General features: G+C 40.8%; 2 protein-coding genes, 1 non-coding gene and 2 pseudogenes across 6 annotated transcripts; all 5 read left to right on the plus strand.

The window, feature by feature from the left end:
* The first annotated feature begins 15,692 nt into the window (after positions 1 to 15,692).
* Positions 15,693 to 16,582, plus strand: LOC128577682 (ferritin light chain-like). Its single transcript, XM_053579962.1, has one exon. It carries the CDS (start codon positions 15,907 to 15,909, stop codon positions 16,432 to 16,434), a length of 528 nt encoding a protein of 175 aa, XP_053435937.1. The 5' UTR covers positions 15,693 to 15,906; the 3' UTR covers positions 16,435 to 16,582.
* A 409-nt stretch (positions 16,583 to 16,991) lies between these two features.
* On the plus strand, positions 16,992 to 17,536 carry LOC128577681 (peptidyl-tRNA hydrolase 2, mitochondrial-like; annotated as a pseudogene).
* An 80,216-nt stretch (positions 17,537 to 97,752) lies between these two features.
* Positions 97,753 to 241,398, plus strand: USP9X (ubiquitin specific peptidase 9 X-linked). 3 transcript variants are annotated; one of them, XM_053579952.1, is made up of 45 exons: positions 97,753 to 98,438; positions 125,027 to 125,280; positions 129,966 to 130,111; positions 133,134 to 133,213; positions 136,390 to 136,502; positions 138,032 to 138,250; positions 142,336 to 142,451; positions 142,643 to 142,894; positions 142,971 to 143,109; positions 144,785 to 144,937; positions 152,902 to 153,006; positions 158,490 to 158,696; positions 160,427 to 160,563; positions 162,294 to 162,442; positions 179,221 to 179,308; positions 181,761 to 182,103; positions 183,846 to 183,941; positions 184,303 to 184,514; positions 186,577 to 186,817; positions 187,133 to 187,282; positions 188,360 to 188,480; positions 195,441 to 195,571; positions 195,745 to 196,023; positions 198,109 to 198,234; positions 198,982 to 199,107; positions 200,823 to 200,989; positions 205,725 to 205,833; positions 206,074 to 206,220; positions 207,072 to 207,218; positions 208,305 to 208,527; positions 210,938 to 211,158; positions 213,919 to 214,109; positions 219,019 to 219,192; positions 222,568 to 222,709; positions 224,200 to 224,953; positions 226,189 to 226,312; positions 227,057 to 227,282; positions 227,751 to 227,880; positions 232,572 to 232,757; positions 233,235 to 233,455; positions 233,542 to 233,630; positions 235,853 to 236,009; positions 236,153 to 236,365; positions 237,567 to 237,662; positions 239,997 to 241,398. In XM_053579952.1, exons 2-45 carry the CDS (start codon positions 125,185 to 125,187, stop codon positions 240,132 to 240,134), a joined length of 7,680 nt encoding a protein of 2,559 aa, XP_053435927.1. In that variant the 5' UTR covers positions 97,753 to 98,438; positions 125,027 to 125,184; the 3' UTR covers positions 240,135 to 241,398. The 3 variants fall into 3 exon arrangements, with proteins under 3 accessions (XP_053435927.1, XP_053435930.1, XP_053435929.1); XM_053579955.1 differs by having other exon boundaries at positions 232,638 to 232,757; XM_053579954.1 differs by having other exon boundaries at positions 162,309 to 162,442.
* On the plus strand, positions 167,506 to 170,382 carry LOC128577686 (protein mono-ADP-ribosyltransferase PARP8-like; annotated as a pseudogene). Its single transcript, XR_008377610.1, has 2 exons — positions 167,506 to 170,098; positions 170,258 to 170,382. The product of XR_008377610.1 is annotated as a protein mono-ADP-ribosyltransferase PARP8-like (transcript).
* Positions 196,137 to 196,264, plus strand: LOC128578848 (small nucleolar RNA SNORA27). The gene has a single exon (XR_008377952.1). It is a non-coding gene; the product is annotated as a small nucleolar RNA SNORA27 (small nucleolar RNA).
* Positions 241,399 to 284,483: the final 43,085 nt, after the last annotated feature.

A 284,483-nucleotide genomic window follows, 5' to 3' on the forward strand; every position in this document is an offset into this window, starting at 1 on the left:
CCACATTTATGCCAGCGTTTTTTTGATTCTAGTCATCATGGTGGACATGAAATATTTCATTGTGGTTTTGATTTGCCTTTCCCTAATGACAATAATGTTGAATATCTCTTCTTGCACATTAGACACTTGTATGTCATCTTTGGTGAAATTCCTATTCAAATGCTTTGCTCTTTTTCAATTGAGTTGTTTGTCTTTTTTTTTTTTTGAGACACAGTCTCACTTTGTTGCCCTTGGTAGAGTGCTGTGACATCACAGCTCACAGCAACCTCCAGCTCCTAGGCTTAGGTGATTCTCTTGCCTCAGCCTCCCAAGTAGCTGGGACTACAGGCGCCCGCCACAATGCCTGGCTATTTTTTGTTGCAGTTTGACCGGGGCCGGGTTTGCACCTGCCACCCTGGGTATATGGGGCCGGCGCCCTACTCACTGAACCACAGGTGCTGCCCAGAGTTGTTTGTCTTTTTAATATTCAGTTGTAAAAGTTCTTCCAAATTGAAATTTAATATGAATCTATACAATTTTTCTAGAGTAAAATGTGGCATTATGTTTCAATTGTCCTAGAATTTGTATGTGTGTGTCCTTCTAAGTGGACATCATGGTAGACACTGTGATGCACTGCCCAGACTCACCTTCAGTGAAAGACTTCTCCTCTAATTTGAAGAATGTGATCAGCAGAGCCTTCAGCTGTCAGCCCCTCAAAGTCTACCTCAGCTGCAAAGAGCTACCAGGGTAGCCCACACCCAGTAACTGATTAATGCAAGGATATAAAGGTTTGGCCATTTCCACTCAGTTTTGGACAACTCTGAAGGGTTATTCTAACTCCGGAGCTCCCTATAGTCAGCTGAGTGTGTCATCAGGCCTGCATTGTTGACTTTCCCTCTGTCCAGTTATGCTTCATTCACCTACATTCCATAAGTGTTGATCCCAAGAGCATTTTCTAATAAACATCTTGTACATTAAACTCCATCTCAGAGTCAGCTTCTGAAGAACCCAGCCTACAACATTCAGCTTCATCTTAACTCCCCCAACAGTATCATCTTCTAAGAAATTCCATGTAAGCATAAGGGCAGCATTTACCCTGTGCAAGTGTTGAAGAGAATGCATAAAGACAGGGATCCTGCTCTCACGGAGATACAGTTTTTCTCTATATTAAAATAGCTAGAAGGGGCTCGGCACCTGTGGCTCAAGCGGCTAAGGCACCAGCCACATACACCTGAGCTGGCGGGTTCAAATCCAGCCTGGGCCGCCAAACAACAATGATGGCTACAACCAAAAAATAGCTGGGCGTTGTGGCGGGTGCCTGTAGTCCCAGCTACTTGGGAGGCGGAGGCAGGAGACTCACTTGAGCCCAGGAGTTGGAGGTTGCTGTGAGCTGTGATGCTACAGCACTCTACCCAGGGCGGCAGCTTGAGGCTCTGTCTCAAAAAAAAAATAGCTAGAAGGGACTCGGCATCCTTAGCTCAATGGTTAGGCCACATACACTGAGGCTGGCAGATTCAAACCCAGCCCAGGCTTGCCAAATAACAATGACAACTACAACAAACAAATAGCTGGGCATTGTGGCTGGTGCCTGCAGTCCCAGCTACTTGGGAGGCTGAGGCAAGAGAATTGCTCAAGCCCAAGAGTCTGAGGTTGCTGTGAGCTGTGCCCCACGGCACTCTACTGAGGGCGACATAGTGAGAGTCTGTCTCAAAAAAATAAATAAATAAATAAATAAACTATAAAAAAATAGCTAGAAGGGATAAAATTGTCTTCTAAGATATAAAATTCAACATAGGCACTAAATTATAACCTATGCCAAGATAATACAAATTGTATTTATTGATCGAAGTTTAATTGCTTTATCATCTTTATTTTAAAAGGGTATGCTGGTTTGGTGCCTATAGCACAGTGCTTAGGGTACCACCTACATCCACCAAGGCTGGCACCAGCCCGGGCCAGCTAAACAACAATGACAACTGCGACAAAAAAATAGCTGGGCATTGTGACGGGTGCCTGTAGTCCCAGCTACTTGGGAGGCTGAGACAAGGGAATCACTTAAGGCCAAGAGTTTGCAGTTGCTGTGAGCTGTGATGCCACGGCACTCTGCCGAGAGTGACATAGTGAGGCTCTGTCTTAAAAAAAATAAAGGGGATGCTGAATGTCAGAAAATCTGTAATAAGTTTTATTTGGAAGATGTAAATAATGTGTACAGACTTGTATGTGATAGGATGGGAAATATTTAAATTCTAGGTTTTTCTTTAAAGGAAGAAATTGGATGTTTATAAGTAAAAATTAATATATTGTTATGTTTAGCCATGAAAAAAAAAAAAAAGAAATTGGCTCAGCACCCGTAGCTCAGGGGTTAGGGTGCTGGCGACATACACCAGGGCTGGTGGGTTGAAACCCGGCCTGGGCCTCCTAAACAATGACAACTACAGCAACAACAACAACAAAAATAATAGCCAGGCATTAGGCTGAGGCAAGAGAATCACTTAAACACAAGAGTTTGAGGTTTCTGTGAGCTGTGACGCCATAGCACTCTACTGAGGGCGACATAGTGAGACTTTGTCTCAAAAAAAAAAAAGAAATTCTGTGTAGTTCTAATTTGCACACCCACACCCACACACAACATCTCTTGTTCCTTGACTCAGAAATGAGCACTTAAGGGGCGGTGCCTGTGGCTCAGTGAGTAGGGTGCCAGCCCCACATACCGAGGGTGGCAGGTTCGAAGCCGGCCCCCGCCGAACTGCAACAAAAAGTAGCCGGGTGTTGTGGTGGGCGCCTGTAGTCACAGCTACTCGGGGAGGCTGAGGCAAGATAATCGCCTAAGCCCAAGAGCTGGAGGTTCTTGTGAGCTGTGATGTCATGGCACTCTACCTAGGGCGACAGATTAAGACTCTGTCTCTAAAAAAAGAAAGAAAGAAATAAGCACTTAACCCAAAATAGACCAATGAAAGCTTTTTCCTAGGGGTGTTGAACTTGGGAATCAGAGAGACTAAATCATTGCCCTTGCCTGGCACAAAGCTGGAAAATAGGAGGGTAGGAACAAGTAACACAGTATGTCTGGTTGCTCATTCCCTGCACATATCCAAGAGACTAGCCTAGAATCATGGTCAAGCCTTGTCCAACACCTGGGAATGTAACCCTCAGAAGGTTTTTTATGTTGATGATTTAATATTTTTACTGTGTACTCCTCGAGCAATGAACCATGTTGTACCAGCTTATGAGGACTGCTCTGTATAAGCATCGAGACTGATGATATGCACCTAATGAGAACCAACTGTCCAGCCAAGATCTGAAAAAGATGAAGGGAGCAGGGATGTCCTCCTTGGAGGGTTACGTGGCCAAGGAGGCAGCTGGCACACTCACCTCTCTGAAGTATGCATTCTACCAGCTGAACCACATCATTTGTTTTCTCCACACTCCACAGTGAACCCAGCAAGTCTCCTACAGTCCTTTGATCTTAGCGTACCAGATGAGAAGATAACAAGTGGCAACCTGGAGGCAGTAAAATGTCTGCCTTGGCAATATGTTTTCCTTCTAGAGCTAATCTACCACAAGCACTCAGAACACATCCAAGTACTCCAGAATCATCTCATGTGTCTGTATTATCCATAGGCAAATTTTGAACCTGGGATGCCCTTGAACTTGTTTGCAGTTACTTTAAAGTGTGCTCAATAAAGTCTAGTCTGTGTTAGTGTCAGCTTAAGATAAGTATTAGGAAGGCAAGGGTCTCCAAAAGCTTAGATAGGGCTGGGTATGGTGACTCATGCCTGTAATCCTAGCATTCTGGGAGGCTGAGGGGGGTGAATTGCTTAAGCTGAGGAGTTCAAGAGCAGCCTGAACAAGAGTGAAACCCTGTTTGTGTTAAAAATAGAAAAAATTGGCTAGATGAGGTGGAGGGTGCCTATGGTCCCAACTACTTGGGAGGCTCAGGCAGGAGGATCTTTTGAGCCCAGGAGTTTGAGGTTGCTGTGAGCTGGGCTAACTCCATGGCACTCTCCCCAGGGTGACAGAATGAGAGTCTGTCTCAAAAAAATAAAGAAGAAGAAAAGAAAAAACTCACTCATTGCCAGCAAATTAAGACCAAATCTTTGATATTTCTGCCTTTCCATAATCTTACCCCAATATATCATGTAAGTTCTCTTTACAAACATAATAAGTATACATTTATATTTAATGAAAAATGAATCTTTAAAAAAACAGTCCTTCAAAATTATTGGAAACAACCTAAATTCCCAAGAAGATGGGTCTGGTTATGTAAATTGTGCTATACCCATTAAAAAATATTATTTGGCTATTAAAAAGAATAAAATAAAACTCAAAGAATGGAATTGAAATATTTCTAACACAAATGATAAATGCCTGAGGTGATGGATACTCCAGTTACCCTTATTTGATTAATTCACGTTGTATGCCTATATCAAAACATCATATGTATCCTATAAATACATACAACCATGGTAATTAAGAATAAAATTTTTTTTTTAAAGTAGGCCAGGAGTGGTGGTTCACACCTATAATCCTAGCACTCTGGGAGGCTGAAGCAGGAGGATCACTTGAGGCCAGGAGTTCAAGACCAGCCTGAGCAAGAGTAAGACCTGATCTCTACAAAAAACAAATAGAAAAAATTAGTCAGACATAGTGAATCACTCCTATAGTCACAGCTACTTGGGAGCCTGAGGCAGGAGGATTGCTCAAGCTCAGAAATTTGAGGTTGCAGTAAACTATGATCAGCTACGATCATGCCACTGCACTCTAGCCCCAGAGACAGAGCAAGACCCTATCTCAAAAAAAAAAGCAGGGGAGGGATTAAAAACTTAAATATATGACCTTAAACTATGAAACTAGTAGAAGAAAACATAGGGGAAGCACTTTAGGACATTGGTCTTGGCAAAGATTTTATGGAAAAGACTTCAAAAGTAAAGACAACCAAAACAAAAATAGATGAATAGGATTACATCAAACTAAAAAGCTTCTGCACAGCAAAGGTAACAATCAACAGAGTGAAGAGACAACCTGTAGAATAGAAGAAAATATCTGCAAAGTTTTCCTCTGACAAGGGAGTAACATGTGGAATATACAAGGAACTCATCAGCAAAAACCCAATAATCTCATTAAAACGTGGCAAGGTATCTGAATAGGTCCTTCTGAAAAGAACACATACAAATGGCCAGCAGGTATACGAAAAAATGCTCAGCATCTCTAATCTTTAGGAAAATGCAAATCAAAATCACAATGAGATATAGTCTCATTCCAGTTAAATGGCTATTATCAAAAAGACATAAAAAAAGAAAGGACAAAAGATAAATGCTAGCAGAGATATAGAGAAAGAGGAAATTTTATACATTGTTCATGGAAATATAAATTAGTGCAGTCATTATGGAAAACAGTATGGAGGTTCTTCAAAAAACTAAAATTAGGCCAGGCTCAGTGGCTCATACCTGTAATCCTAGCATCTTGCAATCCCACTACAGGGTATACATCCAAAGGAAAGGAAATCACTGTGGAGAAGCAACATCTGCATTCCCATGCTCTTTGCAGCACTCTTCACAATAGCCCATACATGGAATCAACTTATGCGTCCATCAAGACACGGAGGGATAAAGAAAATGTGCTACGTATACACAATGGCCTGCAACTTAGCCATAAAAACGAATAAAATTCTATCATTCACAACAACACAGATGAGCTTGGAGAATATTACGTTAAGTGAAATAACACAGACACAAAAAGACAAATACCAAATATTCTCTCTCATATGTGAAAGCTAGAAGAGTCATCTCAAAGAATAGAGAGTAGGATAGTGGTCACTAGAAGTAAGGAAGGGGAGAGAGAAGGAACAATAACCAAAGGTTGGTTAATGGATACGGAAGTACAGCTAGGTAGGAGAAACAAGTCTGTTCTGTAGCACGATATGGTGACTATAATTAACAGCAGTTTATTGTATATTTTCTTTTAATTTTGAGACAGTATCTCACTCTGTTGCTCCGGGTACAGTGCCATGGCATCACAGGCTACACCGCTTGCATTTGTTAAGTAAAGTCCCTCTTAAAGTTGTGTCTCACCCCCCTTTCCAGCCTCCTTTGTTGGAGGTATGCCATACACCGTAACCCCACCCCCATTTTTTCTTCCCTCTCCCCACTCCCTCATTCCTCTGCTCCCCTACCTTGAATTGATTTTAGTATTTCTCCTTTTGTACCTTTTGGATTTTGAACAATGTGAATTCGTTACAATGTAATTTAAAATTTACATTGATAGTCACAAAAAGCAAGTAATTTGTTTTGTTTTGTTTTTGAGATAGAGTCTTAGTAGAGTGCTATGGTGTCATAGCTCACAGCAACCTCAAACTCTTGGGCTCAAGTGATCTTCTTGCCTCATCCTCCTGGCTAAGTGGGACTACAGGCACCCAGTAGGGCACCCACCACAACACTCAGCTAGTTTTGGAGACAAGTCTCCTTCTTGCTCCTGAGCTCAAGCAATCCACCCGCCTTGGCCTCCCAGAGTGCTAGGATTACAGGAGTTAGCCACCACACAGAGCCAAAGACAGATAATTTGAATGATGGCAAGAACTTTTACTTTTCAAAGTTCTTTCACATTTTCACATACACTTCTGTCTCCTCACCTGCAGTATGAGCTACTTTAAAATATGGGCCATCTCTTGTCCATTTAAATACATACATACATACATACATAAAGTTTCTCAAAATAAATAAATTAAAATAATAAAGTAAAATAAGGGCCATCACTATTTATCTGGTTTGTACTTTCAGCACCCAGCTCATGGTCTGCCATATGGTAGATGCTCAATAATCCTTATATTTAACTGATTTACATGACACAATAAAGTAGTCTTGGTCAGACTAGGCAGTAGTAAATAAACCCTGAAATGTCAGTGGCTTAACACCATGAAGGTTTATTTCTCACTTACTTCACATGGATCAGATAGATCTCTAATTAGTAACAGGAGATCTGGGTAACTTTCACTTTACAAATTATCCAAGTTGAAGTTTGCTTCCTGCCTCATGAATGAATATAAGAAAGAAGGTCTGGGGAACTCACACATGCTTGTTCCTACCCCAGGCTAGAAATAACACATCACTTCTTTTTTTTTTTTTTTTTGAGAGAGGGTCTTGCCCTATTGCCCAGGCTAGAATGCAGTAGTGTCAATCACAGCTCACTGCAACCTCAGACTCCTGGGTTCAAGTGATCCTCCTGCCCCAACCTCCTAAGCAGCTGAGACTACAGGTGCATACCACCATAACCATCTAATTTCTCTATTTTAGGTCAGAAAGGGTCTCACTCAGGCTGGTCTCAAACCCATGGCCTCAAATGATCCTCCCACTTTGGCTTCTCAGAGTGCTAGGATTATAGGCACGAGCCACTGCACCTGCCCAACACATCTCTTTCATTCACATTTTTATGGTAACTCATTTATGTGGTTGCAACTTAACAACAAAGGAGGCTGGAAAACATAGGGGGCACATGGATGTTTGTGAGTACAATCTATACCACTGAGGTGGATAAAGGGATTACCATTATCTCTGTTTTGTTGATGAAGGACTAGAAAAAACAAATAATTAACTGAATTATCCAAAGACTCCTAGTTTATTACTCTGGGTGGGCAAAGCTACCAACCAGTCCAGGGAACTTGAGGTGACTCTTCTTCCATTGGTTAAAACAAATCTGTTAGACAAGAGAAAAGTAGTTTCTACTATGGTTTGAATATTTGTTCTTTCTGAAACTCATGTTGAAATTTAATTGCCATTGTAACAGTATTAAGAGGTGAGACCTTTAAGAAGAATTTAGGTCATGAATTTAGGTCTGCCCCTCGTGAATGAACTAATGCCATTATCACAGAAATAGGTTCATGTTCTTGGAATTGGGCTTGTCTCTCCCTCAAATTCTCTTTGCCCTTCCTTGTGATGCCTTTGCCATGTTATGACTCAGCAAGAAGGCCCTCGATAGATGCTGGTACCTCGATATTGGACTTCCTGGCCTTCAGAACTGTGAGCCAATAAATTTCTGTAAATTACCTATCCTGTGGCATAGTTGCACAAAACAGTAAGATGGCTTCCCTGTCCACGTCACTGTGACATACAGGGTGTCAAAATAGTCAACTATTCTGAATTGCACATGAACTTTATGGATATCCTGTAACTTCAGGGGTTAAGAACTTTCATTTTTTTTTTTTTTTAAGAATCTCACTTTGTCACCCTTGGTAGAGTGCCGTGGTGTCACAGCTCATAGAAACCTCCAGCTCTTGGGCTTAGGCGATTCTCTTGCCTCAGCCTCCTGAGTAGCTGGGACTACAGGTGCCCGCCACAATGCCTGGCTATTTTTTTTTGTTGTTGCTGCAGTTTGGCTGGGGCTGGGTTCGAACCCACCACCCTTGGTATATGGGGCCAGCACCCTACTCACTGAGCCACAGGCACTGCCCTGAACTTTCATTTTTAAGAGCCTAGCTTTGTGAAAAAGTTTTACAGGCACAGGAGTACTAAGTTCCTTAAAAGAATCCAAGTCACTCAGTACTGAAAAATGATAAACAGCACTTCTCTGTATTGTCAGAAATCAGGGATTGGTTGGCTCGGAGCCTGTAGCATAGTGGTTACAGTGCCAACCACATACACCAAAGTTGGCTGTCAAACCCGGCCCAGGCCAGCTAACCAATAATGACAACTGCAACAAAAAATAGCCCGGAGTTGCGGTGGGCACTTGTAGTCCCAGCTACTTGGGAGGCTGAGGCAAGAGAATCAATGGAACCCAAGAGTTTGAGGTTGCTGTGAATTGACGCCACAGCACTCTACCGAGAGCAACACAGTAAGACTACGTCTCAAAAATAAATGAAGAAAGAAAGAAAGAAATCAGGGATTGGAGGATATAGGTTTATAAATGGTTAGTTCTTTTAGGGGCTAACTTTCAACTTATGTCCTGTTCTGGTAAGGAATTGTTGGGAAAACAAAGAAATAGAAATTACTTCTATTGACTTCCTCAAACATTATCAGAGCAGGTAGAAAACGAAACCTGACCTCTACCTAACACTATACATAAAAATTGTTTCAGAGTGAAGTATCAGAAATATAAATACTGGAGGGTTGAGAGGTAGGTATACTTTCAATCCCCATGCAAAGATGGTTAATCTTCTAAAGTACATAGAGATTCTCATCACATAAGTCGTTTGACCTGTAAGTGGATTCAAGGACTCAGAGGGCTGTTGATGAAGGACTAGAATTCCAGTGTAGTTAAGCTATACTCTATCGTAAAAAATGACTTTATCTGCTATCTTTAAAATGTTTTCCTAACAGAACATATAAATGATAAAAAGTGAAATCTAAGTCATACATCAATGAATTCTCTTTTAAACATTTATTTGCTTTCTCTACTCATAAAAGTAATAAATATTTAACTGTAAAAAAACTTAGATAATACAGAAGGTACAGGGAGAAAAAATAAATTACCCACAATTCCACCACTCGGAACCACCATTTCAAATATATTGGTTAATATGGTTTAATTATCTCTCCCTAAACACATATACACATATAGTACCTCTACAAAACTGGAATCTCACTATGTGTTCTGTTTTGAAGCCTACTTCTTTCATTCAACATTATTTGTGTCCTTGTCATCATTTCTAATGGCTGAATCAGGCTGGGCACAATTGCTCATACCTATAATCCCAGCACTTTGGGAGCCCAAGGCAAGAGAATCACTTAAGGCTAGAAGTGTGAGACCTCATCTTTAAAACCAATTTTTTTTTTTTTTTTGTAGAGACAGAGTCTCACTTTATCGCCCTTGGTAGAGTGCCATGGCATCACACAGCTCACAGCAACCTCCAACTCCTGGGCTTGAGCGATTCTCTTGCCTCAGCCTCCCAAGTAGCTGAGACTACAGGCGCCTGCCACAAGGCCCAGCTATTTTTTGGTTGCAGTTTGGCCGGGGCCGAGTCTGAACCCGCCACCCTCGGTATATGGGGCCGGCACCTTACCGACTGAGCCACAGGTGCCGCCCAAAACCAATTTATTTTTATTTATTTATTTTTTTAAGAGAGAGTGTCATTATGTCACCCTCCGTAGAGTGCTGTGGCATCACAGCTCACAGAAACCTCAAACTCTTGGGCTTAAGCAATTCTCTTGCCTCATCCTCCTAAGTAGCTGGGACTACAGGCGCCCACCACTACGCCTGGCTATTTCTTTTTTTTTTTTTTTTTTTTTTTTGTAGAGACAGAGTCTCACTTTATGGCCCTCGGTTAGAGTGCCATGGCCTCACACAGCTCACAGCAACCTCCAACTCCTGGGCTTAAGCGATTCTCTTGCCTCAGCCTCCCGAGTAGCTGGGACTACAGGCACCCGCCACAACGCCCGGCTATTTTTTGGTTGCAGTTTGGCCGGGGCCGGGTTTGAACCCGTCACCCTCGGTATATGGGGCCGGCGCCTTCCTGACTGAGCCACAGGCGCCGCCCACGCCTGGCTATTTCCTCCGTTGTATTTGTCATTGTTGTTTGGCAGGCCTGGGCTGGGTTCAAACCCTCCAGCCCTGGTGTATATGGCCAGCGCTCTAGCCACTGAGCTACAGACGCTGAGCCTGCCCTACTTCTTTTATCTGTCCAAAGTGTCACTAAGGCATGGCAGCCACATATAGCTGATTTCCACTGAGGTTTGGGGAAAATGAAAGACAATCACAACACAGGGCGGGAAGTAATCAAATTCACACCAGATATTACTGTTTCTGGAAAGTTGCTGCCATTCTCCACCACATGGTGACTTCTCATTAATGACATTCCTTCAAGGACCAGCCATGCTCCTGGGACCTTCTCCTCTCTACTTACCCATTTATGTTTTCTCTCTCTTTTTTGTACCTGAACTCTTCACTTCCTCACTCAAGTAGCCCTGAAAATTCCAAATGCCTCCTGCTTTATCATTTACTCCTTCCCACATCCCGGCCACCTGTTTCCTCCTTGAAATATTTTCTTCATTTGGCTTTAAGAACACTACATTCTGCTGGTTTTCTTCCTTCCTCACTGGCCACTCCTTTGCTGGCTCATTCTGTTCACCCTGACCTCTAAGCATTGGGTGTCCCAGAGGCTTTAAGCCTCTTTTCCATTTTTACTCACTTCCGGATGATCTCACTCAGTCCAATGGCTTTATGTTTTGTTTTAGAGACAGGGTCTCACCCTATTGCCTGGGCTGAAGTACAATGGCATCATCATAGCTCACTGCAGCTTAGAACTCCTGGGCTTGAGCCATCCTCCCAGTTCAGCCTCCCCAGTAGCTTAGACTACAGGTATGAAACACCACTCCCAGCTAGGGATCCTCCCACCTTGGCCCCTTAAAGTGCTGGATTACAGGCATGAACCACGGTGCTCAGCCAATTGAATGGCTTTAAATACCTTCTATACATTAATGACTCTCCGATTTGTATTTTCTTTCTCTCTTTATTTATTTATTGAGACCTAGTCTCACTCTGTCACCCTGAATAGAGTGCTGTGGCATCATCATAGCTCACAGCAACCTCAAACTCCTGGGTTCAAGTCATCCTCCTGCCTCAGCCTCTGGAGTAGCTGGGACTGCAGGCATGTGCCACCATGCTCAGCTAGTTATTTCTATTTTTAGTAGACACAGGGTCTCAACTTGGGCTCAGGCTGGTCTCAAACTCCTGAGCTCAGGCAATCCACCCGCCTTGGCCTCCCAGAGTGCTAGGATTACAGGCGTGAGCCACCACGCCTGGACCTATTAATTTAAGTTTTTTACATAGCTATGCCTCTAGCTACTGAAACTACTCATCCGTCCCAGCTGCATTGTATTTTCTGCCCTAATGTCCAGACTCATATGTCCAATTGCCTATTTAACATTTTTTTTTTTTTTGAGACAGAGCCTCAAGCTGTCACCCTGGGTAGAGTGCTATGGCATCACAGCTCACAGCAACCTCCAACTCCTGGGCTCAAGCGAGTCTCCTGTCTCTGCCTCCCACGTAGCTGGGACTACAGGCGCCCGCCACAACGCCCGGCTATTCTTTGGTTGCAGCTGTCATTTTAGTTTGGCGGGCCCGGGCTGGATTCGAACCCACCAGCTCAGGTGTATGTGGCTGGCACCTTAGCTGCTTGAGCCATAGGCGCCGAGCCCTATTCAACATTCTTAGTGGATGATTATTCTGTTTTTTATTCTTAATCTGTCCACAACTAAATTTTACATTACTGGCTCAGTGCCGGTAGCTCAAGCAACTAAAGCACCAGCCACATACACCAGAGCTGGCAGGTTCGAATCCAGCCTGGGCCTGCCAAACAACAATGACAACTACAACCAAAAAATGGCCGGGCATTGTGGTGGGCACCTGTAGTCCCAGCTACTTGGGTGGCTGAGGCAAGAGAATCACTTAAGCCCAGGAGTTGGAGGTTGCTGTGAGCTGTGATGCCACAGCACTCTACCCAGGGTGACAGCTTAAGGCTGTTTCAAATAATAATTAATTAATAAATAAATAAATTTTGCATTACCCTCAAATCTGCTCCTGCCTGATATTCTCCTTCTCAGTAAATAGCAGTTTCATTCTTCTTTGTGCTCAGGCCAAGAAACTTAGAATCATTCTTGAGTATTATCTTTCTGTCACACCTTGAACCCAAGAGTTCATTTGACCTGGTAGCAAATCCTGTCAGCTCTGCCTTCCAAATGTATCTTGGCTCTTACTACTTCTCATATTCCCCACCACTTCTCTGCCCTGGTTCCATCTTCCTGGCAGCCTCCCTGATGGACCACTGCAGTAGATTCTAATTGGTCTCGTTGCTTCCACTCTTGCCCAGATATAATATACTCTCCACAGATATCCCATCAATAATTAAGCCAGCAAAGGTCATGCTCTAGTTCAAAACTTCCCAATGGCTTCCCATCTGACTTGACTCAAATTGAAAGCCAACATGGTCTGTCCCCTGGCGCTCTCTCCAACCTCAGCTGCTACCACCGCCTTCTCCCCTTCTTTCTGTGCACCAGCCACATTGCTCTCCCTGCCATCCCTTGACTAAAGAAGTTCATTCTCATCTTGGGGCCTGTGCCTTTGTTGTCCCACCTCCTGAAATGTTCTACCAACACAATTTCTTGCCTCCATTCATTCATGTCTCTGACCAAATGGAGTCCCCTCAAAGAATCCTTCCTTGATCACCCTATCTAAGAATAGCACCCACATAACTGTCTAATCCTTGACACTGCTTTATTTCCCTTCACAGTATTTAATCTGACATTTGGTGATATTGTTTGTTTTTGTATTTCCTTTCTCTTCCATGAGGGCAGGAACTTGGTCTTTTTTGTTTATTGCTACATTCCTTTTATCTGGAAGAGGAATGGATATAGAAGGAATTCTGCAGATCCTTGCTAACTCTCTTAGTCTACCTTATGTAAGATCCAGATTTTCCCTGAATAGACTGTACCATCAAAGTCCCTTCAGGCAGGCCAGGAACAGTGGCTCAGGTCTGTAATCCTAGCAGTCTGGGAGGCAGAGATGGTTCAATCGTCGGATCTCAGGAATTCAAGGCCAGCCTGAGAAAGAACGAGATACCCCACTCCCTCTAAAAAATAGCTGGGTGTTGTGGTGGGGCCCTGTAGTCCGAGCTACTTGGGAGGCTGAGGCAAAAGGATCTCTTGAACCCAAGAGTTTGAGGTTGCTACGAGCTATGACACCATGGCACTCTACTGAGGGTGACCAAGTGAGACTCTGTCTCAAAAAAAAAAAAAAAAAAGTCCCTGCAGGCACTTTCCTCAGCACAAGACACATCCACCTCTGAGATAAAAATCTGGTCCCCACCGGAATGCTAAAGCCTGGCAGTCACAGATGTGCACCTTTTAGACTCAGGACATCCTTCATATAAACTCCCAATAGTAGAATTAGTAAGTTGTGAGCTGAACTCCCAGATTACCTTCAAAGAGATCAACACTAATTCCTCTCCCATCGGTGACACTCCTTCGTGATGTATGATGGTAATGATACAGGACAAGTGGCATCCCAGCCAGCTGGGTGGAGCTGGGATGGTGGGTGTGTGGCAGCCAGCAGAGGAACCAGCAGACTGGAGGGTAGGCAGGAGGGCCCCTGCAGAAGGCTCCAGTAGCCAGAGGTGCCAGACAACTGCTGGGGAGACACCGGCACCTTAGGTCTCCCTCCCCTTGCACTTGCGGCTGAACAGGGAACCCCCATTTCCTAGGCCTGGTCAATTTCATGTGGGTTTCCTAAATCTGGGAATGAAAGGGATTGTAGCCATTCATTCATGTCTCAGACACACCCAGACATGTCCCAAACACCCTGTCCCAGACACACTAAATGTAACTAACCAAGCCCAGCAGACCCGCTAAATGTAACTACTGAGGGCCCCATGCATATATCCCTAGACAAAGAGCCACAGACAGAGAGGGAGAGAGAGAGCTTTTCTCTCCCAACTTTGGTTTTCTTGACTTGGGTTTTCTCGCTCTGCCAGGAGCTCTGGAGTTTCTGTATTCTTTTCTATAAATGAATCCTGTCTTACCACTGATTTGTGGTCCACGGATTCTTCGAATCACAGAGACCAAGAACCTACTGAAAAGCGAAATTCTGGTATCAGTAATAATGGTGATAATGTTCCCCTTACTCTTCGTTAATTAGAAAATAAACAGATCTCTCTAGGGCAGTGTTTTTCAACCTTTTTTTTTTAACTCATGGCATGCTTGAACCTACAGTTGAACTTCCATGACACACTTAAATTTTAAATTATGTTGATCAAAAGAAAAAGGAGCCAGATGCGGTAATGGGCGCCTGTAGTCCCAGCTACTTGGGAGGCTGAGACAGGAGGATCGCTTGAGTCCAGGAGTTCTGGGCTGTAGTGTACTATGCCGATCGGATGTCTGCACTAAGTTCAGCATCAATATGGTGACCTCCCTGGAGCAGGGGGCCACCAGGTTGCCTATGGAGGGGTGAACTGGCCCAGGTCAGAATCAGAGCAGGTCAAAAATCCCGTGCTGATCAGTAGTGGGATCCTACCTGTGAATAGCCACTGCACTCCAGTCTGGGCAACATAGCAAGACCCCATCTCTAAAAAACAAAAATAAAATAAAAGAGTAGAGAAAAGAATATAAGTCAGGTGTTGTGCCGGGCACCTGTAGTCCCAGCTATTGGGGAGACTGAGGCAAGAGGATCACTTGAACCCAAGAGTTTGAGGTTGCTGTGAGCTATGATGCCACGGCACTGTACCAAGGGCAACAAAGTGAGACTCCTGTCTCAAAAAAAAAAAAAAAATCAAGAGAGTAACCATATTGCCAACTCTCTGAGGAATAAGCACAAAAGAATTAAAAGCAGGGATGCTAAAAAATACTGGTATACTTCATTGTCACATCAGCCTGATTCAATTAGCCAACAAGGGAAACAACTTAAGTGGCCATCACAAAAAATAGGTAAAAACAAAGTGATCCAGCCGTACACTGGAATATCACTCAGTCATTGAAAAGAATGAAGCTCTGACACAGGCTACAACATGACTGAACCTTGAAAACATCAGACTCAGAGAAGCCGGGCACAAAAGGGCAAATCCCGTATGATTCCACTTCTTTGAAATATCAAGAACAGGAAATTCACAGGACAGAAAGTCGGTGAGAGATTACTGGGGGTTGCAGGGAGAGAGAGAATAGAGAATTTCTGTTTAATGAGTACAGTGTCTTGGTTTGAGGTGATGAAAAGTTTGGAAAATAGAAAAGAATGATGGGCGGCGCGTGAGGTGGTCCCTTGGATCTGTGTCTTGCTTCAACAGTGTTTGGACGGAACAGACCCGGGGACTCCCTTTTTTCCAGCCTTCGGCAATTTTCCAGTCTCATTCTTTTCTTTTCCACTTGCAATCTCTGGGACCTTCTTCACTGCCATCTCCTGCCTCTGGAGCCAGCTAACACTGTTTTTTTGTGGTTAGTTCCTTATTACCGATTAACCATGAGCTCCCAGATTCGTCAGAATTATTCCACCGATGTGGAGGCTGCCGTCAACCGCCTGGTCAACTTGCATCTGCGGGCCTCCTACACCTACCTCTCTCTGGGCTACTATTTTGACCGCGACGATGTGGCTCTCAAAGGCGTGGGCCACTTCTTCTGCGAGTTGGCGGAGGAGAAGCGCGAGGGCTCTGAGCGTCTCTTGAAGATGCAAAACCAGCGTGGCGGCCGCGCTCTCTTCCTGGACGTGCAGAAGCCATCTCAAGATGAATGGGGTACAACTCTGGACGCAATGGAAGCCGCCTTAGCCCTGGAGAAGAGCCTGAACCAGGCTCTTTTGGATCTTCATGCCCTGGGTTCTGCCCGCACAGACCCTCATCTCTGTGACTTCCTGGAGAGTCACTTCCTAGATGAGGAAGTGAAACTCCTCAAGAAGATGGGCGACCACCTGACCAACCTCCACAGGCTGGCTGGCCCCCAGGCTGGGCTGGGCGAGTATCTCTTCGAAAGGCTCACTCTCAAGCACGACTAAGAGCCTGTGGAGACCAGTGACCTCTGAGGAGCCCTTTTCAAACCATCAGGGCTTCTGCCAGAGCCGCCTCCTCCAGCCACAAGGCAGCTTTTTAAACACCTTACAGGCTTTTCCCAAGCCTTGGACCAAATGGAAATAAAGCTTTGTGCACCTAAAAAAAAAAAAAAAAGAAAAAAGAAAAGAATGATGATTGCAGAACATTTGTGAATGGACTTTGTGCCATTTAATTGCACATGTACCAATTGCGAATATTGTGTGTAATTTTTTTGTTGTTATTGTTGTTGTTTTTGGCCAGGGCTGGGTTTGAACCCGCCACCTCTGGCATATGGGACTGGCGCCCTACCCCTTTGAGCCACAGGCAACGCCCTATTGTGTGTATTTTTATGGCAAGGTAAGAAATAATGTAATTCTAAATTCAATGCTAAAAAATTGAATTATACACCTTAAATGAGAAAAAAAAAAGAAAAAGAATATACTTACTGTGCTTTGAACTGCTTTCAAAAATAATTTAATTAGGAAGAATGAGAAGGCGCAAGTAGGAAGAAGAGTTGTTTTAGATGCCCTCCAAATCTTTGGTCAGGGACTATTTGGCTCATCCTGGTGTTTTCACCTTGGCTGCTGGAATTGCTTGTGGTATATGCCTGGGCTGGGGCCTCCGAGTATGTTTTGGGATGCTTTCCAAAGGCTTGATGAGCAAGACAGACACAGAGACAGGAACTGAAGCAAGCATCTTAGGAGAAAATGGGGAGTACAAAATGATTCTTGTGGTTCGAACCGACCTAAAGGTGGGAAAAGGAAAGGTGGCTGCCCAGTGTGCTCATGCTGCTGTTTCTGCCTACAAGCAAATTCAAATTCAAAGGAAAAACCCTGAAGTGCTCAAACAGTGGGAATATTGTGGCCAGCCCAAGTGGTGGTCAAAGCTCCTGATGAAGAAACCCTGGCTGAGTTAGTGACCCATGGGAAAATGCTTGGACTGACTGTAAGTTTAATCCAAGATGCTGGGCATACTCAGATTGCACCAGGCTCTCAAACTGTCCTAGGAATTGGGCCAGGACCAGCAGACTTAATTGACAAAGTCACTGGTCATCTAAAACTTTACTAGATGGACTTTTATGATGACAATTCCTCTTTGATGCCTGTCAAATTTTAACAATAAAAGCTGAATTTCTTTCCTCAATTTAAATATTCTTTTTTTAATTTTTTTTATTAATATTAAATCATAGCTGTGTACATTAATGCGATCATGGGGCACCATACACTGGTTTTATAAACAGTTTGACACATTTTCATCACACTGGTTAACATAGCCTTCCTGGCATTTTCTTAGTTATTGTATTAAGACAATTATATTCTACATTTACTAAGTTTCACATGTACCCTTGTAAGATGCACCTTAAATATTCTTGAGATGAAAATAAAACCCATTCCTGTGCTCTTCCATCAAAAAAAAAATAATTTAATTAATTATCTTTAAAATTTTTCACAGAATACTGGTTGAAAATCATTGCTGTAGAGTCAGGGAAACTTCTGAGTTATCATGCCCTGATGAGGGTCACCGGGTGGACTGACTTTGGTGAGAAAAAATGTTCTTCTGGCAGCTTCCATATCTGAAATTATGTCCTCACCAACACCTTAGATGTTTTTTCCATGATGCCAAGTCATGTTCATTCATAATTTCACTCCCTTCATAATTGCTTTTCAGTATGTGTTTTGTACATACGTTCTAAACATTTCCCAAGTTGAAGAATATTCCTTGAAATAAAGGAATTTACAACCATCCCGGCATTTATCACTTTACAAAGGTGTTTTCACTTCTGTTTTCTCATTCGACCCTTTTTTTTATTTTTATTATTTTGAGACAGTGTCTCACTTTGTCACCCTGGGTAGAATGCCCTGGTGTCACAGCTCACAGCAAACTCTTGGGCTCAAGTGATCCTCTTGCCTCAGCCTTTCTAGTAGTTGGTTCTCTCTCTTGCTCAGGCTGGTCTCCAACTCTTGAGTTCAGGGGATCCATCCCCCTCAGCCTCCCAGAGGATTACAGGCATGAGGCATTGCCAATTTGGCCCATTTTATAGGTGACAAAACCAGAAGCACAGAGGGGAGGGATTTGCCCAAGTTCACGCACTACTCATAAGTCAGAGCCAAGACTAAGAATCCTATGAGCTTCTCAGCACGTGCCACTCTTCTGTACACAGTATCCTGCCAGGCCCACCACTACCCAAAGTAGGTTTATTTGACCATCATAAGAAGGATGCTTGTAGCTCAGCAGCTAGGGTGCCAGCCACATACACCAGGGCTGGCGGGTTCGAACCCAGCCTGGGCCTGCCAAACAACAATGGCAACTAAGCAACAACAATAAATAAATAAATAAGAAGGATGACATACACAGACATTGTGAGTTCTGAGCTGAGTGACAGCAGAATGGAGGTATTATGTTGAAATGGCTTTTGCTTAGATTGTGATGTCATTTCTGTTATCACAGTGGTGGCTGCAGTGCTGAATTATGCTAGGGCAACTTGATTAGGCTGGGAACTCCATTTCCTAGAAGCCCCACCCTTGTATGATTCCAGTTAGAGCTGGCCAAAAGAGAAACTTGTGTTGGAACTGTAGGGAGGAAGGCCAACAACAGTCACTGCCTTTGGCAGGTTTCCCGTCAGATAGGGTGATGGACAGAAACAGAGGAGCCCTGGGGGCCCTGCAGCTCCAGCTTATCCTGCTCTCCTCTGCCTGGCACCCAGCTCACATTCCTACTGTTGGCTTTGTTCACCAACAGCTGCCTCAGGCCCACCACCAGGGGCCTAGCTGTCCCCACACACAGCCTGGAGCTACCCAGAGGCCACAACTTCCCATAAACCTCTCCAAGAACTCCCCCCTTTGCAGTGGCTGGATGTGCTTGGCTTCTGGAATTTTTCTGCAAGCTCTGATTTGTCCAACTTCACCAGCGCTGCGGCAGCAGCTTGTAACTCTCTGTTCCTCATGCTCCTCCTTCCAGACATTCACTTCCCCAGCTCTTGCCACATCTGTAAAAGATTTTATTCCTAGAATTCTCATAGTGGCTTGGCTTCCCTGGCTAAATTCTGATTGATACAGTACTTACAGATTTCGCTTTACTTTAAGTGAAAAATAGCACAAGAATTATTCCAGATTGCAAGGCAAAATGCCACGTGGTTTAGAATCTATATACCCCATATGCCTGATTTATAGACTGAATGTAAGGACACTATTAAATGAACAAGTAGAGGGTGAATAATATATGCCTTCCAAACAGACCAAATTGGGAAAAGAGATGAAAAGAATAACTGAAAAGATAGAAACTTCTTGATCTTGTTTTTATAAGATAAAAGGATGGAAGAGGGGAAGGATTTGGTAGTAAAACCCTTTTATTAGTCTTTGGATATTTTCTTTTTTCTTTCTTTTTTTTTTTTTTTTTGAGACAGAGTCTCACTTTATCACCCTCGGTAGAGTGCCATGGCATCACAACTCACAGAACCTCCAACTCTTGGGTTTAGGCGATTCTCTTGCCTCAGCCTCCTGAGTAGCTAGGACTACAGGCACCCGCCACAACGCCCGGCTATTTTTTTTTTTTTTGTTGCAGTTTGGCCAGGGCTGGATTTGAACCCACTACCCTCGGTATATGGGGCCGGCACCCTACTCACTGAGCCACAGGCACCGCCCATGCCCAGCTATTTTTTTAGAGATGGGGTCTCACCCTGGCTCATACTGGTCTTGAACTTGTTAGCTCAGGCAATCTACCCGCCTTGGCCTCCCAGAGTTCTAGGATTATAGGCATGAGCCACCATGCCCGACCTGTCTTTGGAAATTTTCAGTTAAGTTTTACCATAATTCTTTAGGACACAGCCAAAGAAAATAATCAGACCAGTCTACTCAGAGTCTAAGTAACTATCCTGTATGACTTGGAAGAGAAGGTCATGTACCTAGGAAATCTAGTTCTTTTTTTTTTTTTTTTTGAAACAGAGCCTCAAGCTGTGGCCCTGGGTAGAGTGCTGTGGTATTTCAGCTCACAGCAACCTCCAACTCCTGAGTTTAAGCAATTCTCTTGCCTCAGCCACCCAAGTAGCTGGGACTACAGGCACCTGCCACAACGCCCGGCTACTTTTTGGTTGTAGTTGTCAGTGTTGTTTGGCAGGCCTGGGCTGGATTCAAACCTGCCAGCTCTAGTGTACGTGGCTGGCGCCTTAGCCGCTTGAGCTAAAGGTGCCAAGCCAGAAATCTTGTTCTTTAAATATAAAATATGCAATTACAGGCTCGGCATCTGTAGCCACATACACTGAGACTGGTGGGTTCAAATCCAGCCTGGGCCAGCTAAAAAAAACAATGACAACTGCAACCAAAAAATAGCCGGGCATTGTGGCAGGTGCCTGTAAACCCAGCTACTTGGGAGGCTGAGGCAAGAGAATTGCTTAAGCCCAAGAGTTTGAGGTTGCTATGAGCTGTGATGCCACAGCACTCTACCAAGGGCAACATGGTGAGACTCTGTCTCAAAAAATGTATATATATGCAATTACATGTGAACAGGAGCAAAGACAAGACAACATTCAAGGATTCTTAACCTTTTTTTTTTTTGGAGACAGAATCTCATCCTGTTGCCCAGCCTAAAGTGCCTCATCATCATTATAACTCACAGCAACCTCAAATTCCTGGGTTCAAGCGATCCTACTGCCTCAGCCTCCCAAGGAGCTAGAACTACAGGTGTGTGCTACCATGCTTGGATAATTTTTCTATTTTTAGTAGAGATGGGGATCTCTACCAGTAAGCTCTTGGTCAAGGTGGTCTCAAATGCCTGAGCTCAAGTGATCCTCCTGTCTTGGCTTCCCAGAGTGCTAGGATTATAGGCATGAACCACCAGGACTGATGGGATACTTAGACATTTAAAAACCCTACAGAGCCAGGCACCGTGACTCATGCCTGAAATCCTAGCATTCTGGGAGGCCGAGGTGGGTGGATTGCTTGAGCTCAGGAGTTCACGATCAGCCTGAGCCAGAACAAGACCCCATCGCTACTAAAAATAGAAAAACTAGCCCGGCATTGTGGCGGGTGCCTGTAGTCCCAGCTACTCGGGAGGCTGAGGTAGGAGGATTGCTTGAGCCCAGGAGTTTGAGGTTGCTGTGAGCTGTGACACTCTACCCAGCGCGTATCTTTAAAATGTGCCCCCATCAGGTGTCTGGTCACTTATTAAAAAAAAAAAAAAAGTGGCTATTTCCTTTCACTATTCTGAATTAATAAGCCTGGCTTCATAGGACGGTAAAATTTTATTTCCACCAAGCAAATATAGATCACTTTGTCCTTGGCTACTGTTTAAATATGTTCTTTCTCTCATTTGTAGTAGAGCATACTTGGATTCCGCGGCACTAATGCTGACAGTGACCAAAGAGGGTGAAATGCTCCCAAGCCAGAACAGTCCTCAGCGGTAGATTCCTCCTCTGCCATTGGTCACAGGAGCGCCCAGGAGAGCCACTTTGTAAGCCGGACAACCTCCGAGTCCTCCTCATAGAGACAAAGAAGAGAGGGAACCTCTCCACTCTTGGGACCACCACGGGACTCGAACTCTTGGGTCTGCATGTGGGTTCACCTCCAACTTGCTGAGTTTACCTGGGAGTCCTTGTTCTCTATGGCTGCCCTAACAAACTTCCACAAACTTGGTAGCTTGAAACAAGAGAAATTTATTCTCTCATACTTCTGGAGCCTAGACGTCCAAAATCATGGTTCCCATAGGGCTATACTCCTAGCTTCTAGGTTGCTAGCAATCCTTGGCACTCCTTGGCTGTGTCTGCATCATTTTAGTCTCTGCCTCTGTCATCACAGCTCTGTTCTCTTCTGTGTCAAATCTCTTTCTGTCTTTCTCCTATAAAGACACTTATCTCTAGGTGTGGTAGCTCATGCCTATAATCTCAGCACTTTGGGAGGCCAAGGCAGCAGGATCACTTGACAAGAAGAGTTTAAGATCAGCCTGGGCAATATAGTGAGACCCTTCTCTCTACAAAAAAAACTTTTTTGAAAATTACTTGGGGTTCACTCCTGTAATCCTAGCACTCTGGGAGGCCAAGTTGGGTAGATTGCTTGAGCACAGGAGTTTGAGACCAGCCTGATCAAGAGCAAGACCCCCATCTTGTACTGGGGAGGCTGAGGCAAGAGGATCAATTGACCCTAATAGTTTGAGGTTGCTGTGAGCTATGATTCCTCAGCACTCTACCAAAGTGAGACTTTGTCTTAAATAAATAAATAAATATTAGCTGGGCATGGTGGCATGTGCCTATAGTCCCAGCTACTCAGGAGGCTAAGCAGGGAGGACCGCTTAAGCCTTGGGAGATGGAGGTTGCAGTGAGCTATGATCGCACCACTACACTCTAGTCTGGATGACAGAGCAAGACCCTGCTCACAAAAAAAAAAAAAGACACTTGTCACTGGAATTTCAGGCTTGCTTATTAATCCAGGGTGATCTCCTCATCTTGAGATCCTTAGTTTAATTACATTTGCAAAGACCCCTTTGCCAAAAAAGGTCAGATTCATAGGTTTCAGGGCTAACACATTGACACATCCTTTGGGGACTGCCATTCAACCCACTACACAGCTTCCTCTTGCTGCTGGCTAGAGTGCAGTGGAATTACCATGGCTCACTCCAACTTCAACCTCAAACTCTTGGGCTCAACCAATCGCCCTGCCTCAACCTCCCAAGTTGCTGGGACTACAGGCACCCCCCCACAACATGCCCAGCTCATTTTTTCTTTTTCTTTCTTCTTTCTTTCTTTCTTTTTTTTTCTTTTCTTTTCTTTTTTTTTTTTTTTTGAGACAAAGTCTCACTCTGTACCCTGGGTAGAGTGCTATGGTGTCACAGCTCACAGCAACCTCAAACTCTTGGGCTCAAGTGTTTCTCTTGCCTCAGCCTCCCACGTAGCTAGGACTACAGGCTCCCACCACAACGCCTGGCTATTTTTTGAGACAGGGTCTCACTTTGCTCAGGCTGGTCTCCAACTCCTGAGTTCAAGCTATCCTCCCACCTTGGCCTCCCAGAATGCTAGGATTACAGGCGTGAGCCACATGCCTGGCCTGCTGCTATACCAATCTTTATAGAATTTTCAAACCTGTTTTCACACTGTTGTGTTCAGTAACATTGTCTATTGCCTTCAGAAATGATCCTTTACATCACAAAGGGTTGCATTTTGCTCAAGAATCCTAAGGCTGGGCACAGTGGCTCATGCCTGTAATCCTAGCATGGTGGGAGACTGAGGTGGGTAGATTGCTTGAGCTCAAAGTTTGAGACCAGCCTGAGAAAGAGTGAGACCCCCATCTCTACTAAAAATAGAAAAACTAGTTGGACATAGTAGCATGTGCCTGTAGTCCCAGCTACTCACAAGGCTGAGGCAAGAGGATTGCTCAAGCCTAAAAGTCTGAGGTTGCTGTGAGCTATGATGCCATGGTACTCTACCCAGGGTGACAGAGTGAGACTCTGTCTCAAAAAGAAAAGAAAAAAGGAATCCTATTAATAAGTGGTTCATGCCAAGTTTCTTCTCTCTGCTCTCCAGTCTCCACATCTTCTCTTCTGTCCTCTTCCCCCTTCACAACTTTGCCGGCTCTAGTCCTCCAACCCCTACATCCTTTCTTCCTATGCAGAGCAATTTACCCTAGCCCAGTTATGTATCTATCACCCTCCTCAAACAAAGGATCCTCCAGCTTCCAGAGCACACTCTTTTTGGTGATGAAAGGAAGTCTTTGACATGCTTTGGATCTTTTAGGATTTTAAAAGCAATTTTGTTTTATTAAGATGAAACTCACATAACATAAAACGAGCCATCTTAAAGTACAAAATTCAGTGGCATTTAGAACATTCACAATGTTGTACAGCCATGACCTCTATCTAGTTCCAAAATACAGAATCTCCCAAAAGTCGCCACTAAAGTTGCCATACATAAGGAAAACAGGAGATCGTAGCTAAATCCGTCATTATTTACAAACATTCATCACAAAATTTGATAAAGCATTTACAAAATATTCTCTACTTGTTGGCCACCTCTTTGTAAAATTTTGTAATGCATATCTTGTAAATGTAGATACATTTAGCTACAATTGTCCATTTTCCCTATATATGATGACTTCAGGGGCAATTTTGGGACACCCTGTATTTTCATCAACCCAAAAGAAAACCTACACCCATGAGGCAGTGACTACCCATTCTCCCCTACCCTGTTTTCCTAGGCAACCACTTATTTATTTTCTGTCTCTATAGATTTGCCTATTTTAGGCATTTCATACAAATGGAATCACGCAATACAGGACTTGGTGCCTGACTTCTTTTACTCAGAATAATATTTTCAAGGTTCATCCATGCTGCAGCATGTGTTGTATTTTATTCTTTTTATGCCCCTATAATATTCCATGGTATGGATATAGAATATTTTCCTTACCCATTCATCTGTTGATAGTTAGATTTATTTTTGAGCATTCCTTATTGTAGAGTTTCGTTCATTCATTCCCCACATATTTACTGAGGGATGACCATGTGCAGGGCATGGTTCAAGGAGCTGAGGGTATGGAGCTGGATACAACAGAACAAAAGTCCCTGCCCTCTGGTGCAGGGGTCAAGTTATAAATAAGATAAATAACTAAAATATACAATATGCTAAATAGAAGTGCTAAGCAGAAAAAATAAAGCAGGGAAGAAGGATCAGATAGTGACTGGAAGCAGCCACAAGAGGAGCTTTCTAAGGGTCATTGGGCATTTTCTGTTTCTTAATCTACTAGCTACATAGGCATACTCAGTTTGTGAAAATCCAGTGAGCTGGGCGGGGCCTGTGGCTCAGTGACCAAGGCGCCAGCCCCATATACCAACGGTGGTAGGTTCGAACCCAGCCCCTGCCAAACTGCAACAAAAAAAGTAGCCGGGCGTTGTGGCGGGCGCCTATAGTCCCAGCTACTCGGGAGGCTGAGGTAAGAGAATCGCCTAAACCCAGGAGTTGGAGGTTGCTGTGAGCTGTGATGTCATATCACTCTACCAAGCATGATAAAGTGAGACTCTGTCTCTAAAAAAAAAATGAAAAAAAAAAAAAATCCAGTGAGCTATACACTTTCCTGTATCTGTGTTACACTTCAATAAAATATTTTTCGCCTGTAATCCTAGCACTCTGGGAGGCTAAGGTGGGTGGATTGCCTGAGCTCACAGGTTCGAGACCAACTTGAGCCAGAGTGAGACAGTCTCTAAAAATAGCCAGCGTTGTGGCAGGAACCAGTAGTCCCAGCTACTTGGGAGGCTGAGGCAAGAGAATTGCTTAAGCCCAAGAGTTTGAGGTTGCTGTGATGTCACTACACTCTACTGGGGGTGACAAAGTGAGACTCTCTCTCAAAAAAAAAAAAGTATTTTTAAGCCAATATATTCCTCTCCTTTAAAAAGTGGCTTATTGCGGGCAGCGCCTGTGGCTCAGTGAGCAGGGCGCCGGCCCCATATGCCGAGGGTGGCGGGTTCAAACCCAGCCCCGGCCAAACTGCAACAGAAAAATAGCCGGGCGTTGTGGCAGGTGCCTGTAGTCCCAGCTACTTGGGAGGCTGAGGCAGGAGAATCACCTAAGCCCAGGAGTTGGAGGTTGCTGTGAGCTGTGTGACGCCACGGCACTCTACCGAGGGCAATAAAGTGAAACTCTGTCTCTACAAAAAAAAAAAAAAAAGTGGCTTATTGCTAGTGCTGGAGTGCTAGTGCTGACTCTAACAAAAACGAGTTTCACATCCTGTGGGGTCCAGCTGAATTCCTGACCCTGTTTCTGAGTGGTTTGAGGATGTCATCAGAGTGCAGTGCTGGTTTCAGCCCCTTTGCTTATGTCCTTCGGATTTCTGGATCAATCCAGCTCGCCCTGCCCAACCATGACTGTCAGTAGTCAGGGTTTACAATGACCATGGAGGGGGTTTCAGCCTGTTAACTTATTTCTTTTAAAGCACATTCTGCCATTATCTTGAGCCCAGTTTGGTTCTTTTTTTAATGCTGACCTTAACATAAACAAACATTTTATTTTTAGGGAGAGAATGGCTATGGAATCACAGGCCTGCAGGAGGACAGCAGCCACCAGAATGTAATAAAAAGCAATTATGTTTCAGGAGGAAGGGGCCACCCTTGGGTATCAATTAAAGAAAATGGTTGAGAGTTTCTCTCTCCTGATGTTCTGTATAGTTCCACTAAATCAAGAAGCAGTCTCTAGTATGTGGTCAGTAACTGTTCAATTGAACTGATATGGGGGAAGAGATGGATGAATAATAGAAATTGATCTTCAGCAGGGCCCACACTTCCTGCACATGTATAGCACTTTAGAGTTTATTCAGCCAAATTCTATGGCCACAGACACAAGATAAATTGATTTACCCACACTGTGATGAAGGACTCTTTGCTCATCATGTGAATTCATATTACAACTAAGATGAATTGGGATGTCAAAGTAACAATGTCATACACTGATGACCGGATGACAGGGTGGGAACATGTCCTCAAGAATGATATTTGAAAGAGGAAGAGAAGAGGAAGACACTGAGTCTTAGAAAAGTCAGACCAGAGGGGACAGATATTAATACAAATAGGAAGGAAGTTGGTCAAGGCCATCAAGAAGAGGTGGGTGGGACTTAGTTAAGAGCCTGTAGAAACACTGATCTTACTTGGAGATGTCTGAGTGTGAAATTCAGAGGAGATGCTAGCTCTGGGGACAGAGGTACCAAAGGGGGTGAGATGCCACTACCCATCAGCTCTAAGAGTTAATCAGGCAGCCTGAAGGAAAAAGAGGTTAGAAATGAAAGTCTGACATATTAAGTTTGTGTCAAATTATATTTGGGGGCAAGGCAATGCTCCTACAATTCACAGACCAAGAAGATATAGCTTATAGATCAAACTTCCTCACCTTATGATAAGAAAGATGTATTGGTGATCAAAACAGAGAAAGTGGAATTCTGAATGAGACTGTAGGGCCACAGTCTAAAGATGACAGTCCTCTAATTCCTCAGATGGTAGAAAAGACAAGAGGCCACCACAAGGGCCCTTTCCCTAAAATACAGATGCCTAAAAATATTCTTTTCTCAGATTCTCGGTGATAGCTGGGCATCATTCTGATATATTGTGTTTTGAAATTATAATCTCAGTACATGAATAGGAAGAAAGGTCTAAAGTAAATATCACAGTTCAGCAGATGATTTTCCCATATGATTCTTTTTTTTTTTAGACAGAGTCTCGAGTTGTCGCCCTGAGTAGAGTGCTGTAGCGTCACAGCTCACAGCAACCTCAAACTCAGGCTCAAGCGATCTTCTTGCCTCAGTTTTTCTATTTTTAGTAGAGACAGGGTCTCGCTTTTGCTCAGGCTGGTCTTGAACTCCTGAGCTTAAGCAATCCACCCACCTCAGCCTACCAGAGTGCTAGGATTATAGGTGTGAGCAACCGCATCCAGCCTCTATATGATTCTTGTAGTCATTTTTTGCCTGTTAGGGCTCAGTCAACTCATATAGTAATAAAAATCCCTTGTACTCAAAGAGTGCTTTATGGTGAACAAAGCAGCACTCTAGAAAGTATTTGATTCAATCATTTCCTAAATCCCTTGTAAGGAGAAATTTTCTAAAGGCTTTGAGAAAGAAGGAGGTCACTAAGAAGAGAGGTCACTCTGGTATTGACCTGGAGGCTGTTATCACTCCCAGGTCCGAAGTCCATGAAATAGAGTGGCAGCTGGAAACTAGAAGGGGAAAATCCCAGACAGAAGGCTGTCTAGAAAAAAGTGATGACTTCTGTCAAGGGACACAGCCACACTCGGTGGCACGGCAGAGAGGAAGCCAAGGAAACAAACAGGTCTCTGGCTTCACTCTAGCTTCTTCCTATAATTTCTTGCTGGAGCTTCCTTTTAGCCTAACCCAAGCAGAAGCCAGAGGGACAGAGAGCAGGGTGAAGAATGGAGAGTGGGTCTGAAGGGGCAACTGGAGCTATCTAACACAGGAAAGGGGACATTGAAGAAACTGGCCAGTTTCCAGTTAGGAGGAATCCACTGCAAGAGAAAACAGGGAAGCTGAACTGCAAACAAAGGAAGAAGCAGGAGCCAGAGGCTGGTGGGCCTGGAGAAGCAGAGGAGAGGCAGGAAAATTCCCCAGCAGCAGCCTGTGACGTCACCAAAGGGAAGAGGACTGAGGTTGGGAGGCCAGCGAGGGGGCGGACTCTGGGCAAGCTGCTCACAGGCCACCACGCAAACACCCTGCGGTTTCTTCCCTCCTCCAAGCTGGTGACATGAATATTTTCTCAAAGGTAGAACTGAACTAATTAGAAATACAACTATACCTCAAAGACATTCTGCAGGTTTTTCAGCAGAGCCAGGGGAAATAAGTGAGTCAGCCTGACTAGAGAGAGCTGCTCGACCTTGGGGGATGGTTCTTATTTCCAGGTGGAAATAAGAGGATTCAGTGTAACAAATGGCTTTCCACAGGGGTCAGTCCTCCCCTTACACTCACATTAAAAAATTTTTTTTTCTTTTCCTGAGGCGGGACAACAAAGGCCACTTTGTTTTCTTCCCCCTCCCCCCCGCTTTGTTTTCAATGGTGGGAAAAACCTGTCTGCTGAAGCTCAGGGGTGAAGCCAGAGGTGAGGAAGAGGGAACTGGTGGTGGAGCCAGGTTCCTGGCCTTGGCTCTGTTAGATGGTGGGTCAGAGAACAGATGAAGGAAGCACTGTCTTCTTCTGACAAGCCAGGGGCGTAGGGAAACTCACATTAAAATTTTATCTCGAACTCTTGAGTGATGGAATAGAAAACTCTGCTCACCAGTTTTGCATGATTTTCTCACAACTCAAGGGGGAATGAGTGCCAAGCTCACGTTTATTTCTGTAGTCCTGAAATGTATTTTATATGTATCTTCTTGTTTAAGAAGATACTTATCAACCTACAAGTAAAGGGTATTGATTTCCTTTTACATAGAGGAATTCAAGGTTCAGAGAATTGAGGTTATTTCCCAAGGTTGCACTTAGTTGCTAGGGAAACTGAGTTTCCAAGTTCGGGCACTTAGCATCTATTCAAAGTGACTCTAATATACTCTGTATTTCTGATGTTCGGGAAATGAAATTCAGTACAAAGTAGCTCACTTGGAGAAGAAACAAAGGGCACACCACAGTGAGATAAGGTGGGGGGGCACAGGCTAGGCAGATCCAGCAGGAAAACTTAAGAGATCTTAACGAAGAACAGACTGACCTCAAGTCATGAAATGTAGCAAGGTAACTTTGAAATGGTCTCCCACACAGTGACTCTTTGTTTTGGGGGTTGCTTTGTCTTTGTTTTTTGTTTGTTTGTTTTTAACAGAGTCTCACTTTGTCGCCCTCAGTAGAGTGCTGTGATGTCACAGCTCACAGCAACCTCAAACTCTTGGGCTTAAGTGATTCTCTTGTCTCAGCCTCCCAAGTAGCTGGGACTACAGTCACCTGCCACAACACCTGGCTATTTTTTGGTTGTAGTTGTCATTGTTATTTGCCAGGCCCGGGCTGGATTCAAACGTGCCAGCTCCAACGTATGTGGCTGGTGCCCTAGCTGCTGAGCTACAGGCGCCGAGCCGGTTTTTTTTTTTTTATTCTTTGTTTTTATTGCATAGTTTGTGCTTGGCCCTAATTATAACTGTTTATTATCGAAGTTTCCAAACAAACACAAAAGTAAAAAGTCAGACAAACTCCCATGTGCCCCTCACCCAGCTTCAATAGCCATTAACATTCATCAGTGTTGGTGGTTCCTGTAGCTCAGTGGGTAGGGCGCCAGCCACATGCACCAGGGCTGTTAGGTTTGAACCCAACCCTGGTCTGCTTAAAAAAAAAAAGAAAAAGAAAAATAGCCAGGCCTTGTGGTGGGTGCCGTAGTCCTAACTACTTGGGAGGCTGAGGCAAGAGAATCGCTTAAGCCCAAGAGTTTGAGATTGCTGTGAGCTGTGACGTCACAGCACTCTACCAAGGGCAACAGAGTGAGATTCTGTCTCAAAAAAAAAAAAAAAAAAAAAAAACTTCAGTGTTTCTGTTACTTTTGAGAACCTGATTAAAAACCCTATGAACACTGCCCCCAACCTCTGCTAAGACAATTCTCAGACCCACCATCAGGTACACCTTTTCAGGAAGTTTGTGGACTCCTTGAGGTGTATCTATGGACCTCCTGGGACACATGGATCCCAGGTTGCGGGGGCTGGGGGAGAACCCCACTCCCATGCAATCCATGAGCAAGTTCTGTTGACTTTCCAAACAGATGGCCAATATGTTCACTTCTCTCATTCTCCGGTGCCACCATCATCTCCTGCATGGGCTCCTATAAGAACTTCCTAACCGATCTCTGTCCTCCATTCCTGCCCCCTACCACAATCCACTCTCCACACAGCAGCCAGAAAACAAGGATCAGACCCAGTTATTTACCTGCTTAAAACCCTTCAAAGAGTTCCCATTGCTCTTCAAATGAAATCTAAAGAAGCCACAGGTCCTGCATACTTTTATACCTTTCTTCTTCTTTTTTTTTTTTAATTTTATACCCTTCTGTTCTCATCTCGCATTCCTCTCATCTGCACTCACTACTCCTTACCCTTCCAACAATTATAGCAAACCAAGCAATTCCCTGCCTCAAGTCCTTTGCACTTACTTTCCCCCAATCCTGTAAGTCAAGTTCTTCCCCCATTTCCATGCCTCGCTGGCTCCCTTGAATCTCAGCTTAAATGTCACTTCTTTCCTTACAACTCTAGTTAGAGACGCTCTCCTCTCCCACATGTACGCACACACCCTGATTCCTTATCACAGTATCTAGTTTATTTTCTTCAGAGCACCTATCCTAGCTGGAATTATTTTTCTGTATTCATCTGACTGCTGGCTATTTCCTGAATAGGATGCCAGCGTAGAACCACAGGCCCTGATTGCTTAGCCTTCAGACCATCCTGCACTTTGAGCAGTGCCTGTCATACAGTGGGCACTCAATAACCATTTTTTATTATCACCAGTCATGATGGCTCACATCTGTAATCCTGATACTCTGGGAAGCCGAGGCATGAGGATTGCTTGAGCTCAGGAGTTTGAGACCAGCCTGAGCAAGAGACCCCTGTCTCCACAAAATTAAAATATAAAAAAAAAAATTAGCCGGGCATGGTGGTGGTTGCCTGTAGTCCCAGCTGCTAGGGAGACTGAGGCAGGAGAATTCCCTGAACCCAGGAATCTGAGGTTGCTGTGAGCTATGATGATGCCACTACCCTCTCTCCACCCAGGACTCTGTCTCAACAACAACAACAACAACAACAAAACAACCCCCAAAGCAATATTTTTGCATATCGTTAAACTTGTCTCTGGTCAATATTAGGCCTAAGTAGAACCTTACTGTCCAGTCCAGTCTGGCTTCCTGGATAAAAGAAAGTGGTGAAGAACGTGAAGATGGGCTCAGCGCATGTAGCACAAGATTATGGCGCCGGCCACATGCACCGAGGGTGGCGGGTTCAAACCCAGCCTGGGCCAGCTAAACAATGACAACTGCAACAAAAAAATAGCTGGGCGTTGTGGCGGTGCCTGTAGTCCCAGCTACTTGGGGGGCTGAGGCAAGAGAATCGCTTAAGCCCAAGAGTTTGAGTTTGCTGTGAGCTGTGACACCATAGCACTCTACCAAGGGCGACATAGTGACACTCTATCTCAAAAAAAAAAAAAAAAAAGAACCTGAAGATGTGGGGGGGGGTAAAGGTGGTAGAATTCATCAGAAAAGAAATGAAGAATAGATTCATGGACTTCAAACAGAGATACAACCACCATATCATCCATTCATGTAACAAACATCTGTTGTCTACTATGAGCCCAAACTAGTGTTGAGCCTTGGGAAATATGTAAGTGTGGAGAAGATGATATTGATACTCAGGGAGAGAATGAACATGTAAACAGACACTATAATACAGTGTGGTAAGTTTTTTTTTATTATTATTTATTTATTTATTTTTGCAGTTTTTGGCGGGGGCTGGTTTGAACCCACCACCTCCAGCATATGGGGCTGGTGCCCTACTCCTTTGAGCCACAGGCGCCGCCCCAGTGTGGTAAGTTTAAACTAAAGATTTTTATGAAATGACATGGGGATATAAAAGAGAGCGTAACGGTTCTGCCTGGGGAAGGGACAAAAGGCTTCACTGAGGTGTAATATTTGAGCTTTGACTTGAAAAATGAGTAAGACTTCACCAAATGGAAAAGCAGATCAAAGCATTCCAAACAATGGAGAGAGAAATCCATATGTTTCTCCTTCTTTTTTTTTTTTTTTGTTTGAAGAACTAGGGTGATTTGTCCTGTTGAATGACCGGTTATTCTGGATTTTGCTTATTGCACCCTAGAGTATCTTTAACAGAGTCCTCTTGCCTCTTTATTTTATATAAACTGGTAGGTGAATTAAGAAGCTTTATCAGAGTCAGGTTTGATTTTTTTTTTTTTTTTTTTTTTACGGAGAATGCTTCACAGGGGTGGCGCCCATAGCTCAGTCGTTAGGGTGCCAGCCACATACACCAAGGCTGGTGGATTCGAACCTGGCCCTGGGCCGGCTAAAAAATAATGACAACCAACAACAAAAAATAGCCCAGCGGTGTGGGCAGGCACCTGCAGTCCCAGCTACTTGGGAGGCTGAGGCGAGAGAATTGCTTAAGCTCAAGAGTTTGAGGTTGCTGTGAGCTGTGATGTCACAGCACTCTACCAAGGGCAACAGCTTGAGACTCTGTCTCAAAAACAAAAACAAAAACAAAGGAAATAAACAAAAAACCCCAGCATACTTCACAGATAGTGTGTTAAACCTTTATCAGGAAGTATATTTCCTTTTTTCTCACATTGATTATTAATGCCTAGATCTACTATTTCATTAACTATTTGGAAGATAATGACATTCTAATTCAAAGGTTCTCAAATGTTTTGAACTTAGAATTCTTCTATGCTTTTACTAATTACTGAGGACCCCAAAGACCTTTTGTTTATATTGGTTGTATCTATTCATATTTACCATACTTAATATTAAACCTGAGAAGTGGGTTTTTGTTATTATTGTGTTTAAGACAACACACTCTCTCACCCTAGGTAGAGTGCTGGAGTGTCATAGCTCACAGCAACTTCAAACTCTTGGGCTCAAAAGATCCTCTTGCCTCAGCCTCCCGAGTAAGACTATAGGCAAACGCCACAACTTCTGGCTAGTTTTTCTATTTTTAGTAGAGATAGGGTCTCACTCTTGCTTAGGCTGGTCTTGAACTCCTTAGCTCATGGAATCCACCCACCTTGGCCTCCCAGAGTGCTAGGATTATAGGCATGAGCCATCGCATCTGGGTTGAGAAATGTTTTTAATATATTAGTTCCTTTAAAAGTAACAATAGGGCAGCGCCTGTGGCTCAAGGATTAGGGCTCTGGTCCCATATACCAGAGGTGGAGGTTCAAACCCAGCCCCGGCCAAAAACTGCAAAAAATAAAATAAAATAAATAAAAGTAACAATAATAAGGCCAGGCGCAGTGGCTCACACATGTAATCCTAGCACTCTGCGAGGCCAAGGCAGGTATATTGCCTGAGATCACGGGTTCGAGACCAGCCTGAGCAAGAGTGAGACCTTGTCTCTAAAAATAGCTGGGCATTGTGGTGGGTGCCTGTAGTCCCAGCTACTCAGGAGGCTGAGGTAAAAGAATCACTTGAGCCCAAGAGTTTGAGGTTGCTGTGAGCTATGACGCCACAGCACTCTACCAAGGGCGACAAAAAAAAATAAAAATAAAAAATAAAGTAACAGTAATAAGCATAACTTATTTTATGAAAGATAACCATATTCCCTCCCAAAAATGAGAAAAGTGGCACTGTACATTTGTGTAAATCTCTTTAATATTTACCTTAGTAGAATATAGCTGGATTCTCATGCCTTCTATATTTAATCTGTTGTTGATATGTTGAAGTCTACCCAGCCTCACATAGATAAGTAGTTAGGAAACAGAGAAGCAGCCTCTGCCCATTTCCCATGGCAATGGAGCCCCGTTCACTGTCTATGGCGAACATATTTTGCTTTGTAAACTTTCTTACTCCATAACCTATCTTTTTCTTCCTCAAGAAACTTTGTTTTACTCTTGCCTCAAAAAAGAAAAAGAAAACAGAAGAGCATTTTAATAGCTTCTATCGATAATTATGGATATTATCTTCTATTTACAAAGAAGTGGGAGTTTCTTAAAGGTTAATTGTGATGTGGGATCTGAAACCATGTCAATGTACTCTTTTTACTCTTTCATTAAAATCTATTTTGTACTTTGAATGGGTCTTTCATGCATCCATGATTTTGTAACATCATACCTTAGTTGGTTCAAAAATATTGATTCACCACGTTATGCAGCTATTATAAATGTTGACACATTTCATTATACAATATCTAAAAAAGTGACATTTGTTAATATCACCACCAATGTCTTCAGAAAGTCTTTAAATATTGATAAGATACTAAACTCGCAGTGGTGGATACAAGTTTTCCAAAATTCTAATATTCATTTGAAAGCTTAAATTTTATCATTGGCAACAAACACTGTCAAGTTGTTTTCCTTGTATGTGACAAGGCTCACTTCTTAATTTTCAAGATTATGTCTGCCACGTAATGTTGTCTGAATATACATAGTTTTCCTTTCAGTGGTTATTTCAAGTAAAAATGCTGTTCCAAGAAAAAAGTGGCTAGTTCAGCTCTCAATTCAATTGCACAATTTCATTTCCTCCAGATAGCCATCATTCCTCAGAGTGCAGCTGAAATGCTTCATGCATATTTCCCATTTCATCATACAGAATATTAAAAAGAGGGCGGCACCTGTCGCTCAGTGAGTGGGGCCCTGGCCCCATATGCTGAGGTGGCAGGTTCAAACCTGGCCCTGGCCAAACTGCAACAAAAAAAAGCTGGGCATTGTGGCGGGCACCTGTAGTCCCAGCTACTTGGAGGCTGAGGCAAGAGAATTGCCTAAGCCCAAGAGCTGGAGGTTGCTGTGAGCTGTGATGATACAGCACTGTACTGAGAGCAAGACTGAACTCTTTCCTTACGTTAGAGAGCCGTTTGCATTTATTTCCCGTATCTTGAGCCCATCTTCTAGAATTGTTAGTCTTTTTCTTCTCCATTTTTAAAAGTTTTTCACATATTGGGGATAATAACTCTTTGCGATACAAGTTGCAACTATTATCCCCCTCTTGTCATTTATCTTTTATTCTAAAGGGGTTTTGGTTTTGCATGCAATCGAGTTATTTTAGTGTAACCAAATTTATCTGTTTTTCCTTATTGCTTTTGCACTTTGAGTCATAATTGTAAAAGTTTTATCCTCTCCCAGGTTAAAGGGCAGTTTTGCTACCAACATTTGGTCCTCAGACGGGCATCTCCTGCATTCTGTTAGGAATGAAGAATTTCAGGTCTCACTCAGACCTATTGAAGCAGAGTGCATTTGATGAGTTTCCCCCAGATAATTAGTTTGCATTTAAAAATACATATATATTTTTAAGAGACAGAGTCTCACTTTGTCGCCCTCAAAAGAGTGCCATAGCGTCACAGCTCACAGCAACTTCCAGCTCTTGGACTTAGGCGATTCTCTTGCCTCAGCTACCCGAGTAGCTGGGACTATAGGCACCCGCCACAATGCCCAGCTATTTTTTTTGTTGTTGTAGTTTGGCCAGGGCCGGGTTTGAACCTGCCACCCTTGGTATATGGGGCCGGTGCCCTACTCACTGAGCCACAGGTGCTGCCCTGCACTTGAAAATTTGACGATACTGTTCTAGAGAATCTCACCCGTGTTTTCTTCTAGAACTCATGATGTGGATGAATGGTTCTTAATTGGAAGTCATGGGTGAGTTCTTATCCACAGCTGTTGAAGAAAAATAAGGACAAAATGAGGCCAACCCCAGCAGAGTATAAATGAAGGCTGTCTAGATAACTAATATTAAATACAGACATGAGAATCTTCTACTAAAAAGGTCTTTATGGGTGGCACCTGTGGCTTAGTGAGTAGGGTGCTGGTCCCATATCCCAAGGGTGGCGGGTTTGAACCCGGCCCCGGCCAAACTGCAACAACAATAAAAAAAAAGTCTTTACAAATATATCTTTTACAATGCTAGGATTATATGATTGACATATCGATCCATCAATTTTATGAAACATCTGTGGACAAATTAACAGTGAAAAATGGGCTTTGGTTATCTTCCAAATGAATAGCATTATCTCCTGCTGTTAAGCTTTTCAATATTCTCATGACCAGGGACTCGGCAGAGGAAAAAATAAACCACTTTAAGTCTTGCTGCACAGGGCGGCGCCTGTGGCTCAGCGGGTATGGGCGCCGGTCCCATATGCCGGAGGTGGCGGGTTCAAACCCAGCCCCGGCCAAATTAAAAAAAAAAAAAAAAAGTCTTGCTGCACAGCACAAGCAAATTCTATTCCTCTCCCACAAGCTGTAATGATGGTCATGTGACCTGTGCTAAATAAATGGGTGGTAAAAGATTCCACAGAAAGATTCTTGTCATGCCTTTGCATCTAGTACCATGTAGCCGTTTGTCAGTAATTTTCATTTCTGCCAAAGTAATCTCCTTTGTCAATAGGTTATGTAGAACTTACTTAATAAGAATGAGCATACTGGAGAATTGGATCTTGACTCAGCTGTTTGTATAGCTTTTTGCATTTTTCATTGTGTTGGAGTGCAAAGAGGTTTTGCAAGAATGATGAAAGCAGGAATTAGCCATGATAATATGGTGCTGTCACTCATTTCTAATACATAGGCCTGATTCAAGAGCCACTAGGAGTTATGAACACTATTAAAGAGAAAGATAACTGCTTTGAAGTATAGAGCTGAACTGGGCCAGTGGACATGAGGAATATGCTAATATAAATTTGACAACTGATTTCTTGCCCTAGTTTACTTTTGTTTTTTTAGTATTTTCTTTTTTTTCTTTTAGGAGACAGTGTTCTCACTATGTAGGCCAGGCTGACCTTGAACTTCCAGGTTCAGGCATTCCTAAGTAGCTAAGATTAGAGGAACAAGCCACCACACCCAGCTTTTTTCTAGTATTTCTTAAGCAAAGTTCTTAAGATTCAGTATGTTATTTTAAACCTAGATTTAATTTTGTTTTATTTATTTTTTTGAGACAGATTCTCACTTTGTTGCCCCAGTAGAGTGCTATAGCATCATAGCTCACAGCAACCTCAAACTCTTGGGTTCAAGCAATCCTCTTGCCTCAGTCTCCCAAGTAGCTAGTACTACAGGTGCCCACCAAAATGCCTGGCTAGTTTTTATATTTTTAGTAGAGACGGGATATCACTCTTGCTCTGGCTGATCTTGAACTCCTGAGCCCAGGCAATCCACACCACTCTAGGTCTCTCAGAGTGCTACGATTACAGGCTTAAGCCACCACGCCTGGCCTAAACCTAGATTTTAGATTCCTAGAAAGGTAGGTTTAAAATCGACAGGGTATCCTAAGGGAAAATGGGAAATTGTAACTAAATGTACCTTTATTTACAAAATACTCATTATGAAATTTTACAAAATATTTCTCTATGTGTTGATGTACAAATATTAAAAACATTAAAATATACAAAATATAATATAAAATATAACATGAGTTTGTTAATTTGCCTATGTATGGTGATCTTTGGGACAACCTGTATATGAGAGAAAACACTTCATAAACTATGAAGCAGCATATTTATTTTGGTTATTGTCATAGGGTTATGGTGCACATTTCAGCTTTATAAAATGAAGAAACTGTAATATTCCAAATTATAAAGATTATTTAATAATAGTAAGTAACAGCTTTCCACAACTTCACAAAAGGCATGAGCCACTCAGGTTCAGTTTTACCTGGCAACCTAGACTTGCAGGGACCATTCCCACAACATGTTTTTCTGTAGTCATAGTGTCAGCCTTTTTACATAGATAAGATACATAGTGAAAATGTTCAGTTGCTAGGTGTTCTTAAAAATTGCCAGCAGAGTATAAGCAGGTGTAACTCCAGTGGTTATATTTTGCAAAGTTTATCAAAATTGCAAATACATACATCTTTTGATCCAACAATTCCACTTCTACAGATTTACCCTACAGAAGTATTTACGCACATGTGAAATAACCGTGTACAAGGCTATTTTGAACACCAAAAATTGAAAACAACCTAAATGACTCTCAGCAGAAGTCTAATTATATAAATTATGGCACATTCATAGAATACCAAGCAACTGAGAAGAAAAAATGAGGAAGCCCTCTGTGTAGTAAGATGGAAAAATATCCAAGATATACTGTTAATAGGAAGAAGCAAGGAGAAAAACAATATAGTACGCTGTCCTTTAGGTAAAAGGGGGACATGATATGTATATGCAAAACAAAAAGAAATATATATACATAAAGAGCATATATACACACACACACAGAGAGAAAAATAATATCACTAAGGAAAATTGGATGTCTGGGGCAACAGGGATGAAAAGATTTTTTTCACTAGGGACTCTTTTACACTTTGAGCTTACAACTATGTCAATGCATTAATTATGCAAAATTTAAAATGTTTAAAATGCCAATATATGCATTTTTTACTTATCTATTTCCTTCTAAAGCACTGACCAGGCAGCCATATTACTATCATTTTGCTCCTTGCTGGCCTGAAATTTTCTCCTTCAGAGGCACTTTTCTGGGTTATGTGACCTTGTCTGTAGCCCATCTCTTCCCACAGCTCCAGCCACCTTGACCCACATCCAGACTCAGCTTGACCTCAGCCCTAGGATGAAGAAGCCCCCCTTGAATAAGAAGGCTATAGAAGACCCCTAGCGCCATGCCTGGAATTCAACATCAAATTGGCCCAGCTGCTGTTCAACTCTAAGGACCAGTAATGTCCACATTGTTCCTGACATGTGGTCATTCTGCCTTGTTCCAGGTATCCAAGTCTCAGTGTGAGTAATTTGCCCCGTAGGTCTGGGTCCTGCCAGGCTTTTGTCCATACTTGTTCCAGAGATCGCAGTCCTTGCATCTGTTAGCAGATGTTCCTTATAGAGACTTCCCACCTAGCTGTCTGCCCATCTCACGCTCTGAATGTTGTCTTCCCCTAGGAGTCTTGGTAGCCAAGTTCTGCTTTCTTGTTGAAAAATACCACTTCTCCACTCTCATGTTTGGTCCCTCATGCTGACCATTTTATTTGTTGTTCCCAGCCACTCTTTAGGACTATTGCTATTATTACTTCCATATTGTGTCATACTTGCTGGAATGAATTTTGTCTTTGTGCCTAGAACTAGGGTACAAAGTTCAAAGTGCAGCCCAGCCCTTTCCAGTTTGTCCGATCCCATTGCCCAACACCAGACATGCTGGACATTGGGAGAAAGCCTGCTGCTGAAAATGCTCATTCCTTATTGGTGGGTCTTCTGTGATTCTCATAAAATTTACTTTTGTTTGAAGTTTTCTTTGAATATCTATAATCCATTGCTAACTAGAGACAATACTAGGGAGTAGATCAGCTATAATCACCCTCACAGAGATGAACAGAAGCCATGAAAGGCATCACAGTAACTGAGAACAATTGTTCTCAAACTTTAACGTCCAGCAGGAGGGAGGGCCTGTGGATGCAGAGCGTTGGTCACCATTCTCAGAGCTTCTAATTCAATAGGGATGGGGTGGGGCCAAGAATTTACACTTTTAAAAAGTTTCCAGGTGGGACTGATGCTACTAAGCCACCTGTAGAGGCTAAGATGAGAAAAATGAGTTAGAGGGATATGTGACTTGCCCAAAGTCACATAGCTAAAAAGTGGTAGAATCAGAATTTTAAACCCAGGCATTTTGACTCCAAAACCATCACTATATCACTGTATTCTTTTAGGGGAAAAAAATTGCAATATAAACAAAATTAAACTATAAAATCCAAAGAAAATGTGAGCATTTTAGAGTGATCGTTGTGATTTAAGACTATTAAATTTGTTTATTTCTTTGCAATTTCTATTTTTTAGCTGCTTGAGATTCCCTACTAAGTGCTAATCTTCAAATATGTTTTTTTTTGTTTTTTGAGACAGAGCCTCAAGCTATTGCCCTGGGTAGAGTGCCGTGGTGTTTGGCAGGCCCAGGCTGGATTCGAACCCACCAGCTCTGGTGTATGTGTCTGGTGCCTTAGCCGCTTGAGCTATAGGCACCACCCAAATATGTTTTCTTGATAGTTTTAATTAGTTCCAATACAGAGGAAAACAATATTTCTTGAGCATCCAATATGGTAATCACGGATAGCAACTGTTAAAAATATAAAAAAATGCACTTCAGGAAAGTTGCTATTTCCTTCACCAAAATCACAAATATTTAAAAATTTTTCTGGTTGAATTTTTAATAATTTAATACAAAGCTATAATTTCACTGGCAATGATTCTGTTAAACTTAAAAGGTTCCTTGGTACATTTTCAGCATTTTTTATAGTGGTGTCTTTATGCATGTAAAAAATTTGGAGTAAGAAATGCAAATAAGCTTGGTGCCTGTGGCTCAAGTGGCTAAGGCAACAGCCACATACACCTGAGCTGGTGGGTTTGAATCCAGCCCCAGCCCGCCAAACAACAATGATGGCTACAACCAAAAAATAGCCAGGCGTTGTGGCAGGCGCCTGTAATCTCAGCTACTTGAGAGGCAGAGGCAGGAGAATTGCTTGAGCCCAGGAGTTGTAGGTTGCTGTGAGCTGTGATGCCACAGCACTGTACCCAGGGTGAAAGCTTGAGGCTCTGTCTCAAAAAAAAAAAGAAATGCAAATAAGTCAGCAATTATTCTTACCTTAAAATTATGTGTCTAGCCAGGTAATTACTCTATTAATTACATGATTTAAAGTAGTAAACTATAATCCTTCCTCTAAAAAATGAGTCAAAATTATGTCTGGCTGGGAAGACAGGTGAGGAGAGGGGGGGAAAGTAAAGGGGAGCCCAGCAAACATTTTTAAAGTATCACTAAATTTTTTTTTTTTTGAGACAGTCTCACTATGTTGCACTCAGTAGAGTGCTATACCATCATAGCTCACAGCAACCTCAAACTCTTGGGCTGAAGGAATTCTCTTGCTTCAGCCTCCCAAATAGCTGGGACTACAGGCACTTGTCACAATGCTTGGCTATTTCTTTTCTTTCTTTTTTTTTTTTTTGGTTGTAGTTGGCATTATTGTTTAGCTGGCCCGGGCTGGGTTTGAACCCGCCAGCCTTGGTGTATGTGGCCAGCTCCATAACCACGCTATGGGCGCCAAGCCAAGTATCACTAAATTTTGCTAACATATTAACTAAAGGAATCATCTATGCAGGTAGTATAAAAAAATTATCATGGGGTGGCGCCTGTGGCTCAGTGAATAGGGAGTGGGCCCCATATACCGAGGGTGGTGGGTTCAAACCCAGCCCCGGCCAGACTGCAACAAAAAAATAGCCGGGCATTGTGGTGGGCTCCTGTATTCCCAGCTACTCTGGAGGCTGAGGCAAGAGAATCAGCTAAGCCCAAGAACTGGAGGTTGCTGTGAGCTGTGATGCTACAGCACTCTACAGAGGGTGACAAAAATGAGACTCTGTCTCTACAAAGAAAAAAAGAAAAGAAAAAAATTATCATGTATGTTTAAAGATAATCTTTAATCTATTAGCATATAATATGCTTTATAATATTTAGTTCCAACTAACTTCCTCGTACTTTCATTCCCTCTGCCACAGTCTTTATCTTTCTTACCAACAAAGTCTTCAGAATCCTTCAGATTGAAAAGGCAGTGAGTTTTGAAAGCTTTGGGAAATGCTGTTAACACACCAGTGAGCTGTAGGTAGGTTTTCTGTGCATGTGAAAACTCTGTTCCATTCTAACAACCCAGGCAGTAGTAATGCATGTAACAAGTGTGCTGTTTGGTGAAATGGAGATTCTGAATTATTGAAGATAATTTCACCAAAAAAAAAAAAAAGGTAATTTCACCAATAAAGTGACCTAATGTGATACTTACTGTTAGTGCAGGAGACTAGGAGACAGGGCTGAGACCAGAAATATATATATATATTGGACGCAGGTGTTAAAATAAACAACCCCTTAAGCAGAAGCTAACTAGAGGGGCTGATAACTGCAGACAAGAATCAGCCTTGACGCACATGTCAACTACCTCTGCCACCCCACATGAACTTTGGCTAATTACAATTACATTGTGGTTTTAACATTTCTCTGCCCTTGAAATCACTAAAGTATGAAAATGGGAGGGAACCCAAATCATGGAATTACTACACAAATTTTTTTTTTTTTTTTCGTAGAGACAGAGTTTCACTTTATTGCCCTGGGTAGAGTGCCGTGGCGTCACACAGCTCACAGCAACCTCCAACTCCTGGGCTTACGAAATTCTCTTGCCTCAGCCTCCCGAGCAGCTGGGACTACAGGCGCCCGCCACAACGCCCGGCTATTTTTTTGTTGCAGTTTGGCCAGGGCTGGGTTTGAACCCGCCACCCTCGGCATATGGGGCTGGCGCCCTACTCACTGAGCCACAGGCACCGCCCTACTACACAAATTTTTAGTAAAAGCCAACCCCTTAGTCTTGAATATTCCTTCCCTCAATTAGTAAGAGTACAAAAGATCTAAAACCACTTCTTCCTAGTGCATCTGCTCTCTTTCAAACTTGCCTGCTCTCTTCCCTAAGACTGTACATTTGCTTTTAATAAAAAGCTGTCCCGGGCGGTACCTGTGGCTTAAAGGAGTAGGGCGCCGGCCCCATATGCTGGAGGTGGTGGGCTCAAACCCAGCCCCGGCCAAAAACTGCAAAAAAAAAAAAGCTGTCCCTTACTTTACTTACGTAGTGCATCCTAAAATTATTTCCCCACTGAACACCAAGAACTTGGTGAAAACCTCCACTCAGAGGTTGGTAACAATGCCAATTATACGTTTGTGTTCATATTTTCATTGCCCTATATAACTTGGTGTAGTAATGGTTAAAATGTTAGGCCTAAATGAAGCTGCAAAACAAACACAACAATCGCATGGAGACAGAGAGTAGAATGATGATTACCAGAGGCTGGGAAGGATAGCAGGGAACGGGAGACAAAGTGGGGCTGGTTAATGGCTGCACAAATAAGAATACAGTTAGATAGATAGAATGAACAATATTTGATAGCACAACAAAGTAACTCTAATCAACAATGAGTTAGGGTATACTTTAAAATAACTAAAAGAGTGGAATTGGAATGTTCCTAAGACAAAAAAATGATAAATGCCTCAGGTGATGGATACCCCAAATACCTTGATTTGAGTAATTCACATTGTATACCTATATCAAAACCCTATAAAGGTATACAACTATTATGTACTCATAATAATTAAAATTTTTAAAAAGAAGTAAAGGAGAAAGTATGCCCTAATAAATGTTGAATTTTCTCAAAAAAAACCCCCAACAATTTATCACTAGATTGGCCATTAAATAATTTAAAACATTTACAGAATTTCACCCTCACTGTTTTTCGGGTCAACATACTGCAAAATATAATTTGTAGACCAACACCATTATACAGTAGGCAGAATTCTAGGAGTTCTAGAAATCTGCATTGAGTCCCACATACATAGAATGAAACTCTACATGGCTGGGCGAAAAACAACTCCTGTGGAAAGAACTACCAGGAAGTTGTAGTCAAACAATTCCTAGAGTTTACATAGGACCAGAGATCTTCAAAGTCCTACCAGTTTGAGTGCAGAAACTTGTTGACTAGATGAGGCACATAGTAGAGATCCCAGAAATGTCACACCTTAAGAGCGTGGCTAGGGTGGCACCTGTGGCTCAGTGGATAGGGTGCTGGCCCCATATACCGAGGGTGGTGGGTTCAAATCCAGCCCCGGCCAAACTGCAACAAAAAAAATAGCCGGGCGTTGTGGTGGGCACCTTTAGTCCCAGCTACTTGGGAGGCTGAAGCAAGAGAATCGCCTAAGCCCAGGAGTTGGAGGTTGCTGTGAGCTGTGTGATGCCACAGCACTTTACCGAGGGCAATAAAGTGAGACTCTGTCTCTACAAAAAAAAAAAAGAGTGTGGCTAACCTAGCCCTAAAAGAAAGGCTACCCTAGACCTACTCTAAAAATTCTTAAAAGCAAGTATTATAGAGATCAAGCGGATGTGTAAGTAACATAAACCATCAAAACAAAGTCCAACAGTATTTAAAATAGTATGACAAAGTTTAGGACTCAATAATGTAAAACTCATATGCCCGAAATACAATCAGAGATTACCTAGCATGTAAGGAAACAGAGAATATGACTCATAACTAGGAGAAAAATTAGTCAATAGAAATAGATACAGGAATTACAGAATGATGAGGTTAAGAATCATAATATAATAAAGTAAAAGTCGGAAGTATAGTATAAATATGAACAGCACGAAAATAGAAAGGGAAGATTTTTTTAAAAAGAATCAAATGGAAATTGTAGATGTGAAAAACACAACACTTGAATTTATAATTTCATCAGATGGGATTAACAGCAGATCAGACACTACAGAAGAAAAGACCAAAGGTTTTGAAGACAAAGCAACAGAAACAATAAAAAAATGAAACTATAGGCTCGGCACCCGTAGCACAGTGGTTATGGTGCCAGCCACATACACTGAGGGTGGCGGATTCAAACCCGGTCTGGGCCAGCTAAACAATGACAACTGTGACAAAAAATACCCGAGCGTTGTGGTGGGCACCTGTAGTCCCAGCTACTTGGGAAGCTGAGGCAAAAGAATCGCTTAAGCCCAAGAGTTTGAGGTTGCTGTGAGCTGTCATGCCACAGCACTCTATTGAGGGCAACATAGTGAGACTCAAAAAAAAAAATGAAGCTGTAGGGTTTACAGCAAAACTTGTCCTTTCTTCTTTGGTTGGTTTGCTGAAAGATCAACTCACAATTATGGTAGATTAATAAGAGAAAAGTTTATTTCCAAAAACCATGCACAACAGGGAAACCACAAGAATGATTATTCAAAGTCCCAGTTATGGTCAGAGACCTTTATAGATGCCTTTTGGAAGGGAGGAGGGAGAGTGTGGAAAGTATAGGTGCAGTAAGTGGTTGCTAGGGAAGATGTGCAGATGGAGAGAAACTGATTTGTAAATTAACCTGAGAGGTATTGTGGTTCAAATGACCTTGGAGCCAAGTCTATTAGCATGTGATAAAGAGGCCAGCAGCCCCTTCAGATTTTAGGTAGATAGAAGAAAGGATTCCTTCAATGTTTCCTGATTATGAATGGCTTTTAATTCAAAATAATCTTTATACCAAAAGAATCATATATTTTGGGGTGAAATTTCCTTAGCTTCTTCAAAGGACAAAGAGAAAAATGACTAAGAAGTAATATACAGAGACTCATGATGTTGCCCAGGCTGGTGTCAAACTCCTGGCTTCAAGCAATCCTACAGTCTCAGCGAATTTCATTTAAAAAAAATCTAAAAACCAGCCAGGTGCGGTGGCTCATGCATGTAATCCTAGCACTCTGAAAGGCAGAGGCAGGAGGATCGCCTGAGCTCAGGAGTTTGAGACCAGCTTGAGGAAGAGAGAAACCCCCATCTCTATCAAAAATAGAAAAAATTAGCTAGGCAGGGTGGCATATGCCTGTAGTTCCAGCTACTCAGGAGGCTGAGGCAGGAGGATCACTTGAGCACAGGTAGATAATGATGAGCTGGAAACTGTAGTGGAAGCAAATCCATCTCAACTTACATGTGAACTAGCAGCAAGGTTTGATGTTACTATTCCAACAATATTGGACTATTTGAAATAAATTGGCAAGGAGATAAAGGAGCTGGATAGTTCTAGAGGGCTGCCACTGTGACTCATCATGATGCAGCCTGAATAGAACTGGCAAAGACTGCCTTTTATTTTATTTTATTTATTTATTTATTTTTGAGTTTTTGGTCGGGGGCCGGGTTTGAACCCGCCACCTCCAGTATATGGGGCCGGCACCATACTCCTTGAGCCACAGGTGCCGCCCCTTATTTTATGTTATTTTATTTATTTTTGAGACAGAGTCTCACTCTGTCATCCTGGGTAGAGTGTCTAGCAGGGGTCCTCAAACTTTTTATACAGGGGCCCAGTTCACTGTCCCTCAGACCGTTGGAGGGCCAGACTATAGTTTAAAAAAAGAACTATGAACAAATTCCTAATCACACTGCACATATCTTATTTTGAAGTAAAAAAACAAAACGGGAATAAATACACTCACTCTGCCTCATGTGGCCCGCGAGCTGCAGTTTGAGGACCCCTGGTCTAGAGTCATAGATCACAGCAACCTCAAACTCTTGGGCTCAAGAGACCCTCTTGTCTTGCCTCAGCCTCCCAAGTGGCTGAGACTGCAGGCGCCCACCACATTGCCCGGCTATTTTTTTTTTTTTTTAAGTAGAGCCATGTCTCGATCTTGCTCAAGCTAGTCTTCAACTCCTGAGCTCAAGCGATCCTCACACCTTGGCCTCCCAAGAGTGCTAGAATTACAGGCTTGAGCCACCATGCCTCACCTATAACTGCCTTTTATTTTTATGAAAAAGGATACGTTTATTTCAGAAACATTGGCTGGGTGCGATGGCTCATGCCAATAATCCTACCACTCTGGGAGACTGAGATGGGTAGATTACCTGAGCTTGGGATTGGAGACCAGCCTGAGTAAAAGTGAAACCCTGTCTCTACTAAAAATAGAAAAAAGTAGCCCAGCATTCTGCCAGGCACCTCTAGTCCCAGCTACTCAGGAGGCTGAGGCAAGAGAATGGCTTGAGGCTCGGTGCCCGTAGCACCGTAGTTACTGCACCAGCCACATACACTGAGGCTGGTAGGTTCAAATACAGCCTGGGCCAGCTAAACAATAATGGCAACAATAACAAAAAAATAGCTGGGCGTTGTGGCAGGCCCCTGTAGTCCCAGCTATTTGGGAGGCTGAGGTAAGAGAATCGCTTAAGCCCAAGAGTCTGAGGTTGCTGTGAGCTTTGATGCCACAGTACTTTACCGAGGGTGACATAGTGAGACTCTGCCTCAAAAAAAAAAAAAAGAGAATGGCTTGAGTCCAAGAATTCGAGGTTGCTGTGAGCTAAGATGACACTACCGCACTCTACCAAAGACAACAGAGAGAGACTTTGTCTCAAAAAACAAAAAAAAAACAAAAAAAAAATATCCAAAAAGAAGGAAACACTGGAGTAGGCTGAGTGCCTTGGCTCACACTTGTACTCCTAGCACTCTGGGAGGCCAAGGCAGAAGGATCCCTTGAGGTCAGGAGTTCAAGACCAACCTAAGCAAGAGCAAAACCTGGTCTCCACTAAAAATAGAAAAACTAGGCAGGCATTGTGGCTGGGACCTGTAGTCCCAGCTACTTGGGTGACTGAAACAGGAGGATTGCTTGGGCCCAGGAGTTTAAGGTTGCTATGAGCTAGACTGGGCAATAGAGTGAGACTCTGTCTCAAACAAAAAATGTTGATACAACATTCATTCATGATTAAAAGTTCTTAGAAAGTTCCGAACAGAGACAGGCTGCTGTCATAATGAAGTGAAGGGATCCCCCTTAATTTGCCCTAGTGTACCCCCATAAGAAAGTAAGGAAAGTTAAAAATTAGAAACGGGAAACTGAGGTAATGAGCAAAGGGAAGCCTGCTGCCTCCTTGGAGCTATTGTAACTGGCTGACCCAGTGTCTAGTTTAAAATTGTTCTGTTTTCCCTCTTGTGTAAACTGCTATGTAACCACAAGTGCCATAAACCGCTTCTGCTTCTGTACAAACCAATCACGAAAAGTTGGTTACTTTCTCTCTTGCTGAACTGCCCGTAGCCCCTGATGTTATAGATAATTTACCCTATATAAATCCTTCCCTCTTCACAACCAGGACTGTTCCCTCTGTATCCACATAGAGGGGCAGTCGGTTGGCCAAACTAATAAAGACTCCTAAATTGGCATCAATTAATTTTTTTTTTTTTTAGAGACAGAGTCTCACTTTCTCGCCCTCGGTAGAGTGCTGTGGTGTCACAACTCACAGCAACCTCCAGCTCCTGGGCTTAGGCGATTCTCTTGCCTCAGCCTCCCAAGTAGCTGGGACTACAGGTACCCACCACAACGCCCAGCTATTTTTTGTTGCAATTTGGCCAGGGCTGGGTTTGAACTTGCCACCCTCGGTATGTGGGGCTGGCGCCCTACTCATTGAGCCACAGGCAACGTCCCCCTCACAAAAAAGATTTTAATAAACAAAATTAGTTGCATTTTTATATGCCATCAGAAAAAATCTAGGAAATGAAATTTTAAGAGAAATCATTTACAATAGTATCAAAACTACTACATAAAATAAATCTATCATAATTATGCGAAAAAACTCCCCAGTGACTTATTCTTTTTCTGAATATAGATTTTTTAATATCTGAAGTGCCAGTATTGAGAATATTAAGATGCGGACCTGATTATTAAAATGGCATCGGGAATAATGAATGGCATATAATGAACAGTCACCTTTCTTCTTTTTAAAAAAGTATAAAAATTTCAAACAGCTCTAATGAAAAGTCTTCAGAGGTATTCTTCTGGGAGACTTAGGATTGGAAGAGCCAGCAACATGGGACCAGCAGTCCTAGGAGGTGGTCTACTACAAGATGTGGAGGCTCAGAATCTACTTGAAAGGATACAGAATTCCTGCCCCTAATAAAATAAAAGGCAAGTTGAACTATTCTGGAACTCTGTGTTCATTTTCTCCTGAATTGTTCAAAGACTAAAGATGCCGGTTAAAATAGGTTTTCTGGTGGGGAAAGTTTGCCAAGGTTGTCTGATTTTGAACCCAAATACTGCTTAAGCATTTAGGGCACAGATCCAAATGTATTGAGCTTGCTTCTCTCGCTTGCCAAAGCTGCGTCAAGCCCTTTTCAAAGCCATCTTAATTCTGTTTTACCAACAGTGTCGGTCACACACAAATTGGAGTTTTGGGTTTTTGTAATCGGAACACAAACATACCATCTTGCACTAGCAGGGATACTTTACAGTGTTAAGTGAGCTGAGTACAAGCCCTGAGTACAAGGAGCCTCATCTGGAGTGATGGCAGAGCCTTCTTTGAGTACCAGCATAAACAGTACCAAATATAAACCACCATTATAAACCAGTCTACCAAGGCAAAGCTATGTGGAAGGGCCTGGAAGGTTCCTCTCTCTATCCCAGTCCTTAATGCATCCCACAGCAGCAGGCTGGAGTATGCTCCCTTGGGCAAAAGTGTCTAGGTAAGCTCTGGAGTCACACTAGCATAGAGGTGGAGATGTCTCCACTCCCTCCCTCACCCCCCTCAGCCTCTCATTTGTCACCAGAATAACTTTTTTTCCTCCTTTCTGTGGGCTGCTTGACTATTTTTTAGAATTCAATTTGGATTTAGCTTTAGTGTTCTTTGGATCTATCTCCTTAATGTTTGCTCTAAGTATTACATTATATAAACATTACTTGTCAGTCTACTGGTGTCAACATTTTACCAGTTTGAATGAAGTGTTGAAACCTTACTTCTTTTTATAATTCTTAACTCTCCCTCGTTTATAATTGTCTTAAATATTTCCTCTACATACATTAAAAACTGTATAAGGCAGTGTTATAATTCTGTTTCAACTGTCAAACATAGTTTAGAAAACTAAAAAAAAGAACAAAATTCTATTATATTTATATAAATAAATATATTTATATTTATTATATTTATATAATATATTTATAATTATATTATATTTATAATTTATATTTATTATATTATAATATAATAAATATATTATATTTATTATTTTTTGCTCTATTAATTCTTTCTTCCTGCCTGATGGACCAAGATTTCTTCTTTTATCGTTTTCTTTCTGTTTAGAGAACTTCCTTTAGCCATTCATTAAAGTAGGTCTGCTGGCAACAAATTCTCTTAGAATATCTTGATTTCCTCTTCATTCCTAAAGGATATTTTTGCTATATAATTCTATGTTGAAAGATTTTTCCAAAACTTGTAAAATGTGCCATTTCCTTTTGGCTGTCAAGGTTTCTGATGAGAAGAAATTTACTTACTATCATTCAAATTGTTTTGCTCTTAGCGGTAACATGTCATTTCTCTCTGGTTATTTTCAAGATATTTTCTTTGTCTTAATTTTCAGAAGTTTGACTAGGATGAGTTTTGGCATGAATTTCTTTAAAACTACCCTGTTTGGGATTTTCTCAACTTCTTAACCTTTAGGTTTATGCCTTTTGCCAAATTTCAGAACTTTTTTTTTTTTTTTTTTGAGACAGAGTCTCACTTTGTCACCCTCGGTAGAGCTCTGTGACGTTACAGCTCACAGCAACCTCCAGCTCTTGGGCTTAGGCGATTCTCTTGCCTCAGCCTCCCGAGTAGCTGGGACTACAGGCACTTACCACAACACCTGGCTATTTTTTTGTTTCAATTTGGCCAAGGCCAGGTTTGAACCCACCACCCTCGGTATATGGGGGGCTGGCACCCTACTCACTGAGCCACAGGAGCCGCCCAAATTTCAGAACTTTTTAGCTACCTCTTTTTTCCTCTTCTTCTGGAACTCCTGTGATCTGAGTATTAGATTTTTTGTTATAGTCTCACATGTCCCTGAAGCTCTATTCACTTTTGCCCCAATCTATTTTTTCTTGTTCAGATTGGATAAATTCTATTGTATCCTCCAATTCTGATTCTCTTTTCTGTCCTCTATATACTCCAGTTGAGTCTATACATCAAGTTTTTTATTTCAGTTATTTGCTAATTTTAGTTGAAAAGTTTCCACTTGGTTCTTCCTTGTATCTTTTCTTTACTGAGAATTTCTGGGAGTTTTTTTGTTTGTTTGTTTGTTTTTGCATTTGTTTCAAAATGTTTGTAATTGCTTTTCTTTTTTTTTTTTTTTTGAGGTAGAATCTCACTATCTTGTACCGGTAGAGTTTCTGGTGTCATAGCTCACAGCAACCTCAGACTCCTGGGTTCAAGCTACTGTCTTGTCTCAGCTTCCCAAGTAGCTGGGACTACAGATGCCCACCACAACACCCGACTATTTTTAGAGACGGGGGTCTCGATCTGCCTCAGGCGATCAGCCTGCCTGGGCCTCCCAGAGTGTTGGGATTACAGGCGTGAGCCACTGTGCCCCGCCTCATGTTTGTAATTTTTTTTTTGTATTATTATTATTTTTTTTATTGTTGGGGATTCATTGAGGGTACAATAAGCCAGGTTACACTGATTGCAATTGTTAGGTAAAGTCCCTCTTGCAATCATGTCTTGCCCCCATAAAGTGTGACACACACCAAGGCCCCACCTCCCCGTCCCTCTTTCTGCTTCTCCCCCCATAACCTTAATTGTCATTAATTGTCCTCATATCAAAATTGAGTACATAGGATTCATGCTTCTCCATTCTTGTGATGCTTTACTAAGAATAATGTCTTCCACGTCCATCCAGGTTAATACGAAGGATGTAAAGTCTCCATTTTTTTTAATGGCTGAATAGTATTGCATGGTATACATATACCACAGCTTGTTAATCTATTCCTGGGTTGGTGGGCATTTAGGCTGTTTCCACATTTTGGCGATTGTAAATTGAGCTGCAATCAACAGTCTAGTACAAGTGTCCTTATGATAAAAGGATTTTTTTCCTTCTGGGTAGATGCCCAGTAATGGGATTGCAGGATCAAATGGGAGGTCTAGCTTGAGTGCTTTGAGGTTTCTCCATACTTCCTTCCAGAAAGGTTGTACTAGTTTGCAGTCCCACCAGCAGTGTAAAAGTGTTCCCTAATTGTTAACCAAAGCATTTTTATGATGGCTGCTTTAAAGTTTTTTTTTTGTTGTTGTTGTTGTTGTTGTTTTTGTTGAGACAGAGTTCTACCCTATGCCCTGAGCAGAGTGCTGTGGCATCATAGCTCACTGCAACCTCAGACTCAGGCTGTGGGCATCCTGCTGCCTCAGCCTCCGAAGCCACTGGGATTATAGGCTTTTGCCGCAGCACCGGGCTGGGTCTTTCCATTATTTTTTCATGAGTCAGGGTCTCACTCTCTCTCAGACCAAGCCTCAAATTCCTGAGTTCAAGCAATCCTCCCACCTCAGCCTCCCATAGTGCTGGGATTACAGGTGTGAGCCACTGTGCCTGGCTAAAATCCTTGTCAAGTAATTCTGAGCCAGGCACGGAGCCTCACGCCTGTAATCCCAACACTTGGGAGACCGAGGCAGGTGGATTACCTCAGCTCACGGGTTTGAGACCAGCCCGAGCAAGAGCAATACCTCCTCTCTAAAAATAGCCGGGCGTTGTGGTAGGTACCTGTAGTCCCAGCTGCTTGGGAGGCTGAGGCAAGAGAATCGCTTCAGCCCAAGAGTTTGAGGTTGTGATGAGCTATGATGCCACAGCACTTTACCAACAGCGACATAGTGAGACTCTGTTTCAAAAAAAATAATAATAATAAATAAAATAAAATCCTTGTCAAGTAATTCTAAGGATTCTGTTACCTTGGTTAATTGTCTTTTCTCATTCAAGTTGAAGTCTTCCTGGTTCTTGATATAATGAGTGATTTTTTTTTTGGAGACAAATCCTCAAGCTGTCATCCTGGGTAGAGTGCTCTCGCAGTCTAGTCACAGCTTTCCACAGCCTCCAACTCTTGGGCTCAGCCTCCCAAGTAGCTGGGACTACAGGTGCCTACCACAATGCCCAGCTATTTTTTGGTTGTAGTTGTCATTGTTGTTTGGCAGGCCTGGGCTGGGTTCAAACTCACCAGCTCCGGTGTATGTGGCTGGTACCTTAGCTGCTTGAGCTATAGGCTCTGAGCGGATTTTTTTTTTTTTGAGACAATGTCACTTTCTTGTCCCAGTAGAGTGCTGTACCATCATAGCTTGCAGCAACCTCAAATATTATTTAAATTTTGCATTTTAGCAGACCTTCCCTGACACTGCTCAGGCACAGTAAGTGGGGACACTGCCTTACTACCGCCAGGTGAAGGTGAAAGTCCACGTTCTTGGCTCAGCTTTTGTTGACATGTGGGGGGTGCTCCTTGTTATTGCTGGGCAGGTGTGGGAGTCGGGGCTTCCCACCAGGCTTCCACTGATACCACCCTGGCAGGGAGGGTTGAAGGTGCTTCTTCATTGCCTCTCTTAAAGCCATTGTGGGAAGATGACCTCATTAACACTAAGTGGTGGTGAAAGTTCAAACTCTCCATTCGGTCTCCTCTGACACCACCCCACATATGAGGGGGAGGAGTACCTTGTTATTGCCTATTAGGGGTGAAAGTCCAGGCTCTCCATATGGTTTCCATTAACACAAGGAGTGAGGGGGCTGCTTACTACTCAACAGAGATATTAGTCCTGCTTCCCACTCAGCCTTCTCTGATACCACCTGGGTGGGGGTGAGGGGTGGATTGAGGCATCTCCTTATCATTCGGCACCGGTAAAAGTCTAGGCTCCCCATTTGGCCTTTTCTGACAGGGTGGGGCCACAGTTTTTTTCTGTGATGTTTGGCTGGAGTGCAGCTGTTATTGCCTAGAAGTATTTGGTTTGCTAGAATGTCCTTATCCTGGTCCTTTGGGTAGAAAGAGCAGACTTTTCTTGGAGGTTTTTTGTTTTGTTTTGTTTTTAGTTTTTTGTCTGTACCTACTGATGTTTCTGAGTTGCTGGCTCCTCCCGCACCCAGTCTGAAAGTTATGCGACAAAAAAAACCCCTGTAATTTGCAGCTATTTTGATGCCATGGCTCCTAGTGAATTTGCCTTTTTCTCTCCACCGTTCAGAGTCTTCTTCTGCTTATTTTATACATAAAATCTATGGGTTTTTGCATTACTTAGCAGAAGGAATAAGGAAAAGTACATTCACTCCATCTTCCCAGAAGCAAAAGTCCCAAAGGCTGCTTTTTGATATTTTTGTCACAGTTAAGAAAGTATTACTCCATTGCTCTGTATTTGGGTTTGTTGTGCCTTTTCTAGTATAAGGGAAGCACGTTTGAATGGAGAACAATCTTAGAAAATGAATTATTGAGTTTATAAAAGAACAAACTTGAAAAGGTTAGCCCTTGGGCAAAATTTGTCTCTCTCCCTACTTTCAAGATCATGTAAGAAAATAGATACACCATTTTGGGGAAGAGATGATAAACTCAAGTCTGAGGGATTTTTTGCATGTTTTTATTGAGGTATAATTTATATATAACAATTGCAGGCTCAGTGCCCATAGCTCAGTGGTTAGGGTGCTGGCCACATACTCAGGGGCTGGTGGGTTCAAATCTGGCCTGGGCCTGCTAAACAACAATGACAACTATAACAAAAAAATAGCCAGCTGTTGTGGCAGGCACCTGTAGTCCCAGCTACTTGGGAGGCTGAAGGAGGAAAATCGCTGAAGCCCAAGAGTTTGAGGTTGCTGTGAGCTGTGATGCCACAGCGCTCTACCAAGGGCGGTATAGTGGGACTCTGTCTCAAAAAACAAAAAAGTTGCAGGCAGTGCCTGTGGCTCAAAGGAGTAGGGTGCCAGCCCCATATGCCAGAGGTAGCGGGTTCAAACCCAGCCCCAGCCAGAAACTGAAAAAAAATAAAAAGTTGCATATATTAAAAATGTATAATTTGGGCGGCACCTGTGGCTCAAGGAGTAGGGTGCCGGTCTCATATGCCAGAGGTGGCGGGTTCAAACCCAGCCCTGGCAAAAAAAAAAAAAAAAAATGTATAATTTGACATACTATGTATATCCATGAAATCATCACTGCAAGCAAAATAGTGAACATTCTTATTACCCTCAAAATTGTCCTGCTGCTTCTTATAATTCCTCCCTCCAACCCCTCCCCAGCCTAGGCACCACTGATCTGCTTTCTGTCACTATAAATGGTTTTGAGCTTTCTAGAATTTTTTTTTATTTTGGTTTAATATAAGGGCACATATGATTAGGTTGCATTGTTTGCATTTGTCAGATAAAGTCTAAGTTGTGGTTGAGCCCAACCAAGGAAGTGTGCCATATACCCCTACATCGTGCTTGTTATATTTTTTAAAATTTTATATAAATGTACTCAGTCTGGGGTGGAGACAAGATGGCTGACTGAAGCCAACTTGCCACAGAGACTCCCGTCCAGAAGGAGAGTTAAAGCACAGAAATTTAGCAAGTAACCTGGCGGATTAGAGCTGCGCCAAGAGAGAAGGTTGAAGAACACACATCAACCCTGCTGAGGCGAGCTGTGACCCCCAAGGATACAAACAAAAGGTACAAAATTCATCACCAAGCAGACTAGAGTCCCCTCCCCAATGAGAACGGCTCGGAGTACCCCATAAACAAACGAGCAGAGTTCAAAAGTCCTCCCATTATACTCCATGTGAGAGACCTTCTAAAAACTGGACCTACTTCCCCTACTAGAGTGCCATGGCGCTCTCCTGCCAGGCATAAAACTGTGTAAAATTGTATATGCTCTCTACCTGCAATTCTGAACTCCCAGCACTCCCCTCCACTCTCACTCTGAGGTCTGGAGGCCTGTCCCCCAGGAGTCTAGATTCTTGGATGATTTCTTGAGGGGTGTGGACAGGGCCTGGACTGCAACTGGTCAGGGCTGATTTTGCAGCATGGGAGTGAGGAGAGGACGGTTGGCTGAGAGGGAACCATGCCAGAGCGGTGGTGCCCCGAGGTGCAGAGCAGCAGCTGTTTTTGGCAACAATAGGGCTCACTCCCTGTCTCTCTGGGCAACCAGAGGAGGCCGGGCATCTTCTCAGGTGGCAACCACCAGCAGAACAGATCTGGGAAGGAAACGCAGGCCCCATGAATAAAGGGTTTGCCTGAGGTGGTAACAGGCTGGGTGGAGTGTGGGGACTAGAAAACGCACACACAGTACTGGCTGACTCCCAGGGCAGGGCTGACCCAGAGGACTGCTTTACTGAGCCTAAGACACACCCGGCCCCCAGGGGATCATCAGCCTAGACAAAGGAGGGCAGGAGGCTAGAACTGACAGCTAACTGTGCTGCAAATACAAACCTGCAGCAGCAAAGACAGGGCCTGAGGCGCAGATTCTGTGAACTCAAAACAGCTTCTCTTCTGCAGGGGAATTTAGCCGGGACAGAAACAAACTCCCCAAAGTTGTTCTGTTCGGTTAGTAACATCAATCAGGGGCGGGGCTGGAACTAAGTGAACACCCTCCCAACCTCCATCAAGCACCCGAGGTTGTCAGGCCTCACCCCCCCTTGCCAGATAGAGGCAGAAAGCAGCGGCCTGGCTGAGGAGACATAGATTTCCTTGTGATTCAGGCAGGTTCAAACCCCTGGAGTATCTGCTCATTGGAGGCAACTGGGTCACAGTCCTACAGGGTTATCAGTGACTGGGGGTGATAGAGGTATAAGGTGGGGAAGGAGGCATCAACCCTCCCAGACTAATCTATTTGCTGAGTGGGACCTCCTGACCTCACAGAGCACCAGAGCAAGTCATATTTGAGTTGTCAGCAGACCTCTGCGATCTACCTTGTTTCCCTGAAAATAAGACAGTGTCTTATTTTAAGGTGTGCTCCCAAAGATGCGCTAGGTCTTATTTTCAGGGGACGTCTTATCTTTCCTGTAAGTAGATCTTATTTTCAGAGGATGTCTTATTTTCGGGGAAACAGGGTAGTTGCCAGAGACCTTTCAAACTCTTCCACCTGAGACAGGTGCTGACTGAGACAATTGATTTGGACCTTTTGAACTGAGCCAATTGCCCAAGGACTATCCAAGTGGTGCCCTGGGTGTGTGGTTGTAGGAAGGTTTGATTTTCCTTTTCCAATTGTTGCCTGTGGGGGGCGGGGTGACTTAATTACTGGTATTTCTCCACAGCTGAAACCTCAACCCAGAGTAACTGTTTCACTAAGGTCGGACAGAGATCAACTGAAAACAAGACAGAGCCACTTAGCCCCACCACACCAAACAGGTCCCCAGTTTCTTAGGCTGTAGCACTGTACAGGTCCTCAGCAAAGCTCCAGGGAAAAAGTCAAATGGTGTAAAATAATCATGGGGAATCAGTGGAAAAACTCTAGTAACATGAATAACCAGAATAGATCAACCCCCCCCAAGGAAAGATATGGCAGATGTAACTGAAGATCCCGTTCATAAACAGATAGCCGAGATGTCAGAAATTGAATTCAGAATTTGGATTGCAAACAAGATTAATAGAATGGAGGAAAATTTGGAATTAGAAATTCGAGGAGCAATTCAAAAGTTGGAATTAGAAATTCAAGGAGAAATTCAAAAGTTGTCTCAAGAATTCAACGAATTTAAAGACAAAACCACCAAACATTTTGACACATTGAAGCAAGAAATTGCAGTCCTCAAAGATCTGAAAAATACAGTAGAATCTGTCAGTAACAGAGGGGAGCAAGCAGAAGAAAGGATTTCAGACATAGACGACAAAGCTTTTGAATGCTCCCAAACTCTCAAAGAGGAAGAGAAATGGAGAGCAAAAATGGGTTATTCTCTCAGAGAGCTCTGGGATAATTCGAAGAAGGCTAATATCCACCTCATTGGAATCTCTGAAAGTGATGAAGTGGCTTTCCAAGTCACAGAGGCCCTTTTCCATGAAATTATGAAAGAGAATGTTCCAGACATGCCAAGAGATTCTGAAATTCAGATAGCAGACAGTTTCAGAACCCCAGCATGACTCAACCCGAATAAGACATCCCCCAGGCACATCATAATTAACTTCACTAAAGTTAATATGAAGGAGAAAATTCTGAAAGCAGCCAGACGTAAGAAAACCATTACCTACAAAGGGAAGAATATTAGAATGACTGCAGCTCTCTCTGCTGAAACTTTTCAAGCCAGAAGAGGTTGGTCATTGACTTTTAATCTCCTAAAACAAAATAACTTTCAACCCCAGATACTGTATCCAGCGAAACTGAGTTTCATTTATGATAGAGAAATTAAATACTTTAATGACATGTTAAAGAAATTTGCCATAACCAAACCAGTTCTTTGTGATATTCTCAGACCTAACCTCCATAATGACCAACCCAATCCTCTACCACAAAAGTAAACTCGCTCAGAAACTTTTGATCAAACTTCAACTTCCACAGTGGTGAAACGATTAAAAATGTCCACTGGACTTTCGAAAAACTTGATACTCCAAATGTTACCAGACTTATCAATATTCTCCATTAGTGTGAATGGCTTAAATTTTCCTCTAAAGAGGCACAGGTTGGCTGACTGGGTACAAAAACTCAGGCAAGATACTCACTGCATACAAGAATCACATCTTACCTTAAAAGATAAATATAGACTCAGGGTGAAAGGATGGTCATCCATATTTCAGGCAAATGGTAATCAGAAAAAAGTAGGCATTGCAATTCTATTTGCAGATACAATAAGTTTTAAACCAATAAAAGTAAGGAAGGATAAGAATGATCACTTCATATTTGTTAAGGGTAATACTCAATATGATGAGATTTCAATTATTAATATCTATGCCCCCAACCAGAATGCACCTCAATTTATAAGAGAAACTCTAACAGACATGAGCAACTTGATTTCCTCCAGCTCCATAGTAGTTGGAGATTTCAACACTCCTTTGGCAGTGTTGGATGGATCCTCCAATAAGAAGCTGAGCAAAGAAATTTTAGATTTAAACCTAACCATCCAACATTTGGATTTAGCAGACATCTACAGAACATTTCATCCCAACAAAACCGAATACACATAATTCTCATCAGCCCACAGAACATACTCCAAAATCGATCACATCTTAGGTCACAAGTCTAATCTTAGTAAATTTAAAGGAATAGAACTTATTCCTTGCATCTTCTCGGACCACCATGGAATAAAAGTTGAACTCAGTAACAACAGGAATCTGCATACTCATACAAAAACATGGAAGTTAAATAACCTTATGCTGAATGATAGCTAGGTCAGAGATGAGATTAAGAAGGAAATTGCCAAATTTTTGGAACAAAACAACAATGAAGACATGAATTATCAGAACCTCTGGGATACCACAAAGGCAGTCCTAAGAGGGAAATTTATAGAACTGCAAGCCTTCCTCAAGAGAACGGAAAGAGAGGAAGTTAACAACTTAATGGGACATCTCAAGCAACTGGAAAAGGAAGAACATTCCAACCCCAAACCCAGTAGAAGAAAAGAAATAACCAAAATTAAAGCAGAATTAAATGAAATTGAAAACAAAAGAATTATACAACAGATCAATAAATCAAAAAGCTGGTGTTTTGAAAAGGTCAATAAAATAGATAAACCTTTGGCTAACCTAACCAGGAAAAAAAGAGTAAAATCTACAATTTCTTTTTTTTTTTTTTTGTAGAGACAGAGTCTCACTTTATGGCCCTCAGTAGAGTGCCATGGCCTCACACAGCTCACAGCAACCTCCAACTCCTGGGCTTAAGCGATTCTCTTGCCTCAGTCTCCCGAGTAGCTGGGACTACAGGCACCCGCCACAACGCCTGGCTATTTTTTGGTTGCAGTTTGGCTGGGGCCGGGTTTGAACCTGCCACCCTTGGTACATGGGGCTGGCGCCCCACCAACTGAGCCACAGGCGCCGCCCTAAAATCTCTAATTTCATCAATCAGAAATGACAAAGACAAAATAACAACAGACTCCTCAGAAATACAAAAAATCCTTAATGAATATTATAAGAAACTGTATTCTCAGAAATATGAAAATCTGAAGGAAATTGACCAATACTTGGAAGCATGTCACCTTCCAAGACTTAGCCAGAATCAAGTGGAAATGTTGAACAGGCCTATATCAAATTCTGAAATAGCATCAACCATACAAAATCTCCCTAAAAAGAAAAGCTCGTGACCAGATGGCTTCACGTTAGAATTCTACTAAACCTTTAAAGAGGAGCTAGCACCTATATTACTCAACCTGTACCAAAGTATAGAAAAATAAGGAAGACTACCCAACACATTCTATGAAGCAAACATCACCCTGATCCCCAAACCAGGAAAAGACCCAGCAAGAAAAGAAAATTATAGACCAATAATCGCTAATGAATATAGACAAAAATATTCAACAAGATCCTAACAAACAGAATCCAGCAACACATCAAACAAATTATACAGATCATGACCAAGTCGGTTTTATCCCAGGGTCTGAAGGCTGGTTCAATATGTGTAAATCTATAAATATAATTCAGCACATAAACAAATTAAAAAACAAAGACCATAGGATTCTCTCAATTGATGCAGAAAAAGCTTTTGATAATATCCAGCATCCCTTCATGATCAGAACACTTAAGAAAATTGGTATAGAAGGGACATTTCTTAAACTGATAGAGGCCATCTACAGCAAACCCACAGCCAATATCATATTGAATGGAGTTAAATTGAAATCATTTCCACTCAGATCAGGAACCAGACAAGGTTGCTCATTGTCTCCATTGCTCTTTAACATTGTAATGGAAGTTTTAGCCATTGCAATTAGGGAAGAAAAGGCGATCAAGGGTATCCATATAGGGTCAGAAGGGATCAAACTTTTGCTCTTCGCAGATGATATGATTGTATATCTGGAAAACACCAGGGATTCTACTACAAAACTCTTAGAAGTGATCAAGGAACACAGCAGCGTCTCACGTTACAAAATCAACATTCATAAATCTGTAGCCTTCATATATACCAACAATAACCAAGCTGAAAAAACAGTTAAGGACTCTATTCCATTCACAGTAGTGCCAAAGAAGATGAAATATTTGGGAGTTTATTTAACAAAGGACGTGAAAGATCTCTATAAAGAGAACTATGAAACTCTAAGAAAAGAAATAGCTGAAAATGTTAACAAATGGAAAAACATACCGTGCTCATGGCTGGGAAGAATCAACATTGTTAAAATGTCCATATTACCCAAAGCAATATATAATTTTAATGCAATCCCTATTAAAGCTCCACTGTCATACTTTAAAGATCTTGAAAAAATAATACTTCGTTTTATATGGAATCAGAAAAAAACTCAAATAGCCAAGACATTACTCAGAAATAAAAACAAAGCAGAAAGAATCATGCTACCGGACCTCAGACTATACTGTAAATAGATATGATCAAAGCAGCATGGTACTGGCACAAAAACAGAGAGGTAGATGTATGGAACAGAATAGAGAACCAAGAGATGAACCCAGCTACTTACCATTATTTGATCTTTGACAAGCCAATTAAAAACATTCAGTGGGGGAAAAGATTCCCTGTTTAACAAATGGTACTGGGTGAACTGGCTGGCAACCTGTAGAAGACTGAAACTGGACCCACACCTTACACCATTAACTAAGATAGACTCTCACTGGATGAAATATTTAAACTTAAGACATGAAACAATAAAAATATTAGAAGAGAGTGCAGGGGAAAACTCTTGAAGAAATCGGTCTGGGCGAATATTTTATGAGGAGGACCCCCCGGGCAATTGAAGCAGCTTCAAAAATACACTACTGGAACCTGATCAAACTAAAAAGCTTCTGCATAGCCAAGAACACCGTAAGTAAAGCAAGCAGACAGCCTTCAGATGGGAGAAGATATTTGCAGGTTATGTCTCCGACAAAGGTTTAATAACCAGAATCCACAGAGAACTCAAACTTATAAGCAAGAAAAGAATAAGTGATCCCATCGCAGGCTGGGCAAGGGACTTGAAGAGAAACTTCTCTGGCGAAGACAGGCACACGGCCTACAGACATATGAAAAAATGCTCATCATCCTTAATCATCAGAGAAATGCAAATAAAAACTACTTTGAAATATCATCTAACTCCAGTAAGATTAGCCCATATCACAAAATCCCAAGACCAGAGATGGTGTGGATGTGGAGAAAAGGGAACACTTCTATATTGCTGGTGGGAGTGCAAATTAATACATTCCTTTTGGAAAGATGTTTGGAGAACACTTAGAGATCTAAAAATAGATCTGCCATTCAATCCTATAATTCCTCTACTTGGTATATACCCAGAAGACCAAAAATCACATTATAACAAAGATATTCCATTCATGGATCGATGGGCACTTGGGCTTTTTCCATGACTTAGCAATTATGAATTGGTTTGCAATAAACATTCTGGTACAAATATCTTTGTGGGCCTGAGTTGTTTTGCTAGTAAAGGCATGAAATATACTAATTAACAATGTTTACTTTTAACTGTGGGCCCAGGAATTTCAGAATATTTTGACTCAGTTTGTGGGAATTGTTTATTGACAACAATGAGACTGATGATTACCAGGTAGTCTTGGCAGTACATAATCTTCCCTCAACCCCCAGGATCTGGTGTTGAGTCTCCTTACATTTCAGGAAAACAAGTAGGCATTACCAATACTTAAATATATATTCACAATTAGTATTTGCAGTACCAGCACAGATTTACACAAAAGTACTTCATTCCATAAATATTTTATGACTTATAAATCACAATCTGTATATCTAATAAATACCAAAAATATTTTTAAAATATAACACGGAAAGGCTAAAAAAAATCATTTTGCTAATCTAATGAGGAATGATGACACATAAACTTAGAAACATATGCCATAGCTATCCTAACAGAAAACATGGCAGTGCTGTTTTGAAAACATTCAGTGTGTGGTTCATGAATAATAGATGTCTAACTCCAATTTATATTTTCTTACTGAAGAAGAGTTAACAGATACTACTACAGCCAAAATGAAAACATAATGCTACATATCCAACAAAATAGCTTGAATATGTTACTATCTCTAAATACATTACACCAAAAATTTGAATATTATGACATGTATAATCATTGATACACTTTATAATGTTTGCACACATTATAGTATTGTTATGTATGTATTAAAGATTTACTAGTTAAAAAATATTCTGTATGTCCACATGTACTTCAGGTTAAATAGAAGAATAAAATAGGCCAGGTAAGGTGGCTCACACATGTAATCCTAGCACTCTGGGAGGCCGAGGTGGGTGGATTGCCTGAGCTCAGGAGTTCAAGACCAGCTTGAGCAAGAGCAAGAAAGACCCTGTCTCTACTCTTTTACTAAAAAATAGAAAAACTAGCTGAGCATTGTTGTGCACGCCTACAGTCCCAGCTACTGGGGAGGCTGAATCAAGAGGATTGCTTGAGCCTAGGAGTTTGAGGTTGCTGTGAGCTATGACGGCATAGCACTCTGGCCTGGGGAAACAGAGTGCGACTCTGTCTTAAAAAAAAAAAAGACAAAGAAAAAGATAATAGTAAAAAGTGGTATTATACATATATATGTAATATGTATAGTCTTTTTTTTTTTTCTGGTAGAGACAGAGTCTCACTTTACCACCCTCAGTAGAGTGCCATGACGTCACAGGACTCACAGCAACCTCTAGCCCTTGGGCTTACGCGATTCTCTTGCCTCAGCCTTCCAAGTAGCTGGGACTACAGCACCCACCACCACGCCCGGCTATTTTTTGGTTGCAGTTTGGCCGGGGCTGGGTTTGAACCCGTCACCCTCGGTGTATGGGGCGGGCGCCCTACTCACTAAGCCACAGGCGCCGCCCAATATGTATAGTCTTCAAAGCAGTAAGTTTCACTGAAATACATAGTCATAAAGTAAATTAGGTCTAAAGCATGATGTGAAAATATATGGCCACTATAAGAATATCCCTAGGTAGATCCATCAAAATAGTAAAGATTAAGGCCAGGCACAGTGGCTCACGCCTGTAATCGTAGCACTTGGGAGGCCGAGGCAGGTGGATTGCCTGAGCTCACAGGTTCGAGACAAGCCTGAGTCAGAGCGAGACCCCCCCATCTCTAAAAATAGCTGGGTGTTGTGGCAGGCGCCTGTAGTCCCAGCTACTTGGGAGGCTGAGGCAAGAGAATAGCTTGAACCCAAGAGTTTGAGGTTTTTGTGAGCTATAACGCCACAACACTCTACCCAGGGCGACAAAAAAACAAACAAAAAAAAGAGTAGTAAAGATTAAAAGGAGGCTCGGCGCCTGTGGCTCAAGCAGCTAAGGCGCCAGCCACATACACCTGAGTTGGTGGGTTCGAATCCAGCCCAGGGCCCGCCAAACAACAATGATGGCCTCAACCAAAAAATAGCCGGGCTTTGTAGCGGGCGCCTGTAGTCGCAGCTACTTGGGAGGCAGAGGCAGGAGGCTCGCTTAAGCCCAGGAGTTGGAGGTTGCTGTGAGCTGTGATGCCACAGCACTCTACCCAGGGTGACAGCTTGAGGCTCTGTCTCAAAAAAAAGATTGAAAGGAATTAGATTAGATCGGAATACATAGAAAATGAACACTATATAGTAGATGGAAATGTAATGCAGTGTAACTATTTTGTGAATCAATTTCAGCAATACATAAACAGAGCATAAAAATTATTCATACCTTTGACTTAATAAATCTGTATCTGTGAGTTTAGGAGTCTAAGATAATAATCCTACACTCAGAAAAACCTTTATACACAAAGATATTTGTTGCAGCATTATTTATAATGATTAAAACTATAAGAAACTTAGATGTCCCAAAACTGGAGAATGAATACACGATGATGCCATTAAAGCATTATTTATATTACTGTATATCCATATAATGGAGTTTAATGAAGTTGTAAAATGGAATAAGAAAGATCTCTGTATGTTGTTTAGGTGACCTGCTAAATATGGTGTTAACTAAAAAATACAAGGTGCAGAAAAGTTGTATAGCAAGTTAACTTTTGGGACTACAAATATGTATACAGATTTTCTGATATTTTTCAAAACAAAAGAATGGAAAAATAAAGCAAGAACTAACAAAAGTGGTTTCCCAAAGGTAGAGGTAGGCAATGTGAAAGGCACAAAGACAGAAGCTAGACCTTTCTGAATGTATTTTGTTTTATGTTTTTGCTTTGTGTAAAATGGTCCCAAGAATCCCCATTATACCCTGGTGATGTCCCCTCTGACATTGTACCAGAGTTGGTCTGTGTGACCAACAGAATTTTGCAAAAGTGATGATGTGCAACTTCTAAGATCAGGCTCTAAAAGACAATGTGGTTTCCATTTTACTTTCTTTCTGTCTGTCTACCTATCCATCTCAAATCACTTGCTCTGTGGGAAGCCAGTTGCTCCATGGAGAAGTCCCACATGATGAGGATCCAAGCCCAACAATAGCCATGTGAGTGAGCCTTGGTGGAAGCAAATCCTCCCATACCAGTCAGGACCTGAGAAAACCACAGCCCCTTGAGCCAGGACTACCCAGCTAAACTGCTCCAGATTCTGACCCTGAGAAAGTGTCAGATAATAAATGTTGATTACTGGGTGGCGCTTGTGGCTCAGTGAGTAGGGCGCGCTGGCCCCATATACTGAGGGTGGTGGGTTCGAACCCAGCCCCAGCCAAACTGCAACAACAACAAAAAATAGCTGGGCATTGTGGAGGGCGCCTGTAGTCCAGCTACTCTGGAGGCTCAGACAAGAGAATAGCTTAAGTCCAAGAGTTGGAGGTTGCTGTGAGCTGTGACACCATAGCACTCTACTGAGGGCAACAAAATTAGACTAAAAAAATAATAATAAATAGATAAAAATATTGATTAAGCTACTATATTTATCAAGTTGGTGGCAAAACTGCACAGATAATTATTTCAAGTAACTTCCAAATACAGCATTTTTTTTTCTTTTTTTGAGACAGTTTCACTTTGTTGCCCTCAGTAGAAACTATTCTTTTAGTGGAATAAAGCAAAAAGGTTTAATACGTTAATATCATAAAGAACCAAGATTTTACACAACATGAGAGAAGAGATACATGAACACAAAATATAAAAGAAAAGAAAACAAAATGAAAATAAGTAAAAACCCTTTAATCTTTTAAGACATGTTAAATGATAGCAACAGGCTACCAGTATTCATACTTTATTTTTCTTTTTCTAAAAAATATGTCTTTCTTAGCTCTGTCCACAGAAAAGACCTGAAAGAAATGGAACATAAGAGCAATAAAAGCCAGCATCCAGGTCATGGTGATTAAATATAATTTAGAACAAACAAACATGCAGATGGGAAATGGTTAATTCCAATTCTGAGGCTGAAAATGGAAAGGATGAACCTGGAATGTCCTATCTTACTAGAAACCAAGGAAGAAATTAAGGACTACAGCGATCATATTAAAGGACTCAGGAACCAAGTTTTTAAGGGGTCTTATTGGTCTAAAATAGGACAACTTGAGCATCAAAAAGCATAATAACTGCAAAGTGCTGTATATACTTATACATCAAATATTTTAAAATCTCATGAGTTCATAATGCTACCATAATAAAACTTCACTGGTCACTTTTTGGAGCCTGCTAGGATATCAACTTACCAATTGTACACTTGACAAGTAAAGGAGAAGAATTAAGCATTTATTTTGCCTTTCCTGTGCAAACTATATTTTAGAGCATTCAGAATTGATGAAAAAATTATTATTATTATTATTTTTGAGACAGAGTCTCACTTTGTTGCCCTCAGTAGACTGTTGTGCGGTTACAGCTCAAAGCAACTTCTTGGGTTCAAGCAATTCTCTTGCCTCAAACTCATGAGTAGCTGGGACTACAGGCACCCGCCACAACACCCCGGCTATTTTTAGAGATGAGGTCTCACACTGGCTCAGGCTGGTCTCAAACTCATGAGTTCAGGAGATCTACCCACCCCGCCCTCTCAGAGTGCTAGGATTATAGGTATGAGCTACGGCAACTGCCCTGGAAAATTCTTCATCATAAAAGAGAATTTAAGCTAAGAAAGAATGACAGAATTATAAAATCATCATTTCATGAAGGATAGTCTGAGTTATGGAAATGCTTTATATCTTAATCTAAGTGGTGGCTACATGGTTCTGTAATATGTAAATATTCAGCAAGCTTTTCACTTATTATTTATACATTTTATCGTAAGTAGTTAAATTAAACCTCAATTTAATAATTAAATCTCAATTTTAAAAAATCACCATTGTGCTTTCCAATGAGGTGCAATTGTGCCTTCCAGTGAGGAAGTACACAGCACGCTGTGAAATATCTTTGCCAAGAAATTGAACCTGAATCTAATCAAGCCTCTAAATGTAAGTACCAGCTTTCAAGAAATAAAGGGAACAGAATAACGTGTTAAATGATATCATCAGGCTACAACCAGATGAATTTAAAATGTAGGACATTCTACAGGACAAATGACATGGTTTATTCCATGAGTAAATGACATAAAAGAAAAAAGAAAGGGGGAAGATGGCATCTTAAAGGATGTTTTGTGCTGCTATAACAAAATACCTAAGACTAGGAAATTTATAATGAACAAAAATATATTTCTCATAGTTCTGGAAGCTGGCAAGTCCACGATCAAGGCACCAGCATCTGGTGAGGGCCTTTGTGCCATATCATTCCATGGTGAAAGATGGAAGAGCAAAGAAAGAAAAGGGGCCTAACTCCTCCTTTTATGAGGAATTCGCTCCTGAGAGAGTGGCATTAATCCATTTATTTATTTATTTTTATTTTTTTTGGGACAGAGTCTCAAGCTGTCGCCCTGAGTAGAGTGCAGTAGCTTCATAGCTCACAGCAACCTCCAACTCTTAGACTCAAGTGATCTTATTGCTTCAGTTTTTGTGTTTTTAGTAGAGACAGAGTCTCACTTTTGCTCAGGCTGGTCTCAAACTCGGGAGCTCAAGCAATCCACCTGCCTTGGCCTCACAGAGTGCTAGGATTACAAGCGTGAGCCACGGCAAGGGGTCTGGCATTAAACCATTTACAAAGACAGAACCTCCATGGTCTGATCTTCCCTTTTTAGGTCCCACTTCCCCACACTGTCACATTAGGGATTATTCCTTCACAACCTTTTTGGAGGACATATTCAAACCATATAGCAGAAGGGTTATAGTTTAAAAGAGATTTAAGAAACATATTAACCAAAACAATATGTGGGCACTGTTTGTTTCAAACAAACCAATTATAAAAGCCATTTTTGAGACAATCAGGAAAATTGGAACACAGACTGGGAATTCAATGATATTAAAAAATTAGTCTTAATTTTATTGGGTGTGATAATGGTATTGTGTTCTTCAAGTCTGTTTTTTTTAAGTACTTAAGTAATTGTAACTGAAATTATGTGATTTGATGTAAAGTACTCCAGAGGAAATATATGGAAGCAAGAAAGGTGTAGTGATAATAATTGTTGAAGTTGAGTGATGGATAAACTTGGACTCACTAAGCTGTTTTCTTTATTTTTTGTGTATGTTATTAAGTTGTTAACTGCTGCATAATATTCCCCAGTGTTAAGTTATTAACACACTCTTCTACTCTGTAGATTCTGAAGATGGCATTCAAGCCGAGTTTCTTTTTTGCAGGAGGCTGTTAGACGTTGTGCGCATGTGGGGGGAGGGAGGGAGACTGCATGTGTGGGGGAGGTGGAAGGAACATAAGCTCCCCTGTGTTCTTCCTCATTCCTTCCTGCTAGCCTTCTGCTCTGGTCAGTCCCTCCTCCACCACCTACTTGGGGGATATTTCTTCACCCTGCGCCAGAACTGTCTTGCCTGGGTCTACAGCTGAGCCCTGCTGGCAGTTCTCCCACACTCACTGAGCAGCCTCACAGCACCTGTCTGAAAAACGCCAGCATGAGGTGAGCAGCTCCCCTCCTCAGGGGCCTGGGGCCCAGTCCTAAGGAGCCCCTCTTTTCCAAGCTTCTCAACTGTAATAATTCCATCCTCTTTCCTTCATTCTGCCGGCTCTTCCTTCCTTGATACCTTCGAATCCTTCTTTTATTCTTTGACTGACTGACTTTACAACTTTATGCCTAGCTTTTTTTTTTTTTTTTGAGATGGCATCTCTGTCCCCCTGGGTAGAGTGCCTGCGTGGCATTGGCATAGCTCACTGCACCCTCGGTCTGTAGGGCTCAGGGTATCTTCCTACTTCAGCCTCCCTAGTAGCTGGGACTACAGGCGCGCCACAAGGCCAGTCTGTTTTAGGGACTGAGTCTCACTTTTGCTCAGGCTGATCTCGTGAGTTCAAGTGAGCCACCTGCTTCAGCCTCCCAGAGTGCTGGGATTACAGGTTTGAGCCACTGTTCTGGGCCTAGTTAACATTTTTCGTATTAAATTCTGTCTGTTAAAGGAACTAATGTGGGCCGGGGTGGTGGCTCACACCTTTAATCCCAGCACTCTGGGAGGCCAAGGCAGGTGGATCGCCTGAGCTTTGGAATTCAAGACCAGTTTGAGTAGGAGTGCAACTCCAGGGCAGCGCCCATAGCACAGTGGTTACAGCACCCACCATATGCACCGGGGGTGGAGGGTTTGAACCTGGCCTGGGCCAGCCAAACATCAGTGACAACCACAACAAAAAAAATAGCTGAGCGTTGTGGTGGGCGCCTGTAGTTCTAGCTACTTGGGAGGCTGAGGCAAGAGAATCACTTAAGCCCAAAAAGGAGTTTGAGGTTGCTGTGAGCTGTGACACTACAGCACTCTATGGAGGGCAACATAGTGAGACTCTGTCTCAAAAAAAAAAAAAAAAAAAGAGTGAGACTCCATCTCTACTAAAACTAGAAAAATTAGCCGGGTGTTGTGACAGGAGCCTGTCTGTAGTTCCAGCTACTCTGAGTCAGGAGGATTACTGGAGCCCAGGAGTTTGAGGTTGCTGTAAGCTATGATTGCACAGCACTCTAAACTGGGCAACAGAGTGAGCCGTGGTCTCCAAAAACAACAAAAATCCTGATGTGGCTTCTGTTTCTTGACTAGACCCTTATAATTACACCGACTCCCCATCAGTCGCTGGTGAAGGCTGCTTCCAGGGGGCATTAATTCTCCAGCATGTCCCGTCTGTGGCATGGGTGGCAAAGCTGACTCCAGCAGTCAAGCAGGCTCCTGTAGCCAGAGAAAGCCCTCAGGCAAACTAATGCAAGAGCTAGCAGTTGGAAGCTGGGCCAGTGTGTGCTAAATTGGTAAGAAAGAAGGGAACAAGGGTGGCAGACATGACAGTGTTTGTTACATAGGCAAATGGCCTTTAAGCAGCACCTGTGGCTCAGTGAGTAGGGCGCCGGCCCCATATGCCAAGGGTGGCGGGTTCAAACCCAGCCCCGGCCAAACTGCAACAAAAAAATAGCCAGGCGTTGTGGCGGGCGCCTGTAGTCCCAGCTGCTCTGGAGGCTGAGGCAAGAGAATCGCGTAAGCCCAAGAGTTAGAGGTTGCTGTGAGCCGTGTGACGCCACGGCACTCTACCCGAGGGCGGTACAGTGAGACTCTGTCTCTACAAAAAAAAAAAAAAAAAAGAAAGAAAATTAATTTCTAATTACACAAGCATTCATTATCCTTGAAAGACATTTTGTTATTAAGCATAAAGCTAAAGTCTTCTCAATCACCATCCCCGATATTATCTCTCGTTTCATTCCTCCCCAGGCAGAGGTAACCACCATCAGTTATCATTTACAAGTGCTTTCCTGCTCATTGAAATATATATGGCATTGTTTTGTAGGCGTTTGGACTTTATAACATACCTATCTTCTTGCAATTTGCTTTATTCGTGAAAATTTGTCTTAGAAGTTATGATGCATAGATCCATCTCATTCTTTTTAACTGCTGCACAATATCCCCCTCTATGTGTATGCCATGGTTTATTTCATTCTTGCCCTGTGTTCACTATTGCAAAAATTCTGTGATTAATATCTGCATCCCTGTGTCTTTGTACGTGTTTAAGGGTGTGTCACCATAGTAGATACAGGCTAGTAGAAATGCTGGGTCACTGTATTTTAAAAACCGCATTAGGCATTAAAAACGTGTCCTCTAGGTGGGCATGGTGGTATATGCCTATAGTCCCAGGTACTTTGGAGGCTGAGGTGAGAGGATCTCTTGAGGCCAAGAATTTGAGGTTGAAGTGCACTGTGATCATGCCTGTGAAAAGCCATTGTATTCTGGCCTGGGTGACATAATGAGACAGACTTGGGCGGGGAGGGGAAGGAGGGAGGAGGAGCAGAGTCCTCTAAAATTTAGTTCCGATTTCCAAGCATACTAGGAGAGGGCCGGTACCCTTCTTGCTACAGGACTTGGTGTAGCTGCTGAAGCCTCCATTTCCCATCTGACGCTGCTCTGGGTTCTTTTAGCAGAAGATAGCACAGGGAAAGAGCTGTTTATCACAACCACCCACACCCCACATGCCTTCCACAGCATCCCATTGCCCAAGAGGCCACCAGGGCAGAACTACAGAATTCTGCAGGAGAAACCAGTACTTTAACAGAGCTGTTGGAGTGGCCATAGTGTCTGTGGTATGCAGCTGAGAGTAGAGCCTCACAGAGACTGTGGAGTGAACTTGTTTCTGAGTACATGTGACAATCCCTAGGAACTCCTGGAAATAGTTAGGTGCACTTTGTGGTGTGACAGGGCAATTAGGTTACAACTAGCTTTTGTTTTATGTCACCAGCAGTGGACATGGATGCCTTTGGGAGTGGTGGCTGCAGGAGGAAGGCTAGACAGTTTCTTTCAGTTACCCCTAAAAATATCCGGGGCTGGGATCCACGGTGTTCTTTGCAATATGACTATCTGAAAAAATTTATTTTTCTGGCAGAGGAAACATCAAAGGCAAAGGTGGAGGTGTGTTTACGTTTTTTAATTTTCTTTTTTTTTGTTTTTGAGACAGTCTCACTGTGTTGTTCTTGGTAGAGTGCCATGGCATCATAGCTCACAGCAACCTCAAACTTTTGGGCTTAAGTGATTCTCTTGCCTCAGCCTCCCAAGTAGCTGGGACTACAGGCGCCTGCCACAACGCCTGGCTATTTGTTGTTGTTGTTGTCATTCTTATTTAGCAGGCCCAGGCCGGATTCGAACCCACTAGCCCCAGTGCAAGTGGCCGGCACCCTAACCACTGAGCTATGAGTGCCGAGCCTGGAGGTGTGTTTGTTGTGTTAAAGGAATGGTAAGGAGGCTGGCTGGAACAGAGGGAGTCGTGGGGGGAGAATAGAGAATGAAGTCAGAGAGATAATGATGGGGTTGGAGACTGCCTCAGCTTTCCCAGATCACTGTTTCTTTTTAATTGTTGGGGATTCATTGAGGGTACACAGAACCAAGTTAAATTGATTGCTTTTGTTAGATAAGGACCCTCTTATAATTATGTCCCAAGCCCAAAGGGTGTACCACACCCCTTGTCCCCCCCCCACCCGCTCCCTCCTTCCCTTTCTCAGCTCTCCCCATCCCCATCCCCATCCCCAATGTGTACTAGGACATTAATTGTCCTCATATCAGAATTGAGTACATAGGATTCTTGTTTCTCCATTCTTTGATGCTTTACTAAGAATAATGTGTTCCACATCCATCCAGGTTAATGCAAAAGATGTAAAGTCTCCATCTTTTTTAGTATCTGAATAGTATTCCATGGTATACATATACCACAACTTGTTAATCCATTCCTGGGTTAGGGGCATTTAGACTGTTTCCACGTTTTGACGATTATAAATTGAGCTGCAATAAACCGTCTAGTGCAAGTTTCCTTGTGGTAAAAGGATTTTTTATCTTCTGGGTAGATGCCTAGCATGGGATTGCAGGATCAAATGGGAGGTCTAGCTTGAGTTCTTTGAAGGTTCTCCATATTGCTGTCCAAAAAGGTTGTACTAGTTTGCAGTCTCACCAGCAGTGTAAAAGTGTTCCCTTCTCTCCACATCCATGCCAGCATCTTCAGTTTTGAGATTTTGTGATGTGGGCCATTCTCACTGGGGTTAGATGATATCTCAGGGTGGTTTTGATTTGTATTTCTCTAATTTATTAGGGACGCTAAGAGTTTTTTCATGTTTGTTAGCCATTTGTCTGTCTTCTTTTTTTTTTTTTTGTAGAGACAGAGTCTTACTTTACCGCCCTTGGTAGAGTGCCATGACGTCACAGGACTCACAGCAACCTCCAACTCCTGGGCTTACTCGATTCTCCGGCCTTAGCCTCCCGAGGATCTGGGAGGCCACAATGCCCACAATGCCTGGCTATTTTTTTGTTGCAGTTTGGCCGGGGCTGGGTTTGAACCTGCCACCCTCCGTATATGGGGCCGGTGCCCTACTCACTGAGCCACAGGCACCGCCCTGTCTTCTTTATAGAATGTTCTATTCATCTCTCTTGCCCAGTGATATGAGGGATTGTTGGCTCTTTTTATGTTTATTAATTTCTTTATAGATCCTAGTTATCAAGCTTTTGTCTGATTCAAAATATGCAAATATCCTTTCCCAATGTATAAGTTGTCTATTTGCTTTGGTTGTTGTTGCCTTAGCTGTACAGAAGCTTTTCAGTTTCATTAAGTCCCATTTGTTTATTTTTGTTGTTGGGATTGCCACGGAAGTCTTCCTCATAAAGTCCTTTCTCAGGCTGATAGCTTACAGTGTTTTCCCCACACTTTCTTTGAGGATTTTAATTGATCTGTGCCTTAGATTTAGGTCTTTTATCCATCTTGAATCAATTTTTGTGAGTGGAGAAAAGTGCAGGTCCAGTTCTAGTCTTTTACATGTGGATATCCAGTTCTCCCAGCACCATTTATTGAATAGGGATTCTTTCCCCTAGTGTATGTTTAGTTTATCGAAGATTAGGTGGCCGTAAGATGTTTGTTTAGTCTCCTAGTTTTCTATTCCGTCCCAAATGTCTATATCTCTATTTTTGTGCCACCAGATCACTTCTTGATAAAAGGTTTGTTTTAAACTCTTTTTCAGACCAGGCTCTTAGTTTCTTTGTGAATGTAATTCTTTCAAAACCATGGAAGATCTATTTGCTTCTAGATAGTCCATGTGCTGTAACCATATCCAGAGTTCTTTCCTAGATGTAGTTGTCCAATCTTCTTTAAGTAGTATTTGCTCCCATCCTTCTCTCACTTTCAAATTAATGGTGGCTTCCTTGATGTCATCACAAATAGGATGACACCACTCTTCATCTGATTTTTGCTTCAGGGAGCAGTCCCTCTGTTTAACTGAGGGGTCATAATGGGCCATTGTGTCAAGTGGTCAAGCAGTTCCTAAGCAGCATCATGGTGGCTGACACTGTTGCAGCTCTGAGTCTGGCTTGCTAGACTGCTATGGATTTGGGGTAACAGATAATGAGGCCAAATGGATTTACATGGTACATTACTTACAGAGACAACATAAGCAAGATCAGCATGGTGTCAGCTTCCCATGTCCCTAGTCCCACAGGATGACACAGAACCTGAAGAGCCGAATGACAAACTACCCAATTGGTAGGTTGCTCTGCTGTGGAGAAGCTAGTTATAAACTACAGCCTAGCAGTTTTGTAGAGTGCCACGAAAGTCTGTAGTTGTACCCGTGGTGGGAAGGGTTGCCTCCTTAGAACCAGTGAAATGGATGAGAAACAGCCTTGTGGCAGTCTCCCATGAGATAGGGACAAGAAACTGCCTTGCAGCAGCTCTCTGTTCTTATCTCTTCTTGTTCCAGGAGGAATCACAGGGCATTCTGCCAAGACTCAGGTCAGACTGCAGTCAACCCTCGCTCATGTGGCCCTCGTGAAGACATGCAAGGTCACCAGCATGTCACAATGGAGCCATTCCCTTACACTTAGTTACACAAAGCCTTTTTCAATCTTTTCTCTTACTATTTGAGATACAAAAGCAGTCACCTTTTCTAACTCTGCTTCTCAAAATTTCCACCCTCTCATTTCTTATTTCCTTTCATTTCTGCTCTTGAACCAGCCAATTCTTGCCTGACTTTTTCTCTTTCTTGTAATACCTTGCCAAACAAAGCAAGTAACTATCTTTTTTTTTTTTTTTAATAGAGACAGAGTCTCACTTTACCGCCCTCAGTAGCAAGTAACTATCAATACACACCTAGCATGGCTTTCCATACTCTTTCCCTAAAATTACAGGCTCAGGAGTCATTTGGTCTGACTTCCAGTTTATCACAAGTCAAGAATTAAAATATAAAATATAATATTTGATTATATTATAATCAAAATTATAATATAATCAAATATTATATCAAATATAATATTTGATTATATTATAATCAAAATATAAATCAAGAATTTTGCTGGGTGGCGCCTGTGGCTCAAAGGAGTAGGGTGCTGGCCCCATATGCTGAAAGTGGCGGGTTCAAACCCAGCCTCGGCCAAAAACTGCAAAAAAAAAAAAAAAAGAATTTTGCTGCTTTTTAACATGGCAGTCCATCTTTTTATCGCCAATATCAGTTTCCTCACTGCACACTGGCTCAAACACTGCAGAAATTTTATTACTCATTTTACAGTTACTGGGTGGGTGAACAGGTCAATGGGGGCAGCCCTCCTCCATACAGTCATTCAGAAACCCAGGCTGACAGGGGCTCTGCTGTCTTCAACACATGACTACGACTACGAAGGTTATCTTTTTTTTTCTTTTTTTTGAGACTGACTTTGTTGCCCTCGGTAGAGTGCCATGGCCTCATTGCTCACAGCAACCTCAAACTCTTGGGCTCAAGTGATCCTCTTGCCTCAGCCTCCTGGGTAGCTAGGACTATAGGCACTAACCACAACACGCAGCTATTTTTTTTTAGAGTCAGGGTCTCGCTTTTGCTCAAACTGGTCTGGAACTCGTGAGCTCATGTGTGCCTGGCCACCAAGGTCATCTTTGAGGGTAGGATGCAGTGTCACACCATTATAATAATCTGGAAGGGGAGAAAAGTGCATAGGAATAAGCTTGGGAATTTTATTAAGAACAAGCTGAGGGGTGGCGCCTGTGGCTCAGTGAGTAGGGCACTGGCCCTGTATACTGAGGTTGGTGGGTTCGAACTCGGCCCCAGCCAAACTGCAACAACAACAAAAATAGCTAGGCATTGTGGCGGGTAGTTCCAGCTACTCGGGAGGATGAGGCAAGAGAATCGCCTAAGTCCAAAAGCTGGAGGTTGCTGTGAGCTGTGATGTCACAGCATTCTACCGAGGGCAAAAAGTGAGACTCTATCTCAAAAAAAAAAAAAATAAATAAATAGCAAGCTGAGCTGGCTGATCCTAGCATTCTGGGAGGCTGAGGCAGTGGAGTGCTTGAGCTCAGGAGTTTGAAACCAGCCTGAGCAAGAGTGAGACTTCGTGTCTACTAAAAATAGAAAAACTAGGCGGGTATTGTGGTGGATGCCTATAGTCGTAGCTCCTAGGGAGGCTGAGGCAACAGGATTGCTAGAGCCCCAAAATTTATGGTTGCTGTGAGCTATGCCACCATGATACTCTAGCCTGGGGCAACAGAGTGAGACTGTCTCAAAAAATAAATAAATAAATAAATAAAAAGAGCAAGTTGAAAGTGGCACAAGAAGTTTGTTCTCATATTCCATTGCTTATAATTTTATCATATAGCTATACCTAACTGCAGGGGAAGCCGGGGAATGGTGCCCAGAAAGTAGAGGAAAATGTGGACCAGGTGAGCTTCTAGCAATCTCTGTCACAGGTGCTGGGAAATAGTTTATTGGCAGTGGGGGTGGTAAGATATAGCCAAATTCTGGATTTATATTGAAGATAGAGACATTAGGATTTGTTGACTCCAAGGTTTTTGGCTTCAATAATTGGAACAGTAAAGTTGCCATATACCATGATGGTTAATACTATAGGGAACTCAGTTTTGAGCTTGTGAGTTTTGAGATGCTTGTTAGTATCCACATGGAGACCTCAAATAAGCAGTTGGGTATGCAAGTCTATGGTTCAAAGGAGTGGTCAGGACTGAAAATACAAATTAGGGGGCCCTCAGCACATAGATGGTATTTAAAGCTATTGGACACTAAATGCAAAACTGCATGTACAATAATACTGAATATCATTCAGCCTACAAAGTACATTTCTTACCTTTGATATTGGAATGCATCTTACAACTCTGTTAAAAAGTCTTCAATGGTTATGATTGGCACTGTTTTCTTTCTTTGTTAGTGGTATTTATTTATTTTGAGACAGTGTCTTACTCTGTCACCTTGGGTAGAGTACCATGGCATCATCATAGCTCACACAAACTTCAAACTCTTGGGCTCAAGTGATCCTCTTGCCTTAGCCTCCTAAGTAGCTGGAACTACAGGCACCTGCCATGACACCTGGCTATTTTCTTTTTTTCCCTATTTTTAGTAGAGGTGGATCTGGGGGTGTCCCACTGTTACTCAAGCTGGTCTCAACCTCCTGAGCTCAAGCAGTCCACCCACTTCAACCTCTCAGAGTGTTAGGATTATAGGTGTGAGCCATGGTACCTGGCCATGTTAGGGGTATTTAAAATAATAATACGTTTTACAATTGATTGCATCTCAGATTCAATAAAACATAGTAATAATAGGAAAAATTATGATGGTAATATTGAGCACTTAATACTGTGCATAAAAAACTATGCTAAGCCCCTTCCATGATTATTTGTAGATGTAGTTGTACGTATTATGGAAAGGCTAAAAACACAGACACTGGGACCTAACTCTTTGAATCTGTCTGAATTTTAGCTCTGGACTTAATAATCACCTGAGTGAGACCAAATGTTTACTCTTTCTGTGCCATAGTTTCCTTATCTAAAATGGGATGATAATAGTGCCTAACTTACAGGTTTATTGTGAGGATTAAAGGAATTAACACATATAGAGTACTTAGCACGTGGCTCGGTGCCCGAAGCTCAGTAGTCAGGGAACCGGCCACATACACTGGGGCTGGCGGGTTCAAACCAGGCCTGGGCCTGCTAAACAACAATGACAACTACAACAAAAAAATAGCTGGGCATTGTCTTGGGCGCCTGTAGTCCCAGCTACTTGGGAGGGTGAGGCAAGAGAATCACTTAAGCCCAAGAGTTTGAGGTTGCTGTGAGCTGTGATGCCATGGCACTCTACCGAGGGTGACATAGTGAGACACTGTCTAAAAAAAAGTGCTTAGCACATGAGAAATGCTACAGTGATTTAACATCATTGGTATTATAATATGTGAAAAACGTATGTATGCATGCAAAAATTTGTTGCCTATTCTCTTTAATGCATTTACCCATATTACTGTATATTATTTTATATCACATAAAACAGAAGAACAAACTAAAACAGGGTTTTGAAAAAAAGAGATTTGCTTCTAAATAAGAAAAAAATGTGTACAGTGATGTTCATTAAGCAGTTTTTTATGAAATTAATTTAGTTACTCCAGCTTTCTTTTGATTAGTGTTAGCATGGTATATCTTTCTACATTCTTTTACTTTTAATCTATCAGTGTCTTTAAATTAAAATTTTTTTTCTTTCTTTTTTTTTTTTTTTGAGACAGAGTCTCAAGCTGTTGCCCCGGGTAGAGTGGTGTCATAGCTCACAGCAACCTCCAACTCAGGCTCAAGAGATTCTCTTGCCTCAGTTTTTCTATTTTTAGTAGAGACAGGGTCTCACTCTTGCTCAGGCTGATCTCAAACTCATGAGCTCAGGTAAACTGCCTGCCTCGGCCTCCCAGATTGCTAACAAGTGTGTGCCATTGAGCTGGCCTAAAATGGGTTTCTTATAGGCAAAAGCTAGTTGGGCCTTTTTTAAAAAAAATACAGTTACTGTTATTTATTTATTTATTTATTTATTTATTTATAGAGACAGTCTCACTTTATCACCCTCGGTAGAGTGCCGTGGCATCACACAGCGACCTCCAACTCCTGGGTTTAGGCGATTCTCTTGCCTCAGCCTCCCGAGCTGGAACTACAGGCGCCCACCACAACACCTGGCTATTTTTTTGTGCAGTTTGGCCAGGGCCAGGTTTGAACCCGCCACCCTCAATATATGGGGCCGGCACCCTACCCACTGAGCCACAGGCGCCACCCCAATTTCTGTCTTTTAATTAGATCATTGATGTTTAAGGTGACTATTGATATAGGTGGATTAATGTCTACCATGTTTGTTACTGTTTTCAATTCATTGTCCTCTTCTTTTTTTTAATCTTCCACTCTTTTCTGCCTTTTCTGGTGTTAACTGAACATTTTATATGATTCCATTTTCTCTCTTCTCTTACCTTATCAATTATACAGAGTGTCCCCAATGTCACCCCTAAAGTCACCATACATAGGGAAAATGGGAGGTTGTGGCTAAATGTACTTTTTTTTTTTTTTTTTTTGCAGTTTCTGGTCGGGGCTGGGTTTGAACCCGCCACCTCCGGCATATGGGGCCGGCACCCTACTCCTTTGAGCCACAGGCGCTGCCCTCTAAAATGTACTTTTATTTACAAAATATTCATTATGAAATTTTACAAAGAGGTGGCCAACCTGTAGAAAATATTTTATAAATATTTTGTAAAATTTTATAATGAATATTTTGAATAAAGATACATTTAGCCACAGTTTCTCGTTTTCCCAATGTACGACCACTTTATGGGCGAGTTTTGGGACACCTTGTATTTCCTCCTTTAGAAGTTGCACTAGAGGGGCCAGCTAGATGGCTCATACCTGTAATCACAGTACTCTGGGAGGCTGAGGCGGGTGGATCACTTCAGCTTACAAGTTTGAGAGCAGCCTGGGCAAGAGCAAGACCTAGTCTCTAAAAAATAGGCATTGTGGCAGGTGCCTATAGTATATACTTGGGAGGCTGAGGCAAGAGGATCACTTGAGCCCAAGAGTTTGAGGTTGCTTCTCTGAAGAGAAAGCCAATACATTTCTTATCCTAGTTCCTCTTTATATAAGCTGTTTTTTTCCATATGGCTTCTTTAAAGATTTTCTCTGTTTTTTTATTTTCTACAGTAAATATGAGATGTAGATTTTGGGGATATTTATTGTGTTTAGCAGTCTCTAAGTTTCCTAGATCTGTAGTTTGATGTCTGTCATTAATATTGGAAAATTCTCAGCTATTATTTGTTCAAATATTTATTCTATTCCTTTCTCTCTCTCTTTTCTCTTTCCAAAATTCCTATTATGAGTATGTTATAACTTTTGTAGTTGTTCCACAGTTTTCGGGTATCATGTTCAGTCCTTTTTATTGTTTTTTCTCTTTGCATTAAAGTTTTTAAAGTTTCTCTTGGCATATCTTCAAGCTCACTGAGTTTTTCCTTGGCTACGTCAAGTCTATTGATGAGCCCATAAAAGGCAGTCTTCATTTCTGTTACAGTCTTTTTGATTTCTAGCATTTCCTTTTGACTTTTCTTACAGTTTCCAGCTCTTTGATTACATTGCACATCTGTTCTTGCATGCTTTCCACTAGAACTCTGAGAATGTTAATCATAGTTGTTTTAAGTTCCTAGCCTGATAACTCCAACATATATGAGTCTGGTTCTGATGCTTTCTCTGTCTTTTCAAACTGTGTTTTGTGTCTTTTAGTGTGCTTTTTCATTTTTCTGTTGAAAAGTATAAGTGATGAACTGGATAAAAAGAACTGTGGCAAATAGGTCTTTAGTGAGGGGGTAGGGATGTGGTAGAGAGTGACCCTGTGTGGCTAGCTGGACTGTGAACTTCACAAGTAATTCTCATCCCTACCCTCCCTCCTCTGTAGATGAGACTGGAAAGTTATAGGGGGCAGGAATTGGATATTTACCTTCTTTCATGTGGAAAGCTAACAACACCCAAGGTTAAAAAAAAAAAAAGGTTCTGGTAAAATAGCTTCCATTGAGAGTATGTTTTTGTTGTGAAGAACAGAACATTCTGGGCATATTTCTACTTTTTTTTTTTTTTTTTAAGACAGAGTCACTTTGTTACCCTAGGTAGAGTGCTGTGACGTCACAGCTCACAGCAACCTCAAACTCCTGGGTTGAAGTGATTCTCTTGCCTCAGCCTCCCAGATAGCTGGGACTACAGGTGCCTGCCACAACATCTGGCTATTTTTTAGAGAAGAGGTCTCGCTCTTCCTCAGTCTGGTCTCTGAACTGGTGAGCTCAGGCAATCCACCTGCCTCGGTCTCCCAGAGTGCTAGGATTACAGGTGTGAGTCACCGCACCTGGCTCTGGGGATAGTTCTAAATGCTTACATTTCCCCTCCCTCTGCAGAGAAGAAGGAGATTTTTCTCTCATTTACATCCTGAGTACCTAGTATGACTCCCTGAAGTAAAATTCACAGAATTATGGGACTCCTACCACCCCAAAGAGTGTGCCCCTGGAGTTCTTAACTTTCAAGCTTGTTCACACTAGTCTTCAGCAATTTATCGATTACGATTTACATTTTCCTACCCTGGTTCTGACTCCAGTACAAGGTTTTTGCTTTGGTAAACTGTAATTTTCTATATGCACCTGTGTCTCCAATTTGGGGCGCAGCAGTTACCCCTATGACCTCAATTTTCTGACATATCCAAAAGGAGTTGGATTTTTCAGTTTGTTTGGCTTTTTTCTCATTGTGAAGTTGAGGGAGTACTCTAAGGACTTCTAAGCTCCTTATGTATTGGACCAGAAACTGTAAGTCAGCATTTTCTTACAATAGCAAAAGATTGGCTCAGTGCCTATAGCTCAGCGGCTAGCTAGGGTGTCAGCCACATACACTGGAGCTGACGGCTTTGAACCCAGCCCGGGCCTGTCAAACAACAATGACAACTACAACAAAAAGATGGCCAGGCGTTGTGGCAGGCGCCTATAGTCCCAGCTACTTGGGAGGCTGAGGCAAGAGAATCTTTAAGCCCAAGAGTTTGAGGTTGCTGTGAGCTGTGAAGCCACCGTACTCTACTGAGGGTGACATAGTGAGATTCTGTCTCAAAAAAAAAAAAAAATAGCAAAAGATTAAAAACATGCCAAATGTGTATCATTAAAGAACTGGCTATGCACATCTGCCCAATGGAGTACTATGTGATCAAAAAAGTCAGCTCTAGGGCAGTGCCGGTGGTTCAGTGAGTAGGGCGCTGGCCCCACATACCTAGGGCGGAGGGTTCGTACCTGGCTCTGGCCAAACTGCAACAAAAAAAATAGCCAGGCTTTGTGGCCAGCACCTGTAGTCCCAGCTACTAGGGAGGCTGAGGCAAGAGATTCGCCTAAGCCCAAGAGCTGGAGGTTGCTGTGAGCTGTGACGTCACAGCACTCAACCGAGGGTGACAAAGCGACACTCTATCTCTAAAAAAAAAAAAAGTCAGCTCTCTCTAAATATCCTGAGATGGAATGATCTGCAAGATATTTTATTTATTTTTTTATTGAGTCATAATTGTGTACATTGATGCATTTATGAGGGTCAGTATACTGATTTGATTTACAATGTGAAATGCTTACATTAAACTGATTAACACATCCGTCACCATTATATTCTTTTCTAAATAGTTTTGAAATGTACAATTGCATCATGCACATTAAGGGAGGTCCCCCCAAATACCCTCCCTCCTCCTGCCTCCCTTCTCCCCTCCCGTCTCTCTCCTTTTCCTTTTTCCTTTCTATTTTTATATTTTACCATTCATATGAATGTGTAGGTGCTTATATATTGATTTCATAGTAGTATTGAGTACATTGGATACTTTTTTCCTTTTTTTTTTTTAAATTTTGCTTTCAACTTGCTTTCACTCATTCTAGTTTGAAGTTTTTCTTTTTTTTTAATTTTTTTTTTTTTTCTTTTCTTCCTTTAGGGATTCTCTTGCCCTTAGCCTCCCAAGTAGCTGGGACTACAGGTGCCCACCACAGTGCCCAGCATTCTTTTTTTGGTACAGATGGGGAGTCTCACTCTGGCTCACTCTGGCTCAGGATGGTCTTGAACCTCTGAGCTCAGGTTATTCACCCGCCTCATGCTAGGACTATAGGCGTGAGCCACCACGCCAGGCCTTTTTTTCCATTTTTGAGATACTTTGCTAAGAAGAATATGTTCCAGCTCCATCCAGGTAAACATAAAAGATGTGAAGTCACCATCTTTTTATGGCTGCATACTATTCCATGGTATACATATACCACAATTTGTTAATCCATTCATGGGTCTGTGGGCACTTGGGTTGTTTCCATGTCTTAGCAATTATGAATTGGGCTGCAATAAACCTTCTGGTGCAGATGTCTTTGTTGTAAAATGATTTTTGATCATCTGGGTATATACCTAGTAGAGGAATTGCAGGATCAAACTGTAGGTCTACTTTTAGTTCCTTGAGTATTTGCCAAACTTCTTTCTAAAAAGGTCATATTAACTTGCATTTCCACCAGGAGTTTACACATCTCTGCACCCACATCAACATCTGTAGTTTTGGGATTTTGTGATGTTGGCTAATCTTACTGGAGTTAGATGATATCTCAAAGTGGTTTTGATTTGCATTTCTCTGATGGTTAAAGATGATGAGCATTTTTTTCATATGTTTTATAGGCCATGCACCTGTCTTCTTCAGAGAAGTTTCTGTTCAAGTCTCTCGCCCATATAGAAATGGGGTTATTTGTGCTTTTCTTATTGATTAGTTTGAGTTCTAATCAATTGTGGATTCTAGTTAACATACCTTTGTTGGAAGCATAACCTGCAAAAATCTTCTCCTATTCTGAAGGTTGTCTGTTAGTTTTACTTACTGTGCTCTTGGCTTTGCAAAAGCTTTTTAGTTTGATCAGATCCCAGTAATGTATTTTGGGTGTTGCTTCAATTGCCTAGGGGTTCTCCTCATAAAGTATTCTCCTAGGCCAATTTCTTCAAGTGTTTTCCCTGCACTCTCTTCTAGTATTTTTATAGTTTCATTTCTTAATTTTAAATCTTTTATCCATAGCCGGACATTGTGGCAGGCACCTATAGTCCCAGCTACTTGGGAGGCTGAGGCAAGAGAATTGCTTAAGTCCAAGAGTTTGAGGTTGCTGTGACCTGTGATGCCACAGCACTCTACCGAGGGCAACATAATAAGCCTCTGTCTCAAAAAAATAAATAAATAAATAAATCTTGTATCCAGTGAGAATCAAGTTTTGTTAATGATGAAAGGTGGGGGTCCAGTTTCAATCTTCAGTCTTCACCAGCCAGTTTGCCCCCACTGAATGTATTTGATAGGCTTTTCTTTTTTTTTTTTTGTAGAGACAGAGTCTCACTTTATCGCCCTCAGTGGAGTGCTGTGGTGTCACACTGCTCACAGCAACCTCCAACTCCTGGGCTTAGGCAATTCCCTTGCCTCACCCTCACAAGTAGCTGGGACTACAGGTGCCTGCCACAACGTCCGGCTATTTTTTTATTGCAGTTTGGCTGGGGCCGGGTTTGAACCTGCCAGCCTGGCTATATGGGGCCACCCTTTTGATAGGCTTTTCAAAGATCAAATGACGATAAGTAGCTGGGTTCATCTCTTGGTTCTCTAGTCTGTTCCTTAAATCTGCCTCTCTGTTTTTGTGCCAGTACCCTGCTATTTTGATCACTATAGATTTATAGTATAGCCTGAAGTCTGGTAAGTGATACCTCCTGATTTGTTTTTATTTCTGAGTAATGTATTGGCTATTTGAGGGTTTTTTCTGATTCCATATAAAATGAAGCACTATTTTTTCAAGCTCTTTAAAGTATGACAATGGTGCTTTAATAGGGATTGCATTAAATCTGTAGATTGCTTTGGTTAGTATGGACATTTTAACAATGTTGATCCTTCCCAGCCATGAGCATAGTATGTTTTTCCATTTGTTAACATCTTCAGCTATTTCTTTTCTCAGAGTTTCATCATTCTCTTTATAGAGATATTTCACATTCTTTGTTAGGTAAATTCCCAGATATTCCATCTTCTTTGGCATTACTGTAAAAGGAATAGAGTCCTTGACTGTATTTTCAGCTTGACTATTGTTGTCATATAAAGAAGTATTTTGTTTGTTTGTTTGTTTTTTTGCAGTTTCTGGCTGGGGCTGGGTTTGAACCTGCCACCTCCGGCATATGGGGCAGGCGCCGTCCCAAAGTATTGATTTTGTATGCTGAGACGCTGCTGTATTCCTTGACCACTTCTAAGAGTTTTGTAGTTGAATCCTTGGGATTTTCCAAGTATAGGATCATATCATCTGCGAAGAGTGAGAGTTTGATCTCCTCTGACCCTATTTGGATACCCTTGATCGCCGCCTCTTTTCTGATTACGATGGCTAAGACTTCCATTACTATGTTGAATAGCAGTAGAGACAGTGGGCATCCTTGCCTAGTTTCAGATCTGAGTGGAAATGTTTTTGATTTTACTCCATTCTATATGATAATTGGCTCTGGGTTTGCTGTAGATGGTCTCTATCCGTTTAAGAAATGTTCTTTCTTTGTGGCAAGTGCTGGTAGTCCCAGCTACCTGGGAGGCTGAGGCAAGAGAATCACCTAAGCCCAAGAACTGGAGGTTGCTGTGAGCTGTGATGCCACGGCATTCTGCCGAGGGTGACAAAGTGAAACTCTGTCTCTAAAAAAAGAAATGTCCCTTCTATGCCTATTTTCTTAAGTGTTCTGATCATGAAAGGATGCTGAATATTATCAAAAGCTTTTTTCTGCATCAATTGAGAGAATCATATGGTCTTTGTTTTTTATTTTATTAATGTGATGTATCATATTTATAGATTTGCGAATGTTGAACCAAGTTATTTTAAGTGAAAAAAAATTCAAGGTGCAGAAAATAAAGAGCATGCTAATTTTGCTGAATGTTCTATGAAACAAATGTTTATTTGAAAAAGGTTATATATGCATACCTATAATTTTTCAGAATAAATTTAAAAAATACAGGTTTAAAAGGTTAGTGGAAAATACACCAAAATTATAGTAATCACATTTTGGTGTTGTGGGGGACATTGTTATTTTTCTCAATTTTCCAAACTTTTTTTCTTTTTTTTGGTAGAGACAGAGTCTCACTTTATCGCCCTCAGTAGAGTGCCGTGGCATCACACAGCTCATAGCAACCTCCAACTCCTGAGCTTAGGCGATTCTCTTGCCTCAGCCTCCAGTAGCTGGGACCACAGGCGCCCACCACAACGCCCAGCTATCCAGCTATTTTTTTGTTGCAGTTTGGCCGGGGCTGGGTTTGAAGCCGCCACCCTTGGTATGTGGGGCCGGTGCCCTACCCACTGAGCCACAGATGCCGCCCCAATTTTCCAAACTTTCTTAATTTAGTCACATCATATCTATAATTATTTCTTCAAAAGAATTGTTCATACAAATAAAGCTGGAAGGAAAAATACAAAAATGACAGTGGTCATTGGTTTTTGTATGGAATTCAGGAAAATGTTTTCCGTTTTCGAGGTATTTTATAGTGTTGCCATCTTACATTTATAATAATTTCTTTTTGTGTGTGACACAGATGCAGGTTTTGTGTGGTTTAAACCTCAGTTGTCCAAATTAGGCAAAATCACTACAAAGCCCTTTTATAGAATGGTGCTTGGACCAGGCCTGCTTCTCTTGATTACACCGCCTGTTCTACTACCACTTTCTAGCAGTTTAAAAGCTATCAAATGTTACTGTTTCAATATCAGTCCATTTTGTGGAAGGGCTTGACCAAGCAGAAAAAGCTAGCTAATCTGGAAATAGTATTATTTTTCTCCAGTCCTTAAGCAAACTGTTAATGAACAGTGCAGCCACAAACAGCAGCACCTTCTGCTAACAGCCAAAAGCAGAGCCCTGGTGTCCTGTATTGTACCTAGGTCAACTCCCAAATCAAGAAGAAGTCCTGAAATGAACCCAAAAATATAAAGGAAGAAAACTGGTGCTAGATAAATCATCTAGCTGATAAATCATCACCTAAATTTTTCTTTTCTTTCTTTTTTATTTTTTGAGACAAAGTCTCACTTTGTCACCTTGGGTAAAGTGCTATGGCGTCATAGCTCATAGCAACCTCAAACTCTTGGGTTGAAGGGATTCTCTTGCCTCAGCCTCCTGAGTAGCTGGGACTATAGGTGCCAGCCACAATGCCTGGCTATTTTATTATTATTTTTTTTAGAGACAGGGTCTTGCTTTTGCTCAGGCTGGTCTCAAACCTGTGAGCTCAGGCAATCCACCCCCTCTGCCTCCTAGAGTGCTAGAATTACAGGCGTGAGCCATCGTGCCTATCCCTAGAGAAGCTATTTTAATTAATGATTTTGGAGTTTAGTATTTTAATAGATTTTCAAAAATGGCTGAAACAACTGTATAATAGAGACTAGATTGTAAATAATTCTCACAATTTTGTTATACTGTACTGTTGGTTTGAATATGTTGTCTTTTTGTTTTTCTTTCTGTCAACGATAGGGGAAGCATAAAATTCAAGATATTTTATTTATGTAGTTTTTGAGACAGTCTCACTTTGTCGCCTTTGATAGAGTGCTGTACCATCATAACTCACAGCAACCTCAAACTCTTGGGCTCAAGTGAGCCTCTTGCTTCAGTCTCCCAAATAGCTGGAACTACAGGCTCCCACCACAATGCCTGTTTATTTTTTTTAGAGCAGGGGTCTTGCTCTTGCTCAGGTTGGTGTTGAACTCCTGAGCTCAAACAATCCTCCTTCATCAGCCTTCCAGAGTTCTAGTATTACAGGCATGAGCCATCGCACCTGGCACAAATTGCAAATTTTAAAAACCTGACAGCACAAAATTCAGAAAAATAATGCCTGATCAATTTTTTTCTTATTAATAATTTAGAAATATTTTTCAGCTTCCCAACTTAGTAACATCAAGTATGTTTTTAAGATTATCAAATTTAGGCCTGGCAGCGTGGCTCTCATCTGTAATCCTAGCACTCTGGGAGGCTCAGGCGGGTGGATCGCTTGAGCTCAGGAGTTCAAGACGTGCCTGTGTAAGACAGAAGACCCCTCCCCTCCCGTCTCTACTAAAAATATAAAAATTAGTGGGGCATTGTGGCGGGCGCCGGTAGTCCCAGCTACTTGGGAGGCTGCAGCAAGAGGACCGCTTGAGCCCAAGAGTTTGAGGTTGCTGTAAGCTAGGCTGACGCCTCGGCACTCTACCCAGGGGGTGACGCTCTACCCAGGAGGTGACACACTAACGAGGGGGTGACGCTCTACCCAGGGGTGACGCTCTACCCAGGGGTGACGCTCTACCCAGGATGCCACGCAGAGCGTAGCACGCTTCCCAGAGCGCAGCACGCTTCTCGGCGAGCTGCACGCTTCCCAGTGCACGCGTGGCACGTTTCCCAGGGCGGTAGAATTGGACTGTGTCTCAAAAAAAGAAAAGATTTTCAAATTTGAGACAACTATCAAGTTTCCTTCATGTAAAAAGATGTAAGTTTTAAAGACTTTTCTTTCAGTTACTAATGTTAAATATTCTTTAGCTTGTTAACCCTTGTAACTTCCTTGTCGGTGATGTTCTTAAAATGGCGACGGTATTGAGGTGACTGAGCCCTATGTGCCATGACTAAAACCAAGTAGCTGGTAGCCCTCGAGTAAGCAAGTATAGGACAGTTTTTGTTGTAGAATGCTTTTATGTTTCCAGAACACAGCGATGATTCAAGGCAGAAGCAATTCTGGGTGACCGTGCTGGACTCTTGAGTCAAGTTCTTGGCTGAGAGTAAGTTAGTTTCAGATAGGTTCCCACAGAACAGGATTGACAGACTTATTTTCAAGCATGTTAGGGGGCCGGGCGCTGTGGTTCACGCCTGTAATCCCAGCACTTGGGAGGCTGAGGCGGGTAGATTGCCTGAGCTCACAGGTTCGAGAGCTCACAGCCTGAGCCAGAGCAAGACCTCGTCTGTAAAAATAGCCGGGCGTTGTGGCGGGCGCCTGTAGTCCCAGCTACTTGGGAGGCTGAGGCAAGAGAATCCTTAAGCCCAGGAGTTGGAGGTTACTGTGAGCTATGACGCCAAGGGTGACAAAGTGAGATTCTGTCTCAAACAAACAAACAAACAAACAAAAAACAAACCCAACAACATGTTAGGCATGGGTGTCTAAAATTTGGTTGAATATCCATGATCATGTTATCAACTCTGATAATATACGTATATTGTCTCTCATTCTCCTTAAAGGCTAGATCTTCCTCTTGTTCTCATGGAGGAAGATGAAATGAGACTACCTACTTAAATTCTTAGTTGTCATATTTTTATATTTAAAATAGTAATGTTTTTAATTTTATATTAAAAATAGTAAGTCATTGTGGACTTTACTCATTCCAATCACAAAGCCTTCTCGAGGAGATGTATTATCAAAGCTCCCTCCTTTTCTTTATTTTTTCCACCATTAGCCCAGAAGGTATTTCCACAGGTATGAAGCATTTAACCCCTTGCCTATAGAACTTCTCTGAAATTTGTAGCCCTGAAAGTATTAAATAATACCATTTTATCCAGGAAATTTTGTCTCTTTAAGATAAGTGTCCTAGTAAACAATGCATATACTCACCAGAAGTTTCTGGGGCAAAGGGGGGAAGAGAGTGCAATAGGAAATTTTATGAGGAAATGTAATAAGGTTTTTCCCTAATGAGGCAGAAGCAGGAAGTGAAAAATTACAGTTTTGAAACTAAAGTACAGGTGTTAGAAAAGAGAAACACAAAGGAAGTAAGAAGAAAGCCCTGGACTGTACGAATTTTATTTTATTTTATTTTATTTGAGACAGAGTCTCACTTTGTTGCCCTCGGTAGAGTGCGGTAGAGTGCTGAGGTGTCAAAGCTCGCAGCAATCTCCAACTCTTGGGCTTAAGCGATTCTCTTGCCTCAGCCTCCCAAGTGGCTGGGACTGCAGGCGCCTGCCAGAACGCCCGGCTATTTTTTGTTGCAGTTGCCACTGCTGTTGTAGCTGGCAGGTGAGTTCGAACCCACCACCCTCAGCATATGGTGCCAGCACCCTACTCACAGGTGCCGCCAACGAATTTTAATTTAAGGAGTTACACTGTGCCATTGAACTTACTCTTCCCCTCAGCTTCTCCTGAACCAATTATTTTATTTTACTATTATTATTATTATTATTATTAAGACCGAGTCTCACTCTGTTGCACTACGCTAGAGTGCCATGGTGTCAGCAGAGCTCACAGCAGCCTCAAACTCCTAGGTTCAAATGTTCCTCATGCCTCAGCTTCCTGAGTAGCTGGGAGTATAGGTGTTCACCAGGAATCCTAGCTAATTTCTCTACTTTTTTTTTTTAGTAGAGATGGGGTCTTGCTCTTGCTCAGGCTGGTTTCAAACTCCTGAGCTCAAGTGAGCCTCCTCCCTTGGCCTCCCAGAGTGCTAGGATTATAGGCATGAGCTGCCATACCTGGCCTGAACCTAATTTTAACTCAGAACTGTTCATTTCTTATCCTAGTAACTGAGTGGAGGGTCTCAAAAGGGGGCAGTCCTGTAGACCACATCCACCCTGGAGCTGAGGTGTACCTTCTGGGTAGTGCTGCAGAGTGAGTTGATGGTGAGCTTGACTTGAGAGTTGAGGCTAAAACTGCTGGTTGAGAGTGTAATTTATAGACTAAACAAGATGAAATTGCCAGTATTTGGATTTTATTTTCTTCTTTTTTTTATTCTGGAAAATTTTTAGCATTTGCTTATTTACCAAATGCCATTTTAACCTTTTTTTTTTCTTGAGACAGAGTCTCAAGCTGTTGCCCTGGGTAGAGTGCCGTGGCGTCACAGCTCATAGCAACCTCAAACTCCTGGGCTTAAGTGATTCTCTTGCCTCAGACTCCCAAGTAGCTGGGACTACAGGTGCCCGCCACAACAACGGCTGTTTTTTGTTTGTTTTTGCAATTGTTGTTTTAGCTGGCCCAGGCCGGGTTCAAACCTGCCACCCTCAGTGTAGGTGGCCAGGGTCCTACCCAGTGAGCTATGGGTGCCCCTCCCTTTTTTTAAAATCATTTTACAAGCACTTTAATGTTTATAGAATAAATAAACGATTCCAACCAGACACATTTTTCTTCTAGTACCCTGTGGAAATTGGTGTCCTACGCTTATGAAATTTGAGAGCCAACAAGAACATCACAGTACATCTGGTGCGATCTCACTTCCCCCCCTTATTTTTTTAGACAGTCTCACTATGTTGCCCTCAGTAGAGTGCAGTGGCATCACAGCTCACAGCAACCTCAAAATCTTGGGCTTAAGCGATTCCCTTGCCTCAGCCTCCCAGGTAGCTGGGACTACAGGCACCCACCACAATACCCGGCTATTTTTTGTTGTTCTTGTTGTAGTTGTCGTTGTTTGGCAGGCCCAAACTGGGTTTGAACCTGCCAGCCCCAGTGTATGTGGCTACAGCCCTAGCTGTTGAGCTAAGGGTGCCAAGCCTTAACCTTTTTTTTTTTTTTGAGACAGAGTCTCACTTTGTCTCCCTCGGTAGAGTGCTGTGGTGTCACAGCTCATAGCTACGTCAAACTCTTGGGCTTAAGTGATTCTCTTGCCTCAGCCTCCCAAGTACCTGGGGCTACAGGCGCCTGCCACAACAATGGCTATTATTATTATTATTTTTTTGCAGTTGTCATTGTTTTAGCTGGCCTGGGCTGGGTTCAAACCCGCCACCCTCAGTGTATGCGGCCAGTGTCCTATCCAATGAGCTATGGGTGCCGCCTTTTATTTATTTATTTATTTATTTTTGAGACAGTTTCACTGTGTTGCCCTCAGTAGAGCGCAATGGCATCACAGCTCACAGATCACAGCAACCTCAAAATCTTGGGCTTAAGTGATTCTCTTGCCTCAGCCTCCCAAGTAGCTGGGACTATAGGCATCCACCACAATGCCCATCTATTTTTTGTTGTTCTTGTTGTAGTTGTCATTGTTGTTTGGCAGGCCCGGGCTGCATTTGAATCCCCCAGCTCCTGTGTATGTGTCTGAAGCCCTAGCCGTTGAGCTACGGGTGCAGAGCCTTAACCTTTTTTTTGAGACAGAGTCTCACTTTGTCTCCCTCGGTAGAGTGCTGTGGCATCACAGCTCACAGCAACCTCAGACTCCTGGGCTCAAGCAATTCTCTTGCTTTAGCCTCTGGAGTAGCTGGGACTACAGGCGTCCCCCATAACACCTGGCTATTTTTAGAGGCAGGGTCTTTGTCTGGCTTAGGCTGGTCTTCAACCTGTGAGCTCAGCCAATCCATCCACCTTGGCCTCCCAGAGTGCTGGGATTACAGGCATGAGCCACTGTGCTTGGCCGCCATTTTAACCACTTTTTAAAAATTAATTAATTATTATTGTTTTTGAGACAGAGACTCACTTTGTCGACCTCCGTAGAGTGCTGTGGCGTCACACCTCACAGCAACCACCAACTCCTGGGCTTAGGTGATTCTCTCCTCAGCCTCCTGAGTAGCTGGGACTATAGTCACCCACCACAACGCCCGGCTATTTTTTGTTGCAGTTTGGCCAGGGCTGGGTTCGAACCCACCACCCTCCGTATATGGGGCCAGCGCCCTACCCACTGAGCCACAGGTGCTGTCCTAATTAATTTATTTTGCTCCCTCCCAGCCCCCTCCCCTGTTTTGACCATTTTAAAGAGCACTATTCTGTGGCATTAAATACATTCGCAACGCTGTACAGCCATCACCACTTTCCATTAACAAAACTTTTACCCATTAAACAGTAATTCCTTATTACCCTCTCTCAGCCCCTGCTCCTGGTAGCCTCCATTCTTCTTTCTGTGTCTATGAGTTTGACTACTCTAGGTACCTCTTGTAAGTGAAATTATACAATATATGATTTTTTTGTGTGTCTGGCTTCCTTTCACTTACCATTCTGTCTTCAAGGTTCATCTGTGAATGAGAGTTTCACTCTTTTCTAAGGCTGAATATTTCACTGGGTGTTTATACTGCATTTTGTTTATCCATTCTTTTTTGAGACAGAGTCTCACTATGTCGCCCTTGGTAGAGCTGTATGGCGTCACAGCTCATAGCAACCTCAAACTCTTGGCCTTAAGCGATTCCCTTGCCTCAGCCTTCCAAGTAGCTGGGACTACAGGTGCCTGCCACAACCCAGCTATTTTTTTGTTGCAGTTGCCATTGTTGTTTGGCAGGCCCGGGCTGGGTTTGAACCGGCCATCCTCGGTGTATGTGGCAATCGCCCTAGCTGCTGAGCTATAGGTGCAGAGCCTATCCATTCATTTGTTGATGGACATTTGGATTATTCCCATATTTTGGCTACTGTGAATAATTCTACTGAGAATGGTGGTGCACAAGTGTTTGTTAAAGAATCCCTGTTTTCAGGTGGTGCCTGTGGCTCAGTGGGTAGGGCACTAGCCCTACATACCAAGGGTTGTGGGTTCGAACCCAGCCCTGGCCAAACAGCAACAACAACAAAAATAGCCAGGTGTTGTAGGGGGTGTCTATAGTACCAGCTACTCGGGAGGCTGAGGCAAGAGAATTGCATAAGCCCAGGAGTTGGAGGTTGCTGTGAGCTGTGATGCCATGGTACTCTACCAAGGGCAATAAAGTGAGACTCTGTCTGTAAAAAAAAAAAAAAGAATCCCAGTTTTCAGTGCTTTGGGGTATATACCTAGGAGTGGAATTGCTGGGTCACCTGATAATTTTATGTTTAGCTTTTTGAGGAACTGCCACTTTGTTCTCCACAGCAGCTGCACTATTTTACTTGCCCCTTAGCAATGTTGGAGGGCTCCAGTTTGTCCACATCCTGGCCAAGGCTTATTTTCCTTTTTTTTTCTTTTTTGAGACAGAGTCTCACTTTGTCACCCTCAGTAAAGTGCTGTGACGTCACAGCTCACAGCACACAGCAACCTCCAGCTCTTGGGCTTAGGCGATTCTCTTGCCTCAGCCTCCCAAGTAGCTGGGAGTACAGGCGCCCGCCACAACACCTGGCTGTTTTTTTGTTGCAGTTTGGCCGGGGCTGGATTTGAACTCGCCATCCTCGGTATACGGGGCCAGTGCCCTACTCACTGAGCCACAGGCACCGCCCATTTTTTTTTTGTTAGTAGCCTTTCTAATGGGTGTAAAGTGGTATCCCATTGTGGTTTGAATTTGTTTTTCTTTTTCTTTCTCTTTTTTTAGGGGGAGACAGAGTTAACCACTGAGCTGTGGGCACCGAGTCTGTGGTTTTTGATTTGCATTTCGTTAATAAGTTAGTGATGTTAAGCATGTTTTCATGTGCTAGTTGCCATTTGTATATCTTTTTTGGAGAAATGTCTATTGAAGTCTTTTGCCCATTTTTTTTTTTTTTTGAGACAGAATTTCTAGCTGTCACCCTGGGCAGGGTGCTGTGGAGTCATAGGTCACAGCAACCTCCAACTCAGGCTCAAGCTATCCTCTTGACTCAGTTTTTCTTTTTTCTTTCTTTTTTTTTTTTTTTTTTTTTTGCAGTTTTCAGCCAGGGCTGGGTTTGAACCCACCACCTCCAGTATATGGGGCTGGCATCCCAATTCTTGAGCCACAGGTGCCACCCTAGTTTTTCTTTTTTTTTTTTGTAGAGACAGAGTCTCACTTTATCACCCTGGGTAGAGTGCCCTGGTGTCACACAGCTAACAGCTAACCTCCAACTCCTGGGTTTAGGCGATTCTCTTGCCTCAGCCTCCCAGTAGCTGGGACTACAGGCACTCGCCACAACACCTGGCTATTTTTTTGTTGCAGTTTGGCTGGGGCTGGGTTTGAACCCCCCACACTTGGTATATGGGGCTGGCGCCCTACCCACTGAGCCACAGGTGCGGCCCTTGATTCAGTTTTTCTATTTTTAGTAGAGACGGGGTCTTGCTTTTGCTCAGGCTGGTGTGGAACTCATGAGCTCAGGCAATCCACCCACCTTGGCCTCCCAGAGTGCTAGGATTATAGGTGAGTGCTACCGCCCCAGCCTCTTTGCCCATTTTTTGAATTGGGTTTTTTGTTTTGCTGTTGTTCAGTTGTAGAAGTACGTTGTATATTTTGGATATTAATATTTTATCAGATAAATTATTTGCAAATCTTTTCTCCTATTCTGTAAGTTGTCTTTTCACTCTGTCGATAGTGTTTTTTGATGCCCAAGTATTTAATTTTGTTGAAGTCCAATTTTTTTTGTCACCTGTGCTATTATTGTCATAGCCAAGAAATTATTTCCAAATACAATGTGGTGAAGCTTTCCCTGTATGTTTTAAGAATTTTATAGTTTATATCTTATGGTTAGTGATTGATTCATTTGGAGTCACTTTTTTTATGTGATGTGAGGTAAATGTCCAAATTCATTGTTTTTCTGCACACATATGTACATATGCACCATTTGTTGAAAAGACCTGTCCTTTCCCTATTGAATGGTTTTGGTACCCTTGTTGAAAATCAGCAGACCACTTGTGTATGTTAAGGGTTATTTCTGGGCTCTCTATTCTATTCCATTGGTGTATGTTAAGGGTTATTTCTGGGCTCTCTATTTCATTGGTGTATGTTAAGGGTTATTTCTGGACTCTCTATTCTATTCCATTGGTGTACATACTTCTCCTTATGCAGTGTAGCTTTGTAGTAAGTTTTGAAATTAGTAGTATATAGGAGCCCTCCAATTTTGTCCTCCTTTTTAAAGATTGTTTTGGCTATTGGAGAAGTTCCTTGATCATCCACATGAATTTTAGCATCATCTTGTCAATTTCTGCAAAAAAAAAAAAAAAAGGCAGCCTGCTGGGATTTTGACAGGGATTGCAGAGTCAATTTGAGGAGTATTGCTGTCTTAATAGTATTAAGTCTTTTACTCCTTGAACGTGGGATATTTTATCATTTATTTGGGTCATTAAAGACAATACTTTGTAGTTTTCCGTGTGCAAGTCTCGTTGTTTGTTAAGTTTATTTGTATTTTATTGTTTTTAATGTTATTGTAAATGGAATTTTCTTAATTTGGTTTTCAGATTGTTTATTGCTAGTGTATAAAAATATAATTGATTTAAAAATATTGTCATATGACACTACGGCACTATACTCAGGGCAACAGAGTTGAGACTCTGTCTCAAAAGAAAAATAAAATGAGATGTTGTTCTTACATCCTGCAACCTTGCTAAGCTTACTTATTAGCTTTAATAAGTTTTTATAGTGGATCCCCCTGGATTTTTCTACTTATAAGATCATGTCATGTGCAATAGAGACAGTTTAATTGTGCCTTTCTTATCTTGATGGCTTTCATTTCTTTTTCTGGCCCTAGCTAGAACCACAAGTGCAGTGTTCAATAGAATTGGTGAGAGTGGACATCCTTGTTAATGGTGCAGGTACACTTTTTATAGGGTTAGAAGACTGTGATGGACACTTTCCAATCCTGTCAGATGATCTTGGGCAAACAGAACTTTTTCTGTTCCCTTATCTAACATCAAAGATAGCAATATAGGTCTGGCTACTTCAGGGGAGTTTGAGGATTAAATAAAACCACCATGCATTGAGCAAGCCTACAGTGTACATGGATGGTAGTGTCCCCCTACTAGCTTATGGGGTCCTAGGAGGGGGTGGCAAACAATTTCTGGACATAAATATAAAAATAACATGTGCTAAGAGTTAGTTGGGCAATGAATGATGTGTCTTGGACACCCTATTTTGTGGTGCAAACTTGGTAAGCAATCTAGTTACTACATACAGAAATGTTAAAAAATTAAAAAAATGAGTAACGCTCTGTGTCACCTTAGTTTGGATTCCATTTTAATAATCCTTTGTTATAAACTAATGTAATGATAACTGGATTCCATTTTAATAATCCTTTGTTATAAACTAATGTAATTATAGCATAACGAAATTAAACCCCATTCTATACAAAATATAATAGATCTTGTTTCATAGGATTTTACTATGATTTTGCATGCAATTTTAGTGTCCATTGATACTTTTAAGTCAGAGGGAAATCTGTGGTAAATTAGGAACTGCATTTACTTCCTCTTCATTTGTGTAGCCTTAGTAGACTGTAGAGAATTGTTCAGAGCACCCCATAAATTTTTCCTGTGCAGGTTGCACTTTGGAATATATAAACATGTAGAAAGTAGTCCACGACATAGTTGACATGGCCCTTCCAGGTTCCACCAGTGAATCGTGCACACGATTTGGCAGCTGAGGCCAATCTCGCTATGTTTCGTATGGCCTGGTCACTATGCTGTCTGGGGCACTATATAATTTTTTTTTGCTGGACTGTTTTCAGGGCTCCTTATGGTTACAGGCTGTAAGGACGCCTAAATGCCTTCATGTACTGATGCTGCAAGATCGTGTGAATTAGTTTCTCAGAGCACCTCCCTCATGGGGTGGGGAGAAGGCCCCCATTTCCAACTCCCCCTCCTCCCGCCGCAAGATATAGCCACGCCTTCCCCATATCGGCGCCGTGCAGGTGGCCTGGCCCCGGGGACTTAGCATAGCCGCCGTTGCCCCGTTGCCCAGCCAAGTCGCGCGTCACGTAACGCGGGTCAACTGCGCCACTGGGACCCCCAGGCTCCGCGGATATGCCCGCCCAGCGCCTGGTCCCTAGTTCTCTTTCCGCCCCCCCAATCCCGGAAAAGGGGGAGGCCGGTGACGTCATCATCCGGGCACTCGTCGGCGGGGCCACGATTCACAATGGAACAAAAACAAGCGGCCCAAGTCAAACTAGGAGCGACGCGCCTGCGGCTCACGGAATTAACCCTATCCTGACCACACACCCTGCTAGTCCCCACCACTCAGTCCTTTTTCCGGCGTGGCATGCCAGATCTTCTTGAGCCTCCCTTCCCCCACTTGGGTCGGTCCTCGTGCCATCTCTGCCCTCGCTCTGGGACTGAGGAGCAGGGAAGAGTTTCTGGCCGTGGCCTGACCCTGAAGGGGCCGGCCGGAAGAAACGGTACTGCGTGAACAATCTTTACCGCATTGTCTTCCCCTCCCCCACCCTCGCTCTCAGGGTTCCAGGCGTCTGGCGCCCGATCCCCCCCGGCGGCTCGCCGCTCTTCCTGCCTCCAGGGCCCGAGGTGGAGGGGGGAAGAGGGGCCAGCTGAGCGAGAGGGGGCTGGGCAGGAGCCGGGGGAGGGCCCAGAGGCGGGACCTGTAAGGGGCGGGGCCTGGCGGGGGTGGAGAAACTTGGGCCTTGGGCGGCAGTGGGGCTAGTGGGAGTCTGCTGCCGCCGCCGCCGCTGCCGCTGCTGCTACCGCCGGCTGAGCGGTTTTTTTTTTTCGTTTGCCGGATCCGCCATATTGACGAGGACGGGCATCCGCGGCTGCGGAAGCTAGTCGCCGGAGCCGCAACCTCTCCGCAGCCGGCCGGTCCAGGCCTCTGCCGCTCCGCGCCCCTCCCCACCTTGCACAGTTCTCGGGCCTCGCGGGAGTCCGCTGCTGCCGCCTCTCTCCCGGGAGGCGGCCGCTTTAGCGCCCGGTGCTGGGTTCGGCGCCGGGAGCGAGGAACGAGTTGCTGCGACCAGGCCCGGAACGGGGACTGAGGCGACGACTAGGGGAAGGTGAAGCTGCCGCTACAGGAGGAGGAACAGGAGAAGGTGACGCAGGAGAAACGCACCTCCTGGAGCCTGTCTGAGCTCGGCCAGAGCTCCAGTCCGAGGGGAGAAGGGGAAAGGGCCGCCGCGGGCCAAGGAGGCGGGCGCAGCGAAGAGGCAGTTACATCGTCCGTCTGTAGCACCCTCGTTTTCGGGCCCTTAGCCCCGAGCCCAGCCACTATAGCCTCTCGATAACACTTTGTCGCCCGTTACCCCCGGGCCTGGGATGCACCCGGGGTAGGCCTTGTCCCCAGACCGAGCCTTGCTGTCTTCTGTTCCCTCCCGCCTCCGCCGTGCTCTGGTTCTGAGGAAGACGCCTGTGTGGTGCGGTGAGTAGCCAGCTGCGCCGGAGCGACGCGCCTTTACAGGGCCAACAGCTGGATGTGGGTGAGGGGAGGCGGGCGAGGGGTGTGTGTGTGTGTGTGTGTGTGGTGACTCCCTCGGTGGCCGCCGGTCGGGCCGGGGGCCTCCCCGCGCCCCATCCTCCGCCGCGGGCCGGGAGGGCGCGCGAGGCTCTGTTCCGCGCGGAGCCGGCGTCCCGGGAGCTTGTCTGTGTGTTTTGGACTGTAAGGGAAAATGGCTGACGGCTCCGTCCCTCCTCCTCCTCCCCCTTTCCGTCCTGTCTGGGGCCGAGTGGGAGGAAGGAGTGTCCGGGCGCGGCGCGCGGCGTGCGGCGCCCCTAGCCGCTCTCAGGGGCCCGGTCGGTGCTGGGGGCTCAGCACCCCCGGCCCTTGAAGCCCCGCACTTGGCGGGCTCGCGGCCGCTTTCCTCCTCAGTCTGGTTCTGTTTGACACCAAACGCCATTACTGAGGTGGAGTGATTTGGAGCTTTAGAGCTAGGCCTCGGCTGCGCCCGGCTATCAGGCCTGACGACTTGTCCGCCTCCCCCCACCCTCCGCGATAACCCGCGGTTTCTCCTCGGCTGTGAGCTTGAGTCTGAGCCAGGTTATCGACCTCGCGCACCTCCTTCGCTCCCCTTAATTTGCCGATTGCCAAATCCGCGACAAGGTGTTTTGAATGCAGAAATCGCTTCCAAGCTAGCTTGGACCTACCACCTTTCTATTTTTAACTGTTTCTGCAAAAAATGTTAGCGTGTGCGAGTTTGTTAGTGGCAAAGTCTTCAGATTCTGGTGATGGGAGGCTTCAGGTTTGATAAATGGCTAATTTTTCATTCATTGTGAAAATACTAAGTTAAAGAGTTAGGGAGCGGGCGTGTATTTTTTAATTATTTGTAGGGGTTTCTGTAGCGAGTGGAACTTAACATGGAAATTTTTAAGATTTACAAGAGAACCTGCTGAAATGAAGCATGTTACTTTTTTGGAAGTTCCATAGTTATAACGTTAATTGAATTTTGCACGGTGCAGTTTACAGGTGTGTACAATTGCTTCAGGTTGTTTTTGAATTTAAATGGGCGAGTTCTAGGTGTAGGCTGAATATCCATGCTTTATTTGGGGAGGAAAGAAATATTTTTAGCATTCTTTACCTGGAAAGCCGTATGTCCCTTAACTCTATTAACGTTTGGGTACTTTCACTTTTGAGGAAGACTAATTTGGGGTGCGTTGGTTGGGAAACTTCCCAGCAGGTACTTAATCCTCCCGGAGTTCATTGTCTACCCTTGATTGACTCCTTAATCATGACTATCTTGGCTTTCTTAACCAGTACACTTGAACTTAAAAATAGAGACTACAAACTCTCCTTTAGATCTCACTGTTCTACTGATTCACTGGGCTGCCATTTTGGTTTCAGCGAATGCCTTCCAAATTCTTAAAGGTTTATGTATTAAATATACAAAAAAGATGTCAGCATTTTTCTCAAGTTTTAAACTCACATATTTTGTCCTACTTGTAACTTTAACCTTTTAAACTTTATTGTTTCAGTGTTTGGAAAGAGTGAAAGCCCAAAGTATTTATGTTTAGAATTGGTTTGATTTCTCTAATTTAAAAATAAGACTTTTGAACTATATAGACTTTTCTCTGTCCCTAATGGTTTTTGCATGAACATTTAACCATTGTGATTCTTAATGTCTGGAGCTGTTTCTTTTGTTTGCTGACCTTGGTAGTTTCTGAGAGAAAATTTCTGGAGTGAATAACAGCAGGAACAGTACAGGTAAGAAAGGTAGTTTAACTTAGAAAGTAACTTTGAAGGGTAGATCTTACCTTTCACCAAATTATTGAAATCTCTTGGTGTTCCAACTTCTTGTTTCATCTGTGGAATGCTCAAGTAGGATTTACTTTGGTTCTTTTTTCTTGCAGAATTTCGAAATACATTTTCTGGTATTTTAAGATCAGAGATTTCTTGAATATCTCCTCAGATAATTTTTCTTCGACATAGCATTAATAATCCTGCTTATCGTTTTGAAAGTGGATGTTTGAATTTGCCAGTCATCCAGTTCTTGATTAGTTGGACATACACAAGCGTGCTTTTAGCTTATTTTTTTATTTTTAATGTCTTTTTACTTTCAGAATTTATGAAACAAATCTTGTTTAAAACGATTAAAAGAAAGTTATCTGACATATAACGGAGTGCTCATTAAAGTATTAATCCTTTTGTAATACTTTTGGGCAATAAACTGTGGGGTAAGTCTTGTCTTGGGCTTGAGTGAGTTGGTTTTTAATTCTGAAAGAATGTAATCATTTTATGGTAGCCTGAATTATATTTCCTGTCTGTATGTTTTCTGAATCTTGAAGTTTTATTTCCCCAAAATAGAGAAACAGGATTTTAGTTTCTGTTTGGTTTTTTAGTAGCTGTATCTTTGAAAGTCATACTTATTGCTTAAGTTCTTGTATTATTTTAACATAGAATTAAACGTATTTGGGAAAGAATTAATGCATTGGACCCCAGCCCTGACTGCACATTAGAACATTAGAATCACTTGGGGGGGAGTATTTAAAAAAAAGAAAAGTACTGGTCTCTGGATCCCATCCTGAAAGATTAATTGGACTGATACATGGGGCCTGTATAAAAGGTATATTTTTAAAGCATTGTAGCTGATTCTTGTGTGCAAAGTTCAAAAACATTGGGTTATTTTAGCATGTTATTATAACTTAAAAGTGGGTAAATAAGAAAATGGATTTTTTCTCAACTGTTTTCAATTAGCATAGTTATCATTTGTTGAACGTTAATTATATGTCAGCACTGTTAAGCATTCTCTATTTACTACCTCATGTAGACAGTATTATTTCCATTGTACGGATGAGGGACTGAGGTCTGTCAGGCTCAATTTCAGCTACTGTGCTGTGTTAATGAAAGGACACTGATAGTATTTTTTAAAAACATTTAGAACTTTGGTTTGTTTCTTGAACCAGATTAGCTTTTAGGTTTAGTATAGTTTTTAGGTGTCATAATAGTCTGCAATTTGAGAACTGTCTTGTTTGTCGGAGGGAGCTATTGAAGCTTTGTAGCAAATAGATTATCCTCCCCTTCCATATGTCTCCCAGCATGTTAAGGTTGATAGGTTTATGACAGGACTAAAATAATGGTAAGCAACTTAACATTTCCTAAAAGATGTAAAAGCCAGGCATTTGTCTCCCAGTAATTTGTCATCCCTTAAGTGAACATTTTATTTATTTATTTATTTTTTTGTGGTTTTTGGCCAGGGCTAGGTTTGAACCTACCACCTCCGGCATATGGGACTGGCGCCCTACTCCTTGAGCCACAGGCGCCACCCAAGTGAACATTTTAGTATCATGAAATTCTATCTCAATTTGAGAACTCAGTGGTTTGCCTTAGGATCCCCTCCCTCCCAGTCTCCTTCTGTAGTCCAGGCTAGAGTGCAGTGGCTTCAGCCTAACTCACAGCATCCTTAAACTCTTGGGCTCAAGGGATCCTCCTGCCTCAGCCTCTCGTGTAGCCGGGAATACAGGTGCCTGCCACAGCTCTCAGCTAATTTTTCTTATTTTTAGTAGAGATTGGGGGGTCTCGATTTTGTTCAGACTGGTCTCAAACTCAGTGGATCCTCCCTCCTCAGCCTCCCAGAATGTTAGGATTACAGATGTGAGCCGCTGCTCCTGGCCTGACTTAGGTTAAAATAAATTTAGTTTTCAACACTAAGGGTTTTGCATTTTGCATGTTTGTAGCATTGCTTGATAATTGTTTTGTGGACGGTTTATTTGGTGTTTGTCTCTCTTTTTTTTTTTTTTTTTTTTTTTTTTGAGACAGAGCCTCAAGCTGTCACCCTGGGTAGAGTGCTTTGGCATCACAGCTCACAGCAACCTCCAACTCCTGGGCTCAAGCGATTCTCCTGCCTCCGCCTCTCAAGTAGCTGCGACTACTGGTGGCCTGCCACAACGCCCGGCTATTTTTTGGTTGCAGCCGTCATTGTTTGGCGGGCCCAGGTTGGATTTGAACCCACCAGCTCAGGTGTATGTGGCTGGCACTGTAGCCGCTTGAGCCACAGGTGCCCAGCCTGATGTTTGTCTCTTAATCCCCTTCGTCCGTTGGGCTAAATTCTATATGGGGTGGCAGGGAAGCCTGCACTAAGTATATTGTAGTAGAATCAATGAGCCTTTTTTTGGCCGGGGCTAGGTTTGAACCCGCCACTTCCGGCATATGGGACCGGCGCCCTACTCCTTGAGCCATAGGCGCCGCCTCAATGAGCCTTCTTAATGAGGCACAAGATTTCTCAAAGATCTTTTTGCTAAATTATATCATGGAAAATGGAATTTCATTGATCATTAAAGTTTATGTAATTATTATAAAGGAAAAAACTTCATGGAATTTCTGACATTTATGTATATTGGAGCTTGAGTTTATCATTCACTTATTACCGTGGGTTATAAAGTGATGACCATTAACTGGGTGTGCCTGAAGTTCATCTACTCAGGAGGCTGAGGAGGAAGGTTTGCTTAAGCCCAGGCGTTCAAAACCAGCCTATTTGGGCAACATAGACTCCTGATTCTTTAAAAAAATAAAATAAATTAGTGATGACCCTTGTAATAAACTAAGGAATAAGCTATGAAGAAGCATCTTTTTAGAGTGAGGCATTTTACCAAAATTAATTCTTTTTTTTTTTTTTTTTGTAGAGACAGAGTCTCACTGTACCGCCCTCAGGTAGAGTGCCATGATGTCACATGGCTCACAGCAACCTCTAACTCTTGGGCTTACCCGATTCTCTTGCCTCAGACTCCCAAGCAGCTGGGACTACAGGCACCCGCCACAACGCCTAGCTATTTTTTTGTTGCAGTTTGGCGGGGGCTGGGTTTGAACCCGCCACCCTCGGCATATGGGGCCGGCACCCTACTGACTGAGCCACAGGCGCCGCCCCAAAATTAATTCTTCAGATATACATGTGCTAAGTCCTGTGGGCTTGAACATTCATACACATGTACATATATTAGCAGTAAATGGGTTTCTACTTTTATTCTCAACAACTGCCTAACAGTTATTTTCCATCTCATCTGTGTATCAGAATCGTCTGTAGAGCTTATTATTCAGAATATGTTTGCCTGCATCTTACTTTCTAGAGATTGTAATTGAGTAGATTTGGGGCAGTAACTGGGTATTAAAAGAAAATCAGTAGGTGAATTTGATGCGTAACTAGGGATGTTTTGCAGTTCATTTTAGAGAAAGGGGAGATCTGAGACCCTTTGTATTTTGTGTTCTACTATTAGGCTGAAATATAGTTGCTTGAGTTTTGTCAGTCACACTGCTAAAAATTCCAGACTCAAACACAAACTTGTTTTGAAAAGTTCAAACACTAGATTAATAGGTAAAAAATGACTTCCATTTGGTGTCCGTGCTCAGTGGTTAGGGTGCCGGCCACACATACCTTGTTTCCCCAAAAATAAGACAGTGTCTTATTTTAAGGTGTGCTCCCAAATATGCGCTAGGTCTTATTTTCAGGGGACATCTTATCTTTCCTGTAAGTAGGCCTTATTTTCGGAGGATGTCTTATTTTCGGGGAAACAGGGTACTTGAGAGACTGAGGCAAGAGAATCACTTAAGTCCAAGAGTTTGAGGTTGCTGTGAGCTGTGACTCCACAGCACTCTACCAAGGGCAACATAGACTCTTGTCTCAAAAAAAAAAAAAAAGGCAGTACCCCAGCTCAATGGGAAGGGTGCCATCCACATACATTGAGGCTGGCAGGTTCGAGCCTGGCCTGGGCCAGCTAAAACAACAATGACAACTTCAACAACAACAAAAATAGCTGGGCGTTGTGGTGAGTGCTTGTAGTCCCAGCTACTTGGGAGGATGAGGCAAGAGAGTTGCTTGAGCCCAAGAGTTTGAGGTTGCTGTGAGTTGTGACGCCATGGCACTCTACCCAGGGCGACAGCTTGCGACTGTCTCAAAAAAAAAACCAAACAAAACAAACTGGGATCCCTCCCATGTTATATATACTATATGTATGCACGTATACATGCAATAACATGTATCTCTAATTTGTTCATTATGATCAAATATCTTCTCAGAGTTATGGTATGGTATTGTTTTCCCCCCTCCTTTTTTTGTTTTGTTTTTGTTTTTATGGAGACAAGATTTCTTTCTATTGTCCCTGGTATAGTGCAGTGACATTATCATAGCTCACTGCAGCCTGAAACCCCAAGGTCAAGAGATCCTTCTGCTTCAGCTTCTGGAGTAGCTGGGACTACAAGTGTGTATCACTATGCCTAGCTAATTTTCAAAATTTTTGTGGAGATTGGGTCTTGCAGTGTTGCCCAGACTGGTCTCAAACTCCTGATCTCAAGTGATCCTTCCTCCTCAGCCTCCCAAAGTGCTGGGAGTACTGTGCCACTGCACAAGCCACACTTCATATACTATATGTTTGTTCTCTTGAGAACAAACATTCTGTCATCTTGGGTAGAGTGCCATGGCATCATCATAGCTCACAGCAACCTCAGTCTTTTGGCTCGAGAGATCCTCTTGCCTCAGCTTCCCGGGTAGGTGGGACTACAGGTGCCCACCACAATGTCTGGCTAGTTGTTTTTTTCTATTTTTAGTAGAGCAAGGTCTCGCTCTTACTCAGGCTGTCTTGAACTCATGAGGTCAAGCAGTCCACCTGCTTCGGCCTCCCAGAGTGCTAGGACTACAGGTGTGAGCCACCACACGGAGCCTGTACACTATATGTAAACAATCCTGAACCTACCTTCCAGTATAGCCAGACGTTGTGGCAGGCGCCTGTAGTCCCAGCTACTTGGGAGGCTGAAGCAAGAGAATCGCTTAAGCCCAGGAGTTGGAGGTTGCTGTGAGCTGTGATGCCAATGGCTCTCTACCCAGCGCAACAGGTTGTGGCTCTGTCTCAAAAAAAGTAGAAGAGAAAACAGTAAAAGTTCATCACTTCAGGATTCTAATATCCTTGAAACAGTGGGAACTGATTAGGGATATGGATCTTAAACTTTACTGGGTTAGGTTGTGCTTATTGGTTATGTCCGTTGTTCAGTGGTAAATGAAATAGGAAATTAAGTGCAATAAATGTGTAATAGAGCTCATATTTGAAAGGCGAAGGTAATTAGGAATTTTAAAATATCTTCCTGTACTTTCCCCACTAGGGAGTGGGGAAAAGCCCCCTAAAAACACGTGACTCTTTTGCTTAAAGTATTTTATGAAATGTTCTACTTTAGTCACATTTTCAGGAATGCATTATGTATGAAAGGAGGATACTGGCTATATATAGCATTTGTCCAGACACATGAAAATAAGTATAGAAAAATGGCATTTAATCAGTGCGCGCACACGTGTGTGTGTCTTTTGTAAATATATGTTAGTGGGAGCTTGTTGAGGTGGAGCAAGAGGGATTGTGGGGCCAAATCTAAGGTTAGAGGAGGAAATTAATGTAGTGCCTACAGGTGTATTTTTGTCTGACGTCAGTGCATGTCCTCATCTGACCTATATAAATGTCAGCTGAGGATTACTTTAATTATCCTCAGTGCATCATGGGAAGGGGAATCATGTCAGGGAAAGAATCATGGGAAGATTCTTTGGCTTCCATTTAGCTACAGAGCCACAAGAGTCGCGTTCCTCAAGTGTTCATCCTTTTCTTCCTGCTCTCCCCAAATACTGCTCAAAACTCTTACCATCCCAGTTCTGCTAGAACAAGGTCATTTTGACATTTTCCAGTCTACTTCTGCAAGGTTATTTCTTACTCCCTCACCTAATCAAATTATCCTTAGTTGACATGAATGCTTAAGCCTTTCCTATTCCAGTGACTTTACTTCAGAGCACATCTCCACTTTTTATCTAGCCTACAGTGCCTAGCTCACATGTCATCCTAATGAAATATTTTCTGATTCTCTCCAGTTGGAAGTGGTCTTTACTTTTTCTGAACTTGGGTAGTATTTTTCCTGTTCTTCTGTTTGGGCCTGCCTTAATGATCTCTGCTACCTTTCGTTTCTCTAGAAACAGCCTTTGTGAAGATGGCTCTGGAAAGTTTCCTGAGGCTCTCTGGATGGTTTCTACACGTGGTCCTTTGTTGGTCGTTAAGAACTTCTCTAAACCTGATTGAGAAAGAGAGTATTGGATAGTAAAGAACTCTAATTTCAACCAAGAGGTTACAGTCATGACTACCAACCAGGAAAAGTTGATGAAAGCATAAAATGATTGGGCGATTGCTATCTTACCATGATGATTGGATTAAATTTACTCATTTCATACAGCTTGAGTATCTATCTGTTGTCTGGAATACTTGGAAGCAGAAGTATTTGAGATTTGGGATGTATTTTGACTTGTGAAATATTTGGAATACTTACTGGTTAAGTGTTCCTAATCTGAAATCTAAAATGCTTCATTGAGCATTTCTTCAGAGCATCATGTCAGCCCTTGAAAGTTTTTAGATATTGGGGTGTTTTGGGATGCTCAACCTCTACCATTTCAGGCACCAGGGGTATATAAAGATGATTAACCTCTACTTTCAAAGTGCTAAGGTCTTACAGGCAAGACAGACAATTACACTGTGCGGTAAAAGCTCTATCAAATAAAGATGTGAAAAAGGTAATGGTAGAAGAGATGAAATATGGCTGGGGTGAGGTGGCTCACGCCTATAATCCTGGCACTCTGGGAGGCCAAGGCACTTGATTTGCTTGAGCTCACAAGTTCAGACCAGCCGGAGCCAGAGGGAGACCTTGTCTCTAAAAATAATAGGGCATTGTGGTGGGCACCTGTAGTGCCGGCTACTTGGGAGGCTGGGGCAAGAGAATCTCTTGAGCTCAAGCGTTTGAGGTTGCTGTGAGCTGTGACACCATGGCACTCTGCCTAGGACGACATAGTGAGACTCTGTCTCACTCCCAAAAAAAAAAAAAAAAAGATGAAATCATTCAATTTGGGTTTGGTTGAGGTTTGCTACTGTTCAAAATTGTACTATTTTGATGGCCCTATTAGAGCAGGGAGTTCTGGGTTTCTTAACCTCAATATTGTTAACAGTTTGAGCCAGGTAATTTTTTTTTTCCTTTTGAAACAGAGTCTCACTCTGTTACTCTGAGTAGAGTGCTGTGACATCATCGCTCACCTTAATCTCTTGGGCTCAGGCGATCCTCTTTTCTCAGCCTCCCCTCTTGTCTGAGCCTCCTCTCTTGTCAGCCTCCTGAGCAGCTGATACTATAGGTGCCTGCCACATCTCCTAGCTAGTTTTTCTATTTTTAGTAGAGATGGGGCCTTGTTTTTGCTCAGCTGGTCTCAAACGCCCGAGCTCAGCAATCTGGGGATTGCTAGGATAACAGGTGGGAGCCACTGAGCTTGGCCCTTTTTTTAATTATTGAAATGGGGCTCTCACTGTATTTCCCTGGCTGGTCTTGTACTCTTGGGCTCAAGCAATCCTTCCCACCGCAGCCTTCCAGATAGCAGGGATTACAGGTAGGTACCACTTTTCACAGGCCCTTTGTTGTGGACTGCTGACCACAACATTCCTGACTTGTACCCCCACAAGATAACAGTAATACACCTCTTCTTGTGACAAACTTAAAAATGTCTTTCGACATTGCCAAATGTGTTCTGGGCAAAAAATTAAGAATTATTACTTGAAATGGAGCAACAGAATTATGAGAGTGCAATAATGCTTTTAGAGGAAAAACAAGTAGAATGGAAGGAACACTGGAGATACTGGGAGGGGAAGGGCTTATGGGAGATGTGATCTCAAACTACCTTTTTAGCCTCAGGGGGTGACCTTGAATGCCATATTAGGGCACTTAAGTTTTGTTTTTAGGATAATGAGATGGGCCTTCTGGTTTAAATGAAAGGAGACATTAGATTGGTTTGGGAAGATAATTCTGATGGTATGTTGGATGTGTTGGAGGAGAGTAGTGTAGTAGGGGAATTGAGACAGTATTTTAACAGTTGTGCTGAAAGATAAATAATTTAGGGAGTGGAATAAAGGAATGTTATCCAGGGGACCCCATTGTATTAGGAAGTGCTACTAATTTGACTTGCTTTTCTGTCACAGAATGGAATACAGAGCTAAAAGGCAAAACACCTTTCTTCCACCCCCAATTCCCTCTCCTCACTGAGAACTGCTGCCTGTTGAGATCAGTTGAAAGGTCATCAAAAGAAAGGAATCTGGGTTATAGAACAACTGTACTCTACTTAAATGGTGGGGTGGATTATCAAAGCACATATGTTTCTCCTTGCATCCCCCTCCCCCCAAGATTGTAGGGGCTAGAATCTGGCATACAGAGAGCAGTTAACTGTAGGCTCTCCTTGGTTTGTGTAGGTGTTATTTTACAACTTTGAAAATGGCTTGAGACACAAAAATAGGTGAATATTATTACTGCTTAAACAGTTATAATTTCATTGCTTCCTATTTTAGAGATGGTTTGATTTGTTTTAAAACTGTTCATATTTTGGCTAGGAGGCTGAGGTGGGTGGATCACTTGAGCTCAGGAGGTGGAGACCAGCTGAGCAAGAGCGATGCCTGTCTCTACTAAAAATAGAAAAATGAGCCAGGCATCATGGGGGGCACCTGTAGTCCCATCTATGGAGAGGCTGAGGTAAGGATAACTTGAGCCCGGGAGTTTGAGGTTGCTGTGAGCTATGATGCCATAGCACTCTGCCTTGGGCAAACAGTAAAACCCTGTCTCAAAAAATAAAACTGTTCATGTTGTAAGTGAGAATGGAAGTATAGTAGACTTGGAGGCAGAAAGGCTGTATTTTAGTTTGTTATTCCATTCTCTGTGTTAAATAACTTAGCTAACCTCTTGGCTCGGCTCCTCATGACTCTTGTTTGTAAAACTAAGGTGTTGGACAAGAGATGATGTAAGCTATCTTTTTTTAAGTTCTTGAATTTTATGTTTAGAGATGTGGGAAAAACAAGTCTAGAAAAAAAATTCAAGTAAAAGAAAATAGAAAAGGGTGAAAAGGGTTAATGGTTAAGGTGTTGTTGAATGAAAAGTAAATGGAAGAATAATACAACTTGAGCATCTTCCCCCCACCCCCTTGTTTCTGTGTGTGTGAATTTTTTGGGTTAATTGCACATGGCCAATAGCTTGTAGTGTGAATTTACCGACTGTAGACTTGGTAGCCAAGGGTAGAATATCTTTGTTGGAGAAGCAGCTTAAAGTTTGGTTAAATTTTTATCTGGTGTCTTCTTTATGCTTTAAGAAGTGGTGCAGACTGCTTGGGAAAATAATACTGTATTTAGGGGGAAATTATTTTTCTGAATTGAAGATGAACGTACACAGATAAATATAGTAGCAGTGATTTTTGTCTGGCACAGATGGTTTCACAGAAAATGTTGATACCTCGTTTCTCATTACTGTAAGAGAACTAGAAAAGCAGCTTGTTTTTGTTGTGTTTCTTAGGCCAGTCATTCTCAAACTTCTTGGTTTTGGGACTCTTATATTTTTTCTTTCTTTCTTTCTTTTTTTGAGACGGAGTTTCACTTTGTTACCTTGGGTAGAGAGCTGAACTGTCATAGCTCACAGCAACCTCAAACTCCTGGGCTCAAGCAATTCACTTGCCTCAACCTCTCCAGTAGCTGGGACTACAGGCGCCCACCACAATGCCAGGCTGTTTTTTAGAGACAGGGTCTCGCTCTTGCTCAGGCTGGTCTTCAACTCCTGAGCTCAGGCAATCCACCCACCCCAGCCTCTAAAGTGCTAGGATTACAGGCGTGAGCCACAGCACCCACCCCTTTTATACCCTTAAATTATTGAAGACCCCATAGAGCTTTTGTTTATGTGTGGGGTTACATCCATCAACATTCAATGTATTAGAAATTAAAATGAGAAGACATTCTTAGTAAAACATCACAAGAATGGAGAAGCAAGAATCTGGTGTACTCTATTCTAATATGAAGGAAGTAGAAAAGCTAATACAACATGGGAGTAGGGGAATGAGCAAGTGGGGAAAGGGGAAGAGGGTGAGGGATCAGGGGTCATGGTGTATGACATACCTCTTGGGGGTGGGACACAATTACATGAGAAACTTTAACAAATGCAATCAGCGTAACCTAATTCTTTGTACCCTCAATGAATACCAAACAATAAAAACAAAATAAATTAAAATGTGTTAGAAATTAAAGCTGAGATGTTTAAAGAATATGCATTTAAAAGTAACAAAACCTGGCTTGGCGCCTGTAGCACAGTGGTTATGGTGCCAGCCACATACACCGAGGGTGGTGTGTTTGAATCTGGCCTGGGCCAGCTAAACGACAATGACAACTGCAACCAAAAAAAAAAAAAAAAAAATAGCCGGGCGTTGTGGTGGGTGCCTGTAGTCCCAGCTACTTGGAAGGCTGAGGCAAGAGAATCGTTTAAGCCCAAGAGATTGAGGTTGCTGTGAGCTGTGACACCACAGTCCTCTACCAAGGGCAACATATAATGAGACTCTGTCTCAAAAAAGAAAAAAAAAAAACCACAATTAACAAAACCTGTTGCATGTCAGTGTAAATATTTTTGTAAAATAGTTGGATTTTCTCTCCTGCTTTCAGTCTCTTATGATATAGTGTGTAGACTCTGGAAGAACTCCAGTGTATACTCGAGAGAATGGCAGTGAAGGTGGCAAACAACATCTCATTATTATGAAAATAAGTTTGATCTCTTTGACTTTTTTTTTTCTCTCCCTTCGTTTTTTTTTTTAGATGAGGTCTCACTTTATCACCCAAGCTGATCTCTAACTCCTGGCCTCAAGCCATCCTCCAGAGTATCTGGACCAGCCTTGCCACTCACTGCTCATAGCTAATTATTTTATTTTATTTATTTATGTTTTATAGAGAAAGTGTCTCAAGATGTTGCCTAGGCTGGTTTCTTAACTCCTCCCATCTCAGCCTCTGGAATAGCTGGGATTATAGGTGCTAGCCATTGCTTCCAGCTTTTGACCTCTTGAAAGGGTCTCAGGGACTTCAGGAATTTCTGGACCACACTTTGAGAACCAGTGTTTTAGACTACCAAGAGAAGTTTTAACATCTTTTGAGCGGCCTATCTACTGTAAATTTTCCTTTAACTGAGATATATAACTTGTATACAATGAAATGCACAAATCTTTGGTGTATAGCTCAATAAATTTTCACAAATGTGTACATCTGTATAATCACCTAAGAAATAGAATATTTCTTGCACCTCACACAAATACTCTGACCACTGTCTTTCAATGAATTTAGTTATGTCTGATTTTGAATTTTATATAAATGGTATAATACACTATGTACTCTTGTGTGTAATATACTATGTACTCTTGTGCCTGGCTGCTTTTGCTCACTACATGATTTCACTAATTTCTTTATTACTGTGTAGTATTTCATTGTGTGAAATTTACCACAATTTATTTATTCATTCTACTGTTGGTGGGCATTCAGCTTGTTTACAGTGTTTTCACCAATACAGAGCGTTGCCATGAATATTATTGTAATGTATTTTTGTGGTCTTTTGTTACATACCCAGGAGTGAAATTGCTGGTTTATAGTGTTTTATGTGTGCTTATTAGCTGTAGTAGATAGTGTCAAACTAGATTTCCTGAGTTATGCCAGTTTAAACTGCCACTGGTATGATGTAGGTTGTGTCATTCTTTATTGACAGTATTGTCAGTCATTCTAATTTTAGCCATTCTGGTAGTGGTTTAAGAATATCTAATGATGGCTTAAATTTGTATTTGCTGTATCTTAAGATGTTTCGAATACTTTCATATACTTATTGGCCATTTTTCTATTTAACCCTTGCCTATAAAATTTGAAGCTTGGCAAAGTCTTTTGTAGCTCAGCACCTCTAGTTGAGTGAATTCTCTCAATTCTCTCAAACAAGAGACTTTAAACTGATTTAGTGACAAGGGAGTTAAACATTCAGGATAATTTTTTAAAATCATGAGTGTTACATATGAGGGTCCCCATACCCTTTAGGTTATGTTTGAGAAGGTCTTTGTTACTGACAGATTCAATAGTTCAAACGAAAATAGGTCTGTAGAAATTAACTCTGTATCTGTGCAGAACTCTTTCCTGCTTCCCAGTAAATGTCTAAACTATCATTCTTTTTTGTGTGAAATTCATACTTATGAAATGCATCTTAAAGAATGTACTTGCTATCTTACTTTTTGGGGGGAACCCTAGGTTTGTAGATTCCTTAAGGGCAGAAACTGAGTTTTGTTTACTATGTTTATCTCTTCAGGGCTTGGCACAGAGTGGGTACTAAATAATGTCACCAAGACAAATTATCTGTTATAGCCCCACCCCCACCCCCGCAGCCTCTAGCCAGATTTTATCTGTGTAAACATTTTAAGGAATGGGCAAAATTAGAGATACCCTTGAATATCCTTAGGAATATATGATTTGTTTTAAAATGATAGCATACGTTTTATCAGCGAACCTTTTGTGTAGGCCAGATTTTCTTTGTTAAAATTTAACACGCAGGGCCAGAGATAGGAGAAACTAGGTTATGTATGCCAATCAGTGGTAACTGAGATGATTGGTGCTGGTCTTTAGGTACAGCTATTTGTAACTACTGTTCCATTGACTGTATTAAGCTATTCCATACTGTTCTTTATGTCCTTTCTTGTCCCCATTCTGTTAGTTTGCCTACTACTTGTTCTTTAAGAAGCAGCTCAAATGTTACCTCTTCTGAAAAGCCTTTAACGGATACTCTCTACCCTCATCTAATTTACTTTACCCTTTTCCCAAGGAAAAATCAAACATAACTGATGTAGGTAAACTTCACATGCCCGTCAGACAGCTTCAACTCATGAGTAATCCTTTTTACCTATCCTTTTCATTTTGAAGCATATCCTAGATAGCATTTCTTCTTAAATACTTCAGTAGATCCCAATGTTTTTTCCTTGGTGCTCACATTGTGATCCTCTATTGTAAATTACAGGTTTTTAATTTATTTCTTAGATAATTCCTTTTTTTTTTTTTTTTTTTTTTGAGACAGAGTCTCAGTATGTTGCCCTTGGTAGAGTGCTGTCGCATCACAGCTCACAGCAACCTCAAACTCTTGGGCTCAAGCGATTCTCTTGCCTCAGCCTCCCAAGTATCTGGGACTACAGGTGCCTGCCACAACGCCCAGCTACTTTTGTTGCAGTTGTCATTGTTGGTTAGCTGGCCTGGGCAGGGTTTGAACCCACCAACTTTGGTGTATGTGGCTGGCGCCGTAACCACTGTGCTACGGGTGGCGAGCCAAGTTCTCTGTTCTTATGTCATGCCTTTCCTACTGGGTAAAACCTTGACACCACTGCTACAGAACTGGGTGTGGCCAGTGGCTTCTCTGAGTCCCACTCCTCTTTCTTGGGCAGGGTGCTGAGTAGGGACAGCAACCTCTTTTTTTCTTATTTTTTTCTCCTGTCCTGGAACCAGTCCCTCAGTAAGGAAGGGCAACAAGGTGAGGGCCATTAGGGCTGCACTGTTCTTGGCCTGCTACACCTTGGTTTTAGCTTCTGCCCCGCAAATGGGGCCTAGATGTAAGAAAAAAGCCTCATACTTCTGGGCTGCTAGTGTCAATAGGTCAGAGCCTCTTCATCTTGGGATTGAGGGTGATGAGCAACAATGGCTGCTTTCCTCTCCTGGGGAAATACTATCCTTTGGAAGCTGGGTGGCAGTGGGGGTGTGTGTTCTTGGCTGTACTTACCTGGATAGGAGCCTGTGTCCTAAGCTGCTTCATGCCACAGACTTCTCTTATTGATTTTCTTGAGTAAATGTTTCTTCATTTGCTACATGCCCTTAGGACAATTTCCAGAGGCTTTCAGTATTTTTGCTTTTTTAAAAAATAATTTTCACTGGTTATGGTTGTTTCACTGGAGAGAACATCTACAGAGCTCCTGATGGCATCATTCCAGAAGTCATTTTTAATTTAAAATCACTCACCTTGCGTACAGCCACTTAAAAATTCGTGTTTGTGGTTGGGCTGGTAGCTTACAACGATAATCCTAGCACTCTGGGAGGCAGAGGTAGGGAAGGATTGCTTGAGCTCAGGAGTTTTGAGATCAGCCTGAGCAAGAGTTAGATCCCATCTCTATTAAAAATAGAAAATATTAGCCCAGCATGATGGTGTGCACCTGTAGTTCAGTCTGCTTCGGGATGCTGAGGTTAGAGGAGGCTGAGGCAGGAGGATTGCTTGAGCCTAGGAGTTGGAGGTTGCAGTGAGACTCTGTCTCAAAAAAAAAAAAAAAAAAAAAAAAAGTGCTTGAGAATGCCCTGGAAAGGATGAAGTTTACTGAAGCTTTGATGTACATATAAAAGCTTCTCGTACTCTTAATTTTGTACATAGAGAAGGTTTGAATAAGAGTTTGGCCAATTATGGAACATTTCTAAATGGATAAATTTGTGGTACCATAAAGAATTTTGCATGCAAGATGCACTTCTCTTGTGATGCCATCTAGGAAGTAGCTATGGATGTACACAGTGATTTAGTGCCAAAAATTAGGGGTCTGTGGATATGTGCGTGTTAATAGTGTTGAAAATAAGCATTTAGCTCAAGTAACATTTGAATTTAAACTTGGACATCTTCATTTGCATTAGCCTGAATTATTGATAGGCTATAAAGCTGTCTAGAGCTGTCATCAAAAGGGGAGGGACCTGTGTTTAACATAGTTGCCTTGACTGGCTTTTCGTATAATTTATCATAATGATATATGATAAGAATAGTAAGTTCTGTGCTAATGATATTGGCGATGCAGGTAGTGCTAGGAAAATAAAACCTTTACCCTTGAGCAAAGGCTGCATTGTAAAAATTGCTTAGGGATGTTAGGTTTATAGCTGTGGACTCAATCATTGAAAATAACTTAGTGTATTTCAGACTCCTTAACATGAACTCTCCCCATTGAACAATAATGTTTTCCCCCAAAGATGGGATCTTGCTATGTTGCCAGGCTGCCATAGAACCCCTGGGCTCAAGCAGTCCTGCCTCAGCCTCCCAAGTAGCTAGGACTACAGGTTCACACCACTATACCTGGCTAATTTTTATAGCAGTTTTGATTGTACCATATTTCATAGGAATGTAGCTAATTGTGTCTTATCAAATTCCTTGGTGTGTATAGCTATTAATAATGATGTAGAATAATACTTGGGGGAACCACAAATTAACTGAAAAATCCAACTTTGTGTTTCTGTATTGAAAGTATTCTGATACAGTTTATCTTGAAGGTGGAGACAATGGTGAGATTAATGGTATTTTTTTCCTCATTTTCTGACATCATCAGTGTATATCATGATGGTTAAAACTGTCGACCACTGGAGCTTGTACTACCTGGGTTTGAATTCTGGATCTACAACTTTGACAGCATATTCTCTTTGTCCCAGTTTCTTGACTCATGAAATGGAGCTCTGAGGATTAAATAACTTGCTTAGAGGTGTGGTTGGTATGTGCCTATAGTCCCAGTTTCCTGGGATGCTGAGGCAGGAGGATCCCTTGACCCCAGGAGTTTGAGGTTGCAGTGTAGTGAGCTATGATTGTGCCACTGTATTCCTGCCTGAGCAACAGAGCAGTAGACCCTGCCTCAAACAAAAAACTTGCTTAGAATAGTGCCTGACAGAAAATAAACACTGAAGTGTTAGGTGCTGTTATCACTTTGTTTTTGGAGAAAGAGTCTTACTGTGTCACCCTCGGTAGAGTGCTGTGGTGTCACAGCTCACAGCAACCTTGAACTCTTGGGCATAAGTGATTGTCTTGTCTTAGCTTCCCAAGTAGCTGGGACTACAGGCACCCACGTCCAGCTATTTTTTGTTACAGTTGTCATTGTTGTTTAGCTGGCCCGGACTGGGTTCGAACTCGCCTGCCTTGGTGTATGTAGCTGGCGCCGTAACCACTTTGCTACGGGTGCTGAGCTTGTTATCACTTTTTAATAAGGAAAATTTTATTTAAAATTTGAGATGTCATACTGGCTGCAATAGTATTGAGATTGGGGAATGAGAAACAAAGTTGAAAAAATAAAAGCTGATTGTGAATGACCTTAGATGTGTAATAAGTGGAGATGAGAAGCTATTAAAGATTTCAGAGGCCGAAACTGTTGAAATTAATGTAGCATTAACATTCTGACCAAATTGGTATGGTAGTGTATAGACTAGCCAGGATTCTGTTAAAAATGGGTGTCTAGACTAGAGTGGTAGAAATGGGAGTAGAAAAGATAAGATTGAACACATCATAGAAAGAATTGATGGAGACGGAAAAGCTAATCAAGATCATCCCCCTAGTAATTTTTTTCTTACAACCCACCATTTCAGTTTTTAGCACTGCGGTAGACTGTTGTGTCCCCTCCACATTCTTATGTTGAAACCTAACCTCCCAGTGATGGTATTAAGAGGTGTGGGACTTTTGGGAGGCAGTTGGGTCATGAGAGTGGAGCCCTCATGAATACAATTAGTGTTCTCAGAAAGAGACTCTAGAGAGCTCCCTTGCTTCTTCATCCATGTGAGGATACAGCGAGAAGACAACTGTCTATGACCTAGGAAGTGGATCTTCACCAGGCACTTTATCTGCGAGCACCTTGATCTTATCTTCCAGAACTGTGAGAAATAAACATGATTGAACTACTCAGTCTATTTTTATTATGGTATTCTGAATGAACTAATACACCTATTGTGTGCCAGTGAATCCTTGGGATTAAATTATGAGCAGAGCTCCTATAGCTTCTGCTTTTGTGGAGCTTTTATGTTAGGGAGAAAAATCATCATATAGGTGCTGTGGAAGAAAAGTGCAGCTAGCTGCCTCTAAGAGCCTAGGATGGATCCTGAGTCAGGAGCGTTGAGAGCTAGTAAATCAGTATGGGCAAAACTAAGTAGACTACTTGTGCAGAGGTGGCATGAAACAACCTTTTGAAGCAACAAGATGGCAAATTCAGCTAGAGTTTGAATAAGTTTCGGGTGGGGTAGCTGCAAGATGAGGCTGGAGTTGGGTGTTTGAGGGCCTTGTTGGCCATTAGAGAAATATTTTCATCTTCATCTTGGTCTTTGAAGATTTTTGAGCAGTGCCGTAACATAAGGTATATTTTGAATTGTAGTAATGCTCATAGTGATGACTTCTAATGTCAAAAAGATAAAAACATAATTGGATATGGATGCAGGCCTGACAAGAACTATGCTTTTAAGAGAAAACTCCGTCCCTTGTCTTCCCTTTTTTCCTCCTAATTCTCCCCCCGTTTGAATTTTTATTTTATTTTGTTGAGACAGTCCTACTTAGTTGCCCTCGGTAGAGTACCGTGGCGTCACTCAAACTCTTGGGCTTAAATGATGCTCTTGCCTCAGCCTCCCAAGTAGCTGGGACTACAGGCGCCCTCCACAACACCTGGCTGTTTTTAGAGACAGGGCCTCACTCTTGTTCAAGGCTGATCTCGAACCCATGAGCTCAGGCAATCCACCCATCTCAGCCTCCCAGAGTTCTGGGATTACAGGTGTGAGCCACTGTGCCAGGCCTTTTTTTTTTTTTTTGAGATAGAGTCTTAAGCTGTTGCCCTGGGTAGAAGTACTGTGGTGTCATAGCTCACAGCAACCTCCAACTCTTGGGCTTAAGTGATTCTCCTGCCTCAGTCTCCCAAATATCTGGGACCACAGGTACCTGCCACAATGCCCGGACATTTCTTTGATGCAGTTGTCATTGTTGTTTAGCCGGCTGGAGCCAGGTCGGAACCTGACAGCCTCGGTGTATGTGGCCCGCCTCGTAACCACTGTAGGCGCCGAGCTTATCAAAGTGTTTTCTAAGAAACAACTCATTTTGAGGTTCAATAAAGGAAATAATTTGGTAGGGTGTTGGAGTTGCTGTTGCTTGTTTATGGTCTCTGTCCTACGTCTGTAATGTTTGTTCCACAACAGCAGAGAGATTTGATATACTTTTTACTTCTATAGTCTCCTATGCTTAGGACAATACGTAGTCCAGTATAGATACTCAGTACTTACTTCTTGAATGACTTAAGCTTTTGAGTTTTTATTTAAATATGTTTTATCATTTGGACAAAGAGAAATTTAGAAAAAGAAGGAAATCTTTCTTCTTTCCTTTTTTTTGGGGGGAGGGGGCAGAGTTACAGTTTGTTGCCCTCAGTAGAGTGCTATGGCATAACAGCTCACAGCAACCCCAAACTCTTGGGGTTAAGGGATTCTCTTGCTGGTGCCTGCCATAAATGCCCAGCTATTTTTTAGAGATAAGGTATGGCTTTGGCTCTGGCTCTTGGCTCAGTCTGGTCTCAAACTCATGAGCTCAGGCAGTCCACCCACCTTGGCCTCCCAGAGTGCTAGGATTACAGGTGTGAGCCACCGTGCCCAGCCAAAAGAAGGAAATCTTGAAGTATGCTGGGATTATATGTAGAATTGTAGAGGATTTCAGTGTGCTCTTTAAAAGGGAAGGGGGAGATTCTTGGGATATGGCGAAAGTTTGAGCAGAGATGGAATAATGACTGGGTTAAACATTGTGCAGAGGGGTTTCCAGAACTTAAATTTCTCCACCAGCTTTCCAAAAGTTCTGGAAAGCTTAAAGTAAACGTAAAGGCTTTGCAGCTTATGCAGTGGTAGATTTTTTAAGAGAATATGTAGACCAACTTTTAGCTAAGTAAAGGTGATGCTTTTCCCATTATGGAAGATGTTGGGATGCTAGGTTTGAATATGAAAAATGCTTTGTGTCATAGAGGCAATCTAATTGCCATTTTGGTTGTATTTTGTCTTGTAGGAAATTCAAAATACATTCTGTTTATAGAACATTCTTGTTTTTATGAAATAAAGCTTAAAACTTAATGTGGCAAAATTTAAAAAAAATTATTTATTTATTTATTTTGAGACAAGAGTCTCACTTATTAACCCTCAGTAGAGTGCCGTGGTGTCACAGCTCACAAGCAACCTCCAAATCCTTGGGCTTAGGCGATTCTCTTGCCTCAGCCTCCCGAGTAGCTGGGATTATAGGCGCCCGCCACAATTCCTGGCTATTTTTTTTTTGTTGTTGTTGCAATTTGGCCGGGGCTGGGTTTGAACCCACCACCCTCGCTATATGGGGGCTGGCACCCTACCCACTGAACCACAGGTGCTGCCCAGTAAAATGTTTTTTTTTTTAGAGACACAGTCTCACTTTATCACCCTCAGTAGAGTGCTTTGGCATCACAGCTCATAGCAACCTCCAGCTCCTGGGCTTAGGCGATTCTCTTGCCTCAGCCTCCGGAGTAGCTGGGACTGTAGGTGCCTGCCACAATGCCCAGCTATTTTTTTGTTGCAGTTTTGCTGGTGCCGGGTTTGAACCGCCACCCTCGGTATATGGGGCCAGCGCCCTACTCACTGAGCCACAGGCGCTGTCCAATGTGGTAAAATTTTTACACTGTGATTTGTTGAATTTGAACATTCATATAGGAAGTGATTGTTACTTTGTCAATTTTAAATGCTTTGAGTAATTACAGAGTTGCTCTGTTGGATTTAGGATACTGCTGCTTTGATTTCCTGTAGAAAGCTTGTTTTAGCCTTACTAGGTGATACAGAAAACAAACTGTTAGAGCCCCGCGACTGTTGCTTGGAATCAAATAAAGCAGTGTGATTCCCCAGCTGTTCCCCTCATTTGGGTAAATTAGTTGTAACTTACCTGTGTTAAGTTCTCCTCTCAAGCCTTTCCAAATTATATCTGAAAACAATGTTTGCAAATTTATTCTTGATATTTAAGAACCCTGAACGGTACATAATAAAAGGGAAAAAGAAAATTAGGTTTTTGAGAATTATATGTATTATTTGAGAGGTATTTGTAAGATACCTTTTATTAAAGTAGTTCTCATGGCATTCTTTGTGGGTAACACTATCAATTTTGAAGACCTGGGAGAGACTCACTGGCAATCTTAAAAGATAGTGAGCAGCCGGGGTGGGATTTTGAATAAGAGCTTTGTTTGAATCTAGAAATTATAGTAGAACCCCCCCATAGTTGATAACCTCCTTAGGTTGACCTGACTTTCTTTTCTTTTCTTTTTTTTTTTAATTTCTAGCTTTAGTACTACAGTTTTTATTTTATTTATTTATTTATTTATTGCAGTTTTTGGCCGGGGCTGGGTTTGAACCCGCCACCTCCAGCATATGGGGCCGGCGCCCTACTCCTTTGAGCCACAGGCACCGCCCAAGTTGACCTAATTTTCATAGACAGTGCCCTACACATACATATCAGTATAGTAGGCTTAGTTGTGTATATTGACCAGTTTGTTACAGTCCCCTTGGGTGGTCAAAGTATAGATGTTTCATTGTATTTTTAATTGCCCCATACCCATTTCTTGCTCTTTATCTCCCATCCTAGCATGCTGAGGGAAAGGCCTCAAATTCTTATGTGCTAGAAATGTCTATTAAAAATAGAAAAGAGCAGGGTATACTATGTGGAGACTTGATAATACCCACCCAGCAATATTGGAAATCTAGAAGTGACAACTGACAAAGGTAGAAGAAACAGAAACTAAGAGAAAGATGAGACTATATGAGATAGGTATGGCAAGCAGCTTGAGGTTTCGCTGATTGAATATCCTGTAAGAAGCAGAAGATAATTTAGTTCTGTGGTATGAGAGAAAGGTGTTTTTTTGAGGCAGAGTTTTTGCACTTCCACTTTATTCCATTTATCCTAAAGTTATTTTGTCTAGAATGTATCACTGAACTTTTTGATTTGTCTGTGGATGGAGGGTTATTGGAATATGTGCAGGTAAAAAGATATTGTGCATAAAAAATGAGAATATAATTTTAAGATATTTTAGCTCACATCTCCATATTTAGCTCACGGAGCAGTTGGTGCTATGTATATAAAATATTACTGTGAAAAAATGCATAATAAAACTTACCATTTTGAAGTGTGCAGTGACATTAGGCACATTTCATATTGTGTACTTCTTACCACCATCCATTTCCAGAAGTTTCATCTTCCCAAACTGAAACTCTGTACCCCTTAAAACGATAACTCCCCATGTCCTTGTCTCTGTGGGCCCTAGTAACCACCATTCTATTTTCTGTCTCTTATTATGAGGTGTGACTAGTGGAAGCATGCGGCATCATACTTTTGTGACTGGCTTATTTCACTTAGCATAATGTCCTCCTGGTTGAGCCATGTTGTAGCTATGTCAGAATTTCCTTTTTTAAAATACTCTTAAGTAATAATTGCATGTATGTACCAGAGTTTGTTCATCCTTTCATTCATTGATGGACACTTGGATTGCTCCCAGGAAAGACTTTTTTTTTTTGGAGACTCACTTTGTCACCCTGTGTAGAGGGCTGTGGTGTTACACCTCACAGCAACCTCAAACTTGGTTGGGTTCAAGTGACCTTCTTGCCTCAGCCTCTGGAGTAGCTGGGACTACAGGCGCCTACCACAGTGCCCCGCTGTTTTTTAGAGACAGGGTCTCTCACTCTTGTTCAGGCTGGTCTCGAACTCTAAAGCTCAAGCAATCCACCCCTCGGCCTCCTAGAGTGCTAGGATTATATAGGCGTGAACCACCGCGCTTGGCCTCCAGGAAAGACTTCTAAAAGAAATTTCGCCTTGGTCTAGTGGACAAGGTGATAGAATTAATTCTAGGCAAGTCTACTTTCTACCTGTACTTGGGTCAAGTCACTTAACTTTGTAGAGCTTCAGTTTTTAAATTTATAGCGAAATGCCACAAATTCTGTGTAAACTAAAGATTATCCCCCCAGAATACCACTTTAATTATGATGTGCCTCAGCAGCCCCCAGCTTGACTCACACTTGGGAATATAGTGTGTACATTGCTTCTCCCCTCACTCACTCTTAAGATGAGGTAGAGATTTTATAAAAGGACTTCTGGGTGATGCTAACAAATCCATCTTCCTCCCTTCCCCTTCTTTAGCTCTGTGTTCAAGACCCTCAAGTTTTGCCTGAATTCCAGACTTGTAGAGTCACCTCTTTTAGTGAGAGTTTTCACCTCAATTTCAGTGCTCAACACCATCTTCCTTACTCCTTCCCTTTGAAAAGAAGTAGGGAGGAAGCTTGGAGTTCAGGACTGTAACAGCCTAGGAAGCTCATGAGAAGAGAGGGGGTAAGTCAGTGGCAGCCAGCTGTGTCTAATGCTAGGAAGAATGCTAAGAAGCAGTCATTTGATTTGTCAGTTAAGTTAGTGGAGCACTTTTTGTGGACTAGATACTAGACCACTAGACACCTCCTGTCCTCCTATCAGTGCACATACAAAGCTTGTATGTAATTTTTTAGGGGGAATTAATCTTCACATCTATCTATAGACTTAAAGACCCTCTGGCTTAAAGCAGTTTTTTTGCAGTTTGGACACAGGTGGTGAAAGAGAATGAAGTGAAAGGGAAGGTGGAGATATTCTTAGAACTTTTGGGGGAAGGGAAGGGTGGAGATTGGTGATTGTCAAGCACAGTCTACAGAGGTGTCCAACCTGCACTCATATTTGCATGCTGATTTTGTGAGGATTTTTTGCACATTCGTCGTGTTGTATATCAGGGAAAGTATGCACGAACCCCCAGTCTCACCCCTCCCCTTTTTTTCCTAATCACCTTTTCCCAAGACTGTTGTCAAATGTGCGCCCAATGAAAAAAGGTTTGACACCCTTGGTTGTTTAGGGAAAGGCATCCAGGAAAAGATTGGGGTGTGTGTGTGTGATGATGATGAGAACATCATCCAGTGGAAAGGGTATATGATGGGGTCATGAGTCCAGATAGGGGTGGGATGAGCAAAAGGAAGAAATTGGAATAAATTTGAAGCAGAGAATGAAGTTGATGAATTGGTTAGTTGATATTTTGAGTGCTAAGGAAAAAAATTTGAATAATTTGTCAGACCCAGAGTAGCTAAGGGAAATAATGGATAAATTTCTTAAGGTTTTAAAAATTGTCTGCTTCAGGGCGGCGCCTTTGGCTCAAAGGAGTAGGGCGCCAGCCCCATATGCCGGAAGTGGTGGGTTCAAACCCAGCTCTGGCCAAAAACTGCAAAAAAAAAAAATTGTCTGCTTCATATAACAGTTTTTGTAATTTAAGGTGTATAAAATGGAAAACAAAGTGAGAGGCTGCTTAATCTTTTCATTGATTTTTTTTCACTTTATGTATGAAAAAGCTTTTATGTTCATTCTTAGCCTCACCAGTACTTGTTATCAGTGTTAAGCTTTTTTTTAATTTTGCCAATTTGTGAGTGAAGCAAAATCTTAGCTTTGTGTTTTGTAGTTTTGCAATTACTAATGAGATTGAGAGGCAGAATAATGTTAGCATTTAAGAGCTGCAGAGTCGCTGACTTAGAATCCCATTTCACCACTTAGTACCAATACAGGTAATTTGCTTTTGCTCTCTGCCTCCCTTATCTGTAAGGAGGGATGATAACAGTTCCTACTATATACATTTGTGAGGATTAAAGTGCTCCAAACAGTGCCTAACATGTGAAAAACATTACTTTAAAACTGGATATTATTTCATGTATTTATTGGTCACTTCTGTTTATTTATTTATTTGAGACTTTTCATGTCTTTTGCCTGTTTTTTTCTACTGAGTCTTCTTTTTCTTATTTAGTAATGTTTTGGACATAAATAGTGCAGATATTTTCTTACACTCGCCTTTCAAATTTTACATAGACAAATCTGTTAAACTTCTCTTGTGCCTCTGAATTTTGCTTTAAACATACTCTTCCAGTACTTTCTATTGTTTGCATTTCCTCACTGATCTACCTGTAATTTATTTATGTTATGTGGTTTAAGGTATACTTTTTTTGAAAATGATAGCTTAAAGAGCTTCAGAGAAGTCTTAAAGTTAGATTCTAATTATAATTAGTCTCTGCATAACTTGGGCAGGCCTCTGCTTGCTGTTACTTTTTTTTACTCTATAAAATGGGGATAATACGACCCACCTTCTGTACTGTGTAGACTGGGTATGTGAATCAAATGAGTTGTTGGCAGAGCACTTGGAATCTTCTCGTGACATTTTGCTAACCTAAGTATCTGGCAATAAATACGTAGGTGTTAATATTAACTGAAGTAAATGAGCCCCAGGTATGCCTTATATACTAGGGTGTAAAATATTGAGTATCTTAAACCAGGTTATGTGAACTTGACAGATTTGGTTGTATTGCAGTAGTAGTGTATAATTTGAACCCTCTCCCAAGAAAAACTCCCCTAAAGAAGTCTTTTGGGTTTTCAGTTTTTTGTTGGGGTATTTGGGGGGTGGGGGGTGGAGCGGGAAAAACAAATTTGTTCTCATGATTTTGGAGGCTGGAAGTCTAATGTCAGAGTGTTGGCAGGTTTGGTTTTTAAGTCTTGAGCTTGAGCATGTACATTTTAACATTGTGTTTTCGGAATTAGCAAATTGAAGACAGTTTTACCTTTCTATAGTTTAATCAAAACAGCAACTAAGTAAGTACCTTGATAAATTGTCTTTGGAGTCAGTTCCAGGAGAAAACTGAAGTATTAACATATATAGTAGTAACACTCTACTTGTATGTCTTCTTGGCATAATGACTCATGCACTATTGTTATCAGTTTAAGTTTTATGTAGTATTAACGACATTTCAGCTTTTTACCTTTCCCTCGTTTATATAGCCACCTTCTCCTAACTAGGTTCACTGTGATAACTAAATTTGAACAGTTTCTTAATTCATGTTTTTTTATATCTAAAACAAATGTACTTTTTTTCCTTCTACTTATAGGTTATGCAATGGTCTCTGCAAGATGGTTTATTCTTGAATTGGAGCTTTTTAAGACTGACAAATGCTGGTACTTCATCTTCTATAAGTGGACTATAATTTCTTTTCTCAAGACAACTACATAAGCAGACAAAATTGCAAAGATCTGCCCTGTGTCGAGTATGACAGCCACGACTCGTGGCTCTCCAGTCGGAGGGAATGACAACCAGGGCCAAGCTCCTGATGGACAGTCTCAGCCCCCCCTCCAACAGAATCAGGTAGGACCTTGAAGATACTAGTTAGTAGTTGCATTGATATGTCATTATAGGATACTAAATGATGGAGCATGTTCTGAATAATTTGTGAAACAACCAAAAAATTTATTTTAAGTTTTAAGAAAGTGAACATAGGTCTTGCACAGTAATGAGAAAGCTCAAGTGCTGTAGACAGTGATGCTTGTGTATGTAGCCTATCTTTTTCTGGTATCTTATACTGCCATCATTATTAAAATTAATTATTTAAACCCTATTTCAATTCTGAGGGAAAACATTAAATTATTTAGTGTTCTGTGGTTAAGAGCATGAACCCATCATAGATGATAACATCACTTTGTGTATCCCATAAACTTAATGCAATTATAAATTGTCAGTTTACAATGAAATTTTGAAAAGAGCATGAACTCAAGTTATATTGCTAGTATTAAATTTTCAGTTTTATACTATTATTGTAAATGCTAGCTTTATGACTCTGGATAAGTTATATAATCTCTAAGTCTCAGTTTCTTCATTTATACAGTGGAGATAATAATAGTGTAACTACTTCATTGAATTGTTAGGAGGATCATTAGAAGTAATGTTTGCAAAGGGCTAATGGAGAGTTTTATGATGGCCCCAACTGATAGGATAATCTTTTTTCTATTCTCTGGTTGAATTTATGCAAGGTTTCTGTTATGTCTTTAATCATTTGGAAGATTTCACTGGTAGAACCATCTGGCCGAGGGTTTTATTTGTAGAAAGGTTTTAATTATGTTACAGATCCATTTTTTTTTTTTTAAATAGGAGAATTTTCTGATTTTTTGTATTTTTCAAGGAATTTGTCCATTTCATCTAGATGGTCAAATTTATTGAGGTAAGGTTGTTTACAATGTCTTTTTAAAAGTCTTTTTATAGACTTCAGGTCTGTGGTTAATATCCGTCACTCATTTCTGATACTGCTAATTTGTGTTTTTTCTCCTTTTCTTTTTAGTGATTTACCAATTTTCATCAAACCTTTTAAAAAAGGTCCAACTTTTTTGGACTTTGATTTCTCCCTTCCTTCATTTGTATGCTTTTACTCTTTGTTCCTTTTACTTCCTTTGGATTTGGTTTGCTGTTCTTTTACTTATTTTTTGAAATGAAAGTTTAGATTGATTTCAGCCTTCTTTTCTAATACATGTAGTTTTATATTGGGAGGCAATAAACTGAATGATAAACATTAAAACTTGTGATATGCAGCTCAAACAGTGCTTAGAGGGAATTAGCCAGGGTGTGTTTATATAAGTCACAAACATGCTCTTTACAGTTGGTATATGTTTATGTAGAACCTATGTGGGTAAGTTTTCAGGCAAAAGTGTTATTTTAGAGTACTTTATATTTGTTACTTGAGCATAAGTTCTTAATTGTCCAGCTGCTATAGATTAGGTTCTGTCTGTCTATCTCATATACAAGTATGGTAGAAAAGAGCTGCTTTCCCTCCTTTTTCCTCTCCCTGTTTTAGAGACGTGAACGAGTCAGGGTTTGTTTGGTTTTTTTTTCCTACCCCAAATAAATGTGCCAGCTTTATTAGTTCCTTTTCTTCTCTAGTTCTCACTATTTTAAGAGATAAAATACTAAAGTGTGGTTATAGGTCTGAGACAGAGTTAGGTCTTTCCTGTGTCATAAATTGGTTAACCAATATTTAGGTTTCTTTAAGCATAAGGTAGTTAGAGGTTTCTCTGAGTGCCAAGGATTTCTAATTTTAAAGTAAGAGCTAGTGACTGGAGTTCCAGTTTCTTCCCCCCACCCCTTTTTTCCATTTTATACGTGCATTGTGTGTGGAAGTTTTGCAATGTTTGTGGCTTGCATGGCCTTAGATGAAAAGTAAACCTTTTCTTTAACTTTATTTTAAGGTGTACTTGAATTTTAGAACCCTTGGGTTTGTGATATTCATCTTGATATATATCTATTGGTAATTTAAAACAACAAAGAAAGAAATGAAATTTTCCTTATTAGGATTTTAGTTATTTCATAAGATCTGACACTGCTGGACCAACAGGAAGCAACCAAAGTTAATCACTCTTCAACTGAGGGCTTGCTTTTTGGATATTATTTTTATACATTGACATAAAGGGAATTTCTAAAATCAGATTTTTCACTTAATTTTTTATAGAGAGTTTTAGGTTCTAGTGTATGTAGTAAGACTCAGTGCTACATGAAACCTTAATGAAGGCACTGGGATGGAACACTCTTGGATGTGGTTGCTGGGAGGGTACTAATTTTCTGCAATGGAATTTAGTAATATTTGTATCAGTGGCCTTAAAATAAATTGTTTATGTTGTTTATGGATTATATTTCTAAGATCCTAGCCTCAAGAAAAGTTGTTCAACTCAAAGATTTATATATGAAAAGAATCATTACAGGGGCCATAGTTGTTAGCAGTAAAAATGATAAGATGCTAAATGTCCCTTATTTAATTTTATTTGGTTCGTGTAACACTATCTGGCCATTGATTTTTTTTTTTTTTTTTTAAGGTTCTAATTTAAAAAAATTGAATACTCAAATATTGAATGGAAAATGATACATGCTGGGATAATCCTAGTTTATTGAAAATGTATATACATAGGGTGGCGCCTGTGGCTCAAAGGGGTAGGGCCCCAGCCCCATATGCCGGAGGTGGTGGGTTCAAACCCAGCCCCGGCCAAAAAAAAAAAAAACTCAAAAAAAGAAAATGTATACATATATGGTCAGTTTTTATTTGGCTCATAAAGATTAAATGTCAGTGGTGGTCCTTATCTGTTGGTATGATATTACAGTTATTTAAAATTTTATTTTTGCCTTTATCTTTATGAGCATGGGTAAAATAATACATACTGTGGGAAGGGAAGTTTCAAAAATAAGGCAGGCTTTCAAATCAGATATTTCTGTTGGATTCGTAACACTTGAATTCTGTGCTATAGATTCCTTTGCCTTGAGACTAACTTGATGGGCACTTGCCCAGTATTCTCCATCTTAGGTAAAAGTTCACCATTTAATTGCCAACTGGCCATAAAAGTTCATGTATAAACTTTAAAGTAGAACATATTAATGGTAGTATACCCATGGAAGTATACCCATATACCATGCTTTTGCTTAGGCAACTGTTTATTATACAGCTGTTAAATAGGTGCTTGAATGATAGAAAGAGAGGCTCTTCTCTAAAGGGCCACCAACCTGCAGAGAATAAAAAATTCAGGAGCACATGAGTAAAGATCAGTTTAAAGTTTAGGCCAATTTTTATTCTGAAAAAATATCATCTTACTAAATTTAAGAATAAAGGTCATAAAAGTTCTTTGGCTTAGCTTAGTTGTGAAAATAGTATGTATTGCGAAAGTAGAGGGGCAGAGATAAAGATGTGCTAAAAATAAGGATTGAAAGAAATGAAAATTAGTCATTAGTTGAAAGTGACATGACTTATTTAGAACACGTAATTATGAACTATTATTGTTTGGACAGTAGTTTCAAAGTAGGGAAATTATGGAATAATTCTTATATTTTCCGCTTCAAATTAAAAAATAAAAGTAGAAGTTATAAATTAAACTTTTGAATCTTAAAAGTGTGATGTTTTCAGCCAGGATGACTCATGCCTATAATCTTAGCACTCTGGGAGGCCAGTGCCAGGTCACTTGAGCTCAGGAGTTTGAGACCAGCCTGAGCAAGAGCAAGAAAATATTAACTGGACATTGCAGCAGGTGCCTATGGTTCCAGCTACCCTGGAAGCTCAGGCAGGAGGATTGTTTGAACCTAGGAGTTTGAGGTTGCTGTGAGCCAGGCTGATGCCACAACATTCTAGCCTGGGCAATAGAATGAGAGACTCTGTCTCAAAATAAATAAATAAAAATAATTTAAAAGGAAAAAGAAAATTAAAATGTGATGTTTCATATTTGTATGGTAGTTGCTATCATGACAGGGCTTATAATAGGGAACGTAAGCAGAGAGGCATTGTGTTCATTATGGTTAAGAACACAAACATCAGAATAGACTTGGGTTCATATTCTTACTATAGTGTACAATCTGTATGACCTTGAACCATTTATTGTCTGGTTTGTTTTCCCATTTTTTAAGTGTCAGTAGAATAACTTCATTAGGCATTGAGGATTAGATGAAAGTATTTTAAAGTACAACAGCACAGCGATTGTCTGAAACAACATAAATTTTTAGTAATTTTATCTTTTATTATTATTTTTTTTGTGTGTGTGTGGTTTTTTTTTTTTTTTGGCTAGGGCTAGGTTTGAACCTGCCACCTCCGGCATATGGGACCGGCGCCCTACTCCTTGAGCCACAGGCGCCGCCCAGTAATTTTATCTTTTATAAAAACCTAGGATATAGTATCCCTTGGTATCCCTGGGGGATTGGTTCCAGGAGCTTCTCTGCAATGGCAAAATTAGCATCTGCTTAAGTACCTGATATAAAATGATGTAATATTTGCATATAACCTACACAAATCCTGTATACTTTAAGTCATCTCTATATTACTTATATCTAATACAGTATAAATACTATGTACATAGTTGTTATGCTGTGTCATTCATTTAGGGAATAATTGTAAGCAAAAAAGTCTGCATGTTTGGAGAGCTAACTGTATTTACAAAATTTAAAGTTTAAATCTTTTATCTTTGGTGTTTGAATTACTAAATTATTGTGCATATGTTATAGATACTTAAATCTGGAATATTTCATTTTTAATTAAGACTTCATCGCCTGATTCTTCCAATGAAAATTCCCCGGCAACTCCTCCAGATGAACAAGGTCAAGGTGATGCTCCACCACAGCTCGAAGATGAGGAACCTGCATTTCCACATACTGACCTGGCAAAATTGGATGACATGATCAACAGGTGAGTTGACTTCATTTGTTTTTTTTAAAAATGTGTGTAACACACAAGAAAACCAAGTTTCTCAGCATTGTTTCTGGTAGTGGATAAGAAAAAAATAGTGTCGACAGGAATGTCACAGTAACCCCACTGTCAATCCTTAATACTCTTCCTATCTTAGTTAACTGCAAAATACTTTGTAACCCATAATTCTTAATGAAAAGGGGTGACAGTGTTAATTTTTCAGATTAATGTTAAGCTGTACATGGCAGTTTCCCTTGATGAGAGTTTATGAAGCTTTTTTGTCATTGATACATTGGTTGCTGGATGACTTTAATAATTTTGGGATGCTTTGAGGTAAACCAAGTCACAAGGATGTTAAGTTCCTTGTGAACTCTTGACTAGCTGAGCCATTTAACCATCTCAGTTATTTGTTTTTCTTGACCTTTGTCTCAAGGAGCAATTCAGAGTGTAATTTTTCATAGTTGTAGTGCAAATAATCCTTCTCTCTTACCCCTGCACACTTCACTTATTTAGAGGAAGATTCCAAGAGACCGAAGCTTTAAGTTTTTGTGCAGAGGAAGAAAAAAATTTCAAGAGGCTAAAGGAAGAGCTTGTCAAGGAATCCCCATTCATATAGCTGTGATCTTTACCAGGCTATGGGCTCAACAAGTGAATGTTAGGGGAAATGTGACACATTTCCCCCTCACTCCCAAAAAGGAAAGTAACAAAAACACACACTCTTATAAGCACTTTTCTTACTGAGTTTATCTTGTTGTATTTCACTTTCTAAAAATAAGACAGTACTGTTCAGTGCATAATGTCAGGAGAAAAGAAATTCTTTGCATTAAAAAAATCTGAATACATAAGTAATGTGTATACATTGTTAAACATAGAAATATTTAGGCAAATTTCTCTATAATTTTCCCCTTATGTGTATACATTCCAACCAAAAATTACTGTTAACAATCATGAGTACAGATGAACTTTGTGTTTACTATCAGAATGTATTAATTTTTCTATGAGATACTTACTGTTTTGTAACTTGCTTTCTTCATTTATCTTGAATATTTTCTCATTAATATTGTTTTTAATGGCGTATCTATTTTTTGAGGCAGGGTCTCACTCTGTCACCCCTGCATAGAGTGCTGTGGTATCAGCTTAGCTCACAGCAGCCTCAAGCTCTTGGGCTTAAGCCATCCTCTTACCTCAGCTTCCTGAGTAGCTGGGACTACGAGCACTTGCCACAACACCTGACTAATGCTGTATTTAAAAGAAAATAAAACTGCATGGTGGTCTCAGCTAGGACAGGAGGATTGTTTGAGCCCAACCTAGACAATATAGCAAGATTCATCTCTTACAAAATATATACATATTAAATGTGATTCTGGCCAATAGCAATTGTATACAATGAATTATAGTCAAACAAAAATTGTGTAGGTTTGTTTGTAATGGTCCCTAACTGTTCACTATAGCAGAAATAGCACAACAAAATATTATATTAGCTTTTTTATTTATCTTTTTTTTGGAGACAGAGTCTCATTTTGTCACTCTCGGTAGAGTGCTGCTGTGGCGTCAGAGCTCACAGCAACCTCCAGCTCTTTGGCTTAGACGATTCTCTTGCCTCAGCCTCCCGAGTAGCTGGGACTACAGGCCCCCACCACAATGCCCGGCAATTTTTTTGTTTCAGTTTGGCTGGGGTCAGGTTTGAACCTGCCACCCTCTGTATATGGGGCCAGTGCCCTACTCACTGAGCCACAGGTGCCGCCCAGCTTTTTTATTTTTTATCTGGTGGTTGGCGAACGTTGGTAAAGTACTTCTTAGGCTGACTAGAGGACTAAAGTTGCATATTATTAGCAAGTCCTCAGGAAGAAAAATACAAATGATTTTTAAAAATGTAAATAAAAAGAGTGACAAAGGTGGCATACATCTGACCAGATAACCTATTTTTTTATCAAAGCATGGTTCGGGTATTTAGGGATTTTGCCAGCTCCTAGTATTAAGGATTAAGAGGTGATTGGAAGAAGGCTCACTGTTCTGGGGAGCAGTGGGTGAGTTGGGTGATAGGAAGAAGGGCTGGGAAAAAGATGGGATGCCTAGGTGGTTGAGCTGCCACTGGAACTGAAGAATGTAGATGGTGCCTGTGGAGACTTGAAGACCCCACAGCTCACTTACCCTTCAATAAAAGTGGACAAATGATAATGAACTGAGGCCAAATCAGTTCCTTGGCTTCCTAAGTTTTTACTTCTTTGTAAGGAAGTTCAAGACAACTAAGAGATTCATCATAGCCAGGTGCAGTGGCTCATGCCTATAATCCTAGCACTCTGGGAGGCCGAGGCAAGTGGATTGCTTGAGCTCAGGAGTTCAAGACAAGCCTGAACAAGAGTAAGACCCTATCTCTAAAAAATAGCTGGGTGTTGTGGCGGGCGCCTATAGTCCCAATTACTTGGGAGGCTGAGGGAAGAGAATTGCTTAAGCCCAAGAGTTTGAGGTTGCTGTGAGCTATGATGTCAGTGGCATTCTACCAAGGGCAGCAAAGTGAGACTGTCTTCAAAAAAAAAAAAAAAAAAAACATTGTCTTCTGATCTGAATCCTGAAAGAGTACTTTCCATGAACTTTAACAGTAAGTATTCATGATACCTGATTAATATTTGATTATTACAGTGGTTTTATATTCTTAGTTATTAAAATAATTTTGTTTTCTCCCCTCTCATTGCTATATCTTTTTTTTTTTGTAGTTTCAGCCGGGGCCAGGCTTGAACCTGCCACCCCCGGTATATGGGGCCGGCGCCCTACTCTTTGAGCCACAGGTGCCACCCATTGCTATATCTTTTGACAGTATTTTTAAAAAATTGTTTGTAGAGACAGCAGATGGTGCTTAGATACACAAAGCAGATATTCTGCCAACCCTGTTTTAGTATTTTAATGTTCTAATATTAATATTTAGTATTTTCATAGTGAGGTAAGTAACTATAATTATTAGTAACTCATTTATAGTCTTTTCAGTATACAACCAATAAGCATCTTCTTTTGTGAAAATTCATAGGCCTCGATGGGTGGTTCCAGTTTTGCCGAAAGGGGAATTAGAAGTACTGTTAGAAGCTGCTATTGATCTTAGTAAAAAAGGTAAGTTTAGAAGTTAATGTTTTCCTTTGTGTATGCTGCTAGATGTACTTTTACTTTTATCGTCACTATATCTTTGAAGTGGATGAAGTGGCTTTGTTTTCCTCCATTATAAACACTTGCTATAACTTACAATCAAGGTCTTGTATCCTTAGGACAGCCTTCAAGGGCATTTTGTGAACGCTCTGAAGTTAGATGTAAAGTTTATTAATATTTGTATTCCTAAGAAGCAGATTCATTGTTTAGTCACATTTGCAAAGGAGGTGTCACTCAAAGGTTAAAAAACATTTTTAACCTAGGGTTTGATCTGTTATAGAAAATACACATGAAGTATTACTCACAAGTAAGTACTTCATAGGCAATGGGTAGACTTTCAGGTATATCTGCCCTCTCTGTCCTTTCTGCCTTTGGTATTTACCTTGAGCCATATATTCTGTGTAAGTCTGCAAATCATTTGTAGTTGCCCTTTGCTTTATTGAAATGCCAGTGAATCAGGACATGTGGATCTTTGTGCCTGGTAGTAGCTTCATCTACCATCCCTTTAGATGAAAGTTACCATTTAATTAATACTGTTTTTTTTTAAGATAAACCATCTAGCTTATGTGAGTCTTTTGTTGTTTTTTAAGCCAGTAAAAATCTGGTGCTTTTACTCAGTTATCCAGAAGTAAAAGCTTAATGTTGGAATTAATCATTATTTCTGCCAGTAATTTTGTTCTACTTTAGGTACAGTTGAATTTCTTTGAGGACTACTATTATAATAACTTTTTTTTTTTTTTTTTAAGAGACAGAGTCTTGCTTTGTCGCCCTCGGTAGAGTGATGTGGTATCACAGCTCACAGCAGCAACCTCCAGCTCTTTGCCTTAGGTAATTCTCTTGCCTCAGCCTCCCGAGTAGCTGGGACTACAGGTGCCTGCCACAACGCCCGGCTATTTTTTGTTGTTGTTGTTGTTGTTGTTGCAGTTTGGCCGGGGCTGGGTTCAAACCCACCACCTTCGGCATATGGAGCTGTCACCCTACTCACTGAGCCACAGGCGCTGCCCAGTAACTCATTTTTTAAGGCATTAGAGATTAAAGTAAAAAGCAGTAAAATAGCAGTAACATTTTCATTTTCTAAAATAGGCTAACCATGGATGTGTTGAACTAACAATAGGCAATATCACAATTGAAAGTGATTATCATCAGAATTAACATGTTCAGTACCTTGCTTAAGTCTGTCTATGGCAAGAGAAAGTTTCATTTATCTTAGAATACTTACCTCTCTTGTTTAAAGGACATGTCTTTTTATGCCTTATTACTCTTGTAAAAATATCTAATTAAGAAAACACATTAGCAGATTATAGTTATTTTCTACCACTCCATTTTCTTTTGTCTATTTATACATTTATTCACCAATTTAGCAAATTTGTGAAAATTTGGATACTAGGAATGTTGTAAGTCCTGACTACAGGTAAAAACAGATAATGGTATTTCATTTAATAGCATTGACATTCAGTGGACATTTATACCTCCTTCTCCTGTATTTCTTTTTGGAAACCATAGTTATTTTACAACCACATTTTTTTTTTTTTTTTTGGGCAGTTTTTGGCCGGGGCTGGGTTTGAACTCGCCACTTCCGCTATATGGGGCCAGCGCCCTACACCTCTGAGTCACAGGCGCCGCCATTATTTTAGACAAGGTTCAAATTTTTTAAAGTTTAAATATCTGTTGTATAATCAGAATCCAATAATACCTTTTTTTTTCTTGAGACAAGAGTCTCAAGCTGTTGCCGTGGTGTCACAGCTCACAGCAACCCCAAACTCTTGGGCTTAAGCGATTGTCTTGCCTCAGCCTCCTAAGTAGCTGGGACTACAGGTGTCTGCCACAACACCTGGCTATTTTTAAGTTGTAGTTGTCATTGTTGTTTGGCAGGCCCAGGCTGGATTCGAACCTGCCAGCTCCAGTGTATGTGGCTGGTGCCCTAGCTGCTTGAGCTATAGGCACCTAGTCAAGAATCCAATAATACATTCTACACAAATAGAAGAGTTTGTTTGTTTGTTTTTTTTTTAAGAGGTACAGATTTTCAGATGGTGCCTGTATCTCAGTGGGTAGGGCGGCAGCCACATTCCCTGGGGCTGGTGGGTTCCAACCTGGCTCGGGCCAGCTAAAACAACAATGACAACTGCAACCAAAAAATAGCCGGGCGTTGTCATGGGTGCCTGTAGTCCCAGCTACTTGAGAGGCTGAGGCAAGAGAATTGCTTAAGCCCAAGAGTTTGAGGTTGCTGTGAGCTGTGATGCCACTGCATTTGACCCAGGGCGACAGCTTGAAACTCTGTCTCAAGAGTTACAGATTTTCTTTGTGTTGAGAGACATGGCCTTTTTGAAATATGAAATTAAGCAAAAATGTAGAGCATGCTGAGCCATTGAAAAAGACTAATAAGGGACTTGGTGCCTGTAGCTCAAGCGGCAAAGGTGCCACCTACATACAGCGGAGCTGGCGGGTTCGAATCCAGCCCCGGCTGCCAAACAATGACAGATGTAACCAAAAAATAGCAGGGCGTTGTGGCAGGCGCCCGTAGTCCCAGTTACTTGGGAGGCTGAGGCAAGAGTATTGCTTAAGCCCAAGAGTTGGAGGTTGTTGTGAGCTGTGATGCCACGGCACTCTACCCAGGGTGAAGGAAAAAGAAAAAGACTAATAAGACAAGACAGAATTGATCTTAGTTTGATCAGACACTTAGAGAACAGTACAAGGGTATTGTTGCTAAATGGACAGTTTGTAAACAGAAGGAGTTTTAAATAGTTGTGAAATATTTTTAAATTTTAAGACTTATTTTCAGAGTAAAATATTATAAAGTATTCAGATTTATTTACCAGTATCACTTGGTACTGATAACCATTTTGTGTTTAAGATCCAGTATCAGAATCTGTAACATTTTCAATTAGTCTTAATATTACTGGGTTTAATGTACTTTTTATACAGTTAAGTATTTTTAAAATTTATTGAAGGTTATTTTCTTTCTGAATTAGGTTGCCTTTTGACTTGTTATGACAGTTCTATGAGTCTTTTTCCAAAGCTGTTCTGGATTTGGTTAGCTGTCAGTGAACAGTTTACAATTACTTACTAACTTTTATTATATATTGCACATTGTCAAACAACCAGAGAAATATTTGTTTACGTTAATTTTTCTCCCTTTTTCTTAGGCCTTGATGTTAAAAGTGAAGCATGTCAGCGATTTTTTCGAGATGGCCTAACGATATCATTCACTAAAATCCTTACAGATGAAGCAGTGAGTGGCTGGAAGTTTGAAATTCATGTGAGCCTTACATTTGACTTTAAAAGTCAGATTTAAATAGTGATGCTTTGGGTAGGGAGGGGTGTGTGTGTGTGTGAGTGCGTGAGAGAGAGATATATTTGGCCCATCATGGCCCATTAATTAAAGGGGCTAAAAGTGAAAAACTTAATGGTGTCAGTTGAAGACAGCATGGTCATTTAGAATAAGCATGAGATTTGGAGTCTGAAAACTTTGATCTGTTTCCTGGGTTCTCAAGTGTCTTGTGACCTCGGCTGGTACATTTCATTGAAAATAATGGTGCTGGCTTGGCGCCTGTAGCTCAAGCGACTAAGGCACCAGCCACATATACCAGAGCTGGCGGGTTCGAATCCGGCCTGGGCTTGCCAAACAACAATGACAATGAAAACCAAAAAATAGCCGGGCATTGTGGCGGGTGCCTGTAGTCCCAGCTACTTGGGAGCCTCCTACTGAGGCAGGAGAATCGCTTAAGCCCAGGAGTTGGAGGTTGCTGTGAGCTGTGATGCTACGGCACTCTACCGAGGGCGACATAATAAAACTCTGTCTCCAAAAAAGAAAAAGAAAATAATGGTGCTATCTATTATAAGATGTACCACTATTGTATGAAACACCGTGGAAGGAAAAAAACACCTAAGGTGGAGAATCTCATATCTGGGACACCAAAGGGTCAGTGTGTAGAGCAGGGGTCCTCAAACTGTGGCCCGTGGGCCACATGAGGCGGTGTGATTGTATTTGTTCCCATTTTGTTTTTTTACTTCAAAATAGGATATGTGCAGTGTGCATAGGAATTTGTTCATAGTTTTTTTTTTTAAACTCTAGTCCGGCCCTCCAAGGGTCTGAGGGACCTTGAACTGGCCCCCTGTTTAAAAAGTTTGGGAGCGCCTGGTGTAGAGGTAAATGAGAATTTTAAAGTGGTCTCAGGTCGATAGTATCCCCAAGTGATTACCAGAGAGAGACAAACACAAATCCTCTCTATGCTTTCAGTTTAGGAAAATAGTAATGTACCATTCATTGATTATAAGATAGAATCATTCCAGAGATCTTGAAAAAGTGAAAAACTATCTTAGACTGATAACATGCTATAATTATTCCAAGTCTCTGTTCCTTGTTTATTAAGCAACTATTTCTGTGGTCTGTGAACTATTCCCCAAATATGACCATAACATAAAAATCCCAACATTTTTTTTTATTTGATGAGTAATTTAAAAATGCGAACTTTAGGAAGTGGTGTCAGGCTTTTGCATTGAAGTTTGAGAAAAGTAATTTGCCATCTTATCTGTGGACACAGCAGGCATAGGTAAATTATGACACCCACTTCATTTTGTAAGCCATAACATAAATTATGATGTAAATAAATGCTAATTTGTTTTCTGATAATCAGTTTGATACCCTGTTGGTGAAATTCAATATAATTCAAATGATTAGTATAGAAAAATGGAAAGATCATTATCAGAATAGCGCTAATTAAGATCAGAAGATGTTTGAAATTGCAACATTTTTATTTTAAATCATCTTTAACTCTTATATAACAGAGATGTATTATTAACAATACTCATCGCCTGGTGGAGCTATGTGTGGCCAAGTTGTCCGAAGACTGGTTTCCACTTCTAGAACTTCTAGCCATGGCCTTAAATCCTCATTGTAAATTCCATATCTACAATGGTACACGTCCATGTGAATCAGTATCCTCAAGTGTTCAATTGCCTGAAGATGACCTCTTTGCTCGTTCTCCAGATCCTCGATCACCAAAAGTGTGTTGGTTTGTTATTTTCAAAATTAAATATTACAGTTGTTTTGCTCTGCCACAGAAACTTCAATGATGTGAACTTCTTGCTAACATGGGAGGAGAGAGTAATTTCATATTACTGTTAAAGGGATTTTGTGTTATATTGTGTTTTTGGATTCTTTATTTTGTACCAAAGCTATGTTTTGTCTTTACTGTTAAGTTTTTCTGTGTTTATTTATTTATGTGAGATAGTCTTAACTCTGTCGCCCTCAGTAGATTGCCATGGCATCCTAGCTCTCATAGCAACCTCAAACTCTTGGGGGTCAAGTGATCCTCTTGCCTTAGCCTCTGGAGTACCTGGGACTACAGGTGCCTGCAATAATAACCAGCTATTTTTAGAGATGGGGTCTTGCTCTTTCTCAGGCTGGTCTTGAACTCCTGAGCTCAAGCAATGCACCTGCCTCAACGTTGCAGAGTGCTAGGATTACAGGTGTGAGGCGCTGTGCCCAGCCTTAGTTTTTCTGTGTTTAAATATTTAAAGTCTGACAATGAATTTTGCTTTCAGACTTGAAATGAAAATACACAGAATTGGGAGCCTTTACCATAGCCTTGGCATTCTAATTCAGTGCTTATGGCTATCTTGGTGTTTTGTTTTGTTCATGTATTTTCTGCCCAACCTCTTTGGAAATAGCTGTAATTTGGCGTAGTATGAAACAGGCCATATTTTTCCATTGCCCATGGACTCAAGTGTTGATCTGTAAGGCTATGCTCATTGTTGACATAAGATTGTGACTCCAAAATCAAGTATATACAAAAAATGCCTAGTAATACATCATAAAAGTATTACCCAAGTAAAAAGTATTAAAAAAATTACCGAAGCCATAAATGAAAGCAAAATAGTATATCTTTCGAATATTACTTTAAAATACATATTCTATACATAAATTTTAAGTTTTCTACATCAGTATACCTGGACCATACATTTTTAAAAAGGTAGCCTTAAACTATGCTTCTTTCAATAAATACTAAATTACCAGTAATTGTATAGCTTTTAAATTTCAGAATTTAGGAAGACGTTTTTAATATTATGGGTCTTAAAACATTTTCCTTTTTCTAACAAGAAAAATTTGAAGTTATATATACAGTGCTTGATGTATTCTGTTAGCTGAAATGATGAAAATGTATTGAATTTAGAGCTGGGATTTTCTGTTCATATTTTTGCCACTAGATGGCTTATTTTTTTTTTTTTTTTTTTGAGTAGATCAGATTAATATCTAATGGATATCTTTAAAATTAAAGTTTTTATCTATACCCATGTTGCTTTTTAAATTTTTACTTTATTTTTTGCTCTGTATGTCATTAATAATCTACAATTTCAGAGACTCATAAGGAACAACTTGATTTAACATGGCCAAATACAAAATTTTCAGATGACTTCTGGTTGAAGATATTTTTATATCTTTAAAGCTTAGTTCTTCCTGCTCTTAAACCTATAAAATATGGCAACTGTAAGGGTGCTTAGTCTTTCAAAGCCTTTAAGAATAGTTTTTAAAACCAGCCCAAATTTTGGTTATGAATCAAAGAGAAGCAGACTCTATGGAGTTAATAATTTCTTAATGAAGTCAGAGAACAGTCTGTGTTTTATCATATTGCTAAGCAAGTCTTCTATAAGCTTTTTAAAAAAATTAAAAGACAATATATTTGGCATAATTGTCAACCTTGTCCCTAGTTGGATGCTGACACCATGATATAATGAAGAAATGTAGTATATAGGTAATACCACATTTAAAGACTGGCAAATTCTTTAAGACATTTATATTCTGTGTAGTTTCTTATTTAACTAAATAAAGCAAAATGACATGGGTTAAAAAAAAAAGACTGGCAAATTCTAAGCTGTGTGATCATTTTTAATTTTTCTCTTAGGGCTGCTGGTCTTTCAAACCTGCTAGTATTAACAACTTTGAGCCAGAAAAGGAAGGTTTTTGTTTGTAGCTGCTAAAGCTAGTCTATTTACTGTACCTCAGTTCAAAGCACTCTTGAATATTCCTAATTGTTTAAACATGTTGCAGCAGAAGAAATATGGAAAGATTAGCTTTAGACTCATTTTTTACTGTGCACACACGTGCTATTTTATATATTACACGTAACTATTAAGTATATCAGTCCAATAATCTTACTCCAGTTACTGAAGGAATAAAAATTATTAAATAATGACCATCTGTTTCTAAAATTGCTAAATGCCAAAAGGGATCTGGTGAGTTAACTACTCAAGAGTTTTGATGGCTTTTTGTATTAGCCTTTTAAAACCAAATAAAAAGGTAGAAAAATACTATAATGACCTTATTGAAATATGATAGTAGACTTATTAGAGAATTTAGTTAATTTTCATAAAACCGTATCAGAACTATTATTAGCTACCTTATTTTCTCTTTAAACATTAAAAATAGAAGCATTTATTTATTTAGCATTCCCCCCCCCCATTTTCTGAACATTTAAAAAAATCATTATAGGAATTTTTTCTGCTTAAGACTTAGAGAACTTGCCTCTTTTCTCCCTTAGTTTCACCCCAGTGGCTCCTAAAATGTGGCCATTTAAGAAGGCTACGATATAAAAGGTTGTCTTAATTTCTAGATATATTTGATTTTTTAAATCTATATAACCTTTTAATTAAGATTTCATATTATTTATTTATTTTTGAGACAGAGTCTCACTCAGTTGTCCTGGGGTTGAATGCTGTGGTGTCATAGCTCACAGAAACTTCAAACTCTTGGGTTTCAGTGCGATTCTCTTGCCTCAGCGTCCCCAGTAGCTGGGACCATAGGCACCTGCCACAGTTCCTAGCTAGGTGTTCTTTGTTTTTTTTTTTTTGTTGTTGTTGTTGTTGTTTGTTTGTTTTTAAGAAACGGTTTCTTGCTCAGGCTGGTCTCGAACTCTTGAGCTCAGGCTGTCTACTCGCTTTGGCCTCCAAGAGTGCTAGGATTATAGTTGTGAGCCACCATGCCTGACCCTATTAATTTAAGTATTTATACATAGACATGCTTCTAGCTACCAGAACTACTTGCTGTCCTAGCTGCATTGTACTTTGAGTTACTAGTTTTTTTTAAAAGAGGTTAAAAGGTGATACACAGTGTTGCATGGTGCTTCTTGTAAGATGAGAACTGGGTACATTCATATCATTAATGAAAGGATCAACCAGCATATTCTAGTGATGTACAACAGATAATAATACCAGGGCTTAGTAATCAGTGGTTCTCAACCTTCCTGATGCTGTGAACTTTAATACAGTCCAAAGGGGTTTGAGAACCACTGGCTTAGTTTTTTTGTTTTGAGACAAGATGTCTCTCTGTCTCCCGTGTAGAGTGCTGTGGCATGATCATAGCTTACTTCAATCTTAAACTCCTGGGCTCAACTGATCCTCCTACCTCAGCCTCCCATAGCTGGGTCTATAGGCACATGCCTTGGTGCCGGGCTAACTTTTCTATTTGTAATAAAGATGGGGGAGGGGTTCCTCACTCTCGGGCTGGTCTTGAACTCCTGAACTCAAGCAATCCTCCTGCCTCTGCCTTCAGGAGTGCTGGGAGCCTTCAGCACCCAGCCCAGGGGTTAGTTTTTAATTGACAATTCATTTTCAGTCTCTAAGATTATTTATAGGGAAATTTTAATTATTTACAACTGTAACAAGAAAGGGATTTAGAATTCGTTATGTTAGGTTACTAGATAGCTTTTTCTTAATTTACTTTTTGAAATATGTGTGGTCTTTTCACCTTCTTATAGTTATTTTAATACAAAACATTTTAGATAATTAGAAGGTACTTATTCTCATGGTGGGTTTGTTATAGTCGAAGCACAGCTTCTAATTCTGTTCACCAGATATACTGGTATGAGAAACAGCTGTACCCCACTGGTCTAATCTGGACATGGTACTTAATGCTACTTTTGCCTCATTTATGGGATTACTGTGAAGGAAATGTAATATTTTGTGCGCTTTTCAAGGAAGATTTGCATAGTTTGCTCTATTGAATTTACTACTTCAGTATATTTCAATCAACATAGTACTTTTTTCTTCCCTAGAAGTATTGAAGCTAACTTTTTTCATTAATTATATTACAGGGTTGGCTTGTGGATCTTCTCAACAAATTTGGCAGTTTAAATGGGTTCCAGATTTTGCATGATCGTTTTATTAATGGATCAGCATTAAATGTTCAAATAATTGCAGCTCTTATTAAGTAAGTTACATTTTAAAATCAGTGTTGAGTACATTATAGAAATTGCTATTTGTTTGATAAAAATTGAGTTTTTCAAGCATGATTCCCTCTTGAACTTGTTACTTGGGTTTTTAAAAGGTAATATAGTCTGAGTTTAGTCCCAATTGATTTTAGGAAATTATTACAAGAGTTTTGTCCTTTTCTTATTTCAGACCATTTGGACAATGTTATGAGTTTCTCACTCTTCATACAGTGAAAAAGTACTTTCTTCCAATAATAGAAATGGTTCCGCAGTTTTTAGAAAACTTAACTGATGAAGAACTGAAAAAAGAAGCAAAGAATGAAGCCAAAAATGATGCTCTTTCAATGATTATTAAATCTTTGAAGAATTTAGCTTCAAGGGTACCAGGACAAGAAGAAACTGTAAAAAACTTAGAAATATTTAGGTTAAAAATGATACTTAGGTAAGATACTTATCTCTTGAAGTAATTATTTATGTGGAATTTTAGAATCATACTTACAACCGAATTTCTCCCATAGATTATTGCAAATTTCTTCTTTCAATGGAAAGATGAATGCACTGAATGAAGTTAATAAGGTGATATCTAGTGTGTCATACTATACCCATCGACATGGTAATCCTGAGGAAGAAGAGTGGCTTACAGCTGAACGAATGGCAGTAAGTCTTTTTATTCTTTTTTTATGAATTAAAATCTATTTAAAGACAAAAACTAGCTAAAATTATTAATATTAATATTTTAAAGTAAACTCTGAAATTGGGAAGTATTCTTTGACTTACAACTCTATTAGTCCTGAGATCTTTTTATAACATAGTTTGTGTTTTGGTAGTGATGTGGAGAGCTTGGCACATCTTTGATAAACTTAATTGTTGATTGTGATGTTCCAAAGTAATTATTAGCTTGTTGGATGGGGAATTGGCAATCTACTGGGGAATGGATCAAATAGTGTCTCGTACCTAATGAATGAAGTGGTGTGTATGTTTGACCATTTCCAATTAAAAGTTTTAAAATGGGAAATAAAATTACCATGATAAGATGATGCAAATTAATGATCATGCAAATTATCATGATTTTGAGAATTTTAATTTTAAAACACATACGAACATTAAAATTTTAGGAAATATTTTTTATCATATTTTCTATCGTTTTTAAATGAATAATTAAGCTTGCCATTTAAGTTATAGAACCAATTTTTGAGTATATGCCATGTGATAGTACTGGGGAGATACTTGTAGAAGAACTGTCTTGCCTTCAAGGAGCCTTCAGTTTAATAGGAGATATAGTGATAAAGTGTGATAAAAGGTGTGGGGAAAATGCTTAGACATTGGCTGAAGTTAGGGGGTTAGGTGGTAGACATCTGGTTTTGTGCATGTGATGTGCCTGTTTTCCTTGTGGAAAGTCAAGCATAGAGCTACGGAAAGGGTTGTCTGAGGACTAGTGCTGGTTCTCGAACTGTTACCATGTACAGAAAATGGCATTAGTTGTTTAGAAACTTAGGTCATAATTTGACATTGCTACATTTTTACGGTATTTTACAAAAAATAGCTGCAAGAAATGAGAAATTAAAAAGTGGCTCTTTATCAGCAGAGAAATGTATGTCTCTAGCACATTTTGGGCCTAACTGCTTTTGATTATAAGTAAAAAAATCATAAAATCATGCAGTGTGTATAGTACTACTTTTTTTTTTGTTATCATGAGTTAGCACTTCATTCTATTGCCCTAGATATTAAATAAGTGCTAGTCAAGCAGTGTAATACAGTGTTGTAGAAACAGTGTGAAAGCATTCAGGCTTGATTGAGATTCCAGTTATAACAACTGCAAGCTGTTTACTTTTCTGTAATAAGATAATCCCTTCATAGGGTTGTTTGGAAGATTAAAGAGCTAATGGATAAGCAATAATAGTGTCTAGCACTTGGTAATCAGATAATAAATAAAGGCAAAAATAAAGAGTGCCTTTTCAGCCAAGGTCAAAACAATTCTGTGGTACAACTGGTAAAAAGAATCCAAAGTTTCTAAAATTGGTCCTGTACCCCTCTCCCTAAAACCATAGTAATTATTGCATTGAAGTACTTTTTTGACTAAATGCTGCAGTGTAGAATCTTATTAATGATTTCAGTATTTCTAATTGATGGGATCATTTCTCTATGTGTAAAAATTAAAGTGCTCTGAGATTTTGATTTTTCTCATAATTTTGCATTAAAACAATGTATAAGCATATTACTATATTATTATGCTTTTAAATTCCTACTTACATTGTTCAGTAATATGAAGTATATTTATAAAACAAACTTCTGTGTATGTTTCTGCTTTGAAACATTTTTAAATTACATTTAGGAATGGATACAGCAGAACAATATCTTATCTATCGTCTTGCGAGATAGTCTTCATCAACCACAGTATGTAGAAAAGCTTGAGAAGATTCTTCGCTTTGTCATCAAGGAAAAAGCTCTGACCTTACAGGATCTTGATAATATCTGGGCAGCACAGGTAAGGCATTTAAGATAGTGATTACTCAGTTTTTAAAAGAAAGATACTAAATACTGGAGTAGCCCTTGTGAAATGGGAGGTAGGTTATTGTATTACCTGACTTTAGTACACTTAAATGCTTGTTACATTTATACAAATCCTGCCAGTAATCTCTTTGAAATAGCCAGTAATATTCTAAAAATAAAAATTTTATCTACTATATTTAGTAAAGGTTGGCAATTTGTAAGTGGTTTCAAGAAGGAGGCAAACAGTAAAAAAATAAGCAATTTCTATCAAAAGAGCGTGACATATGTAATAGGTTTATTCTTAGACTTAGTAGATAGGAAAAGTCTCCAGTGTCAGGAGAGTTAAATCACATTATTTATAAAGACCTATAATAATTAATATATAACATGTATAATTCCAAATGATTTCTGACTTTCAGAAGGCTAATAAAATAAAACCTTTTTGGTTTCAGAGCTGGAAATTATATAATTCCTTCAATTTTTTTTTTTTTTTTTTAATTTAAGAGACAGTCTCACTTTGTCGCCCTCGGTAGAGTGCTGTGGCACCACAGCTCACAGCAGCCTCCAACTCCTGAGTTTAGGTGATTCTCTCGCCTCAGCCTCCCGAGTATCTGGGACTACAGGCGCCTGCCACAAAGCCCTGCTATTTTTGCAGTTTGGCCGGGACTGGGTTTGAACCTGCCACCCTTGGTATATGGGGCTGGCGCCCTACCCACCGAGCCACAGGTGCCGCCCAATTCCTTCAATTATCTTTTTTTAAATTATTCTTTATTAAATCATAACTTTGTACATTGATGCATTTATGGGGTTCAGGGTACTGCATCGATATGCAATGTGAAATGCTTACATTGAACTAAGTAACACATCCATCACAATTATACTCATTTCTTAATAGTTTTGACATGTACCATTACATCATGCACATTAGGTGAGGTCCCCCCAAATACCCTTCATCCTCCCATATCCCCCCTCCCCTTCCCCTTCTCACCTCTTCCTTTCTACTTTCTAGACTATAGTTAATGTTTTGCCGTTCATATGAGTGTATAGGTGATTATATATTGATTTCATAGTAGTATTGGCTACATTGGGTACTTTTTTTTTTTTCTAGAGACGGAGTCTCACTTTGTCACCTTTGGTAGAGTGCTGTGGCATCACAGTTCACAGCAACCCCCAGCTCTTGGGCTTAGGCGATTCTCTTGCCTCAGCCTCCCAAGTAGCTGGGACTACAGGCACCCACCACAACGCCCAGCTATTTTTTGTTGTTGTTGCAGTTTGGCCGGGGCTGGGTTTGAACCTGCCACCCTCCATACATGGGGCTGGTGCCCTACTCACTGAACTACAGGCGCTGCCCCATTGGATACTTTTTTCCCATTCTTGAGATACTTTACTAAGAAGACTATGTTCCAGCTCCATCCAAGTAAACATAAAAGATTTGAAGTCTCCATCTTTTTTATGGCTGCACATTATTCCTTGGTATACATTTACCACAATTTGTTAATCTATTCGTGGGTTGATGGCACTTGGGCTGTTTCCATGTCTTGGCTAGTATGAATTGGGCTGCAGTAAACATTCTGGTGCAGATGTCTTCGTTGTAAAATAATTTTTGATTATCTGGGTATATACCTAGTAGAGGAATTGCAGGATCAAACTGTAGGTCTACTTTTAGTTCCTTGAGTATTCTCCAGACTTCTTTCCAAAAAAGGTCTATTAACTTGAATTCCCACCAGCAGTTTACAAGTGTTCCCTTCTCTCCACACCCACACCAACATCTGTAGTTTTGGGATTTTTGTGATGTGGGCTAATCTTACTGGAGTTAGATGAGTGCAAAAGTGGTTTTGATTTGCATTTCTCTGATGATTAAGGATGATGAGCATTTTTTCATGTGTTTGTAGGCCATGCGCCTGTCTTCATCAAAGAAGTTTCTGTTCAAGTCTCTTGCTCTCATCAAAATGTGGTTATTTGTTCTTTTTTTATTGATTAGTTTGAGTTGTCTGTTCATTCTATTTATCAGACCTTTGTCGGAAGCATAACCTGCAAAAATCTTCTCCTATACTGAAAGTTGTCTGTTTGCTTTACTTACTGTGCTTTTGGCTTTGCAAAAGCTTTTTAGTGTCTTTCCCCACTGAATTTTTTTTTTTTCAATTTTTGGCCTGTGCTGGGTTTGAACCCGCCACCTCTGGCATATGGGGCCCACACCCTACTCCTTTGAGCCACAGGTGCCACCCCCTCCCACTGAATATTTTTGATAGGCTTATTGAAGATCAAACGATAATAAGTAGCTGGGTTCATCTCTTGGTTCTCTATTCTGTTCCATGAATGCTCTGTTTTTGTGCCAGTATATGCTGTAGATTTATAATATAGCCGGAAATCTGGTAATGTGATACCTCCTGATTTGTTCTTATTTCTGAGTAATGTATTTGCTATTCGAGGTTTTTTCTGATTCCATAGGAAACAAAGTACTATTTTTTCAAGTTCTTTAAATTATGACAATGGTGCTTTAATAGGGATTGACTTAAATCTGTAGATTGCTTTGGTTAGTATGGACATTTTAACAATGTTGATTCTTCCCAGCCATTAAGCATGGTATGTTTTCCATTTAACATCTTCAGCTATTTCTTTTCTCAAAGTTTCATAGTTCTCTTTATAGAGATCTTTCACTTCCTTTGTTAGGTAAATTCCCAGATATTTCATCTTCTTTTCTATTCCTTCTGGTTGTAAAAGGAATAGAGTCCTTGACTGTATTTTCAGCTTGACTGTTGTTGGCATATATAAAAGCTACTGACTGGTAAGTATTGATTTTGTATCCTGAGACTGCTGTATTCCTTGATCACTTCTAAGAGTTTTGAAGTTTGAGTCCCTGGGATTTTCCAGGTATAGGATCATGTCATCAGTGAAGAGTGAGAGTTTGATCTCCTCTGACCCTATTTGGGTACCCTTGATGGCCTTCTCTTGCCTGATTGCAATGGCTGAGACTTCCATTACTATGTTGAATAGCAGTGGAGACAGTGAGCATCCTTGCCTCATTCCTGATCTGAGGGGAAATGTTTTCAGTTTTACACCATTCAATATGATATTGGCTGTGGGTTTGCTGTAGGTGGCCTCTATCAGTTTAAGAAATGTCCCTTCTATGCCTATTTTCTTAAGTATTCTGATCCTGAAAGGATGCTGGATATTATCAGAGGCTTTTTCTGCATCAACTGAGAGAATCATATGGTCTTTGTTTTTTTATTTTAATTATATGATGTATTATATTTATAGATTTGGTATGTTGAACCAACCCTGTAACCCAGGAATAAAACCAACTTGATCATGGTGTATAATTTGTTTGATATGTTGCTGAATCCTGTTTACTAAGATCTTACTGAATATTTTTGCACTGATACTCATTAATGATACTGGTCTGTAATTTTCTTTCTTTTTTGGATCCTGGGTATCAGGGTGATATTTGCTTCATAGAAGGTCTTGGGAAGTATTCTTTCTTTTTCTATGCTTTGGAAAGTGTTGTATAATATAGGTACTAGTTCCTCTTGAAAGGTTTGATAGAATTTGAATGTGAAGCCATTTGGTCCCAGACTTTTCTTTCTGGGAGATTTCGTATTGTTGATGCTATTTCGGTGATTGATATAGGTCTATTTAAGATTTCTAAATCTTTCTGGTTGAGTTTAGGAAGGTGGTGTGCTTCCAGGTATTGGTCTATTTCCTTCAGATTTTCGTATTTCTGGGAATAGAGATTTTTATAGAAATCATTGAGGATTTTTTAAATTTCTGAAGTATCTGTTATTTTTCCTTTATCGTTTCTGATAGACAATATGAGAGATTTTACTTTTCTATTTCTGGTTAGGTTGGCCAAAGGTTTATCAATTTTGTTAATCTTTTCAAAAAACCAACGTTTTGTTTTGCTGATCTTCTGAATGATTCTTTTGTTTTGAATTTCATTTAATTCTGCCCTAATTTTGGGTATTTCTTTTCTTCTGCTGGGTTCAGGGTTGGAATGTTCTTCCTTTTCCAGTTGTTTGAGATGATCCATTAAGTTGTTGGCTTCCTCTCCTGTTTCCTTGATGAAAGCTTCCAATGCTATAAATTTCACTCCCAGGACTGCCTTTGCAGTATCCCACAGGTTTTGATAATTTGTGTCTTCATTATCATTTTGTTCCAAAAATTCAGTGATTTCCTTCTTAATTTCGTCTTTGACCGAGCTTTCATTCAGCTTAAGATCATTTAGTTTCCATGATTTTGTTTGAGTATGAGGATTCCTGTTGCTGTTGAGTTCAACTTTTATTCCATGGTAGTCCGAGAAGACACAAGGAATAATTTCTATGCTTTTAAATTTGCTGAGGTTAGACTTGTGTCCTAGGATATGATCTGTTTTAGAGGATGACCCGTGGGCTGATGAGAAGAATGTATATTCAGTTTTATTAGGGTGAAATGTTCTGTAGAGGTCTGTAACGTCCATTTGTTCTAGGGTCAGGTTTAAATCTAATATTCGTGTAGTTTCTTCTTGGAGGATCTATCCAAAACTATCAAAGGGGTATTAAAATCTCCAACTATTATAGTGTAGAAAGATAGGAAGTTGTTCATATACATTCTGGTAGGGTGCATAAATGTTAATTATCAAAATCTCTTCATGTTGGGTGTTTCCCTTGACAAATATGTATTGACCTTCCTTATCTTTCTTTATCTTTGTTGGTTTAAAGCCAATTGTATCTGCTACTAAAATTGCAACCTTTACTTTTTTCTGGTTTCTATTTGCCTGTATTATACAAGTCTATCCCGTCACCCTGAATCTGTTTTTATCCTTTAAGGTAAGGTGAGATTCTCATATACAGCAGATATCTAGTCTGAGTTTGTGTATCCAGTTAGCCAGCCTGTGCCCCTTTAGAGGACAATTTAAACCATTTACATTAATTGAGAGAATTGATAAGCCTGGTTGTGTTTTGGGTGTCATGATTTTCGGATGTCATGGACATCCGATTTGTGGATGTTTTTAATCCTTTCACCACTGTAGAAGTTGGGTTTTGTTCAAAAATTTCTGGGTGAGTTTACTTTGGAGGTAGAGCATTGTGCTGGTCCTTGTGGAGGATAGGTCTGAGAATATCCTGGAGAGCTGGTTTAGTTTCTTCAACGTGTCTATGTCATTAAAGTATTTGCTTTTTCCATCACAAATGAAACGCAGTTTAGCTATATATAGGATCCTGGGCTGGAAGTTGTTTTGTTTTAGGAGACTGAAGGTCGATGACCATCTTCTGTTTTGAGATGTTTCAGCTGAGAGATCTGCAGTCATTCTGATAGTTCTCACTTTGTGTAGGTGATGCTTTTCTTACATCTGACTGCTTGCAGAATTTTCTCCTTTGTTTTAACTTTGGCAAAGTTAATCACAATGTGTCTAGGAGATGCTTTATTTGGATTGAGTCTTGCTGGGGTTCTGAAACTGTCTGCTATCTGAAGTCTCTCTCTTGCAATGCTTGGGAAATTCTCCTCAAATCTCTTCGAGTAGAGCATCTGTACCTTTAGGGCCATCCTCCTTCTGGAATTCCTATAAGACGAATGTTTGATCTTTTGGAGTGATCCCACAACTCTCTCAGGGAATGATCAGTTTTTGCTCTCCATTTGTCTGCCTCTTTGAGTATTTGGGAACGTTCAAAAGCTTTGTCTTTAGTTTCAGAGATCCTTTCTTGTGCCTAGTCAACTCTATTACTGAGGGATTCTACTGTATTTTGGAGTTCTTCAACTAACTTTTTCGTGTCCTTGAGCTCTGCCATCTCTTTTCTCATTATATCCGTATCTTTGGTGACATGGGCTTTGAATTCATTACTCTTTGGAATTCAATTTCTATCTTTTCTTCCATTCTATTTATCTTATTTGCAATCTATATTCTGAATTTGACTTCTGACATTGCCGCCATTTGTCTATGCATGGCATCTTCAGTTGTATCTCCTTTGTCATTTCTTGGGAGGTGATCTACTCTGGTTATTCACGTTGCCAGAGTTCTTCTCTTGGGTCTGCACTATGTTTATTTTCCACCATTTGGTTATTAGAATTGGTAGGGTAAGATTGATTTTGGGTTCCCAGGTAGTAGAGATAGCCCCTTACCAAAGTGCTAGGCTTTGTAATTGTGGCTTATCGCCTCCAACCTTACACAGGCCCCTTTCAGTGTTTTGGCTGGAGTCTCTGAGGACCTACTTGGTGAGATAGTGCATACTAGCTCTGTTTTGATATCAGCTGACTTCTACCCTATCCTAAGAAGCCACAGTATTACGTTTAAATCTTAACTGTGAAGAGATACAAACAGCTGTGGTGCCCAGCCCCCACCCTTCAGTTCTTTTCCGCTGCAGGACTTCGAAGGTCAACCTCAGAATGTCCCTGAGTGCACAGCCCCAGACACAAGTTCCAATTAGATTGTCTCAGGCAGTGCAAACCCTGCTTAACAGAGGGTCTCCAACAGCACAATTGGAGCCAGGGATCCACACTCCCACCCATCAGACTCAATCCACACTGTTGTCTGCTTCTCTGCTCACCCGCCCAGTTGGAGCCAGGGACCATGTCTCCGCCCACCGGTCTCAGTCCACACCAGCTAGCCTCTGCTTACCAGACCAGTTGGAGTCAGGGACCACACCCCTGCCTGCCAGTCCCAGTCCACTGCCCAGCAAGCCACTGTTTGCAGGTTCTGTTAGAGTCAGGGCACCACACCCTGCCTGCGGGTCTCAAGTCCTCACCCCCCGTAAGCCTCTGCTCACCAGTGAGACAGGGCACCACACCTTAGCCCTCAGGTCTTGGTTCACACCCAGCAAGCCACTGCTCCAGGGTTCTGTTGGAATCAGGGGACCATGCTTAGCAAGCCTCTGCTTGTGGGTCCAGCAGGGGCAGGGGGACCAGCCCTGTCGAACTCAGTCAACATGGAGCAGCCACTCTCCCTTTGTGGGTGCCATCAGAGCTGGGGATACTGCACCATGTCCCGCCAGACACAGCCCAAACCGAGGGTCAACACCACCACCGGCCAGGCATAGTCGTAACCAGGGGACTGCTCCTCCTCCCACCGAGTGTCCCTTTCTTCCCACACCCTCTTTCTTCCCCATTAGTCACAGATTCCATCCTGATGGTTGGCAGTCTACACTGTGCCCAGATCTCTCAGGACAAGACCAAACACTCTGTGTTCTGCAGGGGGCAGAACTTCAGACTGCCATGCAAAGGGTGAAGGGTGGACTGGGAATTTGAAACAGAATTGAAATATCTGTTCAATTTTATACCTGGCAGGGTGGTGTCTAGGTTCATAAGTGGGACCTCCCTGGAGAAAGAGACCTGGGGTTTAGCGGCTCTCTCAGAGTTCTTTTGTTCCGTGCTCATTTGCAGATAGCCTGAGGCAGGCCTCCTGCTTGGGGGAGGGGTCTCCTGTCCCCCAGTCAATGGGCTTTGTACCTGAAATTAATTTTCTTGAATGCTCTTCCTTGCAGTTACAGCTTTCGGAACTTCTTTCTTGGCTCAGCTTCCCACCTTTGGCTTCATAGAGACCGATTCTGTGCAGTTTTTCTTCCTCTGCTCCAGGAGCCTGTGCTTAGGGTTGCTACCAGGTTGCCATCTTCCCAGAAAACTCCCTCCTTCAATTATCTTAATGACAGTTTTCTACTCACTGTGCTCAATGGATTGCTTGGGAAACATTTTTGAGTTCTAGGTTATAAAGCTGTGTGGTGTGTGTGTTTAGTCTTTAGAAATCAAGAAAATAGTTTTGTTGTTGCGTACTTATAGTTTGGGTTTTGAAATAATAACATTAGTGTGCCTTATTTTTTTTCCTATTATCAGTATTAAAATGTATTAATATTATCAGTATTAAAATGTTAAATTCAGTGAACTGTAATATAAAGGTTATGTTACCACAATTAATTGAAGGAGATGAGAAAATTACTTAAGAGTTGCTTATCTATCATTCAAATTTCTAATGTGCTATGACTTTTTGTTTTTCAATAGGCAGGGAAACATGAAGCCATTGTGAAGAATGTACATGATCTACTAGCAAAATTGGCGTGGGATTTTTCTCCCGAACAACTTGATCATCTCTTTGATTGTTTTAAGGTAATTGTTAACAAAATATTACCATTTTATTTAAAATAGAATTGATTCATTTAGATCTGTGAGTTGCTCTTAGTCAACAAATACTTAAATGTAATCTCATTAATACTTAATGTAAATCTCATTAGTTTGTTTAATGAGATTCCTTCTCTGGTGTGAAGGAATTGGCCTTTTCTTTTTCTTTCTTCTTTTCTTTCTTTTTTTGAGACAGAATCTCACTATGTCACCCTTGGTAGGGTGCCGTAATGTCACAGCTCACAGCAACCTTAAACTCTTGGGCTTGAGTGATTCTTTTGCCTCAGCCTCCCAAGTAGCTGGGACTACAGGCATCTGCCACATCGCTTGGCTGTATTTTTGTTGTTGTTGTTGCAGTTGTTTAATTGGCCCGGGCCAGGTTCGAACCTGCCACCCTCCGTGTATGTGTTTGGTGCCATATCCTGTGCTGTAACCACTGTGCTACAGGCACTGAGCCCTGTTTTCTTTTATAATAAGAACTTGATATTTGTTTTTATAGTAGCCCTTGTCAAGAAGAAATCTCATCTTTTTCAAAACTCAGATTATCACTTTGGATTTTTTTCCCCCAGCAGTTAGTATTTTGGGTGCCAGCCCCATGTACTGAGGGTGGCAGATTCAAACCTGGGCCTGGCCAAACTGCAGCAAAAAAATAGCTGGGCGTTGTGGCAGGCGCCTGTAGTCCCAGCTACTAGGGAGGCTGAGGCAAGAGAATTACCTAAGCCCAAGAGCTGGAGGTTGCTGTGAGCTATGATGCCCCGGCACTCTACCGAGGGTGACAAAATGCAACTCAGTCTCTTTAAAAAAAAAAAAAAAAGAATACAATTCATAAGGTAGGGCCTCTGCATTGGTGCCATTGTATACTTTTTAAGAACATATTTCATAGGTTGTTAGTGTTGAGTTTATTAAAGCTCAAATGGTTAAGTAAATTTGTGGATTAAGAACATAGATCATGGGCGGCACCTGTGGCGTAAGGCGTCAGCCCCACATGATGGAGGTGGTGGGTTCAAACCCAGCCCTGGCCAAAAACTGCAAAAAAAAAAAAAAAAGAACATAGATCATTAGATCACCAAGGTTTTTTGTAAAAATAACAATGATACTGCTTGTATGACTGTAAGTTACCGTAATCACTTTGGAAAGTAGTTTAATATTTCTGGTAAAGTATATATGATTCCTGTGACCAAGTTGAGTTCTGAGTATGTACTTTTCAGAAAATCAGGCTTATGTGTAGCTGAATACATATTTAGCAACACTTGTGGCAAAATTATTTGTAATTGCAAAAAACTGCCACATAGAATGGATAAATAGTGGAATGTTCATTTAATAGAACAGAGCAGTGAGAGTGGGCAATTCAGCCATGACTCTAATAGAAGGTTGAAGAAAGGAATAATTTATATACTTTGATTATATCAACATAAGTGTCAAAAATGGGCCCAGCTGGCTTCTGTCTGGGGTGCTGCTTATTACCATGTGATGTTTTTGACCTGGGTAATAATTACACACGTTTACATTATGTACCATAATAATGGGATATGTATGTACCTTTCTAGATGTGTATTTCACAATAGAAGGAAAAGAAACACCACTTACTGCCTTCCACCCTGGACATACTAAATCAGAATTGCTAGGTATAAAGCCTGAGAGTCTATATTTTAAGCATATTTCTCAGGTGAACTTCAAACACATTAAAGTTACACTTTATGGAAAAAAATGGTTTATGGAAAAATCACTGCCTAATGGAAAAATTCACTTTGGAGGGAATCAAGTATTGAGTAAATTTTATTGTGTCTTTTATGTTTTCTTTGTATTCATTTTATATATGTAAAAGTAAAACTTACATTACTAAAAATACATTAAAGGACATCAAAGGCAAGTGACAAAATAATAGCGTCAGATATCATGAGTACTTTAAAGTTAATTGTCATTTATTCTTGTAATGACTTTTGAAATGGTGCTACATGACCAATGAGGGCAATGAAGGGAAAAGAAAAGAAAGGAGTCAGTTGGGGGCAGCACCTGTGGCTCAAAGGAGTAGGGTGCCGGCCCCATATGCTGGATGTGGCAGGTTCAAACCCAGCCCCGGCCAAAAACTGAAAAGAAAAAAAAAAAAAGGAGTCATTTGTTAACATATCCCCTGGATCCTCCTCTTCTTAGGATGGAGTAAATATAATAATTCCTTCATGTTTTTCCTCTCTTGGCTTAACAAATGTTTACTGACCAATTATTTTAGCAGCAAGCACTTTTTTCTTTTTTTTTTTTTTGGAGGCAAGGTCTTACTCCGTGCCCAGGCTGTAGTGAGTACAATGATATAATCATAGCTTACTGCAGCCTCCTTACTTTTGGGTTCAAGCTGTTCTCCCACCTCAGCCTCCTGAGTAGCTAAGACTACAGGCTCATGCCACCACGACTGGCTAATTTTTTTTCTTTTGAAATTATTTTTGCAGAGACAGGGTATCACTGATGTTGCTCAGGCTGGTCTCAAAACTCTTGCGCTCAAGTACCATCCTTCCTTGATCTCCCAAAGTGATAGAATTGTGGGTGCGAGCCCCCCAACCTGGCCCAATAAGCACTATTTTTTTGAGGTCTTGGTAAATCTGGCAGTGGTTGTGGCCTGTGTCTTGAAAGTGTCTACTAAGGATTTTAAAAGGAAGCATGAAGTCTCTTTATAGATTACATACAAATAAATGAACTCAACCTTCTTGGTTAGACTTTGCTTTATGTACTTGGTCCAGAGTCTGGTTTTTTAAATATTTGAGTTCTAAGTCTTTGTTTTTCAAAGTGGCTATATCAATTTACAGTCTCATATAAGAGTTGCATATCCTTGCCAGCCCTTGTTTTTGTCAGAGTTATTAATTTTTGACAATCTGTGTAGTGTGTGAAATGTTATCTCATTGTGGTATTAGTTTTTTGCTTCTGGGAGAACATGGTCTCGGTTTTTTTGTGTATGTGTTTTTTTAGACAAGAGTGTCATGTCGCCCTGGGTAGAGTGCTGTGGTGTCACAGCTCACAGCAACCTCAAACTCTTGGGCTTAAGTGATTCTCTTGTCTCAGCCATCCAAGTAGCTGGGACTACAGGTGCCTGCCACTGCGTCCAGCTATTTTTTTGTTATTGCAATGTGTTTTAGCCAGCCTGGGCCAGGTTTGAACCTGCCAGCTTTGGTGTATTTGGCTGGCACTGTAACCACTGTGTTAACGGACACCTAGCCCATGGTCTCGTTTCCTTGCTCAGGCTGGAGGACAGTGGCTCAGTCACAGTTAATTGAGCCTCAGACTCCTGGCCTCAAGTGATCCTCCCACCTCAGCCTCCCAAAGTGCTCGAATTATGGATGTGAGACACTTCACCCAGCCTACTTTTTAATATTCTTTTTTTTTTTTTTTTTTTTTGGCTGGGGCTGGGTTTGAACCCGCCACATCCGGCAAATGGGGCCAGTGCCTTACTCCTTTGAGCCACAGGCACTACCCCAGTTTTTAATATTCTTGATTGATAATGAGATTGAACATGTTTTTGTATGTCTGTGAATTATTCTCCTTTGTGTTTTCATGAATGCCTGTTCAAATATTTTGCCTATATTTTCCCCATAGCATTTTTTTCTTCTTAATTTATAGAAGTTCTCAACATATTTGAAATGTGCTAATTTTTGTCAGTTCAGGAGTTGGATATAATTTCTCCCAGTTTGTGCTTGTCGTTTTCACTCTCCTTATGTTTGTTTTGAATGAACGTATGTTCTTAAATTCTCCTTTTCATATATAATTAATTTATCCTTAATCTCTAAAAGATAAGTACTTTAGAAAGTTCACAATAGCATTAGCTACCTAAAAAGTTAACTCCTTAATATCGTATAGTGTTAACACTTCCAGTTGTCTCAGATCATACTTCCACTTTACATGTGTGTTCATATCAGGATCCTGGTATGGGGTCTATACATTATAATTGGTTGTTGTATATGTCTTTTAAATCTCTTTGAAACTAGTTTCTCTGTTTATCCTTTTTCTTTCCTTGCAATTTATGTGTTGAAGAAACTGTTGTCTTGGTGTGTATCAATAGTTGGATATAAAAGCTTGATTTTTTCCCCCCATTATATTCCTTTTGCTACTTTGAACGGGTTGGGATTAATTAGAAACATGCATTCAAGACTTCAATGACAGCCCGTATTTATCATTGTAAATGTCTGTGTGATAATTCCATTGAAAGGATCTTCTCTAATTAACATAATCGTTCTTCTACTGTTTGACATAAGGTTTATTTCAGCATAGTTTTCAGTAAACATTGATTAACAACTGTGTTAGTCCGTTTTCTGCTGCTATAACAGAATACCACAGATTGGGTAATTTATAAAGACCAGAAGTTTATTTGACTCGTGGTTTTGGAGGCTGGGAAGTCCCCGAGCATGGCACCGGCATCTGGCAAGGGTCATCCCATGGTGAAAGGTATCACATGGTGGGGAAGCGCTCATGTGAGACACAAGTGGGGCCAAATTTTTCCTTTTATCAGGAGCCCACTCCAACAATGCCATTATTCTGTTCATGAGGACAAGCCCTCGTGACCTAATTGACTCTTAATATGGTCACACAACAGTTAAATTTCAACACGAGTTTTGGAGGGGGCATTTAAACCATACCAGAAACTTTATACATAAAGCTTTTCCCATCCTGTTTAACAACATCCCTATCCTCTATCCACTAAATGCCACCAGTAATACGCCCTAAGTTGTGATAACTATGTTGTACTAAAATACCACTTTAGAGGTTTGGTTGTTTTTCTCTAAATTTATAGTTTTAAGTGAGTATCTTTTTCTAAATCAGTGGTTCTCAACCTTCCTAATGCTGCAACCCTTTAATACAGTTCCTGTGTGTCACGACCCACAGGTTCAGAACCGCTGTTCTAAATCAAAGCAATATTATGTATTATTTAAGTTAGAGATTGTTTATATTTTTCTTGTATTAAACTACATTTTCTTAATGTAGTTTTTGTCACAGACTCTGTTTGAAATGCATAATACACCTTGCTATATAATCAGCTTAACTCACAAATAAGACTGAATCTCAGGTATATCAATGAGGGATGTTTCTGCCCCCTCTGAAATACTTGACAATGTCCAGAGACATTTTTGGTTTTCATAGCTAGGGGAAGGTGTTGCTACTGGCTTCTAGATAGAGTCCAGGGATGCTATTAAATATTCTGTAATACATAGGACAGCGCCCACAATGAAGAAGTTTCCAGCCTAAAATGTCTGTGATAACTGAGGTTGAGAAACCCTGGTGGTCTAAGGTATGTAAACTGTAAATGGAGCTTTTCTTTTTTTCTTTGAGTTTAAGTCTACCTTATAAGTACTGTTATCTTTCAAATGTAACTTGAACAATTCTGTGCTTGCCTACATTGTTTTTCTGACGAATTGAAGATAAATCTTGTGACACTCAAGAAGTGATGACCAAATATGTGTTGTCTTCATGTCCTTTAACTTTTTGTTTTCTAGGCCAGTTGGACAAATGCAAGTAAAAAGCAACGAGAAAAACTACTTGAGCTGATACGTCGTCTTGCAGAAGATGATAAGGATGGTGTGATGGCACACAAAGTGTTGAACCTTCTGTGGAATCTGGCCCACAGTGATGATGTGCCTGTAGATATCATGGACCTGGCTCTCAGTGCCCATATAAAAATTCTAGATTATAGTTGTTCCCAGGTAAGAGTGTGTTACTTTGCTCAATTTTTGTAACCGGTCTCCTTCACAGTTAGAACGGCTCAGTTACAGGATAGTTGCAGTTTATTTTTTGAATGATTTTTTAAGAATTGACTTTGTTCATGTAAGTCTTATTTCCTGTATTTCGGTCTCTATATCAAGGTTTTGTGAATTGTCTGAAAAGCATTTTAGACGCCTTAGAGAAAGACAGTAAACAGGTTATATAGTTGTATTGTTTTTAATGTATGGCTCTGAAATACCAGTTGCAAATAGACCATAAAATATTAAAGCTAATTGAGGGACTTTAGAGGTAAGAGAAATGAAGTTTTTTTACTCACAAAGAAGTTAATAAAAATAGAATTTCCTAATTCCTAAAGTATGTAGGGCCTTCACAGTGAGCAAATGGCACAACTTTCCTGCATTTTAACTTGTGACATGCACATTTTCTAAAATGGTAAAATGACCATCACTGTGTAATTTCTCACTTGTTAAATAAAACTAATTGCTACACTGAGGAACTCTTATTAAGGGAAGGGCTAAGAAAAGAAGCTCAAGTAGGTGTATGTAATGTAGATACTACTCAGTTTGACTGTGCTGGCTTATAACAGTTCAATAAGTATTTAGCTTATTAAATAGTACTAACGGCCTTGGATTCAAATTATTTCATTAAACCTAGAGGCCTTATGAGAAATGTTGAATCAAAGCAGTATATTTGCTATCAAGGATTTAACTAATAATTTCTCTTTTAATTAGCTATTAGTATCAGTGCCTGGCATACACACACACACACACACACACACGTATACATATATATATATTTTTTTCTTTTTTGCAGTTTTGGCCAGGGCTGGGTTTGAACCCACCACCTCCGGTGTATGGGGCCAGTGCCCTACTCCTTTGAGCCACAAGAGCTGCCCCCCCCTTTTTTTTTTTTTAAACAGAGTCTCACTATGTAGCCCTTGCTAGAGTGCCATGGCGTCACAGCTCACAGCAACCCCAAACTCTTGGGCTTAAGCAGTTCTCTTGCCTCAGCCTCCCAAGTAGCTGGGACTACAGGCACCCGCCACAACGTCCAGCTATTTTTTGGTTGGTGTGGCCATTGTTGTCTGGCAGGCCATGGTTGGATTTGAACCTGCCAGCTCTGGTGTACGTGGCTGGCGCCTGAGCCGCTGAGCTACAGGTGCCAAGCTGATAACAGTGTTAATTTTTAACTGCTTATGCCTGTATCTGTTCCTTTTCTCACCTTGTATGTATGTGGATATGTCTTTATTTTGATTTTGTTGACTGTGTTTAAAGTTAGTTGCCAAACCATTATTTTCTTGGTATAATATAAATTTTCAATGTAACAATTGAAGTGCTACATATTATAGCTTTTACGATACTGTGGAATCTCTTAAAAACATTGGATAAAACTCAATCTTTACCTTCTGACAGACTTTTAAAATCAAACTTTGAGTGTGCCTAATATGTAGGACCTATGCTTTTGTATAGATATAGTTAAGTCTGTGTAATACTGAGTTTTTGCTATAGTACTTGGCTTTTGGAGTTTTGGTAGTAAATATGAAATTAAAATGTATTTAAAGCTTTTTTTAAAAAGTTAAAACTCTTTACTACAATTATAGCATAATGTTTGTGATGCTAATCTTAAGAGAAATCTTTTATAATTTTCGAAGTAATTTGAAGGTAGAAGTCTCCTAAGTATGTATATAAAACGTTGAAATTGTATGTTTAAGGACCGTGACACACAAAAGATCCAGTGGATAGATCGCTTTATAGAAGAACTTCGCACAAATGACAAATGGGTTATTCCTGCACTGAAACAGATTAGAGAAATTTGTAGTTTGTTTGGTGAAGCACCTCAAAATTTGAGGTAAGACATAAATTTCAACATTTTAAAATATATTTTATTGAAAAGAAATAGCATGTCAATATTTGTAAAAACAGATCATGAAAGTTGGGTTTAAATACAGCTGAGCTAGGAAGGGTTTATTTAGAAGAAAAGAATCTATATCTACCTCCTTTGTTTTACTGATAAGGAAGTAAGTCACGTATGTATCGAGAGAAGACAGCTAGGAAGAGTTTATTTGGAAGAGAAGAATCTATTATATCTCCCTCCTTTGTTTTGTTGATAAGGAAGCAAATCACAAGTAATATGTATCAGAAACAAGATAGTAATATTGTCTTTGAGTTCTTCGTTCAGAATTATTACATAATTATATTTTCAGCAAGTATGTAAGGAAATTAATCTCATTCTTTATTTCATTTAATTTTTTCTGCTTTACTAACTTTGAAACATACTACGGAATAGTTTTCAAAATGTTAACTATTTTAATGATTAATTTTAAAGTTAATTTTAAAGATATTGCAAGGGTGTTTAAATGATGAAAGATGACAAGATAGTTTTAAAATATTTTTAAAATGTTTTTTTTAACTAAATTTCTTTTTAATAGTTATCTTTATTCCTTCCTTGTTTTTAATAGTTATCTTTAAATATACTATCTTAGATGCCAAATTCTGGTTACTGAAATAATTTGTATTTTCTGGTAATAGAGTTTCAACTGATAACATGAAAAGGAAAAGTAATGTGGAGAGAAAGAGAGCAAGGTATAGTAGAAAGAATGTTACTCACAGTGGAGTCAGGATTTGTAGGTATAAACCTTGTGTCAAACCAGTTGTTTAATCTTGTAAAGATTCTGTTAAAAAGAATTGTTTTCCTTATGTGTAAGATTCAGTGATTGCCAAGAAACTTTACTGCTCTAGATTGCTGTGATTATGCCTAAGATAGAAGTAGAAAAGATCATATGTATGTTTTGATTTTAGCAGTTGAACTTTGTCTCATCCCCCCCCCCCCGAAGGGAAAAAAATAATATGAAATTGGAAAAACTATAAACATTGGGGAAAATTCAGACATATGTCTTATTAACAGTAATATTTTATTTCAGGGGCTTATTTTGAGTATGTTTGTCCCACTGTATGTATGCCTTTTGACCTTTCTCAAGTAGTTCACATGCTGTCCCAAGGAACAATGGCCCCATCTCCATTAAAATAGTGACTATGAAAATTGATTGGCTTTAATGACTATCGCAAAACAGATTGGAAAGGAACTAGATGTCTTTTTGTTGACACCTATGGGCAAACTTGGCTTGCCAAGTTTATAAGGCCATAAACCAAATATCCTAGAATAGTCTCTGAATTGCTAATAAATAAAATCTAACTAAAGGCATTTTCTTTGGTTAAATTTCTCACTACAATTATAGCATAAATTTTATGATAGTTTTGCAAAGAATATTTCTGTTTTATAGTTCTTGAAATAATTATGTAACCTAATGAGTCTTTTGGAATATTAGAGTGTAGGAGTAGAAATTAGTCATTGAAGTAGACTCCTATCTGATGAAGTTGGAGAATACTGATGCATGCTTTTCATGTAAAATAAGAATAATGGAGCAAATTGGATTATTTTTTGAGGAATTACTTTCTTTTAAGTTTGTTAATATTGTAATTAAATGGACAAATTTTCAGTTTTTAAATTAGTGGCTAGGAATTTAGATAGTGTAAACTCTTGATTACAACAGAGTTTAATTGCCTAATTATATTGTTAAGTTCTTCTCGTTTCAGTCAAACTCAGCGCAGTCCTCATGTATTTTATCGCCATGACTTAATCAATCAACTTCAGCACAATCATGCCCTAGTTACTTTGGTAGCAGAAAACCTTGCAACTTACATGGAAGGCATGAGACTGTATGCTAGAGGTATGTATTATAAGCTAAAATGGACTGTGGAAAATAATAATGACTTTTTTTTTTCTTAAAGATACAGGGTAATTGGTTGTTTTACAAATTGTGTTCCTTTTATGGGCTAATGATGCACTTTTACTCCCAAATCTTTTACAACCTAAACTCCAGGCCAACATTTCAAGGTTTTTTTTTTTTTTTTTTTTGTATTTCTTTTTTATTAAATCATAGCTGTATAAATTAATGCAATCATGAGGTACAATATGCTGCTTTTATATACAATTTGAAATATTTTCATCAAACTGGTTAACATAGCCTTCATGGCACATTTCAAGGTTCTTAAGTTCTTGCCTTCTCCACTCTTCTTGTTAAAAATATTTTTCTTCCCTGCCTTCCTGTGCTACAGCAGGTGTTACACATACCTTATTAGGTATGTACTTGACTTATTTTCAACCTTTATTTCCTTAACCACCCCCTTTAGCTTTTCGGGAAAACTCATTTTGTGTAAATCTGTTCTCGAATATATTATAGTTCTCTTATAGAGTTCTCTTATAATTCAAAGTGCATATTTTATAATGCTTCAGACATTATGAATTAAAAATTCACAAGAGTAGAGACAGGAGGCTACAATCTACATGTTTCTATTGAAACTGTTTGAACATGTTAGGATCAAGTTTCCTGGGATTTCAACAGACTGATTTTAAGTGCCTGTTGTATTCAAAACTCTTTTGCCCTCTGACTATTATTTCAGAGTCTGTGTACTAGAGTGTATATGGGTTTTTAGTACATAATTCGTCTCTGCTTTATGCCAAATTCATAGCCATTCCTCCAAAGAAAACACAGATGCCTTTGTAGGCTCAAATTTGTTCTCAGAATCATAAATAAGAAAATTTTATATTACCCTTGAACATATGGTTACTCAGCATACCACTCATTTAACATGTTGTAGTAGGATCTGCAGTGGCTAATAGTGTATGTTAAAAATGAGGGTACTTGGGTGGCACCTGTGGCTCAAAGGGGTAGGGCGCTGGTCCCATATGCTGGAGGTGGCAGGTTCAAACCCAGCCCCAGGTAAAAACCACCCCCCCAAAAAAAAGAGGATGCTTATAGATTATGAGGTTTTTGCTTAACACTTGTATATATCCCCAAATAAAATTCAAATAAAAATTGAGTAACTTTTCAGGTACACCCTTACTGACTTGGGACCAGTGGAATCCTTCTAGGCAATAGTCTATATATAGTGCAGTGGTTCTCAACCTTCCTAATGCCATGACCCTTTAATACAGTTCTTCATGTTGTGGTGACCCCCCCAACCATAAAATTATTTTTGTTGCTATTTCATAACTGAAGTTTTGCTACTGTTAAGAATCGTACTGTAAATATCTGATATGCAGGATGGTCTTAGGTGACCCCTATGAAAGGGTTGTTTGACCCTCAAAGGGGTTGCAACCTACAGGTTGAGCACCTCTGCTATAGAGCTACACAACCAGTCTAAGCATCAGACAGTGATGTTAAATCATTGCAGTCCCAAGTTCCTTCTATTGCAGTTTGGCCGGGGCCGGGTTTGAACCCGCCACCCTCGGTATATGGGGCCGGCGCCTTACTGACTGAGCCACAGGCGCTGCCCCCCAAGTTCCTTCTATAAAGCATGATAGACATAAGGCAACATAGGCATGCAACCATGTGATTTACTTTCTTTACCAAAGACAACCAAAATCAATGAGAGATAAGGTTTGTATGTAGTATACCCAAACAACCATGGGACTTATATTCTTTACGAAAGGCCACCAAAACTGAGAGAAATAAGAGGTTTATATGTAGTATTCCTAAGCATTTGGGTTCACTTTAACATAAATTAGACTTTTTGTTCTGATGTCATCTCTTCCTTTGTGGTACAAAGTTGTCATAGTTGCCAGTACAGGCCTTCCTCCAAAATAGAGCCATATACAGATCATGTATGCTTCGCTGGCTTCACTGCTAATTTTTATTTACCTCATTTGTGTGTGGTGGTTAATTACAGAGGCTGGGAACTGTGTCAGAGTGCTTAGGAGATGGTACCTGTGCTGTTCAATCTCACTAGAGCTTTCTACTCCATATTAGCCAAATTCTACATGAGTTATTGCCTCATCTCAATTTCCTGTCAGGAGAACATTTATATTCTTCATTTTGTCTCCTTAAATTGTATATCTATAAGCTAAGAGATTAGCTGTTCTGACCTTGAGCAAGTTATTTTAGAGCAGCGGTTCTCAACCTGTGGGTCATGACGCACAGGAACTGTATTAAAGGCTCTCGGCATTAGGAAGGTTGAGAACCACTGTTCTAGAGCAAGGCCTGGCACATTGTAAGCACTTGATCTTTTGCTATTAATGTTTTCCTCATTAACATGCCTTCTGTTTGTTCTAACCTTGATACCTTTTCCTCTTCTAATTTTAATTACAATACTGTTTTGATACTGATTAGTTTGTAGATACTAAAATATGGTGGAATTGTTAAAGTTAGTAAAATTCTGTTTTAAAAAACTTCATAACGTTAAATCACTTCTATGACAATGTTATCTGCTAACATTTCTAAATTTGCAATTCTAAAGGAAAGTATTGTTTTTGCCTCTCTATAATAAAAATATTACATGAATCCCATTAAGTATGAGACGTATTATCATCAGAATAACATTAGGTTTCCACAGTCCACTGATTAATTTCTGATAACCATTTTACCAGCTTTATATGTCCTGTCCATATTTCATCTTCAATAGAATCTTTAGCTTTGAGAGAAAAAAAGCATATCCTCAGTAGCATAGTTAGCTAATTCTACCTCCTACAAATGTTTTTTAGATCAAGGTGTGAACTTAATTAAAATTCTCTGTAGTGTTTATGTTGTATCTTCATCCATTAGTGCTTACCAAATCACTCTTTTTTTTTTTTAATTGTTAAATCATAGCTGTGTACATTAGTGCAATCGCCTGTACCCATTCTGTTGTTTGTTTTTTTTTTTTTTTTTTTTTTTAGAGGCAGACTCTCACTGTGTTGCCCTCGGTAGAGTGCTGTGGTGTCACAACTCACAGCAACCTCCAGCTCTTGGGCTTAGGCGATTCTCTTGCCTCAGCCTCCCGAATAGCTGAGACTACAGGCACCCACCACAACGCCTGGCTATTTTTTGTTGCAGTTTGTCTGGGGCCGGGTTCAAACCCGCCACCCTTGGTATATGGGTCTGGCATCCTACTGACTGAGCCACAGGTGCCGCCCCCAAATCATTCTTAAAAGTTTTTCATACACATAGAACAAAGTATAAATCATCTTTCAATTTTTACTCATGTTTTAGCTAATTGATAGGGAATAGTCATTGTCCTAACTTGTAACACTGAAAATTTATCATTTTTTTCCTTGTTTCTGGATAGAGTTTGTCTTCATTGTAGGTTACATTTTTGCATTATTTTTATTAAGAATTGCTGAGTGGTCACTACAAAAATTTTGAGACATTGTGTTATGGTCCATTATTTCACTTCCAAGAAACATAGTCGACAGCATGTTTTCTGATTAACTCATGAAGGTTTCAGTTTGCTCAGTTTATCAAGGGCTAAAGAGGGCTTCATTTGTTTCTGTCTAAGCAGATTTTATGTTTCTTGATTTTTGTGCATCTCAAAAGTTACGTAACAACCCACATACTTTCCATTATTTCCCTCCAGTCTCTTTCATATGGTACTGATAGTTTTTAGGAATATTTTCCAGAAACAATTTCTTCATGAATTTTATCACCAACAGTGCTGTGTTAGAATGCAGATCCTGGACTAGACTTTCTCAGTAGCTATCATTTATACACATTAGCTGTGAAATACTTTTAAGTCTGTGTGGGTTCTTTGTGATTTAAAAAAAAAAAATAAGCTACTATTATCCATTTCATAAATATTTTATGCCTCCCTGGAGAAATAGCTATTTATAGGCCTGAAGCAGGGAAAGTAGAAGATGGTCTTTGAATATCTTATCCCAGGAAGTAAGAAGGTGCTCAAAGAAGTACACTGACAAATCAGAAGGATTCAGGAGTTGTCTGTCACTGGCCGCAACCGAGTCAAATAATGAAAATAATTGACCGTATTAGATAAAATGTGAATATACTGATAGGAAAATGCCAACTAACAAACAAAATGCGAAGCATATGATGAAAATAAACTAAGGGATGCCCCTAGCTCAGTGGGTAGGGTGTCAGCCGCATACACCAAGGCTATTCGAACCTGGCCCAGGCCTACCAAAAACAATGACAACTGCAACAACCACCACAAGATATCCGGGTGTTGTGGCGGGCGCCTGTGGTCCTAGTCACTTGGGAGGCTGAGGCAAGAGAATCGCTTAAGTCTTAAGAGTTTGAGGTTGCTAGGAGCTTGTGATGCCATGCACTCTACTGAGTGGGATATAGTGAAACTCTGTCTAAAAAAAAAAAAGAGTTCAGCCCTGTTACTAAACAAATAACCAAGCAAATGGCACTAACTGGGAGTGGGGAAAGGAATTACTATCTAAGTTGCTGCAGTGTATCCAAAATGTCCAGATTTTGACAGAAAATGGGGCATACAAACACAGCCAGATGTGACCTAAGCACCTGATAAATTGCCTCTGAAGGGGCCCAGATGGTAAGTCTTGAACACAAAGACCTGAATTACAAATATGCCCATAGGACTGAAGGAAACGATGTCTGAAGAATTAAAATATGATGACAGTGTCTAAATAGAAAATATAAGGAGAGAAAAATTATTTTTTGATAAAAAGGCCCCATGTAGGGCTGTGCCTGTGGCTCAACAGAGTAGCGCCCCAGCCCCATATGCCGGAGGTGGCGGGTTCAAACCCAGTCCCTGCCAAAAATGGCAAAAAAAAAAAAAAAGTAAAAAGATGCCATGAAATTCTGGGCTTGAGCGCAGGCGTGAGTCAGAGTGGGGCTCGCCCCTCGCCGGCGCCAACCGCCCCACCAGTGATCGCTCTCTGGCCATCTCCAGCACCCTCTGCCCCCCACAGCTGTTGGTCTGGGCCGGGGAGGGAGAAAGTGAGACTTGGTGTCATCACCATCCATTGTCAGAAGGAGAGGAAACTGGAATCCAGCAGCAGTGAGCAGCAGCTGGACGGTCACATCTGGGAATGCAAAGCCGGCCTACCTCCACCTCCTCTCCTACGAACACTTCCAAAACCACTTCGCCTTCAGCCCTTGCCTCTTCCAGAGGGGTTCATTTAATGGGGATGTGTTCAAGGCAAGAGCGAATTCAGAAGGATATCGAAGTCGTGATCCAGAAGTACAGAGCCGAGAAGGACTGCCTGTTTGCAGATTTCGGATACTCAGACTCCACCTTTACTTTTACCTATGTTGGTGGCCCCAAAAGTGTGTCTTACTCAGTACATGTATCTGAAGATTACCCAGATGATATATATGTGTCAAGTTCAGAAAATGACGAAGATGTACTAGTTACTACAGAGCCAATTCTCATAATTTTTCATAAAATAGCAACAGAGTTAAGAAAAACAAATGACATTAACTGTTGCTTATCCATAAAATCCAAATTGCAAAAGGAGTCAAGACAGAATAGTACAGTGGAAGAAGATTCTGAAGAATTTTATTATGGAGGACAGGTGAACTATGACAGGGAACTGCACAAGCACCCACAGCTAGAAGCTGATTTGTCTGCAGTAAGAGAGAGATACGGGCCACAAGCAGTTTTCTCTCAGAATATGGAGCCATTGATGATGTAGATAATTAATTTGCATATTGATGTTAGCTTTCTTGATGAGGAGATTGCCATGGCTTGGGAAGTAATTCGAACAGAGCCTATCATTGTTTGACTGCACTGTTCACTTTCACAGTACTTAAATGGCCCAGTGCCCACTGTTGATGTCTTTCAGATTTCCACAAAAGAACGGTTTGGATTGGGACATCAACTAAAAAAAAATCATGCAGATGTTTGTTACACAGCAGTGGAAACAGAGCAAAGAAAAATCCAATTGCCTGCACAATAAGAAGTTGTCAGAGAAGAAAGCGAAGTCTCCCTTGCACTTATTTTCTACTTTGCGCAGGTCGCCAAGTTATCCTCCCTGGGTTGTGGTAAAAGTAAATCGAAACTGAAATCTGAGCAAGATGAAATCTCCAAAACGCACAAGCTGCTGTGGAGGACTTGCTCCAGCACGGTCAAGACGGACGACGTGTGCCCCACAAAGTCGCACAGGACTTTTGGTCGCACCCTGTCCAGTGATCCCAGGGCTGAGCAGGCGATGACAACAATTAAATCACACAAACTCTTGAACCGTTCCTGCTCTGCATCTGTTAAGCAAGAGGACTGCCTCACTTTGAAGTCCCATAAACTATTGATCTTGTTCTGGAGATCCATGCTGTGAGCACACCAGTCTCAAGCCCTACAAACTGTTAAGCAGGTCTTACTCTAGTAATCTCAGAATGGAAGAATTATATGGACTGAAAAATCACAAATTGCTCAGCAAGTCCTGCTCCAGTGCCCCCAAGTCATCCAAAACTGAGCTTTTCAAGGAACCTACCGCGGAGGGCAGGAGGCTCTCTCTTACCTCAGGGGTTATTGGTATCTTAGCACCATCTTCATCTTCATCTTCCCAGCCTGCTCCAAATGGTGCAAAATGCATTCCAATACGGGACCATGGCTTCCTAGTGCAGACAATTGAGTTTGCTGAACAGCGGATCCCTGTATTGAATGAGTACTGCTTGGATTGTGATGAGCCACGTGTGTTTCAGAATGGCCCCATGCTGAGGCCTACTGTGTGTTAACCGGAGCTGTGTATATTTGCTTTCCAACCCTGGGAGTAATGCATGAAGCTGTTGATGAAATAGCAACTAGAGCTCAGGTGGTAGATCCACTAGTGTCCATGTGTAGGTCTGCATTGGAATCTCCTAGAAAAGTTGTCATTTTCAAGCCATATCCCTCTGTGGTGGACCCTAACAACCCTCAGATACTGGCCTTCAACCCCAGGAAAAAGAACTATGATCGATGAAAGCACTGGATAGCATAACTTCTATCAGAGAAATGATACAAGCACCATATCTGGAAATCAAGAAGCAGATGGATAAACAGGACCCCCTTGCTCATCCCCTACTGCAATGGGTTATATCAAGTAATAGGTCACATATTGTGAAACTGCCAGTTAATAAGCAATTGAAGTTCATGCACACTCCCCATCAGTTCCTTCTTAGCAGTCCACCAGCCAAAGAATCCAATTTTAGAGCAGCTAAAAAACTCTTTGGAAGCACCTTCACATTTCATGGCTGTCACATTGAAAACTGGCACTCCATCCTGAGAAACGGTCTGGTTGTTGCTTCTAATACACGACTGCAGCTCCACGGTGCAATGTATGGAAGTGGAATCTATCTTAGTCCAATGTTAAGCGTATCATTTGGTTACTCAGGGATGAACAAGAAGCAGACGGTATCAGCCAAGGTTGAGCCAGCTTCAAGCAGTAAAAGCAGCAATTCATCACAGTCACAGAAAAAAGGGCAGCAGTCCCAGTTTCTGCAAAGCTGTAACTTAAAATGCATAGCCTTATGTGAAGTGATCACCTCACCTGGACCTGCACAAACATGGAGAGATATGGGTTGTCCCAAATACCGATCATGTCTGCACACGATTCTTTTTTGTCTATGAAGATGGCCGAGTGGGAGATGCAAATTTTTTTTCTTTTTATTGTTGGGGATTCATTGACGGTACAATAAGCCAGGTTACACTGATTGCATTTGTTAGGCAAAGTCCCTCTTGCAATCATGTCTTGCCCCAGAAGGTGTGGCACACACCAAGGCCCCACCCCTCTCCCTCCTTCCCTCTCTCGCTTTTCCTTCCCCCGAGAGATGCAAATATTAATACACAAGAAGGAGGCATTCACAAGGAGATCCTCGGAGAAATTGGTAATCAAACTGCTACTGGTTAAAGGACCATTTAATTAACATGAATTGAAAGCCTTCCTCGGGTTCAAAGCTGGATTTTGAACAGAAGAAGATGATAAAATAATTTATTGTTATTATCAACAAAATTAACCCTTTGAATACTGATTTTTTTCTTAGTATTTCTAAGTATCTCATTAAATACCTAAAATGATATCAAATTTATCAATTGTAGGGTTATGGTATCTAGTAATAAAATTAAAACAGCACTTAAACTGAAGTTTGGGCTGTCATACAAAAAACAGATGGAAAAAAAATATTATGGGCTTGAAAAGTATAATAACCAAAATGTAAAATTCGTCACGGGCTCAATAGTCAATTTGAGCTAGTAGAAGAGTCAGTGAACTCAAAGGGTAAGTCAGTAAAGATACACAATCCTGAAGAATAAAAGAGAAAGAAAAATGAACTGAATCTTTGGGAAGAAGTGTGCACCATTATGCACACCAACATACATGTAATGGGAATATGAAGAATGAAGGTGAGAGAAAAAGGGGCAGAAAAAGACATTATCACTGAAATTTTCCAAATTTCATTTTCCCCATTTGAGGACAATAACCTGTATGTCTGAGAAGCTCAAAAAAGTCAGGTGAGATAAATGCTGAGAGACCCAGAGTCAGATACATCATAGCCATGTAGAAAATCTTGAAGGTAGCAAGAGAAAAATAACTCCTCACGCACAGGGAAACAACAGTAAAAATTTATAGCTCACTTCTCATCAGGACACTGGAGGCCGGAAGGTGGCAATAGGACAACATATACAAAGTGCTATGGTTTGGGGAGGGACCTGACATCTAAGAGTCTTGCATTTAGCAAAGCTGCTTTTCGAATACAAGGACCAATAAAGATATTCTCAGATCAAGACAGAGAGAATTGGTGTTTCCGAAATCAGCCAGTGTGGAAGGAGAAAAGTCCCAGAAGGCAGCAAGAGATCAAGAGCCTCTAGAAGAGACCAGAAACTAGATAGAGGTGGAGGGAGGAACAGGAGGAATCTGAAGAAGCAGTTCGTGGCAGCAAGAAACAGGTAATTCTGGGTATTATGTACTGAGGCCACATCTTGTGGCGCTTCTAGCCCCTGTGGGTCTGTAATCTCAACACCTACAATGAAGGTGAGGTTGGATGAGTTTCCTTTCAGACTGAGGACCAGTTCATGAGACAAAAGAAGGCAGCAGTGTCCACAGAGGGGGAAAACAGTCCTACAGCAAGGACTATACTGAGAGCTGCGTGGAGTTCTGTGACAAGTACATAACTAATTGCATAGCGGTCAGTCTACATAACATGCTTGCAGGTGCCCATAGGCACAGTCCCTTCCATTATGACTTACGGAATCTCAAGTATTTGCACTGTTTGACCTGGTCCCACCTCAGTGAGTGTCTTGCCTTTGAGTGCCAGATGTGCCAGTAGCCCCTTAGAGCAGAGCTTGCTCAGGCCAGGCGTGAGGCTGACTTCTGTCTTTGAAGTGTGGAGAAAGGACAATTCCTTGCTGCCAACAGGGATCCTGCCTGCCTGGATGGCTTCTGGGCATTTGCTAAGCGTCCTACTGAGTAGGAGCTGAGGGTCTAGAAAGCAGTCCTGTAGGATTAGGGAGGGCGTGAATGGGCTTTCTAATGCTCAAGACCAGGCATGCCCCAACCCAGGGCTCCTTGTCAGGATCTTTGGAGCCCCATCACCCACCCTAAACCTGGAGTGCGACCCTCCCTGGTCAGAGTTTTCTGAGGGACAGAGAGGTCTCTTTCTTCTCCTGTCATTTTCCTGCTTCCTATCTGCCTCCAGACTAGAGTGATAATGACTACCCAGGCAGATATTTGTGTTTATCAGACTGGTGAGAGCTTAGGCTTGGAAATTTTGTAGGTTTCCTGTCCCTTAATTCCTGTATGTGCTTAGCTGAGTCACCTCATTCATGTAGCATGATTATGACTACTGCAGATGGCTTGTTTAGTTTGACTTTTGGCTGCTTGCCTCCAGCTCAGTGGGGTCTCCTAAAAATCCCACTTCTTGGCCCTGGAAAGGACCTTTAATTGCAACTAGCATGATAATGCCTTATCCAGGCAATCCAACATCCTTTTTATTTAGAAACAATTAACAGGTACAGGAATTAATGCAGTGGAACTGGGTTGGGAACCACTTTCCACATGCGTTTATAGAAAAGAAAATATATGTTTTTGTATGATTGTTTAGTTTCATGGTGAAGGGTCATTGAATTAAGTTTCAACTTTGATTTCCTTGTGTTCCATTCACCTTCACTTCATTTCTTGGTCTTAGAGTTTCCCATTTAACCTGGACCTTTTTTTTTTTTTTTTCTATTTAATTTCTTCTCCCAGTTTATCAATCAGTTATCTAAGTCAGCATTTACTAAGCCACTGTGTGAGGGAACACAGTGTCGATATTAGGTGGTCCTTGGCATTAAAATTCTTGTAGGCTACTAGAATAAGATAGGCATCATGGTACATGGATATATAAGCAGTGGAGTGGGGACTATGGCAAGACATGAAGTGCTCTCATCGTGAATTTGATTTCATGGTCAAAGTCTTTAATAATGGGTCAGTCTTGGCTCAGCACCTGTGGCTAAAGCGGCTAAGGTGCCAGCCACATACACCTGACCTGGCGGGTTTGAATCCTGCCTAGGCCCGCCAAACAATGCCAGCTGCAACCAAAAAATAGCTGGGCATTGTGGCCCATGCCTGTAGTCTCAGCTACTTGGGAGGCTGAGGCAGGAGAATCGCTTGAGCCCAGGAGTTGGAGGTTGCTGAGCTGTGATGCCACGGCACTCTACCCACGGCCATAGCTTGAGGCTCTGTCTCAAAAAGGGGGGGGGGGGCAGCACCTGTTGCTCAAGGAATACGGCACCGACCCTGTATGCCAGAGGTGGCAGGTTCAAACCCAGCCCTGGCCAAAAACTGCAAAAAAAAAAAAAAAAAAAGAATGGGTCAGTCTTTACCAAGGTTTCTAGGTCTTTCCTGGACTGTGACAGCAAATTCTGAAAGAGCCTAGTGTGTTTCTAAAATTGCAAACATTGCTTCATGGATGAAGTAGGAACCATCATAAAGGTGGGCAAAGCCTAGGAGGGAAGTCAGAAACAAGTATCTCTCACGTGTATTTACATGTGTTGGGGCTTAAACAAAGGAGGGTTTACAAATGGGCATTCATGGCAGCCCTATAAGTTTCAAAGAATCAGTGCAAATTACTAAGAGGAACTAAAATCAAGGTGTCAGAATAAACTAGATTTTAGTTTAAAATGTAAACTATGCCATGTAGATTAAAACTATGATCATTATCTAGGCTGTTACGTAAGAAATGGAGGATGATTATGATTGTTTGGTTTTTGTTTGTTTGAGACGTAATCTCTCTCTGTTGCTCCAGGCTGGAGTGCTGTGGCATCAGCCTATCTCACAGCGACCTCAGACGTCTGGGTTCAAGTGGTCCTCCTGCCTTGGCCTCTTAAGTAGCTGGGACTACAGGCATGTGCCTCTATGGCTGGACAGTGTGTCCGTTTTTAGTAAAGATGGGGTCTCACTCATGCCCAGGCTGGTCTTAAACTCCTGAGCTCGAGAGATCTTCCTGCTTTGGCCTCCCAGAGTGGCATGAGCCACCACACCTGCCGGTTATTTGGGTTTTGCTTGTGCTTTTAGTTTTGGGGTGTTTTTTTTTTTCCTCCTTGGTGTGCTGATCCATGTGTTTTTTGGGTTGGAGTGGATTTATCTACTTTAGCTGTAGTGTATCCTAGCCACATTACGATTTTAACCCGATAAGTGCACTTTCAATAAAAATGCCCATATAGTTAAAAAACAAAAACCGACTGAGAGAATTTATTGCTCTCAAACTTGTCTTACCAAAAATCCTAAAGGAAGTGGTAGTTAGGCTAAAAAACAAGTGACTTGAGTGATTCCAGTCTGCAGAAAAAAAGGAATGGAAAACTTGAACAATAAACCAACTAAACCTAACAGACATCTATAGAACACTCCACTGAACGGTAGTAGAAAATGCCAAAGCAACATGATCATCTCAGTAGATTAACAAAAAGTGTTTGTCCAAATCAAAAGATTTTCATTATATAAACAGTTAACAAACTAGTGATAGAGGGGAACTTTGTCAGCCTCTTCTAAGGGCGTGTCAAAAAACATTGTACTACTTAATAGTAAAAGACCGATTGCTTCCTCTCTGGGATCAGGAGTGAGGCAAGAATGTTCACTTAAGCCGTTTCTACTTAACATTCTACTCGAAGTTCTAGTCAGGGTAACTAGCTAAGTGAGAAAAAGAAGTAAAAGGCATCCAAATTGGAAAGGGAGAATTAAAACTATTTGCCGATAACACCATCTTATGTACAGAAAATCCTAATGATTCCACTAAAAAGATAGCAGGACACAGTGCCTGTGACTCAGTGGGTAGGGTGCTGACCCCATATACCAAGAGTGGTGGTTTCAAACCCAGCCTCACCCAAACTGCAACAACAACAAAATAGCCAGGCATTGCGGCGGGCACCTATCGTCCCAGCTACTCGGGAGGCTGAGGCAAGAGAATCGCCTAAGCCTAGGAGTTGGAGGTTGCTGTGACACCACGGCACTCTACCAAGGGCGATAAAGTGAGACTCTGTCTTTTAAAAAAAAAAAAAATAGGGCAGCTCCTGTGGCTCACGCTGGCCCCATATGCTGGAGGTGTCGAGTTCAAACCCAGCCCCAGCCAAAAACTGCAAAAAGAAAAAAAAAATAAATTAATTTGTTTCCTGCAATCTTTTTATTTAACAAATAAATTTTCTCATACACTAGCAATGAACAACCTAAAAATAAAAAGTTAAGAAAACAGTTCCACTTACAGTAGCATCAAAAAGCATTTGAAAAAAAAAAAAGTCCATGGAGTGGAAGACTTCATATCGTTAACATGACAGTACTCTCCCAACTTGATTCGCAGATTCATTCAACACAATTCTATAAAACCCAGCTTCCTCCCCCCCCCCCCCCAGAATTTGACAAAGTCGATGTAGCAATGAAAAGGACTCGAGTAGCCAAGACAGTCTTGATGAAAATCAAAGTTGAAAGAATGTAATTGGATCCCCTACCTCATATGATATGCAAAAAATTAACTCAAAATGGACCCTGGACCTTATTAAAGTAACATCTGAAAGTGTAAAACTCTAAGAAGAAAACAGGAATAAATCTTGATCTTCATGGCTTTGGGTCAGGGAAAGCAATTGCGGTCAGGTCATAAAAGTGGGGAAGTGAGGTGGTAAATTGGGATATATCAAAATTTATTTCCTGATACCATCAGAAAAGTGAAGAGACAACCTAAAAAGAGAGAAAATAATTATATACCTGGTAAGAGACTTGTATTCAGAATATATAAAAAACTTAACAACAGATTTGAATAGAAATTGCTCTAAAAAGGCATACAGATGTCCCAACAGGACTTGAAAAGATGCTCAGTATCACTATTAAGGAAATGCAAATCAAAACCACAGTGAGATATACTGTTTCACACCTGTTAGGATGACAAGAGAACAAGTGTTGATGAAGATTTGGAGGAATTGGGGCCTTCAAACATCTTTGTTGGATTGTATAGTGGTGTAGCCACTGCAAAATGTTAAATGTAGAATTTATGACTCATTCCTAATTACATACGCAAGTGAAAGAGAAACATAAATCCACACATAAAACTTGTACGTGTAATAGCTAAAAAGTGGAAACAACTCAGTGTCTGTCAATTGAATGAATAAATGTCTACCCATACGCTGAGATACTATTTAGCAGTTAAAAAGAATGTTACGAGTGGATTTTTTTTTTTTTTTTTAGAGACAGAGTCTCACTTTGTCCCTTCAGTAGAGTGCCATGGCGTTACAGCTCACAGCAACCTCCAGCTCTTGGGTTTAGATGATACTCTTGCCTCAGCCTCCCAAGTAGCTGGGACTACAGGCTCCCGCCACAGCGCCCAGCTATTTTTTTTGTTGCAGTTTGGCCGGGCCGGGTTTGAACCCATCACCCTTGGTATATGGGGCCCTACTCACTAAGCCACAGGGGCCGCCCTTATGAGTGGATCTTAAAAACATACTGGGGAGGAAAAGCCAGTCAGAAAAGGCCATGATTCCGTTTATATGAAATGTCTAGCCCTTCTTAAGGGCTAGAAGAAGGGTAGAATGGAGAATGATTTATATAGCTTTTCTTTTTTGAGGTGGCCAGATAGAGACATTGCGATAGTAGTTACACAATTCTAGTAAAAATAAAATTGTCTGCTTCTAATAGGTAGATTTTATGGTTAACCATTTAATCATGTCTCAGTGAAGATCTTTTTTTAAGTGAGCTTCCTTTTTTATAATGAATTCTGAAATGGATGCTAGGAAACTTCCTGTTTATGGTGGCAAAAACCAACTTATGTTAGTGTCAGCCACGATTCACCAACTCTTCCTACTCATTTTGATAGACACCTGGGTTAACAGTGTGTCCTACTGTTTCCAGTGGGATACCTGCCAGCTAGACAACATAAGTTAAAAATGGATCATCCTTCTAATCTAACTGCTAACAAATTTAAGTATTTGTTATGAACAAATGTTTACACTGTAAATTACTAATCTTGGGGTTTTTTGTTTTGACATCCTGGAAGGTTCTCTGTAGTGAAAGCCCTTTGATTTGTTTATTATTTGGGTATCGCTGAATGTTTGCAAAGTTCTACTCTTTTTTTTTTTTTTTTTTTTAGGGTGCCAGTTGTTGATAGTGTTGGTGTGTAAATTTAAAAGGGCGGGTGTGTTGCTAAAAGTAGTGAGCAAGGTTTGATAAACAAGCTATTTAACATAATTTCAAAGTATCTTCCCACAAATTACTTAAGAGAAAAATGGTAAGTTTTCAATGGAGAAACCTGGTAGAAACCACCTTGAACAAATATAGCATTATGTGTATTTCCATGAAATGACATGATATGCCTACTAATGATATACTGAGGAGGACATAGTGTCACAATGTCACATATGTTATTTAGTAAAATGTATAGCCTAAATCTAATTATCATAGAAGCTTGTATTGAGTGACATTGAACAAAATTGGTTTCTAGTTTTCTCAAAAGTTAAGGAGCTCAAAGGATGATAAATTCTCCAGATTAAAGAATAAAAGCCATGACAACTAAGTGTAACACGTATTTAATCTTGGACTTGGAGGAAAGATGTAAAAAGACATTATTGGGAGAAAAAGTTGAAATTCACAACACTTTAATATGTACCATAAAGATTCTCCAAGGGGATGGAGGTGGATATTGACAATGTCTGGAGCTATTTCTGGTTGTCTTACCTGAGGATTGAGGATGCTGCTGTAATCTAGTTTTAATAGAGGCTTGGGATGTCACGAAACATCTTCCAATACACAGGACAGTCTTGGCACAACGAAGAGTCATCTGGCTCAAAATGTCTATGGTATTTCAGTTGAGAAGCCTTGGGTTAGATAATAGTATTGTGTCATTACTAGATGCCTTGTTATTTAAGAGTAAAGGGACATGTCTCCAAGTCTCAAATGGTTTAGAATTTATGAATGTGACAACTAATGAAACAAATGGAACAACATGTAAACAACTGAATATGGGGAAAGATTATAAGGGAATTCTTACCAAACTTGATTTATTATCTAGTTTATTAAGAAAATACCTTGAGAAGTAGAGCTTCAAGTCCTAAAAGTTTACTTTCAAGGAGGTAGACATAATGTGTTTAGGAATGTTGGCAGGTGCTAATACGCATAGAATAAAAAGCAGTCGGCTGTAAAACATGGGGCTGCTTTCTTCACTAAAGCATCAAAAACAAGTGCTTCCAAACATCTAAGTGTCCCGTCTTACAACATGTCAACATTTGTTCATAGAAGAAACCTCAGTGTTTTTGAAGACTGATAACCTATACTATTTCCAAAAGGGAATTGGAATTCTTTGATAATAGGGCACACATTCCTTAATGTTCAGGATCTGTTATGGAAATACCAGTTAATGCTGAAGGGAAATGACACACTATAGACATTCTTTTTTTTTTTAATTTTTTTTTATTGTTGGGGATTCATTGAGGGTACAATAAGCCAGGTTACACTGATTGCATTTGTTAGGTAAAGTCCCTCTTGCAATCATGTCTTGCCCCCAGAAGGTGTGGCACACACCAAGGTCCCACCCCTCTCCCTCCTTCCCTCTCTCTGCTTCTGTAGACATTCTTAACATGGTAATGGGGACAATGATGTAAGTTGGTCATGTATTTAAATAGCATTTTAATACTATTAAATTAATCCAGGTGCCTATAATACTACATTTAATACCCTCCTTCCTAGGCATAAAGTAGTGGTGTGTGCATGTAGTTTCTTTTTTATGCCAGTATTTTTTCTCCATGAAAAATTAATAGGAAGGAAATTAAGGAAATGTTTTGTCTTTTTTATGTGTCAGTCTTGCTTTGTCACCCTAGTGGTCATAACTCACAGGAACCTCAAACTCAAACTCATGGGCTCAAATGGTCCTCCTGCTTCAGTCTCCAGAGTACCTGGAACTGCAGGCACCCACCACCATACTGGGCTAAGTTTTCTATTCTTAGTAGAGAGGGAGTCTCTCTCTTGCTCACGCTGGTGTTGAACTCCTGAGCTAAAGCAATCCACCCACCTCATCCTCCCAGAGTCCTGGGATTACAGGCATGAGCCATCACATCTGGTTTTGAAGAGTTATTTTTGATAACACATTTATCGGGTTATTTTCTTAATTTAAAAGGGAAAGTATTTTTGTGGGGGAAATAGATGAGTAGGAACCACCAATTTATTATAATATATTTTAGATTGTCTTTTAATGATAAACAGTGACTTTCTGACTTCTTCAGTTCAAGTCAATGGTGTTAATGTGCGTATGATGCATGTGTATAATGCATGATTTTTTTAAATTTGCAGACCATGAAGGCTATGACCCACAAACTGTGAGGCTGGGAAGTAGATACAGTCATGTTCAAGAAGTCCAAGAACGTCTTAACTTCCTTAGGTTTGTTTTTTACAATTAGTATTGCTCTTTGAGACTCAGATAAGGAATGCAGAGTGAATATGCTATATAGCTAAGTGAGGTCTTTCGTTTTCATGCATAAGAATAGTTACCTAAGTATCACACATTTCCTTGTGTTCCTTACTGGATACTTTAAAATTTCTTGGCTGAGTTTTAAAACTTTCTTCCTTGGAATATTTGAAGAGAATAATACATTTTAAACTACAGGGTTGTTTCTTCATAGTTGTTTATCCTGGAAATGTTTATTTAAAAAGACCAATGTCCATATTTTGATACAATCAAATGGAGAACTATAGTGACCTTAAGGATAAATACTAAGGCAGTGGGAACAAAAGACTCAAAAGAATGATTTGAGTTCTTCGGTGCCTTCTTTATCCTAACAGTGGCTAAAAAGGGCAGTCTGAAGTGTTATTATCACTTCTGATGGGCATGAAGAAAAGAGATATGTTCCATCAAACCAAAGCGAAATGTAGTCCAAGGCAGTATTTCTTCTGTGATATTTAGCTTCTAAATGTGCACTTAAACATTTGAAAAATGGGGTGGTGCCTATGGCTCAGTAGGGTGCCACCCCCATATATTGAGTGTGGAGGGTTCGAACCCGGCCCTGGCCAAACTGCAACAAAAAAGTAGCCGGGCGTTGTGGCGGGCACCTGTAGTCCCAGCCACTCGGGAGGCTGAGGCAAGGGAATTGCCTAAGCCCAGGAGTTGGAGGTTGCTGTGAGCTGTGACACCACGGCACTCTACCGAGGGCAATAAAGTTAAGACTCTGTCTCAAAAAAAGATTCAAAAAATGTAATATGAAAGGGACTCTACCTAATAAACGCAAACGTGTCCTAATTCTTTGTACCCTCAAATTAACTGAAAGAATAAAATAAAAATAAAGATTTGGAAAATAGCTTTGTTAAAAAATTAAAAAATCATGTGGCAGAAGATCTCTTATTCAGATTATAAGTATGCTAATGGAAATGCCCAGATTATCAACTTTATAAAAATGTAGGGTGGCACCTGTGGCTCAAGGAGTAGGGTGCTGGTCCCATATGCCAGAGGTGGCGGGTTCAAACCCAGCCCTGGCCAAAAAACAAAACAAAACAAAAAAATGTATTCCGTTTGTTATTTTGATATACATGCTGGGGAGTTTTCTGCTGGACTGTGTTAATTTCAGACTTCTGTTTATTAAACTCTATGCTTATTATTGGAAAAAATTTAATTAGTTACATAATTTGAGAAAAATGCCATCCACCAGATTTTAAGAAATTTGGCATTTGTTTTAAAGTAAAATTTTTTTACTGTGTGTTTTGATTTTCAGCTACCTAAATAAGAGGATCAGTCTCTCAACATTGAGAATCATTGCCATAATGAGCCATTGTTACTGATGACCATGTGTCATATCCCTTCTAGGTTTATTAGAACAGAAAAGAGGTTGTAAGCCCTTTTGCCAGATTAAAGTTTAGAGTCAAAGAACCTATAGTAGTCCTTACACTGTTTATTACTTATGTGTGAATTAGATTCAAGGGAACCTAACTCTAATACCTACTGTGTATTTGGTCTGTGTCCAACAATTTATATTTACTCATGGCAGTCCATGAGCCAAATGTTTTTCCCCATTTAGTGAGATTCAGATGGCTTAAAGTAGTTTGTTTGAATCTCGTAGTACGTGATGGAATTGGACTACTCAACTAGTTTTATCTGACATAAGTCTATGCTGTTCCAATTAGACCAATAACTTTTCAAACTTACCTAGGAGACTAGGGCTTCTAAGTTCCCTGAAGATTTGTAAACAAGCAGTGGGAAGATTCATCCTCATTTCTCCTTAGTTTTCTTCTCCCAACAACTAGAGCAGCTCTGCTCTTAATTTCATACATTAGATTTCCAAATTGGATTTTCATTTAAAGAAAGATTTCTTCTACTATCTTTTAAAAAATGAGGGAAAAAAAGAAAAGTTAACCAGTTTTAATTCATCAATATGAATGGATTAGTTATCTGTGAAAGACAGTTTACCTTTTACAATTTTTTTCCAACACGTGGAACCAGAATGAAAGTGGCTTGATTGAGTACTTCATTTTCCAATGATACCATATAAGCAAAATGCTAAATTTTTTATTTTAAATTCAAATAACCTATTAAACATGTTTTCAGAATCACTAGTTTGAAAGATTAAATGGTTAGAGTTCAGGGAATGAGTCCTTTATTCATAATCAGCTAGCCTTGTTCCAGGCACATAGTGGTTCCCAATATATGCTTGTTGAATGAATTATTATCTAGTGTTTTTTAGTACCAGATAAAAGTTGAGAAATAGGTTCTTTTGAAAGAACTAACACCTTTTATCTGTAGATAAAATATAATTATGATAAATGTATTATTTCTTAGGTATACAGATAGGTTGCCTTTCAGGACAAAAATTAAATCTAATTGCCAATTTTTTTGTTTTTCCAAGATTTTTATTGAAGGATGGCCAACTGTGGCTATGTGCTCCTCAGGCAAAACAAATATGGAAATGCTTAGCTGAGAATGCAGTTTACCTTTGTGATCGTGAAGCCTGTTTTAAGTGGTATTCCAAATTGATGGGGGATGAACCAGACTTAGATCCTGATATTAATAAGGACTTCTTTGAAAGTAATGTGCTTCAGCTTGATCCTTCCCTATTAACTGAAAATGGAATGAAATGTTTTGAGCGATTCTTCAAAGCTGTGAATTGTCGAGAAGGAAAACTAGTAGCAAAAAGGCGAGCCTATATGATGGATGATTTGGAGTTAATAGGATTAGATTACCTTTGGAGGGTAAGTCAAAAGTAGGAACTCTGTGTCTGATGTAGTTTTTCAAATAAGGAACTACAATCTTGCATATAAATTATGTATTCTCTAATGCTTGTCCCAAAAGTCCGGAATAGTAATTATTCATCTATCTTCTTCTTATGTCATTTGTCAAAGAGTTTTTTCTTCTTTTTCCTTCTCCCTCGCTCTCCTGTCACTGATGTTTCTGTTGTCTCAGCTTAGAATCTTTGTGTTCCAGATGTGCTTAGAAGTGCAGTAATCATAGAAATCTTTCATGCATCCTCCATGGAAGTTAATATATTTCCCCTCTCCCATTTTTATTCAGTGTAGATCTGTTTCCTCTTCAGTGTTTAACACTGAAATAGAGGACAGAAGAAAAGATTTAGGTATTTAGATTACAAGTGTGTACTTTATTGGCACTGCTCAACTTGTGATATTTTTAAATACTTGGAATAAAATATCTAATTATTAAGGCTAATCTTTCCATCTTTATAGTATTAATATAATTTTAGTTTTGAAAGTCTGAGACAGGGTTTTCACTGTCTTCAGGTTAGAGTGCAGTTGCATCGTCCTAACTCACTGCAACTTCTAATTCTTGGGCTTAAGTGATCCTCCTGCCTCAGCCTCTCAAGTAGCTGAGACTATAGGCACATGTCACCACAACAATCTAATTTTTCTACATTTTGTAGATACAGTGTCTCACTCTTGCAAAGGCTGGAATTTTCAACCTTTTTTGACATCAGAAACCTATCTTAAAAATCAAAATATTAGGAATACTACAAAAAGTAAACCTAATTGGTTTGGCACCTGTAGCTTAAGCGTCTAAGGCGCCAGCCACATACACCATAGCTGATGGGTTCGAATCCAGCCCTGGCCTGCCAAACAACAATGACATCTACAACCAAAAAATAGCCAGGCGTTGTGGCAGGCGCCTGTAGTCCCAGCTACTTGGGAGGCTGAGACAAGAGAATCGCTTAAGCCCAGGAATTGGAGGTTGCTGTGAGCTGTGATGCCACAGTGCTCTACCCAGGGCAACAGCTTGAGGATCTGTCTCAAAAAGAAAAAAAGTAAACATAATTGAACAAGGAAAACTTGTGTTTTCCTTAGCTTCCCCATGCTTCATTCCCTTCCCTGTCCTCAACCTTTTTATAGGAGTCAGCCTTGAAACACCTTCTCAAAGCCTTAGGGTTCTGAACATGGTTTGAAAACCACTAATGTAATTAGTTGAATAGTAAAGATTTTTCAAAACTGAGGGTGGAGAAGGAGGGTTGTCCTTTATGCTAAACTGTGTTCGTATAATCTCTTAACGTCTTTTCAACTAATTTGAATTTTTCCTTGAATGCTTCACAAGTTTACATCTTTATGAAGATGTTAAATTGCAGGGTTAAATAATACTGGTCAAAGCATATTTTGTCCTCAGTAAAATGTCTTTCATTTGTAAACAGTTTGCTTTATTAAAGATTTGTACTTTGCATTTATTATCATTTCTTTTGGTGTGCTTTTTCTCACTTGATTTTACTTGATTTACTTGATCGTCAATGTCAACTTAATATTGAATTATTGAATTTAAATAATTTGAATAGTTATAATTATTGAATTAAAATATTGAACTCTAACCCTTACAACATCAGCTTAATATTAAATTATTGAATAGTGTATTAAATAACTGAGTATATGGTTTGAATTTAGATGCCTGATGAAAATATTTTTTGAAAGATTAAAATATTTTTTAATCTTCTTGACCCCAGGTCGTGATTCAGAGTAATGATGATATTGCCAGCAGAGCTATAGATCTCCTTAAAGAGATATATACAAACCTTGGTCCGAGGCTACAGGTCAATCAGGTAAGCGAAAAGTTGACTCTATATTTCTATTACCCAAAATACAATCTAAATGAATCTTGCCTTGCTAATTACGGTTATTTTGAATATAACTATTACATGTTGAAATGTCAAAGAGAATCTCCTGATTTGTGTTGATACTAACACTCAATACTAAAGTTCATTTATGACTTTAGTTTATTTGTTCACTTATGTGATACTAGTTTCCTTTTAAGAAATACAGTGTATTTTATCATCAATGTTGACTCTGCTTAAGGTATGACTCATTGAGTGCTACCTTTAAATTAGCCATTGCTGTCTTTATAATTAATTTTTACATTTTATACACAATTTGAATTGTCTTTTTATGGCCCATTATTTGTAGGTGGTGATCCATGAAGACTTCATTCAGTCTTGCTTTGATCGTTTGAAAGCCTCCTACGACACATTGTGTGTTTTGGATGGTGACAAAGACAGTATTAATTGTGCAAGACAGGAAGCTGTTAGAATGGTTCGAGTATTAACTGTCTTAAGAGAATATATAAATGAATGTGACAGTGATTATCATGAGGAAAGAACAATTCTACCTATGTCAAGGTTTGTGAATAACTGATTAGCTGGTGCTAATTCTTAATTATTTGGTATTTTCTTAGCCATTTGGCAAATTAATGATGATGGACAGTTAAAAGGGGAGAGAGGAATTTTTTTAAAAACATGCATATCTGGGTGGCGCCTGTGGTTCAGTGGGTAGGGCATCGGGCCCATATACCAAGGATGGCAGGTTCAAAACCGGCCCCAGCCAAACTGCAACAAAAAACAGCCGGGCGTTGTGGCTGGCGCCTGTACTCCCAGCTCCTCTGGAGGCTGAGGCAAGAGAATCGCCTAAGCCCAGGAGTTGGAGGTTGCTATGAGCTGTGACAGCACAGCACTCTACCGAGGGTGACAAAGTGAGACTCTGTCTCTTAAAGAAAAAATTTAATATCCATTAAAAACATTTGTATCATATGGAATCTTTTTATTTTTATTTATTTATCTTTCAGAGTATCACGTTCTCACCCTAGGTAGAGTACTGTGCTGTCATAGCTCACAACAAGCTTTAAACTCATGGTCTTAAGTGATTCTCTTGTCTCAGCCTCCCAAGTAGCTGGGATTACAGGCACCTGCCACAATGCCTGTCTGTTTTATTTTGTTTACTTTATTTTATTTATTTTTTGTTTAGCAGGCCCAGGCCGGGTTCAAACCCACCAGCCCCAGAGCGCATGGCCAGCGCCCTAATCACAGAGCTACAGGCGCCCAGCCTGGAATCTTTTTTTAAATAGTTGACCTTCTCACCACCCCTCCCAATTTGGTTTTATTTTGTTATGTTTGGGTTTTGATAATGCTTTCTCATTTAAGTTCAGTTTCCTCTTTTTATGTTTGCCATTGATGTTACTGCCCTTGTAGTAATAATATTTTGCATTTAAAGTATTACTTTGATGTCATTCATTTAGACTGAAAAAGAATAGGTTGGTGGGGCACAGCACCATGGCTTATGCCTAAAATCCTAGCACTCTGGGAGGCCGGGGTGGTAGATTGCCTGAGCCTTATGAGTTGGAGACCAGCCTGAGCAGAGCGAGACCTCATCTCTAAACACAGCTGGGTATTGTGACAGGCGCCAGTAGTCCCAGCTACTTGGGAGACTGAGGCAAGAGAATCACTTAAGCCAAGAATTTGAGGGTTTGAGGTTGCTTTGAGCTGTAATACTCTACCAAGGGTGACAAAGTGAGACTCTGTCTCAGGGAAAAAAAAAAAAGAATAGGTTGGAGAGTACTTGGAAAAAAAACTCTTTAAAGCTACCATGACAGATTGTCAGTATAGCAAAAAGCATTTTCAAGTGGTCTTGTGTTAACATTTACGATCTCACCATTTAGTAATTAAATTGGTATTTATAGTTTAGGAATGTTTATAGGGTGAGCTCCATCAGTTTTTTTTTTTTTATGTAAGAGTTCTTTTTAATGATGAAATTATTGAATGAATTTATCTTCTACATTTAAAAAATAGTATTATTGAGTTAGGTTTTTATAGCATAAAAATGTTACTCAAGTCTGTTGATTTCTTATAAATGGACACTTTTGTTTTTTATAACCATAGATGTAAGTAATGACTTATGATTGTGTTTTTGATATTTATAATATTTGTGGTTAAAAGGAGCAATACATTTTCATTTTTAAGGTACTGAAAATAATTCAGGTTGAGTATCCCTAATCTAAAAATATTTAAAATAGTGTGGCGCCTGTGGCTCAAAGGAGTAGGGCACCGGCCCCATATGCCGGAGGTGGTGGGTTCAAATCCAGCCCTGCCCAAAAACTGCAAAAAATAAATATATATTTAAAATAATTCTGGTCCCATGCATTTTAGATTAGGGATGCTCAACCTATATTAAGTATTTTTTTTATTGTGTTAAGACATTTATATTCTACATTTAGTAAGTTTCACATGCACCCTTGTAAGATGCACCGTAGTATATTAAGTATCTTTAATTCATTTCCTCTTATTTCATAAGGAAATACTCAGTGTTGAATTGCTAGCTTTATTTTCTTGGCAACAAGATTTGAAAGTCTGCTGAATATGACATTTTTCTTTTTTTCCCCCACCTTCTCTTCCTCCCTCCCTCCCCCAGAGCATTCCGTGGTAAACACCTCTCTTTCATAGTTCGGTTTCCAAACCAGGGCAGACAGGTTGATGACTTGGAGGTATGGTCTCATACAAATGATACAATTGGTTCAGTACGACGATGTATTCTCAATCGTATTAAAGCCAACGTAGCCCATACAAAAATTGAGCTCTTTGTGGGCGGTGAACTGATAGATCCTGCAGATGATAGAAAGTTGATTGGACAATTAAACTTAAAAGATAAATCGGTATGTATGTGTATAGTTACCATGTTTTTCAGTAAATTCAAACCTGAGGCTGCATTTTATTCATTCATTGAGCATTTTGTATGTGTGGGGTGTGTTAGGTGTTTACATTATAACACTAAATGAAACTGGGGTGACATTTGAAATACAGTAGAAGATAGGATTTCTAAAATCAAAACTAGTTAAGCAATTACATTATTAGACAATACTTCTAAAATATATTTCTAAGATGGCATACAGATTTGGGGAGATTTTTGTTCTCTGTTTTGTGTAATGTTTTCTCTTCTCTTTGATACTAACATGGTATATCATTTTTAGCTAATTACAGCCAAACTTACACAAATAAGTTCCAATATGCCTTCAAGCCCTGATAGTTCTTCTGATTCTTCAACTGGATCTCCTGGAAACCATGGTAATCATTACAGTGATGGTCCCAATCCAGAAGTGGAAAGCTGTTTGCCTGGAGTGGTGAGTAGATACAGTTTTGAACTACTGTATAGAAGGCGTTAAAGTCTTTTAACATAAAGAAGTATATATAGTTCTTTTTGTCTTCAAGAACTTACAGTTCAGTGAGGCAAAATACCAAATAACTGTATAGTTAACAACTTCAGAAGGAATTCCTCTGAAAAGTAATTATAACTCAAAATTTAAAAATTCCAATAGATATATTATTGTTATATTTACATAGAATTAATCTATAGAGCTTAATTATAGCACTATTGGATATATAAATTTAGGAAAATGTAGTCATCCCTCTTCATAGCTGTAGGATTGATTCCGTGACCTCCATGTATACCTAATTTGCTTATTCTCAAGTCCTGCCGTCAGCCCTGTGGATCACTCAGGTATACTAGGATTTTGCATCTCAGGAATGTATTTTCAATCTTTATTTACTTATTATTTTTATTTTTTCTTACTGTGTCGCCCTTGGTAGAGTGCTGTGGTGTCACAGCTCACAGCAACCTCAAACTCTTGGGCTTAAGCGATTCTCTTGTCTCAACCACCACAACGCCTGGCTATTTTTTGTAGCTGTTGTCATTGTTATAGGTGGACTGGGCCAGTTTCAAACCCACCAGCCTCAGTGTATGTGGCTGGTGCTGTAACCATTGCACTATGGGAGCTGAACATTCGATCTGTATTTAGTTGGAGAAAAAATTCATGTTTAAGTGGACCCGCATAGTTCGAATGCATGTTGTTCAAGAGTCAGCTATATCACTGTTCTTTTGTATTTATATCTCAAGTGGATCATCTTTTAGAATTATTTATGTGGTTTGGCATGGTGGCTCATGCCTATAATCCTGACACTTTTAGGAGGCTGAAACAGGTGGATTGCCTGGCTCAGGAGGTGAAGATGAGCCTGAGCCTGAAGTAGAGCCTCGTCTCTACTAAAAATAGGAAAAACTAGCCCAGCCTTGTGGCAGGCACCTTGTAGTCCCAGCTACCTAGGAGGATAAGGCAAGAGGATCTCTTGAGCCCAAGAGCTTGAGGGTTTTTGAGAGGAGGGAGTGACTTACAGGTAATTATTTTGTGTGTTTTATATTCTAGATAATGTCACTGCATCCCAGATACATCTCTTTCCTTTGGCAAATTGCAGACTTAGGTAGCAACCTAAATATGCCACCTCTTAGAGATGGAGCAAGAGTACTTATGAAACTTATGCCACCAGGTAAGAATGTTAAAATGATGATAAATTTTGCTAGGCAATAAAAGCATATACTGGCAAATTCTATTTCTGAATGGATCATGCTGTGTTGGTATAGACTACAACAAGGGTTGATAAACTATAGCCTGTAGGTCAAATCTAGCCTATTGCCTGTTCTTGTACAACTCCAGAGGTGGGGATGGTTTCTACGTTCTTTAAATGTTTTGTTGTTTTTTTTTTTTTAAATTAAAAGAATAAGATTTTGTGACACGATAATTATATAAAGCTTAAATTTTAGTGTCCACAATCAAAGTTTTATTGGTATGCAGCAGCTACACTCATTTGCTTACAAACTGTCTATGGCTGCTTTTGTCTTAAAACAACAAAGCTCAACAGTTGTGACAGAGACCATATGGCCTGCAAGCCTAAAATACTTAATCTCTTCCTTTATAGAGCAACTTTACCTACACCTGTAGGGTGCAGGACTGTAGTAACGGTCATATGTCGTCCACACCATTGTTCCTTTTTTATTCCTTAGAAACAAACCACTTTCATCTTTTAGCTTTTATTCTTGTATGTGTATGTGCTATTTTATTTGTGAATAATGTCTTCCTATAGCAGTTACTTTTAGATATATACAAATTTTCTACTATGTAGATGAAAACTTAACTTTTACACTTAGAGATCATGTGTTGTCTTTCCATGCCTCATGTATTTCACTTAAATGTCTTTGAGGTTTATCCATGTTGCAAAGGACAGGTGCATTCTTTTTATAGATGAATAGTATTTGTTATATATACTTACCACATTTTCTTTATCCATTTGTCTGATAACACTTAGGTTGATTCCATTCTTGGCTATGTGAATAGTAAGTACAATGGTTGATAAATATGAAATGCAGATATCTCTTCAAAATATTGATTTTACTACCTTTGGATAAATATGCAGAAGTGAGATTGCTGGATCATATAGTAATTTTATTTTTAGTTTTTTAAGAGTCTTTATACTGTTTATCAGAATGGTTGTACCAACTTACATTTCCATCAGTGGGGTATAAGGGTTCCCTTCTTCATATCCATACTAGCATTTGTTATTTTTTGTCTTTTTGGTAATAACCATTCTGATCATGGTAAGGTGATATCTCGTTGTGGTTTTGATTTGCATTTCCTTGATGATTAGTGATATTGAGCATTTTTTTCATATACCTGTTGACCATTTGTATGTCTTCTCTTGAGAAATGTCCATTCCTCAATTTTAAATTAGATTATTTGCTTTTTTGCTGTTGAGTTCCTTACATAAAGATATTAACCCCTTGTGTGATACATAGTTCACAAATATTTTCTCCCATTCTGTATTGTGATCTCTTCATTCTGAAGATTGTTTCCTTTGCTATGCAGAAGCTCTTAAATTTGATGTAATCCTTTTTTATCTGTTTGCTTTTTGTTGCCTATGCTTTTGAGTTCTTATCCAAAAAGTCCTTGCTCAGTACTTGGAAGTCTTTAATCCATTTTGAGTTGATTCTTTTATTGCATATTTAGTTTCATTCTTTTTTCTTTTCTTTCCTTTTTATTTTTTTTCTACCTTCAGTAGAGTGCCGTGACGTCACACGGCTCATAGCAACCTCCAGTTTCTTGGGCTTACGCGATTCTCTTGCCTCAGCCTCCCGAGCAGCTGGGACTACAGGCACCTGCCACAATGCCCGGCTATTTTTTTGTTGCAGTTTGGCCTGGGCCAGGTTTGAACCCACTACCCTCAGTATATGGGGCTGGTGCCCTACTCACTGAGCCACAGGATATTCAGTTTTCCCAGGACCTTTTTTATTAAAGAGATTGTCCTTCTGCCAATGTGTGTTCTTGGCACCTTTATTGAAAATTAGGTGGATAATAGCGGGGCGTTGTGGCGGGCGCCTGTAGTCCCAGCTACTCGGGAGGCTGAGGCAAGAGAATCGCTTAAGCCCAGAAGTTGGAGGTTGCTGTGAGCTGTGTGAGGCCACGGCACTCTACCAAGGGCCATAAAGTGAGACTCTGTCTCTACAAAAAAAAAAAAAAGAAAATTAGGTGGTTGTAAATGTATGAATATATTTCTGGATTCTCTGTTTCATTTCTTTGGTTATATGTCTGTTTATGCCACTATTTTCCTGATTGGATTACTACAGCTTTGTAGTAAATTTTGCAGTTAGGGGCTGTGATGCCTTTGGTTTTGTTCTTTTTGCTCAAGATTGTTTTGGCTATCCTAGGGTCTTTTGGGGTCCATTTGGATTTTGTTTTTTTTTGTTTGTTTGTTTGGTTTTTTTTGCAGTTCTTGGCCAGGGCTGGGTTTGAACCTGCCACCTCTAGTATATGGTATATGGGGCTGGCACCCTACTCCTTTGAGCCACAGGTGCCACCCTTTAGGATTGTTTTTTCTATTTCTGTAAAGAAGGTAATTGGTATTTTGGTAGGGATTGCATTAAATAATGTAGATTGCTTTGAGTAGTATGGACATTTTAATAATCTTCCAGTCCATGAACATGGAACTTATTTCCATTCATTTATGCCTCCTTTAATTTCATCAGTATTTTATAGTTTTCATTATAGACACCTTTCCCCTCCTTGGTTAAATTTATTCCTAGGTGATTTTTGGTGTGTAAATGGGATTGCTTGATTGCTTTCTTGATTTTTTTTCTTCTAGATAGTTTGCTATTAGCTGTAGAAATGCTATTGAGTATGTTGATTTTTGTATCCTGTGACGAGCAAACATGGGTTCATATTGGTGCCAATCCAGCTTCCTAGTCTTCTTCCATTCCATATTTATATCTCTACAGCACTGAGAAATAAATCTGCTTCCCAACTTCATACATCTACTGTGGGGGAAGGTTGGAAACTTGCTTCTTCATCAGATTTCAACCCCTCTTGGGGTGGCCTGCAGCTATGAATGCTTATCAAAGAGTTGTCTTGGGCCACACATTAACGATACAAACACTAACAAAAGTTGGTAAGCAAAGGTCCAGTGATATCTGCCACCACAAATAAGCATTCATAGCCAAGCTGCAGGCTGCGATTAAATACCCCATGTGACTTTTCTGAATTTATAGGTACCTACTTCCCTTTCCCTTTTCTCCTACAAGTACTTCCTGGTTCAGCTGCTCAACTATGTGTTTTATCTCCTCTACACCTTTAATAATTGGTTCACGTTCTCTAGTATTTCTTCTTTTTCTGTTTTGAGTTTAGCTATTTTTATATTTATTTACATTTTAGTGGGTTTTGAGAATGTATTGCTGATACAGTTAAGTACACCATATTTAATTGGCCCAGATAATTTTTAAAACAGTCTCATGCTTTCATTATTATCACCTTTTTCTTTTTTTTCTTTTGATAATCTCCAATATACTAGTGAGGGTATTACCACCTTTTTCTAAAGTAAACACCTTCTTGGCCTGCTCATCTTACTTTCTGATTCCTGTAGAACAAAATCAATTCACATAATAGATTCTTATCTAGGGCTTCTCTCATATTTTGTTTAATCCTTATCTCTTATGTTGTTTAAAATTCGTATTGTGTCACTTACTAGGATCTCAATAATAGTTTTTGCTCTATGTATACAGATTGAACCTCACAACAAATTTTAAAACACATAACTAAATCCATAATCTTGTGGTTTGAGCTTAATGCCATCAGAGGTTGACAGCTCTTAACCAGGCTATTCAGACAGGAAGCTTGAGAAGGTGCCTTTCATATTTTATATAATAAAAGTATTAGTACCTCAATTCGAAACAGCCAACTTTGGAGGGAAAACAAAAACAGTAATCTGTTACAATAGAGAAATCATAGGCTTTGGACTCACATGGACTTGAGTTCAAATCTTGTTCCTTTTAGTTTCTTCTCTGTGGCCTTATAAGTTTTCTTAGTTTTTCAGAGCTTATCTATAGAACTGGGCTAATAATAACTTTTTCTTATATTTATGGGGATCAAATGAGGTGTGATACATGGAAAATCCCTAGCCTAGTGACTGACACTTAGAATTGAACAAACATTAACCCACTCTGTCACTATCATTGTTATAGTAGATGCATATACATACACTCTTGCATAAGAAAGGAAGCAGGAGCTCTGAGAAAAGGAAACGCTTATAAATTCTATTTCTAGCTGTGTAACATTTGGGTAATTGCTTTGTGAGTGTATGCGTATTTGGGGGAGGGATAGAATCAGTAGCTTCCTTTCTAGACATCAACTTTACTTCATTCTGTGGTCTTTTCTTTCTTTCTTTTTTTTTTTTTTTATTAAGTCATATGCACATACATCATGAATACTGTGGTCTTTTCTGTAGATAATTTCCTAATAGCCTAGACTATGGAGCTCCTGTGTTCTTTCTCTGCACATGTCAAGGAAACAGATTTTTCATACTGAATGAGTAAAATGTATACGGCTTTACTGAGCAGAATGAGTTGCTTTTCCTCTTAAGCACTTCCTTTTTGTTTTTATTTACTTAATTTTATTTATTTTATTTTTTTGGAGACAGAGTCTCAAGCTGTTGCCCTGGGTAGAGTGCCATGATGTTACAGCTCACAGCAACCTCAAACTCTTGGGTTCAAGCGATCCTCTTGCCTCAGCCTCCCAAGTAGCTGGGACTACAGGTGCCCACCACAATGCTTGGCTATTTTTTTTCTTGTTGCAGTTGTCATTGTTGTTTTAGCTGGCCCAGCCCTGGTTCGAACCCACCAGCCTCAGTGTATGTGGCCAGTGCCCTACCCAGTGAGCTATGGGTGCCGCCTAAGCACTTCCTTTTTTATAGGAGTTTGTTGTAACTAATATCTTTAAATATATTCAAGCCTGTAAGGTTTTTGCGTTAATTAGCTCACTTTTACCTCACAACATCCCTATAAGGTGATTACAAATTTCATCTATATTTTAAAGATGAGGTAACTGAGATACAAATTGTTCTTAAATGGCAGTTCTAGTATTCAAATGTTTTGTTTGAATATTAGACACGTACTATTAACAAATGTGTCTATTTCTGCTCATAGTTTTCTGTACTGTTATATAATACGTTGATATAATTGCTTAGATTTAGTTATCTTTCTAAAAGCCTAGAAAGAAGTAAACTAAAATTGTAACTATTTCTAGATTACAGGATTACGAGTGGCTTAAAATTTTGTCTATTGTGGGTGGCGCCTGTGGGTCAGTGAGTAGGGCGCCGGCCCCATATATACCGAGGGTGGCGGGTTCAAACCCAGCCCCGGCTGAACTGCAACCAAAAAATAACTGGGCATTGTGGCAGGCGCCTGTAGTCCTAGCTGCTCGGGAGGCTGAGGCAGGAGAATTGCTGAAGCCCAAGAGCTAGAGGTTGCTGTAAGTCCTGTGACATCATGGCACTCTACTGAAGGCAGTAAAGTGAGACTCTGTCTCTACCAAAAAAAAAAAAAATTTTGTCTATTGTTCATATTACATAAAATGGGGACCTAAAATCATGTAGGTTCACAAATGCAAGTGCTAATTCAAACTCCTTAAATGAAGTAATCCAACATCATTAAATGAGTTACTTAGAATTTTTGGGGGTTTTTGTTTTTTTTTTTTTTTTTGAGACAGAGTCTTACTTTGTCACCCTCTGTAGAGTGCTGTAGCGTCACAGCCAACAGTAACCTCAAACTCTTCGGCTTAAGCGATACTTTTGCCACAGCCTCCCAAGTAGCTGGTTCTACAGGTGCCCACCACAACGCCTGGCTATATTTTGTTGCTGTTGTCTTTGTTATTTGTCTGGCCTGGGCTGGGTTCGAACCCGCCAGCTGTGGTGTATGTGGCTGGCACCATAATCATTGTGCTATGGGCACCAAGCCTATTTCCAAAATTCTTATGCTTCTGGGATTTTTCATTCATAATGAAATGTATTAAGATTTAACTGCTTAGGATCTTTAGTATAAAGGTGGGGGGGACCTAAATGCTCAATAATAGTGATTAAACTGGTAAAATGACATTTTAGTTTTAATCATTAATAAAAATGCAGTAGGAGATGAATATTTAATGACATGAGAAGTTATTCACAAATATTTTCTTAGAAAAGTTTGCTCTTTCAGTTAGTTGTCACTGTCCCTTTAGAATAGGGAGAACTAACAATTTCAGCACAAACGAATTTTTGGTAAGATATGGCAGTTATTTCCAAGCCTATAAAATTAGTTTACCCTAAGAAAACTATAGTAATTTTCATTATTGTAGAAATGAAAAGATAATTAAAATAATTTCATTCTTCAAAAGAAGCCTTTACTTTAAAACAATTTTATTAAGTAGTTTTTTAATCATATGGCAGTTACCTTAGAAATAACTTGGTTATCAAAGTACTTTCTAAAGTTGATTCGCTATTGTAAAATCTAAGTGCTTGGTAAATAATGCTTAATTGTATTGTGGGGTTATTTTTTTCCTATAATTTTAAACTGCAATTTAAAGGAAACTCATATCTTAATATAATGACAAAAAAATCAAAGCTCTACTTGGTTTGAAGGGAACATTAAGCATAAAAAAATCAAAGCTCTACTTGGTTTGAAGGGAACATTAAGCATTTCTTTCTTTCTTTTTTTTTTTAATGTTTTCTTTTTAGGGTTCTTTTTTTTTAGGTACCACTGAGTCTCTTTCATTGAAGCATGTTGACATAGTGTTATGGAGTAAACAATAGAGAAGTTGGAGAGAAGAGAAGAGCTTGTGATTTTTGTTACTTTCTTTTGACGTGTATTTTCCTTTATTTTTTTCAGTCTCCAGTGGCTGAGGAAGGCATGTTGATTGAGGTCTCTGAGTAGCAGATTATTCCCTTTGGGTTTAGATTGACCAGTTATAGAGCCCTGTTGGTTTTTGTGCTTTCTTTTCTTAATATAGGTCTGATTGTACTTTATGAAGTTTGAGCCTATACCCCAACTGAATAGATTATTATTCCATATTAAAATGGTCTTCAAAATAACAAGTGTGAAATATTGCGAGCATATGACTTGTTTTGTTCAAACTGTTTCTCTTTTTCTTACAGATAGCACAACAATAGAAAAATTAAGAGCTATTTGTTTAGACCATGCCAAACTTGGAGAAAGCAGCCTTAGTCCATCTCTTGACTCACTTTTCTTTGGTCCTTCAGCTTCACAAGTGCTATACCTAACAGAGGTTGGTTTTTTCCTTTTGAATTTATTCCATGTTCTTTAAACTTAACCTTTTATATGGTAACTTTTGAAATAGTCGAGAATTTTTTAGTAGCAATAATAGGATAAATTAAAGTTAATTATTTTTTTAAAAACCTTTTAATACATCCCCCTACCTCTCTTTTTTTGTTTTTACAGGTAGTCTATGCCTTGTTAATGCCTGCTGGTGCACCTTTGGCTGATGATTCCCCTGATTTTCAGTTTCACTTCTTGAAAAGTGGTGGCCTGCCCCTTGTCTTGAGTATGCTAACCAGAAATAACTTCCTACCAAATGCAGATATGGAAACTCGAAGGGGTGCCTACCTCAATGCTCTTAAAATAGCCAAATTATTGCTAACTGCTATTGGCTATGGCCACGTTCGAGCTGTGGCAGAAGCTTGTCAGCCAGGTGCAGAAGGTGTGAATCCCATGACATCGGTAATATAGACTTTTAAAAAATCTTTTTATAGTATTAGATAGCAATTTTAAAAGTTAAAATTCTCAGGAACTTTTAAATGTGAAGTTCAAAGTTGACTCAAAATGTTGAAAGTTACCCCATTTTTGCTTCGCCAGTTGGATTTGTGTCTTTATTGGTCATTCAAATGTGGCAAAGGAAATAATCCTTTTAAAATGTAGGCATACTGAGTGTTTGTCTTGCATCTGGTTGAAGGAAGCAAACTAATTTTTTTAAATAAAAAGTTGAAAGCACCTTATTCAGAGGTTTTCCTCTATCAAATTACATGAAAAGTACAAATGTTCTTCACTGACTATGCTCCTAATGTAAGGGTGCAGTTGTTCTTTGCCCACTCAAATCTTGCTCGACTTTCAATTATTTTAACCTACAAAAAGCCAGATGTGGCTCGTGCCTATTGTAGCACTTTGGGAGGTCAACGCAAGAAAGAATCATTTGATCTTAGGAGTTGAAGGTTACAGTGAGCTGTGATTACACCTCTGCACTGTAGCCTGGGTGACAGAGCAAGATCCTATCTCTTTTAAAAACAAAACTTTTAACGAAAACCCCCTATTGAATCTCTTATTAATTGTGCCTGACAGATATATAAAGAGACAGGTTAGTAGTGAGAGATATAATTGATTTAACCTGTTGTCAGTTTCCCTTCTCACCTTGAGCTTAAACCCCACTTCTGAGCTTATTCAGACTTTTTTGTTGCCTTGGTGTAGCATACTTTATTTCATGTCACCAAAAGTTTTCGGTGCATGCCTGTGTTTATGAGAAGGCAAAGTATGTGTTTTATTCTGTTTAAAATTTTATTTATTTATTTATTTTTTTGAGATCAGAGTCTCACTGTGTCACCTTCAGTAGAGTGCTATGGCCTCACAGCTCACAGCAACCTCAAACTCTTGGGCTTAAGCGATTCTCTTGCCTCAGCCTCCCAGTAGCTGGGACTACAGGCACCTGCCACAGCACCCGGCTATTTTTTTGTTGTAGTTGTCATTGTTTGGCAGGCCCGGGCTGGGTTTGAACCCACCAGCCCTAGTGTATGTGGTTGGCGCCCTAGCCTCTGAGCTACAGGCGCTGAGCCTAGCCAATTTATTTATTTATTTATTTATTTATTTTAATTTTAGGTAAAGATAGGGTCTTGCTTTTGCTCAAACTGATCTTGAACTCCTAACCTCAAGCAGTCCTGCCTTGGTCTTCCAGAGTGCTAGGATTACAGGCATGAGCCACTGCATCCAACCCAGGTCCCATCTTTGTTAGGATAAAAAAAGTCTTGCTAGAGTAAAAACTGATTTTTTAGCATGATCCCTGATACGGGTGCTAAATTATACAGAAAACAATTACATGCTTCCTTTTTTACCTTCAATATTTGAGACTGTGACAGTGGATGTAAAGGTATGTAATAGCTTGTATTCTCAAGGAGCTCACAGTAGGGAGTTAAACACATTGTTAATAATGTAGAAATACCTTGTAGATATACTTTCAATTCATAGATAGGGGCTTACAACTTGAAGCTAGTCAGAATTGTCTGGCTTATGGCTACTTAATAAAATTAATATCTTTTTAATGGATTTAAAAACTTGTTATGCCATTAAGTCAAAACTCTGATACCTTGTATATATTAACCCTCTTCCTGTGTTTTCAACATTCCTTAACTTTTTTTTTTTTTTTTTTTCAAAACAGAACTGGGTGACAATGGGAGTATAAGCAGGGTCTGCATGCGGGTCTGTGCATAATAAGATGTGCAATACTTGACTGGATCTCTAGATGATGTTGGAACCAGTCTGTTCAGTTTGTCACTATATCCTGAAAGTTAAGCTGAAGCCCAGGTGTAGAGACCTGAGTTGGGTTGATCTAGATAGGGATTTGCAGAGAGATCTGTGGCACTGCAAAGTTAGGACGCCTACCTTGTTGACAGAGCTTTTTAAGTATGAGTTGCCACGGGTTCTACAGTATATATGTGGAAGGAGATCAGAGTGAGGCAGTCGTGATAGATGAGGAACAAATTGTTAGGTTTGGATATATACAAATTATTTACTCCAAATAAAATGGATAACTTTTTTCAGGTCAACCAAGTTACTCATGATCAAGCAGTGGTGCTACAAAGTGCCCTTCAGAGCATTCCTAATCCCTCATCTGAGTGCATGCTTAGAAACGTGTCGGTTCGTCTTGCTCAGCAGATATCTGATGAGGTTAGTGTTATATGTAGCTTATAAATACAACACTCTTTCCAAGTTTATAGATGCAGTGCATTTTTAGAGATACATAGGTGTGTGAAAGCACTGCCACAGTCAAGACACAGAATATTTCTATTATTCTTTTGTTTTGCCCCTTTGTAGTCTACTCTTCCGTCTACTCCTGGCTCCAAGTAACCAGTGATTTTTTTTTTTTTTTTTTTTTTTTGTCTACTCCCCATAGAGTATTTTTCATTTTGTAGAATTTTATACAGATGGATTATACGGTGTGTATTCTTTTGTGTCAGACTTAATTGACTAAGAATAATGACTTTGAGAATTATCTATGCTGTATGGATCACAGATCATTCCTCTTTATTTCTGAGGATTATCCTATTATGACTATTACACATTTTGTATATCCATATACTTGGCAAAAGGCAGTTGGTTTTTCAACCCTTTTTTGACTGTAAATCTGCTGTGAACATTGTGTGCAACTGTTTGTACAGAGGTAAGTTTTCATTTCTCTTGAATAAGAAACTAGGAGTAGAATTCTTGTCATCTTTATAGTCTTAAAATTGTGCAGGGCCAAGTACCAACTTGGAGAGCATACATTTTAGTATTGCTTTTTAAAAAAAAATGAAGACAACTTGGAAATCTAAATACAACTGTACTACTTCATGGCAATTCCTGCTGCCCTTACAAACAGGAAAAAAAAAATGTTTTTCTAATGATTATTCCACTCTCATATTCATTATCTTGTAGGCTTCAAGATATATGCCTGATATTTGTGTAATTAGAGCTATCCAAAAAATTATCTGGGCATCAGGATGTGGGACATTACAGCTAGTATTTAGCCCAAATGAAGAAATCACTAGAATTTATGAGAAGGTAAGAACTATCACAGAAATACGTTCCTTGTATATAAGTACTGCTTAGCTATATGCGTGGCTGAATTTTTAGTATATTTACTCTCTTTAGAAATCTGGTCACTTGAATCTTAAAAGTTGACGATTAACTGATAGATATATTTGAGAATATAATAAAATTTTACTTTGAAAATAAAGTACTTGGGAATCCTGCCATGAGGCTGCTTTTTAAATATTTTCTGCTTCTCAGTGGGATCAGATATAATTGTTTCATATTGAATTTGCTTTCTCCCATTCTCTTCTTTCATCTTTCTGTCCTATGTAAATTTTGGTTTAACTGTCAGTTATGGTACTATGGCATTTCAGTATTTTTTTATTTTGACTAAAAGCAAAAGGAACAGTAGTGGCTAATTAGGTAACATCCTTGACCTGTTAGATTAAGCAAATAAATTATCTACAGAAGAGAGTCTGTGCCTGGCTCTTTGACTTCCTGTCATGTATGTCTGACCCTGATAGCTACTACTGCGTATTTAGAAGAAGAAATTAACTTATAGGAACTTTTTTTTTTTTTTTCGTAGAGACAGAGTCTCACTGTACCGCCCTCGGGTAGAGTGCCGTGGCGTCACATGGCTCACAGCAACCTCTAACTCTTGGGCTTATGCGATTGTCTTGCCTCAGCCTCCCGAGTAGCTGGGACTACAGGCACCCGCCACAACGCCCGGCTATTTTTTGTTGTTGTTGTTGTTGCATTTTGGCTGGGGCTGGGTTTGAAGCCGCCACCCTCGGCATATGGGGCCGGCGCCCTACTCACTGAGCCACAGGCGCCGCCCTTATAGGAACTCAGTAAAGCTTCACTTTTATGGCCAACATAACCCTGATTTCTCCAGGATAATTGTTGGTATTCCATAGTATCTGTCTAGTACAGTCCTGGGTAATCAATCAGCCAATAATTGAATGCCTATTCTGTTTCAGGTATGTGCTGTAGTTATTACTTTTTGATGAATAAAGTCAGATTAGAATTTACTAGCTTATTTTAGACTATAAGAGTCTTTCAAACCCTTCCTGAACAGTTGTCCAAGACAATGATTTTTAATACAATGGCATAATAGACAAACTAGATAATGGAACTAGTGAAAAGTACCTAACTCCTATGCCGGAGTGGTTCTTTTTTTTTTTTTTTTTTTTTTTTTTTTTTTTTTTTGGTAGAGACAGAGTCTCACTGTACCGCCCTCGGGTAGAATGCTGTGGTGTCACACGGCTCACAGCAACCTCTAACTCTTGGGCTTACGCGATTCTCTTGCCTCAGCCTCCCGAGCAGCTGGGACTACAGGCGCCCGCCACAACGCCCGACTATTTTTTTGTTGTCGTTGCAGTTTGGCCGGGGCTGGGTTTGAACCCGCTACCCTCGGCATCGGAGTGGTTCTTGAGAAAGGAATGATTGTTGGTGGCAGAAGTATACAATTATAAAGGTGTCTGAGGGCCTGCAGGACAAAGAAGTGCTTATGCTCAGTGTGCTCCTTCAGCCCTCCTTGGGATATAGCTAAATATTAGAACTGGACTTCATTTTCTATTATAGACATTTCTAGATAGTGCCAAAGGGTCCTCAAGAGTGGCATGTATAGCCTTAGGCTGGAACAAAGTAATTCATGTGAGTTAAGTTTTTAGCAATAACTTGAAGTTGTATGAGAGTTTATTGATGTTTCTCTAGATAATTTGTTCCCAATTATAATTTTACAGACCAATGCAGGCAATGAACTGGACTTAGAAGATGAACAAGTTTGCTGTGAGGCATTGGAAGTGATGACATTATGTTTTGCCTTGATTCCGACAGCCTTAGATGCTCTTAGTAAAGAAAAGGCTTGGCAGACATTCATCATTGACTTACTATTGCACTGCCACAGCAAGTATGTATCTTTTTAATTATAAGAAATTTGATCTTATTTTTATAAACAAATGAATTTATGCTGGCAAAATATATCCCAGAAATCAAATATTTATTGTCTCTATGCCACATTGATGCTGAGGAAAATTTTATTTTAATAGTGTTTTGCCTAATCTAAATTTATTTGGTTTGCAAAATTTAAATAGGATATAAGCCTCTTTGGATTCTTATATGCCTCGGGGTTTTTTTTAGTCAAACTGTTGATTTGATACGAAAATTTGTTCTGGAATTCTTTTTGTGCAAATCAATCAGATTTGTAAAAAATGTTGGTTTTCATCCTCTTACGTTAATCGGATCCTGACCTTCATATATATAATGTGACTCTAAACTTGAGCTCAAATTAGTGTCATTATTACATATAATTAATATATAGGCTGGTCTCAAACTCCTGAGCTCAAGAGATCTACCCGCCTTGGCCTCCCAGAGTGCTAGGATTATAGGCGTGCACCACCGCACTGCACCCGGCAAGCATAACTATTTACAAAGCACTTCTCAGTTCCTATAGAAAGTTGGAAGTAGACTTTGTTGATGGTGAAACTGAGACTGTTAAAATTAAGTGACTGACAAAGTCATACCATCACCAAATGCCAAAACTAAGACCCAACAAGGTTCTTTACTTCTTGAGTTCTGGCTTATTTCTGCCACACACCAGCAAATACGTCATTCCCTACTTTGTACTGGCAATTAAAATTCAAAGTCAACTAAGGCAGTTCTTTCTTACATTCTGGGAACTTTGAGACAGAAATTGGTGCCATAAAAGGTAATGTATTTGGGGAGTTAAGGAGGGATAAGATGCTTTCTGCCTTGGAAGTAGCAGAACTGAAGATTTTGTGAGTTTGTGTTTCAGTAGGATTTATACATGCATAAAAATGGAATGTGTGCATTGCCACTGCTCATCCTCTCAGTTATGTTGTTTATACTTCTGTGCATCTTTGGATATGTATATTCATACATATACTTCTTACATACACTTCTGATACAGCTTCTACTCTCATCTAAGCAATCAGCACTGATGGCTTAGACAACTGCAGTGTCCTTGACCTTTCCACCCCTAGCGTTGCACCCCTTTAATCTGTTGACCACTCAGCAGGTGGAAGGATCTCTGTAAAATGTGATTGTGTTGCTTTCCTTCTTAAAATCTTCCCATGTCTTCTCATTAACCTTTTGAATTAAGTGTAAACATTTAAATCCGGCTTATAAAAGCACTCCACAACTTGGTCTCTGCTTCTGCTCACTCAGAAGTTTTAATGTAAATGCCACATTTTCCAGTAACTTTTACTTATTCCTAGACAAGGAAGGTTTCTAAAACCTCTGTTTCGAGTAGCCGCTGGTCTACTTCCACATCATAACACACTATTTTATTGCAATTAATTGCAATTGAACTTGAATTCCCTTAGCTATATAATATGTTCTGCAGCCCTTTCCAAGGCCTATTACTTTATACCCTGCCTACTTGTTTGTTAAGTACATTACCTCTCTCATCCGTGAAGGCATTTGACTTTGCCATTCTTGGAATACTACTCTCAGAGCAGAGCTTAGTATTCTGGTTTGATTTGTAGATAAAGAAGTAAAGGGCTGACAATATTGTAAAGGAGGTTAGTGGGAATCAGTTTGATAGAGGGCCTATGATGCTGAGATTTAAGTAGTGTTTGATTTCAATATAGTAGACAGTCTTATTTATTTATGTGGTAAATATTGATCGGGTACCTATTGTTTTATCAGATACTATTCTAGCCACTGAGAATATAGTAAAATAGACAAAATATGGTGTAAATGTGTTTTGAGAGGAAGAACAACAGAAATACATACCTGAACATGCCTGAAGTATAAAAGAACGGCAGGGAAACCACTGTGACTGAAGCAGAATTGGGGAGGTAGCAGTTATAAGGGGTAAACTCAGAAAGGGTAACAACCAGTCTGTAAGAATTTTCCTTTAAGAGACAGGGTTCACCCAGGCTGGAGTTCAATGGTACAATCATAGCTCACTGCAGCCTGAAACTCCTGGGCTCCAGTGATCCTCCTGAGTAGCTGTGACTGCAGGCATGTGCCAACACACCCAGCTAGCTTTACTTTTTATAGAGATTGGATCTTGCTGTGTTGCCTAGGGTGGTCTGTGACTCTTGGCCTCAAGCAATCTTCCTTCTTTAGCCTCCCAAAGTGCTGGGATTACAGGCATGAGCTACTGTGCTTGGCATTGTAAGGATTTTAATAGGTCCCTCACTGTTAAGACATTTGACTTTGACCCTAAATGAGATGGGAATCCATTGGAGGGTTTTGAGCAGAGAAATGATAAGCTTTCACTTAACATTGTAAGTTTATTCTTGTTGAGAATAGGATGTAGAGTAGCAGGAAATGTGGATAGACTGTTTTATTCAAATAAAAGATGACAGTGGTTGGAAGTATGGCTGTAGTAGAAGTGATAATAGATGATCAGATTCTACGGTATTTGTCAACAGAAATGTCTCTTGTGAGGGCTGCTCTATAGAAGTCTGCATATGCTCAGGGGAGTTTGATCAGGAATTGACAAGCACCAATTCTTTATGGATCCCCTCTTCTATTTGGATTGCATACTTCTTTAAAAATTAATAAATAGGCTCGGTGCCTGTAGCTCAAGCAGCTAAGGCGCCAGCCACATACACCTCAGCTGGCAGGTTCGAATCCAGCCCAGGCCTGCCAAACAACGACAACTACAACCAAAAAATAGCCAGGCAGTGTGGTGGGCACATGTAGTCCCAGCTACTTGGGAGGCTGAAGCAGGAGAATCGCTTGAGCCCAGGAGATGGAGGTTGCTGTGAACTGTGATGCCACAGCACTCTACCCAGGGTGACAGCTTAAGGCTCTGTCTTAAAAAATAATAATAATAAACCAAGGCAGTGTGACTGAAATACAGCTTTGGAAAATCTGATAAAAATTATGGACCTCCCCCGAAAAATAGGTCCTCCTGGCTTCAGTTTACTTGGACCCACCACCACCACCACCACCACCACCACCACCAAACTCTATACACAAATATTTTAGGGGCTTCTGAGTCCTTCTGGTTTACAGGCTTGTGGACTGTTTTCAGAAATCTAAAAACATCCAAGAGGGATGTTAGTACAGAAAATGTATGCAGTTGAGTTCTTTACAACTTGAATGGTAAATTAGGTTCTCAGTTCTCTAATAGCTAGCACAAAGACAGGGACATTCATGAAATGTGGTTTGTGGGATCTGCTTAGCAGATACTCATTAGGCGTCTCCCCTATGTCAGACATTGTCTTAGGTGCCAAGAACTCTGGCATCAACAATGCAAAGCCCCTACCCTGAAAGAGCTTACTTGCTAACAGAAAAAAAAACCCACCATCTTATAAAGGAAAAGTATTTGTATGTTAGTAGGTGGTTCTTGAGTGCCTATATATGCCAGATGGTATTCTAGGTCCCAAAGGGCATAGTGTTAACTAAATAGTGGGTAGGGCGCCAGCCACATACACTGGGACTGACAGGTTCAAATACAGCCTGGGCCAGCTCAACAACAATGACAACTGCAACAAAAGAAAATAGCTGGGTGCTGTGGCGGGTGCCTGAGGAAAGAGAATCGCTTAAGCCCCAGAGTTTGAGGTTGCTGTGAGCTGTGACGCCACAGCATTCTACTGAGGGCAACGTAGTGAGACTGTCTCAAAAATAAATAAGATGCTTAAATAAATAAATAAGATGCTTTCTATGCCCTCTGGAAGCTTCTTTTTTTTTTTTTTTTCGAGACAGAGCCTCAAGCTGTCGCCCTGTAGAGTACTGTAGCATCACAGCTCACTGCAACCTCCAACTCCTGTGCTCAAGCCATTCTCCTGCCTCTGCCTCCCAAGTAGCTGGGACTACAGCGCCCACCACAACGCCTGGCTATTTTTTTTGGTTGCAGCCATCATTGTTGTTTGACAGGCCCGGGCTGCATTCGAACCCACCAGGTCAGGTGTGTGTGGCTAGTGCCTTAGCCACTTGAGCCACAGGCGCAGAACCAGCATTTTTTTTCTAATGAGATCTATGTAGTATGTAATATGTTTTTTAAAAAGGTAGATCCATAATGATAGGTAAAATTCTCAGGACAGGGCCAGAGATAAGTTTTTCCCACAGGTCATCATAAAAGAATCTTGTATGATACAACAGGTTCTCATCTTAGACACACATCAAGATTACCTGAAGGGTTTATTAACCTATTGCTGGGCCCCACCCCCAGTATTTCTCATTCAGTAGGTCTGGGGTGGAGCCTAGGAATTAACCTTGCTGACAAGTTCCCAGATAATGCTGATTTTGCTCATCCTGGGGACTGTGGTTTTAGAACCACTAGGTATGATATAATGAACAGCTGCCATCATGTCTTTACTGTGATTGTTACAGAATTCATACCAAGCTGCTGTTTCAAAACACAATTAAATGAAAATTCTGTACAAGTCCACAGTGATACATAAGACTTATCATAGAGCATTTGGTATCTAGAGGAACATTTCCAGCCTTTTTCAAGGAAAACACTTTAGAAGGTGTCTCTCAAACTCATAGTGCCAATTTGAGAATAGTCCTAGGCATACAGCTTAAGTTCATCTATTAGGTGTTGCTGGCTTGAGTCCTTAATTTATGCTCCTTTACCCTCTCCCTGTCAGTTGAGAATGGTGTTAGAATCTTCTTAGAAAAAATGAAAATAATAGATTAAATGTGAATCATTTTTGTTTCAGAACTGTTCGTCAGGTGGCACAGGAGCAATTCTTTTTAATGTGCACCAGATGTTGCATGGGACATCGGCCTCTTCTTTTCTTCATTACTCTGCTCTTTACCGTTTTGGGGGTGAGACGTTTTTTAGTATGCCTATCAATGTAATTCATTCTTTAAACAGGGAATATTCAGAAATTTATTAGTTTAGCATTAATGTTAAATCAGTCTGTATTTAATAAATAAAATAGTAGTAATTGCCAGTGTTATTTTAGTCATCTGCTATAGTTAACTCTGGGTTTTTTTTTTTGTTTGTTTGTTTTTTTAAGTATTCTGAGCATGGACATGTAAATTCATATTCTTCATTATTTTCAGAGCACAGCCAGAGAGAGAGCGAAACATTCAGGCGACTATTTCACTCTTTTGAGGCACCTTCTTAACTATGCTTACAATAGTAATATTAACATGCCCAATGCTGAAGTTCTTCTCAATAACGAAATTGATTGGCTTAAAAGAATTAGGGTAAGTTGCAGCGGTTAATACTGTTTTGTCATGACCATTATTAGTAAATAGAGTGTTTCGTTAATAAATTATTTATAGTTTTAGTTGTTTCTCTTTTTTGTGTGTGTGTGGTTTTTGGCTGGGGCTAGGTTTGAACCTGCCACCTCTGGCATATGGGACCGGCGCCCTACTCCTTGAGCCACAGGCGTCGCCCTCGGTGTTTTATTTTGAGACAGAGTTGCCCTAGGGTAGAGTACCGTGGCATCATAGCTCATACCAACCTCAAACTCTTGGGCTCAAGCAATCTTCTTGCCTCAAACTCCCGAGTAGCTGGGACTACAGGCACCTGCCACAACGCCCAGCTAGTTTTTCTATTTTTAGTAGAGATGGGGTCTCACTCTTGCTCAGGCTGGTCTCAAACTCCTAAACTCAAACAAATTCATCCGCCTCAGCTTCCCAAAGTACTAGGATTATAGGCATGAGCCACCACGCCTGGCTTGGTTTATAGTTTTGAGCATTTTTGTTAAATGGAAAACCCCAAAGAACAACAAAAAGGACCAAAGAATATTGTTTTGCTTACTTGAAACACTGATAATTCAGCTTCCTCCATTTTAGGTATTTTGGACCTTTTTGCCAATTCTTATTTTTTTTTAAATATTCTTGAATTGTTTTCATCAAAAATGAGTCTGATGGACTAGCGCTTTTGATCATAACACCTGGTACTTTTTAGTTAGGCAGAAATGTATGAGAATTTATTTCTTGTTTTCACTTGAAATTACCATTTCTTCTTATCTCCCTTCTTTCATAAAGAGGCATTTGATTTGTTTTTTTTTGTTTTTTTTTTTTTGGTTTGTTTGTTTTTTGGTGGGCAGGATGATGTTAAAAGAACTGGTGAAACAGGTGTCGAAGAGACGATCTTGGAAGGCCACCTTGGGGTGACAAAGGAGTTACTGGCCTTTCAAACTCCTGAGAAAAAGTTTCATATTGGTTGTGAAAAAGGAGGGGCTAATCTCATTAAAGTAAGTTCTGTGTTCTTGGTCCTAAACAAGATATCCTGACCTTCTAAATGTTTATCATTAAATCTGTCTGATTAATTTATAGCTATGTCTTTGGTGAGTTATCTTCACTATTTCTGTTTAATTTTTAAAAACTTCTATCAGGATTATGATATTTTTTAAATGTACTTGTGCCTTTATTCAAGAGATCTTTCTAGATTTTATGTGTAAAAAAATTTCAGTGTAAAGTAAGCATTATTTAATTTTTCCATTTAGAAAATCTTAGTTGTTCTATCAGGCTATTTAAATGAGGCAAACCTCTCTTCTATAAAAATACATCTTGTATGTCATGTTTCTTTAAATGAGTTTCTTCATGTTAAGTGGTAACTCAAGTAAATGTATTTATTCAAGTGGGTTTATTTTTGGCATGCATTTCATTAAAAGTATACTTTTTTTTTGAGACAGAGGCTCACTATGTCACCCTCGGTAGAGTGCTGTGACATCACAGTTCACAGCAACCTCAAACTCTTGGACGTAAGTGATTGTCTTGCATCAGCCTCCCAAGTAGGTGGAACTACAAGCGCCCACCATAATGGCCAGCTTTTTTTTGTTTTTGTATTTTTCTGGCTGGGGCTGGGTTTGAACCCTCCACCTCCAGCATATGGGGCCGGTGCCCTACCCCTTTGAGCCACAGGCGCCACCACCCCATAGACAGCTATTTTTTGTTGTTGTTGCTGCAATTGTCATTGTTGCTTAGCTGGCCCTGGCTGGGTGGAACCCGCCAGCCTCCGTGCATGTGGCTGGCACTGTAACCCCTGTGATATGGGCACCGAGCCGAGTATACTTACTTTTAAAATGTAAATACTTGAAATCTTTTTGGTATTTAAAGATTTTTTTATTGTAGGAAATTAGGTATATTTGTTAATTATAATAGTATTTTGAATAGGGTCTTTTTATTAGAAAATCTAAGTAAATTTTTTGATATATAAGATGTTACATTCTGACAAATAATTTTAAAATTATTTCCTTACAAGAGACCTTTCTTTTCCCAAAACTATATATCATTATTAATTACATAATCTTTTTTTTTTTTTTTTTTTGACTTTTTAGGAATTGATAGATGATTTCATCTTTCCTGCATCCAATGTTTACCTACAGTACGTGAGAAATGGAGAGCTTCCAGCTGAACAGGCTATTCCAGTCTGTAGTTCACCAGCTACAATTAATGCTGGTTTTGAGTTACTTGTAGCACTAGCTGTTGGCTGTGTGAGGAATCTCAAACAAATAGTAGATTCTTTGACTGAAATGTACTACATTGGCACAGCAATAACTAGTAAGTGTTTTAAAATACAAAGTAATGATTGATAATGCTAATACTTCAAATTTTATTTTCCTGTTTTTCTTTTAGTAAACATTTTTAACTCACGTTTTTGTTTCTTTTCTTTCAGCAGCTAGTTTAACACTTAGCAAATGGTTATATACTTAAGACCATTGTAAGTGGAGAGCCTTTATGTAGAAAAATTTTCAAATGTTTGTTAAATGTCATAAGTGGTTCAAGTAGTTGGCAAAATAAATTTTATCTCATCAAATCTGAAATAAAACCCAAACTCCAGAGTAATAAGTAGCCAAAATAAATGCCATACAGTTCAAAATTAAAATTTTAAATTACATATATTAAAAAACCTTTCAGGCCCTTACTTAGAAGTCTTTTGATGTTGTTTTTTATGAATTCTAAGAAAATCTAGGTTTTTGAAAATTAGAATGTGAGGACATATACCATATTATTAATGTACTTGAATGTTTTCCCACATTAAGTCCATGAAATAGACTGTAGACACCTGATCTTACAGATGTGGAGCTGAAGCTCTTAAAAGGTTTGGACAATATAAAATACCAGACAAAGAAGAAATAACTCAGGCAGTGCCTGTGGCTCAGTGGGTGGGGCACCGGCCCCATATACCGAAGGTGATGGGTTCAAACCCAGCCCCAGCTAGCTAAAACACCAGTGGCAACTGCAACAAAAATAGCCAGGCGTTGTGGTGGGCGCCTGTAGTCCTAGGTACTTGGGAGGCTGAGGCAAGAGAATTGCCCTAGCCCAAGAGCTGGAGGTTGCTGTGAGATGTGACACCATGGCACTCTACCGAGGGCAACAAAATAAAACTCTCAAAAAAAAAAAAAAAAAAAAAAAAAAGTACCCAAGTATATCTCAGGCTATTTTAAGAGAAAACCACTATTTAGCTACAACAGTTAAGAAAATAACTGGGGTTATAGTAAATGTTTAAGAACATGTTGAATTATTTTTTGATATATTGCATTTTGGAATATAAGGAAGTTTTTAATTACTAAGGAGTTTCTCATTGAACTGCTTAAATGGTTAGACCTTTTGCTATTCTATCAAATCTATGTATAGTGAGGTGTTTTTTTTTGTTGTTTGTTTTTTTTTAACTTAATGGGTCTTAGTTAACTTAGTTTTGCTTTAAAATAGTATACTGGCATGGTAAAAATTTCAAGTAGTGAAGAGGGTACTTACAACATACCAAAAAGTATGTTTCTGCCCATCCCTTCCCTAATTCACTTTGATAGCTATAACCATTATCATCCTTTCATAGCTGTCCTCTTGGCATCTGTATGTATGCAAAATCTACATTAAAAAATCTTTTTTTTTGTTTGTTTTTTTTAACCAAAGATTGGAATATAATACAATATTCTTCCCTTTGTTTTACATTTACTCATGTATCTGTCATTGTTCCCTATCAATACATATTTTATCTAATTCCATTTATTTAACTTATATAACTTTCAATTGAACATAATTATTTGACCAGTCCCCTAAAAATTGATATTTACATTTTTCCCCAGTAGAGGGAGATGGGGAAATGTACAGTGATTTACACTTTTCACAGAACTTTGAAATCTGCTTACCTTGTTTACTCCTTAGAATAACATTGTGGATATAGACTTGTAAATAGATACTCACCTGAAGGTGGGGGAAAAAGAGTTGGTGTACATCAGAACCAGAGTGTGAGTGCAGGTGGTCTTAGTTTATTTAAAACAGAGGAAGCTATAATGTGTTGAAACGTTTATCTAACACTTCATGCCATGGTAAATTTCAAGGCATTTTCTAAAACATGCAAAAGTATGAAATAATTAGGTTCGGCGCCTGTGGCTCAAGCGGCTAAGGCGCCAGCCACATAACACCTGAGCTAGTGGGTTCAAATCCAGCCCAGGCCTGCCAAACAATGACGGCTACAACCAAAAAATAGCCGGGCGTTGTGGTGGGCGCCTGTAGTCCTAGGTACTTGGGAGGTGGAGTCAGGAGACTCTTGAGCCCAGGAGTTGGAGGTTGCTGTGAGTTATGATGCCACGGCACTCTACCCAGGGCGACAGCTTGAGGTTCTGTCTCAAAAAAAAAAAAAAAATTAATGATGACTAATAATAAAAATTAAGTTAGCATGTAGACTTTAGCATTATGCCATCTTGTTTGACTACTACTTTGACTGCCATAGAAGCGGCATTAGATAAAACATGGATTTGTGAATGATTAAGAAACTGCACAGTGGTGCACGTTGCATTGTATCTTAGATTGTTCAAAGATAAAATGTAAACTTAGAGCACTGTTTAGGATAGCTATAGGGTTAGTGGAATTGTGAGTAGAATTGTTGGCTTGTATTACTCTTTCAACTTAATAGAGTTCAAAATAACAAAATGGTTGTGTTTATGCAAAAGAACCTTTTCTTTCTCAGCTTGTGAAGCACTTACTGAGTGGGAATATTTGCCACCTGTTGGACCCCGCCCACCGAAAGGATTTGTGGGGCTGAAAAACGCTGGTGCTACTTGCTACATGAATTCTGTGATTCAGCAACTCTACATGATTCCCTCCATCAGGAACGGTATTCTTGCAATTGAAGGGACAGGTAGTGATGTAGATGATGATATGTCTGGGGATGAGAAGCAAGACAATGAGGTAAATTTTAATTATTTCTGTTTTTGAAATTCTGATACCAGATACTCTTCTCTCTTAAGGGAGTATTGTACTTTTGTCAGGTTTAAGAATATTTGAAAGTAGGGGTGGCCTTCTCCCGGCAGGGAGTACTGCCTACTGACATAGTGTAGTATTCACTGTCTACCAGACTTTAAACTGCAGTTAATATTTAGCATAGTTTGTATGTCTTTAAAGTAATGGTTATTGGACTCATCTTTTTTGTGTAGTGTTCAGTATAATTTGGAGCTTTTATAATGGTAAGGCTCTTACTACCCATCTCTAGAACGTTTCCTCTTACAAAACTGAAACTCTGTGCCCGTTAAACAACTCCTCATTTCTTCCCTCTCCCCAGTCCTTAGCAACCATCATTTTTTTCTCTCTCTATGATCTTGACTATTCTAAGTACCTCATTTAAGTAGAATCATATGGTATTTGCCATTTTATGGCTGACTTATTTCACTTACCATAATGTCCTCAAGGTTCCGTGTTGTAGGATGTGTCAGAATTTCCTCTTTTTAAAGGCCGAGTAATATTCATTGTATGTATGTATATATCACATTTTGTTTATCCATTCGTTAATGGGCACTTGGATTGCTTCTCCATTTGAACTGTTTTGACTAAGGCTGCCTTGTGTTTTCAGTTCTTTTGGGTACATGGCCAGAAGTGGGAGTGCTGGATTATGTGGTGATTCTGTTTTTTAATTTTTTGAGGAACTGTTTTCTACAGAAACTGCATTTTATATTCCCACCAACAGCACACGAGGGTTCCAATTTTTCCACATCCTTGCCAACACTTGTTATATTCTTCTTTTGCTAGTAGCCGTCCTAAATGGATATGAGGTATTACCTCATTGTGGTTTCTGTTTGCATTTCCCTAATGGTTAATGATTTGGCGCAGCTTTTCCTGTGCTTATTATTAGCCACTTGTGTATATTCTTTTTAGAAATAACTCTCCAGATCTTTTGTCCATTTTTTTAATCAAATTGTGTTGCTGAGGGGTCTTTTTTCTTTTCTTTTTTAGAGACAGAGTCTGTCTCTTTTGCCCAGCCTAGAGAACAGTGGTATCATCATAGCTCACTGCAGTCTTAAACTCCTAGGCTCAAGTGATCCTCCTGCCTGAGCCTCCTGAGTAGCTGGCTCTACTGGCACATGCCCACCTAATTTTTGTATTTTTTGTATAGATGGAATCTCACTGTGTTGGTCAGGCTGATCTCAAATTTCTGACCTCAAGCAATCTTCCTGTCTCTGCCTCACAAAGTGCTAGGATTACAGGCGTGAGCTATCACTGCAGCTTGTTGTTGAGTTTTAAGAGTTCTCTATACTACATTTTACCCTCTTACCAGATAAGTGATTTGCAGGTACTTTCTCCCATTCAGGGGGTTGCCTTTTTACTCTTTTAAGAGTATCTTTGCACAAAAGTTTTTGATCTTCTTGAAGTTCAGTATATCTATTTTATTCTTTCATTTCCTGTGCCTTTGGTGTCCTATCCAAAAACCATTGCCAGATCCAGTGTCTTGAAGCTTTCGCCCTGTGTTTTAGGAGCTGTGTGATTTTAGTTCTTATGTTTAGGATTTTCTTCCATTTTGATGTAGTTTGTGTATATAATGTTAAATAAGAGTCCAACTTCATTTTGTTGCATGTGGATATTCAGTGTACCCAACACCATTTGTTGAAGAATACTATTCTTATGTGCCATATGTTTTAGTCAGTGATGAACCACATAAATGATAGTTGTCCAATAAGATTATAGTACCCTATTTTTACTATGCCATTGCTATGTTAAGATAAGTTTAGGTATCTGAACCATTGTGTTAACAGTTGCTTACAGTATATAGTACAGTAATAGCTGTACAAATTTATAGCCTACAAGCAATAGGCTGTACCATCTAGGTTTATATCAGTACACTCTATGATGGTTGCACAATAAAATCACTTAACACGTTTCTCAGAAAGTATCCCCATTGTTAGCAGAGCATGACTGACTATACTTTGTATATTTTATTGAATGTTCACAGTTCTGGTTATTTTATACACATTCATAATCCTCACAATATCTACCTGAAGAATGTATTATCCTCATTGCCACATAAGGAAACTAAAACATTAAGAGTAAACAAGCCGGGCGTGGTGGCTCACGCCTGTAATCCTAGCACTCTGGGAGGCTGAGGCAGGCAGATCGCTTGAGTTCATGAGTTTGAGACCAGCCTGACCAACAGCGAGACCCCATTTCTAAAAATAGCTAGGTATTGTGGCAGGCGCCTGTAGTCCTAGCTACTTGGGAGGCTGAGACAAGAGAATACCTAGAGCCCAGGAGTTTGAGGTTCCTGTGAGCAATAATGCCACGGCACTCAACTTCAAGGCGACTGAGTGAGACTCTGTCTCCAAAAATAAATAAATAAAAATAAAAGTGTACATAATTTTTACTTGCTCAAAGTTAGTTTCTTAGCCTATAAGCAATAGAGGCTACCTTTGTGTCCAGTTCAGTTTACCTTGATCACCACACTAATTCTACTCTGCTATATTGTATTATTATCTGCCTCTGACACATGGTTAGGGTTATTCATTTATGATAAACCCATAGGTGAAATGGTGGGGATAAACTCTAATACTGTAAATTAAAATTTATAAATTGAAAGTTAAGTACTTTGAAAATAAAATAACAAATCATTTGTTCACTAACTGGCATTTGTCTCAGCATATTTTACTTTAGATTAGCTCGTTAATGATAATTTTTGGTTTCTAGAGCAATGTTGATCCCAGGGATGATGTATTTGGATATCCTCAACAATTTGAAGATAAACCAGCATTAAGTAAAACAGAAGATAGGAAAGAGTACAATATTGGTGTCTTAAGACACCTTCAGGTCATCTTTGGTCATTTAGCTGCTTCTCGACTACAATACTACGTGCCCAGAGGATTTTGGAAACAGTTCAGGTAAACTATAGATGGATAGTAATAGGGATACTTCTTAAACTTGACGAACATTTCAGTATACTAACATTAAACCTCTAAAATACACGGTCTGACAATTAAGTTCGTGAATTCATCCTAGAAAATAGTACTTACATACCTCATTGCTGAATTTACTATGGTCACTTCCAAGATACTTCCCTTGGGAAGCTGTGCCCCAACACCATCGCCTAATCCACCCTTCAAAGCAATTTTGGAACTCTTTTTGGAATGGCCATTAAAGCTGCTATTATATTACCCTTGATGTCCTGAATGTCATCAAAATATCTTTTTCAGTATTTCCTTCATCTTGAGGTGAAGAAAAAGGTCATTAGGGGCCAGATGAGATCAGTAGAGAGGGTGTTCCAATATAGTCATGTGTTTACTGGCTAAAACCTTTCTCACAGACAGTGCCGTGTGAGCTGGTATGTTGTCATGACACAAAAGCCATGGCCAGGATTTTCAGTTAAGATTTCCACGACTGTTTCTCTATCAATATTTACTTGGTTTGCTATGCTTCTCAAAATCTGTCTATGATTTTGACACATAATTCAATGAATTTTTGCAATGTTTTCATTAGTTCTGCTCGTTACTGGCTGCCCTGACCTCTCTTCATCAGTAATGCTTTCTCTCCCCTCAGAAAAAAACATTTAATCCATTTGTACACTACTGTTTTCTTCATGGCATTATCCCCATAAACTTGGATTAACATGTCCCTGATTTCACTTCCACTCTTGCTAAGTTTAACAAGAAATCTGTGAACGTTTATTCATTGCTCTGATTCAAACTCTGACATTCTGACGACAGCGTACAAGACACACAACAATAATGAACAACACTCAGCAAGAGACTATTACACATCAACTTTAAAAACAACTGTGAACCCTGATATACCAAGATTTTGAAACCTTACTGATTGATTGTACATCGCTGCCAAGATAAGTACGTGGTAGCAAGTCCACGAACTTAATTATCAGACCTTGTGTATGTCAGAAGGCATACTTAGGTTTAATATTTAAGCAGTAATATTCAAACTATTCTTCCTGGGTTTTTTTCTTTTTTATTGTCCCTATAGGCGGAGGTAGGAACTGTCATAGTACATAAGGTGGGGGCAGCATTCTTTAATCTCTTAATATAAAGATATTTTTATTAGGCAACCTTTAATACATACAGTAGAGAGAACAGCATGAACCTTTATGTACTCATCACTTCAACAACTGACAACTCATGGCCCATTTTGTTTAATCTACATTCCTACATAATTCTTTCCAGATTGGTTTGAAGCAAATTCTAGATGTATAGTTTCATCTATAAATACTTTAACATACAGCTCTAATGTCTGTTTCAGAACAACTATTATACTGTTATTTTTTAAAATTTCTTAATAATCATATTAAATGTCTCTCAGTGTTTGAATTTACCCAGTTATCCATGATTGTTTTTTACTGGTACATAGTATTTTTAAAATTAGGATCCAGATATGGTCCATGTACCATAAATGGTGATGATAGCTTTTGAGTTGCTCTTTGTCTTTTTTTCCTTTTTCCAGTTATTGATGGGTGAAGCTAGGTAGTTTACCCTGTAAATTTTCTCACAGTCTGAATTTTTGTTAATGGAATTCCTGTAGTCTCCTGCATTTCCTACAAATGCCTAGTGAAGATCTTAAGAGGCTTTACCAGATTGAGGTTATTATTTTTCTTGTAGAATGGATAGACAAGGCTACTTCATGGGTGGTAATGTTTATCTCCATGGAGAGTAGCACATAATGTCTGTCTCTTCTATGTTGTTAACAGCTATTGGTCATCATTTTCTTAATATAGTATTTTGTCAGGGTTACAAAATATCAGTATTCTAATTGTGTTGTCATTTATTAGCTAGACTAGATCCATAAAGAGAAACTTTCCCTCACCACCTATTTAGCTACCCTAATGTATGATTTTATGGAAAGGTGGGATAAATGCTTTTTTTTTTTTTTTTTTAATTTAAAGTTCAATTATATCTTGGTCATGTTTCTCTGACTTCATTTATTTCACTGCTATTTTTTTTTTAATCAATGCTTACGTGTCATGTACTGTGCTCAAATACTACAGTACCAGCACATAACTCACTACTAAGTATAAATAGAGCTATAATTCTTCATAGTTGTGGTTTTTTGTTTTGTTTTAATTTTTAAAAATGCCTCTCAGAATCCAATCCCTTCAAGATACTTCCCAGCCAGCTAAGAAGAGGTGGTCAGCAAAGGGTCACCTGATACTAACAGGATGGTTCACCTTCCCTGCTTTCTGGCAGAGTGGCTCCTTTTTTACCTATAAGGACACTGTAGTACTTAGATTTATTTTGAAACTTTTGTTTTATGATACAGCGACCTCCACCCTCTGTGACTCACCATATAAATTCTTTTTATTCCCTAACTAGGACCCTGAATTAATTAGTACTAGTGGCTTGCATGTACCAACTTCCCTCCTAGCTGTGCTTTTTTGCTATTTCAGTCCCATTATCCAGCATGGCCTTTGCCCTCCTCTCATTATTCCAGTTCTGCCTTTTTCTTTCCCTAGCTTATTTCATCTCTGCTTTTTTAGCATTTCCATTTCTGCTCTTCTAAATTACTCTTCACACTTTTAAAGTTTTTATCTTAAAATTTGTCATTCAGGGGCGGCGCCTGTGGCTCAGTCGGTAAGGCGCCGGCCCCATATACCGAGGGTGGCGGGTTCAAACCCGGCCCCGGCCAAACTGCAACCAAAAAATAGCCGGGCGCTGTGGCGAGCGCCTGTAGTCCCAGCTACTCGGGAGGCTGAGGCAAGAGAATCGCTTAAGCCCAGGAGTTGGAGGTTGCTGTGAGCTGTGTGAGGCCACGGCACTCTACCGAGGGCCATAAAGTGAGACTCTGTCTCTACAAAAAAAAAAAATTTGTCATTCAGTTTGTTTTCTCTCTTATAGTACTGTTGCTTTTTTGATTGCTCAGTTATTTCCCTATGCTAGTGGAGCTCACAATCTTAACACTACAAAACTTTTTTTTTTTTTTTTTTTTTTGAGGCAGAGTTTTACTGTCACTCGGGTAGAGTGCTGTGGCATTATCATAGCTCACAGCAACCTCAAACTCTTGGCCTCAAGCAATCCTCTTGCCTCAGCCTCCTGACTAGCTGGGATTACAGGCACCCTCTATGACACCTGGCTATTTATGTTTTTTTTTTTTTTTTTTAAATAATAGAGATGGGGTCTCTCTCTTGCTCAGGCTGGTCTTGTACTCATGAGCTCAAGTGATCCACTCACCTCAGCCTTCCAGAGTACTAGGATTGTAGATGTGAGCCACCACACCTGGCCCTGACTTTTGTTTTTTAAATTTCCATCTGATGTATAATAGGAATCAAGAATTTAGTTATCGCTTCAGTGTGAAATAATCCCTCTACCTCTAACTTATTATGACTTTATGACACTGAGATTTTTTTTTTTTTGACACTGAAAAAAATTTTTTTTTTTTTTTTTTTTTTTTTTTTGAGACAGTGTCTCACTCTGTCTCCCTCCATAGAGTGCTGTAGTATCACAGCTCACAGCAACCTCTAACTCTTGGGCTTAAGCGATTCTCTTGCCTCAGCCTCCCAAGTAGCTGGGACTATAGCTGGGCCTGCCACAGTGCCCAGCTAATTTTTTGTTGCAGTTGTCGTTGTTGTTTAGCAGGCCTGGGGTGGGTTCGAACCCTCGTGAATTGGTGTACATGGCCGGCGCCCTACCCACTGAGCTACGGGCGCTGCCTGACACTGAAATTTTTTAAAGAGTCCAGGTCAGTTATCTTGTAAAATGTCTTTGATTCATGTGATTGTAACTTCAGTGATAAGATTGAGTTTGAATACAGGGCATGGGAGAGGACTCAAGAAAACTTATACACAAGTATTGTTACATGCTTCCTACTGCATTGCATTGGAAGGCACATGGTATTTGTTTAGGTATTAGTGATATTATTAATAACTTTGATTCTTGATTCTTTGATGTCTTTAAGAGATCTCTATTCTAAAAGATACCTTTCTCCTTGTGTAATTTATAAGTTTGATTGTATCTTTGAAAGTATGGGGAAGTGAGTACAGTTGGAAAGTAAATAGAATGAACTGGTATTAATTCCAATAATGAAACAAATTGATCATAACAAATGATATATCTGATTTTAAACTTAACTATATGCAAATTTTTATTTCTCTAAAATATAATCGAGATGAGATTATTTGTTACATAGAAAAGATTTTACAAAAGTATTCATCAAAAGTTCTGGCATATTTAAAATACATTTGATGTGTGTCTTGTTTGGAAGAAAAAATATATAGATCTTTGCACATTACACTGTAAATACAAAATCAGATATCACTGACAGTTTCCAGTATTGCTTGGGCTTTAGCAGTATCAGTTTTCGTTTTGTAATACACGAAAGTGATAGTTTTCTCAGATTACTGAAAAGACGTTAACTTTAGAACAAGCCAAACCTTTTCTCCTTGCACTTGGAAAAATCAATTAAAAGTAATATATGTGATCTTTTTACTATCTATAATCTAAAATTTAAGTAAAATGGACAAAAAAATAATTATCTCTACATGAGAGTGAGATCCCACCGCCCAATCTTAATAGCATCTTCAGTTGGATTGAAAATAAATGCATGTACCACATTATCTGCAACAACCCCTGCTTCTTAGAGCCAGTATGGTTTCATGGCAGTTCTTTGCCACTGGAGAACCACCTTTACTATGAGCCTCACTCTCTCTCCCATTACATTCTATATGTAAAGTGCGTTTAATTTATATACTGTGATTTGTGGTTGTGTTGCCTTTTCCCCCCTAAGAAATACAGTATGCATATTACTTTGTGAATTTTATGTGTTACATGTTTTATTCCATTTCCATTTTTTTCTTAGGCTGTGGGGTGAGCCTGTTAATCTTCGTGAACAACACGATGCTTTAGAATTTTTTAATTCATTAGTAGATAGTTTAGACGAAGCTTTAAAAGCCTTAGGACATCCAGCTATGCTAAGTAAAGTCTTAGGAGGTTCCTTTGCTGATCAGAAGATTTGCCAAGGCTGTCCACATAGGTAAGTGCTAATTAAATATCCAAAGTATATGTTGTACTATGAATATACTAACAAAAATTACATTTTTAGCAGTATTTATGTACAAAAGTAGAGTATGCCACTGTTATTTTTTGTTTTTGTCTAATAACTTGGTTTCTTTTACTCTGCCTAATCTCTCAATAATTCATACTGTTCCATTCTTTTACATATCGTTATTCTTGGGGTAGAATAAAATGGCATTTTGTATATAGCTACAATGGTTACTTAAAAATTAGCCCCTCATCTTAGAATGTGAGTAATTATAATTTTGTAAATAAATACATTACGTTTAGAAGGTGACAGAGCTAGAGTAATATTTACATACGAATGAATACTGACTTTTAGAATAGCATCAATATTACTGTCATCCATAAGGTATGTTTGCATATACAACATTTATAGGCTCGGCACCTGTAGCTCAGCGGCTAGGGTACCAGCCAGATACACTGGAGCTGGTGGATTCAAATCCAGCCCAGGCCTGCCAAAGAACAAGGACAACTCCAACTAAACAATAGCCGGGTGTTATGGTGGGCACTTGTAGTCCCAGCTACTTGGGAGGCTGAGGCAAGACAATTACTTGAGCCCCAAGAGTTGGAGGCTGCTATGAGCTGTGATGCCACGGCACTCTACTGAGGGCAACATAATGAGACTCTGTCTCAAAAAAAGAAAAGAAAGAAAGAAGTAGCTAAATAATCAGTTCATCACTGGGAAACACATTTATGCCTGTCAGCATGGAAGTTTACCTTGACTTGTTTTGGTACTTTATCAATTAATGTTGGTTTGCAATCCCTTCTCTCCAATCTATCACATTAAGATAGTATTATTTACAAGCCAACTGCATTAAATACAGTCATGGGTTTGAGTATGTATGCGGTTGGTAGAGGTACTTGTTTTTGATTATGAGGAAATGATTAGGGGAGACATAATGAGAAATTTGTCAGGTTATAATCTTACCCCTAATTGAGAATTAGTACATGTATACTTGTTCACTTGGCCTTGGTAGCTTTTGGTCCTTTTGGAAGACTTTTTGTATTAGGTAAATAATAACATTTTAACCTCTTGTTTAATTACTGATAAAATAGCCAACTTATTTATTGGTCATCTGTGTCAGTTCTTCGCAGTTTCTTTTAGGTGGTTTTCCAAATTATTTAGAAATCACTGGCAGGTGAAAATGTCAAGAGATTATGGTCTTTGCAGTCAGTTTATCATCAACAACTAAACTAGTCTTGTTCTTGTTATGTACCATAAAGTTACATCCAGAGTCCCAAATTTGCCTAATATAGAGCATTATTTGTCTAGAACAGGGTCAACAAACTCTAGAGTTCATTACTTTTTTGTAAATTTTATTGAAACATGCCCATATGTTTGTGTACTGTCTGGGTGCTTTTACTACAACTTGAGTAAAATGGTCCCTGGCTTAACAATGGTTTGACTTAAAATTTTAATTTTTTCTGATGGTAAAGCAATACGTGTTTATTAGAAACCTCACTTCAGATACCATACATTCTATTTTTCCTTTCCAAAATACTGTATTCAGTAAATTATATGAGATAGTCAACACTTTCGGCTTTATATTAAGACGATCTTGTCTAACTCTAGGGTAATCTAAGTGTTCTTGATCATGTTTAAAGTAGGCTAGGCTAAGCTATGATGTTCAGTACATTAGATCACTATTTTCACTTTACAGTAAGATTGTCATGTAACCCCATTGTAAATTAGAACATCTGTAGTTGCCACAGAGACCCATGAAACCCAAATTATTTACTGTCTGACACTCACAGAATGACTTTTCTGATCTCTAGTCTTTGAATGTTCGACTCTTAAGTAGAGCTAGAATCTGACTTCTTTTTTTCTCTCTTTGGGCTGTGCTGGCTGTTCCCATTATATAGTCGCAATTTGCTTAATACTTATTTCGTATCATTTACAAATGCCTTTGTGTGGGCATCTTTTTTCCTACCTAAATTTTAAATTCTTTAAATGAGAGACTGTTTGAAACACTGAATGTGTCCCATAGTGTTTAACACATGGAAGGTACTTTTAGTATATTTGTTAAATGAGTGAATGCAATGGTTGAAAATGTATTTCCTACATTCCATGTTCTGAATTTACGAATATATCTCATTAGAAATCTGAAAATTCCTGTAGTAAAAATTACCATAATCTCAGATTCTGGCTCCTAGTCATATTGCTTATCCTTTATTCATTTGTATATTCAAAACGCTTTAGTAAGGTTTCTATTACAGAAAGGACAAACCCTTAAAATTTCAAAGCCAACCAAAAAAATAGCCGGGCATTGTGGCACACGCCTGTAGTCCCAGCTACTCGGGAGGCTGAGGCAAGAGAATCGCTTAAGCCCAGGAGTTGGAGGTTGCTGTGAGCTGTGTGAGGCCACGGCACTCTGCCGAGGGCCATAAAGTGAGACTCTGTCTCTACAAAAAATAAAAATAAATAAAAATAAAAAAATAAAATAAAAAAATTTCAAAGCCAAGCGCCATGGCTCATGCCTATAACCCTAGCACTCTGGGAGACTGAGGCAAATGGATTGCCTGAGCTCATGAGTTCCAGAGGAGCCTGAGCCCAACCAAGACCTTGTCTCTAAAAATAGCCAGGCGTTGTGGCTAGTGCCTGTAGTCCCAGCTACTCTGGAGGCTGAGGCAAGAAAATCACTTAAGCCCAAGAGTTTGAGGTTGCTGTAAGCTGTAACGCCATGGCACTCTACCCAGGGCAACAGCTTTTGAGACACTATCTCTAAATTTTGGCCCATTAATAGTTTAAAATATCCTTTTCAGAACTTGATAACTTCATGGTTTGGCTTTGGCATGAATTACTATCCAAACAGGTAACACTGGAAGCAGCATGATACAAAGAGTTTAAGCTGTGAGCCCAGACGCACGCATCTTTAAAATAGTTTTTTTTCTCTCTCTTCTTGGAGACGGGGTCTCACTTTGTTACCCTTGGTGGAGTGAGTGGCGTCACAGCTCACAGAAACCTCCAACTCTTGGGCTCAAGCGATTCTCTTGCCTCAGCCTTCCAACTAGCTGGGACTACAGGCACCCATCACAATGCCTGACTATTTTTAGAGATGAGGTCTGACTCAGGCTGGTCTCGAACCCCTGAGTTCAGGCGATCTGCCAGCCTCAGCCTCCCAGAGTGCTAGTATTACAGGTGTGAGCCACTGGGCCAGGCCCTAAAATACCATTTTGCCTAAGTTAACTATCATTCATTAGTAACATTAACATTCTATGACTTACAGATTTCATATTATATAATAAGTATTGCAAATGTTTTTATTAAGTCTATAAATTAAATGTTTATAAAACTAAGGAATCTTTTATCTTTCTTAAACAATAACTTTAGGTATGAATGTGAAGAATCTTTTACAACTCTAAATGTAGACATTAGAAACCACCAAAATCTTCTTGATTCTTTGGAACAATATGTGAAAGGAGATTTACTAGAAGGTGCAAACGCGTATCATTGTGAAAAATGCAATAAAAAGGTATGGTTTACCCAGTTTTATTTAAAATATGATTGCATTTAATGGATTTGGAAAAAATTGGTTGATTTTGTTCATTCTGTTTTTATTCTCTTCCCTACCTTGATTTTGGGGATTGGGGAGGGGGGTGTTTTGTTTGAGGCATAGTTTCACTCTGTGGCCCAAGCCAGAGTGCCCTGGCATATAAGGCTTGCTCATAGCAACCTGAAACTATGGGTTCAAGCGATCCTCCTACCTCAGCCTTCCAAGTAGCTGGGACTATAACCCACAATGTCTGGCTAACTTTTGTATTATTTAGTAGACACTGGCTCTCGCTCTTCCTTAATCTGGTCTCTGAACTCTTAAGCTCAAGGGATCCTCCTGCCTTGGCCTCCCAGAGTGCTGGGATTATGGGTGTGAGCTGCCTTTCTCAGCCTCTTCCCTACTTTATTTATAGTGGTAGAAAGGTAGTCCAGGCAATAAAACTCATTTAAAGCTTTGTTAGGGAAAGAAGTTTAAAAAGTAATTCCACAGGGAATAGGGAAAACAGATGAAACGAGTGATTTTTAAAAGTCATAATGGCCTAATAGTCTCTTATTTAAGGTTACTGTAAGGATTAAATATTACTACTTCTGTAGTACACGTTCTTGGTATATTACCTGTCATCTGATTGCTTAGTGAATGTTAACTACTTTCATTGTTACTATATTTCTTCAGTTTTTCTGCAGCAAACCATCTTCATTGGAATGACAGTAAACATCACACAAAGTAAGGGCTAAGTAGTAATGATAGTATAGAAACCAGGGATAAATGTTGCCGTAATGGCATAGGCTATTTCCGTATAATTAGTTTTAATTAACATTTAAATCACCTGTGACAGAATTCCTTTGAGTATGTTCATTATTATTTATTTACACTTAAAAATCCAGATAAGACTTGAGAGAGTTTAATATCATTTAAGGCTCGCTGCCTATAGCTCAGTGGCTAGGACACCAGCCACATACACCAGAGCTGGCGGGTTCGAACCCAGCCTGGGCCTGCCAAACAACAATGACAACTTCAACCAAAAAAATAGCCAGGCATTGTGACAGGTGCCTGTAGTCCCACCTACTTGGGTGGCTGAGGCAAGAAAATTGCTTAATCCCAAGTTTGAGGTTGCTGTGAGCTGTGACACCACAGGGTGATATAGACTCTGTCTCCAAAAAAAAAAATATATATATATATATATACACACACACATATACATATACACATATATATAAAAGTTTGCTTATAAGGCCAGTGCACAATGGCTCATGCCTATAATCTCAGCACTTTTGGAGGATCTCTTAAGACCAGGAGTTTGAGACCAGACTGTGCACCATGGCTCATGCCTGTCATTTCAGCCTGAGTGACAGACCATTTCTTTTATTAAAAAAAAAGAGAGAGAGATAGGGGTTTTTTTTACTATAGTTTTTGTTTGCTTTTTTTGCAGTGAATTATAAGAAAACATTCAGTAACTTCTTCTCTTTTAGGTTGATACTGTAAAGCGCTTGCTGATTAAAAAATTACCTCCAGTTCTCGCTATCCAATTAAAACGATTTGACTATGACTGGGAAAGGGAATGTGCCATCAAGTTCAATGATTATTTTGAATTTCCTCGAGAGCTCGACATGGAACCTTACACGGTTGCAGGGGTTGCAAAGCTAGAAAGGGATAATGTAAACCCAGAGAGTCAGTTGATACAACAGAATGATCAGTCTGAAAGTGAAACAACAGGAAGCACAAAATACAGACTTGTGGGCGTCCTTGTACACAGCGGTCAAGCAAGTGGGGGACATTATTATTCTTATATCATTCAAAGGAATGGTGGAGATGGTGAGAGAAATCGCTGGTATAAATTTGATGATGGAGATGTAACCGAGTGTAAAATGGATGATGATGAAGAAATGAAAAACCAGTGTTTCGGTGGAGAGTACATGGGAGAAGTATTTGATCACATGATGAAGCGCATGTCATATAGGCGCCAGAAAAGGTGGTGGAATGCTTATATACTGTTTTATGAACGAATGGACACAATAAGCCAAGAGGATGAATTGATAAGATACATATCAGAGCTTACTATCACCACAAGACCCCATCAAATTATTATGCCATCGGCCATTGAGAGAAGTGTACGGAAGCAGAATGTACAATTCATGCATAACCGAATGCAATATAGTTTGGAGTATTTTCAGTTTATGAAAAAACTGCTTACATGTAATAGTGTTTACTTAAATCCTCCTCCAGGTAAGTATCAGGTATTTAGCTTTTTAGTATTAAAGAATAATACTTACAGGATTTCTTTTTTTTTTTTTTTTTTTTTGTAGAGACAGAGTCTCACTTTATGGCCCTCGGTAGAGTGCCGTGGCCTCACACAGCTCACAGCAACCTCCAACTCCTGGGCTTAGGCGATTTTCTTGCCTCAGCCTCCCAAGTAGCTGGGACTACAGGTGCCCGCCACAACGCCTGGCTATTTTTTGGTTGCAGTTTGGCCGGGGCCAGGTTTGAACCTGCCACCCTCGGTATATGGGGCCGGCACCTTACCGACTGAGCCACAGGCGCCGCCCTTCTTACAGGATTTCTTTGTAGGCATCAACATTATTTTTTAATTTCATGTTAATGTGAGGGCACAAACAACTAGGTTACAATGTTTGTATTTGTTAGATAGAGTCCCTCTTATAGTTGTGTCCCACACCCAGAGGTGTGCCATTTACCTTTATACCCATTAAGTGGGAGCACACCAATCCCTCGTCCTCCTCCCCTCCCCCCAGCTTGAGTTGAATTGAGTTTTTCTGTTATATGGGCACAGATTAAATAATCTACTGGCTTCATACTAGTATCAAGTACATTGGATACTTGCTTTTCCATTCTTGGGCATCACCATGTTTTATTTTTTTAATTTTTTATGCTTTTCTTTTATTTTTGAGATAGTTTCACTATGTCGCCCTTGGTAGAGTCCCTTGGAGTCACAGCTCACAACAACTTCAAACTCCTGGGCTCAAGCAGTTCTCTTTCCTCAGCCTCCCAAATAGCTGGGACTACAGGCGCCTGCCACAATGCCCAGCTATTTTTTGTTGCAGTTGTCATTGTTTAGCTGGCCCTGGCCGGATTCAAACCTGTCACCCTCAGTGTATGTGGCTGGCACCGTAACCACTGTGCTAGGGCGCCAAGCCATCACCATGTTTTAAGTTGTTAATTTCACTTTAAATGGATCTAAATTTTTGCTTTCAATTATTATCAAGTCATATTTAAATGACTGTTTTGAAAGAGGAGCAGTGTACTGTTTTGAAAGAGGAGCCTTTATTTACTTTAGCAGTTTATTTTTTAATTGATTAGTTTGAAATGCACTATTAAAATCAATAGTAACAATTATTAAATAACTTGAAGACTTTTCAAAATTAGAAATGCAGACTTGTTTGAAAATGGGGCTTGAAAATAGAAATTTGATTTTTTTTCTTTTCATATCTACATTTTGTTTATAGGGCAAGATCACCTGTTGCCTGAAGCAGAAGAAATCACTATGATTAGTATTCAGCTTGCTGCTAGGTTCCTCTTTACTACAGGGTTTCACACAAAGAAAATAGTCCGTGGCTCTGCCAGTGATTGGTACGTTGCTTTGGCTTTTCTTTCGTTACTAATAGTTGGTTTGGTTCTTTAATAGACTGCTTTATTTTTTCCAAACCATGAGAACCTTGTTTCAAATTTGGAATGCAGAATAAAACAAAACTCTTGGAAGCTATTAATGAGAGAAATTATTGTTAAAATAGTGACTTAGTCTAAATGTGGCCTTTTAGTATTCAGAAGCCACTTTCCTCTGTTACTCTGTATCATATCTTCAGCATCCCAATACCAAAGACAGACTGAAAAGTCTAGCTATAATGAAATTATGATCCCTGGATTGAATTATGACATAATTAAAAGGGTAATATTACTTTGATTTAACAATTTTTAATCATCTAGCAGATGTCAAGATAAGGGAAGGGGAAGTATATTGTCATTGAATGTAGGAAGAGTTTGGTAATGAATTTTTAGAGGACAACGCAAATTTTCACCTATTTTGTAGCACTGAATAAACCAAGTCATAGTATTTATCTGTCATTTTAATGGTAGTACTAGAAGCAAGTATTGCTTCTAGTAAAAGAAAGTTTTTGGGCAGCGCCTGTGGCTCAAGGAGTAGGGCGCCGGTCCCATATGCCGGAGCTGGCGGGTTCAAACCCAGCCCCGGCCAAAAACCATAAAAAAAAGTTTTTGTTCTTTTTTGGCTCATAGACACTTATGTACTTTTTACTGTAGGAAACAAGTTACTGAATTTGAAATTTATAGATTTTTTTTTTTTTTTTTCTGTTTTAGGTATGATGCATTGTGTATTCTCCTTCGTCACAGCAAGAATGTACGTTTTTGGTTTGCTCATAATGTCCTTTTTAATGTCTCAAATCGCTTCTCTGAATACCTTTTGGAGTGCCCTAGTGCAGAAGTGAGGGGTGCATTTGCAAAACTTATAGTTTTTATTGCACATTTTTCCTTGCAAGATGGACCATGTCCTTCACCTTTTGCATCTCCTGGGCCTTCTAGTCAGGTAATTACATGGCTTTCTTTTAGTGATTAAATGCTTAAAAATAAATTCTGTTTTCTAAAAGTTGAAGTCACAAACATATATGTATCTGTTTGATATTTACCTAACACACACCTCAGACAATCTAATGTCTGTGAGTTCCATTAAAATTACTACATAGCAATGAATAGTAATTACTGGCTCTTAAAAATATAAGGAAATTTTCCCTGTTCAATTACATTATATTAGCTTAAATATAAATTATCGTTTATTTTTAATAGCTTAGTGTGAAGAATTTATAATGAAATCTACCTCAGATCTTTATCCCTTTCCCAAGAAACAACCCTTTTTAATAATTTGATCAGTCTTTCCAGAAATTTTTATGCCTGTATTCAGTGTATATATCTGCATGTACCATTTTTATGCAAATGGAATTTTATCATATGTAAACCTTGTTACTGAAATACAAGTAATGTTTTTTATCTTTTACAGGCTTATGACAACTTAAGCTTGAGTGATCATTTGCTGAGAGCAGTGCTAAATCTCTTAAGAAGGGAAGTTTCAGAGCATGGGCGTCATTTACAGCAGTATTTCAACCTGTTTGTAATGTATGCTAATTTAGGTAAGATTTTAAGTTCTCATAATTATGTATTAAATGGCAAAGTTGCTTAGGTCCAGTGATAAAAATGTAACCCAAACTAAAATAATAGTATCCTATAAAACCTGTTGTGAATTTTATTTGAACATGGCACTTTCACCTTGTACTTTATAATTATTAATGCATGTGTCTGATCTCTGTGATAGACACAGGTCTTAATCATATTTTTATCTCCTAAAGCAGTAGTGCCAAATCTGGCTGTTTTTTGACTCAGACTTACTAAATCAGAATTGCCAAAGGTAATACAAGAAATTCATATTTTCAGGCCAGTTACCGTGGATTAGACCTGTAATCCTAGCACTGGGAATCCAAGGCTGAAGGGTCCTTTGAGCTCAGGAGTTAAGACCAGCCTAAGTGAGACCCTGTCCTTACTAAAAATAGAAAGCATTGGCTGGGGGGTTGTGTCAGGCGCCTGTAGTCCCAGCTATTGTAGAGTCTGCAGGAGAATCTCTTGAGCCCAGGAGTTTGAGGTTGCTGTAAGCAAGGTTGATGCCAGGTTACTCTAGCCTGGGACAGCAGTGAGACTCTATCTCAAAAAAAGAAAGAAATTTATATTTCTAAAGTGTCCACAAATGGTTGTCATACCATATTTGGGTATAGGACTTAATGTGTATGCAAGTTTTTATTGAAGTGAACTGAAATTAAAAATAATGTAGTCATTTAAAAATACTCACTTAGGGGCTCCGTGCCTATGGCTCAGGTGGCTAAGGCACCAGCCACATACACCTGACCTGGTGGGTTCAAATCCAGCCCAGGCCTGCCAAAACAACAATGACGGCTGCAACCAAAAAATAGCCAGCATTGTGGCGGGCGCCTGTAGTCCCAGCTACTTGGGAGGCGAAGGCAGGAGAATCAGTTGAGCCCAGGAGTTGGAGGTTGCTGTGAGCTTGATGCCATGGCACTCTACCCAGGGCAACAGCTTGAGGCTCTGTCTCAATAAATAAATAAATAGAAATATTCACTTAATATTCACTTAAATCACCCTGTTGTTAATAACATGGCCCCTGTATGACAAGTCCTTCTCAACATAGCCTTTTACTAACATGACCTGATAATTTCTGGTGACTACTACCTAAAAAGTATATCTTGGCATCAGTCTAGCTCACAGCAACTTCAAAGTCTGTCATGTTTTGATAGCATTCAGATTTTTGTGTTATTCTTCAACAAGATCACAAATACATGCACATATATACATTGAATACAGGCATAAAAATTTCTGGAAAGACTGATCAAATTATTAAAAAGGGTTGTTTCTTGGGAAAGGGATAAAGATCTGAGGTAGATTTCATTATAAATTCTTCACACTAAGTTATTAAAAATAAATGGTAATTTATATTTAAGCTAATACAATGTAATTGAACAGGGAAATTTTCCTTACATTTTTAAGAGCCAGTAATTACTATTCATTGCTATGTAGTAATTTTAATGGAACTCACAGACATTAGATTGAGCTTTTCCACAGTAGTATTACTAGTAGCATTTACTTAGGTAAAAAATTGTGTTGTTATTCAACAAGATCACAAATATCAGAGCTTTCCACGGTAGCATTACTAGTAGCATTTACTTGGGTAAAAAAAAATGTGTGTGGAGGGACTTTACCTAACAGTTGCAATCAGTGTAACCTGGCTTATTGTACCCTCAATGAATCCCCAACAATAAAAAAAAAAAAGTGTGTGTTGAATGAGTAGATAGGAATATTATAAAAAATTATTTTATTGTTGTTTTGGTGGGTTTTTTTTTTTTAAGTTGGCTTGAAGAGAGATAAATTTCCTATGATTGAAATTATAAAAATTACCTATTAATCAGGTGCACTGATCTTAAAATGAGTAATTTATTAAGACATTCCAATTAAAATCTTAAAGATATTAATATATATTTGGCCAGATTAAGATCTGATTTGGGGACCCATCAGAAGCAGATAGTTTTTAATAACTATAACTACTTTAAAGGTTTTTTTAAAAGTATATCCAAAACAAAGTTTTGAGCATGCTTGTCTTTTCAGGTTTTAACTATGTAGCCTTATTCATCACTAGTTGATCCCTGGCCCTTTTTTTTTTTTTTTTTTTGCAGTTTTTGGCCGGGGCTGGGTTTGAACCCGCCACCTCCGGCATATGGGATATGGGGCTGGTGCCCTATTCCTTTGAGCCACAGGCACTGCCCCCATCCCAAGCCCTTTTAACATAAGGAATATTCTCCTTTCTATTTGTCTCTGTTGTCTTCTTTTCCCTTACTTTTCCATACTGGAGATATTTGAATATTTGTAGTTGAGAAAGAAGAGGATATCTATTATGCAAACAGCCATAAATGGAATCTGTATTTCAAATTTAGAAATCCCACAGTCATTCACAAAAATACTATTCTGTTCAATTACCCTTTTAGATAATTCCCTGTTTGTAAAACATGCACCATTGTTTTGTAATGTAACCTTCTTATAAAATTTTCCTGCTAAGGGTGGTGCCTGTGGCTCAGTGAGTAGGGCGCCAGCCCCATATACCGAGGGTGGCGGGTTCAAACCCAGCCCCGGCCGAACTGCAACAACAACAAAAAAATAGCTGGGTGTTGTGGCGGGCACCTGTAGTCCCAGCTGCTTGGGAGGCTGAGGCAGGAGAATCGCGGAAGCCCAAGAGCTGGAGGTTGCTGTGAGTCCTGTGACGTCATAGCACTCTACCGAGGGGGGTAAAGTGAGACTCTGTCTCTACAAAAAAAAAAAAAAAAAAAAATTAAAATTTTCCTGCTAAAAGTAAATATTGCACAGATCTATAAACCTTCATGTGAAATTCTTAAGACTGGTATGCATTGAGATTCAGAATTATTTGGATTAAAGAAAGGAATACTGTTTATAATAAGAGCTTTTATAGAATCTCAGGATGTCAGATAAGAGGTTGTAGACCTGTATTTATTTTGCTTCTTGGAAAATGGCAACAAATAAAGACAGTCTCCTGGAAGCAAACAAAAAGGTGGTTGCCATATAATATGTTAATGGCTATAATAGGACATATACAAAGCACCACAGAAATATCTCAATGGTGGCTGGACCTGACCAGATTTGGGAAGCACAGGAGACTTAATGGGGAATTTGATATGGGAATTGGTCAGTTGAGTTTTCCATCCAGAGTGAACACCAGATGCTAAGACTTGGGATAAACTTGGCGTGGCTCATTGGAGGAAATGAAAGTTATCCAGTTTGACTAAAATTTATGTAATAAGAGGATTACTGAAGTGCTAAGAAGCAGTCTATGATCACTGGCCTTGTGAGCAAGTCTGTACTTTACCCCCAGAGGCATGGATGTACTGTTGTAGGGTTTTGAACAGACATTCTTTCTAGAAAGATCTCTGGCTACATTGTGGAATCGATTATAGTGGAGTGAAAATGATCTCTAGGTAGAAGATTGATTGTGGCCTATAATGGAGAACTGTCAGTGATGGGGGATATAAGTGGACAGGTTATGGTACTTTCTAGAAGAGGTAGAATCGGCGGATTTGGTGATTGGATATTCAGAGGAGACAGGGAAGAGATAAAAGGAATGATGCCCAGGATTCCAATGAGCAACTGAGCATATAAAGATACCTTTTTGGAAATAATTTTGTAATCATCTGAATGAAAATAGCTAGAAAGAACTAAAAACGGTAAGAGTAGACTGGATTGTCGAGGGAAAGCATTATAGTAATAGAGAAGATAACCTGGCATGGGAACTTTGAGGAACATCACTTTTTAAGAAACACTGGAAGAAGGACTCAGCAAGACCAGGAAGAGGTAGAAGAAAATGAGAGGAATCCAAGAAGGATGTGGTTATGGCTTAAAACTGTTCTTCAGCTATATACCAAGAAAAGGTATAAAAACCAAATCAGTATGGGTTGAGTAATAGAAAATGAGAAAGTACACCAAATGTAGGTGTCTTTTTGAAGTTTGGCTATGGAGGAAAGAAGAGAAGCAGACATTTTATTAAAAGAATTCTTATTTTTCACTTAATTTTGTTTTTATTGTTTTTGTCCTCCTTACAGTGAGGATTATAGTCTAATCTCTTGATACCCTCCAGGCCATAGGAAGTGTTCATCTTATTTACAGCCTGGTATGATTGGAATGTCATAGTCATGGTCACTAGTTAACTGTTTTATTTATTTTGAGAAAGGGTCTCACTTTGCCGCCCTGGATGGGGTGCCATGGCATCATAGCTCACAGCAACCCCAAACTTTTTGGGCTTAAGTGATCCTCTTGCCTCAGCCTCCCGAGTAGCTGGGACTGCAGGCACCTGCTACAATGCCTGACTATTTTTTCTTTCTTTCTTTTTTTTTTTTTTTTTTTTAAGAGACATGGTCTCACTCTAGCACAGGCTGGTCTTGAACTCCTGAGCTCAAGCAATGTACCCACCTCGGCCTCTCAAAGTGCTAGGATTACAGTCATCAGCCACTGTACCCAGCTATTTAATAATTTTATTTTAATACAGAAATCTGTTATACTCAGTGAGTTTTCGGTTTTAGTTAATTCTCTGAATGCTAAGGAAAAGTGATAATCCTTCTGATCATAAAAATTATAGGCATACATTTTGGGTTAACTACTTTTTTTTACTCAAGAAGCCCTTGCCATCCTAAATTTTTTCCTCCTGTATTTTTTTTCCCCCTCTCTTCCTGCTTTTCCCCTCGTGCCTTCATCAAAGGTGTGGCAGAGAAGACACAGCTTCTGAAATTGAGTGTACCTGCTACCTTTATGCTTGTGTCTTTAGATGAAGGTCCAGGTCCTCCAATCAAATATCAGTATGCTGAATTAGGCAAGTTGTACTCAGTAGTGTCGCAGCTCATCCGCTGTTGCAATGTCTCTTCAAGAATGCAGTCTTCAATCAATGGTAAAGTAGAATGCTTTATTCTTTACTTTTAAAATAGTGCTGGGCATATATAATACCTGATTAAATGTAATTCTGAAGATACTTAAATGTAAAATAAAGAGTCTAAAGGAAGGTTTCTGCTTTGGAATATTTTATATTTTGAGTTCTAATACCTTTTTCACACTTTTAGTTGGGGATCTTTTTTTCTATCTGTTATTAAGGTTAACACCATGTTTATGAAATAGTATAAAAAATGCTAACATAGCTATTTAAATTTTTCATTTTATCATCATGGTATATCATTATTTAAACTTTGCATTTTATTGTGGTGTATCTCATTGTTGTAATGCATAGTATTACTTTATTTGTGTGTAGGAAACTTGTTCTAAAATTTTTTTTCCTAAAGTAAAAATGCATGCACTGTTTTCTGTGGTGAAAGCTGTATTTTAATGTAAAGAAATGTATTAGTTTTTCATTTAAGACAAATCTGTATTGTAGGTAATCCTCCTCTTCCCAATCCTTTTGGTGATCCTAATTTATCACAACCTATAATGCCAATTCAGCAGAATGTTGCTGACATTTTATTTGTGAGAACAAGTTATGTGAAGAAAATTATTGAAGACTGCAGTAACTCAGAGGAAACTGTCAAATTGCTCCGTTTTTGCTGCTGGGAGAATCCTCAGTTCTCATCTACTGTCCTCAGTGAACTTCTCTGGCAGGTTAAAGGAAAATTTATATTTATATGTCTCTATAATTTGATTTGTTATTCCTTTAAGTTATTCACAATGTCTTTATTTGTTTATAGGTTGCATATTCTTATACTTATGAACTCCGGCCCTATTTGGATCTGCTATTGCAAATATTACTGATCGAGGACTCCTGGCAGACCCACAGGTGGATATTCTTTTGTTTGTTACTAGAAATAATTGGACTTAGCCAGGCATTAGACATAACCAAAATGGAGCCACCGCACTTCCCCCCCCCCCCCCCCCAAAACCTCTTGGAGTTTTAGTGAATGTTTTATCTTAAAAGACTTAGGACTGGCTCGGTGCCTGTAGCTCTAGCGGCTAAGGTGCCAGCCACATACACCAGAGCTGGCAGGTTCAAATCCAGCCCGGGCCTGCCAAACGACTACAACCAAAAAAAAAAAAACACAATAGCCAGGCGTTGTGGCGGGCACCTGTAGTCTCAGCTACTTGGGAGGCTGGGGCAAGAGAATCGCTTAAGCCCAGGAGTTTGAGGTTGCTGTGAGCTGTGATGCCACAGCACTCTACCCAGGGTGATAGCTTGAGGCTCTGTCTCAAAAAAAAGAAAAGAAAATAGACTTAGAACCAATTGGAATAACAAGTTTTCCCCTTCTCATTTCGTTATTTATGCTTTTTTCTCTCATTGCCAAAGTTTCATACTTAATATCCTTTTTTCTTCCAATTGATTTTAATTAAGGAAAGCTAGCATAGGCTTTTGTTAAGTATTTTAAATTTTATTGATGATGTCCTAGGATTATTTTGGATTAGATTACATTGGTTTTAGAATTAGTTACATGAAATAACATGAAGTAGTCCTAATGAAGTAGTAAGGTTCTCTAAAAAATAGTCCCTAGGGGTGGCGTCTGTGGCTCAAAGGAGTAGGATGCCAGCACCATATACCAGAGGTGGCAGGTTCAAACCTGGCCCTGGCCAAAAACTGCAAAAAATAAAAATAAAAAAGAAATATTCTTAAAAAAAAAAAAAAAAATAGTCCCTAGGTAAGTACAGTCAATTCCCATTATTCATAATATATTCTATAAAGTCACCATGAACATGGAATTAGCAAATAGTGAACCATTGTTCCTAGGAGGAGAGTCATCTTATATAATACATATTGTTCACTTCAATAATATACTCCCAGCCAGTAGCTCTGTAACTTGAGCCTGAACTAACCTTATTAACACATGCACTCTGGGAGGCTGAGATGGGAGGATTCTTTGAGCTCAGGAGCTCAGGAGTTTGAGGCCAGCCTGAGCAAGAGAGAGACGCACTCCCATCTCTACCTTTAAAAAGGGAGAAAAAAAAACTAGCCAGGCTTTGTGCTAGTCACTATTACTCCCCAGCTACTTGGGAGGCTGAGGCAAGAGGATAGCTTAGGCAGGAGTTTGAGGTTGCTATGAGCTAGGCTGCTCCCATGGCACTCTAGCTTGGGGCAACAAACAGGGGAAAAGGCATGAAATCACAGACAAAAGCACAAACATTACAAAATGTGGCACTAAATTTTTAATTTATTACTTTGGGAGAAAAAAAAAACAGGAAATAGTTAGCTATTACTATGTTGTAGTTTGGCAGGAGCTGAGATGAGATCCTGTGTTATTGACAAATCAGCCAAATGGTACTTTTGCATGCAGTGTGTTCTTCTTATCAGAATTCAGATTAATTCTGTATGTCCAAATTATATCACTAGATCCTAACTTATACCTTCAGCAATACACTTTTATAAAAGGAACCAATGTAAAGCAAAATATTCCCAATTATAGCAGTCATAAACTTAGTTAACTTTTTTTTTTTTTGTCTCACTCTATGGCCCTCGGTAGAGTGCCGTGGCCTTACACAGCTCACAGCAACCTCCAACTCCTGGGCTTAAGCGATTCCGTTGCCTCAGCCTCCCAAGTAGCTGGGACTACAGGCGCCTGCCACAACGCCCGGCTATTTTTTGGTTGCAGTTTGGCCGGGGCCGGGTTTGAACCCGCCACCCTCGGTATATGGGGTCGGCACCTTACCGACTGAGCCACAGGCACCGCCCCTTAGTTAACTTTTTTAAAGTTTATGTTACTCTGAGTGTCCTGAATTCACTTCTGGTAACATATTTAAATTATATACATAGCAAGATCATTTTGGATAGGTAATAAGTCTTCAAGGCACAGACTCTGGAATCAGATTGCTAGGCAGCCCTGTGGCCTGGGTACAGTGTTTAACTCTTTGTACCCACTTTCCTCATCTTTTCAAGGGTTTTATAATACTGTCTACTGTCTAGTGTTAGATCAAATGATAAATCAAGGACATTTATTGAATGACACGTAGTAGGCACTCAATATTAGCTACTGCTAGATTTTAGAAATTTTTATTTTATATCTGATTCTCTTTCAGGATTCATAATGCACTTAAAGGAATTCCAGATGACCGTGATGGGCTGTTTGACACAATTCAGCGCTCTAAGAATCACTATCAAAAAAGAGCGTACCAGTGTATAAAGTGTATGGTAGCTCTGTTTAGTAATTGTCCTGTTGCTTATCAAATCCTGCAGGTGAGAATTTTTATTATTTTATAGAAATCTGAAGCGGAATTCAAGATTCTGTTTTAAAAGTAAAGATGAGACTTTGAGGTTGTCATTTTAAGTCAACTTTATTCTAACTCCTCTTACATACACGGTTTTATTTTCTTTTGAAGGGCAATGGAGATCTTAAAAGAAAGTGGACCTGGGCAGTGGAATGGCTTGGAGATGAACTTGAAAGAAGACCATATACCGGCAATCCTCAGTACACTTACAACAATTGGTCTCCTCCAGTGCAAAGCAATGAAACATCAAATGGTTATTTCTTGGAGAGATCACATAGTGCTAGGATGACTCTTGCAAAAGCTTGTGAACTCTGTCCAGAGGAGGTAAAAAAAGCCACCAGTGTGCAGCAGATAGAAATGGAAGAAAGCAAAGTAATTCTTTATTTTATAGGGCAGTGTTTATGTATTTCAAAAATTAATATCCAGGGTTTGTTTTTTGTTTGTTTGTTTGTTGTTTTAACTTTGTCACCCTCAGTAGAGTGCTGTACCTCCAACTCCTGGGCTTAAGCAATTTTCTTGCCTCAGCCTCCCGAGTAGCTGGGACTACAGGTGCCCGCCACAACACCTGGCTATTTTTTGTTTGCAGTTTGGCCAGGGCTAGGTTCGAACCCATCACCCTCAGTATGTGGGGCCGGAGGCCTACTCACTGAGCCACAGGCGCCGCCCCTGAGGGTTTTTCTTTTGTTTTTTGAGACAGTCTTACTTTGTCACACTCGGTAGAGTGCTGTAGCATCATAGCTCACAGCAACCTCAAACTGTTGGGCTTAAGTGGTCCTCTTGCCTCGGCCTCCCAAGTAGTTGGGACTACAGGCACCTGCCACAACACCCAGCTATTTTTTAGACAGGATCTTGCACTTGCTCAGGCTGGTCTCGAACCTGTGAGCTCAGGCAATCCACCCACCTTGGCCTCCCAAAGTGGAGGGTGTTTTTGTTTTTGTTTCTTTTAATGTTTATAATGTGTCACCTTAAGCAAATGTGAGAGCTGCCTTCTGGAGAAATTTCTGTGAAATTGGCTGAAATGTAGTATTTCCAAGAATTCAAATGGTGAGGTAATTTGGGGTTTTTTTTAATTTGTTTTTTTAGACAAAGTCTTGCTCTGCTGCCCAGGCTAAAATGCAGTGACCTAATCATTGCTTTACTACACCCTCAAATTCCTGGGCTTCAGCAGTTCTCCTGCCTCAGCCTCCTGAGTAACTGGGACTACAGACAAGTACCACTGTGCCCAGCTAATTTTTCTGATTTTTTTTTTTTTTTTTTTTTTTTGTAGAGACAAGGTCTTGCTCTTGCTCTGAGGGTGGTCTTAAACTCCTGAACTCAAGCAATCCTCCCACCTCTGCCTCCCAGAGTGCTAGGATTACAGGCATGAGGCACCATACCTAGCCTTTTTTTATTTTTTTAGTTTTTTTAATTAGTTTATCAGCAGTAATGGGGTCAGTTTTATAGGTTTTTAAAATTTATTTCAAGTAGAAAGTTAAAAATAAGCTTAAATTCACCTACATAATTCTTTATCTTTATTCAAAATTAGGAGCCAGATGACCAAGATGCCCCAGATGAGCATGAGTCACCTCCACCCGAAGATGCCCCATTGTATCCCCATTCACCTGGATCCCAGTATCAACAGGTAAACAGAAGTCATTTTGTTGTTTTTATCCCCTAGACCCAAGTTTTATGCTTGATTTGAGAGCATGACTAAATTTGTTGTGACTTTAAAGTAATAGCTTTGGGGGCATGATCAGAAGAGGAACGACTGCAGTAGGGTCCTGGTACAGTGTGTTTGAACTTGCCCTGTGGTGTTTTCCTTGTCAAGTAGGTGATAATTCGTGTCAACATAAAATGATAATCATTGCTTAGTACAAAGGATTATGATAGCATTTCTTGTTAGGCTAAGTCTGCAAATGGATTCCAAAGACATTAAGATATGGCAGTGAAATATGAGATTATTGATTACTTAGCTGCAAATTTCAGTGACAGTAAAATTTAATGGAAAAAAGGATTTGGCGCGTTTCCATAGCTGATCAACTGTAAAGTAAATAAATAACAAATTAAGAAACATTCCAAGTGATAGCTTTTCTTTCTTAAACACAGGCGTGACTAAATTAGATCTTTTGAGACAATGGTACTTAAACTTGCATGGGCATCAGAGTCCCCTGGAGGCTTGTTAACAGCAGAATGCTGGACCCTACCTGAGAGGGTCTGATTCCCTAGGCCTGCGTGAAGCTGGAAAATCTGTATTTCTACCAGATGCTGCTGCTACTACAGCCAGTGGTCTGGAGACCATATTAAGAAATATTTAAGGTGCTGGGCGTGGTGGCTCATGCCTGTAATCCCAGCACTGTGGGAGACTGAGGCGGGAGGATTGCTTGAGCTTGGGAGTTCAAGGCTTGTCTGAGTGAGAGTGAGACCCCCAACTCATGCAAAAAATGGGAAAACCCAGCTGGGCGTCTCAGTGAGCACCTGTAATCCCAGTGGTTTCGGAGCCTGAGGCGGCAGGATTCCCACAGGCTGAGTCTGAGGTTGCAGTGAGCTACAATGCCATTGCATTCTGCTCTGGGCATAGGGTAGAACTTTGTCTCAACAAATAAAAACAAGGCAACTGAGAGGAAAAAAAAGAAAAAGATTTAAAGCATTTTTTTCTTACGCTGAAAATATTTAGAAAGTGGATATGTAGTGTGTTAATTTTCATTATACAAATTATAGCAAGTAAAGCCTGAAATCATCTTGGCTTGGCTGGTGGATATGCACAGAAAAATGAAAGCACTGTAGGGTTCTGGCATTTTTTAAAGGTTAAGGAACCAAATCCACAAGGAGAAAGGTAACTTTTCACAGCCCTAAATAAAAGTTCGTATGTTGATTATGCCTGGTTACTTTACCATCTTGAATTTTGTCTTGTTTTCATTGACATTATTGCTCCTGGCCAAGCATGGTGACTCACATCTAGGAGGCCAAGGCAGGGAAGCTCAGGGAAGGTCACCTGAGCTCAGGAGTTCAAGACCAGCCTGCACAAGGAGGGTGATCCTGTCTCTACTAAAAATAGAAAAACTGGCTTAGCACCTATGGCACAGTGACAATGGCACCAGCCACATGTAGCTGGCAGGTTCGAACCCAGCCTGGGCCAGCTAAACATCAATGCAACAACAAAAAATAGCCAGGCATTGTGGCCAGTGCCTGTAGTCCCAGCTACTTGGGAGGCTAAGGCAAGAGGATTGTTGCTTGAGCCCAAGAGTTGGAGGTTGCTGTAAGCTATGATGGCCACAGCACTCTACCCAGGGCATGGAGTGAGACTCGTCTCACGAAAAAAAAAATTGCTACTGTAAATCTTACATCACAATCAATTAGATTATCATATGGAAGTTAGAAGAGATGTGTTCTGGCTCACAGATCATTCTCTGAAGATTTTTGACCATAAGCTGCAATGAACTAATCCCTGATTTGTTAGATTTGGGTCTGAATAATTTTGGACACTAAAAATCACGTTGGCCAAAGATTTATGCAGACCTACACGAATCACTGCTCTTATTTAGGACTTAAGGGTTTGTCTTCTTCTCTTTCAACCGGACTTTTTTTCACTACATTAATCTGAGTTGTGTGTATTTAAAGAGTAAAGTTGGGTGGCGCCTGTGGTTCAGTGGGTAGGGCCCCGGCCTCATATACTGAGAGTGGTGGGTTTGAAACCAGCCCCGGCCAAACTGCAACAAAAAAATAGCCACGCATTGTGGCGGGCGCCTGTAGTCCCAGCTACTCAGGAGGCTGAGGCAAGAGAATCACCTAAGCCCAAGAGCTGGAGGTTGCTGTGAGCTGTGACGCTACGGCACTCTACCAAGGGCAACAAAATGAGACTCTGTCTCTAAAAGAAAATAAAGAGTAAAGTTTACATTTCCACAGTCTTCAGCCTGTGATTTTGAAGTTGTTTACTATGTGAAAAGTTTTAACATGAAGATCTCTTCTGTCCTCCCAGAATAACCATGTGCATGGACAGCCATATACAGGCCCAGCAGCACATCATATGAACAACCCTCAGAGAACTGGCCAACGAGCACAAGAAAATTATGAAGGCAGTGGAGAAGTATCCCCACCTCAAACCAAGGATCAGTGAAATGCACATAATTAACTGGTTCCATCAAGACTGTGCACCCAGGCCTTACAGTCCCACCTTTTTCTGTGTCTGGCTAATATTTAAAACTAGAAAAAAACTATTGCTAATCAACATGGCGTGGAGAGTTTATTCACTGTCTTATCTGCAGAAATTTGCTGTCAATATATAACCCGCCTGCAGTGGAAAGTGTATAGTGTTTTGTAATAAATGGCCTGATGCTAATGTGTAAATGGCAAAGGTGTATATAGTATATTAATGTTTGACTGTTAACTCTTAAGCAAGAAACTTTTTTCTTGATGAGACTCAACAGATCTATAAAAACTACAGAAGTTAATTTTCTTGTTATACCCATTGTACTCTGCAACCAGTGTTGCCTGCCTCGTGGCAGTTGGATCAACTCCTTTACAAAAAAAAAAAAATAAATAAACCAACAGCGACAAAACAGAGCCCATCCATGTCAGCCACACCAATAGTTTCATGTTAATTCTTTGCCACTGGAGTCAGTTTTACTATGAGCAGTGTAAGGCTGGTAACCTTTAAATTATTTGGTTGATGTAGAAAATTGGTGATGTAACATTGTTTCTAGATTTTTTCATTGCCTTTTTATTCTGACATTAGGTTAATCACTTTGAAGCTGTAGTTATGCTGTAACATTTAGCATGGCTTCACACCAAGTTAGTGTAGCCAATGGGGAAAAAATTACCATAATGACAGCAGTTGTCCCGAAGTGACAGCTGTATTACTCAGAGCTTTTCCTTCTTACACCTAGAATATAAAAATATAAAACAAGAGGAGAAATGTAACAGGCTGTTTTCAGTTGCACATATGTTCCTTATATCTTCTGTTTGACAGGTCAGACTCTGGGTGGGATAAAGAACACTTAAGTATCAGTAATGGGAATTTTAAAAGGTTTAAAACAGGTAAAAATTTGCTATGCCAAGAGGCTGGAGCATAATAGAAGACTGTATTTGGTATGCTTGTTTTGTTTCTTTGGTAGAGCTTTATTAAGTGAATCTTCTAAAAAGCTTTCCTTCTGCTGGATCCCAGGGACATGGAAGTCATCAGAATCCCACAGTACTTGGTACTCCAAGATGTCTGGCTGATTTTCTGCTCAGTCACAGTTTTACTTGAAAGCAAGAATTATCCTAGCTCCTTTCCATTATTCCAAAAAGTTTAACGTTCAAAGCAGGGTCTAATTAAACTACTGGTTAGTTGATATCATTGAAGTATCACAATTTCAGAATAAACACTTGATTAAAAATAAGGAACTCATCAGTTAATACTGTATTTAAATGAGAATTGGTAACTTGAATGTGTGTAATTTTTTGGAACCTGTTTAAAAACCAAATACCCCTGCAAACAGATGCAGCCCACCCTCTTCTATTTAAATATTTTGCTGTTTTATTTTATAGAAATTATTTTGCTGAATTCACAAATAGAATTTGATTTAAGAAGAACTTTTTGTCCTGTGGTGTTTTGGGGTTTTTGGTCCTTTTTTTTTTTTCTTGTTTTTTTTTTTTTTAATTATTTTTTTATTGACTGCACATTAAAATTCTGTGCATTAGCATGCCTAGGCATGACACTGAATTCAGGATTTTAGTTGCATTGAGTTTTTTTGCACAGAAAGATTTGATGTTTGGCCCTAAATTTACTAAAGATTTCGAGAAAACAGGATATTGACACTGTAAAAGTTTCCTAACATAATCTTGTATTTTTTGTATGTTTTTTATATACATGTATATTGAACGAGCACAAGCTTGGTTGTATTTTTTACAATTCAGTAACTAGGAAAATGTTTTGTCAAAAGGCTATAGTTGGAACTGAACAAAGCAGAAACAAAATTGAGCATTGCATTATTTTGTGATTAAAAGGGGCAGGTATTTAAGATAATGCTTTGGGTATCTTATTTCCAGTACTCTGTAGATAAATCTGTTCTTCGAAGTTTTCAGTAGTATTAGGAAATTTTGACACCAGATCCTGTTTTTACTTTTAAGGATGTTACATCTGAATTTGTTTGAACAAAAGTCATATACAATGCTTGCAATTCCAATTGGTAGTCTTAATTTAAAAGTTCCTGATCATAACATAAGCTTCCTCAATGAGTGAAATAGGTTTAACTTATTTGGACAAGTCACTCTTATTAAATACACCATCTCACATCTGAGAGATTTTTATGTTTCCTGCTCCCTAACAAAATATGTAATATACTGAATTTAAAAACCTTAAGGACTTCCTAGTTAAGAAAAAACTTGACATTTTTTAAAGCTGTGGATTTTTTCCTTGGAGGGAGATCCCAACTTTGGTTCCTTTGAATTTACAAGCCCAGTTGTTCCAGGTGAAGGCTTGTGGATCATTTTTCCCTCCATTTGAGGAGGAACCATCTGTGCTGTGACCAGGAGCAAAGGGAAGCGAACGGAGTTATTTTTGTTTGTGCAAATTATTTTCTATATTTGAATCTTAAACATTAATGTATAACCAGAAGTTTTAAGATGCATGTTATTATACAAGCAACATAGTGGTGATTTTTGAGGTCTTTTTTCCTGAACATAAATGGCACATCTTAAATTTCAAGGCTTCAAAGTGCCTGAAGATTATTTTATTTTTCCCTCAACTAGTTTTTCGAGCCATATATTTCCTACTTAAAATGTTTTGGAATCACTAGTCTTCCTTTGAAAGAAATACCCACCAGAATTCTAAGTGGCATGATTACTTTATGGAAGACAGAATATGTTAAAGACTGAAGATACTTTATTTGTTAAAGCTGTGTGAACTAGGGCTTTGCCCTATTGGATCTAAGTATTCCCATGCACAACTTGGTAAAAACCGTATTGCTGCTGTTTTTAAGCCCTCCACCAACTGAATTTCCATGTTCATCATTGTAGAGGAAGAAAGAAGAACATAATAATCATACTTGGGGATTTTTTTCCCTGATTTTTCTCTCAGTGATGATTTCCCAGCCTTGTGTCTTTTACCTGTTATGTATACAAATTTAGAATTATTAAAATGTACTCTATTTTTTTCATGATTAAATTTATTGGTGAATGATAGCTGAAGTCCTAGTAATGGCTAAAAGATGAGGAACCGTTTATTTGAGTTACATTTGTAAATGAAAGCAACAGTCTGTGAATATTCAGATGACTACTTTAAAGTAGTCCTTTCAGCTTTTTATTAGTATTTTTCCAGCTTGTGTTCTCCCATGAGCTAGTTTGCTGAAATTTGTGGTTAATTTGGTGGATATATCCTGCCTTATTTAGAAATACAACTGGCTAAGAAAATTGCCTTTTCATTATAAGTGCCCGGTTTTGGTTTCTAGTTTGAAAGTACTACATACTGCCATTAAAGGAAAACAACACTCTCCTCACCCCAGTTTTTGTGTTAACGAGAAAATAAACCAGTACTGGTTTCATAGTAGGGCTCAACCAGAATTGGTTTTACACCTACGTGAATGTTTAGTATTTGAAAATAAGATTTTGAGTGTGATAAGTCACTATAGAAGTGCTAAATGTATTAAGAATTTGCTGCCAATTGTATTTATAACAATTATTTTACGTTTCCAGAAATGTAGCACTTTACCTCCAAATTTGTAGGTATAAGAAAGGGGGGGGGAGGTATACTGCATTTTAAAGTTGCAAATGGGTGAAAATTTATTTTGAAATCGATTCCCAAAAGGAAATTTCACCACCCAATTTCACACACTTTTTAGCCTTTTACAAGCCAACAGACTGACATGAAGATTGTTCACAGTTCCTGAGATTTAGCACATACACAAAAATAAAACTTTATAAATAAATTTTGGTTTTCCCTTTTATTTGTTTAGATTTCTAAACAGAAGGTAAAGATGTAATAGGAAAATTTTTAAGGGAAATGTTAATGAGGGAAGAAATTAAGCCCTCATTGTGTATTTCCAAAGTGTATTCACATCTTTGCAGTTTGAAAGTTTAAGTTGTGATCTAATTGCCAAGATTTGACAACTCGATGTTGCAGAGTTCTTGTAAATCTGAAAGTAGATCATGTTTTTAGCAGCAAAAATTTAATTAGTACATTCCATCTGCTGTTTTTATTTTCTAAAAAGTAGCCCTTGTTAACGTTCCAAGGAAACACAAGACTTCCACAGAAACCTAGTGACACTTTCCTGAAAGTTGCATTACTTAAAGAACTGCTAAAGAAATACCCCAAATTTCCATTCGATTTATTTTTATTATTTATTTATTTATTTTTTGAGACAGAGCCTCAAGCTGTCACCCTGGGTAGAGTGCTGTGGCGGCACAGCTTGCAGCAACCTCCAACTCCTGGGCTCAAGCGATTCTCCTGCCTCTGCCTCCCAAGTAGCTGGGACTACAAAGCGCCCGCCACAACACCCGGCTATTTTTTGGTTGCAGCCGTCGTCGTTGTTTGGTGGCCTGGGCTGGATTCGAACCTGCCAGCTCAGGTGTATGTGGCCGGCGTCTTAGCCACTTGAGCCACAGGTGCCAAGCCTTAATGTATTTTTTTTTTTTTGGCCAGGGCTGGGTTTGAACCTGCCACCTCCGGCATAGGGGACCGGCGCCCTACTCCTTGAGCCACAGGCGCCGCCCCCACCAAGCCTTAATTTTTTTTTCTTTTTCTTTTTTTTTTTTTTTTTTTGAGACAGTCTTCCTTTGTCACCCTCAGTAGAGCCCTGTGGCGGCATAGCTCATAGCAACCAACTGTTGGGCTCAAGGGATTCTCTGGTCTCAGCTTCCAAAGTAGGTGGGACTACAGGTGCCTGCCACAATACTTGGCTATTTGTTTTTTCACAGGTTTTTTTTTGTTGTTGGCCGGGTCTGGGTTTGAACCCGCTGCCTTGGGTATACGGGGCCGGTGCCCTACTCCTTTGAGCAACAGGCACTGCCCTTGGCTATTTATTTTTAGAGAAAGAGGTCTCAGTCTTGCTCAGGCTGGTCTCAAACCTGTGAGCTCAGGCAATCCACCCCCCTCAACCTCCCAAGTGCAAGGACTACAGGCGTGAGCCACGGCAATTTTTTTTTTTTTTTTTTTTTGTAGAGACAGTCTCACTGTACCGCCCTCGGGTAGAGTGCCGTGGCGTCACACGGCTCACAGCAACCTCCAACTCTTGGGCTTACGCGATTCTCTTGCCTCAGCCTCCCGAGCAGCTGGGACTACAGGCGCCCGCCACAACGCCCGGCTATTTTTTTGTTGCAGTTTGGCCGGGGCTGGGCCTGAACCCGCCACCCTCGGCATATGGGGCCGGCGCCCTACTCACTGAGCCACAGGCGCCGCCCGAGCCACGGCAATTTTTTAAAATAGATTATGTTCTACAGTTTAGAAATCTACCTATAGTTGAATTAGACCATTTGAATTCAGATTTTAAGTGTTTCTAGCTATGCAAATATACCTGAGTGAAAATCTACGTAGCCACCAATTATTTTGAGCTGCTTCATTGTAATCTAATAATTTACAGGTAAGCAAAACATTGAGTTTAAACTTTGAAGTATACAAACTTAGAAGTATACAAAGTTTAAATTTCTTGCTTAAGTTAGGATTACATGAAGTGTTTTTTGTTTGTTTTTGAGACAGAGTTTCACTTACCCTCTGTAGAGTACTGTGCTGTCACAGCTCACAGCAACCTCTAAATCCCTGGGCTTAGGCGATTCTCTTGCCTCAGCCTCCCGAGTAGCTGGGATTACAGGCGCCCGCCACGACGCCCAGCTATTTTTTTGTTGTAACTTGGCCGGGACTGGGTTTGAACCCACCACCCTCGGTATATGGGGCCAGCGCCCTACTCACTGAGCCACAGGTGCCGCCCTACATAAAGTGTTTTAATAACTTGTCTTTAGGGATGTAAAACCTCAAAGGAAATGTTTTGAAATTCCATCTGGTAGTAATCCATGTCATGTCAGGGCAAAAACCTTTCTTTGTTATATCTGAAAATAGAAGGTATTTGTTGTGGGATTTTTCTCACATTGCCTATTTTTCTATTAGTGGAATTTGGAGATCCTATTTTTGTGTGTAATTACTAACAAAGCTGGCCAATTTGCAAGTTTATAAAGAAAAAGCTTGATGGAATTGAATATTTGAGGTGTCATCAAATTATTAGCTAAGGGCTCTTTCTGCCTTTCCCAGCAGTGCTAAGCTGCCGTGGATTCCTCTTTCTCTGGTAAAGCACTCCGTATGTTAGAGAACAAGTATAGCGATTGGCCTTCCCACTGCTATCCTCCCTCCATCACTAAAAGTAAACAGGGGGTGAGGGTATACCTTGTAAAACAGGATTGTAATCTTGTTCTATTTTCAATTTCATAGATTTCAAAATGGACACTTTGGGCATTGAAAACAATTTTTTTCAAAAGGGAGTCCTTTGGAGCAATTCACTTGCATGAGGAATGGAAGTGTATTTTTTTTTTTTTTTTGTAGAGACAGTCTCACTTTATGGCCCTTGGTAGAGTGCTGTGGCCTCACAGAGCTCACAGCAACCTCCAACTCCTGGGCTTAAGCGATCCTCTTGCCTCAGCCTCCCGAGTAGCTGGGACTACAGGCGCCCTCCACAACGCCCGGCTATTTTTTGGTTGCAGTTTGGCCGGGGCCGGGTTTGAACCCACCACCCTCGGTATATGGGGCCGGCGCCTTACTGACTGAGCCACAGGCGCCGCCCTGGAAGTGTATTCTTAACAGTTGCTTAGATGATTTTAATTCACTTGCATGAATTTTATCATGTTCTCATCTAATTCTTCCCCACCCATTAGAACATCAGGTACACTTCTCTTTGAAGTTCAAAAGTAAGGATGATTGGGCAACGCCCATAGCTCAGTGGGTAGGGCACCGGCCACTTACACCAGGGCAGGCAGGGCTAGTGGGTTCGAACCCAGCACAGGCCAGCTAAATGACAGCTGCAATTAAAAAAAAAAAAAAAAAAAAGCCGGGGGCGGCGTCTGTGGCTCAGTCAGTAAGGCGCCGGCCCCATATACGGAGGGTGGCGGGTTCAAACCCGGCCCCGGCTGAACTGCAAACCAAAAAATAGCTGGGCGTTGTGGCGGACGCCTGTAGTCCCAGCTACTCGGGAGGCTGAGGCAAGAGAATCGCTTCAGCCCAGGAGTTGGAGGTTGCTGTGAGCTGTGTAATGCCACGGCACTCTTCCGAGGGCGATAAAGTGAGACTCTGTCTCTACAAATAAAAAAAAAAAGCCGGGCATTGTGGTGAGCACCTGTAGTCCCAGCTACTTGGGAGGCTGAGACTCTCTTAAGCCCAAGACTTTGAGGTTGCTGTGACGCCACGGCACTCTACCCAGGGCGACAGCTTGAGATGAGACTGTCTCAAAAAAATTTTTTGGCTGACCTTAAATCCAGTTAAGGGCCCACAGAGAAGGAAGCATTTGCTTCATGCAGGTTCAGAATTGCATTCCCTTCTGACCCACCTAAATACCACCTGCACAATGGCTGTTAGCAAGAGAGAAGCATTTGCAGGGGATCAAGGAAATGGGTCAACATTTAGGACACAGTGTGTTGAGTTTTCCTAATCCATCTTTCTAAAATGTCTGATAGGATGTGTCCTTGATACGTACCTTGTAACATGTTGAGTGATTATGAAAACAACTTTTCAGGCTGTATATAAAATTGGAATCTAGATAGTAACTGCTTAAATTTGCTTAAGTTAGTACCTTCTCACAGAAAATATTGTTAATCAGTATCACTAATAATGTCAGCCATCTTTCAGAATGTTTTCTTAAGCATTTATTCTGAATCTTTTCTAGCAAAATGGGCCTTATGCAGATTACCAAACAGTAATGTTAAACATATGTTCCTTAGGAAGATTATAAGACCAGGAGTATACTAAAGAGATTTAAAAGCTAGAGCTAGTAAGTTGGTTTTAAATACCAAGCTCTTAGGTTGTAGTTCACCTTCTATTTATTGCTCCAAGGTGGAATTTTTAAACAAAAGCAAAAACCAAAAGTTCAGTCTTCCACTAAAATGGTATGGTAACGAACAGGTTTGCTTTCTAATAGCCACTGAAGTTTAGTAATATAACTAGATAAGCTGAATATTGGGTTATTGTTTAGCACTTGCCAACACAGCACTGAACACTTGCAATATGCATCTTACAATGATGTTAGCAAATATTCCATTCTTAAAGAGAACATAACACCCTATTTTGAAAGGAGGGCAGCCTGGAAAAAAATGTATTGGTGGAAAAACCTTATTGCATGTGATAAAACAAATAGCTGCAGGATGTCCCTCTCTTTCTGTGTTCTTGTCTCTGGAATACAGTGCTAAAGTAATGAGGAGTGACACCTTTTCAGGTGCTTTTGGGTAAGTAATTTATCAATATTCAATCCACATTTAAGCTTTTAATTGCCATTCTATGCTGCAGTGTGATGGGTTGTAGTCATTACGAAGTCAGTTTGGGGCTATGAAGAAGAGTAATAGCTTACAATCATAGGGAAGCTGGTTTCATGCTGGAGTTTTTACATTTAAATGCTTTTGTTAAAGTTAGGAATGAACTTAAAAGGCTATAACCAAAAGAAGACATACTTGAATCACTAAGTACTGAAGTTTGGCATTAGATTGATTTAAAAACAAGTTTTTTAAAAATCGGTCTTCTGGCTCAACACCTGTAGCACAGTGGTTAAGGCATCAGCCACATACGCAGGGGCTGGCAGGTTTGAACCCGGCCTGGGGCCAGCTAAACAACAATGACAACTACAACAACAACAAATTGCCAGGAGCTGTGGCAGCTGCCTGTAGTCACAGCTACTCGGGAGGCTGAGGCAAGAGAATCGCTTAAGCCCAAGAGTTTGAGATGGCTGTGAGCTGTGACACCATAGCACTCTACCAAGGGTGATATAGTGAGACTGTCTCAACAAAAGAAAAGAAAAATAAAAGATGGTCTTCTAAACTTGGCTAGTGGACAAGGGGAAGAAAGTAAGTTTGCTTTTGTATTCTGAATTTGCTTGGATGTATAAAATCTGAAATGTATTACCTTTTGTGTCTAGATTAGAACAGGAAATATACAGCTGCCTAAAATGCCCCATGTTATAAATCACATTAGACATCAATTGTAGTAGTTCTTTGCAACAGTTTTAGTGTGAACTATTGAGCAACTTTTGTAACAAATTTGATGTGGGATTACAACTTTGGAAACAGAAATATGCCTTTTTCATAGTTTTACTTTTTCATAGCTCTGATTTTGAACCTCATTTAAAAATAAGTACATTTACGAGTTATACTAATACATTTCCGGTAACTCAGATGAGGGATTTCTTGTAGCCACTACTTGGAACAAAAAGCTAATGTGCTATTTGAGAGAAGGACAATTCATATTTTCAAGTGACAGCAGGATCTACCCTGACTCAGCACCAATCTATCCAGATTCCTCAGCAGCTTTAAAGCACTTCCAAGACCCCAGTGGTGACTTGAGTACAACACCAAATAGGGGGCCGGTGAGCTCTATGTTCTTGCCCAAAGGGGCAATGCCTGTCCCTAAGAAAGCAGTCTGTGTATGGATCTTCTCAAGTCTGGTCTCAACTCTGAATGTTTTCCCCCAGTAAAAAATAAAAAGTTTGTTGATTCATATCAAACCCTACCGTGGTGATTTTGATTAAACATACACCTCCCGGGCAGCACCTGTGGCTCAGTCGGTAAGGCGCTGGCCCCATATACCGAGGGTTGCGGGTTCAAACCCGGCCCCGGCTGAACTGCAAACCAAAAAAAAAATAGCTGGGCGTTGTGGCGGGCGCCTGTAGTCCCAGCTACTCGGGAGGCTGAGGCAAGAGAATCACTTAAGCCCAGGAGTTGGAGGTTGCTGTGAGCTGTGTGATGCCATGGCACTCTACCGAGGATGATAAAGTGACTCTGTCTCTACCAAAAAAAAAAAAAAAAAAAATACACCTCCCTTAAAGCTTTTGGAAATGAGCTGAATTTAAACTGTGTCTATTGGTAGCTGTTTATCAAGTCTTCAAGGCAGGAATTTTATTTGCTTTTGAAAAACTCTAGTATCTGCTAAAACAAGTGTTCTCTTCATCAGAAGTTAATTTTGCTGTCTCAATCATGCAAGAATAATAATACTGCAAACGTGTCATGGGGCTGAAGAAATAAAGGAGGTGAAGATAGCTATCAGAAGCACAGAGTAGGGCAGTGCCTGTGGCTCGTGGGTAGGGCGCTGGCCCCATATACCACAGGTGGCAGGTTCAAACCTGCCCCAGCCAAACTGCAACAACAACAACAAAAAAATAGCCAGGCGTTGTAGCGGGCGCCTGTACTCCCAGCTACTTGGGAGGCTGAGGCAAGAGAATCGCCTAAGCCCAAGAGCTGGAGGTTGCTGTGAGCTGTGATGCCATGGCACTCTACCGAGGGCGACAAAGAAATAAAACAATAAATAAATAGGGCGGCACCTGTGGCGCAAAGGAGTAGGGTGCCGGCCCCATATGCCAGAGGTGGAGGGTTCAAACCCAGCCCCAGCCAAAAACTGCAAAAAAAATAAATAAGTAAATAAATAAATAAAATCTCTTATCTAAGAATTAAAATTGAAATATTGGTAAGATTAGGATTACTGGTTACCTGGATAGGTTGATATAACCCAAAGTGATTTATCTGTGTTGTTGGCAAGGAAGCTATAGACAGGTCATATAAGATTTTAAATTGAGAAGGGGAATCTTCTCAATTTTGGCAATTTACTAAAATGTTTGACATTTAGACATGTTAGAAATGTTTGACATGTTTGACATTATCCAACAGTGAGTGTACTGTTGGATACTTGATGGGCGTCCTGGGAATAACACTGGGACATGATAGGTGTCCCAGGAGCATCTGATGACTCTTGAGTTGACTGAAGAGCCTGCCCAAGCAGGGCCAGCCTAACTAGTTGGCACACTCATTCCAAATGTGATCCGAAAGCTGGGGCTACAGAGTTCCTTTCGATCTCAGAAGTTCTGGATTTATGTACAGAATTGATTGTAAAAGAAGAAAAATACAACCATTCTTAGGTGTCATGATGAAAGCAAACCATAAAATATGCTGGATGGAAAGCTAGAGGTAGTGGCCAGGTGTGGTGGCTCACACCTGTAATCTCAGCACTCTGGGAGGCTGAGGCAGACGAATTGCTTGAGCTCAGGAGTTTGAGACCAGCCTGAGCAAGAGTGAGACCCCGTCTCTACTAAAAATAGGAAAAACTGAGACAAGAGGATCGCTTGAGCCTAAGAGGTTGCTGTGAGCTATGATGATGCCATGGCATGCTATCAAGGCAACAAAGTAAGACTCTGTCTCAAAAAAAAAGAAGAAGAAGAAGAAGCTTGGGCAGCGCCTGTGGCTCAGTGAGTAGGACACTGGCCCCATATACCGAGGGTGGCTGGTTCAAACCCGGCCTTGGTCAAACTGCAACAAAAAAATAGTCAGGTGTTGTGGTGGGCACCTATAGTCCCAGCTACTCAGAAGGCTGAGGCAAGAGAATCAGCTAAGCCCAGGAGCTGGAGGTTGCTGTGAGCTGTGACACCACGGCACTCTACCGAAGGCAACAAAGTGAGACTCTGTCCCTAAAAAAAAAAGAAGAAGAAGAAGCTGGAGGTAATTGTAACAAGTTCCTGGTTTTTATTTATTGGTCTTAGCTACCTGTTACCAAGCTGCTGTCAAATAGCAAAGATGACTATTTAATTTCACCTCATTTGCCTACTCACCATCTGATGGAGGATGGGATAATGGAAAAAAAAAAGAAAAAAAGCAGCAGAAGCAGCAAAGGCTTAAGTGAAAGGCTTCAAGTGTGCAACTGGGTGATTTTTCTGGGCAGCGCCTGTGGCTCAGTGGATAGGGCACCAGCCCCATATATCGAGGGTGGCAAGTTCAAACCCGGCCCCTACCAAACTGCAACAGAAAAAATAGCTGGGCGTTGTGTTGGGCACCTGTAGTCCCAGCTACTCAGGAGGCTGAGGCAAGAGAATCACCCTAAGCCCAGGAGTTGGAGGTTGCTGTGAGCTGTGACACCATAGCACTCTACCGAGAGCGACAAAGTGAGACTTTTTTTTTTCTAAAAAAAAAAAAAAAGGAAGTGATTTTCTATGAGCAATGGTGTGCATGTGCTGGGCTTAGACTTTGCAATCTGTCCAATCAAAAATGATGTTTTATGACGGGAGAAACATAACTATTGGATGTTAACACTAAAAATAAGTGCAATCAGAAATAAATCCTGGGCACAATTCTATAGTATCCAATCCTACCTACCATGAAAAGACGCTATTGTCAAGTTAAACTGCTCCACAGCGAGCCAAAATAAAGATCCAGATTATCTGAGGAAATTCAATATCTATTGAAATGCCATTAACAGATTTTGTTATCTAAACTACTAAAACTTAGAAGTTTAGCTTTAAAAACTGCACAAGAATCCTAGTGTATGTGTTGTCAAAGGAGCTTTGTTCCAGTTCCCACATATAAAGCCTTAAGACTAGTGACCTTTTGATTGTCATTACAGTAAGGATTTATGCTGGGTTAAAAGGATTGGATCTCCACAGGAGTAAGTGAATAGGTTTTGGGGCGTTGCATAGGACTAATGACTTTGGAAGGCAGTAGTACTTCAAAGATGGTCCAAAGGCTAGCGCTTAACACATGGGTGCTCTTTTGAAAACCCAATTTCTGGGCCCTGTTCCTGGGGACTGAGTATAGGTTTGGTGTGCCCAGGAATCTTTAACATTGTTGAAGTCCACATATAATTGCAGTCCAATTTGAAAACCATTTAAACTGTTCTTTAAAAAAGGTTTTTGCCAAACTTTGAAAATATAGAGAAGTGGGGCGGCGCCTGTGGCTCAGTGAGCAGGGCGCCGGCCCCATATACCGAGGGTGGCGGGTTCAAACCCAGCCCCGGCTGAACTGCAAGCAAAAAATAGCCGGGCGTTGTGGCGGGCGCCTGTAGTCCCAGCTGAGGCAGGAGAATCGCCTAAGCCCAGGAGTTGGAGGTTGCTGTGAGCTGTGTAATGCCATGGCACTCTACCGAGGGCAATAAAGTGAGACTCTGTCTCTACAAAAAAAAAAAAAAGAAAAGAAAATACAGAGAAGTGGGCAGTGCCTGTGGCTCAGTGGGTAGGGTACCAGCCCCATATACCTAGGGTGGCGAGTTCGAACGTGGCCCAAACTGCAACAAAAAATATCCAGGCATTGTGGCAGACGCCTGTAGTCCTAGCTACTCAGGAAGTTGAGGCAGGCGAATCAATTGGAGGTTGCTGTGAGCTGTGATGCCATAGCACTCTACCGAGGGCAATAAAGTGAGACTCTGTCTCAAAAAAAAAAAAATACAGAGAAGTATACAGACAAATATAAATACCTGTTATCTGAAACTGGCATATTTGCCTCAAGTATTATACATATTTTCATTAAAAAGAATAAGGTCTTATAATAAAGTCCAGTTTCCTCCCACCTTCAGTCCTATGCCCTTTCCCTCAAGCAGCCACTGTTATGATGCCATGTATATGCTGTGTATCCACAGTTATTTGTTTTTTGGGTTTTGTTTTTTTCTTTGAAACTGGGGTTTCACTCTGCCTCCCAGGCTACAGTACAGTGGCATCATCGTAGCTCACAGCAGCCTCAAACTCCTGGGTTCAAATGATCCTCCTGCCTCAGCCTCCCAAGTTGCTATACTACAGGTATGCACCACCATACTTGGCTGATTGTTTAATTTTTGTAGAAAAGAGTCTTGCTGTGTTGTTCAGGTTGGTCTCGAACTCTGCCTTCACCTCCTAACGTGCTAGGATTACAGGCATGAGCCACTGCACATGGCCAAGGCACAGGTTTTGGGGGTTTTTGAGACAGTTTCTGTCACCATGGCTAGAGTATAGTGGCATCATCATGGCTCATAGCAACCTCAAATCCCTGGACTCAAGCAATCCTCCTGCCTCAGCCTCCTGAGTAGCTAGGACTACAGACATGCATCACCATGCATCACTAGGCATATTTTTTAATGATGCCCAATTTTGCTCGCAGATGGTCAATTCAGGAAGCTGCATCAACCCTAAAATGAGAAATTCATAGGGAAAATGGAACTCATGTTTCTCCAGAAAAGCACTAGAAAGAGGCTTGATGCCTAGGGTGCCAGCCACATACACCAGGGCTGGGCCTGCCAAACACCAATGACAACTACAACAAAAAAATAGCTATGCGTTGTGGCAGCCCCTGTAGTCCCAGCTACTTGAGAGTCTGAGGCAAGAGAATCTCTTAAGCCCAAGAGTGCGAGGTTGCTGTGAGCTGTGACATCATGGTACTCTATTGAGGGCAACATAGTGAGACTCTGTCTCAAAAAAAAGAAAAAGAACCAGGAAGATCTTGCTTAAAAAATTCCAAAACAAAGGCGGTGCCTATGGCTCAGTGAGTAGGGCTTCAGCCCCATATGCCAAGGGTGGCGAGTTCAAACTTGGCCCCAGCCAAACTGCAACAAAAAATAGGGTGGCGCTTGTGGCTCAAGGAGTAGGGCGCCAGTCCCATATGCTGGAGGTGGCGGGTTCAAACCCAGCCCTGGCCAAAAACCACACACACAAAAAAAAAAAAATAGCCAGGCATTGTGGCGGCCCCTGTAGTCCCAGCTACTTGGGAGGCTGAGGCAAGAGAATCACCTAAGCCCAAGAGCTGGAGGTTGCTGTGAGCTGTGATGCCACAGCACTCTACCGAGGGTGGCAAAGTGAAACTCTGTCCATAAAAAAAAAAAATTCCAAAACGAAAAGATTTATGGATGGGCGGCGCCTGTGGCTCAAGAAGTAGGGTGCCAGTCCCATATGCCGGAGGTGGTGGGTTCAAACCCAGCCCTGGCCCAAAAAAAAAAAAAAAAAAGAAAAGATTTATGGATGGTGCCCACAGCTCAGTGGGTAGGGCGCTGGCCACATACACCAAAGCTGGTGGGTTCAAACCCACCCTGGGCCAGCTAAAACAACTATGACAACTGCAACAACCAAAAAATAGCCAGGCATTGTGGTGGGCACCTGTAGTCCGAGCTACTTAGAAGGCTGAGGCAAGAGAATCGCTTAAGCCCGAGTTTGAGGTTGCTGTGAGCTGTGATGCTACAGCACTCTACCCAGGGTGACGGCTTGAGACTCTGTCTCAAAAAAAAAACAAAAACCAAGAGTTGGTATGGGGTGGCACCTGTGGCTCAAGGAGTAGGGCACCAGCCCCATATACCGGAAGTGGCAGGTTCAAACCTGGCCCTGGCCAAAACCAAAAACAACCAAATAAACAAACAAACAAGAATTGGTAAATTCAAGAACATAATGTGAGAAATATGACTATTGCAGGGCGGTGCCTGTGGCTCAGTGAGTAGGGCGCCGGCCCCATATGCCGAGGGTAGCGGGTTCGGACCCAGCCCCGGCCAAGCTGCAACAGAAAAATAGCCGGGCGTTGTGGCGGGCGCCTGTAGTCCCAGCTGCTCTGGAGGCTGAGGCAAGAGAATCGCGTAAGCCCAAGAGTTAGAGGTTGCTGTGAGCCGTGTGACGCCACGGCACTCTACCCGAGGGCGGTACAGTGAGACTCTGTCTCTACAAAAAAAAAAAAAAAGAGAAATATGACTATTGCATAGTATTTCCTAACCAAAGGTGTCAAGGTCCAAAGGAATTGACAGTGTTTGTCCAGAAGTAGTCATTGGGCCTCGGGTATGACATACCGACTTTTCCCCATTTATGGAGACAAAATTTCTAGTTATCATGGGTTTTTCTCACATATGGTTAGAGTCCTATGACCAAGAAAAGAATGGTTTTTGTGTTAAGTTTTCGTTTTAGAAAAGGAAAATACCGAGGCCCAGCTTTGTGTGTAGAGCCTTGTAGCTAGGGAGCTTTGATTCTGTCCAAGACAATCCTCCAGCTTTAAGCCTACCTTCCCAGAAACCCAACTTTACAATATTCCCCCAGCAAAAAATGATAAATAAAATAGCACTTTAAGCCATCTGTTCAAGTTGGTGCATTTTGCCTGTGGTGTTTATAAACCTGCTTCAATAAAAAGCGAAAACAAAGCCCAGAGTTTAGCAAAAAACATGGTTGGGTGAGCAGCCAAAAGCAATTTCCATCTCAGAAAGAAGCACAACTTAATTTATTTTTATCCAAGATGTTTTGATAATATGCAGTTTGCTTTTTAGAGCAACAAATATGGTGTGCCCTGGTGTTGCTGAGGCATCTTTCCTTTTTGAAGAAAAGAGAAGAAATTTAGAGCTGGGGGTAACTAACTGGTTATGTTTACACTTGGCTTTGTTGCTGAATCTCCTGTAACATCTACCTAGCTACTTCACCCAACAATTCTTCATGATTTGGGGGGGATGATTTTCATGGATAACCAATGGTAGTTAGCTTTGCTTTTTGTTTACTTTAGGAAATTTCAATGGTGATTTCTATCAATTTGGTACCTGGTATCACAAGATAGTATTTATTTATTTCATTTTTTCTGTGGAATAGGACTCCATGAACAGACTGAATTATTTAGTTCTCAGCAAGCAGTGGGATAGCCCTAATCCTCATAACCCTATGAGGTAGAGTAAAATACCCTCATCTTACACATGAAGACATTTCAACTCAAAGGGGCTTACACAACCTGTCTGGGATAGCTCAGCAGGAAGAGAAGGAAAAACAGGAAATTGTTTTCTTTGTATTAAACGATTGGTCAAATAAAACAAACAGGTCGGGGAGGCACCTGTGGTTCGAGGAGTAGAGTGCCAGCCCCATATACCAGAGGTGGTGGGTTCAAACCTGGCCCCTGCCAAAAAAAAAAAACAGGTCAAATTTACTATAGTTTATGAATGCTGCCGACTACTGGCTCTCTCATTGTCAATGCTAAATGACGAGATGTTTCACCTACAGCACCCGAGATGAAAATACATGGTTTTACTTTGGAGAGGTCATTGGCTTTTCACAGCTGTGTGGGTACTATTTGTTAATTCTACCCCTACAAGATAGCCGCTACATGCCCAGAGGGGAGAAAATTGAAGATGGTTTTGTCCATGAACAAGTTATACTAGCTTTCAAAGAAAACAAAGACAAAGTGAGGTGCTAGGATTAAACTTATCATTCATAGTTGATATTAGTGAATGAATTCTAATAGATGTTCTATTTTTATTTATTTTATCTATTTTTTCAGACAGTTTCACTTTGTTACCCAGGGTACAGTGCTGTGGTGTCATAGACAACAGCAACCACAAACTCTTGGGCTCAACCAATCCACCTGCCTCAGACTTTCAAGTAGCTGGGACTACAGGCGCCTGCCACCATGTCCAACTAGTTTTTCTATTTGTAGTAGAGACGGGGTCTCGCTGTTGCTCAGGCTGGTCTCAAGCTCCTGAGCTTGAGGTATCTTTCTGCCTCGGCCTCCCTGAGTGCAAGAATTACAGGTTTTAGCCACCGTGCCCAGCAGATACTGTTATTTTTAAATATATGATCTTTTTTCTGCTGCTTTCTATCAATAAATTTAAAATCAAAGCAGGGGCAGCTCCTGTGGCTCAAGGAGTAGGGTGCTGGCCCCATATACCGCAGGTGGTGGGTTCAAACCCAGCCCCGGCAAAAAAATAAATAAATAAAATCAAAGCAAAAAACTAATAAAATTCCATAAAACAGAAATGCAAAAAATAAGAGAAGTGCAATTTCTATAGCTTATGTGACCTCTGCAATGCCACAGTTTCCAGAAAAAGCTTTGCTTTCAAGAACTTTTTTTCTTTTGAGAACTTTATTTCTTAAAATCTGCAGCTGGGAAATGAATCATCCAGACAAGACCCACAGCAGGCACGTTTTCAAGATTTTTTTTTTTTTTTGAGACAGTCTCACTGTCACTCTGGCATCTTAGCTCACAGCATCACTGCAACCTCAGTCTCTTGGGCTCAAGTGATCCTCCTACCTCAGCCTCCTGAGTAGCTAGAAAAACAGGCACCTGCCACAACGCCTGGCTAATTTTTCTTTTTTGTGTGTGTTTTTTTTTTTTTTTTTTTAGCCGGGGCTGGGTTTGAACCTGCCACCTCCGGCATATGGGACCGGCACCCTACTCCTTGAGCCACAGGCACCGCCCATGGCTAATTTTTCTATTTTTAGTAGAGACAGGGGTAATCTCACTCTTGTTCAGGCTGGTCTTGAACTTGCGAGCTCAAGCAATCCACCTGCCTCAGCCTCCCAGAATGCTAGGATTACAGGCGTGAACCACTGCACTCAACCTACGTTTTCAAGATTTTTAAAATCATTTTTTAACAATGAAAATTCATTTTTAGGCTTGGTGCCTGTAGCTCAGCGGCTAGGGCACCCCAGCCACATACATCAGAGTTGGCGTGTTCGAACCCAGCCTGGGCCTGCCAAACAACAATGACAACTACAACCAAATAATAGCCGGGCATTATGGCGGGCGCCTATGCGGCAAGAGAAATGCTTAAGCCCAAGAGTTGGAGGTTGCTGTGAGCTGTGACACCATGGCACTTTACCTAGGGTGACATAGTAAGACACTGTCTCAAAAAGAAAGAAAGAAAGGAAGGAAGGAAAGAAAGAAAATTCATTTTCAAATTTTCTGTATGCTATTTGTTCCATCATTAATAGCTGTATTCATATTTGACATCTTGCTAACTCCACTGGTCCTGTTTTTAAGTCCCTCTGCATTGGGAAGGAAAGCATAGCGGGAACTAGATTAGTTAGCAACACTTCCTCAGGTATTGGAACACAGGCAGTTTAAATCCAGAGTGCAAACTCTGGCGCCTCAGGATCAAATGGATCAAATTCTTCACATCATACCTTTGGTCACCTAGAGACAACATGAATGATTAATAGATGTTTCAACCACAGAGTAATTTGAGTTATGATCTGTATACAAAAGTCTGCAATTCTAGTAGGTTCTCTCTGGGCTTCCTTAAGGACTTCTTAAGGACAGCAGTTATTTTGAGCTCTGGCCTTTATAGTTAATCCTTGGAAGCCATTTGAGTTCTAACTGAGATGTACAGTTTGCAATGTATTAAAGACAAGCACAATTCTTTATTTTATTTTATTTTATTTTTTTGCAGTTTTTGGCCGGGACTGAATTTGAACCCGCCACCTCTGGCACATGGGGCCGGCGCCCTACTCCTTTGAGCCACAGGCACCACCCGACAAGCACAATTCTTAAGTTAGTTTCTTGTATTGGGTCAAAACAAGTCTAAATGATCCAAGAGGGAGGAATGAAGCACACTGCTGGGAAGAAATGGCTTTGTGCTGTTCTATTTATATAGACCGTCAACCTGTCAACTAATGTCAGGGTAAAAAAATTAGAAAGCTGAGGCCGGGCACCTGTAGCTCAGTGGTTAGGGCACTGGCCACATTCTCCAGGGCAGGTGGGTTCGATCCCGGCCCAGGCCTGCTAAACAACAACAACAAAAAATTAGCCAGGTGTTGTGGCAGGCGCCTGTAGTCCCAGCTACTTGGGAGGCTGAGGCAAGAGAATCACTTAAGCCCGAGAGTTTGAGGTTGCTGTGAGCTATGATGCCATGCACTCTACCAAGGGTGACAAAGTAAGACTGTGTCTTAATTAAAAAAAAAAATACTGGAAAGCTGGACCTAAGTGACTAAATCTCAACTATGCCAGATATGAACATTTTAGTAACTGAAAATCACCATTTTCTCATTAGCAACTTGATTACACATTCTACCCTGGAAGAAAATACATTCCCCTCCCACCCCCCGCCATGAGATTCAAAGCTATTTTCCTTCAGAATGAAAATAAATGTAGGGCTCGGTGCCGGTAGCACAGTGGTTACAAGCCCCAGCCACATACACCGAGGGTGGCGGGTTCAAACCTGCCCCAGGCCAGCTAAACAACACTGACAAGTGCAACAAAAAAATAGCCGAGCATTGTGGCAGGCGCCTATAGTCCCAGCTACTGGGGAGGCTAAGGCAAGAGAATCACTTAAGTGATAAGAGTTTGAGGTTGCTGTGAGCTGTGACGCCACACATTCTACCCAGGGCAACATAGTAAGACTGTCTCAAAAAGAAAAAAAGAAAAGAAAAGAAAAGAAATGTAGCCCAAAAGCATCATTTCCTCCCCAAATTGGCTCTTCTGGGAGAAAATAAAGGTTGCTCACCATTAATATAGAGATTTCTAGATGCTCCAAGAGGTTCTAATTTGAATGGTGTGGTTTCTTTTTCTTTTCTTTCTTTCTTTCTTTTTTTTTTTTATTTTTTGAGACAGAGTCTCACTTTGTTGTCCTTGGTAGACTGTCATGGAATCATAGCTCACAGCAACCTCAAACTCTTGGGCTCAAACTATTGTCTTGCCTCAGCCTCCCAAGTAGCTGGGACTACAGGCGCTTGCCACAACCCCCAGCTATTTTTAGAGACAGACTCTCACTCTTGCTCAGGCTTGTTTTGAACCTGTGAGCTCAGGCAATCCACCTGCCTCAGTCTCCCAGAGTGCTGGGATACAGGCGTAAGCCACCGCGCTCGACCTTCTTTCTTTTTTTTTTTTTTTTTCTGAGACAGACTCTCACTATGTGCCCTCGGTAGAGTGCTCTGGGGTCATAACTCACAGCAACCTCAAGCTCATGGATTCAAGCCTTCCCTAGTAGCTGGGAGTACGGGTGTGAGCCACCATGCCAGGCCTTGAACAATATGATTTCTTTTTCTTTCTTTTTTTTTTTGGAGACAGAGAGAGTCTCACTTTATTGCCCTCAGTAGAGTTTTATGCTATCACAGCTCACAGCAAACTCCGACTCCTGGGCTTAGGCGATTTTCTTGCCTCAGCCTCCCGAGTAGCTGAGACTACAGGCGCCCGTCACAACGCCTGGCTATTTTTTTGTTGCAGTTTGGCCAGGGCTGGGTTCGAACCCACCACCCTCAATATATGGGGCCAGTGCACTACCCACTGAGCCACAGGTGCCACCCAAACAGTATGATTTCTAAATAACCAAAGACCCCATGGATGCCAGATGGAGAAAACTGGAAAGAATTACTGAGGAAGGAAAAAGAACCAGATGAGACATTCCCGGCAGCCCTAGGGAAGGCATGCTGGAGGTGGTCTCTATTTTTTTTTAGAGACAGAGTCTCACTTTGTCACCCTCGGTAGAGTGCTATGGTGTCACAGCTCACAACAACCTCCAGCTCTTGGGCTTAGGTGATTCTCTTGCCTCAGCCTCCCAGTAGCTGGGACTACAGACGCCTGCCACAAGGCCCTGCTATTTTCTTGTTGCAGTTTGGCCGCGGTCAGGTTTGAACCCTCCACCCTTGGTATATGGGGCCAGCACCCTACTCACTGAGCCACAGGCGCCGCCCCAAATTCTTTTTTTGCAGTTTTTGGCCAGGGTCGAATTTGAACCCACCACCTCTGGTATATGGGGCCAGTGCCCTACTTCTTGAGCCACCGGCGCCACCTAGAGGTAGTTTCTAAACACTAGGCTGGTCCCCAGATTTCATAATCCTTGAAGATTTTGCCTGAATGACACAGAATGAGAGAGATTGGAACAATGGAGTAGGATTTACATAAAACTGAATTTGCGGGGGTGTGTGTGTGAAAAAAAAAACCTGAATTTGCTCCATTTAAAAGGTTATCCTGGCTTAGCGCCTGTGGCTCAAGTGGCTAAGGCGCCAGCCACATACACCTGAGCTGGGGGGTTCGAAACCAGCCCGGGCCTGCCAAACAACAATAACAGCGGCAACCAACAAATAGCCAGGCGTTGTGGTGAGCGCCTGTAGTCCCAGCTACTTGGGAGGCGGAGGCAGGAGAATCGCTTGAGCCCAGGAGTTGGAGGTTGGTGTGAGCTGTGATGCCACAGCACTCTACCCAGGGCGACAGCTTGAGGCTCTGTCTCATTAAAAAAAAAAAAAAAAGGTTATCCTGCTGGCGGAGGTGGTTCACACCTATAATCCTACCACTCTGGGCAGCCGAGGCTGGCAGATTGCCTGAGCAAGGTAAGACCCCATCTCTACTAAAAATAGAAAAACTGGGGGCAGCGCCTGTGGCTCAAAGGAGTAGGGCACCAGCCCCATATGCCGGAGGTGGTGGGTTCAAACCCAGCCCTGGCCAAAAACTGCAGAAAAAACAAAAATAGAGAAACTGAGGAAAGATGATCACTTGAGCCCAGGAGTTTGAGGTTGCTGTGACCTATGACACCATGGCACTCAGCAAAGTAAGAATCTGTTTCCCAAAAAAAAAAATTCCTAGGAGCTTACGTACCTTTGGATTTTTTGAAATTACAATATCCTTATATAAAAGGATGGTGATAATAGTGACTTTTCTTTTAAATTCCCTGCATTGGCACAACAAAAAATTGGCAAATCAATGCTGGTCTACTTTAAAGAAAATAATGTGGAGGCCCGGCATGGTGGCTCACGCCTAGCACTCTGGGAGGCCAGACGGGTGGACTGCTTGAGCTCAGGAGTTTGAGACAAGCCTGAGCGAGAGCTAGATCCCATCCCTTAAAAAAAAAAAATAGTGGGTGTTCTGGTGGGTGCCTGTAGTCCCAGCTACTGGGGAGGCTGAGGCAAGAGGATTGCTCAAGCCCAAGAATTTGAGGTTTCTGTGAGCTATGACACGACAGCACTGTATCAAGGGCGACAAAGTAAGACTCTGTCTCAATAATGATAATATCATAGGCTTAAAACAGTGGCTCGTGCCTGTAATCCTAGCTCTCTGGGAGGCCAAGGCAGGTGGATTGCCTGAGCTCAGGAGTTCAAGACCAGCCTGAGCAAGAGTGAGATCCTATCTCCAAAAATAGCCAGGCATTGTGGCAGGCACCTGTATTGAGCCCAAGAGTTTGAGGTTGCTGTGAGCTATGATGCCACGGCTAAGAAAGTGAGACTCGGGCGGTGCCTGTGGCTCAGTGAGTAGGGGGTTCAAACCCAGCCCAAGCCAAACTGCAACAACAACAACAACAAAAATAGCTGGGTGTTGTGGTGGGCACCTGTAGTCCCACGTACTCAGGAGGCTGAGGCAAGAGAATCACCTAAGCCCAGGAGCTGGAAGTTGCTGTGAGCTGTGATGCCATAGCACTCTACCGAGGGTGACAAAGTGAGACTCTGTCTCAAAAAAGAAAAAAAAAGTGAGACTCTATCTCAAAAATAGAAAGGGAAGGAAGAAAGGAAAAAGAGAAGAAAAAGAAAGAAGGAAGGAAGGAAAGAAGGAAAGAAAAGAAAAGAAAAAAGAAAGAAAGAAAGAAAAAGAAAAGAAAAGAAAGAGGTGGAGCCTATGGCTCAAAGGAGTAGGGCGCTGGCCGCGTATACCAGAGGTGGTGGGTTCAAACCCGGCCCGGCCAAAACTGCAAAAAAAAAAGAAAGAAAGATTGCCATCTCTTCCCACTATGACTTTATTTTCTTTTTTCTTTCTTTCTTTTTTTTTTTTTTTTTCCAAGACAGAGTCTAACTTTGTTGCCGTGGGTAGAATGCCTTGGCCTCATCATAGCTCACAGCAACCTCAAACTCTTAGGCTCAAATGATTCTCTTGTCTCAGCCTCCCCAGTGGCTGGTGCTACTGGCACCCACCACAATACCCAGCTAGTTTTTCCATTTTCAGTAGAGACAGGTCTCACTCTTGCTCAGGCTGTTTTCGAACTCCTGAGTTCAAACCATCCACCTACCTGGGCTTCCCAGACTTCTAGGATTACAGGTGTGAGCCACCATGCCTGGCTTTTAAAGTGACTTTAATGGGATACATTTCCACATATAGTTATTACTGGCCATTCTGGGGTAGGAACGACTTCCAGCAATAATAGCACCATGATGGTGCCCACTAGGACAGCTGGGACCTGGCTGGTAGAGGAGAAACAAAGTTTGAAATGTACAGAGCCAGAAATTAGTCTGAGGAAAATTCTTCCAGTCATCAAATTGGAAAACTTGTGAGCAGATGAAAACAGAAGGTTTTCCTCTCAGAAATATAATCAATAGGCTGGGCTCTGTGGCTGATGCCTGTAATCCTAGCACTCTGGGAGGCCGAGGTAAGTGGATTGCTTGAGCTCACGGGTTCGAGACCAGCCTGAGCAAAAGCGAGACCCCATCTCTAATAAAAAATAGAAAAACTGGGCCGTGTGCGGTGACTCATGCCTATAATCCTAGCACTCTGGGAGGCCAGGGCGGGTGGGTTGCTTGAGCTCACGAGTTGAAGACCACCCTGAGCAAAAGCAAGACCCTGTCTCTACTAAAAACAGAAAAGCTGAGGCAAGAGGATCGCTAGAGCCCAAGAGTTGGAGGTTGCTGTGAGCTATGATGCCATAGCACTCTATCCAGGGCAACAGCCTGAGACTCTGCCCCCCACCCCCAAAAACAAATAAATAGAAAAACTGGGGCGGGTGGTGTGCATGCTCAATGGGTAGTGCACCAGCCACATACACCCAGGATGGAGGGTTCGAACCCCGCCCAGGCCAGCTAAACAGCAATGACAACTGCAAAAAAAAAAAAAAAAATAGCTGGGCATTGTGGTGGGTACCTGTAGTCCCAGCTAATTGGGAGGCTGAGGCAAGAGAATCGCTTAAACCCAGGAGTCTGAGGTTGCTGTGAGCTATGACGCTACAGCACTCTACCAAGGGTGATACAATGACATTCTGTCTCAAAAAAAAAAAAAAAGTGATTAGAATTGTAATTGAGGCAGAACAGAATTGAGAGGCTACTCCTGCTGTTCTCCAGAATCGCTGGCCTTTTCATAAAGTTTGGCGGACCTAATCCCCATCTCTGCATTTGGCTGACAGTGACAGGCGGCTGGACCCTCTTCATCCAGTAACACCCACACACCTGCTCACACACATGCACATGCACACATAGTCCAGAAAATTCATAGAATCACAAAACCACCACAGATTGATTAAAAGCTTGTCCCAAAAAGAATTATCTGTACTAATTAAGCTAATTTTCTTGTTGGTCGCCTCAGTGCCTTCTATTCCTTTAATTTCCTCAAAGAAATTGCAGAGGACAGCTTTGGGCCATTATTTTACTGTTCTCTCAGACAGAGAGGTGGTTTTTCTTCCTCTTTAGACTTTGGGTATTTTAAGATCGCCATAATCATTTGTTATGCAAAAAAAAAACCTTTCTTTTTTTATGTTAATGTTCCATGAGCTCAACTTCCTTAATTTGTTCTATTGACATTTATAGAAAGAGGTGGGTTTTTAAAGATGTGGTACTCAAAGTTAATCGGATGCTACCTGAAGAGGGATGTGTTGTCCCTTAGAAATGTATGATAATACCCTCCCCTAGTTTTGCCATCTAGAAGAAGAAACAAGAGGTATAATGATATACCAGATGGTGAAAAATAGGTTTGTGGCACCAAAATAGTGTTGTTTTTATTAAAAACTAGGTTAGTATTGAACGCCAGAGGCGTGAAACTCAGCGCTAAGCAGCTCCATGTTTAGCATTAATCTCGGCACGTCTGACCCACCCACACGGCAGAGCATGGTAGGCCCCTCAGCCCACCTAGGGACTGAGCTGCAGGCTGGCTCCTTGTCCCTGCTTCCTTTCCACAAGTCCCCACCAGACCGGAAGTCCTCAACCCTGCCCTCGCTGACTCACCTCATTTCCTTCATACTGGATTCTAATGTCCAAGAACCAATAAGGCTGAAATAAGTCCAAAAAGTCCTAGGCTTTTTTCAGCATCATTGATGGTACCAACCATTTTACATTTTCCCCTAGACCATTGGTAACCAGTCTCCGTCAAGCTCACCAATTTATGGGAAACCAGAATTCTCATGGCACTTCAGTTGTGATTAAAAAAAGAAAGGGCTTGGCACCTGTGGCTCAAGCGGCTAAGGCGCCAGCCACATACACCAGAGCTGGTGGGTTCAAATCCAGCCCTGGCCTGCAAAACAACAATGACACCTACAACCAAAAAATAGCCAGGCATTATGGTGGGCACCGTAGTCCCAGCTACTTGGGAGGCTGAGACAAAAGAATCACTTAAGCCTAGGAGTTGGAGGTTGCTATGAGCTGTGATGCCACAGCACTCTACCCAGGGTGACAGCTTGAGGCTCTGTCTCAAAAAAAAAGAAAGAGGCCGGACAAGGTGTCTCATGCCTGTAATCCTAGCACTCTGGAAGGCCAGGGCGGGTGGATTGCTTGAGTTCAGGAGTTGGAGACCAGCCTGAGCCAGAGTGAGACCCCATCTCTACTAAAAAAAAAAAAAAAAATAGAAAAACTAGCTGGGAGTAGTGGTGGGCACCCATAGTCCCAGCTACTTGGGAGGCTGAGGCAAGAGAATTGCTCAAGCCCTAGAGTTTGAAGTTGCTGTGAGCTATGATGCAGAGCACTCTACCCAGGGCACCAGAGTGAGACTCTGTCTCAAAAACAAAAACAACAACAAAAAATAAATAAAAGAAAAAGAAAGAAAGAAAGAAAAAAAAAACAGAAGAAAAAGGAAACCAGAATTCAAGGTTAGGGGCTCTTTACCAACAAAGTCCTTGTTGACTTGTACCCTCATGCTCTGAGTCAGGTAGCTTTGGCTGTGAAACCAACCATCAGGGCAGCGCCTGTAGCTCAGCGGGTAGGGCGCCAGCCCCATACACTGAGGCTGGTGGGTTCGAACCTGGCCCGGGCCAGTTAAACAACAATGACAACTGCAACAATAACAAAAAAAAAAAAAAGTTGGGCATTGTGGTGGGTGTCTGTAGTCCCAGCTACTTGGAAGGCTGAAGCAAGAGAATTGCTTAAGCCCAAGAGTTTGAGGTTGCTGTGAGCTGTGATATCACAGCACTCTATGGAGGGTGACATAGTGAGACTCTGTCTCAAAAAAAAAAAAAAGCAACCATCACAAAACTTGGTGTCTTAAAACACCAACCCTTGATTTCACTTTCAATTTCTGTTTCTACAGACCAGCAATCTAGGCTAAGCTCAGCTGATGCGCTTGGCTCATGTGTATGTCTGCCAGGTTGGCTGTGGACAGGCTGGTCTGGGTTGGCCTCAGCTCGTCAGACTGCTTGGTGGCACATCCCCAGCAGGCTATCCAGGAGGCAGCAGGGTTCCAGGAAAACAGCAAAATGCTCAGACCTAAGCCTGGACCAGGCACAGTGTTAAGAATTCAACCCATGTAAGCAAGTCCCAAGATAAGTCCCAGGTTCACGGGCTACATCTCTTGATGAGAGGAGTTGCCCTGCATTTGAAAAGGAGTGGGAGTGCTGGAAAGGTAATAATTGTAAATAATACAGTTGTGAATACTGTACTTTTTTCTTTGAAAAAAATTTATAGTGGTGAAAGACTTGGGACAGGACCCCCCACTCTGTCCTGAGCGACGACGACCCCAATCAACGGCAAGAGACGGCACTTGATGCAATCAGCAAGAGGATTTTATTCCAGCATGCTGGGGCTTAACTCGTAACTCTCTCAGGAGCAGAGGAGTCAAGCCCTGAACAGCAGGTTTTACAAGCTTATAAAGGCAAAAACCACAAAGTGGGGAGGGGTAGCAGACATAGCAGGGGCTTTTCCAGATAAGAAGAACTCTGTCATTACTCATCTGTCTTAAGATAAGATCAGCAGTTAAACATTTGCTTAGCTTTTTTTTTTTTTTCTCAGAACCGGTTACCGATTATCTGCTTCAGCTCGGGGCTATTTCCTAGAACAGTTACAAAAGGTCACATTCTTATGGTAGGGGGCGAGAGGTGCTGCTACATGGCTGGTCCCCCCCCCCTTTTTGGATTTGGTAGTACTTTCCTTCAGTGGCAAAATACACATAACATAAATTGTGCCATTTTAACTATTTTTGCATGAAAAGTTCAGTGGCATTAAGTACATTCATATTGTGCAACCATCGCCACCATCCATTGCCAGAATTTGCTTGTTTTCCCAAATTGACCTCTGTTCTACTTCTGTCTCTATGAATTCTGCTATTCCGGGTATCTCAGATAAGTGGAATTGCAGCTGTTTTTGTAATCTAGTCCCTACATTTTTTGTTGTCTGTTAAGATACAGGATTTCGCTATGTTGCCTAGGCTGGACTTGAACTCCTGGGCTCAAGGGATCCTCTTGCCTTAGCCTCCCAAGTAGCTGAGACTACAGTGGTGTGCCACCATGCCCAGTTCTATCACCTCCTCTTAAGAACAGGTAGGTTTATGGGGCCCAAATTATTATTATTATTATTTTTATCAAGACAGAGTCTTACTTTGTCACCCTCAGTAGAGTGCCGTGGCGTCATAGCTCATACCAACCTCAAACTCTTGGGCTCAAGAGATTCTCTTACCTCAGCCTCCCTAGTAGTGGGACTACAGGTGCCCACCACAATGCCCAGCTATTTTTTGTTTGTTTGTTTAGCAGGCCTGGGCTGGGTTCAAACCCACAAGTTCCAGTGTATGTGGCTGTCACCCTAACCACTGACCTACAGGCACTCCCCAAATTATTCTTATTCTTATTCTTATTTTGAGACAAAGTCTCACGCTGATGCTGGGACTAGAGCCTAGTGGCATGGTCATAGTTCACTGCATCCTCAAACTCCTGAGCTCAAATGATCCTCCTGGTTCAGCCTCCCCAGTAACTGGTCTTATAGGCTCCTGCAACTATACTCAGCCGTTTTAAAAAATTTTTTGTAGTGGGCTGTATGTGGTGGCTCATGCCTGTAATCCCAGCACTTGGGAAGCTGAGACAGTTGGATTGCCTGAGCAAGAGCAAGACCCCATCTCAAAAAAATAGCTGGGCATTGTGGCAGGCGCCTATAGTCCCAGCCACTAGGGAGGCTGAGGCAAGAGAATCATTTAAGCCAAAGAGTTTGAGGTTGCTGTGAGCTGTGACCCCACAACACTCTACTGAGGACAACAAAATTATTTTATGTACAGATAGGACCTTGATATTGCCCAGGTTGGTCTAGAACTTCTGGGCTCAAGTAATTCTCCTGCTTCAGCTTCCCAAAGTGCTAGGATTAAAGGTGTGAGCCACCGTGCCTGCCCACCCCAAATTCTTTTTTTTTTTAGAGACAGAGTCTCAACTTTTTCTCCCTCCATAGAGTGCGATGGTGTCACAGTTCACAGCAACCTCCAGTTCTTGCTTGGGCTTAGGCGATTCTCTTGCATCAGCCTCCCGAGTAGCTGGGACTACGGGCGCCCACCACAACACCTGGCTATTTTTTTGTTGCAGTTTGGCTAGGGCTGGGTTTGAACCCACCACCCTGGGTATATGGGGCCATATACCCACTGAGCCCCAGGCGCCGCCCACCCCAAATTCTTCATTATCTGTTTCTGTCCCACATTCTGGATGCAGTCATCTTACCCAGAGACACATGTAATCTCCAAGATGCCAGGCCACCTAGGGGATGGTAGTAGAAATTTTATTCTGTCTGAAGCTCAGGGTCTAGTGAGAACTTGATGAGAACTTGGGCAGGGGCAGTGATCAGTGCCACAGGCAACTTAACATGAACCTGCTCAGGCCCCTCTCTCTGATCCTGCAGCATCAGTCCCTTTGCACTCCAGGGAGCAAGCATGTGACCTCTGACATGCCTTGGATGACCATGTTGTGGGGGAATTAAGAGCATCACTAGTGGCGGTGCCCGTAGCACAGTGGGTAGGGCGCCGACCACATGCACTGAGGCTGGTTGGTTCAAACCCGGCCTGGGCCAGCTAAAATAACAATGACAACTACAATAAAAAATAGCTGGGCATTGTGGTGGGCACCTAGTCCTGGCTACTTGGGAGGCTGAAGCAGGAGAATTGCCTAAGCCCAAGAGTTTGAGGTTGCTGTGAGCTGTGACGCCATAGCACTCTACTGAGGTCGACATAGTGAGACTCTCATTCAAAAAAAAGAAAGAAAAAAAAAAGAGCCCCACTAGCTGCCCAGATGCACCACATGCATGCCTCTGTGCTTTTCCTCCTGGGTTCTCTGGGAGAACAGCCATGTGAATGGCACTCTGGACACAAAATTGAGGAGACCCTGCATAGGGGACTATTGGGGTATTCAGTTACTATCACCCCTTATGCCCAAGGAGGAAGAGGGGAAGAACAGAATGAGGGGTATAGAGAATGGAACTTTGCCCAAAGAAAGGCCTGGCTTTGGCCCCTGAATGCTGGGAAATGATCTCTGAACACTTAGAATATGGTGCCTAAAAAGAGTGTATTTGTTTACCTGGTGGCTTTGGGTCACATGGTATCAGCTCAATTTCCAGAGGAGGGGAGCCAGGCACATCTACATGAGTGAGCCCCAGTAAAAACTCTGGACACTGGGGCAGTGCCTGTGGCTCAGTGGGTAGGGCGCCGGCCCCATATACCAAGGGTGGTGGGTTCGAACCCAGCCCTGACCAAACTGCAACAAAAAATAGCCAGGCGTTTTGCCGGGCGCCTGTGGTCCCAGCTACTCAGGAGGCTGAGGTAAGAGAATCGTCGCCTAAGCCCAGGAATTGGAGGTTGCTGTGAGCTGTGATGCCATAGCACTCTGCCGAGGGTGATGGAATGAGACTCTGTCTCTAAAAAAACAAACAAACAACAACAAAAAAAAAACTCTGGACACCAATGCTCAGGGTAGCTTCCCTTATTGGCAATACTCCATATGAATTGTCACACTTTGTTGCCAGAAGTAAATGCTGTCTATGACTCCACTGGGAGAGGACAACTGGAAGCTCTGTGTTTGGGCCTCTCCTGGACTCTGCACCAGTGTCTCCCCTCCTTAGCTGATTTTAATCTGTATCTTTTACTGTAACACCTTTCAGTGAATTTTATGTGTCCTTCTAGTGAATTACCAAACCTGAGGGTAATCTCAGGGACCACTGAATTCTGCAATGGGTGTCAAAAGTGAACGTGATCTTGCGGACTATTGCCTACCTTTATAAAGAGCTACACAGATAGGAAGGATGCTATCATGTTACATAAATGCAAGAATAATGGTCTTAGGCTCAGCGCCTATAGCACAGTGGTTATGGTGCCAGCCACATACACCGAGGGAGCCAAATTCAAACCCAGCCCAGGCCAGCTAAGCAACAGTGACAACTGCAACAAAAAGTAGCTGGGCGTGGTGATGGGCGCATGTGGTCCCAGCTACCTGGGAGGATGAGGCAAGAGAATCACTTAAGCCCAAGAGTGCCAGCCACATACACCGAGGCTGGTGGGTTCGAATCCAGCTTGGGCCCGCCAAACAACAATGACAGCTATAACCAAAAAATAGCCGGGTGTTGTGGCGGGCACCTGTAGTCCCAGCTACTTGGGAGGCTGAGGCAAGAGAATCACCTAAACCCAGGAGTTGGAGGTTGCTGTGAGCTGTGACGCCACAGCACTCTACCCAGGGCGACAGCTTGAGGCTCTGTCTCAAAAGAAAAAAAAAGGGGTGGCGCCTGTGGCTCAAGGAGTAGGGTGCCAGTCCCATATGCCAGAGGTGGTAGGTTCAAACCTAGCCCTGGCCAAAAACCACACACACACACACAAAAAAGAATAATGATCTTAGTGCTTGCAGTCAGGTAGGATGCTTCTAGAAGAAATATCACCATAGCTGCCCAAGGAAAACCCTAAGTTCAATTCAAATTTGTGTTGGGGTTGAGGTCCACCCCTCTCCCAGGGTTCCACAACAAAAGAGAACCTAGTTGGTTTAATGTGTAGGAAACAGCTGGTCAGGGGAAATTTGGTGGACTGAGAGATGGCTATGATATCTGTGTAGAAAAAACAAACTGTTTTTCTCTGTTTTCACATCACAACAATAAGCATAGAATTCTGTAACCAAATGTGTGGGGTGTCTTCTAAACCAATTCAATTCTCCTGGCAACTAAGTGTGACGATTCATATGGAGTATTGCCAACAAGAGAAACTCCTGATCTGTGTGGAGACAGCATTAGACCCCACAGGGTGAGGGCTCAGTCTCACATGCCTGCTCCCACTTCAAACACCAGTCGAAAATCCTGGTGTCTGACTAAGCAGGCTTTTTTTGTGTGTGTGAGACAGAGTCTCGCCCTTTTGCCCCAGGTTGCCCTTAGAGTGCAGCGGAGTCAGCCTAGCTCACAGCAACACCATCTTCTTGGGCCTTTTATGGAGACTTCATTGAATAGGTATGATTGACACACAGACAACTGTGTAGAAATATGATTAGACTGAAAAAGATATGGTCTAAACCCAACAAGCCCCGCCTGTTCAGATTCTTCTTGGTTTCTCTGTGCATCTTTCTTTTTTTTTTTTTGCAGTTTTTGGCCGGGGCTGGGTTTGAACCTGCCATCTCCGGTATATGGGACCAGTGCCCTACTCCTTGAGCCACAGGTGCCTCCCCTGTGCATCTTTCCTTCCTCCCGGGTATGGGGCAGGACCCTCTCTAGAATGGGGGTCATATGAGCTATGTCAAAGAGATGAATTTAAAAATCTGAAATTTAAGGCCAGGTGTGGTGGCTCACATGTGTAATCTTCGCACTTTGGGAGGCCGAGGTGGGTGGATTGCCAGAGCTCAGGACCTCGAGACCAACCTGAGCTAGAGTGAGATCCCATCTCTAAAAAATAGCCGGGCATTGTGGCGGGCGCCTGTAGTCCCAGCTACTCAGGAGGCTGAGGCAAAAAAATCACTTGAGTCCAAGTGTTTGAGATTGCTGTGAGCTATGACTCCACAATACTCTACTGAGGGTGGCAAAGGGAAACTCTGTCTCAAAAAAAAAATCTGAAATTTAATTTGGAAATTAGAACATTTTATTTGGGAAGAAAAATTACAATTTGTGGCATACACACAGGCCAACTGGTCTTGGGTATGTCTGAAATACTAAGAGAAGATTAGAGATTTTACAAAAAGGAGAAATGTTATGTATTGCTCTTCAAGAAAATTCATTGGCACTAGTAAGGTTTTGGGCAGCCAGCAAGTTCTGATGGGTGAGTGACAGGCAGTGAGTAAAACTAGTCTTCAGAGGCGGCGCCTGAGGCTCACTGAGTAGGGCGCCAGCCCCATATACCGAGGGTGGCGGGTTCAAACCCAGTCCCGGCCAAACTGCAAAAAAAAAATTGCCGGGCATTGTGGTGGGCTCTTGTAGTCCCAGCTACTCGGGAGGCTGAGGCAAGAGAATCGCCTAAGCCCAGGAGTTGGCGGTTGCTGTGAGCTGTGATGTCACAGCACTCTACTGAGGGTGACAAAGTGAGACTCTGTCTCTACAAAAAAAAAAAAAAACACAAACAAACAAAAAACTAGTCTTCAAGTTGCAACAAGTTGTTTCAAAAACTATTAGATAAAACTGGTTTCAGGGGCGGCGCCTGTGGCTCAGTGAGTAGGGCGCCGGCCCCATATGCCAAGGGTGGCGGGTTCAAACCCAGCCCCGGCCAAACTGCAACCAAAAAATAGCCGGGCATTGTGGCGGGCGCCTGTAGTCTCAGCTGCTCGGGAGGCTGAGGCAAGAGAATCGCGTAAGCCCAAGAGTTAGAGGTTGCTGTGAGCCGTGTGACGCCACGGCACTCTACCCGAGGGCGGTACAGTGAGACTCTGTCTCTACAAAAAAAACAAAACAAAAAAAAAAACTGGTTTCAGGTTCCGGCAAGCAGTTTCAACAGCCCTAACCCTGAGTACTTTCCCCCAACCCCCACCCCTCGGCCTCTTGACTTTGTTTTAGTTGGGTGTGACAAGAATGACCCAATCTATATGATCAACTTTCACACCTACAATTAACAAGTAGGTCAGGGCGGCGCCTGTGGCTCAACGGGTAGGGCGCCGGTCCCATATGCCGGAGGTGGCGGGTTCAAGCCCAGCCCCGGCGAAAAATAAATAAAAAATAAAAAAACAAGTAGGTCAGAGAATTTTTTTGTGGTTAGCTCCAAGACAGAAAGATGGGAGAAGATTATATTTTCATTTTTGTGGTGCTGGGTTTGGAAATTTTATCCCCAACATTAGAGACAGTGTCTGATGGGAGGTGTTTGGGCCATGGTGTGGATCTCTCACAAATGGCTTGGTGCCCTCCTCACTGTGATGAGTGAGTTCACCCTCTTAGTTCCCACTAGAGCTGGTTGATAAAAAGAGACTGGCAGGGTGCAGCCCAGCACTTTGGGAAGACAAGATGGGAGGATTGCTTGAGGGCAGGAGTTCAAAACCAGACTGAGCAATTTAGTGAGACTCCATCTCTACAACAAATTTTCAAAAATATTAGCTGGGCTTGGTTGAATGTCCCAGCTACTCTGGAGGCTGAAGTAGGAAGATCACATGAGCCCAAGAATTTAAGGCTGCAGTGAGCTATGATCACACCACTACACTTTAGCCTGGGTGACAGAGGGAGATCTTGTCTCTAAAATCTAAAAATAAAAAAATGTAAAAAGCCTAGGATCGGGCGGCACCTGTGGCTCAGTGAGTAGGGCGCCAGCTCCACATACTGAGGGTGGCAGGTTCCACCCGGCCCTGGCCGAATTGCAACAACAACAACAACAAATAGTCAGGCATTGTGGCGGGCACCTGTAGTCCCAGCTACTCGGGAAGCTGAAGCAAGAGAATCGCCTAAGCCCAAGAGCTGGAGGTTGTTGTGAGCTGTGATACTAGAGCACTCTACTGAGGGTGCCAAAGTGTCTCAAAAAAAAGCCTAGTACCCCCAACCCTTGCTTTCTCTCTTACCACGTGACCTCTGCACATATGGGCCTTTACCTTCTGCCATGAGTGGAAACAGCCTGAGACTCTCACCAAAAGCTGGTACTGGCACCATGCTTTTTGTACAGCCTGCAGAACCTCAAGACAAATAAACCTCTTTTCTTTAGAAATTACCTAGCCTGGGGTGTTCCTTTACAGCAACCAATGGACTAAGATATATCCCTGCCTTAGGTAGAAAAAGGAGCAGATGAAGGGAGGAGGGGAGAAGTCAGGAACAGAAGATTCTGCCTTCTTCTTTTTTTTTGAGACAGAGGCTTACTTTGTTGCCCCTGATAGAGTGCTGTGGCATCGCAGCTCACAGCAACCTCAAACTCTTGGGCTCAAGCGATTTTCTTCCTTCAGCCTCCCAAGTAGCTGGAACTACAGGTGCCCGCCACAATGCCGGCTATCTTTAGAGATGAGGTCTCACTCTGGCTCCGGCTGGTCTCGAACTTGTGAGCTCAGGCAAGAAGATTCTGCTTTCTGAGGCCTAAAGTGCCCCAACATTATAAGGCAAGAATGTCTTTCATCTTTATTGCTCTGAGGCTGTTCTGAAGCTGCTTTGGGAATCAGGAAAAAAAGGCTGACTACTTTAACAGAAGATATGCTTATTGGTTTTAGTCACTTAGAAAATAAGGGCAGGCTTGGTGCCCATAGTACAGTGGTTACGGCGCCAGCCACATACACTGAGGCTGGTGGGTTCGAACCTGAGGCTGATGGGTTCAAACCCAGCCCGGGCCAACTAAACAACAATGACAACTGCAACAGAAAAATAGCTGGGAGTTGTGGCAGACACCTGCAATCCTAGCTACTTGGGAGGCTGAAGCAGGAGAATCACTTAAGCCCAAGATTTTGAAGTTGCTGTGAGCTGTGACGCCATAGCACTCTATCGAGGACAACATAGTGAGACTCTGTCTCAAAAAAAAAAAAAAAGAAAATGATAAGGGCATTGGCTCAGGCCTGTAATCCCAGCACTCCGGGAGGCCGAGACAGGAAGGAGGATTGCTTGAGCTCAGGAGTTGGAGACCAGCCTGAGCAAGAATGAGACCTCATCTCTACCAAAAATTAGAAGATTAGGCTCGGTGCCTAATCACAGTGGTTATGGCCAGTGGTCACATACTCTGAGGTGGCGGGTTTGAACCCAGCCCCGGCCAGCTAAAACAACAATGACAACTGCAACAAAAAATAGCTGAGTGTTGTGGTGGCACCTATAGTCCCAGCTACTTGGGAGGCTAAGGCAAGAGAATTGCTTAAGCCCAAGAGTTTGAAGTTGCTGTGAGCTGTGATGCCATAGCACTCTATGAAGGTGACACAGTGAGACTCTGCCTCAAAATAAATAAATAAATAAATAAATAAATAAATAAAAATTAAAAGATTAGCCAGGAGCAATGGGCACCGGTCGTCCCAGATATTGTGGAGGCTGAGGCAGGAGGATTCCTTGAGCCCAGGAGTCTGAGGTTGCAGTGAGCTATGATTGTGCCTCTATACTCCACCTTGGGTGACAGAGCAAGATCCAGTCTCAAAAAAAAAAAAAAAAATCAGGAAATAACAAGAGCTATGGGAATTTTAAGCCAGGAACTGTGGGTGAAAAAAAACATATCATAAAATCACAATATTTAAGGCCAATATTAAATTGCTGGATATTACATCGAGTGTTACTTACATGAGAGTGCCTAATTGGAATAGAGATCTAGTACAAGTGCAGTATATGAAAACATCATGCTGAGAGGCAACAAAGTACAAAATCTGTCATCTTCCACATAAAGAAAAGTCTTCAATACTATAACATTGCTGCTAAAAGTAACTACAACTTTGAAAAGCCCACCCTTTGGGTGAATTGTAAGATATATATTTGGTCTTCAACCCATTTTTTGGCAAACAACTCCTAAAATCCTTAGAATCTCCAAAGCGATGTCCTTTGTATGCTAACGAGTGGACTGATGGCTGGCAGCCCCTAGGTAGCTTCAGGATGGGGCTGGTCACAGGAAAGAGCAAGGCAGGATTGGAGAGTTAGAAGTCTTACCCCAGACTCCCAGCCTCTGGGGAGGTGGAGAGGGGCTGAAGGCTGAGTTGATTACCAATGACCGATGGTCTAATCAGTCATGCCTATGTAAGGAAACCTCCATGAAAGCCCAAAAGGACTGGGTTCGGGGAGCTTCTGGTTAGCTGAACACATGGAGGTTCTTGAAGGGTGTTGTGCTGGGAGAGGCCATGGAAACTCAGAGACCCTTTCCACATACCTCGCGCTATGCACCTCTTCATCTATATCCTTTGTAATATTCTTTATAATAAACATGTTTCCCTGAGTTTTGTTAGCCACTCTAGCAAATTAATTGAATCCAAGAAGGGGTTTGTAGGAACCTCTATGTATAGCCACTCAGTCAGAAGCACAAGTCAAACAACTTAGGGCTTGTGATTGGCAACTTAAGTGGTGGGGGGATAGTCTTAGGATCTGTGGTATCTGATGCTACCTCCAGGTAGATAGCATTGGAATTTAATTGGAGGACATCTACCTGGTGTCTGCTACAGAACTGATTGTTTCTCTGCTGGTGGGGAGAAACCCCCACCCATTTAGGGGTCAAAGAAGTCTTCTGTGTTGATCATTGAATCATTGTGGTGTGAGAGTGGGGGAAAGACAATTTGTATTTTTTCCACTCAGATTTTTGCTTGCTGGAAAACAAAATGGAGGCCGGGCATGGTGGCTCACGCCCATAATCCTAGCATTTTGGGAGGCAGAGATGGATGGACTGCTTGAGCTCACAAGCTCGAGACCAGCCTGAGCAAGAGCAAGACCCCCCGTGTCTCTACTAAAAATAGAAAAACTAGCAGGGCGTTGTGGCAGGTGCCTGTAGTCCCAGCTACTCCTGAGTCTAAGACAGGAGGATTGTTTGAACCCAGGAGTCTGAGGTTGCTGTGAGCTATTGTTACCGGACAAAAAGGGTCCGGCTGCCTGTCACTGTCAGCCAATATGCAGAGATGGGGATAGGTTCAAACAAGATTTATTGCTTTATTTTCAGAAGGCCAGCAATTCTGGAGAACAAGAGTAGCCTCTCAATTCTGTTCTGCCTCAGTTACAATTCTAATAACTTTTGTAATGAAATACAAGGAAACCAACCTAGAAAATTTTAGCTTTATTTGATAGGAAGTAACATCAAAGTAGTCTTCATTCTAACAATGCAAAATGTTTATCGATTTTTTTTGAGACAGTGTCTTACTTTGTCACCCTTGATAGAGTGCTGTAGCATTATAGCTCACAGCAACCTCAAACTCCTGGGCTCAAGTGATTCTCTTGCCTCAGCTTCCTGAGTAGCTGGGACTATAGGCACCTGCCACAACACCCGGCTACTTTTAGAGATGGGATTTCACTTTTGCTCCGGCATGTCTTGAACTCCTGAGCTCAGGCAGTCCACCTGCCTCTGCCTCCCAGAGTGCTAGGATTACAGGCATGAGCCACCATGCCCGGCCTAATGCAAAATGTTTAAACAACAGAAAGGTGATTTTCACTTAACATAATATCTAAGAGAATCATTAAAGAAAACATCATATTATCAAAGTAACCTTTACCAATATTATAACACCTATTGTCTATATGCGACTACTTTCTGATCTTGGAGAAACCTAAACTAGATAATCACGGGAGGTATGTGGGGAAGGCTGAGCAGACTAGGTCAGCTGTACTGCTTCATCTCAGCTTCTCAGACTCCATCTTGCAGGCCGCATTTCTGTCTTCAATATGACACCACGATACTCTACCCAAAGTGACAGAGTGACTCTATGAAAGAAAGAGAGAGAGAAAGGGAGAGAGAAAGAGTGAGAGAGAGGAAGAGGGAGAGAGAGAAAGAGAGGGAAAGGAAGGGAGGGAGGAAGGAAGTTAAGACGGGCTGGGAGCAGTGGCTCACGCCTATAATCCTAGCAGTCTGGGAGGCCGAGGTGGGTCAATCTCCTGAGCTCACAGGTTCAAGACCAGCCTAAGCCAGAGGGAGAACTCCGTCTCTAAAAATAGCTGGGCATCTAGGGCGGCACCTGTGGCTCAAGGAGTAGTGCGCCAGTCCCATATGCCGGAGGTGGTGGGTTCAAACCTAGCCCCGGCCAAAAACCAAAAAAAAAAAAAAATAGCTGGGCCTTGTGGTGAGTGCCTATAGTCCCAGCTACTAGGGAGGCTGAGGCAAGAGAATCACTTGAGAGTTTGAGGTTGCTGTGAACTGTGACAACACGGCACTCTATCAAGGGCGACAAAGTGAGATTCTGTCTACAATAAAAAGCAAAAAAAAAAAAAAAAATATGGAGAGAGAAAGGAAAGAAAGAGAAAACAAAATGGAGACCCCAGTTTGGAGTTTGTTGCCCTGCCTGCTCTTGCCTCATCAGAGGCTGCTGTGGGCCTAGCCTGGGCCGTGCAGTATGAGCGGGACTGAGTTGCTCAGACAACTGCTCTCCTGGGTGAGCTCCTGGGTGAGGTTAGTGAGCAAAGTCTCCTTTTATAAGTAACTGCTGGTGCAGGCAACAGTGCCCCATGCTTGTCACTTTACTGAAGAGCTCTCAGAAGGCTTCACCTTTGGGGTGCTGAGATGAATGGGCTTCAGAGCGAATGTGGCAATGAAGCAAAAAAAAAAACGCTTTTATTTTTAGACTTGCATATTTACCAGTTTTGGAATGCAATTGTTTCCTTCTTGAATTTCAAATGTGAGACTGCTCCAGCCACATCACCATACTCAGTGGTGCAATCTTGTTTCTTACTATCACTTCCACTCTTTTTGTTTAGACTCAGAACAAAGTTACATTTTAAATACCTTTTTAAAACTAGAAAGAAAAAGAATAATGGTCATAGGGCGGCTCCCATAGCTCAGTGGGTAGGGTGCCAGCCACATATACTGAGGCTGGCGGGTTTGAACCTCCCCCCCACCCAGGGCCAGCTAATACAACAATGACAGCTGCAACAACAACAAAATACCTGGGCATTATGGCTGGTGCTTGTAGTCCCAGCTACTTGGGAGGCTGAGGCAAGAGAATTGCTTAAGCCCAGGAGTTTGAGATTGTTGTGAGCTGTGATGCCAAGGCACTCTACCCAGGGCAACAGTGTGAGACCGTCTCAAAAAAAAAAAAAAAGAATAATGATCATAGCTGTCCATGAGCAGATCACCTATAATGCCAATGACAGCTGTAATAGTAAGAAATGACTTTAGAGGAGCCCAGAGATGGTAATCTCCTCAGTCCTCAGGGTGACAGGGAGGAGGGTCTTTGGAATAGTCATCTCCATTCACTTCAGTGGGTGCCCCAGTGTGGTGGAGTCTGGCTGTGCATCCCACAGTCCCCACAGGTAAAGAATATGAGTGACAACTGCTGGCAGGCCAAGGAGAACTCTGCCTTTAGACACTACTTCATGGCTCTGTCCTACTTTGGACCCATTGGGGACAGGAGTTCACAAAACTGCTGGAGGTGGGGGTTCTTTCGGGTGCCCAAAGGCTCAAGACAGAGCAAGGTGAGGCCAGTGGAGAGTTATGGGGATAGGTGGCCTGAAGACCTCCACACTGTGCCTTGAAATACCAGTTCCATAAGAATCAGATCCTCTGTCCCTTTGTGACCAATGTGCAATTTAATGGTGCTCCAGTCAACTGTTCAGTGCCTGCTCTCATAAGGCACATGCCTTGCGCAAATCAGACCTTTGTCTTTGTTTTGAAATGTCTGATGGGAAAAGATGTGTTCGGATTCAAAAATCCATTCACATTACCATAAGAAATTTCAACATTCCATTTGTCCGCAAAAGCCAGAGCCATTGGATTCTTTAAATATAATTTCAGGGCGGCGCCTATGGCTCAGTAAGTAGGGCGCTGGCCCCACATACCGAGGGTGGCAGGTTCGAACCCAGCCCTGGCCAAACTGCAACAAAAAATAGCCGGGCGTTGCAGTAGGCACCTGTAATCTCAGCTAGTCGAGAGGCTGAGATAAGAGAATTGCCTAAGCCCAAGAGCTGGAGGTTGCTGTGAGCTGTGATGCTACAACACTCTACCAGGGGCAACAAAGTGAGACTTTGTCTCTGAAATAAATAAATATAATTTCAACTGTTGCAAATTTTTATTTATTTTATTTGATTTTATTGAGACAGAGTCTCACACTTTCTCACCCTCAGTAGAGTGCTGTGGCATCATAGCTCACAATAACCTCAAACTCTTGGGTTTAAGTAATTCTCTTGCCTCACCCTCCCAAGTAGTTGGGACTACAGGCACCCACCACAATGCCCAGCTATTTTTTTTGTTGTTTGTTTAGCAGGCCCGGGTTGGGTTTGAACCTACCAGCCTGGAGCATGTGGCCAGTGCCCTAACCACTGAGCTATGGGCGTCCAGACTGTTGCAAAATTTTAAAAGACAATAAAAAAAATTTTCTTTCTTTCTTTTTTTTTTTTTTTGTAGAGGCAGAGTCTCACTTTATCACCCTCGGTAGAGTGCCGTGGCCTCACACAGCTCACAGCAACCTCCAACTCCTGGGCGTAGGTGAGTCTCTTGCCTCAGCCTCCCAAGTAGCTGGGACTACAGGGCGCCCACTACAATGCCCGGCTATTTTTTGGTTGCAGCTGTCACTGTTGTTTGGCAGGCCCGGGCTGGATTCAAACCCGCTAGCTCAGGTGTATGTGGCTGGCGCCTTAGCAGCTTGAGCCACAGGCGCGGAACCACATCTGGCTATTTTTTTTTTTCAAGCTGTCGCCCTAGGTAGAGTGCCGTAACATCACAGCTCACAGCAACCTCCAACTCCTGTGCTCAAGCGATTCTCTTGCCTCAGCCTCCCAAGTAGCTGGGACAACAGGCGCCCACTACAACGCCCAGCTGTTTTATGGTTGCAGCCATCCTTGTTGTTTGACGGGCCCGCGCTGGATTCGAACCTGCCAGCTCAGATGTATGTGGCTGGCGCCTTAGCTGCTTGAGCTACAGGCACTGAGCCTTGGCTATTTTTTTGTTGCGGTTTGGCAGGGGCGGGTTTGAACCTGCCACCCTCGGTATATGGGGCCGGCGCCCTACCCACTGAGCCACGGGTGCCACCCCCCATCCCCCCAATTTATTTTTTTGAGATAGGGTTTTACTTTGTTGCCCTCACTAGAGTGCATGGTGTCACAATTCACAGCAACCTCAAACTCTTGGGCTCAAGGGATTCTCTTGTCTCAGCCTCCTAGTAGCTAGGACTACAGGTGCCCACCACAATGCCTGGCTATTCGTTTTTAGAGACAGGGGTCTCACTCTGGCTCAGGCTGGTCTTGAACTTATGAGCTTGGGCAATCCACCTGCCTCGGCCTCCCAGAGGGCTAGGATTACAGGCATGAGCCACTGCACCCGGCCCGACAATAAAAAATGTTTTAATAGCCGGGCATTGTAGTGGACACCTGTAGTCCCAGCTATTCAGGAGTCTGAGGCAAGAGAATTGCCTAAACCCAAGAGTTTGAGGTTGCTGTGAGCTGTGATGCCACAGCACTCTACTGAGGGCAACAAAGTGAGACTCTGTCTATAAAAAAAAAAAAGTTTTAAACATTTACCTGTGCTAACAGTCTCTCCTTGATGGTGACCATCAAGCATTCAAAGTGTTCATCATCAGCCCAAATCAGAAATCATAGGTAGCCACTACAAGCATAAAACCTCATATTAAGGCTCAGTGCCCATAGCTCAGTGGGTAGGGCGCCGGCCACATACATTGGGGTTGATGAGTTTGAACCTGGGCCAGCTAAAACAATGACAACTACAAAAAAAAAAAAAGCTGAGCACTGTGGTGGGCACCTATAGTTCCAGCTACTTGGGAGGCTGAGGCAAGAGAATCACTTAAGCCCAAGAGTTTGAGGTTGCTGTGAGGTATAATGCCACAGCACTCTGCCGAGGGTGACATAGTGGGACTCTGTCTCAAAACAAACAAACACCGCCTATTCAAAGTTATGGGAAAAAAGGCTGGGTGTGGTGGTTCATGCCTGGAATCCCAGCACTTTGGGAGGCCAAGGTGGGTGGACTACTGGAGCTCACAAATTCAAAACTACCCTGAGGAGGACCGAGTCTCTACTAAAAATAGAAAAACTAGCTGGGCATTGTGACAGGCGCCTGTAGTCCCAGCTACTCAGGAGGCTGAGACAGGAGGATCACTTGAGCCCAAGAGTTTGATATTGCTATGAGCTATGATGCCATGGCACTCTACCCAGGGCACATAGTGAGACTGTCTGAAAATGAAACAAAAAATAAAGAAAGAAATAGAGTTACGAAAAAATGTTATGGTGTGCACCTTGATACTTGCCCAAAGGAGTTGAAAACTTAGGTGCACACAAAAATCTGCAAACGGATGCTTATAAAGTCTTTATTCATAACTGCCAAAACTTGAAGCAGGATGTCCTTCAGGAGGTGAATGGGGAAACAAAATTATACAACCAGAAAGGGAATACTGTTTGGCACTAAGAGGAAATGACCTATCTAGCCATGGAAAGACCTGGAGGAAACTTAAACGCTTATTACTAAGTGAAAGATGCCAATCTGAAAGGCTATATACTGTATGATTCCAACTACTGCATATGATGTTCTAGAAAGGACAAAAGTATGGAATCAATGAAAAGATCAGTGGTTGCCAGGGACTGGGGGGAGAGAAGTATAAATAGAGCCCAGAGGAATTTTAGGGCAGTGAAACTCCTCTGTATTGTACTGTGATAGTAGATACTTGTCATTATACATTTGTCCAAACCCTTGAATGAACAACACCAAGAGTGAACCTAATGTGAACTATGGACTGTGGGTAATAATGACGCACCAATGTAGGTTCATCAGTTGTAACCAGGGTGCTGCTCTGGTTGGGGAGGCTATGCATGTGTGAAGGTACTGGGTCTATAGGAAATCTTTACCTTCTGCCATGAAACTAAAACTGCTCTAAAAAATAAAATCCATTAAAAAGGAAAATTGGCTCGGTGCTCCGTAGCACAGTGGTTATGGCTCTAGCTACATACACCAAGGCTGGCGAGGCTGGCGGGTTCGAATCCAGCCTGGGCCAGCCAAAACAATGACAACTGTAACAAAAAATAGCTGGGCGTTGTGGGTACCATTAGTCCCAGCTACTGGGAGGCTGAGGCCAGAGAATTGCTAAAGCCCAAGAGTTTGAGGTTGCTGTGAGCTGTGATGCCACAGCACTCTACTGAGGGCGACATAATAAGACGGTCTCAAAAAAAAAAAAAGGAAAGTTATGTGGATGAGTGCAAATCACAGTAGATTGTTCAAAGGCCACACGTTCCTCCCATCTTATTTATTTTATTTTATATTTTTATTTTTTTGAGACAGAGTCTCAAGCTGTCACCCTGGATAGAGTGCTATGGTGTCATAGCTCACAGCAACCTCCAACTCAGGCTCAAGCAATCCTCTTGCCTTAGTTTTGATATTTTTTAGTAGAGATGGGGGTCTCGGTTTTGCTCAGGCTGGTCTTGAACTCATGAGCTCAAGCAATCCACTAACCTTGGCCTCCCAGAGTTCTAGGATTACAGGCATGAGCCACCTCACCTGGCCTTTTTATTTTATTTTATTTTATTTATTTTTTTTGTGTGTGGGTTTTTTTTTTTGGCCAGGGCTGGGTTTGAACCCACCACCTCTGGCATATAGGACTGGCGCCCTACTCCTTGAGCCACAGGCGCCACCCTATTTTATTTTTATTTTTATTTTTTGGAGACAGAGTCTCACTTTGTTGCCCTTGGTAGAATGCTGTGGCATCACAGCTCACAGCAACCTCAAACTCTTGGGCTTAAGCTATTCTCTTGCCCCAGCCTCCCAAGTAGCTGGGACTACATGCGCCCACCACAATGCCCAGCTATTTTTAAAGATGAGGTCTCACTCTTGCTCAGGCAGATCTCTGAACCTGTGAGCTCAGGCAATCCACCTGCCTCAGCCTCCTAGAGTGCTGGGATTACAGGCGTGAGCCACAGCACCAGGCCAGTTCCTCCCATCTTAGTATGCTCAGCACTTTGTAGTGTCTCTGCCATTTGCTCTCCTCATCCAGAGCTGGGGT

This window comes from Nycticebus coucang, chromosome X, assembly GCF_027406575.1.
Source record: "Nycticebus coucang isolate mNycCou1 chromosome X, mNycCou1.pri, whole genome shotgun sequence".
Classification (NCBI taxonomy): domain Eukaryota; kingdom Metazoa; phylum Chordata; class Mammalia; order Primates; family Lorisidae; genus Nycticebus; species Nycticebus coucang.

Coding starts and splice junctions, on each gene's coding strand:
- LOC128577682 (XM_053579962.1), top strand. CDS start 15,907: ATGAGCTCCCAGATTCGTCAGAATTATTCCACCGATGTGGAGGCTGCC.
- USP9X (XM_053579952.1), top strand. CDS start 125,185: ATGACAGCCACGACTCGTGGCTCTCCAGTCGGAGGGAATGACAACCAG. Junction 186,818..187,132: donor TAAACTTAAAAGATAAATCG/GTATGTATGTGT, acceptor TATCATTTTTAG/CTAATTACAGCCAAACTTAC. Junction 195,572..195,744: donor AAGTGCTATACCTAACAGAG/GTTGGTTTTTTC, acceptor TTGTTTTTACAG/GTAGTCTATGCCTTGTTAAT.